Below are 288,358 nucleotides of genomic sequence, written 5' to 3'. Positions count from 1 at the left end.
AAAAAAATTGACCTATTGCTATGGTTGTACAAAATATCCCTGAATGTGGCTGTAAGTCAAAGACTTGGACGTGCTCGTTGGATAATGTAGGTCATTAAAATATGTTCGCCAAGTAATTGGGCTCAAGGTTTTGACAATAATCTTGTCAAAACAAGACTATTATTGCGAAGATTTTATCGTCGGTACGTATACAAATTAAAACAATCTTTTGTCTGTCAATGACCTATATTGATTTGTTAGCTTTGTATCAATGATAGTTTGAAAACTATACAAATGGCCAATTTATATTATTGTTTCCGTTGAAATATGAAAATAAAGTTTTAGGTCCATGGTTACAGAAAGAGTTAAAACCGTTGCGTATTTACACAACTAAATTGCAATGGGAATTAGTTGTTTTGTCAGTAGAAAACCTTTGGAAAATACTTTGTAAGGATCGGCCTGATAACGTTTCACTGCGACCGGGCATAGAAATAAGTTTCTGAAGTGTTTGAAACTTTGCTGCCTAAAAATATAGCTTTTGGGTGCAATAATGAAAAATGAAAAAGAAAAAAAAAGAATGGAAAAAGACAGAAAGACAGTTAGACAGACATACAGAAAGAAACTACACAGAAAGAAAGAAAGACAGGCATAAAGTGTGAAAGAAAAGAAGTAAGAAAGAAAGAAAGAAAGAAAGAAAGAAAGAAAGAAAGAGAGAGAGAGAGAGAGAGAGAGAGAGAGAGAGAGAGAGAGAGAGAGAGAGAGAGAGAGAGAGAGAGAGAGAGAGAAGAGAAGAAAGAGAGAAAGAAAAAGAAAGAAAGAAAGAAAGAAAGAAAGAAAGAAAGAAAGAAAGAAAATTTTTGTATTCGGACCCTTGGATTGCAATACTTGGGAAGTATAGGACGTGCTCATTTAAGCCCAGGCCAATTAAACCCGTATACAAAGTCAGGACATGGAACATAAGCCTAGCTAGGCATCAGCAGGCTTGGCCTAGTTAGGCCGGCCTTACTTTTACGCTTACCATGAAAATATTGTAACCTCTCCAACACTCGAAATTATTAGAATGTGTAAGAGTATTCCATGAACTATCGCAGGGTGATAGTAACTTTACTATCAACCTGTGATAGGTCAGTTTTGCTTGTTTTTGCCTGAAAGCAGGAAATTGTAGAATAACACATGTCATGTGACTCACATTTTAAACAATCAGATGACAGAAAAATATATGTATGAGGTGTCTAAATAGCTTTAGGAGGGGTAGTATCAACATGTGATAGGTACGTACTATCACCATGTGATAGTTCAGTTTTGTTTGTTTTTGCCTGAAAGCAGGAAATTGTAGAAATATCACATGTCATGTGACCCATATTAACCAATCAGATGACAGAAAAAATATAAATGAGGTGTATAATAAATTATATAGCTAGGTATAAAGATGACAGTATATATACGGAGGGGTATCAAAAAGTTTTAGAAATCGCCCAGAAGTGAAAGAGCTTTATCAATGAAATTTTGTCAGTCCAATCACTGGTCCTTATGTACACTATGGTGCAAAAATGGTCTCATAAGTATGTTTACTTTTTTTTACAGGAGCTAGATGTCACTACCTGCCTATGTAACCGCATAACCAGCAAAATGGAGAAAATTGAGGCATGCAGCATGATTAAGTTCCATTTTAAGGGTTACAGTGCCCAGATAATCTGTGATGAAATACAAATTCCTTTTCCAAAAAGCGACAGTGACATATCACAATCACCACCGAAGATAACTTTCATTTCATCATCAATTTTCTAGGCACTGCAACCCTTCAAAAGCAGGATCTTAATAATGTTGCTTGCCTCAATTTTCTCAATCTTGCAGTTTATGCGCAGTAACTGGGGCAGCAGGTTATTGGCATCTAGTGCCACCTGTAAAAAAGTAAACATACTTATGAGACCATTTTAGACCATAATGTACATAAGAACCAGTGATTGCACTGACAAAATTTCATTGATATAGCTCTTTCACTTCTGGGCGATTTCTAAAACTTTTTGATACCCCTTCGTATGTAATTTATAAAACGTAATGCATAATTATTTCGAAGCACGTTAATATTAGAGCGATGCTTAACACTAATAGCTCCTTTGATTGCTACTTGACAAAAATGCTTGAATTATTCTAAGAAAACTAATAGTTTTAATTTATGGATACTTAAATCGACGAGGAATCTGGTGATGAATTAATTTCCCTGCATCTAGTGGAGGAGTTAGTTTTTTGTTCCATATTTGACATAATCTCAAAACTGCAAGACCTTTTGAGCTGAAAGATCATTTTATGGCATTTTAAATCATCTAAAATATAACCAATTAATAGTAATCTTTTACTCGAAATTTATTCGACAACCACGGTTGTTTGGTGGCATGTAAAACCGAGTCATTTTAAAGAAAAGTTGAACAATGATGGTGCTATTTATCTAAAATCTTGTTTGCATCTTTGCAAAGGGTAGACACTTGTAAAAGGTATTAGAACATCAGCAAACAGGCTAACAAAATTTTCAAAATACTTTTTATCATGAAATGTAAGGTATATCTCATATTATTTGGCTAATTTAAATTAAGAATGTATGTAAATAGCGCCCTCAATTTGCACACAAATGTACAGTTTATAGAATTAAAATTACCACAAAAACAGTAAAAGGTGAATAATTTCATTTTGATATAAAACGTTATAATATATGTGTACTTATACAGTTTATTAGTGTGATAGCTTTTGGTATTATTCAGGTCTAGAATTGAACATTATGATGATGTTTTGTTAGAAAAATAATAAATGATCATATCAAACAACCGTGCAACACGGTTTACTGATTGCGCAACAAGATTAGACTAATCTGTGTTAATAAAAAGTCTAAGGAATATTAATGACATATAGACGAATCCAACGAGCCAAGTGATGGTCAAAATTCAGTCGGCCATTACTGGGTCCCGTCTGCACCAAACTGGTGTTGTTATGCCCAATTGGGTGGATTAAATGTTGAATTGTATTGTTTTTAAACTTTCATCATTCTTTTGTCTACGTGTAACACGGGTGATGAAATGTAGTTTAATATCAATTCACATTTTTAGGTGGGATAGACCTAAGGGGGACCCAGCTATGGCTCATGGCTGCCATTGAGGTGTAGGAATGCGAGAAATTGGATTCGGCTATAAGTAAGTTGGTAGTGCTAGATAACAATGATTGTAATGCATTGTAGTAAATTGCACCACTGCACATACAATAATTCATACTTGGTAAAAGATATAAAATGATCGTGTAGAAGTAGTGAAAACAACAAAGGCAGATCCATTGTTTTGTCCTTATTTTGAATTATTTTGATTGGTCCCTAATTGCAACCTTAAGGATATATTTTTAAATCCTTGTAATTTAGAGTGTAAAACGATATTTGTGAAAACATGTCGACCGCTCAGTGCCAGAAGTGGGAAAGTGCAATAGCTGCCATGTATAGCTGCCATGTGTAGATGAGTACAATATACTGTATGTAAATTGCCAAATGTTCACCGGGTAGCTGATGCACTTACCCACTTCACTGCAAAAACAAGTGTTTATATTTAAACACCATATTGTGTTTATTAGAGCAACACTTAATAAACACATAATTCATGTTAATGGTCTAACATTAATGTTAATGGTTCTAACACTAATGTTCATAAATTAACACTTGGTGTTATATTACAAACACTAAATCTATGGCATTGAGCAGTCGATGTATACAAAAAGAAACATACTGTTCTTTTAGGTTTGGTTTTATACAGAATTTAAACTTATTTATTTATTACAGGGAAAAGTAATCGTAATGCAGTCATAAAAGAGGCTTATTATGGCGCTGTAGTACTTGTGATGATAACTTGGAAAACATATCATTTGAAAAAAATGAAGAAAATGTCCCTGTTTCTTTTTTTTTTATTGCTTTTAGCAACGTTATTGAATATTTTGTAGATGTAGATGTAGAAGTGGTAAACTGGCTTACCCTAGAGGGTTTTGGTTAACTCTCGTGTGTCATGTATCACTGTTATTCTGAAGAGGGTTTCTTTCCTGTTTCGTTCCTTTAAAAATAATCAGAATATTGACTGAAGGATATAATTTGCCCTCGATTCTGTCCCATTAACCCAACTAAACTTCCTGTTCAAATGGAGAATGAGAAAACCTAATGAACCAATGTTGGCTTTGATTTCATAAAAAAGGGATTAAAGTATAGACGATGATTTTTATGACGTCTGAAAACAGTCATGAAAAAGACACATTTTAAGAGTTTGGGGAGCTAAATGTCGTCACATTCATCAGTTCATAGAAACAAGGAAACGTTGTAAATGTTGTCAATCAATCAGGCAGAAGGGAAATATCCGTTGTGAAGACAAACGAGACCTGTTAGCACAAAACGTGGACAAAGTCGCCGTACCTCTATCAATTATAATGGCGACAAATTCAATTTTGACATTTCCCGACTTTTTCCTGGTTCTAACTTCTTAGATGCAGGTCGCAGAAAACAAAAAAATCAATTAGGAGAAGTTAGGAAAACATTTCGAAGAAAACTCAAAATAGATTTTTATGCAATTGTTATACTATTTAGAGTTTTGGGGAAATGGATTGAAAGAAGTGGGAGAGATAAATGATATTGACATGCGATCTATTACTCATACCAAAATAGAATTACCGTATATCCTCGAATATTCGTCCCCTTCTATTAAACGCCTCCACCATTTTGTTTTTCAACCAAGATGTTTCAAAAGTGTGGATATTTCCATGCTATTTTGTATAGTAAGCTTACCAAGGTGCACATGGCATCGGTAGTTGCCGAAAGTCTGATCGTAAACCCAGAAGTGAACCGGAAGTCATCGTTCCTAAGTTCATAGTTTCAGCGTGAGTTTTAAGCTTACCTAATGATTTTAACGGGAATTCTCATTCTAAAAATGACCTCAAATAAACACCCCCTTTTGGAAAATGCAACCCCTGGGGCGACTATTTCGAGGATATTGATTTTGACCAATTAGCAGGGCTATCGCTTTCTGTGGCACCAAAATCATCTCATTTACTGGTCAAAAGTAAATTTTAATTCGCTCAGAGCGTGAATTTAGCAGCTTTACTGATGGGCCTATTGAACATTAAAGGTCTTCTACCGTATTTCTTGTATGTGGAAGTTCCCCCTAGAGTAACCCTCAATCCAGGAAGAAAAGGTGGACACACTTTGCCTGTCTTTTGGAATATCTCTGCCCCCGCTCCCCCAATTCAATGTTGCACCAAGCCATGAGGCCAACAGGTCCGTGAGACCCTCCAACATTGAAAGGTGGGGAAGGTTGAGATATGGGGGAGGGGGGAGTCCGTACTTCATATTTATTGCATGCATGTTTCACTCGCCTCTCCAATTTTGATAGGACACGCTCACACGTATTTCAATTGTTTAGTGCAAGTGTGCCAACTATTTTTTCCTACCTTTGTCAATGTCAAGCGCATTGATAAAAGTGCTAACGTCGGAATAGGGGCTTGACAACCCTGCGGATTCTGTATTTATGTCACGTAGCCTCTAGTCTTTTTGGTTAACTTCATCTATAGGTTTTGCATAGATCTATACTTTGCTTTCATATTTTTCCATTATCAGGAAAGCTCTAGCTTTGCTGTGTCATGATTAAAAAGTTTTAAAAATGTTGGACACATGTCAGTTTGCTTTGTCCATAATATCAAGGGTCTGAAGCCAAACCAGACTATAATGGAGTACTCCTACCTCATATCATGTTTGCTATTGCGTTATTTCATTCTTTATGACAGAACTGAGACTAAAATAAGATTTTTACAATAGGCACCGGCTGAGATTGATGTCACTGGTCCTGATTACATGACATGATATATACATTATCAGAAAAGAATGTTTTGTTGTGAGCCTTCAAAACTAGTGCAGCGACTTCCTGAAATATAAAAAAAACAGTTTTCAACAGTTTTTGTTTGTTATATACAAAAAATGGCAACATTCACTGCCAGAGCTAAAGAGTACAGATATTGGCTGCTTGTTTTAATGTTGAATAGTTGCCTTTGTTTACATACAGGGGTGAACATAACTGGTACCTTTCCTTTGCGAACTGTATAGGCCTATATAAATATACGCGCACTGTGTATCGTCCGGTGTATCTGCAATATTACCGGACAGAAGGAAAATGGGCAATTTGTCTTTCTGATCTGGAGCTTAGTGATTCATTGACCATCAACTAGATTGTCATACTGGATACCAAGAGCACAACGTTAAGAGGTTTAGTTTTGCAGTAGTAGGAGAACAGTTCTAAAATTGTCTGGCATTAGGGCCTTAAACTACCCAATTGTGGGGACACAGTTCCTTGACCCGGAGGTTTTACACTCATAAGATGATCTCTATGCACAAAAAATGAATTATTTTTCCTGGTTTTAACTTCTCAGATGCAGGTCGCAAAAAACGAAAAATGAATTAGCAGCAGTTAGGAAAATATTCGAAAAACTTAAAATAGATTTTTATGCAAAGACGTCTCAATTTAGAGAGAGTTTGAAGTTGGTTTAAAAAGAAAATTTGAGATGATGTTAACGGAGCGGAAAAAAGAAAGAAAGACATAAAGAACAAAAGAAACTAGAAACCACAGTTGTGTTTGACCAAACACGAATATCTATGCTCGTGACCACACCCAACCCCCTTCCCCTATTCACAAAACGAAAACTTATACCCCTTGGTATGATACAAGTATCATTATCATAGCACGTAAAATAAAAAACCGCCCAATTGGGCGCCAAATGCAAAAGTTAGTGACCATCATGTAAAAGCCCTTTTTATAAAATATAATTGATATAAGTATCATCCTCATAGCACCTAAAATAAAAAAGCGCCCAATTGGGCGCCAAATCCAAAAATTGGTGACCACCATGTGGAAGCCCTTGTTATAAACTTTAATTGATATAAGTATTATCTTCATAGCACCTTAAATAAAAAAAAGCGCCCAATTGGGCGCCAAATCCAAAAGTTGGTGACCATTATGTGGAAGACCTTTTTATAAGCTTTAATTAGGGTTGGGCATACATCAACTTTTTTATCAATATTAATATAAAACATATTGTTTCTATGGCGAAATTTTGCGTAGAACACAAATCTGGTGAATTTTTTGACCCCCAATGATGTTTGATACCACTAAAGTTCAAAAATTCAAAATGGCCGCCAAAATTACGCAATTTTGCCAATAAATTGTAAATTTTACACTTATATGGCATCCAATATGTCTTATTCTAGGTTTTTGGTGTCAAGAAACCCAAATATTAAGCTTAAAAAGTGAATAGATGTACCTGTAACAAGTTATGTGGAGTTTGTATTAAATTTAATCCAATTTTCAGCACAAATTTTGCCAAAATCGTCTTTGTCAGCAGAGCAAGGTGATGTAACAGTGTTCCTTCTAGTGTCACTATGGTAGTTTATGGTAGTGGACACCTTATTTGGCTGTTAATCCATGTCAAACTCAGGGTTTTAGCACATTTCTTAATAAAACATCAATATCAGTATCCAAGTTAGATTCTGGTTTCACAGCATTTTGTATAGACTGCCTCAGTTCATCACATGAAAACTTCACCATTCTGAATTTTCCATTGTGTTTTTCTCTTCGCCTCTGACGAATATCAGGGGCAACTGTTACCCTCAGATAACCTACTTCACTGAGTAGTTCCTTTTCTGTTCGGTCCTCAAGTATTCCTACATTGCTTGGTGTCACAGGGCCCTGCTGGGCCTTGCATTCATCATGAAGTTTCATTGTTCTGGTCAGTTCCTTCTTCTCATGAGAGCCAGTCTTTTTGTCATTTTGACTGTATGAAGGTAGTTTGACTCTATCTCCTTTACATCAGATACATTGTCAGAGGTCCTAGCCTATTTCTATTTGTTGCGTTTTTCAACATTGCTAAGTGTCGTAAAAGACGGATCAGAAAGTAACCAATTTGTCGTTACGATGTTTTTACGTGAATGGGTTTGGACTGATGTAGATCCGCCTCTTGCAACAATGCGTACATCCAGTTTGGCGAATTCTGATTCACACCCTAGATTTGTAAGAGGTGAAAATTCCATCTTGTCTTCATCAATCTCTACATCCATACCCTCACCACTGCGGAAGAATGCCATTTCAGATAACTGTCTCTCTAACGTATCAATCACTTCATCAAGCACCGCACCATACAGTCTACTCTTGCCATCATCACTATCCATAGACTCATCTCTGACTTACTTAAGCTCAGGTAGATTTCGTTCAAAGAACTTGCGCACTCCTAACCAGGTACACTCACTTCTATCAACATTCCTGCCTCTGTCATCTATTCCTAAGAGATCCATGAGAGGGAAAATGAAAGCATCTCCCAATTTGGAGTAGATTTTAGCACAACACAATAACCAGTTATTCTGAATATACGTCGACACTGCAAAAACTAGCTTTTTAGCTAGCTCTATTTTTTTGTTTCTTTACGACATGGCATAACTGGGCATTAACAGCAGAGACAAAAAAATCATTTAGAAGCTACTGAAGAGGAAGCACCCAGAAAGCGATTAACCTCCCTGCTGAAGCTGGCTCTCAATCTAATGGCTGGAATTTTGGGCAGTTAGAGAATTCCATAAGTGGGCTGTAGATGGTAGAAATGATCTTTCATGGCTGACAAGGTTTTATCTGCCACTGCTAGGTCATGGGATCTCACAGACCGTCGCAACCTGGGGTCATGGACGTGGATGTCTGGCATCAGCTGGCATAATAACTCGGGCCCTCCTTGTAAAACATACGATGGAGCTTGGCTGCTCCAACTGCCCTGCGGTGGCTCAATGGCTGAATACGATGATTTTCATATGCATTCGTTGGCAGACCAATATGACACGCTTAGCTCTATTTTGCAGGAAATATTGCTTTGTGATCTCTGTAATTCTACCGAATCTATTACCAGTGAAGCCCTTGAAACCGGCATGTTCGATGTCTTCCATCTCCATCCATGATATATATTCGTTATACAGTGATATGGAGTGTGCAGCATGGCTAGGAGAAAGAAAGAAAGAAAGAAAGAAAGAAAGAAAGAAAGAAAGAAAGAAAAGAATTTTTGTATTCGGACCCTTGGCTTGCAATACTTGGGAAGTATAGGACTTGCTCATTTAAGCCCAGGCCAATTAAACCCGTATACATGGACATGGGACGTAAGCCTAGCTAGGCATCAGCAGGCTAGGCCTAGTTAGGCCAGCCTTACTTTTACGCTTACCATGAAAATATTGTAACCTCTCCAACACTCGAAATTATTAGAATGTGTAAGAGTATTCCATGAACTATCGCAGGTAACTTTACTATCACCCTGTGATAGTTCAGTTTTGCTTGTTTTTGCCTGAAAGCAGGAAATTGTAGAATAACACATGTCATGTGACCCACATTTTAAACAATCATATGACAGAAACAGATGATTAAATCATGAAAATAAACCTTTTAATTGATTGCTCATGTCCACATTATCCCGATAAATGGGGTCATTTGTCTTCCTATGATGTCTAGTTCAAAAGTTATGTCAATTTCATTGAATTTTGTCGGAATCCAAGATGGCCGCCAAATGAACGCCATGGGACATAATATTTTGCATTTTAATGTATCCAACATGTTTAAATCATGAAAATAACCCTTTTAATTGGTTGCTCATGTCCACATTATCCCGAAAAATGGGGTCATTTGTCTTCCTATGATGTCTAGTTCAAAAGTTATGTCAATTTAATTGAATTTTGTCGGAATCCAAGATGGCCGCCAAATGAACCCCATGGGACAATATTTAATTTTGGGACCATCAAAATTCATTTACTAGACACCTTCAGAATTACAAAAATGTAAGTTAGAAAAAAAAGCACTCGGTGCATGGGAACCCCCTCTGGTGACTACACTATAGCTTTAGGAGGGGTAGTATCATCATGTGATAGGTACGTACTATCAACCTGTGATAGTTCACTTTTGTTTGTTTTTGCCTGAAAGCAGGAAATAGTAGAAATATCACATGTCATGTGACCCATATTAACCAATCAGATGACAGAAAAATATATGAGGTGTATAATAAATTATATAGCTAGGTATAAAGATGACAGTATATATACGCTCGTATGTAATTTATAAAACGTAATGCATAATTATTTCGAAGCACGTTAATATTAGAGCGATGCTTAACACTAATAGCTCCTTTGATTGCTACTTGACAAAAATGCTTGAATTATTCTAAGAAAACTAATAGTTTTAATTTATGGATACTTAAATCGACGAGGAATCTGGTGATGAATTAATTTCCCTGCATCTAGTGGAGGAGTTAGTTTTTGTTCCATATTTGACATAATCTCAAAACTGCAAGACCTTTTGAGCTGAAAGATCATTTTATGGCATTTTAAATCATCTAAAATATAACCAATTAATAGTAATCTTTTACTCGAAATGTATTCGACAACGACGGTTGTTTGGTGGCATGTAAAACCGAATCATTTTAAAGAAAAGTTGAACAATGGTGGCGCTATTTATCTAAAATCTTGTTTGCATCTTTGGGTAGACACTTGAAAAAGGTATTAGAACATCAGCAAACAGGCTAACAAATGACAAGGAAATTTTCGAAAAACTTTTTAGCATGAAATGTAAGGTATATCTCATATTATCCCGGCATATTATTTGGCTAATTTATATTAAAAATGTATGTAAATAGCGCCCTCAATTTGCACACAAATGTACAGTTTATAGAATTAAAATTACCACAAAAAACAGCAAAAGTTGAATAATTTCATTTTGATATAGAAACGTTAAAAAATGCTGCATAATATATGTGTATTTATACAGTTTATTAGTGTGATAGCTTTTAGTATTATTCAGGTCTAGAATTGAACATTATGATAATGTTTTGTTAGAAAAAATAATAAATGATCATATCAAACAACCGTGCAACATGGTTTGCTGCGCAACGAGATTTGACTAATCTGTGTTAATAAAAGGTGTAAGGAATATTAATGACATATAGACGAATCCAACGAGCCAAGTGATGGTCAAAATTCAGTCGGCCATTACTGGGTCCCGTCTGCACCAAACTGGTGTTGTTATGCCCAATTCGGTGGATTAAATGTTGAATTGTATTGTGTTGTAAACTTTCATCATTCTTTTGTCTACATGTAACACGGGTGATGAAATGTAGTTTAATATCAATTCACATTTTTAGGTGGGATAGACCTAAGGGGGACCCAGCTATAGCTCATGGCTGCCATTGAGGTGTAGGAATGCGAGAAATTGGATCGTCTATAAGTAAGTTGGTAGTGCTAGATAACAATGATTGTAATGCATTGTAGTAATTTGCACATACAATAATTCATACTTGGTAAAAGATGTAAAATGATCGTGTAGAAGTGGTGAAAACAACAAAGGCAGCTGACATTGTTTTTTTGTCCTTATTTTGAATTCACGTGGCCCTAATACCGTATTTCCTCGAATAAACGCCCGGGGTCGTTGCATTCTCCAAACGGGGAGGGGGCGTTTATTAGAGGTCATTTTTAAAATCCCGTTAAAATCATTTGGTAAGCTTAAAAGTCACGCTAAAATGACGAACTATGAACTAGAAACACTGACTTTTGGTTCACTTCCGGGTTTTCGATGCAGATTTTCGACAATTATTGCTGCTCTGATTATCGACCATGTGAGCAACTTGGTAAGCTTACTACACAAGATAGCATGGAAATATCGGCATTTTTGAAACATCTTGGTTGAAAAAAGTGGTGGTGGGCGTTTATTTGAGGGGGGGGGGGGGCGACTTTTCGAGGAAATACGGTATGTTAAAAAGTGAATATTTAAATTTGCTTCACAACAAGTTGATTCCATTTGGTTTGCTATAACTTTTGTTAATGACCCGCACATGGTTAATTGATGTAACTTGTAAATACAATAAGAGGAAAGTACTTTCTTTTGCCGAAGTATGTGGCATATAGTTAACTTAACCAACCTATGACAAAAGACAGTAAGATCTTTTTAATCTCATTTTATGTTACAACCCTTTTCCACGTGAATTAAATTAACATCAACCATGGTTAAAGGAAGTAACATGTCAGTAAATTAAATAGCAGACACACCCCGTTACCATATTAGGGCCGCATGGTGCGAGATATTAATTAATTTAAACATTAAGTTTTGTTGTTGATAAAACAGCGCATTTTGTGAACAATATGGTATGCAAAATAATGTTTTTGTCAAATTCAACCTTTAAAATGTGTATGATATCCATACACTCTAAATTTCAAGGATTCAAAATAAATCCTTTGGGATTGTGATTAGGAACCAATCAAGTATTGGATTTAAAAATTCAATCTTTAAGATTTAAAATTCAAATTTATAAGATTAATTTTAAATCTAAAATTGATTGGTCCCTAATTGCAACCTTAAGGATTTATTTTTAAATCCTTGTAATTTAGAGTCTAAAACAATATTTGTGCAAACATGTCGACCGCTCAGTGCCAGAAGTAGGAAAGTGCAATAGCTGCCATATGTAGCTGCCATGTGTAGATGAGTACAATGTACTGTATGTAAATTGCCAAATGTTCACAGGGTAGCTATTGCACTTACCCACTTCTGGGCCAGAGCAGTCGATGTATGCAAAAAGAAAAATACTGTTATTTTAGGTTTGGTTTCATACAGAATTTAAACTTATTTAATTATTCCAGGGAAAAGTAATCGTAATGCAGTCATAAAAGAAGCTTATTATGGCGCTGTAGTACTTGTGAGGATAACTTGGAAACCATATCATTTGAAAAAAAATGAAGAAAGTGTCCCTGTTTCTTTCTTTTTTCATTGCTTTTAGCAACGTTATTGAATATTTTGTAGATGTAGATGTAGATGTAGAAGTGGTAAACTGGCTTACCCTAGAGGGTTTTGGTTAACTCTCGTGTGTCATGTATCACTGTTATTCTGAAGAGGGTTTCTTTCCTGTTTCGTTTCTTTAAAAATAATCAGAATATTGACTGAAGGATATAATTTGCCCTCGATTCTGTCCCATTAACCCAACTAAACTTCCTGTTCAAATGGAGAATGAGAAAACTTAATGAACCAATGTTGGCTTTGATTTCATAAAAAAGGGATTAAAGTATAGACGACGATTTTTATGACGTCTGAAAAAAGTCATGAAAAAGACACATTTTAAGAGTTTGGGTATACGAGCTAAATGTCGTCACATTCATCAGTTCATAGAAACAAGGAAACTTTGTAAATGTTGTCAATCAATCAGGCAGAAGGGAAATACCCGTTGTGAAGACAAACGAGACCTGTTAGCACAAAACGTGGACAAAGTCGCCGTACCTCTATCAATTATAATGGCGACAAATTCAATTTTGACATTTCCCGACTTTTTCCTGGTTCTAACTTCTTAGATGCAGGTCGCAGAAAACGAAAAATCAATTAGGAGAAGTTAGGAAAACATTTCGAAGAAAACTCAAAATAGATTTTTATGCAATTGATATACTATTTAGAGTTTTGGGAAAATGGACTGAAAGAAGTGGGAGAGAGAAATGATATTGACATGCGATCTATTACTCATACCAAAATAGAATTACCGTATATCCTCGAATATTCGTCCCCTTCTATTAAACGCCTCCACCATTTTGTTTTTCAACCAAGATGTTTCAAAAGTGTGGATATTTCCATGCTATTTTGTATAGTAAGCTTACCAAGGTGCACATGGCATTGGTAGTTGCCGAAAGTCTGATCGTAAACCCAGAAGTGAACCGGAAGTCATCGTTCCTAAGTTCATAGTTTCAGCGTGAGTTTTAAGCTTACCTAATGATTTTAACGGGAATTCTCATTCTAAAAATGACCTCAAATAAACACCCCCTTTTGGAAAATGCAACCCCTGGTGCAACTATTTCGAGGATATTGATTTTGACCAATTAGCAGGGCTATCGCTTTCTGTGGCACCAAAATCCTCTCATTTACTGGTCAAAAGTAAATTTTAATTCTCTCAGAGCGTGAATTTAGCAGCTTTACTGATGGGCCTATTGAACATGAACATTAAAGGTCTTCTACCGTATTTCTTGTATGTGGAAGTTCCCCCTAGAGTAACCCTCAATCCAGGAAAAAAAGGTTGACACACTTTGTCTGTCTTTTGGTATATCTCTGCCCCCGCTCCCCCAATTCAATGTTGCACCAAGCCATGATGTCAACAAGTCCGTGAGACCCTCCAACATTGAAAGGTGGGGAAGGTTGAGATATGGGGGGAGGGGGAGTCCGTACTTCATATTTATTGCATGCATGTTTCACTCGGCTCTCCAATTTTGATAGGACACGCTCACACGTATTTCAATTGTTTAGTGCAAGTGTGCCAACTATTTTTTCCTACCTTTGTCAATGTCAAGCGCATTGTTAAAAGTGCTAACGTCGGAATAGGGGCTTGACAACCCTGTGGATTCTGTATTGATGTCACGTAGCCTGTAGTCTTTTTGGGTAACTTCATCTATAGGTTTTGCATAGATCTATACTTTGCTTCCATATTTTTCCATTATCAGGAAAGCTCTAGCTTTGCTGTGTCATGATTAAAAGTTAAGTTTTAAAAATGTTGGACACATGTCAGTTTGCTTTGTCCATAATATCAAGGGTCTGAAGCCAAACCAGACTATAATAGAGTACTCCTACCTCATATCATGTTTGCTATTGCGTTATTTCATTCTTTATGACAGAACTGAGACTAAAATAAGATTTTTACAATAGGCACCGGCTGAGATTGATGTCACTGCTCCTGATTACATGGCATGAGATATACATTATCAGAAAAGAATGTTTTGTTGTGAGCCTTCAAAACTAGTGCAGCGACTTCCTGAAATATAAAAAACAGTTTTCAACATTTTTGTTTGTTATATACAAAAAATGGCAACATTCACTGCCAGAGCTAAAGAGTACAGATATTGGCTGCTTGTTTTAATTTTGAATAGTTGAATTTTGAATATACGCGCACTGTGTATCGTCCGGCGTGTCTGCAATATTACCGGACAGAAGGAAAATGGGCAATTTGTCTTTCTGATCTGGAGCTTAGGGATTCATTGACCATCAACTAGATTGTCATACTGGACACCAAGAGCACAACGGTAAGAGGTTTAGTTTTGTAATAGGAGAACAGTTCTAAAATTGTCTAGCATTAGGGCCTTAAACTAGCAACCCAATTGTGGGGACACAGTTCCTTGACCCGGAGGTTTTACACTCATAAGATGATCTCTATGCACAAAAAATGCATTATTTTTCCTGGTTTTAACTTCTCAGATGCAGGTCGCAAAAAACGAAAAATGAATTAGCAGCAGTTAGGAATATATTCAAAAAACTTAAAATAGATTTTTATGCATCTCGATTTAGAGGGAGGAAATATATTTTAAAGATAGTCTGAAAAAAAAAGATGAGATGATGATAAAGAAGCGGAAAAAAGAAAGAACAAAAGAAAGAAAGAAAAGGAAGAAAAGCATCGCTTCAGTGGCCCATTTTACGATAGACAGAACATGGAGATAACAGCCCTTATCATATTGGCGTAATAGCTAAGGGAATAAAAAACAGGGCAAGATGAGGTATAAGGAAGAACAGAACATATAGACAATGAAATGAAGAGTAGACAGCTGATGATGAAATACGAAATACGAAAGAAAGGTAACATTAGAATGATGTTGAAGCAATACCCAACGCAAGCCGTGTCTTTATCCTGTTTATTTTTCATCAACGAAACACTGATAAAGTATTCAAAGACCGTGATCCTAGGTGGATTCTTAACAGACACGGGTATCATCAGATCATTGCAAGTTTATACCTTTGATCGTTTTGACAAACTGGTGCGCTTATATTTAATCCAGGATAATTGTGATGTTATAACCATTGAATTGACAAAATAAATCTTTCATTTTGGAGTTAATTCAACAGCTCCAAATGATTACAATATTTTTTTTTCTGTCGTGTTCAGACTAGAGTTTCTTACAAGGCTTTCATACACTCCTAGATAGTGAGAACCAATCAGAGCCTCCGTTAGTAAATTACTAGCTGTGCATAAATGTTGTACAATTGCACGGGCGCGCACTCCGCGTAGTACTCGCAGTGCTTTCGGACGCGTTCATTTTGCTTGCGGGTTGTTGCATTTATATTTGCCTGCATTTTCCAAATTTTTAGTGACAATTTTGTTATAAAAATGCAAAAATCACGGGATTTTTTTCTCGAGAAATTGTACAAAATAATCCACTTGTACTGAGATGTTGATGCGTGTAATGCACTTCCCCCTTAATCGGGGCTCGTGCATTAGACGCACCAACATCTCAGTACGCGTGTATTATTTTATACAATTTCACTCCAAACAAGTGATACGCATGTATTAACCTATAAGTAGAAATAACCCTCCTTTAAAAATACCTGTGCACCAATCCAATCGTCTGGTTATGAGTGCTCGAGAACCCCGTTACCCCGGTGATGCTAGTGTTTTGAAATCGGATTGGTATGGATCAAACAGTTTGATGTTTTATTTCCTTGAAGTGAAAGCCCCACTTTTGGTTCCAGTTCCTTGGGGAATTAGTCAGGTTAAAATTTATCCCTCTAAATTCTGTTCTGTCTGTCATCAAAGTTACAGGTGTATAGTCAGTTCTTCTGTGGAGAACTGGCCAGATGGGACTAAGTTGCCCTATTCGCCGTAGAAGTGACGTAATTAATCGGATTAACTACCATAGCAATAGATAAATACAATTTTGACTATATCGCCCGGTACTGCAACGTTCACGCGGTACTTATGTATTGAACCATAGATGTGAAAGAAAGGCTGATCACTCGCACCTGTAAGATTAGTATGTTTGAAAAGAGCAGTATTGTATTCAATCTATGATTGCAAACATACACATGTAGCTCTACAGGTGATTAGTGCAATCTGGTTGTAGTGCAGGGCGATCTATTCAAAAATTGTATTCATCTATTGCTATGGTAGTTAATGCGATTATTACGCCACTTCTACGGCGAATTACACATAATATTCACTCGTTGAAATATATAATCAGTTAATTAAGCTATTATATAATCTCCACTTTGTTTCTTAATTATGTATAATTAAGCTATCCATTTGTGGGTACCTGAAGGAAAATGGGCAATATGTCTTTCTGGAGCTTAGGGATTCATTGACCATCAACTAGATTGTCATTCTGGGTACTGAGCACAAAGTAAAGATGTTTAGTTTTTTGAAAGGAGAACAGTTCTAAAATTGTCTGGCATTAGGTCCTCAAACAACCCAATTGTGAGGACACTGTTCCTTGACCCAAGGTTTTACACTCATAAGATGACCTCTATGCACAAAAAAATACTTTTTTCCTGGGTTTTAAGTTCTCAGATGCAGGTCGCAAAAAACGTTTGTTTCCAATTGTTTTGGAAACTCTTTAAATGTTTGTATATTTTGAACTGGTTGTCAAATTTCAATGGGGTTTGCTGCAAAATATAGCTTTGCAAATGCCTTTTACTGTCCTAATTTATATGAATATGTCGAATATGACCATGATGACAGACTTCAGATTGATTTATGCTTGATCACAACACATATATAAATCTGCACTGCACAAATATATACAAAATTCAGTTCAAACTTAACGGGGTTGTGTTAATTATAAACAACTTTCATTTAATCATACAATATAATGTAATTTCTAACAGCTTTTAGGTTACACCATAAATTAGAGCTTGAATTTGAGTAAAATAAATGGACCCAATGGTCGCCAAACTATGTAAATTATCATTAAAACTATCAAACAATAGAGATAATGCCACAATATTCAAAATAGTGTAAGGGGGATGTCAAAAACTATCCCTCCGTTTTTTTTTTAGCTCGCACCATCTTATCAACCGATCCATTTAAAGATGTCAAAATGCTCAGGAGGATGAGCGGCTTCGTATAAGACCCTAGGCTTTCTGAAGTATCAACCCTTTTTCAGGCTGTACAGTCTAAAGGCCCTCCTACTTGAAACTAAACAACATTAAAAACAACCGAGAACCAAAGACAAATGGAATTGCTGTTTTTTCACAGAATGTTTCGTGTTTTTGTTTCACCCTGAGAGACACCTGTTTTGTTATTCACGTATGGATGTACGGTTCGGCCTCCAGTATTTACAGTTCTGAAGACTATTTGCATAACAAAAAGAGCGGGGGAAAATAGTGGCTTCTAAAAAGATGTAAAAATCTGCAGAGCACTGAAATGGATAATTTGCATAGTAAAGAGCATGTTATGTCCGTTGCCTATTTCGTTTGTGTACATGATATTTCAAGTAAATAAACGGCAAGTTGCTGTTAAATATAACGAACGGAAACTATATATATATTAAATAAAGTCATTTTTAAAAGTAAGGATAGAGTGATTAAAACCATTAAAATATCTGCATCCTACCTACTGTGTTATTTGCTCAGCGATATTACAGTTTAACTTTGGATATGGGAATGGACTGATGCAAAAACATCTGCCAAGAAAGACAGTATTTGCTATGTTATATATTAATAGATACTGCAGTCTTACTTGCCAACACTATTAACGTAAATGATCGCATATTTAATGCCACAGTTCATTAACTCATATTTAACAATCATGGCTCAAAATTTGACCTCAAATTACGAAGTACGAGTTATTGTACCCAACACACTCACATGTCATTCTATGAATGGATAAACACATTAAGGTGAAGAACTGTGTCCCGACAGATGCGCATGTATACCCATCCTGTACAAGCATTAGATGTTACTTTAGACACTTGTTGTGGAATATACTAAATTGAATAAGCTTCCAGTTTCATTCCATCGTTTGTACCATTTCTCCTTGTCTCGAGCACGTATACATGAAGAAAACTTGGACTTGATTGATTGGTGCTAGATACAATTTATTTGTACAAGGTTAACTCGACAATTGACTGAGGAGTTTGTTTGATTTTTAACCTTCTCCAGTCATGCCAGTATACATGTATGCGTACGGTCTGGAAATTTCACAAGAATTTTCAAATATTGATACAACATGATAAATGGTTGACTAGGTATTGTTGGTCGACGCAACCAAAAAGATCGATTTTCATTATCTAAATTAGTATATTAATGAAAAATAAGACATTGATGTTTGCAGAGGTTCAGTCTAGAAGTCAAACCCTTCGAAAACTTGCTTGATATATTGTTGTTGATGAGTTATGTACGTTTTACAAAGGTGATATTGTTTCAACCCTCTTTAAAACATGACTCAAGAACCACAGGACCTCCAACAGTATATCTGTGATATTTGAATTCTTCTACACGCTCGCTATGAAATGATCAAAGGAATTTTTGCCAAAGCTCACTACCATTTGCAAGATGCCGTGAACGACCAAACTGCAACAGTTTTAACTAGTTACAGAATAGCTGTTATAAGTTAATAAATAGTAACGCATGGTGCATGATAAGATCATGACCTTCGATTACCAAATTTGAAATAAATAGTTAACAATTAATATAAAACCAAATTTCACACTGTACACACGTACAGTGTACGTGTACATTGATCCCAATGTTTGTACTACTTTGAATGCACCCATAACGGTGAATGAAAGTTGAAATTATAAAGTATTATTTATGCTAACCATTTTGAGTTACTGGGTAAGTGATGTTGGCGCGGTAGTGTGTTAATTCAGAGATTGATTCAATGTGTTCCCAGAATCAATTGCAGCTACCCAACCACACGTTTTTAAAGGTACATATTGAAAGGTTTGGCTACAAAATGATTCTCTTATAAGCGCATCTATGCACAGTTTCCACCTCGCACATAATTTCGTCCAAGAGCTTCCAAGCAAGAATTGGCCCTACGCAGTCTGTGTTTACACTACACGGTTGAGTGCATAGCATCATAAGAGCTGTGTGAGCTTGTAGCTGGTGACTAGTGGAAAATACGGCATCTGCAATTGTTTTTGGTCAAAATCCCGAATGTTCCCTTCAGATTTTTTTTTTATATCGAACGAAAGCTAACACTTTCGCCTAAAAACAATTTTTTTCAATACGTCAACAGATAATGCACTTCAATGTTTATAGCAAGGCGCATGTGGTAAATCTGGCATATTCAAGCAAAATTTTTGACCAAAATGTAGGTTTTAAAAGTCAAAACCCCGAGTGATCATTACATTAATTTTCAGATTTTATGTCATTAGCAACGACCAATTCTCTTTAAATTGCAAATCTTGTGCGAAAAGTCACTAGTTACGCCTGTTTTGTCATACGGATGTAAATTCAATGAACAATGATTTTGCTTAAAGAGCTTACAAATTCATATCATATCAATTTGTAAGCGCTCTTTAACAAAGTCATAGTTCATTGAATTTACAACCGTATGACAAAACAGGCGAAAATAGTAACATTTTACACAAGATTTGCAATTTAAAGAGAATGGGCCATCGCTCATTCTAATGACGCGAGTATATGGACAATATAAGTGTGCTTTTTCATTTAATGACATAAAATTGGAAAAATATTGTAAGGAACACTTGAGGTTTTGACTTTTAAAACCTACATTTTGGTCAAAAATGTGCTTGGATATGTAGGTTTCAACAGATATACCACATTCGCCTTGCTATAACATTGAATTGCGTTATCTGTTGACCTAATGACGAAACGTGTTTTTAGGGGGAAGTGTTAGCTTTCGTTTGATATAAAAAAATTCTGATTGGAAAGGACAAAAACCAATCACAGAAGACCAATTTCCAGTTAGAAGCTCCACAGCGATGCTACGCACTCAACTGTGTAACCGTGCAGTGTAGTCAAAGACTGTGTGGAGACAATTCACTGCTTGTTCGAGAGCTCTTGGATGAAAATGTGTGCTCATGTGTATCGAGGTGGAAACTGTGCGTAGATGGTTTATTTTTGGTATAGAAACCTTTCCATATGAAACCGATATATCAAATTTGACAAAAAGAGACCATATACTAATGCTCTAATTGTATAAAGTGAAGGCAATTGTGGACTACTGTTACTATTTCCAGATATTTGGAGAAAATCTGAAACTTGCACTTCTACTCTATATCAGCTTTCTGACATTTGTGGCACGAAATCTATATCTTGGAGCATGAAAATACACACCTGAACTTCCGCATATCGCCGTAGCCAACATAGTTTCACAATGTAAACGATTTCCGGATCCATCTATTAATTGAATACCTAAGTGGATGAAGGGTCCAACTCCACCATTTTGCAAAAATCAGTTAGACCCAACATTTTATTGATAGCATTTTCAGTGTCCGCTAGCAGATAGTTCTTTAGTTCTTCCTTGTGCATGTTGTGTGAATGAAGGGCTCAAATCCACTCTCTAAATAGTCTTCCAAGTACACTTAATCATGGTTTCCATGGAAGAAAGGCCCAACTCCGGCTCATATTAAAAGCTGTACCCTTGCCATGTAAACATCATATATCATTCCACATGTATGTATTTATGTTCAGGCCCCCTGAAGATGAAAACATTCTGGCTCTAAAACAGTTTTGATGGAGTTGGGCTCTTCTTCCTCTTAGGTATTCAATTATATTAGCAGTCTTTACGATCAATGTTTTTTGCTCCAAACGACTATTTTTATTACAATTGAATGTTCGAAAAAGTGTTGATAATGCCGCAGTACATGACGGGACAACATTAAAGCAACCTCTACAGTTGAATCGTTGTTGTTGACTGATTGAGAACTCTTGAGTACTCCTTGTGACGTCAACTGACCAGGCACTATCCTTAAGCTTTTGAACCTGACTGTTTTCTTCTCAACTAGTCTTAACCACATGTCTTTGTCAACTACATTCAAGTGTTGTAAGATACAATGCAAGTGCATGTTTCAATACTAAGTGACTCAAAATTGAACTAAATGTTGAATCGTTCTACGTGACTGATTGGCCAGACAATATCCATAAGCATTTGCACCTAACGGTGATCTTCTAGACTACTTATTCATCACCATAGATGGGCATGTACGATTTACAAGCCGTGCACCCCCAGTACCTAACCACACTAACTTTTCGATGCCTTTTAGGGTCTTTAAAAACATTCCGGATGTTAACAGTGAAAAAAACCTCTCAAGAAAAAAGGCCTTAAGATATTCAAGATGGCCGGCAAGATGGCCGCCAAAAATGGTCAAATTTCAAAAAAGTCACATATCAGCCAAAACATATGATATAAAAGCATAAATAAAGTGTCTATATATAGGTTTATGGCCATTCGAAATTCATTTCTGGCATTTTTAATTTGCTGCTGTACATCAAACTAAAAAAAGCGGACAAAATGGCCGCCAAAAGAGGTCAAATTTAAAAAAAGTCACATATTAGCCAAAAAAAATGATAAAAGCATAATAAAGTGACTGGATATGGATTTAGGGCCATTAGAATCTCATTTCTGACATTTGTTATTTGCTTTCCTTCCTTCCTTCCTTCCTTCCTTCCTTCCTTCCTTCCTTTGCATAATTGATGAGGTAATATTTGTTTTTTAATTTTTCACAAATCACTCTCCAAAATAGTTATAATAAGCATAAAAATAATTTTTCGATCTAGCCATTTTCCTTCGTGTCCGAAGGAAGGGGCTAACTAGGCTCCACATATTTAGAATACAGTGTGGCCCAATTATAGGTATCTTTACCTTCCATCTTGAAAGCTGTAAATCTTTTGAAAGGTTCAAGTAGAAGAATATTCTTAGAAATGCACTCGTTGAATTATGTGAGTAATAAAATTGACCCCTCCCGGCCACTTCCAAGCAAAATAAAAATAACACGAGAACGTTTGATCGCATAATGTTCAATTCCATACAGTAGACGCTTTCTACATCCCAGGTAACAGTTATGCAGCCGTCAAAGGGAGTCTTGAACCTACCCTCCTCAAGCCATTCACCTTGATTCACCCTTCAAAAATTATTTTTAGGCAAAGATTCACCTTCTGTCTAAAAATATTAGTTCAAGATTCACCACAAGAAAAAAAAATTAGGTCAAGATTCACCTGATCTGTGAGTGCTGGTTCTATGTAAAAGCATATATAACACTCCACACGAGGGTAAAGATTAGTCAAAGATTCACTTTTGCAATTAGTTGTTTGGTTGAAGATGCACAGCACCTGTAAACTCATGGGACAAGATTCACCCTATGGTTTTGTCCTGTAAGTTTAAGATTAGACGCATTTTCACCAACGACTTGGTGAAGTAGAGAGGGTAGGGTCAAGATTCCCTTTGACGGCTGCATTAAGTCTGTATCTGCTCAAATACATTTGAGAAAATACTGCTAAAATTTTACTTTGGGAATGAGTGATTCAAAACCATTCAAAGAGATCTGCCTCCCAACTGAATTAAATGCATATGTCATTTTAATCTAATTTTATTTTATTCATGATTATACATTCATACAACTACAAATAAAATTTGAAAAGCACCTACAACATTGCACAATTTAAATATAAAAAATATAAATATTTATAATGAATACACGGAAGTTCAAAACACATTTCAATATCAAATTAAAGGGTTTCCCAAAACAGCATAAAAACTAAATCTGTTTCCAAAAGCCCTTTTTTAAAAGAACAAAGATACGTTAATCAAAAATACTTATATAACATACATCATTACTACAATATTTAAGAAATAAAGGGTAATACATTATCCTTTACACGAAAATAATGTGTCCGAGGCAGTAAAAACGTAAATAATGGGTGAGGCGCAGCCTCACCCATTATTTAAACGTTTATACTGCCGATAAATATCACATTTTTTGCCCAAATATTTCAAGTTGTTTACCGCAAGGTGGAGCGCCTACGCGTAGCCAAAGCGTAAGTGATGATAGCGAGTATTGCAGAATGCGTAATCAAGCGTAATGCTTTGCGTAGAATGCGTAACGACGCTAATATACTGCATCACGCTTTGCTGTGCGCTGTGATGCGAGTAGAACATAAAGTTCGTTGCCCTGGCCACTGTATTGCTAATTAATGGTCTTTTACGTGACGCGTTTCAACAAATCACAGTGCGCGAATTTGAATAATGGGTCGTGGGGGTAATAGAATAAAATATAAATGACCTAAGAAGCTTGATTAAAAAGGGCGACGTAAAATAATGTTTGATAATGAAAGAAAACCTTATTACAACCAGAGAATGTGAGTCACTAAAACAATTGCATATTATTTCAAAAATTACTCCAGACTGGTTTCTTACAAACACAACGAATTTGTCTGAGTCAAATTAGATGTATTAAAGTCAGGATATGCTTGTTACAACAATGTCAAAATCTGAATTATGGTGCATTTTATAGTTTGATCAACTCGTAATAGGCGGGGAGCGTTAAGCTTTTACCACTACGCCGAAAAGTAGACACACATTAAGAATGCAATTGACCTGTCTGGTCTTTATTTTGTGAAAAGAAAGTAGACAAAGTATAGGACTTGAATTAATAATTCGTGATGCTTCTGTAGAGATGTCACAAGAACATTTTCAAAATTAAATATTTTGATATGAATCCGCAATGTTATAAGGCCCGCCGATTAAAGTATAGGGCCTTCTGATGTAACAAATCAGTGATTGTACGTCCCTTGTGCATTATGTTATTCACTGTATAGAAAATTTGTATCCATGTAAACATTTGCTTTCATTCAATGACACACAGGTGGTGAAAAATAAATGGAAGAAAACGATGAAGTGTCACCACAAGTTGATAAATTACATCAATTATACTAAGTATTGCTCCCTCAGTCATCATTTCATCATCAGGTACACTGTCAACATCAAAATGGTATAATTTCATCCTGTGTCATATTTGTTTTCATTTACTTCTGTCCCCAGAAATATATCGACGGCCATACACAAGACGATAAGAATCTATCAGGGAGTTATTTAAAAATCTCTTCCGGTGAAAGAATTTTTGCTGAACCATGAAATGGTATCAGCCTATAACTGTGTATGTTACTAGGTTACTAGGTCCCTAGGTTACTAGGTCCCTAACTAACCATTTGGTCTGAAATGGACATATCTCTAAATGCCACGAAGGTATGACCCCATGAGTGGTGTCATATGAAAGAGAAAAACATAAAGAATATAATAAAAATATTTCCAAACATCAGAGGTCATCCAGGGGTCACAGGGGTCAAAAAAGGTCATTTTAACCAAAAATGCTCCGATTGAGCTTAAATTTAAATGCAATGATCCTTATGACATTCTAAACAAGTTTAAAACATTGTTAAATTTATTTAAGGTCATTAAGGGGTCCTAAAGGGGTCAAAGGTCAAGTTGTTCAAAATGCTCCAATTGAGCTGAAATTTTAACGCAATGATCCTTATGACATTCTAAACATGTTGCAAATTTTTAAAATTCATTTAAGGTCATTAAGGGGTCATAAAGGGGTCAAAGGTCAAGTTTTTCAAAATGCTCCAATTGAGCTGAAATTTATATGCAATGATCCTTATGACATGCTAAACATTTTAAAAACATTTTAAGATTCATTTAAGGTCATGAATGGGTCATAAAGGGGATCAAAGGTCAAGTTTTTCAAAATGCTCCGATTGAGCTGAAATTTAAACGCAATGATTCTTATGACATTCTAAACATGTTGCAAATATTTTAAAATTCATTTAAGGTCATTAAGGGGCAATAAAGGGGTCAAAGGTCAAGTTTTCAAAATGCTTCAATTGTGGGTATAGGCCTACCACAATATACTGCTGAAGCCACATGGTTCAGCTATGGTGCGGTTATCGCTCTAGTTTTCCAAAAAGATTAATCTGTTTTATTCAAGCACTTCCCCCTGAGAATATTCCAGGTGAAAAATACTTTGAAGTAGCTTCTCAGTGCTCAAGCAGCAATACTGCAGACACAATTGATCAAATTTGATCAAATCGACATGGTTACAAGTTGCAGAGGAGAATACAAAATATCCCATGACACAATAAACATATGAACATTTGTCTAACATTAGCGATGTGCAAAAACAGCATACAGCAATTTGTGTACTCAGGGTAACATTGCCAAGCAGTTCTGTTCTTCTCTTCTCTTCTCTTCTCTTCTCTTCTCTTCTCTTCTCTTCTCTTCTCTTCTCTTCTTTCTTCTCTTCTCTTCTCTTCTCTTCTCTTCTCTTCTCTTCCCTTCCCTTCCCTTCCCCCTTCCCTTCCCTTCCCTTCCCTTCCCTTCCATTCCCCTCCCCTCCCCTCTCCTCCCTCTCCTCCCCTCCTTCTTCTCCTCTCTTCCCCTCTCTTCTCCTCTCTTCTCCTCTCTTCTCCTCTCTTCCCCTCCTCTCTTCTCTCTTCTCCTCTCCTCTCCCCTCCCCTCCTCTCTTCTCCACTTTTTGCTTTCTCTTTGTTTCTCTTCCTTATCGTCTATTCTCGTCTTGTCTCTTTATCTGTTTCTTCTCTTCTTTTCTCTTCTTTTTCTTATATTTTCTCTTCTTTTCTTTTCTTCTTCCTCTTGTCTATATGGTATTTATCTGTATTCACAATTAAAATAGAATAATAATAAAAAAAGACTATAGAATAGCATTAGTTCGGTTACCTCTCGACATTGGCTCTGGCCAAGTTGGTGTAGTACTCTTTCATGTCTTAATAAAGTTGTTACACACAATATCCCCCTGTGTACACGCATTCATTATAATTAACTAGAGCGATAACCGCACCATAGCTGAACCATGTGGCTTTGGCAGTATATTGTGGTAGGCCTATACCACTGTCACCCGGAGTCTGTAATGGACATAACTCGAAATGCTACGAAGGTATGACCACCCGAATGGTGTTAATGAATTGGGAAAAGTAAAGAATATAAAATAAACTAGAGCAACTGTGCCCTTTGCAAGGGCACGAGGTAAGTTAGGCGGATGACTGTGACGATCTGATCAAGCAGCAATACTGTGCAGGATAGTATTAATTTTAATAAGACTGTTTCATTAATTGCCGTTTTAATATACCTTGATCGTGAGAAGCTGGCATTTTGAAAACTTGACTTTTGACCTCTGTATGACCCCTTAATGACCGTAAATGAATTTTAAAATATTTAAAACATGTTAAGAATGTCATAAAGATCATTGCATTTAAATTTCAGGTCAATTGAGGCATTTTGAAAACTTGACCTTTGACCCCTCTATTGCCCCTTAATGGCCTTAAATGAATTTGAAAATATTTTCAACATGTTTAGAATGTCATAAGGATCATTGCGTTTAAATTTCAGCTCAATCGGAGCATTTTGGAAAACTTGACCTTTGACCCCTTAATGACTTTAAATGAATCTTAAAATATTTTTTAAATGTTTAGAATATCATAAGGATCATTGCATTTAAATTTCAGCTCAATTGGAGCATTTTGAGAACCTTGACCTTTGACCCCTTTATGACCCCTTAATGACCTTAAATACATTTTTAAATGTTTGAAACATGTTTAGAATGTCACAAGGATCATTACATTTAAATTTAAGCTCAATCTGAGCATTTTCAGTTAAAATGACCTTTTTGACCCCTGTGACCCCTGGATGACCTCCGACGTTTGGAAATATTTTTATTATATTCTTTATGTTTTCCTCTTTCATATGACACCACTCATGGGGTCATACCTTCGTCAACATTTAGAGATATGTCCATTTCAGACCAAATGGTTAGTTAGTAAGCTAGTAACTTAGTAAGTAAGCTAGTAAGTAAGCTAGTAAGTAAGCTAGTAACATACACTCTTATAGGCTGATACCATTTCATGGTTCAGCAAAAATACTACATATAATTTGATTTTATATTTCATTTTATTTATACATTTTATTGTTAACTGCGTGATGAATAAACTGCAATAAGTCACATTGTGCATGATTTTGTTTAGGAAATACACAATGGCCTCATCCAATGGCAGAGTTCAATAACCTCAATAAACAATCAAAGTGCAAAATTTGACCTTGAGTTGAATAGTATGAGTTTTGTACCCAAATTTTCAAAGGTCATTCAATGAATGTGCAAATGTATTGGGGTTAAAGAACTGTGCCTGATAGATAAGCATGATGTGGATTCTAGTGATATCAAAACATGAGCTCTGTGGTGTCTCCAGGGTGACGATGATAAAAGTTGGGACTAAAATATCATAGCGGGATAGGAGTTGTCTTATTCAGTGTTTATTTAAATAAATGTCTATCTTTGCTGCTGTAAAAGCTTCTACTTTTGAATATGTAGCATTTTTTGCCCTTTTGCATCTCTCTGCTGTCCTCCAGTCCAAGCCTTTTTTTATATTTTTGCTTTATATGTGCATTTTGTTTCTTTCATAATATTTGTGTGTTTCTTCACAGACCCTTTTTCTAGGATGTTGTGCAGGTTAATAAAATCATATCATATCATATCATATCATATCATAATTATCATATAATATCATATCATATCATATCATATCATATCATATCATATCATATCATATCATATCATTAGTAATAATTGTACGGGTTGATTTTCTTCCTAAATACACATTACATCACATTAATATTGAGGAAAATCACGGAATAAGTATAAGTGAATTACATTGAAAATATGGAATATTTGCATTACTTTAAACCACGTTTTAATCGACAATAATGTTTTAGTCAAGAGTATGCAGCAAATGAAAATCACAAAATTTTCAAAATCGATTTTCTCGATATGTGTATTTTGTAAATACGTCACTATTTGATATGACCGACGAAATATCTTCTTTTTCTTGGAATTCAGGAACAAGCTTAACATACTTTGTAACATCAAATCCTAACTTTGAGGAAAAACGTTTTGACATCTAGTTTTGCTAACTTCTATTGTTCAAACTTGTAGTTTTCCTCAATTTCTTTTTCTTTCAAATGTGCTTCCATTTGCAGTTTCTGTGCATTCAAATCCATCTTTTGTTTTTCAAGTTCCAATTTTGCTACTTTTTCCTTCTCTTCCGTTTCTAATTTGAGTTGCTCAAGCGCCATCTTTTCTTGTCGCGACTTTGCTACCATTTCTAATTTTTTGTTTTTCATGTCTAGTTTTTCCGTAAATAAGTTCATCAGGATTGTCAATAAATATCATTAGTAAAATTTCTTGTTATCAAATCCAAGTGCAAATTAGGTAAAATGATGTTAAACATACCTATGATGACGGTTCGTGCTACATTGTAACGCTTTCTCAAATCGACTGACCAAATCTCCCAATCCTCGTCTGCTTTACACCAGAGCACAGGAGAAGTTAACAAATCCGCCATCACAGATCGTGTGGCGGAGGACAATCATGTCATTGGATGGGAAGATGCGAGTATCAAAGACAGAGAGCCGAATAGAAACAGAAGACACATAAAAGAAGCAATTTAGATACGGGAAAAGGGGGCAAAAACACCAAACCGAGATGAAGGAAATCACTTCCTGCCACATATCTATGACCAGCTCCTAAAGCCTAAAACAGCACCACCAACGTCAAGCTCCAACAGGAAGCAGACGAGGATTGGGAGATTTGGTCAGTCGATTTGAGAAAGTGTTACGATGTAGCACGAAACGTTATCATAGGTATGTTTAACATCATTTTACCTAATTTGCACTCGGATTTGATAACAAGAAATTTTACAAATGATGTCTAGTTTGTGTTGTTCAAGTACATCGATTGGGAATTTGGGAAAGATGGGAACAACAGAAAAGAAAGTAAGGACAAAAAAGAAAGGAAACTTACGACGTAAAGATGAAAGAATTAAGAATGATGGTGTGACATAGTATGATCCCTAATTGAGGAGATAACTATATACGTTACTTATATCTTGTTAACTCTTTATAATGTGTTCATGCTTAAAGTAGATTTTTGTTTCAATTATAAATATATAATATAAAAGGATTCAAAAAGAAAGTTAAAAAGCTCACCCTTGTACAGAGTTAAAATTCAGGGGTGAGAAAGTGGAACTTTTAATATGATATTATATCTATTTGATTCAAACTATAAAGATGGCCATTTGGTACCCCAATTTGGGTACACTATTTTATCAGGGAAGTGCCACTTCCCTGAATTTTATCACTAAGGACTACAGTCAGACAGACTTGTGAGTGAAGTGATGAGTTTATTTTGTAAACACACTTTAGTCAGAAAGACTATTGTGATGTTTGCCGCACAGGCATTTTTGGGTACTTTCAATTGGGTACACCATTTTATCAGGGAAGTGCCACTTCCCTGATTTATCACTAAGGACTAGGGTCGCACAAGACCTAATGGTGACGTGATGGGTTTTACTTTATCACTTTAGTCAGGACAACTATTGTGATGGGTTGCCGTACAGGCACTTTTTGGGTACCTCCAATTGGGTATGCCACTTTATCAGGGAAGTGCCACTTCCCTGATTTTATCACTAGCGACTAGGGTTTCAGACAAACCTACTGGTGATGTGATGTTGTTATTGTCACAAAGGGCAATGTTTTGGCCACTCTGATGTGTTCTTGAAGAAAATGAGATGCTAATTTAATGGTTACAAAATGAGACTCATTATGCAACCAATTTGAAAAGAACTGCCATGTTAACCTTTAATAAAGCAACTTAACTGCTAATTAAGATGCAAATTTTGACTGCCAACAATAAAGGCAAAACTTATTATGATAACATGTTTTAACATATGGCTCTGGTTTTTTTAACATGTATCAAAAGTGTGAACTTAGAGGGTAAAAATGAAATTGACAGAAGACACTTAAAATATGTCATTTCTCAAAGCAGATGACTTGAATTTTATGAAAATACAAAACTTGGGGCTTAATTCTGTTCATTTGGTCTGTAAACTTTGTAGACCCTTTAGCCAAATGAGATTTTTTCTTAAAAAATCAACTTGTTGCCAAAGCTAGATATTGCTTACTGTAATGCCCATTAGTTACCAAATTAGTTGTCATAGGAAAATAATGAGTCCAAGTTACTATTGACCAAATATGGCCATTCTGCGATCACTTTTAGGTAACTTTTCAGGCATATGAAACTGAAAAATGAGCAAAATAGCAGGTTTGGTGGTCAAAAATATGCTCTAAAAGTAATTCATTTCATCCACATATATTGCTAATCCATATGTCAACAAGGTAATGATAACCAAGTACTGACATATCAAAATAAGTTTGATAATGCCTTTATAGTAAAAATGTAACTCTAGATACTCGTGGGTTTCGGATGTTACATTATTATGTTAACATGCATTATTTGCGGGTATCTGGCCCTATTTCTAAGCACATACTAGTTCAAAAATGTAAGTGATAATCACTGTCAGATGATTAAACCTATCAGTTGCAAATCTAATCATCATTAAATGATATTTTCATCTTACTGAAGAATTTTTTTAATTTAGATGTATATACATGTACTGATATGGCATTTATTCATACATTGTTACCCACATCCTTATTGTAAATGTGCACTGGACATCATAATAAACCAAATTAATTAGCTCCCTAAAGCATTAAGTTGATAATACAAAGGGCTACACCTTTCTTACAAGCATAATCAGGCTTTCTTTTACGTCTTCCCAACTTAAGAGTGTTTCGGATGTTACATTACGTTAACATGCAATTGCAATCTTAATTCAACTTATTGAGGGAAACATTTGTGACATTTCATTATTTTAGCATAATATCAATCACTTTGAATCAGAAAACCTGTTGAAATTATTCAAATGAGTCAAAATATGTACAAATACGTATATAATTAAAGGCAGTGATTCGGATGTTACATGATGTTAACATTTTTACAAAGTTTGATGGTTGGAAGTTGAATTAACAAACATGACATCATTGCATATACAACAGGTATGTTGCCATGATGGACACTCAGAAATTTTTTAATGCAAAGCACAATCATTTATCATTTGCACACATATAAAATATGCAAAAACTGATTGTATTAAAATAGCTCATAAGTCTGTGTTAACAAATAATTCCCATGAAATTTGTTCTGTTGTTAAGAGTATTTTTCTTAGTGGTTAATTTGTTTCCATTGATAATTTGTTGTTTTATCGGACATAATGAAGCTGTATGAAGTATAAATAAGTATTTCTCCTGCTTCGTTTCTGGTATATGTGCATAGTGATTCCAATATAGGCCTAACACATGTACATACTTATATATTTTATGTTAAAATAATCACTTTTTTATGAAAATGCAGCTTTTTTCAATTTTGAAATAATTGATTATGACAAAATTGCTACTTAATTATTTTCAATAAGTTTTAGATATCATCTAATGCAAAAATATTGTAAAGTTTATTGAAATTACAACTTCATTTTGGACTTGTTAACAAAAAATGGGTAACATCCGAAACACATTTTAAATCAAAGTATTTTGTTACAGTGTATGGAGAAATATTCAGTATAAGTTGCTTTTCAAATTTAAAATAAATTTCTTAGGAAATGTGTATATGTCAGTAATGAAATTAATTTGAAAGGAGTGAACCAAATTAATTATGTTGCTTTTTATCTTATGTGTTGTGCATAGAGACAATAGATATTGTAGAGCTAACAACTTGTAATTTTTTCTACTAGCAAGGTTTACAAAGGTGAAATGGAGTCAGCAATATTAGGAAAATGAGAATGTACACCATATTTACTAGAAATTAACATTCATTTAAGTGTATATTCTAAAATCTTCTTACAATGCCCTGTTATTGGCCTCACTTTCCGTTAACATTTTGCGTTGTAACATCCGAAACAAACTTGACATGTTAACGGTTTGCACACTCAAAGAACAAACCTGGGTATGGTAAAAATATTTCTACTATGGCCTTCCCATGATTTCCAATCCATTTGACCTTTTATTTCCCCTCTAATTAAATTTCTTCAATAAAATGTCACTCTTTCTGTCTCGGATGTTACATTTGATTCGGATGTTACCATTGTTAACGGAAATGTTGTGTGGCCAACATTTTACACAAAGTCAAGAGGAAGTAAAATCATTTTTCATTTAGATACTTGTTGTCATGTCCACTTCAACTTAATAATGAAAATTCAAAGCTAGTATTGTTCTTCACCTAATTATAAGACAATATGTATTCTTTCGGATGTTACAAAACTGTTAACGGAAAATGAGACCCATTTAAGTAATGCTTCACCATAATTTGAAAACATTCAACCAATACAAAATTTGCACTTGCAATTATTTATATTGCCCTGAGGCACACATTTAAAGTATTTGTGTATGTTTCACTTGATAAAACAATCACTTAGACCATGTTAAAAATAGAGCAAGATTGTTAACGGAAAATGTAACGTCCGAAACATAATTTTCAAGTGCTCAAAATTTTTTCATGTTAGAAATTATTTAGGTAAATCTTGGATTTCTTGGATCTTGTACTAACATGTGTTCATAAAATATTGAACAGAATACTCAGAGCTGATCTGGTTTTATTTTGTAAACAAAACAAATTAGTCACTTTTGTTAGGTTGACAAATTTCCGTTAACAATTGGACATTTGGTCTTGTCACAAGTAAAGAAAGAAAACTGGGACAAATTTTGTTAAGCTATGGGAGATTAGCTTAGGTCTACACTACATAAAAATATAAAAAGTTATCCGGAAATAGATCATGTGTTTTTGCTGGGGTCTCCCAAAGTGTCATTTAGCCTTTTGATACATGTTAAAAAAACCAGAGCCATATGTACACATGTTATAGGAAATGTTGAACTCGAAACTGTTCTAATTTAAGTGATCATTAAAATTTAAACTATTTTGGATTGTATGATCAATGAAATTTAAAAAGTGAAGAACCAAGAAAGTAACGATTAAGCAAGCAAGAAAGCAAATGAATAACAAAATTACACAAAGAATTACTAAATTTGTGTGACTAATTTTAAACCTGAATGTTGAATGATATTTAACCACCATATGCCACTTTCAGTGCATAACATATGGGTGACTATACTCTAAAGTTATTTGGGTGACCAACGGTCTTCCAAAACCATGCCGTCTTACGTAAGGCATGAGATGATACATCATACAGAGACAATGTATAACTCTCTGTTGAGATAACTATATTATTGTTATTTTACCTGAACTATATTTATCCTGCTTCTAAATACATCTCTGCCAGATTTTGCTCCAGAGAACAACATGAACTTTGACTATATATTCCATAGTATATATCCTACATGGCGGCGACATGCTGATGACAAAAAATTGTTCCAGTAACTTTGAATTGCTTATACATGTATATCACTTGTATCCTGCTTAATACATGTATAATGACCCAGTTTATGTGTAAAATGCTAGTACACATATCTATCCAGCTTGTATGTGACAAACTGTAGCTGAACCAAGGGAAAAGGTCATTTAATTTTGACCATGCAGATCTCTATGGCAACTGAACTTAATTTTGACATTTCCAGAAATGTTTTACGTCTTTGTAACAAGACACCATGACTGTGACCAGTAAAGGATTTCCTTGAATTGTACACAGAAGTTGTACAACTTTACCTTTGGATGACCTACATTTTACAAGGGTATACTACTTGTCTTAATGGTTACCATAGCAACAGATGACTTTTGCATATCTTTCTTGTAACAGAGGACAGAGCACTCTATAACCAGTTTAGAACTTGACTCTGGAAAGGGATCACCTTCAACAATGTCAACAAACTGTAGTGCATTTTACTTTTACTACATGTATGGTTGCTATGGACACCGAAGATGCGACTGGCTGCATTCAGAGAGAGCAGAACTTTCTACTGTATAATGAACACAATTTTGCATGTTCTGAAAATATTATGCCTTGAAAATTATGACATTCGCCTAAAACTCTATGTCAAACATTGACTTTTGTTAATATTTTAATCTGCCCAGAACAAACCTGCTCATGGAAACACAGTTCCATACTTAGAGAAGGGGGCATGTGACATAGTATGATCCCTAATTGAGGAAATAACTATATACGTTACTTATATCTTGTTAACTCTTTATAATGTGTTCATGCTTAAAGTAGATTTTTGTTTCAATTATAAATATATAATATAAAAGGATTCAAAAAGAAAGTTAAAAAGCTCACCCTTGTACAGAGTTAAAATTCAGGGGTGAGAAAGTGGAACTTCTCACACATTAAAGTGAGGAGATACATTCCTAAAATGACCATGTCCGCCACGACAGATGGTATGTTCAAAAGTAATGGTCATTTCGATCCTGATTTCTGGCTAATCTGACTAAGTAATCATAAATGTGGTTTTGGCCAAGGAAATAACATGTCCAAATATTAGTAATTAGTCCTCTTCTTGGCCAAGCTTCCCCCTTTCCAAGATTCAGATAGGCTCAAGGGACACCACCCACTTTATTGGTGATCTGAATCATACCAGCCATATGATTGGTTAAAAGTTGATATCTAAACCTACTTGGAAGTTTGTGATTGGTCAGGAAAGTTTAGTACCAATCACTGTTAAGAAGCTTCCTATTGGATAAGATTAATTATCTGATTATTCCTTCATTTGTATGTATATGGAGAGATATTCCTCTCTCTTCAGTCTAATCTACAACTTGACTCAGAGAACACCCCACTGAGGTGTTCGAAGAAGATTTTAAATACGCCATCGAAATGTGTAAAGCTTTATCTTCAGAAATAAAACAGTTATGCTTTGAGATATAAACATCAATAAGTGTACTTGTGTAATGGCCACGCTATTCATTCGTCACAGATGGGTAGAAACGAACTACATGTATGATCAACTGTAGGTTATAAAGACATTTTTCTTTTACTATATATAGTTCAAAGTACAGTCTAGTGTTTTACTAATTGAAAAAGAAGTCAACCAGTCTATTGCAAGCGACTTTTCTTTACTAAGCAATCAATCAAAGCGTACATACGTACAGGGTAGTTATAATTTACAGTTTATAAGTAATTGATTGATACAAAGAAAAAACCGTAATGCATCATTATATATTTTGAAACACGTTAATGTTAGAGCGATGCTTTTAACACTAATAGCTCCTGTGACAGCTTCTAGACTTATCATAAGAAAACTAACATAATTAAAATGAATTTAAATAATAAACTATTTTTTCTTTAAGTCATGTGTTTATTTTCCTGCACCAAGGACCAAATATAACGGCAAAGTATTTTTCATGCATATTTGACACTAATCTCTGAAAGAGCATCTTGATTTTCATTATCTAAATTATATATTATTGAAAAAGTTGATGTTTTTCAAAGTTTCATTCTACAAATTATATACTTTGAAAACTTGCTTGATCTATTGTTGTTAATGTGTTATGTACGTTTTAGAAGTGTTGTTGTTTCAGTCCTCTTTGCAACATACCTCAAGAATCAAGGGACCTACAAAAGCGTATCTGTGATATTTGAATTCTTCTACACACTCGCTATGAAATGATCAATGTAATTTTTGCTAAAGCATACTACCATTCGCGAGATGCTGTCAACTACCAAATCGCAACAGTTCAAAATAGTAGCTAAACATAAGTGAGTTGGAAGTGCTGATTAATATTGATTGTAATGCATAGTAGTAAACATAAAATAAAATAATTTATATTTGGCTAAGATACAAAATGATCGTGCAGAAGTGAGGAAAACAATAAAGACGGGTCCACTGGCTCTAATATGGTAAAAGGGTGTATTTTATATTTGCTGCACTAAAATGTTACTTCCGTGTGCCTAAGGTTTGGTCAACGTTTTTTCTCAATGACTCGTACATGGTAAAATGATGTAATTTTTGAACACAATAAGAGGAATATAATTCTTTTGCCGAAGTGCAGCTATCCGAACTATTGTATGTAAAGACAGTAATCTCTTAATCTTTTTAAATCTCTGTATGTTAGTCAGTGGCGTAGTGACGGGGGCGGGGGCAATGGGGAACGTGCCCTGGGCGCCACTTGGTGGTGGTGGGGGGGGGGGGGGGGGCGCCGAATCGACCAATTTAGCATCGATTCTGTACCAAAACCAAGTCAAAATTTTCTCGCGCTTCGGACGCATTTCAGCAAAAATTAATGGCCCTATTTGTGCAAATTCTCGCAATTGTTTCAAGAATTGAAGGAGGGGCGCCATTATTTATCCTTGGTCGCCATTATATATCATTAGCCCTGGGCGCTACAACGCCACTGATGTTAGTGTTACAACCTTTTCGAGTCAAATAAATAGAGCTGTAATACTTTTACTATACCGTATTAGGACCGCGTGGTGGGAAATATTCTAACAATAATGATCATGAAGTTTATTTTTTGTCAAAGCAGCACATTTATAAATGTGTTTGATATCAATAAAAAAAGATTGCACAAACATCTATCAGTCAATCGTGAATGTCTTTATGACAGAGATATTATTAATATTTAAGTTTGGTTGTATACCGAATTTATCTTGAATTTACGTTTTATTTGATACAGGAATATAAGTATCGTAAATGCTGTACTATAAGTGACTAATAATGGGCTATTCCATTTAAAATCCACACTCCCCCTGTGGAAGATTTTGGAAATATCTTCAACAGATGGAGTATGTTTTTCAGATGTAATTGGTCAGGGTTAATCATTTTGAAACCCATACTCCCCCTGTTTTATGTCTCAACCTATATCTTCCACAACTGAAGTGAGTATTTCAAATGGAAGTTACCCAATTGTTTATTCTATTCAAATATCATACTCCCTCTGTGGAAGACTTTAGCTTAATCTTCCACAGGGGTAGTGTGGATTTTAACTGGAATAGCCCAATTGCGCTGTAGTGTTTTGATGAGAATTTGCAAAACATCATTTGGACTAAATGATGTCTTGAAGTGGATTGCTTATCCTAGAGGAGTTTGGTTAACTCTCGTGTGACAAATATTATTGTTATTCTGAAGAGGGTTTATTTCGGTTCTTTTAACAATAATCAAACTAACGGCTGTAAGGTATGCTTTGCCCTCGATTCTTTTCCATTAACCCAACTAAACTTCCTGTTCAAATGGAGAATGGGAAAACTTAATGAGCCAATTTTGACTTTGATTTCATAGAAAAAGGATTACAAGTATAGACGACCAGATTTTCATGACGTCAGGAAAAAAATAAGACAGACTTTGGGTGTCTAAATGTTATCAAATTCAACGAAACAAGCAAAACGTTTGGGAATGTTGTCAATAAACCAGGGAGAAAGGAAATACCATTGCGAAAAACAAATGAGAATTGTTGTCTTATGCGGCCTATACACGATCAATTTGATTGATCAATATCAAAGACCCTAGATACAAGAGAGTATACAAAATATGCCATTTTACGCACTGTATACGCGAACATCAATAGTGATTTTATTGTCCAACCGTCAATAAAATCAAACTATATTACTTCATTAATATCCTACACAAGGAATGTAAATTTCAAATTAGCTGAATGTGTGACCCATTTGAAATTTACACCCTGTTAGGAGCAATTAGGGTAATATTTCGCAAAAAATATTTCAATGAATTTTATGCAATTGAAATGTCAGAGGATATTGTATTGAAAGAGGTGGGTGAGAGAAATGATGTTAACAGGCGATCTATATTTCACACACCACAATAGAACAATTCATACATATACCGTGTGCAATAAGTTCGTTCCGCCCCCACCTCCCAAGTATTTATAATGTATTTAAAATCAAACTTACACAATACATTTTAGGATATATTTTGTTATTTGTTATTTTGGTACATTAGTAGAGATGTTTAACTAATTTATTTGAAGTCATGGTATCCTTGTTGGTCAATCACATGATCCCCTTCAAATCAGATACTGTTCACTAATGGCACAAGAAGTTCCTTATTCTTGTCTAAGCTTGGCCATACACTCTGGACTCTATCTACAATTTGTGTTATGATTTTGCAATAAGGAGTTTCACAAAAACCTTTCTTTTAGAATAGACCACAATTTCTCTATGGGGTTAAGACCTTTCTTCCTCCATTCTCTAGCAATTTCTCTCTCCTTGGACAAGCCACTGTCGTGTTTTTTTGGACGCCATCTTTAAATTCTCTGAGGTTTGTGGGTCTTTAAATTCCTCAAATCAGACGTCTGTCTACGCTACAAGAAATGCAAAATACCTGGAGAATTTTTACACCATGTATGCCTTACGAACATTCATAGCAAGTAATCCTGAGGACAAAAGCTGATGGACCTATAACTATAGTGATGATATGCTTGGGGCAAACCAGGCATAAAGGCGGAACGAACTTTTTGCACATTATACATTCGCTGAGCTATTTGAGTGATTGATGTTTGACCAATTGTGAGACTCCAAGTCCCCTCCTATTGGTAAAAAGTTTATCATTGTTCGTTCAGAGCGTGAATTTTAGTATATAGGAGCTTTACTGATACAACATGAAGGCTCTTCCACAGCCTAACCTTGGAATGTGTACGGGGAAGGAAAAGGTTGAAAAAATTGTGAAACGAATGGAACTATAGATAAAAAATGTTGCTTTTGCTCTTCACTTCATCGGAAAAAAATTGGGTCAACCTTTTCGGGCTGTTGATGAAGGGGCGGCAAAATTTACCTTTTCTGCAGGCCCCCGAAGTCTTAGATTAACCATGCAACATTTGTGTCAATGTCAAGCGCAATTAAAAGTGCTAACAGATTCGGAATAGGGGCTTGACACCCTGCGATCTCTGGGTTTTTTTTATGTCACAGTAGCCCCTATAGTCTTTTGTGTTGACTTCATCTGTTCTGCAGAAGTTTTGCTTCCATGTTTTTCCCATTATCTGAGGCCCCTGCCCCCACCCCCGTCGCTACGCCACTGACTAACATACAGAGATTTAAAATGATGGCACACGTCAATTTCCTTAATCCATAATATCAGGGGTCTGAAGCCAAACCAGACTATAAAAGATTGATACTCCTACATCATATCATGTTTGCTATTGTGTTATTGCATCCTTTATGACATAGCTGAGACTAAAATAGGCATTTTAGTCTGCTCAGGTCACAGAAGCTTTTGAAATTTGACAAGATTTTTTACAATAGGTCCTGCCAAGATTGATTGTGAGACTTGATATTACTACTCTTGATTACATGACATGAGATGTATATTATCAGAATGGAATGTTTTGTTGTGACCCTCTAATCTAAATCCAGCGCGGCGACATCCAAAAAAGAAAAATAATTTTTAGCATCTTATTCAATTCTATTTCTGTTCATTTACCAAAAGAAGAATAACATAGAAACCTAGATCTAAATAGAAGTAGCAAAATACATACAACTGACTCCCATTGCAATTTAGTCGTGTAAATACGCAACGGTTTTGTATAACTGTTTCTGTAATCACTGACAGACGATAGATTGCGTTATTTGTGTACATTCTGATGATGAAATCTTTGAAATAATAGCCTTATTTTTACAAGATTATTGTCAAAACCTTGAGCCCAATACATGTGTACACATTTCAATGACCTGCATTATCAAACGAGCACGTACAAGTTTTTGACTTTCAGCCACATTCAGGGATATTTTGTACAAGACTATTTAGCTAATAATTGTCCACTGATCAATAAACAAAATACTTCCATATATTGTTTGATAATAATAACTGAATGTTTTTCATGAATTCTGCTAGCGTCGTCTGCTTGTTTCGTCTGCTGCTGGCCCAAAATACATATACTTCCATTTGACATTGTTTGATCATTAAGGTTATACGATGTATTGTTGGTCGAAGCAGCAGAAAAAAGTAGTTCACAGCATCTTGCGAATGGTAGTGAGCTTTAGCAAAAATTCCATTGCTCAATTCATAGCGAGCGTGTAGAAGAATTCAAATATCACAGATATACTTTTGTAGGTCCTGTGGTTCTTGAGTTATGTTGTAAAGAGGGCTGAAACAACACTTTTGTAAAACCTACATAACTCATTAATAACAATAAATTAAGCAAGTTTTCAAAGTATATGATTTGTAGAATGAACTTTTGCAAAACACCAAAATGTTATTTTTCAATAATATATTGATTCAGATAATGAAAATCGATTGTTTGGCTGCTTCGACCAACAATACCTCGTATTACTGAATGTTTTTTCATGAGATCTTTCTTGGAGTGTTCACTGGCTAGTGTCATCTGCTAGCCTAAAACAACAAAGACTTGAACCAAGCCATCAGTTGTTATTTTTGGCAACATATAAATAAAAATAAGGAACATCGATTAAGATTTGAGCACATTAAATCCAAACCAATTGGCAAGAAGACACAATAAGTGGGAAATTGGTTTTGCTCGTTCATTTTGCTTGACTGCGTAATAGATTTTGTAAAATGATACATCTTAATTTGATTAAAAGTAAAGGCAATATGGTATTATTGATATCCAAGACAGTCCACACCACTTGCGAACAAACGTGTAATTTAATGCATCCGTTGTTTCTACAACTGATTCTAGATATAACCACAGAAAACGTCTTTCAACGTCAAGTTCTGGGCTACAAAACGCACATGTACGAATGGCTAGCTCGCTACGAGAACAAACGCTTCCAGGAGTAATTTGGTTCATTCCAATCGAATAATTGTGACAAATTTGCAAAAATCACACTTAGTATACCTCCATTATACCACATTATGCGGTCTGTCTTTCGTAGGGAACGTGTTGCTGCTTTTACTCTCAGTGGTGTGTATTAAAATTGATGTCCAAATCGATTGACGTGAGCCAAGTTTGCATCAGTTACGAGTGGTTGGCAATAGTAGGTCAATTAGATGATTCGTGACACTATTTTAATCTGTGTCCCGAATTGTGAGAAAAGTCCTCAAATTTATTCCCCGTAGTAATTTGAGAAAAAAAATCCCATAGAGAGAACTGAAGCAATGGATTAGATACAGACTTTCTGTGACATTACCTTATTATTGCCTTTAATACAGTGCTCAGTTTTCATGAAAAATAAGGTATAAGTCAAATTCACAAAGTAGATGTTAAATTCAATCTAGAAAATATTTATTTTGATATCAGAGTTTGCCTCGGTAAAAACAACAAACAGTTTTAACCCAGCAAACTCAGCACTTTTTAAAAACGTTTTAAACATATCATATTGGGGAATTTGGTTCTGGTAAAAACGTTTTAATAACAAATGTCGGGTTATATAAATGTCATGAAAACGTTTTGAAACCGTTTTTTTAATGAAAACACACTGGAACAACATTTTAATATGCTGTCAAAATGTTATTGTAAAACAATACCGTATGTGCAAAATATTCTGTCAACACTTAAATAACAATATGTTAGAATGTTTTGCAGTATGTTTTCAAAGAATGTTTTTGAATGATATGAAAACGTTTTATACCATTTATATACCTTTCATATAACCCGACATTTAAAGGATAGCTCCGGCAATCGCAACATTATGATTATGTTAGAAAAATAATTATCAAGCACAAATCACATGGTTTTATTTAAAACAAACTCATATTGACCATAAACAATGAATAAAAACAGCCGGCTCTCAATACGCGATATTCAAAATTCCCGCTCCGAAGTTTATTGGAAACATTGATGCATGAATGGATAGTTATAAAGGTTATAATGAGTTTATAGTAATGATTTGCTTCTTAAGAGAAACGATGTTGGCCAAATTTAGCTTTGAAATTAAAAAAGTTTAAAAACTAAACAAAAAGTTTGTTTAAAGGGCCAACCATGATTTTAGCCAATTTTTAGTCGGTCGGTGGAGGGCAAGCAAACACAATTTTTTGGCCTTATCATGCTACATAAAATAGAAGCTTTATACCAAAGTCTGTTCACACAGCACGGTAAATAAAGACATTTGATTAAACACACACTGAACAGGACAGCTCCGATCCCTCAATGATATTTTAGTTTCAAGTTGTATCATCGTCACCCTGGGGATGTCACAGAGCACACGTTTTGATATTTCCTGAACAAAATCATGCTCAAAGTGATTTGTTGCAGTTTTTGCATCACAATAAAATGTAACTTGAAAATGTATGCATAAGAAAATCAAGAAACAAATCAAATTTGTAATTCTAATTAGAATGAATGCGTGTACACATGGGGATATTATGTGTCACTCTATTATTACATCTATTCGCAGAGGATATCAATACTTTGTAAGTTGTATTAAATTATAGCAAATGTTGAAAAGGAACTGAACTAACGCCAGAAATATTTTGTATTCAGCTATGTTCTATAGTCGTCGAAGAGAAGAGAAGAGAAGAGAAGAGAAGAGAAGAGAAGAGAGAGAAGAGAAGAGAGAGAAGAGAAGAGAAGAGAAGAGAAGAGAAGAGAAGAGAGAGAAGGAAGAGAAGGAAGGAAGGAAGGGAAGGGAAGGGGAAGGAAGGAAGGAAGGAAGGAAGGAAGGGAGGAAGGGGAAGGAAGGGGAAGGAAGGGAAGGGAAGGAAGGGAAGGGAAGAGAAGAGAAGAGAAGAGAAAGAGAAGAGAAGAGAAGAGAAGAGAATGGAGAGATGTAATAGCTGACATATTGGCCATTTTACATCGTTTACTTGAGCTGTTTACGTTGTTAGCAGCATTCAACAACTGCGTGACAATGTTACACTGAGTACACAAATTGTAATTATAGGTTTTGCACATCGCTCTGTCATGGCATATTAGACACATTTTCTTATGTTTATTGTGTCATACGATATTTTGTATTCTCCTCTGCAACTTGTAATCAAACCATGTCGATTTGATCAATTGTGTCTGCAGTATTGCTGCTTGAGCACCTAGAATCTACTTCAAACACCAGGATCCACAACATGTTCATCTATCAGGGCACAGTTCTTTAACCCCAATACATATGTACATTCATTGAATGACCTTTGAAAATTTGAGTACAAAAACTCATACTCTGCACCTTGAGGTCAAATTTTGCACTATGATTGTTTATTGAGATTTTTGAACTATGCCATTGGATGAGGCCATTGTGATCAATAGTGAAAGTAGTTTTCACCTGGAATATTCTCATGCTTGAATAAAATGGATTAAATCTATTTGACGAGAAATTTCTTTCACCGGAAGGGAATTTTAAACAATTCCCTGATAGATTCTTATCGTCTTGTTTTTGCCGTCGGTTCATATTTTTATTGACAGAAGTAAATGAAAACAAATATGACACAGGATAAAAATGGTACACTTTTGATGTTGACATTGCATCATATGATGACTAAAGGAAGCAATACAAACTATAGTTGGTGCATTTGATCAAATTTCTTCCATTTATTTTTTACCTACCCACAGGTGTATCATCGAATGAAAGCAAATGTTTATGAATATAAGATTTCTATACAGAAAATAACATAAACAAGCTAGAGGAGGGATATATAGGACGTACAATCACCGATACCTAAATCAGAACACAATAAAATACAACATACAGACAAAATTCAGATTTTAGCCTTTTTGTAAAAATTATGCCCCACCTTACACCTACTAGTCCGGAATACTACATAAGGTGTATTGGAATCATACAAATTAATTGTACAGTATGTGTATGAGCAATTTTGGAATGTGCAATAGCTTAAAAAATGGAATGGTGGCTACGGGGATGAGTAGAAGTCAGGAAGTTTATGCTTTCTAGATAGAAAGCTGATTTTGAGAAGGGGTCCAAAATCTGGAAAAAGTGTTGATTTCATTGTTCTAGGAAATGTGTGACAATAGGTCAGAATTTTGGGCGAATTTTTCCTTACTTTGAACAGAAATAATTTAAAGTCTAGAGAAGATGAGTATCTCTTTTTCATCAAATTTGAGAATCCCAGTCTTACACATCCTCAACCTAAAAAAGCAACCCCTCTCCCCTCCTAAAACTTGTGCTTAGGTATAATAGCTGCTGTCCTTTTTGGGATTGTATCGACCGAATCTCCGAGTCAACACATACAAAACTTTTTTATCCCTTCCGGATGTTCTTGGTTGTCGACAAACTCCTGAGGCTGACAACTCAAAAATGAATGATTCACATGAAATAAAAAAAACCAATCAACTTCTCTCTCAACACATACTTAGTGAAATCTTCGTGATTGACACATTCAAATTTTACATACATACTTAAAGTTTGTTCGGCTTTTATTAGGCGGAAATTATTCGCCTTTTGTTACTGCCCGCGTCAATAAAGTGCCAACTCACGCTCGCGTAAATTCGCATAAGCGTGCGCAGGTAACACATTACGCAACGCACAACTAGCGTAAACATTGCGCCGAACTGCGTGGATGCCAGTTTAAATCAATACATGAGTCTTATTTTTCTGCCTTATATAAAACGAACAAACTTTGGCTGTGGTTTAAGTTTAGTGTTAATATTCAGACATTTCAGTTAATTTAGCCATTCAGATCAATGTAAGAATATGTTTCGACAATATAGCAGTGTTAAATTCGGTTTATATTCTGGTAATTGTTAACAATTTATTATAAATTTGACGATCGATTAGGGCAATTGATCATATCAAACACCAGACGTTACTTATAACAGCTATTTTGCTAGATTTATTTTAACATTTTGAATGAGTATTACTAAAATCTTTCCAGACCGTACGGTACGCATACATGTATACTAGAGAAGGTTAAAAATCAAACAAACTCCTCCGTCAATTGTCGAGTTAACCTTGTACAAATAAATTGTATCCATCACCAATCAATCAAGTCCAAGTTTTCTTCATGTATACGTGCTCAAGACAAGGAGAAATGGTACAAACGATGGAATGAAACTGGAAGCTTATTCAATTTAGTATATTCCACAACAAGTGTCTAAAGTGACATCTAATGCTTGTACATGATAGGTATACATGCGCATCTGTCGGGACACAGTTCTTCACCCTAATGTGTTTATCCATTCATAGAATGGCATGTGAGTGTGTTGGGTACAATAACTCATACTTCGTAATTTTAGGTCACATTTTGAGCCATGATTGTTGTAGGGGTTAATGAACTTTGCCACTGGAGATATGATCATTTCGGTTAAAAGTGTTGGCCTTCCCTAGTAACAATGCAGTATCTATTAATAGATAACATAGCAAATACGGTCTTTCTTATCAGATGTTTTTGCATCAGTTCGTTCCCATTCCCAAAGTTAAACTGTAATATCTCTGAGCAAATAAGGAGATATAGGAGACAGATAGTTGCAAATGTTTTTTAATCACTCGTTCACTATTTTATACAGTTTCCGGGTTTTTTTTTATATAGTTAACAGCATCTTGCCGTTATCTAAAATATAAATCCGAAAATTCGTCGGTGTTTTGGCATAGTGTCGTATGACGATTTTTGGGCAAAATGAGTTATATAAACTTTCAAAATCTATGAATGAAACTCTATATATTCACAAAGTTTGTATTAAGTTGAGAACAAAGACAAATATATTATTGATTATATTCTCTGATAATAATAAACATATTTTACTCCAGTGGGTCTCCAGTGGGTCTTCAAAAATTGGAAAAACTTTAAATGCGATTTTCTCAAAACGGCATTTTTCGACGAATTATTATCTTGCCGTTTATTTACATGAAATATCATGTTGCATACAAACGCGCTCGGTAAAGGATATAACATGCTCTTTAAATTGGTAACCACAAATCGACTGTTTTTTACGATTTGGAACTTCAAATTTCAGGATGTAACGAGAAAAATATGATCTATTATAATAGGTACCAAAAACTCATCAACAATGAGAAAAATGGGGTGAGGCTGTCGATCGGGTTACGGACACTTAATTGGTTACGATTAAATATTCTATCATATCAAAATAGTACAATACATTTTGAAATGTATGTATATTTGAAAATGTTACCAAATTTTATATACCTTTAACAGCAAAGCAGATATTGCGCTTGCAGTATAGTTTTCGAAGAATTCCGAAACATACTCTAGCTAAACATATATGATAAGCTATGCTAATATATTATCTACACTGATAATAATTTTATTATATAAAATATTAAAATATAATTGCATTTTGGCATCAATAACATATAAAACAAAACCAATATCAATAGAATAAGGCATATAATATAAACATTTTTGATGCAAAACAACCATTTTCAGCCCCACCGTCAGAATAAGTTTTTTTGGCCGGCACCCGCTCATTTTTTGGCCGATTTCAATAAAAATGGTGTCAAAATGCTCAGAAGATCATCCTGCATTAAATAAGCTTGAGCCCTAAGGAATCTGACATATCATGGTTGTAAACCCAGTACTAATAATACATAATTATTATTAATAAACAAAGCGGCGATTGATGGAGTGGCTGATTGAATATCTAAACGATTGAATATTTATGTGTATAGGGCAGCCTAAGGAAATATGACAAAACAAAAAAGTACATCTTCATGTAATCAATGGGATCAGTTGTTAATTAACCCAAACTGAAAGGTTAATTTTCTCAATACATTGGCTATGCCATCATCATCATTATCGTCCAATAGTGACGCCTGTACCTCCAAAATAAATCCTGAAACAGCTTTTTAAGACGGCACATGTAATACACTCATATTGCGTTAATAGATTGACGTCACTCCACGCACACTGAAGATCAAATAAAACCACACTACGAGCCAAAATGGTTTCATGACCAGTGGCATGGTTCATAAATCTCCATTCAACAGTGTTAGTTCAAAACCTAACATCATGATGGTCAATGAGCCCCTAAGCGCCAGAAAGACATATTTTCACTTCTTCTTGACCTGTCCTTCCGGTGCTATCCCAGACACGCACCGGACAATTCTATATATTTGCACAGTATGCAGCTTTGTTGCAAAAGCCCTTACATCCACTTTTTGGTTTTTTGAGAAAAACAGCCTTTTTTAATTGTGCAAGTATTACTTTGATTTGATTAAATTTTGGTTTGGATAAAGTGTTGATGAACAGAAATTAAAAGAATAGGTTAGGTACAATTTAAAACAAAATGGTCATTTTAAGTTCAGATTTACGAAATTCCCTAAGATTTCCCAAACGGGAAATATACGAAAGGGAAGGTGGTATGAAAGTCAAACAATCACCAAAATGTGTATACTATAATGTCATGCCAATATTTCAGCCAGAGGTGGATGTAAGGGCTTTTGTAACAGAGCTCTTCATATACCTTGCAATGAGTTTTGTCATTTTTATATAAAACTATAGTAAGAATAAAATTTTCTGGAAGTCGCCGCACTTGACGGTAAAAACAAAAGCTTTTATTCTGATAAATGTGTATATCACAGGTCATGTAATCAACAGTAGTGACATCAAGTTATACAATCAATATCAGGGAGAGCATAAACATAAACATAAACAATGGGATTTATAAAGCGCCTTTTACAAAAGTAGGCAAAGCGCTAAAAGAGAGAAAGACAAGAAAGGAAAAAGAGCTAATGAGTGGGAAAGAGGTGGGTTTTAAGGAGATTCTTGAATGTGGTAATATTTTCTTGACCTCGGACAGTGGTGGGCAACTCGTTCCAAAGGCGCGGCCCCACTGTTGAAAAGGCGCGATCGCCAGCTTGTTTCTTGGAACGAGGCACTTCAAATGTGACAGCAGCGTCAGATCGAAGCACATAAGATGTTTTGTGGGTCCGAGGTTGAAAATAAGAAGAGATGTAATCAGGTGATTTGGTGTGAAATGCTTTGAATGTCTGGAGAAGAGCATATTGTAAAAAACTTCTCAAATTTCAAAAACTGCTGACCTGGCTAGACTAAAATACATATTTAACATCCGAGCTCTGCCCGGGAGCTCTGTCATAGAGAATGAAATAACACAATAGAAAACATGATATAGGGTAAGAGTGTCATTCTATTGTTATCCGGGTTGGCTTCAGACCCCCATTATGGACAAAAGATATTGACTTGCGGATATGCTTTTTTTACTTTAGTCGTAGCGCAGTGAAGCCAGAGCTTCCCAGGTAATGGAAAAATGTGGAAGCAAAGTTAGATGTCAAAATTATAGAATAACAGATGAAGTCAACAAAAATGCTAGGGGGCTCTCTCTCTCTCCCTAGGTGCCATATCCTAGGACGTTAGCGATCATGCCATGCCACAATTCTCTGTTATAGGCCATCTCCAGAAGCTCTGTCGCTTTATGTCCAGCTCCCCTTAGCCAGTCTTTCAAATTAGATAACCACATCACCCTCTTCCTGCCTCGGCTCCTTGTGCCGCCTTCTATCCTTCCTGTCAATACTAGGTTCTCGAAACCATCCTTTCGGAGGATATGACCAAGGAATTTGAGCTGCTTAACTCTGATTTCACGTAACAGCTTCCTGTTCACATTTGCTCTACTTAGGACATCGTCATTAGACACTTTATCAGTCCACGGGATCTTCATAATTCTTCTAAGGAACCACATCTCACAGCTCTCCAATCTTCTTTGAATGTATGTTGTTATTGACCATTCTTCACTTCCATACATTAGGGGGCTACTGTGACATAAAAACAGAGACCGCAGGGTTGTCAAGCCCCTATTCCGATGTTAGCATTTAATTGCGCTTGACATTGACACAAAAGTTTAAAGATTAATCTAATCCCTTTCACATTTTTTCAATGTGGCATAGGCTACATAGGCTTAGGAAGGGCGGGGGGCTGGGGGGGGCTCAGCCCCTCAATAATTTGAGGTGGGGCTGGAATACCTTTCCCCCCCCCCCCCCAATAATCCTAGGTGAAGTTAAAAAATTGTGATAAAATAGAGGGAAAATGGGTGTTTGTGACCTATATTTTGCAAAATTCTCTGACACCCAGGGGGAACCCCTCCCTCGGGCACACCACTGTGGCCCACCAAACTTTTTTTTCAGGTTTCAGCCACCCCTCCCCCATGTTGAAAATCTTTCTAGGCCAATGGGCTCATCAGTAACACTGCTGCATTCATGCTCTGATCATGCAATAACGATACACTTTTGACCTATATAAAGGAGAGAACTTGGTGCAAAAGAGAGTGATAGCCCTCACAATATTGGTCAAAAATGTAGTGTGTATAAATTGTTCTATTGTTGTGTAAGAAATATATACCCTGTCAACATGATCAACATCATTTCCCTCATCCCACTTTTTTCAATGCAACATCCTCTGATATTTTCCCCAAACTCTAGATAATAATATATCAATTGCCTAAAATCTATTGAAAGTTTTCTAAGAAATATTTTCCCAACTGCTCCTAATTGAGTTTTCGTTTTTTTGCGACCTGCTCCAGTAAAACCAGGAAAAAGTCGGGAAAATGCCATTATTGAATTTGTCGCCATTATCATTGATAGAGGTATGGCGATTTTGTCTACGTTTTTTGATAGCAGTTCTGATTTGTCTTCACAATGGGTATTTCCCTTCTGCATTTACAAAGTTGTTATTGTTTCTTTGAATTTGACGACATTTAGCATTTTAGATACCCAAACTCTTAAAATGTTTTTTTTTTTTCTTTTTCATGATTGTTTGCAGACGTCATAAAAAATCGGTCGCCTATACTCTAATCCCTTTTCAGTGAAATCAAAGCCAAATTTGGCTCATTACGTTTTCCCATTCTCCATTTGAACAGGAAGTTTAGTTGGGTTAATGGAACGGAATCGAGGGCAAATTATACCTTGCAGCCGTTATTCTGATTATTTTTAAACAAACGAAAAAGGAAAGAAGCCCTCTTCAGAATAACAATGTTACTTGTCACACGAGAGTTAACCAAATTCCTCTAGGATAAGTCAGTTTTTACTTTCTTCAAGACGTCATTAAATGATGTCTTGAAGAAAGCAATTCGAAAGATATGTTTTGCAAATTCAGATATACTACAGCGCCATAATAAGCCACTTCATGAATCCATTGCGATACTCATTTTCCTGTAACAAATAAAAAAAAAATCAAGTTAAATTCGAGTCATACGAGGTATACGAGTAAATCCAAACCTAAAATAACTATATCTCTGTTAAAAGTACATTTACTATTAACTTAAACAAATTTTGTTGCATGTTTTAAAGTTAAATTTGACAAAAAATAATAATTTTGCATAATCATGTTCTTATTAAGTGCCTTTTCAAGGCCCGCTGCTTTGATAAGAAGTGAAGACCTGAGCGCAAGAAGACCGCAAGTCCACTTGGCCCCTCAACATGTATACACTAAAGTTACGTACAGTTTCTTAGGGTTTTATAATGTATAATACATGTTCCAGGGTGAAAACATCATGAAAGGTTGTGAAAGATTTGTTTTGGCCCCTGAATATGTATAAGACATTACCAAACTATACGAAACTATACGCAACTTTAGTGTATACATGTTGAGGGGCCAAGTGGACTTACGGTCTTCTTGCGCTCAGGTCTTCAAGTGTATTTATAACTTCTGTTGGGGTTGCACTCTTTAGAGTTGCATCCTCATTCTACCAGCATCAAAATTAGTCTCCAACGAAACAGTATTTACACTAAATAGCCAAAATCATATCCTACCACAAGTTTGAGTCTTAAGAAACCGGTGCGTTAATTAAAAAAAAACTCTTGACGTTCATAATTAATATTTTGGCACACCTCACAAAATACGGTGCTAGTATAGACGAATCCAATTTCACGCATTCCTACACCACAATGGCAGCCATAGCCGCGCGGGGGAACCAGCTATCTCACCTAAAATGTGAAATGATGCGGCCTTGAAGGGTATTTTAAACTGCATTCTATCACCCGTGTTACACGTAGACAAAAGAATGATGACAGTTTACAACACAAAAGAATCTAACATCGAATTTTAAGCTGGTTTAATCCACCCAATTGGGCACTCACAACACCTGTTTGGTGCATGTGGGGACCCGATAATGGCCGACCAAATCCTGACCATGACTTGGCTCGTTGGATTCGTCTATAGTAAAAGGGTATATCTTCTATTAAATTTACTGACATGTTACTTCCTTTCCGCTGTATTTGACTCACGTGGCAAAAGGTTGTAATACACAAACAATATTACTGTCATTAGCCACAGGTTAGATGTTTGATGGCATGTACAACTGAGTCATTTTATTATAACATCAGAAAAAACGTCTAACAAATGATGGCGCTATTTATCTTAAATCTGGTTCGCATCTTAACATAAGGTAGACACACGTGGTATTATAACATCAGAAAAAACGTCTAACAAATGACAAGGGAATTTTCAAAAACCTTTTATCATGAAATGTAAGGTATAACTTATATTATTTGGCTAATTTGAATTTAAAACGTATGTAAATAGCGCCCTCAATTTGCACACAAATGTACAGTTTATAGAATAAGAATTACCACAAAAAAGCAGAAAAGGGTGAACAATTTGATATGGAAACGAAAATCTATCTTAAAAATTGCTACAAAATATATGTGTTTATATAGTTTATTAATGTGATAGCTGTAAGTATTATTCAGGTCTAGAATTGAACATTATATAATGTTTTGCTAGAACAATAAATGATCACATCAATCAACTGTGAGCTGTATGGTACATAACTTCGGCAAGATAAAGTACCTTCCTCTTATTGCATTGACAAGTTACATACATTTACCATGTGAGCGTCATTGGGATAAAACGATAAGGCAGAAGGAAGTAATATGTTTGCGAAGTAAAGATAAGATACACACTTTTACCAAGTTATGATCACATGAAGTTAAGGGATCGGATAGCAACGTTTGCACCGCATTTGTCTGATGTGTTCTCAGGTCCCACAAAAAATACTGTGCAAACGTTGTTATCCGCTCCCTTAACATAAGAACATTTTACATGTAAAAGCCCAGACCTGTCATTCTTGATCTTAATTGTTAATTTGTTTTCACCACTTCAACACGATCATTTTATATCCTTAGTCAAATATGAATCATTCTACGATGCATTACAATAGTCATTAACACTTTCAACTCACTTATGCCATTGTTATTACACTTTTCTTTTATTTCTCCATTAAGAAAGGTGATTTGCAAATCCAAGGAGAATAAAATCTCTTTGCGCAAACCGGAAACCCTGTTTTTAAATGAATTTCTAATATTATCTTTTTTCAAATGTCACAGCGGAGTAAAGTAACCGGTGCTTATATTGAAGTTGCTTTAAGATGATGCTATTATGATGATCTTTCAGTTCAAAATGTCTTTTGTTTTTGAGATATCGTCGCTGGGGTGAAAATCTCACTTTTCGGTGAAAATTAGCTTTTGTACTGATTTTGTAGGCAAATTGTATCTAGCAGGGCATACTTTATAGTGGCAAAATCATAGTCACTTAAATTTCTCAATTATACAAAACTTAGTATAAATACGACGATTAGGAGGTTTAATCAGTCCACATGTCGACCGGTAGCTCAAGGAATGGCATTATAAGTATTGTGCAAAAATCTAGTTGTATCTCCAAAATTCAAAACCATGCAACTCCGTTTTGGTAGGTTTTTGTGTATTTCTTTGTGCTCAGAGTTTGCAATCATGACGGTAGCAAAATTTCAAGAAACACCGTTTCTTGACACATGAAGTCAGCCACTAGCCATTAGTATACTGTAAATTATAGCCATCTGTGCAGGCGGCGGATGACATGATCGAGCCGGCAACTTGTGAAACCGCCCGGCCGTATGGCATTTTCCAATATAGTCGGTTAGTTTTGTGGGGTTCATTATCGAACCCCAACGGTTTTAACTTGTATTTATATTATTTATCAACATAGGCCTATTTGTTTGTGATATTTCAAGCGTTTTAAAATTTCAAAATAATCCCATTCAATTACACGGTTGACGATGAAAATTTACTGAATTTAGAGAATGCAATGCGGCCACCACCTGCATCTGTGTATAATTTAATGGCCACTGACTAACTCGCATTATACGCTGTGATTGATTGCATAGTAAAGAAAAGTCGCTTGCAATAGACTGGTTGACTTCATTTTCAATTAGTAAAACACTGGGCTATACATCTTAAATATCTATCTTTACAACCAATGGATTCTTTTTACCCATTCTTCTTAACCCTAGAACTACTGAGCCATATTTTGTAACATGGACTACGAAGTACAACCCCCTAATTTTCAATTATAAACGTCATATACCAACCGTCATATTCAATTCCAACCCGGATTCATAGGATCCAGAACCGTCGCTATGGTGGATGGGGATGTGGAGGAGTGCGACAATGCAATGATATTGATCACGTTTATGGAAGAAACCAAAAATATTCTATTTTATTTTAAAATATTTTTCTTCATACCTTTTTGGGCACGAAAAAAAATTACGACTTGCTGGATTTGCAAATAAAAAAGAATCAAGGTGCGGTAAAAATGGATTTACAAATTGTAGGTTGCGAGTACTGCACTCTATATTGATTTGAAATTATTTTGAAGCAACCACTGTAAAATGTCAATGTCGTAATTCAGAAAGTACTAAAATTTTTAAATTATATATTAAATCCTTAAAAAAATGTAACTTTATAATAACATTTATATTTTAATCACGGTTTCAAATACTTCCGTTTTAATATTTGGGGATTTGTTAACAGAATTGAAAAAAATAACACATATTTGACCACACATTATAATATAAATAACCTAAAACCTTTCCAGCCCGTCAAAGATGGTTTTATGAGGTGGATTAGTTTGTGTTCTACTACTATTCCAAAAGGCAGCACTCACCGTACTGTAGAAATACCCGAAATCACGATTGATTGCATAATTTTGTATCTGATCACAATCTTCCAAATAGTAGCATTGTTTTGACAATAATCTTGAGCACTACGTATTTACATATTAACGACCTACATTTTACAACGAGCACGTGCAAGTTCAAACCGCATTCAGCGAAATGTTGTATAAAACTGTTTGCTTATATTGTAAACACCTTCAAGATTTTTGTTTCTTTTGATAACCTGGTTTTTCAAATTTAACTAAATATTTAACTGAATGCTTTTTCATGAATTCTTTCTTGACGACGTCAACCGGGCCAGGTCCCGACCACGTCAACCGGGCCAGGTCCCGGTGCTGCGTGCAAAACCACATACCTTTGCAAAATATGATATTTTGCATATGCAAAATTACATACTTTCCAAAAGTATGTAGTTTTGCATATGCAAACTACATACTTCGGCAAAATATGTAGTTTTGCATATGCAAAATATCATACTTTACGGTCACTATGAAAAAATACAAGTTTTGCTGGGAAACCCCGTGCAGTTCGTGTTTGTGAATAAGGGCGCATGTCACAATGATTGGTAACTTATATTTTAAAAGGCAAAATATAGCGGACTGTGTATGTAACAAATGAATTAGCAATATCTGTATCTGTCTCCACAATCCTAAAGTATTAGGCTACATATAATATAAATTATTCTTTGAAAGTAGAGAATATTAGAACAGTGACCGTATGGATCCATTCTGCCCCTAAAGCGGCCGATACCGAACAACACACAGGGCCTACACGGCCTTGACCTGCGGTTGTCTAGATTCTGAGGGATTTGCATGCTGGTCAGGTAGAAGATAAATAACAGAGTGACCTTCAGCTTCTCCGTGTTTGGTCAGACCCATCTGGGTCAGACCTATCGTATAGGCGTAGGCTGCATGTGGTGTATCCTGCATAAATTAGTGTTCTTGTTCAAACCTGAGACTAGTATACCTCAGGTTCAAACACATGTTTCACACTTAAGTGTACGCTGCATGACTGTATGTTTTCAGGGATGATTATCCTAATGTCTAATAAATGATGAGGGACATTAATTTGGTGGTATGCACCCTTACAACACACATCGCGCGGTGTTTCTTTATGCAAAATAAAAGTTATGCAAAACATCATACTTTGTTAGTATGTAGATATGAATGCTATACCTGGCCAATGTTTAAACTCATTTTATCTGTTTTATTAGAAGAGTGTCAATTCATGTTTAAGCACATTAAATCCAAACCAATTGACAAGAGCTCACAATAACAAGTGGGAAATTGATTTGCTCGTTCATTTTACTAGACTACGTCAAAGATGTTGAAAAATGATACATCTTAATTTGATTAAAAGTAAAGACGATATGATATTATTGATGTCCAAGACCGTCCACACCACTCGGGAACAAACGTGTAATTTAATGCATTTGGTGTTTCTACCGTGATGACGACTAGTGATTCTAGATCATAACCATTGACCACAGAAAATGTCTGCGCAAAGCTCCCGGCTACGAGACGACGACTCATCGCGAGTCGCGCGTACAAAAGCAACCCAGGAGTTTTAATTGGTACTTTTAAAGCGGATAATGTGAATTATAGACCAAAATCACATTATACCACATTATGCGGTCTTTATAATATCGTCTGTGATAATTCAGTATGGGGACATTTTGGTGATTTACTCCTCAGTGGTGTGATTATAAAATTGATGTCCAAATCGATTGACGTAAGCCAAGTGTGCATCAGTTACGAGTGGTTGGCAATAGTAGGTCAATCAGATGATTCGTGACACTATTTTAATCTGTGTCCATGGTGTCCGAAATTGTGAGGAAAGTCCTGTAAGTATTCATCGTAGTAATTTGAGAAACAAATATCCCATAGAGAGAATGAAAGCAATGGATTAAATACAGACTTTCTGTGCCATGGTCTTATTTTCTGTGCTCAGTATTCAAGAAAAATAAAATAAACCAAGCTCACCAAATCGATGTTAATCAGTAGGGCCTATCTACAGAAAATGAGTCAAGGAATAATTTAAAAGCAATATTGGTTTGCCAGAGATTTTCAATCTAATCATACAAAATGTTTTGACCAACAAACGATCACCAATTTTATAGACAATATATATATATAGCTATATGCAGACATGGATATGCTCATACAACTTTCCACCTCAGGTGATATCACCTCAGGTGATATCACCTGGGGTGGTCGCATATTACTTTGCCAAAATAAAAAATCTGTTGTGTTGGTAATATATACGCATGTATGTATTTCATAAAACATTGCAAATAACCTGCTTTGTAAGAGTCCATTACTATCAGTGGCGTAAAATAGGGCTAAAAAGCTTACATATCAGGGCGGCCAGCATACCGGAGGGGGGGAGCTTGCCCCCTTGGCTACGCCACTGATTACTATCCGCAGCATCTACTGCTAGCTTACGTAGGTTATCCGTGGTTTCCGAATTCTATAGCCTCAATCGCGCAATAATAAAATTAAGGAGGTACTCCGGAGGTACTTTTATTCTAATTTCATTTTGATATAATATCATATTTTGTTTTTATCAGGTTACCTTCACGTTTGCCGTTTGTCCACTTCATTAGTAGAACAATGCTTGTTCTAAAAATGCAAAACTCTGAATTTTGAATTTTTGCAAATCAATGGAACAAGTTTGATTGCAAACTTAAGAGTAAGGGTGTCGAATTAAGCAATGTTCTGAAATTGATTATTTAGAGGGAAAACAACCGGTACAATTGTTTTATCATAAATGTTGGTACTAATATTATAAACAACTAGAACAGTTACCGTACAAAAGCTGAATCCTGGTTTAAAAGTAATATTGGCACGGGTCATGCTAGGAGTATCACTGGTGGGGAAATTCTTTTGATAATATTCTTTTTGGCCCCACACATATGTGGGGCTTATGTTATCATCCAGATGGTTGCCTGGTTGTTTGTTTGTTTGTTTGTTTGGCTGCCTGGCTGTCCGGGCGGTAGCAAATTCATTAATCCACTTTGCAGCTCCAACGCAATAACCGATCCACTTCAAACTTGGTATGGTGATAGGATATGGTAGTCTGATGTGCTGTATAGTTTTGTGTCATGTTATTTGCATATTTATGAATATTAATGAGCTAATTTGCATTTTTTGCCTAAATTTCCATTAATCCACTCTGCAGCTTAAATGCAGTATCCGATCAACTTCAAACTTGGTTTGGTGATTGGATATGGTGGCCTGATGTTCTGTATAGTTTTGTGTTATGTTATTTGCATATTATTTTATGGATATTAAGTTTTTTTGCATATTTTACCTACATTTTGCCTAAATTTCATTAATCCAATCTGCAGCTTAAACGCACTAACCGATCAACTTCATTATTATGTTTCCAGGGTTATTAGGAGTTAAGAAAACCTAATAATGATAATATTGGATGGCTTATTTCGCATGATACCATAACATATCGGATTCGTCATACAAATATCGAACTCGCCGTTGGCTCGTCCGATATTTTTATGACTCATCCGATATGTTATGGTATCATGCTCAGCCATCCAATATTATATCAAACTTAGTTTGGTGATTGGATATGGTGGCTTGATGTGCTGTATATTTTTGTGTCATATTATTTCAATATTTATGAATATTAATGAGCTGATTTGCATATTTTGCCTACATTTTCATAAATCTACTCTGCAGCTTAAACGCAATAACCGATCAACTTCTAACTTGGTATTGTGATAGTATATGTGCTGTATAGTTTTGTGCCATGTTATTTGCATATTTATGAATATTAATGAGCTTATTTGCATATTGTATATTATTTGTATTTACGCACCTTTGTGTGGGGCCACCTTAATTACGAACCGCGTAATTCTAGTTTTCAATTGATACCACCCAGTGGGTCATACCTTCTTGGCATTTCGAGATATGAAAAGGAGTCAAAATATGCATATTGATCCAGGCCTTATGAAAAGTGTTACCCCGGTGTGGAAATTATTTTATAATATATTTTTCTTTTTTTCCCTCTTATTTGACACCACTCAAACTAAATATATATTTTGTTTTCAGCTTCGTCATAATTTTGAGTCTGATAAGTACCATAATAGAGAAGAGGAACAAAAGAGAGGAGAGGAGGGGACAGGAAATGACAGGAGAAGAGGAAAAGTAGATAAGAGAAGAGAGAAACAAAGAAGAAAAGAGAAAAAACGAGAGGAGACAGAGCAGAGAATAGAAAAGAAGAGGAAAAAGAAGAGAAAGCAGAAAAGAAAGAAGAAAAAGAAGAGTCGAGAAAAGAAGCGAAAAGAAGAGAAAAGAAGGGGGGGGAGATAAATTAAGACCACGATAAGATAAGGGCAGTGTCAAGCAAATCGTCAAAATTTGAACGTTTTTATCTCATATCTCAGTAATTTGACATTGCAGATAGTGCAAACTTTTCTTTTTCTGAATGCCAATTTCAAGAAAATCAGAGCAAGTTTTTTTTACCTTGTACAAATGTGAAAATTGACCTCTGTTGTGGACGTTCACTTCTAAAACTGCCACCTTGTTTAAAGTATTTTTTTGGTTTCAAACAAATAAATTTAGCATATTGTGAAAGTTGACAACTGACTTTCTCTGCATGAGGTGTCTTGATTTTGCATCTCTGTTCAGTATTAAGAAATTATGTCATTTCATCGTTGCGGAACGTTGTACGTCCGCAACGAACAAAATGTACGTCCGCAACGGAGAACATTGCGAATTTTTGACTTAAAGATAAAGACTCAAAACTGTATCAGTTTCCATCAAAGATCTGCAGAGCAATTGTAACTGAAACACAAGTAACTCAAACAGTTCACTTTCTGTGAATACGTCCGCAGCGGAGGTGTTTTTGTGATCTGTCATGCCAACTGAGAATGGGATTGGAATTAAATTTTTAGGTTTACATTTCATTCAGAGATACTTCAGATACAAGAGTTCAAAATCCAGAAGCCTCAATAATTTCGAAGTTCTGGGTCCTCAAAGTCTTCTGAATGTACGTCCGCAACTACGGAACTACCCAGAAAGGGAAAAAAGAGTTAAAATAGTTGACATACATTGTTTATTTGAGCTGTTTACGTTCTTAGCGCAATTCAACAACCACCTGGTAATGTTACCCTGAGTATAAAATTTGTAATTGCAATTTTCACACATCGCTCTGTCATGGAATATTAGACAAATTTTCCTATGTTTATTGTGTCATACGATATTGTGTATTCTCCTCTGCAACTTGTAATCAAACCTTGTCGATTTGATCAATATTGTGTCTGCAGTATTGCTGCTTGAGCACCGAGAAGCTACTTCAAAGTATTTTTCTCGTGGAATATTCTCAGGGGGAGTGCTTACATAAAACAGATTAAATCTATTTGGTGAATGTTTTCTTTTACCTGAAGAGAATTGTTAAAGGACTCCCTAATAAATTCTTATTGTCACGGTTTTTTATTCTTCATATTTAGAAGCTAAATGAAAACAAATACGGTATGACAAAATACAATTGTGATGTTGACAGTGTGTCTTATGATGACTGAAGTGAGCAATACTTAGTACGGTTGATGTAATTTATCAAATTGTGGTGACACTTCATCGTTTTCTTCCATTTATTTTCCACCACATGGGTGTCATTGAATGAAAGCAAATGTTTACATGAATACAGAGTTTCTGTGAATAACATATGCACAAGCTAGAGGGAAGTGAAATACATCAGAATTTAGATTTTGGCATTATGTCCAGGCCCGTACGCAGGGGGGTGCGGGGGTGCGACCGCACCTCCCCAAATTTGCAAAAGTATACAAAAAGTCCCAAATTTTGAGAATTTGCGAGCGCAGCGAACCAAAAAATCAGGTTTTTTACGCATTTTTGGTCAAAAAAGGTCCAAATTTGGGGAAGAAAGTCCACTTTTCACAAAATCGCCCCCCCCCCCTTGGGAAAAAAGTCCACTTTTTCAAAATCAGCACCCCCCAAAAAAAAATCCTGCGTACGGGCCTGATTATGTCCTAACTTTTATACATTTAATTTGACTCAGACAAATTCAAGTTCTTTGTAAGAAAACTTTGGAATGTGCAGTAGGTCGTTTTTGAGTGAATCACATTCTCTGTTATGAGTTTTACCACCATTAATAGAAATTAAACATGGGGTACTTTAAGATTATTTTATGTCGCCATTTTTAATCTAGCTTTTTAGATCATAATTATATGTTTTAATTGTCTATGTCATTTATATTTATTTTGGTTTAAATGTATCTTTGTTCTTAAGGGCTCAACGGAAATAAGTTATTTTTAGGTTTTTGGGAAACTGTAGAATTATTCATTTTTACTACACTCATAGAAATGACTTGTTCGCCTTGTTGGCGCAATTCAAAAGGAGTAAGTTTGGACAACTCAAAAATAGTGTAAAGGTTGCCAAAACAAAATTCATTTTAGTTATCCGAACTTAAAATATGCTGAAAAAGCTCAAAAAGTTCCGTCAACTAATCAACTTTGTTGGCATTACTTATAAAGTTGATGTAAGTCGTTGCGTCAACTTTTTAAGTAATGCCAACTTCTGAATTCAAGTTCAGGGAACTTAGAAAAATAAACAAGGTTCAAAGAACCAATTAGTTGAGTTATTGTAACTCAACATGTAAGTTGATGTAACTCATTCATATTAAGTTACTGGTACTTATTGTTTTGAGGTATTCCAATTTGGTACTTTGTTACTTAATTCACGTAATTGGGTCATTTTTTGCACAATTAGCAGTATTCAAATATTTATTTTTGTAATCAGTGCAAAATTTGTATACTATAGCACACCTCTAGAAAATTATGCTAACCTATTTTCATTTTCTGAGTTGTAACAACTCAATAAAGTAAGTGCAAATGAGTGCGACCAACATAATGATATCGAGTCAGCGTTACTCAAAATTGTACGCGTTGGCATTACTCGGAAAGTTGACGCAACGACTTACATCAACTTACTGAGTAATGCCAACGAACAATTTCTATGAGTGTAGTTATATAAATTGTGTAATTTTCTAAGTGCTTATAATTTTTATCTGTAGTTTCATATCCTAAATAAAATAAAATAAAATAAAAACTGAACCAGCAGTATTTGATTGAGTTGGGAGAAAGATCTTTTTGAAAGGCTTTGAATAGTTCCCAAGTCAAATACTGTATCTCCTCAAATTGAGCAGATACTTCATTTTTACGCGGGAGGACAAAAAGCGTATACTCTATGGAATTAAACATTATGCGATTAAACGTTTTCATATTATCTTTTCTGTTGCTTAAAGTGGCCGGAAGGGGTCAAGTTTATTACGCAATTAATTTAATTTATTCTGCGCGTGTTTTCTATTCATGCTTTAAGAATTACTATTAGTTGAACCTTTCAAAAGATTTACAGCTTTAAAGAAGGAATGTAAAGATACCTATAATTGGACCATGCTGCATCATGAATTTATGGAGCCTAATAGTAAGCCTGTTCTCAAGTGCGTAGTCACAGGACACGCGAATCAACTATCCGGTGAAACCGTTCAAGCCTCTATTTGACAAAACAAAACAAAAGGGTGATAAGCGTCTAAATTGCCGTAAGCAACCGGCTGAGATTTTAAGGTAAAATATTCAAAAGTTCTTTCGGAACTACCGTCGAACAACAAATCAATGGGGAACGTTATCAGATGTAGTAAAGTTATAAAAAGTGTTTAAGATTTCCCCTGTCAAACATTTCCTGTTTACTACATGGTGTCAAAAATGCCCTACCGTTTCAAAGGTATTACAGTAATAGTACAATATGAAGAAAAAAAAGTTTTGCAATGCGACCAATTTTTCCCACCATGTAGTGGTCCTTAATTAAATACCGGTATTTGTTTTGTAGCAACCGTAATATTCTGAAAACACTGAAATACAATTAATTTTATGCGGCATGTTAGCCTGAGTCTAAAGCATGGTGAGTTAAAGTAGACATAAGACCCGGACATAAGCCCTAGACCGCCAAATAAACATTTGTTTTGTCGTCTGTAGTCAGATGTCTTGCACACAAGTGTTGGTCTCGGTCCCAGTCAGCTTGTGCTCCTTCTTGACGGAAGAGCACAATCTAGCGGTTTGTATGCACGTATGAACGCCTATGTGAACGTACGTACCGCGCAAGGCGTTTGTTACATCGCAATCTCTCCAATAGGCAGTTAGTACCTTGTTCAGGTAACAATTTAAGTACGCTTAATTATTCCAATACACCGGAGTCTAACGTTAACGCCTTACCGATTTAGCTATTGTAAGTAAACATCTCAAAAAAAAGTAACCAACCCCCCTTAAATAATGGCCATTATTCAAAAAAGGTGGTATTGTATTACAAATCTGTAAACTGCGTTGGAAGCAGAATTTAAATTTGCGCATTTTGACACCTCATTTGATACGATAGCCCAGAAAACGATAAAACACCGGTCAATATAATGTAGTCAGGTCCAGATTTGAAAGTTGCACTTGCATACAATACAAAAACACTCAGATATCATTAGACAGATTTCCTTCCATTATACTGAATACAAAATCAATTTTTATATCTCCTATTTCAATACTCTTTATACATCTTTTATATTTGATAGTCTTTCAATTTTCCAATATCATATTATTTACCTACCTATTCTAACAAAAACCTAATCTATGAATCACTTCTGCATCTATGACATACTTCTTTATCTTATTAATTCATATACTTTTAGCGTTTCTAAATGAAGGGACTGACTCCAGCCCCATTACAACTTTCAAATCTTGGGTTACATTGATTTAAATGTATACTCTAACGTCAATATTTAGTCAATTGCTACAAATGAGGTGTCAAAATGTGCAGAAATAAAATTCTGCTTCCAACGCATTTGACAGGTTTGTACAGATTTTACAGAATAATGGTCATTATTTAAGGGGGTTAGTTACTTTTTTTGAGATGTTTCTGTCTGATACATGGTCTAAAATTATTGGTTCTCACTTATGAGTATCATTTCTTTAGTATAGACACATAGGTCATGAGGCTGTGGAAGATGGTCTTAACTATGATTACGAGAAATCTCATTTTTCTTCTTTCAGTCCTCTTGTAAAATAGGTTATTGGAGCACGCAGAGTTTTTTTATGGTGTAAATATCATGTTATTGATAGATCAAATATATAGGTAGGGTAGATTAAAGTGAGATTGGCTCCTCCACAGGTGCTCCTGATACATCAGTAATAGTGAACAACTATTAATGTAAGTAGCTGTGACAGTACAAGAACATTTAAGATTATTGGCAGAGGAAAGAGGCCACGACTAAAGGCTTTGAATCCTTAGCAACATTATCCTCCAAGGTATATACAGTAAGCCACAAAAATTAAGTTACCAGTTACGTTCACCCCCTGTATATCCTAAACAAAGGCTGATATGTTATAATTGGAACCAATAGCCAATAGCTGCATCTTTTAGCTCGATTTTAAGACCTTATTCGTTGACATTGTTCAAGAAATAAAGACACAGCTATCCAAAAACCCAAGGAAGATGCAAATTTAAAAGTTGCAGTTTACCACATTGCATGCCCCTATTGATTTGTACACAAATCGTTCGCGAACAAGATAACTAGCGCTGTGCTTTCATTGATTAGCACGAAAAACTAGCGTCGTGCTTTCATTGATTAGAACACAAAAGTGCAACTTTTTATTTTGTATCTTCATCAGGTTTTGGACTACCGTTTCTTTAATTCTCAACCAATTTCAACAAATAAGGTCTTAAATCAGAGCTAAAGAGTACAGACATTGGCCGCTTGTCTTAATTTTGACACATTTGTCTTTATTTAGGATATACAGGGTTGAACACAACTGGTACCTTAATTCTTTGGCTTACTGTATATATCTATATGATGTAGTATTGCTACTTGTATCTAATCTTGTTCCTGCCACATGCAACTAACGTACATAACGGTCATTTATAACCGGGTGAACACCTTTACAAAGTATTGGTTTATTCAAAAAAATTTGGTGATATACTTGTAAGTGAAAATCTTTATTGATTTAAAAGCATAACTCATAGATTATTGAAGCATGGCAGAATAGTCAACTGCAGATCAGTCGGATAACGCTTTTTCAATGGGAAATGAACTTTGCTGCTTGGATGATGTTACGGTGAGGTTAGCATTTATTCCGTATTGAAAAGCGTGTTCCGACAGATCTGCACTCGAGCGGCCTCATGGTGACATTCTGAGTGAATGTGCACCCATTACCAATAACATGCAAAACTACTGTTACCTCATTGTTGACATTATTGTTGTTGCCCTTTGCTTTAGGTGTTGCCGATGATGCATTTTTGAGTTTGCCTTGTTAACATTTGGTTTAAGTGAATTAATGATGCATTTACGTTCAACCCAGCTGTGGAATATAGCAGTAGTGGTCGTGTTAGTTGTGCATATTATAATGGGCTATTCTAGGTGAAATACATACACCCCCTATGTAATGGAAGACATTCATCTCAATCAATCAATCAATCAATCAATCAATTAATCAATCAATCAATCAATCAATCAATCATTATTTATTATCAATTTATTCATCCAACAATGCATGTACAATATAAATATAAATATATAAATACAGTGTTATCTCTCACACTGGGGCAGATGGTGTATTATTTCAAAAGGAGTTACTCATTCAGGTAAACCCATTTAAAATTCACACTCCCTCTGTAGGATATTAATTAAGGTCATATCTTCCATAGGGATGTATGGATTTCAATTGGAATAGCCCAATACCTTGTTGTTATCTGCATATAGTTCTTATAATTTAGTAACGTTGTCATTGCTGTTGAGATTCATATTGGCTTGAGCAATTTAAAAAGTCAGCGTATAAGGAAAGAGGTATACACCTATACGGTGCCAAAAAAGTATCATTACACTCCTAATTTTAAAACTAAACCATCTTTGGGTAAATTTATTTTGTTTAATATCTAATCCGGCACATTATGACACCCCATTGAATTCAACGTGACTACAAGAAGCACAAGTTACAAGCATTAGACGAAGGTCCAGTTTTAAAAGTGACAAACTGGACTATTCAAAACTTCAAGGACAACAAATCTGGTTTGAGAGTCGTGAAAGGCGAATTTTGTGCGCGCTTTTAATTTAAAACTAAAGGAACAAAAGAAAAATAAAACAAACTGGCAAATAAAATGAAAGTACAGAGAAGTAAAAAGTGAAATAAAACTGCTTTAAATAACGCTTCATTGAAGAAACTGTGTTGTCTCTTTGTTGCGCTTGTTGGAATCTTTTGCGCCTTGTATAGGCCAGTTTGTCACTTTTAAAACTGGACCTTCGTCTATTCAATTGCTTGTAACCTTACTTCTTGAGGTCACATTGGATTCAATGTGGTGTCATAATGTGCAGGATTAGGTAGTGAATATATTTAAAAAACAAATTTACCCCAATATTGTTCAGTTTTGAAATTGTGATTATTTTTCCAAGTATAAGAATACTTTTTTTGGCGCAGTATAGGTCACGTACGCAGGGAGTGGGGTGTGCGGTGAGGCAACCCCACCCTACAACTCCACAAAGGTTTAACTTCTTGGTATTTATTCCAATACAAAGGTCCAAAAGTGGGAAAAAATGACAGGGATTTAGGTCCACTTTTGCGAAAACAATCTGCGTAAGCACACTTTGCATTCGAAAAAGGTCCATATTATTAAAGTCACTCTTGAACCCTATGTTTTGGAATTATACACATCGTCATTGCTTGTATTTGAATCATGCTGAAAGATCTACTTGACAGACACTTGCTTTTTTACAAATCTAGAATATATTAAAATTAGATGCACACTGTGTAAATATATCGTTCGGTGTGTTTCTGCGATAGTACCGGACAGACAGCTCAAGGAAAATCGAAAACATGTCTTTCTGGAGCTTAGAGAGTCATTGACCATCAACTAGATTGTCGTATTAGACATGCTAGACACACATCATGCTCATGTTCAGTTCTAATATTGTTGGCATTAGACCCTAAAACAAGCCAGTGTGTAAGAACATTATGTGATATGATCAAGGAAAATCAGTTGGAAGTCTGATATATTGATTTTGAGATATAGCCAATTGTTTTGGAAACTCTTTGACTGCTCACATCTTAGTATTAAATTGTCTATGTGGAAGAGATTAGGCCTATTTAATTTATTCAGTGTTATAATCAGTGAGTACATTTCTATAGATAGTATAACAAAGGATTTAATGTATTCTATTCATGTATTCTACTTGGACATGTTCAATAGAATAAATTATGGTTTGTTATGAAACACACATCTCACTTACCAGGATACAGTAAAAAAAAAAAAAAAAATATATAGGGCTAAAATGATTTTCTAAAATGGTTTAAAACCACTTTGTATGTAGAGATATTTTATAAGTTCAGGGCATGAGATGATGAACATATTTATATACTTTATAAATTTGCAACAACAAAAAGAAGATGGGTACTGATGAAAATCAGGGTATTATATCACCTTAAATGTATACTGTAACGATTTAGTCAATTGCTACAAATGAGGTGTCAAAATGTGCAGAAATAAATTCTGCTTCCAACGCATTTTACAGAATAATGGTCATTATTTAAGGGGGGTTAGTTACTTTTTTTGAGATGTTTATATATATCTGTCTGATACATGGTTTAAAATGTTTGGCTTCCATTTATGAGTATCATTTCTTTAGTATAGACACATGGGTCATGAGGCTGTGGAAGATGGACTTAACTATGATTACGAGAAATCTCATTTTTCTTCTTTCAGTCCTCTTGTAAAATAGGTTATTGGAGCACGCAGAGTTTTTTTATGGTGTAAATATCATGTTATTGATAGATCAAATATATAGGTAGGGTAGATTAAAGTGAGATTGGCTCCTCCACAGGTGCTCCTGATACATCAGTAATAGTGAACAACTATTAATGTAAGTAGCTGTGACAGTACAAGAACATTTAAGATTATTGGCAGAGGAAAGAGGCCACGACTAAAGGCTTTGAATCCTTAGCAACATTATCCTCCAAGGTATATACAGTAAGCCACAAAAATTAAGTTACCAGTTACGTTCACCCCTGTATATCCTAAACAAAGGCTGATATGTTATAATTGGAACCAATAGCCAATAGCTGCATCTTTTAGCTCGATTTTAAGACCGTTGACATTGTTCAAGAAATAAAGACACAGCGATCCAAAAACCCAAGGAAGATGCAAATTTAAAAGTTGCAGTTTACCACATTGCATGCCCCTATTGATTTGTACACAAATCGTTCGCGAACAAGATAACTAGCGCTGTGCTTTCATTGATTAGCACGAAAAACTAGCGTCGTGCTTTCATTGATTAGAACACAAAAGTGCAACTTTTATTTTGTATCTTCATCAGGTTTTGGACTACCGTTTCTTTAATTCTCAACCAATTTCAACAAATAAGGTCTTAAATCAGAGCTAAAGAGTACAGACATTGGCTGCTTGTCTTAATTTTGACACATTTGTCTTTATTTAGGATATACAGGGTTGAACACAACTGGTACCTTAATTCTTTGGCTTACTGTATATATCTATATGATGTAGTATTGCTACTTTTAGCTAATCTTGTTCCTGCCACAAGTAACGTACATAACGGTCATTTATAACCGGGTGAACACCTTTACAAAATATTGGTTTATTCAAACGTTTTTGGTGAGATACTTGTAAGTGAAATTCTTAAACACTTGAGAATGTTCCTGCAATCTTATTGGTTCTTACCCGTGTGATATGACACGATATCACACGGATCAGCGCGTGTGCATCGACGCGAACCAATCGGAGGCGCATAGCAACAACGGGACTGATCGATTTTAAGCCCCAGGTATAATTCCTTGCAAAATGTAGGATTTACTTTGATTAAAATTTGTAATACTTATCATATTTTTACTTTAATTGAAGTGTTTAAGAATGTGAATAAAGGTATTGTTGCGTAAAATAACTCGGCCTTTCTCGTTGTTTTACTTAAAATAATGATGTCGCCCGTGTTATATGAGACGATAGATGCACTCTAGCGGCTAAAAACAATACCTTTATTCTCTAAATCTTTATTGATTTAAAAGCATAACTCATAGATTATTGAAGCATGGTGACATTCTGAGTGAATGTGCTCCCATTGCCAATAACATGCAAAACTACTGTTACCTCATTGTTGACATTGTTGTTGTTGCCCTTTGCTTTAGGTGTTGCCGATGTTGCATTTGTGAGTTTGCCTTGTTAACATTTGGTTTAAGTGAATTAATGATGCATTTACGTTCAACCCGGCTGTGGAAAAGCAGTATTGGTCGTGTTAGTTGTGAATATTATAATGGGCTATTCTAGGTGAAATTCATACACCCCCTATGTAGAAGTCATTCATCTCAATCAATCAATCCATTAGCCATCAATCAATCAATCAATCAATCAATCAATCAATCAATCAAGCAATCAATCAATCAATCAATCAATCAAGCAATCAATCAATCAATCAATCAATCAATCAAATTTATTCATCCAACAATGCATGTACAATATAAATATATAAATACAGTGTAATCTCTCACACTGGGGGCAGATGGTGTATTATTTCGAAAGGAGTTACTGATTCAGGTAAACCCATTTAAAATTCACACTCCCTCTGTAGGATATTAAGGTCATATCTTCCACAGAGATGTATGGATTTCAACTGGAATAGCCCAATACCTTGTTGTTATCTGCATTGTTATTATAGTTCTTATAGTTGTTATTGCTGTTGAGATTCATATTGGCTTGAGCAATTGAAAAAGTCAGCGTATAAGGAAAGAGGTATACACCTATACTGTGCCAAAAAAGTATCCTTACACTTGGAAGAAAAATCCTAATTTTAAAACTAAACCATCTTTGGGTAAATGTAATTGTTTAATAGATGCACTATATAATCCGGCACATTATGACACCCCATTGAATTCAACGTGACTATAAGAAGCAAAGTTACAAGCATATGATTAGACGAAGGTCCTGTTTTAAAAGTGACAAACTGGACTATTCAAAACTTCACGGACAACACATCTGGTTTGAGATGGCTAATTTTGCGTGCCTTTAATTTAAAACTAAAGGAACAAAAGAAAAAGAAAACAAAAGAACTGATAAATAAAATGAAAGTTGTGAAAAGTACAGAGAAGTAGAAAATGAAATAAAAACTGCTTTAAATAACGCTTCATTGAAGAAACTGTGTTGTCTCTTTGTTGCGCTTGTTGGAATCTTTTTGCGCCTTGTATAGGCCAGTTTGTCACTTTTTAAACTGGACCTTTGTCTATTCAATTGATTGTAACCTTACTTCTTGAGGTCACATTGGATTTAACGTGGTGTCATAATGTGCAGGATTAGGTAGTGAATATAATTATTAAAAAGCAAATTTACCCCAATATTGTTCAGTTTTGAAATTGTGATTATTTTTCCAAGTATAAGAATACTTTTTTTGGCGCAGTATAGTTCACGTACGCAGGGAGTGGGGGTGTGCGGTGAGGCAACCCCACCCTAAAACTCCACTAAGGTTTAACTTCTTGGTATTTATTCCAATACAAAGGTCCAAAAGTGGGAAAAATGACAGGGATTTAGGTCCACTTTTGCGAAAACAATCTGCGTAAGCACACTTTGCATTCGAAAAAGGTCCATATTAAAGTCACTCTTGAACCCTATATTTTGGAATTATACACAACATCATTGCTTGTATTTGAATCATGATGAAAGATCTACTTGACAGACACTTGCTTTTTTACAAATCTAGAATATATTAAAATTAAATGCACACTGTGTAAATATATCGTCCGGTGTGTTTCTGCGATAGTACCGGGCAGACAGCTCAAGGAAAATCGTAAACATGTCTTTCTGGAGCTTAGAGAGTCATTGACCATCAACTAGATTGTCGTATTAGACATGCTAGACACTTATCATGCTCATGTTCAGTTCTAATATTCGGAAATATTGATTTTGAGATATAGCAAAACAAAGGAAATATTTCCTTTTGTTTCATTTTGTTTTGGAAACTCTTTAATTGCCCATATCTTTGGAACTGGTTGTTCAATTTCAATGGAGTTTTCTGGAAAATGCAGCTTTGTCAATGTTTTTTACTATCCTGTAAGAAACTGAAAATGTAATATTTCCGAGTTCCGACTGATTTTGCTTGATCGCATCACATATTGTTGGCATTAGACCCTAAAACAAGCCAGTGTGTAAGAACATTATGTGATATGATCAAGGAAAATCAGTTGGAAGTCGGATATATTGATTTTGAGATATAGCCAATTGTTTTGGAAACTCTTTGACTGCTCACATCTTTTGAACTCCTATTATTTTATATGGTCTAGTAGCGTTAGGGTGAACGCAGAATGTGTTTGTGTATACTTATGCCATACTTAAGTTGTTTCAGTATTGATTTTGGAGGTACTATTATACAAATTTATGGAAAGAAGGAGGAGAAAGAGGAGCAAATGAGATGTCGTTAGGGGGAAAGCAGAATTGGCAAACACGATGTGTTTGTGTGTACTTATGCCGTACTTAAGTTGTTTCAATTGATTTTGGAGGTAATGGTGTCACTATTATACAAATTTATGGGAAGAAGGAGGAGAAAGAAGAAGAAATGAGATGTCGAAGGAGAACAGAAGTAATTAATATTAAGGAGACAGAATGTAAATTGTCTCAATGGACATTTGTCTCAATTTAGAAATAAATCAAAGAGGAAATATATTTTAACGACTATTTGAAGAAGATGATGACGATAAAGAGGTGGAACGAAGAAAGAAAATTACATGGCTGCAGAAGCTGATTTTACAATTGACAGAACTAAAGATCGAACACGAAGGTAAATGATTAAAACACATGATTAAGAGGTGGAAGAAAAAGGAAAGAAAAGCATATGGCTACAATGGCTCATTTCACTAGTGATTGAAACAAAGATAGTACACGGAAAACAGCCTTTATCCATATTATCATTATCGCTAACGGAAATAACAAGTACGGCGAGAAAAGTTATAAGGTGGTTTCATACTGTCATGTCGCTTGCCGCGCTGAGCGGTGTGACTCACGCGCATTGACAAAAGGACACAATCAAGGTTTGTCATGGCTGATACGTCATGCCGCTTGCCGCAGCGGCAAGCGACAGGAAAGTGTGACAGGGGCATAAGGAAGAAATGAGTATAATAGAATACAATGAAAAGTAGAGGACGAAGAGTAGACAGCTGATGATGAAATAACATAAGAAAGGTAACATTAGAACGATGTTGAAGCAATACCCAACGCAAGCTGTGTCTTTATCTTGTTTATTTTTCATCAACGAAACACCGATAAAGTAGTCAAAGACCGTGATCCAACCTGAATGCTCTCTCTCACGTAATAGACACGGGCATCATCAGAATTTATACCTTTGGCCATTTTGACTATCTGATGTGCTATTATTTAGTAAACTGAAGTGTTTTGACAAAATAAACCTTTCAGTTTGGAGTTATAATGAAAGACAGAGATAAAAAGACCTTTACCCTGACGTCAGACGCGATTTGGTCTTTTTTATCTCTGTCTTTCATTATAATTAGCAACATCCAAATGATTACAATAAAAAGAAATGTATTTTACACTGTCTCTTATCATGCTTATGTTTATTAAGAGCTATAGTTTCCTACAAGGCTCTTTAAATATCCTTCTAGAGCGTTTACTAGTCCACCTGTTTCCGACAACAAGATTTTAGATACATGATCTATGCTATCCGATACGAACTATTGGTTGTACACAAGACACTATGAACGAAATGAAGATTGACACTATCATTTCAACTGGCACAGTTCAGTTCACAGTGTAACTCCATACAACATCTAAAGCCGAAAAGTTGACATCAAAACTTTGTGTATCCGAATTTGTACCCAACACATTTAAAAGTCATTCTGTGTACACATATATCAAGGGTTTGGGGCCAGAAGCAGGCCGTTGCAACTCATATACCAGCGCAATGCAAAAAAGTGGGGACACCGTCGGCTTCCCCCGTGTATTAATCGCCGGTGCCATTATCACGTGACTGAAGAAAAATGCTGCTGCCACCACAGAATTAGAGACAAAGAACCGGGACTCGACCGCCATCTTGATACATTATGAATATATGAATATATAATTACAGAAAAATGCTGCTGCCACCAACGATAGCTAGCGATATAGGCTACGTACATCGCGTATTTATATAAGGACTTATTTTTTGTCACTGTCCTCACGTCGGTGAACGGAGTCGCAAGTCCATCGCACTACGTGCTCTATTATTCGTCCATGCCAGAAGGCCCTATCTGCTACAACTGCCTGATAGACATTTTATGTTTTACATATCTAAACGTATTTGAAGATTTGAAACCTTCTTCCACTATACCCTCGTTACCCAGCAAACACAAAAACGTTTTAAATAAGTTATATTTTGGATTTTGGTTTAGGTAAAAACATTTTAATAACATTAAAATGTCGGGTTATATAAAGGTCATGACATCGTTTTAAAACGTTTTGTATGAAAACACACTACAACAATATTTTTAAAATGTTTTCGAAATGTCATTGTAAACTTTTTTGGCAAACATTTTTGGCCAAATATTTTGTCAACACTCAAATAACATTATGTTAAAATATTTGCACCCAGCAAACACAGAAATGTTCTTAAAATGTTTTTTACAAAACGTTTTAATAACATTTAAATGTCGGGTTATATAAAGGTTGTGAAAGCATTTTTAAAACGTTATTGTAAATATTTTGGGCAAACAATTTTTTGCAAAATATTTTTTCAACCCCAAAATAACATTCTGTTTAGAATGATTTGTACCAAGTTTTCGAAAATGTTTTTGAAATGTTATTAAAACGTTTTTATACCCTTTATATATAACCCGGCATTTAAATGTTTTCTGTAAAACATTTGTGTTTGCTGTGCAGTAAATTACCAACAAATGTTATTTAATGTTATGAAAACGTTTTATACCATTAATGTACCCTTTATACAACCCGACATTTAAACGTTTTCTGACAACCTTTTATAACCTTTTGCGAATGAATGTCGAAAACGTTTTGTGTTTGCTGGGTAGTTGCTTTGGTTGATACTTTGAAATGTTTTAGATCTTTAATGTAATAGTAAAACTGTTGTCATGACACGTTTGTGAAGACTATCATTCATCCAGGTACTATATTAATATTGAACTGTAATCTAGCCAATTGGACTTACTATTTCATTGACCTGTGAAACGGATGTTGTAGTATCACAGGTCACCACCTTTGAGTTCAACCTGAGAGGTATTGTCCTGATCGTTGAACTGTAGGTCCCGGCCAAGTTGTGACGTAGGCCGCCCTCCCTATTGAGTGAAGGCTCCATAAATTTAAATTTAAAAGGGCATATCTTTGAAATTTGTGAGCCGATTGAAATAATTGTTTTCGTTTATTAAAGCTAAAGATTTAAGGGTTTTTTTGCGTACCAAAATATATTTGATCAAATTTTCAGAAATGGGTGAAAAAGAGGGCGCAATGAGGGTTCTGTTTTTGTGGGACACCCTGTAGCTTTGCCCAACTGTTTGCGTGTTTAAAACGTTTTAAAAACATTTTTGCGTTTGCTGGGAGTCCTGCTGTAGATATACATTAAACTCCCGTATAATACAGGACTATAATCGATTTGAATATTATAACCGCTACCTAAATAAGCTGTCGAATATTCTAGGGAAACTTGAGTAACGCTGTCGTATTTCTTGAGATTACAAGGATTCAGTAAACGTAGACTTGACTTGCAAGTAATATTTGCAAATCTTACACCAAAGGGAAAATGTATAAACAAAACCATTTGCAAAGTCAGGGTTTGTGACCTTAAAACCTGTAGTAGGTCACTGTGCAAACAATTGTCACGTGGTTATAGAAATGAGTAAACATTGTAAAATCGGAGCGAAAACAGATAGAATTCCCGCCAAATGAGCTTTAAAATCCAAATTACCCTACTGACGGATTTCCTATATATAACACTAAAAAAGAAGAAAAAGAAGAATGAAACAAACAAAAAATATTGCATTAGCCATAAAAGGATGTAATCATTCGGGTTTATTAATATATCAAAAAACAAATGTACATTAAGCAATGATTGACATTCTAAATATTAAGCATATTCTCTCCAGGCCTACCCCTATTCTAACCATGTTGCTGATTGGCCCAACAAGTCATTTGAACCTCATTTTAGCTAACCAGCAAGTATAGCATTTATGGACTTTAAAATGTTTCTGGAATTGTTGCTTGTATTAATATCATTTTGTCTTACCTCATCCCAACAACTGACCTGACGCTTTAATGACAGCAATACTATAACACACCCACCCCGCCACTCATCGACACACCCAACACACCCCTCATTACTTTATAAACACACCCCAAGCACACATCCCGTGCACACACACCCCACACACCCCCCCATAACCAAACCACACATTCGCCACCTCATTCAAACCACAGACAGACCCTAGAAGAAACTAATAAATATCTAAACATCCACACATTTAACAACAACACCTAACACCCTACTCATCCAACCCAACCCTCGCCCTCGCAAGTCGCGAACACACACGCTGTTCAAACAAAGATATTGTCGTACTTGACTTTGCTTGAAAAGTCATTCTCCTTGGGTTTCAAAATATGTACTTTTTTCACGAAATCAGTGATTAACCTTGATCTGTTATTATCCATTGAAGGCTCGTTTTACTCGTACAATGTGTATGCTTCTTTACCCATGATATATGGTGTGTCCAGGCACGGATATAACATTATTATGGTGTTTTAAACAAACAATATGTCATAAGTACCTAAAACATCTGTTGTGAATTTTCATTGATATGAAAGTCAATTTATCATGTATTCCTGATAGTTTTGAAAATGAATTCTATGTGGATTATGGCAATAAATAAAATAAAATATTAATTTGAACTCAAAATTATCGTAATTCTGGATTGAGAGCGTGGTATGATAAAGCAAAATCAGTCTGAAGTCGGATATATTAAATTTTCAGTGTCTCATAGGAATGTAAACAGCATTAGCAAAGCAGAAAACCCCATTGAATTTGAGTATTCAGTTCAAAAGATGTGAGCAATTATAGAGTTTCCCAAACAATAGGAAACAAAGGAACTACTTCCTTCATTTGGCTATATCTCAAAATCAATATTTGCGACTTCCGACTGATTTTGCTTGATCACATCACATATGTAAAAATCACGTTTAAATTATTGATACCCGAGTCATTAGTTACCCGAAATAGTATTTCAAATTTCACTAAAAGTATGAAAGCATTTAAGTACTTAAGGAAGCATAAATAGATTGTTTGAATTGCAAATGTGCCGTGCATTTCTCTTGCCCATACAATAAAGTGATTGTTTGATGTACTTATCTGGGAATATATAATATGATCAGCCTCGTCCGCAGCGAAAAACGATCACTACCTGAAATTGACAAGTAAGCGTCATTGTTATTTATCATAGGTTAAAAACCAATCTATCGTCGTATATCATTGGTTAAAACAATCTATCGTCGTATATGATTGGTTAAAAACCAATCCGTCGTCGCTAAGCGAGGGTGTGTAAATTCAAATTAAGCGTTACGTCGTATGCCCGGGAGAAATGGGACAAGGGCAACGATTTAGTTACTTCGAATACTGTACTTGAAGGAAATGAACTAATTTAATAGCATACACGCGGTGTCAGTAAATTCACCATATTACAAAGAATTTTAAGATAACATCCTATAGTGTATTAAACTTACCAATAAAAGACTCAAGCTCGTTTGAACGAATTTGTTTCTTTGGACGAAATTGTTGCTTTGCAAAATAAAATAAATTGCGTACGTTTTTGAATTATAAAATTATGTAATTTTAGTTTTGGATATGTCATTTGGCATCTTCCAGCAAGACAATCTAATGGGCAATGAATCGGGGGGATTACACTGCATTACTACAGTATTAGGGCTAACATCCTTTATTCATATAATGACATGGCTTATGCCTTAAAGATATCTGTTCGCTGACTTTAAAATTCAAACTTATTAAAGCGTTTCTTTCTAGCTTTTGAGCTCTGAAGGATTGATGGCTTGAAAGTATTCTAATTTTGTAGACTTCAAATCGTACATGATATCTTTATCTACATTTCCGCTTGCATAGGGTTTTACTCGGCACCTCTGTTTTGTCTATGTAGAATAATTTAACCAAATGAGAACAATGAGGGCGCTAAATATTTTAAAGGGGCACTTTGTGATCCATAGCCTCATTCCCCAACTTACTTCAAAATCATTAGCGCCAATCCGGCTTGAAATGGGGGGGCATTCGACCCGAATTGTCAAAAAGTGGCTGGAAAGAACAAAAACTGCCGAAAGGTGGGGGACACGTCCCCCCTGCCCCCTGGGATTGACGCCCATGTTAAAAATAGTTGAGATTTATATACCATCAGAAACCTTGGGGATTACATCATTATTATGTGCATAAGCTTTCTTGTAGATTTAGTCGTGTGACCAAGATCTCGTCCAATTAGTATGTTTGTGCTGTCGACAGCCCAAACCTACAGCACAGTAGGCTGTGCGGTACTGACATGTACGAGGGGCAGTCAGTATGTTTTAAGAGTAGACTCGTCACGTCATATGTGGATTGTTTTCATGGCATTTCTCAATGATTACATAAACACTGTACCTTTGTCTTTCAAACAACACATGTAAAAATTATATCATACACATGATTACGTAACAGCATTAGCATAAAATCAATATACTAGGGACACTGCCAAATAACGCAAAAAGGCGGGCCTTTTAAATTACAGCAAAGACACGTGTTTAAAATGGCAGGAATAAACACTAGGTCCTCAGTTTGCATGTGGTAAAATATGAGACTTGTCATTAAACTGTGGTGGAAATGGGACATCTGGAAACTTCAACAACTTTAGGGCTTGAATGGAAGCAAAATTATTCTGCAAAAATGGCGTTAATGAAAAAGCAGTTATTACAAATGACATTAATTATCTACAAAATGAAACATAAAATATAATGACTGGTCACGTGTGAGAGCTAGTACTCAGTGCGAGGATAACTGGTGCAAATCAAACAATAATCTGCGCATGCGTAGGTAGGATGACCGATACAACATGGTGGAAATGCACGAAAATGGCAAAATTCCATGTAAATAGGGCCTAAAATATTACAAAATGCTATGAAAATTTTAATTTAAATATTTATATGAATTTTTATGGATGATCTCAACCTGAAATGAACAGAAAAGTTTTAAAAATAAATTTCTTATTAAAACGATGGCGCCTCTCTCTCTGTACCACTACTTTTTGTATAAATGTAACAATGGTAGAATAACAGTTATATTTTAATCACGGATTCAAATATTTTCTAGGGAGACTACCGTTTTAATTTTTGGAGATTAGTCAACAGAACTGGCCAAAAAAATTAAACTTACACGTTTGCTATTTTTGGAAAATATCAAGATTTGTATAGAAAGAAAAGCCTTGTTTTTGTCAAAAATAAGACATATTTGACCATGCATTTTAAACAAACTAAAACCTTTACAGCCCAACAAACATGGTTTCATGAACTGGTAGTTTGTGTTCTATTACTGTTCTAAAAGGCAGCATTCTCCATTCTTTAATTCCCGAGAAAATATAAAAAATACAACAATACCTCATTTCAGCCTCTTATTTCCCTTAACAAAAACGACTCAATTTCACCAGGTGACTCTAGACCATTGATTTTATGCTAATGCTGTTACGTAATCATGTGTGTGATATAATTTTTGCATGTGTTGTTTGAAAGACAAAGGTACAGTGTTTATGTAATCATTGAGAAATTCCATAAAAACAATCCACATATGACGTCACGAGTCCACTCTTAAAACATACTGACTGCCTCTCGTAATTATGTGTTTTGGAATTCAATTTAATACAGGAACTTTATTAGATTACAATATATACCATAACACATCCATAACACATCCATACACACCCCTCATCAACACACACCACACCCTCGTCACTTCACAGATACATATTACACCACCCCAAAACCCTGCTTTACACATGCTTACATCCCAACAACACACTCATCACACTTTACACACCCAACCCAACACAACACAACCCTTAGTAAACACATACACTATTCAAACAAAACTGCTGAATTCAAGAATCTGTATAATACATATTTCATAATATGCAATTTAAAGATATCGCAGGATATAATAATTGTATTGTAGGCTGTTCAAAAATGTGTATTTTTTTTTCAAGAAAGCAGTAATTAACTTTGATCTGTTATTATCCATCGAAGGCTCGTCTTACTCGTACAATATGTATATACTTCCTCACCCATGATATATGGTGTGTCCTGGCGCGGATATGACATTATATGGTGTTTTAAACAAAAAAATTGTCATAAGTACCTAAAACATCTGTTGTGAATTTTCATTGATAAGAAAGTCAATTTATCATGTATTCCTGATAGTTTTGAATTTTATGTGGATTATTGCAATAAAGATAATGAAATATTAATTTGAACTCAAAATTATCGTAATTCATGATTGAGAGCGTATTATGTATAAATCACATTTGTTCAATCATTTAAATTATTGATACCGATTCATTAGTTAACCGAAATAAGTATGAAAGCTTTTACGTACTTATGTAAGCATGAAATGATGTTTTGAATGCTGGTATTTCTCCGATCGTCCTTACAATAAGTGATGACATTATGTGACCTTTTCCCGTAAAATCGCAATTTGCCAGTTTCGAGACAACCCAAATGTTGAGTTGACGATTTTTTGTTTGAATACACCTGTATTGGCAGCGGTATGTCCTTTGTGAATGGGGACAGAATACAGAAGACAGCAAATTCTGAATGGGGACCAATTCAGAAATGACACATCACTGACTATACATGTGTCTTCAAACAAAGAACAGCAACTTAACAATTGGAAGGTCTCGAAACCACCAACTCATATTATGGGAACATGTCACATAATTATGCATAGCTCGCAAACGCAAAATCAGAATCAACTGAAAGTTTTGGGATGAAGCTTTTTTTGTGGATATCTACTGAAAAATATCATAAAAAGAGGATACTAGGATCACGAAATGCTCCTTTAATCTACTAGTATTTTAACAACCCAGCTAGATCTAGATCTCAAAACACCATGTAGCCATTTCATACACTCATGATGTAGGCTAAAGTATGAGGAGACATTAAACCAGGCTGTCAGATAAAAAAGACAATCCACCCGTACAAAAGTCGCCAAGAGGTCTGTTCAGGCGCCCTTGTACTAAGACAGATAAGGTGTAAAAGAACAACTGACCATATTCATCAGAACGCTTTACAGATCTGTCGCCTTAAACATGATTCCGTCACGAAAATACCGTTAAATGCCGCGTCGTTTCAATGAATGCATACTTCAAGTGATTGGTGACATGTCACTTTTACCCTTGAAATATTTTCACTCCTCTCAGACCAATGAGGTTGACAAGAGAAGGTCGATGCTCTAGGAATTGACATTGAGTCAGTTTCATGAATCAGTATCTAAGTAAATTTCTAGAATACCCTTTATCACACAGTAACTATATATGGATCTTCAGAAGTCAATACTTATTGCAGAAACAAAATAAAAAAAGTTTACGCTACTTTTGCTGTGTTGGTAGATTGGGGCATCTTAATGACACACCACTGATTATACATGTGTCTTCAAACAAAGAACAGCAACTTAACAATTGGAAGGTCTCGAAACCACCAACTCATGTTATGGGAACATGCCACATAATTATGCATAGCTCGGAAACGCAAAATCAGAATCAACTGGCAGTTTTGGGATTAAGCTTTTTTTTTGATTTCTACTGAAAAATATCATAAAAAGAGGATACTAGGATCACGAAATGCTCCTTTAATCTACTAGTCTTTTAACAACCCAGCTAGATCTAGATCTCAAAACACCATGTAGCCATTTCATACAATCATGATGTAGGCTACAGTATGAGGAGACATTAAACCAGGCTGTCAGATAAAAAAGACAACCCACCCGTACAAAAGTCGCCAAGAGGTCTGTTCAGGCGCCCTTGTACTAAGATAGATATAGTGTAAAGGAACAACTGACCATATTCATCAGAACGCTTTACAGATCTGTCGCCTTAAACATGATTCCGTCACGAAAATACCGTTAAATGCGCGTGTCGTTTCAATGAATGCATACTTCAAGTGATTGGTGACATTTCTCTTTTACCCTTGAAATATTTTCACTCCTCTCAGACCAATGAGGTTGACAAATGACAAGAGAAGGTCGATGCTCTAGGAATTGACATTGAGTCAGTTTCATGAATCAGTACAAGTTTTTGTATGTTTCTAGCCTCTGGCATACCCGTATAACCCGCATTCACTCTGTATTCAGAATTCAGATGTATATTCACCAATAAAATTCGATTCTGAAGCATATTTCAGTAAAATTCTAGAATACCCTTTATCTGTTTATTATACAGTAACTAGATATGGATCTTTAGAAGTCAATACATACATTGCTGCAACAAACTAAAATAAATACTGCACAAAAAGTAACGCAGCTGTTGTAAATACCATATAGCGTCAGAACTAATTATTGTGTTCACAATATTTCAACATAGCAAGAAGGGTGATTTATTTACGCGCATGTTGATACCCCATTTGTCCAATTTCATTCAATATTAACAACACAGCAGTGTTTTAAAAGAGAAATACCCTAATTTAAAAATTGTAGTTATTTGTATTGATTTGAATTCAGCGCTAAGATAATGGTGGGTGTTACGTGCCACTATGCTTGCGTAATAACCATGGTCGCTGTAAACTGCAACTTTTAAATTCGAGATTTTTCTTCAAAGGCGCTACAGTGTTGTTAATATTGAACGACATTTGATAAATGGGGTAAAATGTGCGTAAATAAATCATCCTTCTTTCTATGCAGAAATATTGTGGAAACAATTATTAGTTCTGAAGCTATAGGCGTATTTATAACAGCTGCGTTACTTTTTGTGCAGACTTACTTTAGTTTTTACTACTTTTGCTGTGTTAGTAGATTGGAGCATAATAGATTTGTCTAAGTCCATAACAATAGCAGTTCTGCAGGGTTAACAATTATGTCCAGGCACCAATCCCATTCATCACCTTTGTCGACTATTTATTGATCACGACCATTTCCGAAATAGACTTTCAGCAGTTGTGACCTCTCCACGCCAGTAATCTAGGTTTCTGATTTCTGATTCTTCAGCACTATATGGGCGCAGTTTATGCTGTAGCAACTCAGTTTTTTTAATTTACAAAAATCATAAAATAAATGAAAAAATGTTTAATGTACATGATGATATACAAAATTATAAAAAAATATTTCAGGGTCGAATTAAAACAAAATGAGATATATTGTCAAGAATGATGGGCTAATTATTCACATTTACGCTGAAAATATTCTCGTTTTCTCACATAGATGCATAAAGGGGACGATATTTGATATTGTATGTAAGTTTCAAGACAATCCATATCCTAAACCAATAGGGTCACCCCTTTTAAATGATCGGCCACCGTAGTCTACCAAACCTAATACCCTTGAACATAGGCGCCATGGCTACAGAGCGCATAGATCTGTAGCCATGGCGCAGCTATATATCCTAATCCCAAACCACCGCTGCTCAACACAACCCCAAAAACCATTGCTCATCTGGGTTTCTGATTTCTGATTCTTCAGCACTATATGGGCGCAGTTTATGCTGCAGCAGCAGCATACGTTGAACTCGTTACAAGTTTTGTAAGTAACAATAATCATCAAAGAACACTCAATATGTTTGCGGCAATTTCATCAACCACTTGACAATTACTCCAGCTACCTATGATATATGATAGTATCCGGTGCTAGTGATCATATGGTGATTTTAATCACTTAATATCGCTTAAGACTAGTGTCAAATGTTTATCCTGTAGCGGTGTATCGAGCCATGGGTCATCTTCAAAGATATAGCCTACTTTTTAAGCAGAAAAGTCCGTTGGAAGATTTTTTACTACCAGATTATGCAAAATATCTATAGGATGGACGCAGTGGCGGCGCCGGGTGGTGGTGGTGGGGAGGGGGTTGGGGGTGGTGGGTTGGGAATGAACGGGCATGAATGGGTAATAATAACCGTTGTAATGGCAAATTATTCGTTGGGGGTTGCTTGGCTGTATTGTAGGTCAATAATAACGACTGTTAAAAGACAAGTCGCACTTTGTGTCCCACCGTGTTACAGGTTTCGCCTGGTAATGCCAAAGGGAAAATATAATTTGCGTCAGGTACGGAACTATGAATCGAACTCGCAAGCGATGTATATCATTAGATCTGTAAAGAGTATAGTGACCAAAATCAAAAAACTGTTTGAATTCGATACATTTGAATCAACCCATGAACTTAGATCGAGGTAGTGGAGGTACTGCGAATAGAAGAATTTAGAAATTAACGAAGTGGATAACTTTGCAACAAGGAAACCCAGGTCTGAATAGGCCATAGGTCGTCAAGGTGGAGGGTGGGCAAGGGGAAATCTGCCCCTCCCCCTATAAGAAGTTCTCGTCCCCTTATGGGATACTGGCCCTGGTATTTAAGATTATACTGTTTTAGCCCATTTTGGCAATTTTTATAAAAAGTTGCCATGCCTCACTTCGCCCCCGCTGAAAAAGTTCTACGCCACTGGCCATAAGGCCTTTGCTATATGACAAAATAATCATGACAATATGTGACGTGTCATGTCAAAAGCAGACACTTTTGGGCAGGATCGTAAATGGAGAAATGGCCAAAAATCTGCCTGGGGTGATTTTTTCACAATTTGGGTTTGTTGCAAATCTGTGATTAATATATCTGTTATTAATGTTAAAAATATTGTCGGATAGTTTCAGACCGGAATATAACTGGCATCTTCTATATTTTGAGACATTTTCCAAGGTAATTCCTACTCTCAACATTGTCAATAATATTTTTATAAGGCCGATATCTCAATTTGCAATTTTATAATTCCATAACTTACGAACTCAATATCTTCGCTTAGGAATGTCCGATTTCATTGAGGAAAACGGCGTTGTGGAGCAAAATATCTCTTTAATGATATGTCAAAACATCAAAATTGATAACCTGCCCAAAAGTGTCTGCTTTTGACATGACACGTCACATATACGTAATCTTTGTACATGGGTTGTATAAGATTGATTTTGCTTGTATTGTAAAAAAACTTTTTCAGTGCTTTGTGCCAAATTTTATCAAGCAATCAAGAATATCTTCCAAATCTCTATACACCAAAGCATTTTTGTACCTCTTTACACGGGCAATTGTTTTGATGGTATTCGCCATATTCGAGGTAAAAATCCAAATCAAAACTGGATTTATAGTTAACAATCGCTTGCTCCATACAGCGATATCAAGTAGGTCGATGATTTGGGATGTTCTTTACAACACAAGGAGTAATGACTTATCGTATTGGTTTAATCAACTTTAGTATAATGATGAATATTTAAAGTTGGTCGAAATGGAAAGAAGTTTAATAAAAATATTTTCGCGCAAAGAAAGTCAAGTTCTAAAGTGGGAGCGATAACATTAACAGTAAATAAAATCACACTGCTTCAAGCGCACTATGCATCGAGAATGTCACATACCGATGGCATATATTCAAGGTAGAATGGGTAGAATAATCGTTGCAAAGTTGTGACTTTATAAAATAGGGATTTCCCCCGTGATTTGAGTTGCAAGATCTTGGCAAACGTAAGACTTATGCATGATATGTCTACGCCTTAAGGCGTCAGTATGAGCAGAATCTTCAGGTAGTTGAGCCCGTACGTCATGTACTCAGGCAATACAATAAGACTACGAGAGATTCGTATCCGATGCAAACACTGTATGAAAGTATCCAATTGGATTTATTTCCGGAAACATCTCCTACTGTGATATTATTCAGGTTGTTACCAAATCACGGAACATAACAAAATATGTGAGCCTTTGCACTTCACAATCTTTTGAAACAAAAGTATCAAATTCTGAACAAGCCTCCCGATGTCAATTTGAGAGAAAGTAGGCTTTGCGTGTAATGAAGTAAGGAACTGAAATAATAGCGAACTCGCACGCGACCTACAAATTAATATAGCAAGCCCATAGTGCTTATGTATATGAAGTTTGCAAATGTGAAGTTGTTTCAATGTATAGCAATTGATAAATCGGCATTATTTTTTTATCAAAGCAAACTGGTTTTATTTTATATCTTCGAATCAACCCAGCAGATCGAGGTATTGGGAATTCAGGTATTATGAAGGTAAAGAAGAACCTACCTTCGAGAAATACCATAAGGACACATATCTGATTAGGCCATAGGGCTTTTACAGGTTAACATTTTAAGACTGTTAGGGTTGTGTTTCGCAGCACGTTATCTGGTGGTGTGGATTATTCTCGATACAAACCTGTCGTATCAAAATTCCTGTTTTAGCGGTTTGTGCCAAATTGCCAATCAAGTTTTGCAAATACCTTTCGAATCTCAATTATAACATATGGAAGCATTGTTACAGACCCAATTGTTTTGATGACATTTTCCAATTCGCATAAAATACATTCAACAAGTTAAATTGAAGCTGGATTCATACTAACAATCGCTTGTTTCATATAGTGATATCCGAGTAGGCCAATGGTTTGGGTTGTTCTTCATAACGATGTGGGGGCACGGTGGCGTAGCGGTACGGGCTCTACCTCGCAATCGAAGGGTTGCGAGTTCGAACCCCTGCGGTGCCATCGTGTTGTGCACTTGGGCAAGGCACTTTACCTCACTTGCCTCTCTCTACCCAGGGGTGAAATGGGGAGCTGTTGGGGATATTGTCCATTGAGCGCCGCCCAAAGGTATGAGCATGCCTTGGGCATTGTATGGCAGCTGACATATATTCTAACGACGGCGGAATAAATGTAAAGCGCTTTGATACATGTGAAAGGCGCTATATAAATGTCAACATTTATTAACATTTATTTTATGTGAGTAACGATTGATCTTATTGGCTGTATTGAACTTAAACCACCCGCTGCCTAATGCCCGTATCATAATAAGCAATCGTCAGGAAAGTAGCCTTTTTTGTAAAGGAGCTTCCGTCGCTTGTCGGAAAAGCGATTCCCTTTTAGTATCTGACCGAGAAGTCGTTAACGTGCCCATGCATCAAATCGTAAGACACTTGCACTTTGTATCTACAAAAGTTTGATCACTAACTATATATAATGATATGGTCATAAGACTTTAATTATTTAATATACAGGAGAGTAATTGATTTTCTTTTTTTCGTTACAGTGTCGCAGAATTTCACCAAATACACGCCGGATTAATACTGGATACTAAGGTAAAGTAATTACAGGTTATTTTATAATCGTAGAATGTTGAATGTTTGTTTTACTGACTATTGAAAAGTGGTGGAATTTTAAGAAATTGCAGGGTGTTCCAAAAACAAGTTTACCCAAGTTCAAAGGTAGATTTCTCAAAGTTGAAAGTCTGTTTCACATTGGTGTTAAATATGCAGAAAGACCATCTTTCTAAGCGTAGTTGGTGAAAAAATGAATTACAAATGTGGCGCCAGTTTTAAGTAAAAATGTCAAAATGAAGTTTGTCCACATGGGATGTGTCTCATCAGTGGTGCAATTTCATCGAACTTTGCGTAAATCAAAAAAAGATTCATCTTGCAAGAATCAAGAGAATCAACTTAGTAATATAGGGATGAACTTTGATTTTGACTCGTTGCGAATCGATTTGTTGTCTCGCCTACTGTACAACCCTGTGTCATTATGGAAATTACCAAGAGTAGGCCAATTGCGTAGGCCTTCAAGCATGTATAAATCATTTCTTTTTGATGTTATATAAAATTGATGAAGGAAATTTGTGAGTGATGGTAGTTTTACTTTATTATTGTAAATTTATTGTAAGGGCAGAATTAACTAATAACTGCTGTTGTGGCGATATATTATTTTATAGCCCGTGCCTTCTATTTTAATTTATTTATTTATTCAAAACTATGGTGTCATTCACCTCGAGTGAGATCACTCTCTCGTATCATTTCGATTAGACTATCGTTAAACGTCACAATGGTCTTTTGTGAACGAATGTCTTGTGTACGACGCAAACTGAGAATGAATGGTAGTCTGTGGCATTCACTCAGATGGTTAACATCTCTCCATAAACTCTCCGTGTGCGTCAAGATTTGAACACAACTTCTTAGTTTAGAGCGAGTACAATTCTCGCTAATTATTACTGGATAATGGAGTTTGTTCTACTCCTAGTTCTCTTGTTAGTTTTAATATAAAGTTTCATACCGAATGAAGAAGATGTAGTAAGTAATAAATATAACTTAATTAACAGTAAATTGTGGTTGTGATTGTCTTCATGTTTGGGTGATAATACTCGTGCTTGGCTGATTCTAAAAGCCTAAATAAGTCCCTGGTTGAACCTCTGGTTCTATGAAGAACTTTATTTTAGCGCCCCTACTCAGGCCAAATCTATGATGAAGAGACGATGAACCGAATACCAATCTGAGGGACTAGTCGAGACGAGTGAACCAAGACGCATCTACCAAGCCGTGTGATTATTCCTGGTACCTACCTCGCCGGTTAAAATATTTAGCGAGTCCTATTCCCAAAGTTCTTTATTAGAAATGGTGGAGAAAGCCAAGGCGTTTTGATATTTTTATATCAATGTTATTTTAAAGATCACACTTACAAGAGACAATTTTTACCCAATATATTAATACATCTTGTTCATCGCCGGCCGAAGACGTCAGCGGAGTTTCTGAGTGATGCTACGGGCTACCCTTACCATTTTTGTTTCAAATTTTATTTTGGTAAGTTAATATGATGGTGGTAAGTTTTGTTTTGGTGGCATCAACATGTATTGTGTGTTTTATCTATAGTCTAGGCACGTAGTAGGTAGGCCTATTTCATTTCAAAATTTGGCGAGTTGAGTAATTTTGCGCTAAACATGGGCGTTGGCTGCCAATCGATACCAGCTGTGTATGTGACGGGTTTGCTTTAATGTGTAATCAATGGAGTGTACAATTGTATTCATTGAATTGAAGCTTGCTTTCTTTAGTCAGTTATAAGCTTGGCTTTGTATTGTGTTTGATTTGTTCATTCAGCCGTCATAAACTGTGGCGTGGCATGTATTTAAAGTTCGCGCGCAAGTTACTCATTCAATTGAATATGCTTTCTTTGTCAGTCAACCGGGTTCATTGATGGTCATCATGTTTGTAGTATACTATGATTGCTAATATGAATTATTTGGTCAGTGAATTAATGGTATGTAAATAGATAGTGGAAAACTTGTATGTATGTAGGTTATTTGCAAAACTTTGTTGATGTAAATTAATAAGTTGACTTTGAAAAATAATCTAAATAATTTTGCTTTAATTAAATCGAGTCAATTTATCAACTTATTTTGATGACAAATATTGTGATGGATTTAATTTTTGTAAGCATCCATGGCTTCTGGTGATGATGAAATTAAATTAGAAGAAAAGTTGAATGATAGCTCTGAAGAAATTTCTAATACATCTGATAGTAGTTCTGATGATGAAATATTAGATTTTGATTTAAACATGGCTACTAAATACGACATGTACGATTTAAAAATCAAATATTCAGGAGATCCTGAAGATGATTTAGATTCTTTTATTACCAAATTTACAAATTATGCTGCACTTCGAGATTATACTGCACCAAAAGCAGCATTGGCTCTGACAATTAAAATTGAAGGCAATGCTAGCGTCTTTCTTGAGTCAATACCCGAAAGCGATAAGGACACGGTTGATAAGATTAAGGCTCTTCTTAAGGAGAATTTTGAGGGTGATTCGTGGCGTTGGGGAATTGAATCAAAATTGCTGTCGCGTAAACAACTCACCAATGAAACTTTGGACGTATACGCGTCAGATGTTATGCGCTGGTGCAGACAAGTTGGTAAAACAGATTCCGAGCAAATGTCAATTTTTGTCAGAGGTCTATTGCCTTCTTTGCGTGGATTTGTGTTTTCCAAAGAACCTAAGACATTCCGTAATGCCTTAGACGCGGCACGATTAGGTATCGCAGTGCAGCAAACCGCTGAAAGTGACACATCTAGTACTAAAACTGTAGAAAACTCTAGTAATTCAGTGGGTGAAGTAAATGTAACATTGGATTCTGTAGCAAACATGGTTTCTAATATAAGTACTAGACTGGGGAAGTTAGAAAGTGACAAAGATAGTAAAAAGGTTTTCTTGGCAAACTCATATCAAGATCATGTGCCCATCAATAGGTCTACCAAACGAAACATAACATGTTATAGATGTTGACGTATAGGCCATGGGTGGAGAAAATGTTATGCAAAACAGGGAATTGACGGTAAACCTTTAAACTAATGTACCCATCTGCGAGGGATCGTAAGAGAAACAAGCATGTTCAAAAACATGCAGGTGGGAGTGAGTATAGTCGTAAGAATGAACATGTATTTGCCAATTGTGACAAAAAGGGAGGACATAGCCCTTTACCACCTTATGGACAGAGTGATATGAACAATTCCGATTTATTTGTTGAAATTAATTTGTCTGATTCAAATACCATTTCGGCTTCCATAAATTGCAATCCAGTTGAATGTTTGGTTGACACAGGTGCTTCAATTAATTTGATAAACCATGATTGGTTGTATTCAAACCTGCATTCTGTTCATCATATGATACAAAAACCTCGTATTAAATCTGCTCGAGTAGCAAATGGTAGTGATTTAGAGGTAACAGGATTTATTGTTTTGGTCATATCTGTCAATGGTGTACTTTTTCCGGTGCCTTTGAATATTGCACGCAATCTTAGTTCTTGCATCATTTTAGGCAAGAAGTTTTTGAAGAAACATTGTGCCATTATTGATTGTGGTGATAGTAAGTTGAAGCTCAAAAAGCGTAGTCAGATTAGAGTGCTAGAGAAACAAGAAATTCCTCCTCACACTCAGTCTGTAGTTTGTGCAAAGATAAACAATAGGCTACCAGTACAAACCATTGGTCTCTGTCAAGGTGGTAGGCGTGTTACTGCCCTGGGAATTTTAGTTGCCAATACGGTGTCAAGTGTAATTGATCAATGTGCTCATTTAGTTGTAATGAATACAACGGATGAACCAATCATTTTGTATCCTAGGACTAAATTAGGCACTTTTACACTGATTGAATCTGAGAAAATAGTTCCATTTCCTAACTTGAAGGAAGAATTTGTCAATGAAATTCACTCATCACCAATTGATAGTAAGGATGAGGATCCTAGGCTTCAAGAAGTACTTTCTAAAGTATCTGTAAACACTGAACATTTGTCATCTTCAGAAATGTCAGAAATTACTAATTTGTTCAATGAATACATTGATATATTTAAAGTGGAAGGAGGTCCGCATGGAGATTATTCTGGTGTAAAACATGAAATAAAAACAAATGGACATCCACCAATTAGATCTCGACCATATAGATATACTCCTCATATTCAAGCGGAAATCAAGAAACAAGTCAATGAAATGTTAGATCAAGGAATTATTAAAGAGTCAACTAGTCCATGGTGTTTTCCTGTATGTATGGTACCCAAGGCTGGTTCTCCAGGTTCTTATAGATTTGCGATAAATTTCAAGAAATTGAATGATATTTGTCCACGTGACAATTTTCCTTTGCCAAACATTAACGACGCACTAGATAGCTTAGGCGCTGCCAAACCCAAATACTTCTCAACTTTAGACCTTGCTTCAGGTTATTGGCAAATAGGCTTAGAAGAGAGTTCAAAACCTCTCACCGCTTTTGTGACACAAGATGGTCTATTTGAATTCCAAAGAATGCCATTTGGCCTTCATAACGCTCCTGCGACATTTCAACGCGCTATGCAAGAAGTTTTGAGAGGTCTTAACTGGCAGTTTGTTCTATGTTATCTGGATGACGTCATCATTTTCAGTAATTCATTTTCTGAGCATTTGTGTCATCTAAAACAAGTGTTTGACCGTTTTCGTCAAGCTGGTCTAAAACTACAGCCAAAGAAATGTTCATTTGGTCAGAAAGAAGTGAAATACTTGGGTCATATAGTGAGTGAAAATGGTGTTGCGACAGATCCTGACAAAGTCAAAATTGTAAAGGAGTATCCCCCACCTACCAAGGTCTCTGAGGTCAGGTCATTTTTGGGTTTTGTAGGGTACTACAGAAAATACATCAAAGATTTTTGTAAGATTGCAGAACCCCTCACCAATTTAACACGAAAAGAAGTGCACTTCGTTTGGGATGAAAAGTGCAAAACTGCTTTTGAAACACTCAAACAAAAGTTGCAAGAACCACCAATTTTGGCATATCCTAGATTTGATGGCACGGAATTCATTTTGCAAACCGATGCCAGTGGGGTAGGGTTAGGATTCATTTTGGCTCAGAATCAAGATGGAAAAGAACGAGTCATATCTTATGGTGGTAGAGCTTTGCACAAAGGTGAGAAGAATTACACGACCACAGAATTAGAGGCCTTGGCAGTTGTTAAAGGAGAAAAAAAATATGCCCCATATCTACAACATGGTGTAAAATTTACAGTAGTCACAGATCATTGTGCACTGAAATGGCTTTTCAGCAAGAAACAAACAATTGGTCATTTAGCTAGGTGGGCAATTAAACTTCAAGCATATACATTTGATGTAGTACATGTCAGGGGACGCAATAATGGTAACGCTGATGCACTTAGTAGATTAAACTATGACTCTCTAAACACTTGTGTCGATTGTAACCATTGTAAGACTGATTCACAAAATTCTGAAGAATTAAACAATGTATGGATAGGTTCAGACTTAGACAAGATTTCAGAGGACGTCTTGTCTGAGCTGCCTGATGACAATGTAGATAGTGATGTTAGAAGTGACACAAAACCTGAAGTGAATGTTGTCAAAAATATACGTTATCAATATGGTAAACGTGTTGGGAATGACAAAAGGTGGAAAACAAAGATGTACCGACTCTTCCAGCTGAAATCAATTTACAAGGGTTTAAAGATGCACTGCTGACCGATCCTTTTGCTAGTTCTATGTTGAATTTTCTAGAGCACGACAAATTGCCAGATGATGCTCTTAAAGCTAGAAATCTGTTGTTGCAGGCTGATCAATATTATGTCCATGAAGGATTATTATATCACATTTGGCATACTCCAGCAAAGAGGCACATGCCAGAAAGGAATACTTATCAGTTGTATATTCCAATCACTTTTGTTGATACAGTTCTGAACAACTGCCATGATCACGTGTTAGCTGCACATTTTGGATTTCAAAGAACTTACAGCAAAATTCGTCAGCGGTACTTCTGGAAAGGGATGTATCGTGATGTAGATAACTGGGTTAGATCTTGCATATCTTGTTCTCAACGCAAAACGCATAGGCACAAAGTTATCGCCCCAATGCAAATCATGAAAGTACCAGGTGCTTTCCAACGCGTTAGTGTTGATATTTTAGGACCTTTACCAATTACAACCTCTGGCAACCGTTATGTTCTTTGCTTTACGGATCACTGCACCAGGTGGCCCATTTGGTACCTTTGAAAGTAACAAATGCTTCCACAATAGCAAGAGCATTTTTCGATAATGTCATATGTGTCCACGGTTGTCCAGAAACGTTATTAAGCGATAGAGGAACAAATTTTCTGAGCAAGATCGTTTTGGAAGTGTGTCGAATCATGCGAACACAGAAATTGAATACCTCAAGTTATCACCCACAATGCAACGCGATACAAGAGCGGTACAATGCTGTAATTTTAGACACAATTTCACACTATGTAAATGAATTCCATACTGATTGGGATCAATATATCACAGCCATACAGTTTGCGTACCGTACAACTCCTGCTGAAAACTCCGTTGGATTCAGTCCGTTCTTTCTTTTGTATGGTAGAGAAGCGAGACTTCCTTTAGATGTAACGCTCACGTCAGACTGCAATTATGCAGAACAGAATCTCAGAGAGCACATTCATCATCTAATCTCTCAATTAGAAATTGCGAGGAAGATCTCACAACGTCACGCAGAGCAAAATCAAAACAAGATGAAAGAACGTTTCGATGAGAGTGCAACGGAAGTTCCTTATCAAGTTGGAGACTCAGTATGGGTATATATTCCTGCATTGCAGCAAGGACTTTCACGCAAACTTCAGAAATTCTGGTCGGGTCCATACCTGCTTGTTGAACAAACAGGTCCAGTCAATTTCCGTGTACGTAATCTAGAAAACAACAAATTGATTACTACACCAATTCACGTCAATCAATCGTATGAAATTTGCATATGATAGGTATGTCCGACCAAGCAATGATACTGAACCAACAGATTTAGAACAAAGAGATCCAATTCCAGGACTTGTTCTAGACGATTGTCCTGAGGACTCTTTTCTTCCTCTTTTGGCCACACAAGAATCTGAGAAAACAAAGGTTCCAATCATTCCAGGTCTGCCACCAGTTCAGGATAAAACTCCTGAATATGTGATTGAGCATATTATCAGAGGACGCTATAGAAATGGGCGTCTAGAATATCTCATAAAGTGGCGGGATTTTCCAAAATCAAGAAACACTTGGGAACCAGAGACAAACTTGAACGCAGCTGCTCTTGAGTCTCTGAAGACCAACCCTGTCAAAATTACTGGTAAACTGTAAAGGCCAGACTATGGAATCAGTATCATTGTTAGATCAGTTGTAAGCAACTCGATCAAAAGGCTGTATGAAAAATATAATGTCTTTAAAAAAATGTGAAATTAGGCATAATATTATAATTATTATGTGATTTGTAATTATCAAAGAATACTTATAAAGATTGTTGTGCATTTACAAATTTATGAATGACTAATATAAAAGTCAAGGACGTCAAAATGAAAACAAATATATTTGGCATTTGATAAATGTAGAAAGTTATATGTTGAATTGATTTTGAATTGTAATTTGAAAGTTTGTCACAATTGTACTATTTGTAATTGTGTGGAATTGGATTATCACAAAATAATGTATTTAGATTTATAATGACAATGAACCCGAATGTATATTTGGTTGGCGCGTATGTTGTGGATTTGTACAATATTGGAACAAATTGTTTGTAGGTAATTAAGTAATGAAACATTTAAGAAATTAAGAAATGTAGAATTGTAATGTTGATGCCACCATCATTTTATTTTTGATTCAAGTAAAGTAAGGTATATTATTGTATTTCGCGATATGTACTTGTGTGTGTTACAATATATTGCAATATTGAAGGAAATCAGTCAGAGAAAATCCTCGAAAGAAATATTCCCATCTCGATGTATTCATTTTGGAACCCCGGAGAAGAGTTTTGTCTAAGAACGTGAAAGGGTATGTAAGGGATATGTTTGTGTAATGTAAATACAATGTAGTCTTGACTTTTTCCGTGAAACCGAAATTACCTGAAAATTAGGCCTTTAATTAAAATTTTCGGGTCAATTCGGTATCAGGAGTTCCACAGATGCTGATACGACGATGCATCGATGAATTACATTTCGTAACAAGGAAACAATAACGAGGATACACTGACGAGGATAAGAGGATTTATATCGCATGGATATACCTTCATAAAATTTTGTTTAATAATCAATGAATTATAAAAATGTCCTGAATTGTATCAGAGACAGTCAATGATTGTATAAACATAAATGAAATTTGCAATTCAATTATGAACTGGAAAGTAGAACAAATTTGGTGTTCAATAAATTTACTTTTGTCAGGCGCCAAAACTTTTAGGGAGGGCGTATGTTGTGGCGATATATTATTTTATAGCCCGTGCCTTCTATTTTAATTTATTTATTTATTCAAAACTATGGTGTCATTCACCTCGAGTGAGATCACTCTCTCGTATCATTTCGATTAGACTATCGTTAAACGTCACAATGGTCTTTTGTGAACGAATGTCTTGTGTACGACGCAAACTGAGAATGAATGGTAGTCTGTGGCATTCACTCAGATGGTTAACATCTCTCCATAAACTCTCCGTGTGCGTCAAGATTTGAACACAACTTCTTAGTTTAGAGCGAGTACAATTCTCGCTAATTATTACTGGATAATGGAGTTTGTTCTACTCCTAGTTCTCTTGTTAGTTTTAATATAAAGTTTCATACCGAATGAAGAAGATGTAGTAAGTAATAAATATAACTTAATTAACAGTAAATTGTGGTTGTGATTGTCTTCATGTTTGGGTGATAATACTCGTGCTTGGCTGATTCTAAAAGCCTAAATAAGTCCCTGGTTGAACCTCTGGTTCTATGAAGAACTTTATTTTAGCGCCCCTACTCAGGCCAAATCTATGATGAAGAGACGATGAACCGAATACCAATCTGAGGGACTAGTCGAGACGAGTGAACCAAGACGCATCTACCAAGCCGTGTGATTATTCCCTGGTACCTACCTCGCCGGTTAAAATATTTAGCGAGTCCTATTCCCAAAGTTCTTTATTAGACTGCTAATCATGCCTTCATCTGTTCATTATCACATGCCTGTATTTGGTCATAAAACATTAGCTGTAAACATGGTTAATGCCTAGATACAAACCCATGACGAACAAACCCATGTAACAGGCTTAGAATTTGGGCAATGAGACTTTTTTGAACTTTTTTGAAGTTTTTGAATTTCTCGAAACGCTGGACCAACAATAGACTGTAAAAATACTTCATTAATTCAGAATTGTACTTACTTTACATGGTTACGATGTCATACAATTTCACCAAATACACGCTGAACCAAATATTGGTTACTTTATATTATACTTTTTTTTATACTCGTAAAATGTTGAACTTTTCTTTACCGATTTTTTTCTTTGAAAGTTCGAAGTCTAACCCGTCTAGACTCTGTTTGACAGTCGCTCTAAGAAGGCTAAGTTCTCAAGTTCTAAAGTTAACATTGACAGTAAATAAAGTCACACAGCCTCCAGCATACAATGCATCGAGTATGTCACATGCCAGTTCCAAATTGTAGCTAAAATCGTGATTGACTTATTGTTCTGATTTGCCTTTTGCCTTTCGGATATGTATGTAAGCCGATTACACGGTCAAAATGTCCAATAGGTGCTTGACATGGGTAGTTTGAACATTCTGGAAACTATATATTTGAAAATTAAGTACATAAAAGGTTAACAAGTCTCAGTAACAGGCCTAGAATTTGGGCAAAGGCTATTAACATTTTTAATTTCTCTAAATGCTGGACTAACATCGGGTGATACGTTATTTTATATTCGTTGAATGTTGAACTTTTTTTACATAATTTAAAATTTTGCAGAAATTGGTTGATATTCTACGTTTCTTTAGAATTGTTTCTGAAGATTTTGATACCTCTAGCGTCTGTACTTTGTTTGACAATCGCGCTAACAAGAATAAGTTGTCAAGTGGGAGCGCTAAAGTTAACATTGACAGTAAATAATGTCACAGTCTTCAACGAACTGTTCAGCGAATGTCACAAAGGGTAGACTAGGGTAGACTAGGTATTGTTGGTCGAAGCAGAAAAAAATAATACTTTGATGTTTTGCAAAAGTTTACTCTACAAATCTTATACTTTGAAAACTTGCTTAATGTATTGTTGTTGATGAGTTATGTACGTTTTACAAATTGTTCTTGTTTCAGTCCTCTTTACAACATAACTCAAGAACCACAGGACCTACAAAAGTATATCTGTGATATTTAAATTTTTCTACACGTTCGCTATGAGATGATCAATGCACTTTTTGCCAAAGCTCACTACCATACGCAAGATGCAGTGAACTACCAAATCGCAGCAGTTTAAAATATTTGCTATCCTTAACAGGCTTAATGCCCTAATTAACCTTTTCTATTTGGATATGTATGTAAGCTGGTTACACGTTATTGATTTGCATGCTGCACCGACAAATGTCCGATTTTAATGGGGTTTGCATCAAAATGTAGCATTCGTAAACCGCCAGAAAATGATGTAAAAATGCCGACATGTGACTCATTCCCCTTGATCATGTCACAAATGACAACAAACTTAACAAACAAACAAGCATGTAATTATTATTATGGTAGACCTTATATTGGTAGATTATTCGTACCGGGTTTCGTACATTTAAGGGTAGACTAGGTGTTGTTGGTCGATGCAGCCAAAATATCGATTTTCATTATCTTAATCAATATATTATTGAAAAATAATACTTTGATGTTTTGCAAAAGTTCATTCTATAAATCATATACAAAAGTGTTGTTGTTTCAGCCCTTTTACAACATTACTCAAGAACCACATGACCTACGGACCAATGCAATTTTTGCCGCCAAAGCTCACTACCATTCACAAGATGCTGTGAACTACTAAATCGCAGCAGTTTAAAGTAGTTGCCACTAGTACATTTTCATACGATATATATGGAAAATAGAGATTTCCCACGTGATTTGGGTTTCAAAATCTAGGCAAACGTACGATTGTTATGCATGATATGTCTACGCCTTAAGGGCATCAGTATGAACAGAATCTTCATGTAGTTAAACCCGTACGTCATGTACTCAGGCAATACAATAACGGTACCAGAGATTCGTATCCGATGCTAAAATGTGTACTAAAGTATCCAATTGGACTTTTTCTGGAATCATCCTCCTACTCTAATTGAGATTCAGGTTACAATATCACTGAACATGGTGATATATGTAGAATGTAATAGCTGCCATTTGCAATATTTCAATAAATGTACTTACTTTGGATCAATAAAACATGAAGAACCCAAACTACATGTTAAGGGCAGAGTAATGGGAGAGAATATGGACCTTTTCGAGCTTCATTATTTCTGAATTGTATGTCCAAAGTATATAAAACTATACATTTTTGGAAAGGAAATGAGTCAAGGAATCCCATGGTGACGTCAGATTTGTTCAAAAATCTCAAGTTTTTGAAAAAATCACAAAAATTGAATTATTTACCCCAATTTTTTTGTGACAAATTAGAAAAAAAGCCGTTCGGAGTAAAAAAAAGTCAGTTAGCTTTTCATGAAGAAGAGACATGAACATAGGGAAGGGTTTTTTATTTTTTTTAAATTCGTCTCTTTTCGAATTATTGAAAAAAACATGTGAAAAAAGCCATTTTGTCACTCTATTAAGCTAAAAATTGAACATAATGGTGTATATTTTTGTTTAAAACAAATATTTTGAAAAAATGAAAAAACCTTCCCTAGACTTTGATGTACTCTAAAGGATAGTGCAAAAAGTTTACCCTTTGCTTGCATATTTTTCGAGTTATCTTGTCACAAAAATCGCGCATTATTGTCAAAAGTGAACTCTGAGAAATCGACGTTTTAGTAAAACAATGTCAAAATTATGCACAAAACGTCCTTAAATTTTAAAACGGTAAGACTTTCACACTTGTAAAAGCTGTATCTGGTGCACGGTCTAAATATGCATCTTTTTGCACCAATGAATCTATAATGTCTGCTTTCAGTGCGCCAAAATTCAAAATAATTAAAAAATCTAAGTGGCATTTTGACTGCACATTTTTGTTTTGTTTACACCACATTTGCTGGCGTTAACAACATACCGAATGCGCCTTGATTGCGTTGGACATACGCGCAGAGTTGCACCGCGTCACGCGACTCGATTCGCGCGCGTAATCACAATATTTCGCATTCGCGCATTTCTGACTCATTATTTCCCGCCAATTTACTAAGCTGTCTTGAGCCATGTGACTTTTTAGAGTTGAAAAGAGGTGAAATAAATCAAGCAAAAATACGAATAAATATTAGCAAGTTGTATTTTATCAGTTTCAAGTGAAAGAATACATCTTAGTGTTGATAAATATCAAAAAATCTCAAATTCGGACGTGGACGAATGTGTCTTCCATTACTCTGGCCTTAAGGTGATATATTGGGTTAGCTTAGAGGCCATTAGGAAATTAATACAAAACATAAACAATTCAGAATGAGGGAGTTGTGCTGCAAATAATAGGTGCTTTACTTAAGGCCGCCATTTTACATTCTACTGCATTTACGATGGTCTTGTGTTCAGGCGATACTAACATAGCTTCTAAAGATATGCCGCTGTTGACCGCCCATGTCTTCACGGTCTATGTTGCCACTCATTCAATCGACAGGAAGATCGTTGCCACGGACAAAAGGATCAAAAGAACACGAAACACCTTCTTTGTTTTGTTCCGGCAAATAAATTCGCTGTCGTAGTCGAGTCCGACGTCACTTCCTGCAGAGGTCACAACTACTTCCGTAGTGATGGATAAAGCGGTTGCATAACAGCGCTATCTACGCTGTACACGTCGACGTTCTGCTGTTTAAAAATCAAGTTTTAGCCATTTCTTATGGGTTTGAAATTTGCCAGTGTCTAGTCTATAGGATGACAGATTTGGGGTCAAAGGTCATTCAGTGATCACTACCGGTCTACATGTACAACAACGAACGACTGTAATTAACGTGCTTCAATAACCTTTGCAACGTACACGGTTGTTTAATGGCATGTAAATTGTAGTCATTTTAAAGAAAAGTTGAACAATGATGGCGCTATTAATCTTAAATCTTGTTTGCATCTTTATAAGGGGTACACAATTGAATATATGAATACAAAAGCCACCTAAGTCCATACTTTGGCCAAATTGAGTTAAGCATGGGAAATTGTTGCTATACATAGGCCTGTCATATGCATGAAAGAACAACTCAAATTCATTCTCTGTGTCTATTGGGCATGTGAAAAATAGCATGTATGAAAGAATCACCCAATTCCATGATTTGAGTCTTGTAACACATTGATTGAAATCCAGTATGTATAAAAGTCCACTTGTAACACATTCATTGCTAGAGAATGACTTTTGAACAAAAAATGGGTTTAATAAAGGAAAGTGTGTGGTTTATATTACATGGCAGAATGCTTATCAACATTATATATACCTGTGTGCTTTATTTTGTATTATCTTACTAGTGGTAATCTCATTCTAACATTGTTGTCTTTGTATATGATTTAAAAAAAAGTCCAAAATTTAAAATGAACCCCACGAAGTCCCTGAAATGCTAATCGTCATACCTAATACAGGTTAATCCACTCATTTGCACGTAAAACTTACCATATTGACCAGGTAAATCTAACTGAAAGAATTAAAATGATACACGGGTTTTTCTCTCAAAATAACTTCGCATGGACTTAGGTGGCTTTTGTATTCATGTATTCAATTGTATAATGGTATTAATACATCAGAATTTTTTTATTGAAATGTAAGAAATAACTCATTTTATTTGGGTAATTTAAAGTTATACATTTGTAAATAGCGCCCTCAATTTCAACTAAAATTTACAGTTTATAGAATAAAAATTACCGCAACCCCCCCCCCAAAAAAACCCAACAGAAAAAGATAAATAATTTGATATAGAAACGAAAATCTATGTTTAAAATAGCTAAATATATGTGTACGAGGGGGTATCAAAAAGTTTTAGAAATCGCCCAGAAGTGAAAGTGCTATATCAATGAAATTTTGTCAGTGCAATCACTGGTCCTTATGTACATTATGGTCCAAAAATGGTCTCATAGGTATGTTTACTTTTTTTACAGGTGGCACTAGATGCCAATAACCTGCTGCCCCAGTTACTGCGCATAAACTGCAAGATTGAGAAAATTGAGGCAAGCAGCATTATTAAGATCCTGCTTTTGAAGGGTTGCAGTGCCTAGAAAATTGATGACGAAATGAAAGTTATCTTCGGTGGTGATTGTGATGTCACTGTCACTTTTTGGAAAAGGAATTTTGATTTCATTACAGATTTTCTGGGCAATGTAACCCTTAAAATGTAACTTAATCATGCTGCATGCCTCAATTTTCTCCATTTTGCTGGTTATGCGGTTACATAGGCAGGTAGTGACATCTAGCTCCTGTAAAAAAAAGTAAACATACTTATGAGACCATTTTTGCACCATAGTGTACATGAGGACCAGTGATTGCACTGACAAAATTTCATTGATATAGCTCTTTCACTTCTGGACGATTTCTAAAACTTTTTGATACCCCCTCGTATATTAGTGTAATAGCTGATGGTATTGTCTAGGTCTTGAACATTATATAATGTTTTGTTAGAAAACTTAATAAATGATCACTTCAAGCAAATGTGACAACCAATCAATCACTGGTGATCCACTGGGGGTCAAGTTGTTTGACTGTATTGTAGGATAATAATGGCAAAAGGAGAAAAGGATGTTGCACTGTGGGTTCCACCGTGTTACAGGACTCGTTTAGTAATGCCAAGAGAATTGAGAAAATATGATTTGCGTCAGGGACACACTCAAAGGCTGGCTACGCCCCTGCATAGATCTGTAGTACAAGTATAGTGACCAAAATCAAACTGTTTGAATTTGATTCCTGCGAATTAACCCATGAGCTCGAACTTAGGTAGTGGAGGTACAGGGAAATAAAGCTATTTAGAAGATGAAGAAGTGGATAACTTTGTCATTAGTGCGAGAAATACCACGAGGGTACCCAGATCTGAATCCGGGGCACTCACATAAATGGTCTGTACGCATGCGTGACCAAAAAAACAAGGAAAAAGGGGTGTTTTTTTTTCGGCAAGGCAAGTTACGCGAGTGACGCATTTAGGGTCTAAAAACCACAGATTTTCAAGAATAAGGGTAGTTTTCTAAAACAACTTGTTTAGGGTACCTATTCAAATTTTTGGTAAATTACGAGTCCAAAAAGGGTACATTTGTTCATTTTTACTAGCCTAAAAACACATTAGGGGGTAAATTTTATATTCAATTACCCGTAACAACCCGGGTATAAGCCCACCTTCAGGTATAAGCCCACCCCCTATTTTTCAGAACATTCTGGGAACAAGGGTGCACTCGGCTATAAGCCCAGTACTAAATTTTGGGTCAACCCCATAGAAAAGCATATAAACTCAATTTTTCCAGGAAAATTTCAGGGCCCCCCTTTTTGCATCAGGCCCCCCCTAACAAGTGTTTGTGAACGGTCCCTTAAGAACAAATATAAAAAAATATCAGTTGATAATTAACATTCCACATTTAGAATTTTAAGAAATTGACATAGATGATAGAAATTACTGGTACATTGGGCATATACAAATGGGGATGATTTTTCTTATTTCTAAATTCAAGTACTAGTCCCTCCCCGGTTATAAGCCCACCCCCATTTTTGAAGTGAAATCTGCCATCTAGGGGGGGGTGGGCTTATACCCGAGTGGTTACGGTACCTTATTAAGGGCCTAAATTTGCTGGTAGGGTAAAACTCATTTAGGTTTAAAGAAAATTTGGTCACGCATGCGTACACTATCATACTTGAGTGGCCCCCTGGGATCTGAATAGGCCATAAGGCCGTTGACAGTATTATAACTGGTAAATAGTGTGAGTCGCGTATTTCGCTAGACTTGATCTGGGGGTAGTTTCTCATACAAGACTCACCTTTGTATTAGCTTGGCTAAAGTCCTTTTTACACAGGCAATTGTTTTGATGGGGTAAAAATTAAAAGTGGATTTTTAAACAATCCCTTGTTCCATACAGCGATATCCGAGTAGGCCGATGGTTTGGGACGTTCTTAACAACACAGGGAGTAATGAGTTATCTTTATGGTTGTAATCAACTATAAAAATCTTCTAAGGCAGAGTAATTATTTTATGATTATAGCATCCTCTATTTATGACATTTTACAGTAGATATCCACGAAAAAAGATTATTCCCAATCCCAAAATTTCAGGTGATTCCGATTTTGCGTTTGTAAGCTATGTATGATTATGTGTAATACACTGCTCCATAGGCCATTATTGTAGTTTCGTTCTGGTACACCAGAACGTAATTCAAATTTTACAATATATTTGCTAAACGAATTAATCCGCAAGATTTTTCTGGAAGATAAATATTATGTAGCCAGAGGTTATAAAAACCTTAACTTTTTTTGAGAAAGGTGTGTGGGGGAGATGAGGCTGTGGATGTCCTTTTAAGTATAATGATGATTGTTTATTAGGTAGTCGAAATGGAAAGACGTTTTATAAAATATTTTCTAAACATTTTGAAACCGCTACCGTCTAGACTTTGTTTGACAATCGCGCAAAAAGGGTAAGTTCTCAAGTGGGAGGGCTAACATTAACAGTAAATAAAATCACACTGCTTCAAGCGCACTATGCATCGAGAATGTCACATACCGATGGCATATATTGTAGGTAGAATGGGTAGAATAATCGTTGCAAAGTTGTGACTTTATAAAATAGGGATTTCCCCCGTGATTTGAGTTGCAAGATCTTGGCAAACGTAAGACTATTATGCATGATATGTCTACGCCTTAAGGCGTCAGTATGAGCAGAATCTTCACGTAGTTGAGCCCGTACGTCATGTACTCAGGCAATACAATAAGACTACGAGAGATTCGTATCCGATGCAAACATTGTATGAAAGTATCCAATTGGATTTATTTCCGGAAACATCTCCTACTGTGATATTATTCAGGTTGTTACCAACATAACAAAATATGTAAGCCTTTGCATTTCACAATCTTTTGAAACAAAAGTATCAAATTCTGAACAAGCCTCCCGATGTCAATTTGAGAGAAAGTAGGCTTTGCGTGTAATGAAGTAAGGAACTGAAATAATAGCGAACTCGCACGCGACCTACAATATAATATAGCAAGCCCATAGTGCTTATGTAATATGAAGTGTGCAAATGTGACGTTGTTTCAATAGCAATTGATAAATCGGCATTATTATTTTTATCAAAGCAAACTGGTTTTATTTTATATCTTCGAATCAACCCGGCAGATCGAGGTATTGGGAATTCAGGTATTCAGGTAAAGGAAAACCTACATTCGAGAAATACCATAAGGGCACATATCTGATTAGGCCATAGGGATTTTACCGGTTTACATTTTAAGACTGTTATGGTTGTGTTTCGTAACACGTTATCTGGTGGTGTGGATGATTCTCGATACAAACCTGTCGTATCAAAATTCCTGTTTCAGCGGTTTGTGCCAAATTGCCAATCAAGTTTTGCAAATACCTTTCCAATCTCAATTATAACATATGAAGCATTGTTACAAACCCAATTGTTTTGATGACATTTTCCAATTCGCATAGAATACATTCAACAGTTTAAATTGAAGCTGGATTCATACTAACAATCGCTTGTTTCATATAGCGATATACGAGTAGGCCATTGGTTTGGGTTGTTCTTCATAACGATGTGACTAACGATTGATTGGCAGTATTGGCAACATTAACGACCCTCTGCCTATATGCCCGTAAATAATAAGCAATCGCCAGGAAAGTAGCCTTTTTTTTGACGCAGCTTCCGTCGCTTGTCGGAAAAGCGATTCCCGTTTAGTAACTGACCGAAAAGTCGTTAACGTGCCCATGCATCAAATCGTAACCAGTTGCCTTGAAGACACTTGAACTTTGTAGCTACAAGCGTTTGATCACTAGCTATATATAATGATATGGTCATAAGGCTTTAATTATGTAGTAATTGATTTTCTTCTTTTCGTTACAGTGTCGCAGAATTTCACCAAATACAGGCCGGACCAATACTGGATACTAAGGTAAAGTAATTACATGTTATTTTATAATCGTAGAATGTTGAATGTCTGTTTTACCGACTATTAAAGGGTGGCATTGTGCACTTATGCTGCACAGCAAACATGATTCGACCTTTGCAGTACTTAAACCTGGTTAACATTAAATTACTCCAGCCAAATCAATCGATAAAGTCTAGTCTATCCTCCACATTGAATGGTAGACTGCACTTATGCCCAAATATGGCACTTGCCAAGCAATAATCACCCACTTGAAATCCCCTGGCTCGCTGCACTGATCAAGTTATGGACAGATATGGGAGCTGTTTTTGCTGTTATATGTCATTTACATATCAGGGAAGTACGAATATTTGCAGATGCCCCACCTACTCAGTTTTTAGCCTACATGTAATGTATACATTATTCTTGATTGACGTCAAGTACAAAAAATATCCGTCAAGTGGTTTAGCTTTAATGCCCTTCGGAAGAGAGCGGTCTACAAGTGAGTGATAGTCACTAAAAGTTGCATTCGATTTACACATGGAATTTTGCAGGCATGCCGTGCCCTTCCTTATTAAAACACCAACGTGCGAATATTCCCAAATATCTAAATTAGCTAAAAATTTAGGACATGTTTAATACAAACCTATATTTTCTAGAATTTCAGAGAGTACAAACAATATTGGCCGGTTATTTTTCACACAGTGACGTTAACTAGGCAATGGCCTATACCTCTAACATTCACTGTTTGTAGAGGTCACGCGTCAATGGTGAGGGCACTGTGTATTGTGTATAGGAAAATGAACAGTAACTGCAGTATGGTAGACTTTTAAGAAATTGTAGGGTGTTCCAAAAACAACTTTACAACTGAAAAGTCTGTTTCACATTGGTGTTAAATATGCTGAAAGACCATCTTTCTAAGAGTAGTTGGTGACAAAATGAATTACAACTGTGGCCCAGTATTAAGTAAAATAGTCAAAATGAAGTTTGTCCACATGGGATGTATCTGATCAGTGGTGCAATTTCATCGAAATTTGCGTAAAGAAAAAATTCATCTTGCAAGAATCAATAGAATCAACTTAACGCATGAGTTAGTAATATCATGATATAGGGATGAACTTTGATTTTGACTCGTTGCGAGAATCGATTTGTTGTCTCGCCTACTGTACAACCCTGTGTTATTATGGAAGATCTCACATCACCAAAAAAATCCCCATACAGATATGTACTAAATTTAACTCAAGGAAACGTCATTTGTTCTCAGCGACTCAGTTCTTAGCGACAGCTATGATGGTTGAAATTAGCCCAAGCCTGATCCCTCTGACTGGGAAAAATATAGGTTGACCGTCATTATTTTTACGACTGGCCCTCAAAGTCTACGATATCTGGGAATTACATAATTTACTTGCAAAATCGTGCCAGTGTTTCTGTATAGAAAAGGCTGCTTAAAATCATTAAAAAATACTTGATCTCTCCCATCTGTCATGTCTGTGGTACACTTGCAGGATTTGATATTACTAATCATGACCAATCCAAATTTAGCAATCCAAGTTTTGCAAATTTCAGCTCATTTCAATGCCTTCTTTAGGCCATCTATGATTTTTTCTGAGAAATGCATTCAGGGCGCACAACCATATAATACTATTTGGTGGTGTGAATCTGGAAATAACCATGAGTAGGCAGATTGCGTTAGGCATACAAGCATGTATAAATCTTTAAAGTATGTAAAATTGATGAAGGAAATTTGAGAGTACTACTTTATTACTTTATTGTAAATTTATTGTAAGTGCAGAATTAACTAATACCCGCTTATCATTATCATATGCCTGTATTTGGCCATAAAACATCATGTAGAAATAAACAAATGAAATATCGTTATACCCAAAAGGCCTTATACGTGTGGACAAGCTTAATTTTGACCATGTGACTTAAAACTGGGCCACATTTGTAATTTAAATTATTTTGCGTTCATTGTGTCACCAAATACTTTTAGAATGATGGTCTGTCCATATGGTCTGTCAGAATACGCAACAATAGTTTGAAATTGGCTTTTTAACTTTGAGAAATTAACATTTGAAATTGGGTTTTGTTTTTGGACCACCCTGTAGAGGTGTTTTCACAAATGTTCTTCAGATTTTGAAACCGTCTAGACTTTGTTAAGGCTAAGTTCTGAAGTAGGAGCGTTTAAGTTCAACATTGACAGTATATAAAGTCGCAATACCTCCAGCGGACTATGCATCAAGAATGTCACATACCGGTGACAAATTCTAGCTACAAGTTTAGCAAAGTTGTGACTTACTGTCACGATTAACCTTTTCTATCCGGATATTTATGTAAGTCGATGTAGTGTTAAAATGCTATAAAGTTAGTGGTTAGCATGGTTAAGGCGGGGCAGCTGAACCATGATAAAAGACCTCTTTAACTCTCTCCACGCGGGCGTCGACTGCAGACGACAAGTTTCAATTTTTTTTTAAATTCAAAAATGTCAGAATTATACATTTTCATATTTGGAATCAGCATGAAAAATGCATGAAAATGAGTACAAACAAGCCTAGTATTGGTTCATTGGTTCTTAAGATAGCTCTTGATATTTTCAGAAAAGATCTCAAATCTTGGATTTTTATGTTGAAGCCCATGGCTAGCACGCAGAGCAAGTTGGTTCCGATCAGAAGCCCGATTATTGGCGACACTTGCCTGTCCTGTAAAAATGCCCCGACCAGTGACCCCCTTCACGTCACCAGGTTGCCCGGTTGTATTGCCTGATTGAAGTGTCAGCGTTATCTCATAGATTGCAGCTGTTAATGCTGAGATATAGAGTACAAACATGACGAACAAGCTCAGGTAAGGCCTAGAATTTGGGCAATGAAACTAAGCTGTTGCGATGTTCTAAAAACATTGAACATTGAAATAAAAACATTGAAAACATTGACTACATTGAAAATTTGTGAACCGCGCTATAAACGTAATGCGCACCAAGATGACTTTTTGAGATACATTATAATTTAAATGAAACCTGTACTTCAAAGCTTTGAAATCATGTACTGTCAGTCACTTTTATTGCAATGACATACTATGATTTTCCTGATTCGGTTGTAATTTATTAATCAAGAAAATACAAAGTGTCAGAAAAGTACGATTTAATTCCCCTTTTCATGTCAAGAACATTCACAATTACAATGACAAATCAATGTTGAAAAAACCATTTTCAATACATTGAAACATTGGAACGCCTAAAATGAGACTTCAAGTTTCTGAATTTCTCAAAACGCTGGACCAACAATAGACTGTAAAAATACTCTGCCTACGGCTTTATGAAGGAGTAATTACAGAAGATTAATTAATTTTCCTTACTTTACTTTGTTACAGTGTAATACAATTTAACCAAATACACGCTGACCAATATTGGTTACTTCTTATACGTTTTTTACACTCGTAGAATGTTGAACTTTTCTTTACCAATTTTCTTCTTTGAGATTTTGAAGTCTCGTCCGTCTAGACCCTGTTTGACAATCGCTCTAATAAGGCTAAGTTCTCAAGTGGGAGCGCTAAAGTTAACATTGGCAGTAAATAAAGTCACAAAGCCTAAAGCATACTATGCATCGAGTATGTCACATACCTCAGTTGCAAATTGTAGCTAAAATCGTGACTGACCTATTGTTATGATATGTATGTAAGCCGATTAAACGGTCAAAATGTCCAATAGGTGCTTGACATGGGTAGTTTGACAATTCTGGATACTATTATTTGAAAATTAAGTACTTAAAAGTTAACAAGTCTCAGTAACAGGCCTAGAATTTGGGCAAAGGCTATTAACGTTTTTAATTTCTCTAAATGCTGGACTAACATCGGGTGATACGTTATTTTATATTCGTTGAATGTTGAACTTTTTTTACATAATTTAAAATTTTGCAGAAATTGGTTGAAATTCTACGTTTCTTTGTAATTGTTTCTGAAGATTTTGATACCTCTACCGTCTATATTTTGTTTGGCAATCGCACTAACAAGAATAAGTTGTCAAGTGGGAGCGCTAAAGTTAACATTGACAGTAAATAATGTCACAGTCTTCAACGAACTGTTCAACGAATGTCACACACCGAAGGATGGCAAATTTGAGCTAAAGGGTAGACTAGGGTAGACTAGGTATTGTTGGTAGAAGCAGAAAAAAAATAATACTTTGATGTTTTGCAAACGTTTACAAATCATATACTTTGAAAACTTGCTTAATTTATTGTTGTTGATGAGTTATGTACGTTTTACAAAATTGTTCTTGTTTCAGTCCTCTTTACAACATAACTCAAGAACCACAGGACTTACAAAAGTATATCTGTGATATTTAAATTTTTCTACACATTCGATATAAAATGATCAATGCAATTTTTGCATAAGCTCACTACCATTCGCAAGATGCAGCGAACTACCAAATCGCAGCAGTTTAAAATAGTTGCTAACCCTGGCAGGCTTAATGCCCTGATTTACCTTTCTTATTTGTATTATGCTCCACTGACAAATGTCCGATTTTAATTGCATCAAATTGTAGCATTCGTAAACCGCCAGAAAATGATAAAAAAAAGCTTGTAATTGAAATTTTTCCGACATGTGACTCATTCCCCTTGATCATGTCACAAATGACAACAAACTTGACAAACAAACAAGCATGTAATTAATATTAAGGTAGACCTTATATTGGTAGATTATTCGTACCGGGTTTCGTACACTTAAGTTGGTCGAAGTATCCAAAATATTTCATTATCTTAATCAATATATTATTGAAAAATAACACTTTGATTTTTTGCCAAAGTACATTCTACAAATCATATACAAAAGTGTTGTTGTTTCAGCCCTTTTTACAACATTACTCAAGAACCACATGACCTACGGACCAATGCAATTTTTGTCAAAGCTCACTACCATTCACAAGATGCTGTGAACTACTAAATCGCAGCAGTTTAAAGTAGTTGCCACTAGTACATTTTCATACGATATATATGGAAAATAGGGATTTCCCACGTGATTTGGATTTCAAAATCTAGGCAAACGTACGATTGTTATGCATGATATGTCTACGCCTTAAGGGCATCAGTATGAACAGAATCTTCATGTAGTTAAACCCGTACGTCATGTACTCAGGCAATACAATAAGGCTAGAGATTGGTATCCGATGCTAAAATGTGTACTAAAGTATCCAATTGGACTTTTCTGGAATCATCCTCCTACTCTAATTGAGATTCAGGTTACAATATCACTGAACATGGTGATATATGTAGAATGTAATAGCTGCCATTTGCAATATTTCAATAAATGTACTTACTTTGGATCAATAACACATGAAGAACCCAAACTACATGTTAAGGTGATATATTGGGTTAGCTTAGAGGCCATTAGAAAAGTAATACAAAACATAAACAATTCAGAATGAGGGAGTTGTGCTGCAAATAATAGGTGCTTTACTTCAGGCCGCCATTTTACATTCTACTGCATTTACGATGGTCTTGTGTTCAGGCGAGACTAGCATAGCTTCAAAGGATATGCCGCTTCTGACCGCCCATGTCTTCACGGTCTAAGTTGCCACTCATTCAATCGACAGGAATATAGTTGCCACGGACAAAAGTATCAAATGAACATGAAACACCATCTTTGTTTTGTTCCGGCAAATAAATTATGGGAAGGCAAACTGAATCACATCCAGGTCAATTTGAACCATGTTTAGATTAGAATAGAAATGGTGATTCGCCATGAAAAACATAGTTGAAAGCCGGTATGTTCAAACATAAAATGTTGTTACCCAGTATATATGTGTTATTTTTTTCTTTGAGGTCAAATGTAATTAAGTCCGAGACAAAATACCTTTAAATTGAATCTTCTGCATTAAACAACAGAGCTGAGTGACGCCAATTGCACATATGCATTGAAATTTGCCTGTGTCTATAGGATGTTCACAGATTTTGGGTCAAAGGTCATTCAGTGGTCACTACCGGCCGACAACAACGAACGACTGTAATTAACGTGTTTCAATAACCTTTGGAACACGGTTGTTTGATGGCATGTAAATTGTAGTCATTTTAAAGAAAAGTTGAACAATGATGGCGCTATTAATCTAAATCTTGTTTGCATCTTTACAAGGGGTACACAATTGTATAATGGTATTAATACATCAAAAAAACTAACAAATTGCAAGGAAATTTCCAAAAAATTTCATGAAATGTAAGAAATAACTCATTTTATTTGGCTAATTTAAATTCAAAACATTTGTAAATAGCGCCCTAAATTTGAACTCAAATTTACAGTTTATAGAATAAAAATTACCACAAAAAAAACCCAACAAAACAACAACAAAAACAGCAACAACAAAAAAAAAGAAAAAAGATGAATAATTTGATATAGAAACGAAAATCTATGTTTAAAAGAGCTAAATATAAATTATTAGTCCGGTGGCAGACCAAGGTAGGTTGGTTTTGCCAGTTGAAGTGTTTTTGTTTCTGGATTATTGTTCTGTGGGTGGTACAAAATGAAATTACGAGGGGTGTAAAATTGTCACCCCTGGGCAATTCGAGATATCCAAGGTCAAAGTTTATACAGGCGTCAAAATTATAAACTTGTCCAAACATATATCAAATTATTCCTCTTGTCATAAGGATTCAGAAAATATATAGTTTTACATATCTACGACTTATCGTTGTGGAGTTATGAGCAAAAAGGTCAAAGGTTAAATAGAGAACTCCACAGGGGTTGAAATTGAAAAATGCTCCAATTTTGATGAAAATGGTCTCAAATTGGTCTTTCTGTACCACAACTCGAATAATGAATAGTTTGAACTACCTAGAATGACTTGTTGCCTTGGTAACACATCAAATTAGGTCATTGTCAATTGAGTCCTACTGATGTTGACCTACTGGTACTTCTCTGAATGCTTACCTAGGTAACGAGTCATTACAGTTGGTTATAACTATTCTTTATTCGATTGAGATAACACTGCCAACAATTTAAGACCATTTTCATCAAAATTGGAGTATTGTATCTCTTTCAGCCCCTGTGCTTCTTCAAAGTTAACCTTTGACCTTTTGGCTTATAACTCCGAAACGATAAGTCGGAGGTGGGTCAAACTAAAAAATTATGCAATTTTGAATTTTGACCCTTGTATAAACTTTGACCTTGGAAATCTTGAATTGCCCAGGGGTGGTGGTGACAATTCTACATCCCCCATAATCTCATTTTGTACCACCTATAGATTAATAATCAGCAAAGAAAAATACTTTAACTGGCAAAACCATCTAACCAAATAAAACAATAGTTTGCAGCCGAACTATATGTGTATATTAGTGTGATAGCTGTTGGCATTGTCTAGGTCTTGAACATTATATAATGTTTTGTTAGAAAACTTAATAAATGATCACTTCAAACAACCGTGGCACTGGTGATCCACTGGGGGTTGTTTGACTGTATTGTAGGACAATAATGACAAAAGCAGAAATGGAAGTTGCACTGTGTGTTCCACCGTGTTACAGGACTCGACTCGTTTGGTAATGCGAAGAGAAAATATGATTTGCGTAGATCTGTAGTACAAGTATAGTGACCAAAATCAAACTGTTTGAATTTGATTCCTGCGAATTAACCCACGAGGGTACCCAGATCTGAATCCGGGGGGGGACTCACATAAATGGTGTTTACGACTGCGTGACCAAAAAAAACAAGGAAAAATGGGTGTTTTTTGGGCAAGGCAAGTTACGCGAGTGACGCATTTAGGGTCTAAAAAACACCAATTTTCAAGAATAAGGGTAGTTTTCTAAAACTGAACAACTTGTTTAGGGTACCTATTAAAATTTTTGGTAAATTACGAATCCAAAAAGGGTAAATTTTTTCATTTTTACTAGCCAAAAAACACATTAGGGGGTAAATTTTATATTAAATTACCTTATTAAGGGCTTAAATTTGCTGGTAGGTTAAAACTCATATAGGGGGTGTTTAAAGAAAAATTGGTCACGCATGCGTACACTATCATACTTGAGTGCCCCCCCCCCCACCCGGATCTGAATAGGCCATAAGGCCGTTGACAGTATTATAACTGGTAAATAGTGTCGCGTATTTCGCTATACGTTTCTCATACAAGACTCACCTTTGTATTAGCTTTGCTAAGGGATCGATCGTTATTTACGGCAGGGGGAAAATGGGCGTTTAGGAAAAAATATCGACAAAGAAATTCGCGTTCCCCCCTCGCGTCCCCTCGCGTTTCGGATTCCCCCTTGTTTCCCGAATTTCTCCTTTTAAAACTTAGCAATCCCCCTCCTGGTTCAACGGAAACTTTCGCGTTCCCCCCTCAAGACCTCCAAAATATTTCGGGTTCCCCTCTCAAAATGCCCATCCCCCCTGTTGTTCCCTAAAGTCCATTTTACACAGGCAATTGTTTTGATGGGGTAAAAATTAAAAGTGGATTTTTAAACAATCGCTTGTTCCATACAGCGATATCCGAGTAGGCCGATGGTTTGGGATGTTCTAACAACACAAAGAATATAATAAAATGAGTTATCTTTATGGTTGTAATCAACTATTAAAATCTTCTAAGGCAGAGTAATTATTTTATGATTATAGCATCCTCTTTTCAGTAGATATCCACGAAAAAAGATTTCAGGTGATTCCGATTTTGCGTTTGTAAGTTATGTATGATTATGTGTAATTGTAGTTTCGTTCTGGTACACCAGAACGTAATTCAAATTTTACAATATATTTGCTAAACGAATTAATCCGCAAGAATTTTCTGGAAGATAAATAGTATGTAGCCAGAGGTTTCCAGTGGTATAAAAACCTTAACTTTTTTTTGAGAAAGGTGTGTGGGGGAGATGAGGCTGTGGATGTCGTTTTAAGTATAATGATGATTGTTTATTAGGTAGTCGAAATGGAAAGACGTTTTTAAAAATATTTTCTTAACATTTTGAAACCGCTACCGTCTAGACTTTGTTTGACAATCGCGCAAAAAGGGTAAGTTCTCAAGTGGGAGGGCTAACATTAACAGTAAATAAAATCACACTGCTTCAAGCGCACTATGCATCGAGAATGTCACATACCTATGGCATAGTCTAGGTAGAATCATATTGGCAAAGTTGCGACTTTATAAATCCCCCGTGATTTGAGTTGTAAGATCTAGGCAAACTTATTCATAAACTATTACTCATGATATGTCTCCGCGTCAGTATGAGCAGAATCTTCATGTAGATGGACCTGCATGTCATGTACTCGGGCAATACAATACGACTACGAGAAATTCGTATCCGATGCAAACATTTGTATGAAAGTATCCAATTGGATTTATTTCCGGAAACATCTCTTAGTCTTACTGTGATGTTATTTAGGTATTAAGTTGTAACAAAAGCACTCAACACAGCAAAATATGTAAGCCTTTGGAATTCACAATCTTTTGAAACAAAAGTATCAAATTCCGAGCAAGCCTCCCAATGTCAATTTGATAGAAACTAGGCTTTGTTTTTAATGAAGTATGGAACTGAAAGCGAACTCGCACGCACAACAATTTTATTCAGCAAGTCCAGGGTGTTTGCTTTTATGTAATGTAGTGTGTAAATGTGAGGTTGTTTCAGTGTAGAACAATAATTGATTAATCTGAATAGGCCATAGGGCTTTTACCGGTTAACATTTTAAGACTGTTAGGATTATGTTTCGCAATACGTTATCTGGTGGTATGGATGGTTCTCGATACAAACCTGTCGTATTGAAATACCTGTTTCAGCGCCCAAATTGCCAATCAAGTTTTGCAAATTACCTTTTGGATCTCTATTGTTATACATTAAAGCATTGTTACAGACTCAGTTGTTTTGATGACATTTTCTAGATTGGCATACAATTCATTCATCAATTCAAATTGAAACTGAATTCGTAATTTAACAATCGCTTGTTACATAGCGATATCCGAGCAGGCCAATGATATGGACTGTTCTTCATAGCATTGTGCGTAACGATTTATCTCATTGACTGAATTCAACGTTAACACTCTCTGCCTAATGCCCGTATCATAGTTAGTAATCTATGCGTAGCATTTTTTGTTACGTAACTTCCGTCGCTTGTCTAAAATCGATTGCCGATATCCGACCGATAAGTCGCTAACATGCCCTGGTGTGAATATGAAAGGTCAAAATTTTCAATTGATCGTCGGCTTTTCCTCCCACCTACATACACTTTAAGAATATATCATTAGATTTATAAAATTTACTTCGAGGACTGTTATATATCAAAAATATGAAAAATATCAAATTTTTATAATTTGTCATACAATTTGTATTATATCGTGAATTTCAAAAAATGAAAATTATTTGATATCAGAAAGACATTCTTCGTATTCTATTCAGAATACAATGCATTTTCAAAAGGGGGGTGAACAGGAGCTGACTACAAGGCGACATGATATCTCAGATATAATAACTGGAATTGGATAATTGTAGATGCTTTTATTCCATGATAGGAATGCATTCAAATGACATTATCAATCAAGTTTTAATTATTGTTTTATGCTTTATAATGTCTAAAAGACATAGGATAAATAAGAAGGCAAGGTTACCTTCAACGGGAACCGGTTTTCGCCTGCGCAATATAGCCAGGCTCATCAGCCGCACAGTTAAACTGTATCAGGGATAAAGTATATTAAAAGCATATAAACTTCACAAAAGTACTCCCCGAGTTTTTTTGATATCTTTTATTGTGACAATAATTTGTTAAAATAAATTGTAGGGTAGTTACTTGTTTTCAGCATTATATTTAATAGCCAATGGCTTTCTGTGGATATACCAATCCTTCAAGATGAGTTAGATTGACATTTTCGAGTTTTCACATTGGATATTTTCTATGATTTCGAGATGTTTCTCAGAGACTGAGGTTTAAAAGAGCCACTTTCAAGTCATTTGGTAATTATTTATTTTAATTATGGGATATTTGACTTGTATAGACCATTTGGTGTCTGGGATTATGATATATTGCAACTCTGTTGTATGAGATTGCTACCCTTTGTCAAATCTTGGTCTTTTTGAAGTTTCAAGTGGCTCTGAAAAGAGCCGTTTGTTTTGCATACACTGACTGGTTCCTGTGCAAGTTATTTTTCCACGGATATTTCCGTACACGGCAGATATCATGACTAGACACACCTGTGGCATGGAACTTAGATCAAACATTGAGTTCTTACATTCAGGCCTTATTTCATTAATGAGAACTTGTTAATTCGTGCGGTACAATGTGCATTAGACTCACCGTGTATTACAATACACAGCGGTAATGCTGATGTTAACATGTTCGCTCAAATTCTCTCCTTTTGGCCGGTCTTTCAAATATTTCCAGTCTGATCATGAATCTCCATGTGAGGATAAATAGTCCAAGTCTTGTCATTGATTCTTGTGTGTGTAATCTTTACTCTAGCATTTAAATTGCGAGAGCAGTTTCGCCGTAATGCACGCAGTACAGTGCTGCCGTCTCTATCGCTGTGTGATTGCATAGTGTGCGCCAAGTTTTGGCGCAAACGATAATATCTCCCAATGCGGACGTGATTGAAATCAATCACTTCCAAACTCGCCAACCTTTTACAACTTGTGCTAGTTTGTGTTGATATTTTTTTTTTTTTTTTGCTTTTCCTTGATATTCAAGGTGCAAAATCTTACTGGATGCTTTGAGCTATCAATCTCCCATGAAATGGTAGCATTCGATCGGTTGAAATGTATAGGATAATTAAAATACATCCATTTTAAGGTGTATATTTGATGTTTTTTCACAAATGCCCCATTGATTTCAATGGTAATTTTGAATTTAGTAAGAGATCGAAGTTTAAATGGGCCACCTTCAAGTCATTTGTTGGTTATGAATTTTTATTATGGGATATTTGACTTGTATTCGGTGTTTGGGATTATGATATATTACAACATCAATGCATAATGTTGCTACCCTATGTTACCTAGTGGTCTTTTTGATGTTTCGGTGGCTCTGAAAAGAGCCGTTTGATTTGCATGCAGTGATTTGATTTTTTGGTAAAACACAACAAGTTGATTATGTTTTAACTCATCCAAATGGATTTTGGTTTCTTATTCACAAGTATGCATTTTTCTTATTTATTTGTCTTTTCATTGATGATATTGTGCATGTATTTATTTATTTATATAAATATTGGTTTTCAAAAACCCGAAAGTAAATTAAGTATAAAATTTTGGTGTGGAGAGTGTCACATATGTATTCAATTGAGTGATGAATGCATTATTTTGATGATTTTGTTCAGAGGTGACTAAAAAAGGTAATTGTTAATTTCACATGGTAAAACATGGAATTTTTAAAAAAATTCAAAATATTTGAAATAAAAAGTATACCAGTAGTTGGTTAATATGGCTAGTCTGAAAATCCTTGACATGACATACAAGTTCCGGCAACAGGCCTAGAACTTTGGGCGATTGCTCTTAATGTTGTTTTCATTTCTCGAAACGCTGGACAACCCGGAAAAGGAAGAAATTGGGAGGAATTCGATGCTTCTTTAGATTTTGATATCTCTTCCGTCTATACTTTGCTTGCTTAGAAGGCTAAGTTATCAAGTGGGAGGGCTGAAAGTTTGACAGTAAAAATATCACAATGCCCCCAGCTGTGTGCGTCGAGAATGTCACATACCGTAAACGTTCGCCTAATGGCGCTATGGGTTTCCTTGACATAACTGGAATTTTAGGCACAATCTAAAAGTGCCCTCCCGTAAAAATCCCACCAGCAAATAAAGGCACGTATCCTTATTTCTTGTTGGGATTTTCAGAGGAGGGAGCTATCTTTTTGTACATGAAATTTACCCTAAGGCAAAGGAGCCCATGTGCGCCATTAGGCGAACGTTTACGGTACCGAAGGATGGCACATTTGAGCTAAAATCTTATCAAATTTGTGACTTATTATCCTGATTAACCTGTTCTATTTGGATATGTATATAAGCCAGTTATATTGATTAGCATGATTTAGTTTCAAAATCCATAATCCAATGTATTTAACCAATAATAACAAACTTGACATACAAACAATCTCCGGTAACAAAACTACTTTACCTACCTACCTACTAATTTACTTCAGCTGTCTTGGGCCATGTGACTTTTTTAGAATTGGAAAGAGCAAAATAATGATTTTTAAATCAACGAGAAATTTGACGAAATAATAAAATTATGTATTTTATCAGTCTCAAGTGAAAGAAAACATCTTACTGTTGATAAATATCAAGAAATCTCCAATTCGGGCAGTGATGAATGTTTCTCCCATGCGTCATGTACTTTATAGCAATACAATAAGGCTACGAGAGATTCGTATCCGATGCTTAAATGTGTACTAAAGTATTCAATTGGACTTTTCCCGGAAATATCTCCTTTAGATTCAGGTTGTTACAAAACCACTGAACATGCTGATGTATGTAAGCTTTAGCACTCTATATTATTTTGAAAGCTAAAACTAAACATTGTTGAGTGTCGATCCAAGAAGGATATCATCTTACTTTAGCTCCTTCAATCGAAGGGAAGATATAGTTGCCATGGACAAGGATGAAAATATAATAAATAGGATTTGTATTATAATTATATTTATAAAGGACACGCGACACTTGTTGTGGGCTGACGAAACTATATACATGGCTGTCAGCCTTTTCAAAATAGACTGTTAGCAGTAAATATTACAAATTGAAAAACAACATACTTATCTTTGACACCGCACGACACATTAAGAATTGTTTATGAAGATTTCATGATTACGTGTTAATCCAATGGCGACGTCAAAAATGGCGATATCGCACACCGACATCGCCTGGCTAATAATTATTTGGTGCAGCAGATATACTAAAATAAATATCCGGGATCGATACACGTGAATTGCTGTGCACGATTTTGATATCAGACGAAAATCTTCGGATACCGGGGTAGAAAATGTCTCAAGAAACCAGATCTGGTCTCATACACTTGATAATACGTGTTGAACAGATATGATAGTCGTTAGCTTGCGTCTTGAGAAAAGGCCGTGCGTCTTGAACTCAAAATCTGACCAAAATTCTAATTTTATATTGCGTTAGTCCTGTATGGACTACAGCGCGCAGGCTATAGCTGCACTCACTACTCCAGTGGAGGCAGTATGACCATTGACCGCAATGTCGTATACAAGCTTACTCACACAGCGAGAAATCAATTACCCCGGTTATTGTCAGTAGCCTTAGTCAGGTCACTTGGCTAATTATGCGTCTCATAAAGTCGGAATAAAATGGCCATGCGTGGCTGTGGATTCAACCTACCATGAAGATTTCTACCATGAAGATATCGGGGCGATGACACTGTGTATCGCATCCGCCGCCACCTGCTTAATTCCTTGTTTTGTTCTGGTAAATGAATCATGGGAAGGAAAACTCCAGGTCAATTCCATGGTCAATTCCATGGTATCCAACTAAGTATTTCCATTTGTTTCTTATTATTTTGGAAACTTTTTAACTCTTCATATCTTTTGAACGGATAAGTCCAAATTCAATGGGATTTTTGGTAAAATGTAGCTTTGCAAATGCTGTTTATAATCATAAATATAAGAAACTGAAAATTGAATATGTCAGACTTCATACTGATTTTGCTTGATCACACCACATTTAAGGGGGTGCTACACCCCTGTGGTAAATTTTTCTCAAAAAATAATAACACACTGGTAACAAAAGTTATGTATATTATTGGGGCAAGGAATACAATTACTACACTGAAATTTCAGTGACTGAAGACAAGCGATTCGTTATTTATGATAGGAAATGAGGTACATTCTAGCGGTACCCTTTTCTTATCATAAATAACGAACCGCTTGTCTTGGGTCACTGAAATTCCAGTGTAGTAATTGAATTCCTTGCCCCTATAATATACATAACTTTTGTTACCACTGTGTTATTAGTTTCTGAAAAATGCAAAAATAGACACAAATTTATCGAGGGGTGTAGTACCCCCTTAAACCACATGTATAGTGGCCGATGCTGGTACGCCATCTCTCCAATGCGAGTGACCTGTCGTTTTGCTTCCTATGAATGAACGTTCATGAAGACTTGATCTGTTTCATGCAATATTGGTCAAATTGATCTTAATAATTATTTTCTACAGAATATGCGTGTCCCTTTTAATACTATAAAACATGTTTTGACATGGTGCTCAACACACTCAGAAAGCCCTTCAGACATCTTGTCTATAAATACTGTAGACAATTTACGATGAATAGAGTAGTAATATTACTGCTTTAAAATTCTGTTATGGTTCTCAAATAAATTAAAATAACACCTTCAGAAATATTGTCTAATAGCTTCTAATAGACACTTCACTATGAATTAAACGTCTGTAGCATAGGTAGGATCTTAGTACCTTTTATATGACGGATTTATACTTTTGGAACAGAGTGATTCAAAATATTTAATTCTCAGATAGAAAGCTTAAAGGCAGGATCTTCTAAATTGTTTACTTTACATTATCGTCACTGGCCTTGAACATGGATGAAGCAAACCATTCAATATTAAGTCTACACCTATAAGACTTTTATATTCAAGGGCCAAAAGTAAATATGAGGTGTTTCCTGCATGTACTTTTGGCCCATGAACATGGATGAATAACCTCTTCAATATAAAGTCTACACCTACAAGGCTTTATCCATGTTCAAGGGCCAAAAGTTTTTCCAGACCAGTGACGTCATATTGAATTAGTAAACAGATTATTCAAAAGCACCTGTATCACAAGTGAAGAGGTAGTACATTGAAAATAAAACCAGTCAGGTACATTATTCCAGTCAAGCGGTACTTCAAACCAACCGAGCGGGCTGACTAGTGTCGATTAACAGGTAAAAGTAGTCGATCGTGCTTGACTAGTTTAAAATCGGCATTGGACTGGTTTCTGCATTGGATAAATTGTATTTAAATATACAAACAAACAAACATCAGAACCAGGGAATATAAAGTTAGCAGTCTCTCCTGCGGTCTCATTTGTACCTTGCAAGCGGAACGCCGGTGGTGAAGAAGCTTTCAGCAGTAATTCCTCCAGATGGTAGCTTCGCACCACTGTCCTCTCGAACAAGCACTTGTACCAACGATCTGAATCTGCGGTTCCTCTCGTAGTGAATATAATTGCCGTTGCTTTTTACAAGTGAAACAGACTGACTAGTTAAAACTAGTTAACTAGGAGATGGACTAGCTTATACTTGTCGAGCATGACTGACTAGGACAAAGCTAGTTCATCTGGACTAGCCTTTACGATAAACTAATCGAGCGACTAGTATAAACTAGTCGTGCTGGCTTGACTAGCAGTCAAGTTTAAGCTAAATCGATAAGGCGTTCGACTATGGTGCGAGAGGTTGCGGGTTCGAATCCTGGCGTTGTCTAGTACGTTGTCGTGGAAAAATAGAGTTAGCTTGAAATTCCCCTCGACAAGGAACGTACTGAGTAATTTTTCTCGTTAACCCGTACGAAAGTTCGGAGCTGATCCTGGTTGCGAAGGTTATTTGTGGAATGTCTAGGGTGTGCGCTCTTGAAGCAGCAAAGTCCGTGAATTGTTGTTTAATTTTTAATTGGAATGATGTGAGGCAGTAGTGGTTAGCGATAAGCTGTAAAATGTGCTTAGGCTGGTTGTGGATCAACGTCTAGGCGTTGTACCTGTGCGTAGAGCACTATAAATTACTGCGCTTTTTAAAAGCCAGTCGAGCAAAACTATTCAAGCAAGACCGACTAGGGAAAGGCTAGTGAGTGATTAACCTAAACTAGTCAATCGACTAGCTTTAACTAGTCCATCTAGCTTGACTACGTAAAAGCTAGTTCAAATAGTCACCACCTTGACTAGGCTTTCATGTATGTAAATCTTCAGGAAATTTGCTGATTTCAGTAAAATAATATAGTTTCAGGAAATTATGCCAATGCTTGTCAATGCTTTCCGTTTTAGGTTTTCAGTATATCTGTTTTTTTTTTTTAATTTGTTTATAAATACTGCGTTTATTACGTCATTCATAACCGATTGTGAGCCCTGTGGGAAGGGTAAAATGGGGAGGGGGATTATTTTGGCAGGCCCATTGGCAAGATATTTTTGGCACACATTTACAGGGCACTTTTTAGATAACAGCCTTTATATCCTTATACAGGATCGCGTCATCTATACCATTTAACTTGTGCCAATTGGGAACCCAACAATTTGGCATGTGCAGGGGGGGGGGGTGCAAAGATTTGTTGGCAGCCCGAGAGGGGGGAGGGGCAAGCAACTGTTTGCATACCGAGAGGGGGAAGCAATTTTCCCTCCATTGGATAAATTGTACCCCCGGCTCATAATTATTGCACAGTACCTTGGGAAATACGCGCAGTGCTTTCTTGCGGGATGATGCATTTATATCTGATCGGATTTTCCAACAACTCTAGTTATTCTGTAACAATTTTATTTCCTTATAAAGATAGCAAAAACACGTGATTATTTTTTCATGTATGAAAAAGGTTATTACGTATTACTTGTTGCTTGAGACATTATACAAAATAATGCATTGTACTGAGATGTTGATGTGTCTTATTCATGAAACCTGCAGGGGGAATACATTAGACGCATCAACGTCTCAGTACGCGTACATTATTTTTAACAATTTCACTCCCAACAAGAAATACGCAGTTATCAACCTATACTACATACATACTCGCTATACAAGTCGGGAGCCGGGCGTTAATTCCCGATTTCCTGGTCATAAACATGCCGCGCTAGAACTAGATCAGATGACTATCGTTTAAAACATATCGAGTGTCTCACTCTAGGCAGGATACTTCCCAGGATTTGTCGAAATAGAAAAAAATACGATCATTCTGTCAAGAAATTAACATCGTCTGGTCGTTGTCTCGAACTAGATTGCTTATTTTTTAATTTGATTATTTACTTATTTGTTTGTTGTATTGTTCCTCTTTTAATACTCTTTTCAGTATTTGGGTGGTTTTTTTTCAACTTTTGCATATTTTAAATTAATTAATTTCTTTAATTTCTTCCTATTTAAAAATGCAAATATTCAAATATGCAAATTAAGTAATATATAGTTGCAGTCTGTGAAAGGAAACTGGAAAATGTTGAGCGAAATATTCTTCAAAATAAATATTGGACTTTGTGCACGTTTATATTAGATCATAAAGCAACCTGATCTCTCTAATGTTCAGTCTATTTCGCAATATCGCACTAAACCACATTCGATATTATAACGCCCTCTGTTGACACTTACAGCTGCACCGTATAGTTTAGCTATGGTACTGGAATACCTCCCCATAGCTAAACTATGCGGTTCAGCTGTTGATCAATGTTACTCTTGCTTTCTTGCCTTTCGGGGCCCTTAAGAGTTGGGGCCACACTTGGAGTGTTTAGTCGTCGTATGGGAGTCGCCGGCCTCGGGCTTGCCGGGCATGTGACCTTGATATTGTTTTGTTGATACTGGGCCCCAGTATTTCGTTATCGACAGCCCGTCACACATTTATACATAGAGACAGCCCGTCACGCATTTCATACTTTTACTTTTTTTACTTGTTAGGCAAAGGCGTGGACCGGGCGTGGAGTAATCGATGTATCGGCTTGCCGCTTGTCACTGCTAGCGTTTTTTGTGCGATTAAGCAATGGAACAAAATCATCGTCAGAGCGGCAATGCGGCAAGCGGCAGGAAAATATAAAACCAGCATAATGTCCCGGTCATAACCCATAGCAAAAAGAAAAGTTTCCCGGTGACCACCCGATGACCATTTGGTGGTCATCAGAAACCTTTCGGGTACCTTTTCCAGAGTTATCCGAAAGTGCCCGCTAGCGGATACCTTGCATCCGGAAGTCTCCCAAAAACTCAAATATTTCAAATGAGTTACCCAGAAGGTTCCCAGGAACTTAAGATTCTTTGCAGCAGTTACCCGGTGGTTATCCGCTTTTAATTTGACATTGAAATAGCATAAAACATCTTAAGAATGCATTGTGGGTGGGTATATGGTCAAAGGTCACTGAATGAATTCAAAATGGAGTAGCTAGCTGTTGGCAGTTGGAATATATTTGTGCAGAATATTAAAGTTATTTGTGTTCAAAAATTTACATGTATGACATTACAAGATGTTTACCAATTAATCTGGAACATGCTGTAGGAATTATAAAGCATTGAATGCTTGATTTCATATGACAATGCAGGTAGGAAAATTTGTATGAAATGATTTGTATATTGATTATGCAGTAGTCAATATAATATAATAATAATATGCAATATAATGGCACATTTGAATGTTTTAGTTTATACCTTTTCTAGTATCATACATGATTTTGACAGTAAATTAATGTTAGTTAGATTACTATATCTATCTAGGCTATGTCAATCCACTGTTGGATGTAGCCCTCCTCATGATCACTCCATACCTTTCTATCTAATGCTACTCTCGCCCATGTTGTACCAATATATGATGTTATATCATCTCTCCACTTCCTCTTCTGTCTACCTCTTCTTCTTTTTTTCCCATTCTTGGTTGCCATTCTAACAATCTCTTTGTCCATCTGTTATCATTTCTTCTGGCAACATGTCCAGCCCATCTCCATTTTGATTGTTTGATTTTTCTCAAAATGTCTGCAACACCGGTCAGCTGTCTGATGGTCGAGCACCTTACTTTGTCTCGCAGTGAGATGTTTAACATTTGCCGTTCCATTGCTCTTTGAGCGGATTGTAGTTTAGTTTCTAAGTATTTAGTTAATGACCATGTTTCAGAGCCATACGTCATTGTTGGAAGGACACATTGATTATATACTTTCCTTCTGAGTGAAATGGGTATATTTTTGTTGCATAAGATTTCTTTATGTCTTCCAAAGCAACTCCATCCTGCTTTTATCCTTGTCAATATTTCTTCCTTCGAACAATCCTTTAACCTCATTGTTTGGCCCAGATATTTATACTCCTCAACTCTTTCAATTTCCTGATCTTCAATAACGATCTTTTTATCTGTTGCCATATTTGTCATATATTTTGTTTTTCCTTTGTGCATTTTCAATCCCACCTTCTTGCTTTCTTTGTTCAAGTCATTAAGTTGTATTTCCATATCCTCCACTGTTGAGGTAGTAAGGGCAACGTCATCTGCAAATCGGAGGTCTGTTAATATTTTCCATCAACATTGATTCCTCTTTCATCCAAAGGTAGTTTTTTGAAGATAGCCTCCATAGCTGCAGTGAATATCTTTGGTGACAACGTATCTCCTTGTCTAACTCCTCTGGATATTTTAACAATTTTTGAAACGTCAGTATCCAGATGGATTGCATCTGTGTATATATCCTCCAGAATACAAACATACCCTTCATTTATTCCTATTTCTCTCAGTGCTTGGAAGAGATCCTGATGTTCTACGGAATCAAATGCTTTCTCGTAATCAATGAATCCAATACATAAGTCAAGTTGGTATTCGTTTGACTTTTCTATGAGTTGGTTTATTGCAAGTAGGTGGTCCATGGTTGAGAAACCTTCTCTAAAACCTGCCTGCTCTCGTGGTTGATGTTCATCCAGTTCTTTCTTTAGTCTATTTTGAAGAATTTTTGTGAAAATTTTGTACAGATGTGAGAGAAGACTAATGGGTCTGTAATTCTTGATGTCTGCTTTGTCTCCTTCTTGTGAAGAAGAATGATTTTTGCTTCCTTCCAAGATTGTGGGATGCATTTTTTGATGATGATTTGGTTAAACAGTTTTGCTAGCCATTGTAGACATGCTAGATGGGTTATTACTTCACTTCCTCCCTCATCGAGAATATCCTTTGTTATCTCATCTAGTCCTGGTGCCTTGTTTTTCTTCATCTCCTTGATTGCTGTTTCTACTTCACGAAATGTGATGTCTGGTAATTCTGAGTTTTCTAGTGATGTTATTTTGGCTTCTTGGCTCTTGGCCTCCGTGTGTGAATTGTATAGTTCTTGATAGAAGTCTGAACATATTTTGAGGAATTCCTCCCTATTTGAAGTTGGTGAACCATATTTTTTGCGCAGTTTTTGGATTCTGACCTTCTTTCGACTTTTTTAAATTTATTTCTTTGGGACCTTTTCCCATTTCCAGTATGTTTTGAATTAGTTTCTCCTTCCTCTTTCTATTTCTCTGTCTTCGTTTCTTTCTGGTTGTTTTAACAAGTTCAGCATATTCTACTTTCTCTCTTGCTGACTTGTTATCTTGTTCCCTGTGTTGCTTTCTTTTTGAGTTCAATTGGTCGATTTCAATATCCTCCTCTGTCTTCTGTTTGGAGCTTTTACTTGGAGGTGCTACAGATGCTGCCTCTTCTAAGATGATGCTTGTTATCAGGCTGCATCTGTCATCTATGTTGAGATGTTCATCTTCCAAGATATAAAATCTATTTTGCAATTGGATTTGAAATTCTTCCTTCCTTTCTCTTAGTTTAAGCAAGTTAACTTTCTTCTTTTTCTGGCATTTGATGAATTTAAGTCTGGCTAACTTTCTGCTGATGTGAATGCAGGCTCTCACCATTCTGTGGTCACTAGCGATGTCTACTCTTGTGATGACTTCACAGTTTTTCACAATTCCTCTCTGACTACTGAGTATAAAGTCAATTTGATTTTTGGTATGGCCATTTGGGCTTTCCCAAGTCCAGTATCTATTCACATTTTTCTTGAAGCAAGTATTTGTGATCACGAGACTGTGTTGGGCATCAAATTCTATCATGGTCTCACCCCTTCTATTTCTTTCTCCAACTCCAAATTTTCCCAAGATATTTTCTTCACCTTCTTGTTGTTTACCAACTTTAGCATTAAAGTCTCCCATAACTATGGTATAATTTGATTTGTGCTCTTCCAGTGCTTTTGTGATATCTTCATAGAACTGCTCCACTTCATCATCATCATGGTCACTTGTTGGTGCATATACCTGGATGATGCACATCTCTTCCTTTCCAGCTTGCTGAAGTCTTAGATTACTAATCATCAGCTAATGTGTCAATTAATTGATATAAGCTTTATGTTAAGCTACATGTATTTGTTGTAAATAAATTATAATATTTGATCAAAAAATTATAGGCTGTGTCAGTGATGTGATCACATTTATGTACTGTAATACATGTATATATGCTGACATCATAACAATTTGGTTGTACATTAATTGAAAGGTATGCACCTTATAAAGGTATGAACCAAATTAAATCAGAAGAATATTTTTGTACAATAACTACAATTACATTGTACACTTTCAAGTTTCTTATTGCAAGATAGCACTAGCTCAACTGCCATGACTGCAGAGTTGCATTTCTCCAAAAACTACAATTCAAATAATAAGCTAAATTGCCTAATAAATTTGTATTTCTGCATTCCCAAAAAGGTCAACAGGAAGTCTCCAAAGAGGTCACCAGGTATATCGTCACCAAACCAAAAGTTATCCGCTAGGTCCCCGAAAAGTTATCGGGTAGTTATCCGCTAGTTCCCCAAAAAAGTCACCGGATAGTTACCCGCTAGTTTCCCCAAAAAGTCATCGGGTAGTCATCCGGTACCTATTACCTGAAAGGTATCCACTATGGTTTGCAAAAACATTATCGGGTAGTCACCCGCTACCTATCTAATTTGCTTGTGAAATTTGCCGGTGTCTACCCGGTGACTATCGGGAAGTTATCCGAAAAGGTCTCATTTTTTGATATGGGAACATGGGTGTCATATTTCTTTGCCGCTTGCCGCTCATGACGTATCAGCAAATGACAAGCCTTGATTTTGTCCGTTTGTTTGCAATGCGCGTGTATCACGCAGCGTAGGGGCAAGCGGCATTACATTATGAAACTAACATAAAATAGCCACAATGCAATAGTTTTCGTCAACTGAATAACTAATCTTCTGTCAAAAATAATACCAACATTTAGTGCTTTAATAATCGTTGTAAATATATAAATCTGTCAAATTTATGCCAGGATTTGTTCTGATTTCTCTGGGATATGATTAAGGAGAATTAATTGTAAAGCTCCCTTGTCTGGGATGGCTCTGATAAAATCTGTCTAAAATGCGGAGACGTTAAAAAGATACGAATCCTACCACTCGACTATTTACAGCATACCGAATTTGTTTAGAAGATTGATGCAGAAACTTCCAAGTCAACAAGTTGTATATTTAATTGCTCACATATATTGCATACTGCGTTTTTCTTGGGAAAGGAGATAAAATGTTCATATTATAACATAAATGGGCCAACAGAATATAACTATAAGTAATTCTGGTTCACAGAGCTTTACCCTGTTACAAGAGATCAGATGGCTATAGCTCAAAACATATCGCGTGTCTCGCTCTAGGCAGGATATTTCCCAGGATTAGATGAAATAGAAAAAAATATACTGTTCAAATACGACGTTTCTGTCAAGAAATTGACATCGACTTGTATGTGTCACGAAGTAGATTGCTTTTTTATTTATTCATTTTGTTGCTCTTTTTAGTTATTTTTCTTTTCATTATTTGTGTATTTCATTTTAAAACTTGGTTTCAAATATCTTTAATTTCTTGCTACAGATTTGACATTATATGGAATATTGCAGCAGGAAGTGGTAAAACTAGTCTGAAGGGGTCTGCATGAACCACACAGGATAAATATTAATGTTGCATAAAATCCGAAATTGTGTCTCAAATTCAGCTACCTTGAATACGCAATTTTAGGCAAATTCACTACATTATGAGCACCATAATGTAAATTCATGGAACACACATTTTCTATCAATCAATTATTTTACACCATCTTTCGACACACCCCATTAATATTAGCCAGTGTGGTTTATTCCTTCCAGGCTAGTCTTGGCACTTCGTGAAGAAATATTCCATTCTTAATGTCAAGTCTGTAATTAATAATGCACATTATGTAAGGCTGCAGGTTATGTAATAGATGCGGTCTATAAAAGGAAACTGGGAAAACTCTTACCTCAAATTTAGAGTGAAATTTCTGGAAATTACACAAAGGCTATTGGGGTCTGTGAACGTTTCTGTATTATTTTTAGCGAAATGCTTACATTATTTAGCACATTTAGTAATTATACCATAAGGTCACGTGCTTGCTATTGATAAGAAGGATCAACAAATGGAACAAAATCAATGTGTTTATATTCATGAATAGGAAAACGATATCAACGCTCTTTTGGAATATAGTTACCGCATTTGCGACAAGAATATCAAAGCTTGTTTTATTTGGAACGTTTAACTCTTTAAGGGTAGACGAGGTATTGTTGGTCGAAGCAACCTAAAAATCGATTTTCATTATTTAGATTAATATATTATTGAAAATTAACACCTTAATGTTTTGCAAAAGTTCATTCTACAAATCGTATACTTTGCAAACTTGCTTAATTTATTGTTGTTAATGAGTTATGTACGTTTTACAAAAGTGTTGTTGTTTCAGCCTTCTTTACAACGTAACTCAAGAACCGCAGCACCTATAAAAGTATATCTGTGATATTGTAATTCTTCTACACGCTCGCTATGAATTGAGCAATGCAGTTTTTGCCAAAGCCCACTACCATTCGTAAGATGCTGTGAACTACCAAATCACAACAGTTTAAAATAAATAATAACCTGAAAGTTGCTTTCAGATCACAATGTTACGCAAGAAAGCATATTTATTGTCACCTGCCTGTGGCATGAATATTTCCGGATTAATTTATATCAATTTTTCATGAAAGAAAGAAGATAATATCGAGTTTTTTCCACTGACCTTTTTAGGTTGAGGTTCACGGACTTGTTAAATGACAATAGAAATATATTACTCTATAAAGACACTAAAATAACTTAAATTCGTCATTGAGAATTCCTTGTTACAATGCACCACTTACATAAACTGAAAAAAAAGAAGTTTTTGACACAAAATGGCCGGTAATAACACTAATGTTAGCATTTACCGGGTACAGATACAAATTAGTCAAATTTGCGTCAAGATTGCCCACGCGTTCTCCAGGATATGATTAAGGAGAATTAAATGTAAAGCTACCTTGTCGGGAATGGCTCTTTTTTACCGATTACATAACCAAGAAGTAAAAGGTCTGAAAGGTTCTGAGTGATGTCTAGAGATTCGTTAACTTTTTTGATACGTATATGGTTCAGACTGCTCCTTTTTGCTTTAAAAATGGCGGTCTACCTCTGGGATCCATACAAAAGCTCTTACAGAACCGATTCAATCTTGACTGCCTTATTTTATGGCTATGGTTCTTGAGTTATGTTGTAAAGAGGGCTGAAACAACTACACTATTGTAAAACGTACATAACTCATTAACAACAATAAATTAAGCAATTTTTCAAAGTATATGATTTGTAGAATGAACTTTTGCAATGTCGCCAATACGTATCACTCCTTCGTCCATGTTACGGTACGATCCTTTGTTGTGCAAATCACCGTCTCGCACGCCATGTACGTACTATGTTATGAACATCGCGTATGCGTTCGACTAATATTTCCATCGTAATAATAAAACGACGGTTCCTGCGTTTTATTCAAAATCTCGGATTTTGACCAAATTACAGCACCTATAGGGTCTTGATTTATGCAGGTTATGTTGGTTTTATAAAGTAAAATATAATCGTGTATGAAAACAGAATTTTGCAAAATATTGAGGGCGTCCTCAGCAAATGCTATAATATGGCTTTAACACGACAATTTTCTAATAGGCATAGTAGCCAATCTCAGGAAATCTGAGTTTATACTTCATCGCTGAGCGACGAGTGACGAAAAGCGTGCTTTTACCAACGCACCAAAATCGTGCTAGAACATTGGCTAGAAACCAATCGCTCGTCGTTCAGTGATAAAGTATAAACTCAGCTTCATGCCCTCATGTAACCATTACAGAGTCCAGGTAGGATCAAGTAAATATTGCAACTTTGCGATAATAGTCATTTATTGGTAAATAACGAGCCTTTGCGAACGTTACAAGATTATGGAACCCGCCGAAATTGGGACAAACTTTTGTTCGAAACCCGGATAACAGAGGTCATGAAATGCGTCCTACTTCACCTGCGCGTGTTTACCGCCACAACTGCTTCAGGAAAAGTTACATTTCAAGAGAAAAAAATCTCCAGCGTGCAGGTAACACTTGACCACAATGCATTGCAGAAAATGTCTATACTTTATAGCTTTGTAAGTTGTAAATATTAAGCACCACCCGGTCGTATGGACCAGTGTATTCCTCTCGAAAGTTGACTGTAACATGTAAAGGCGTGACACTCTGTGAATGACTCACAGCCTAATGCGCCCTCTGAAGGACAGAGTACTTTTGGTATATTTATTCAATTCATAAGTGTATCTTTGAGAGTCATCTATAGATTTTACAAAAATAATACTTTTTACAACGCGTGAAATTTGAGACAAAATTGTGCAATAGAATTCAGAATATAAGTCTTACTTCGACTATATTAATAATATGTATATATAAATATGCACATGACCACCTCCGTGCTGCCATAACAGCTTGTAGACAGGAAGTCTGGAAGTGACCTTTGGGGGTATTCCTGTACATTTGAATGCAAAGGCGGTAAACGACACCAGATTGTGGAACACAATTGTCTATTTTGTTGCTTTCTATAAGGTTGCTTTCTATAACAGTTTTGTTACCGAAAATGTAATAATTTGGCTATTTAAGTTATTATTAAACTGTGACGATATTGATCTTAAATACTACTATCCTTTTCTGTACAGTGATCAATAACAAGAGGAGGTCTTGGTATCTCGCGCCCATGGGTCATGTGTGTATTATAAACACGTATTTATAAAATAAAAGCAAGCAGAATAGTAGGATAAATAAATGATTTAGTGAGATTAACCTGCTGTAAATACAAAATTGTTTGCTGGAGGATGCCGCAAAGCAGTTCGGGATAGCTTCAACTAACTTTCTATCCTGCAACAATAATCACTAAGATCATGTATGGTTCAGGAAACTCGCTGCGATGATGCAGTGATATCTTGTGATACACGATAAAGCTGTTAGCGAAAAAAGATTAATGAAGATCAATACCTCGTAGGACTTTTCGTTGCTGCGCTTCAATGATGTTTCAATATGTAGCATGCAGTCAGCTACCTGCACAACCGATTCTTTTGTTCTGCAAGGCTCACTCAGTCATTTAATGAGGCAATACAAACGATCGAAATTGGTGTTGAAATGAGCAAAATTTTGAGTTACACCTTTTCAGTGTAAAAATTTTTTCTCAGCCAAATGAAAAGCAATAATTTTCATTTTTTCAGTAAATGGCTGGAAAAACTATAATGCTTGATACTGATTTTTTTTAAAATCCTGGTGTTAAACTTAGGCCTGAAATTCAGTCATTTAGTGTAAGATATTCGATTTTTATAGGCTTCAGCTCGGGCCGCGAGCTTTTTCTTGGATCAACCTTTTAGCTTTTCAAAGTAATATAGTTCGCTAATGAAGGATTTTCCCCAACTTTCTAAAGCACATCACCGTGAGCTATATATCATAGTTTTGTCAGAATTTCCGTTTTGATTTCACCATCTTTCACTGTCGGCTGAACAAATTTCTAAATCAACACGTGAAATCTAAAGGCTAGTACTAGCATTGTGGATCGATATCCCTGGGTTTAATAGGAATACCGGCATGGCTATAGTGTTGCCAGAACTTCAATATAGCAAAGAAATTCCCAGACCTATAGCGCTCCTACTGATCATGTTTAACCAGAACACCCAATTGGGGATTTAATCGCTGGTCGGGCAATTTGCTTTCAATGAAAAATTGACCTGGATAACAACAAAGGAAATATCGACTATTTATGCTGGTTGCTCTCGAGATAAAAGTACTCACCATTGCCTACTTTTACTTAGTTTGACATTTTCGGATCATGAATGGAAAAAGGGTAAAACAAAAACGGAAATTCTGACAAAACTATAACATATAGACCCACACGATGTGCTTTACAGAGGTGGGAAATATCTTTCTTTACCAAACTATGTTAGTTTGAGACGCTAAAACATGAATTCCGTAAAAAGCTCGCAGGCGAATTCAAGGCCTATAAAAATCAAAAATATCACACTAAAAGACACAATTTGATGCTTAATTTTAACACCAGGATTTAAAAAAAATGTATATCCAAGCACCAAGTTTTTAACTGACATTACTGAAGAAAAAAAAAAAATATTGCTTTATATTTGACCGAGAAAATTAATTTCATAGCAAAAGGTGTATCTCTGAATTGTGCTGATTTTTACATGTATCGATCGACTTTTAGCGCGACTAAGCATTTCTAAAGAATTGGTTGTCCAGGCGGCAGACTGCATGTTGCCTGCAGAACGATGTTTATCCTTCTTTTAATAGAGATATCTGCCTGCGGTCCTTTCTAGAAAATTTATTTTGGAAATGGTTGACCTCAATTTACTTTTAAAAGACTACAAATGTTACCAAATATAACACATGCTTCGGGTATAACGTTATAATTGATTCTACAATGTTGAGAAAGGTTTAGAGGCCATTGGATCTCGACCATGATGAGAAATGGGGAAAACATTTAACCAAAATAATATGGACCTCTTCCTATATTGGCACAATAAAACGTCGTAGTGTGGAGTTAATGAACAGTACAGGGTACTTCAACTCCATGTGAAACGGATTATAATTTGAAAGTTCATCAGTAGAAAAAAATACAACCTCATCGACCGAATGTGGGCAAAAAGCCACAAGTAAAATTTCTTCTCGACTCACAAGTCGTTTAATTTTACTTTGAAATATTTTTATTGCTTTCACGTTTAGCCCAATACTAAAAAAAGTAAAGGAGTCGAACATGTATTTTACAGGACGGGGTGCCCATCTATCTTTCGTTAGCGATTAGGCCAGACTCCACTGTGAAATGTTGATGTTGGGGATCGTCATACCTCCTCCATTCGTTACCTTCCCAGTATTTAAGAATGCAGGTACCCATTTATACGTCTGGGTGGCGAAGAGTAATCGAGATAAAGTGCCTTACTCAAGGGCACAGCACGATGGCGTCGCCGGGGCTCGAAACCGCAACCTTCCGCTTATGAGTCAGAGCCCGTTCCGCTTGGCCACCGTGCTCCCGTCAATACTACGTCCTTTCAAATTGAACTATAGATTAGAACAATAGACGCATTATAGAGAATGAATTTGGAGAAAACCTTTGATAATTTATACAAACACTCGTTGACCAGGAAGACCTTCCCTCTAAGCTTTTAATCCGATAAGCTGATTATCTATTTGTTTTCATGAATTGGAAGACATTCTTTGATGTATGACTGAGCCCAATCATCTGAAATTACTGGAGCGTGAGTCACCCAGGCTGGTGGCTCAGCATAGTATTTTATTAACAGAAGGTTTTCTCCAAATTCATTTCCAAATGGATACTTCATATACGTATTACTTGGGTTTGTTCACTGACATGGAATTTATTTATTTATATACGTACTGTTTATTTTATATTCACGCCTTATTTATTTATTTATTTATTTACTTATTTATCTACTTCATATACGTAGTACTTTGGTTTGTTCACAAACCGTTTCACTGACTTGGTATTTATTTATTTATTTATTTATTTATTTATTTATTTATTTATTTATTTATTTATTTATTTATTTATTTATTTATTTATTTATTTATTTATTTATACGTACATATTTTATTTTTGTTTATGCTTAATCTATTTACTTATTCATTTGCTTATTTATCTACTGCATATACGTAGCACTCGAGCATGTTCCCAAACCGTTTCACTGACTGGTTATTTACAAATTTGTGCCCATATCTAGCAAATCTGGTGGCAATTCGTTGCCACACCAGCATTGTTATTTTACATTTGACAGAGTTAAGGGTGTGATATGTTATATATTTCTGCATGAAAATGTACAGTCAGCTTACAGTGTCCCCTTCCCCACCTCCTTTTTTAATGTTTGGAGATTGTAATGTAGAAATGATGAAAATGTTGTTAAACTCAACATAATTGTAATAGGGGAGCGGGGAAGGATGTTGGCCAATTAATGCTTTGCTTTGGTGTGGTAAGCTTCGCCAGGATTGTAGAATTACTAAGAAACGTCAAATACAAAGGTGACATTTCTTATCATATAAGAACATTGAGCCGACATTTTATACTGTTAAAGTATTGTGTTATAATTGGTTTCACGCGGATTTCGAGTAAACATGTAATTTCGTACAGGTGTTTCAAACGGTTCTGGTCTACCATTAGGAAGCGATCAATAATACTTACGATAATTTCATTTACTTATTTCGGGCAAAGGTAGCGGTACAATACCCACTTACCTTTCTCCCAAACAACATCGTTAGGACTAGTTTCTGTTATAAGATTACGATAGAAAACGCCAAAGGCGGGAAATGCATACACTAGCATCCGCAACATGCTCATCTATCAGGGCACAGTTTTTTTAACCCCAATACATTTGTACATTCATTGAATGACCTTTGACAATTTGGGTACAAAAACTCATTCTCTGCAACTTGAGGTCAAAATTTGCACTATGAGTGTTTAATTGAGGTTACTGAACTATGGATTGGGATGAGGCCATTGTGGTCCCTAGTGATATGTCTGCGAATACCCATAGTCAATAAAGTCAATATCCACATCAATGCTTCACCTCCAGAGGGTTGTTTTATCTGTTTCCATATTGCATAACAATACATTCCGTTTCAGTTTCCTGATCACCGGTTGTTGTTACGTCCCATTGATAAGCTCGAGAACGTACGTGAATATCAGCCTAGACGTATTCGTTATATTTCCAAAAGGACGGTGTCAAAGTTTAATCACTGGTTCCGTCCGGTTCCATCCGGTTAGAACCGTTTCTATTGTTGTAAACAATGGAACGCAGATCAACCGGTGGTCAACCGGTGGTCTTTTCATACTGCAGTTACTGTCCGTTTTCCTATACACAATACACAGTGCTCTCACCATTGACGCGTGACCCCTACAAATGATGTATGTTGGGAGAATGGACACTTGTCTAGTTAACATCACTGTGTGAAAAATAACCAGCCAATATTTTATTTATTCTCCAAAACTTCTAGCAAATATATTTCTCTAAGGGAGGACAGTTTTTATGGTCTACTTAGCTCAGCGATGCTTTGCTGTCTTCGATAATGGTTCATGTACGCTGAAGCGTTCGATAGGAACAAGCAAACAGTATACGAGTTTGCTGATATCTATCGGAGCGTTCAGCAGAGCAGCAGGATTATAAACACGGTCGATGGTAAAACCATAATCAATTTCCTTTGTGTTCAGTAAGTACATAACGACCCACTCATCAAGTACTCAAGTGGTCATTAAATAAACATGTCTGGGGTTGTGTCTGCGATCAATAGAAATTCAATAATGTGTGTAAGTTTATGTTTACATAAAGTGGTGTAATTAGGTTTCAAGGGGTTGTTAATTCAGGCAGGGTCGTAAAATTGATTCGATCGATATTTTGGTCAACGCGGTGGTATCGGAGCGTAGTGTACAATTGAGCGGAGCCTGGCAGAGTTTGCTACAGGCAGCAAAGCATTGCTGAGCTCAGTAGACCATAAAAACTGTCCTCCCTAACATGACCTAAAATTACAGCTAGGTTAGATGTTCAGAAATGGTCGTACTTTTGTAAAATATGAGTGAGGGCAAGGCATAGCTAGCCAACTCCCCGTGTTATTTGAATGGAGATTTGATCGAAAATATTGGTATCGGACCGCTCACTTCTGAAGGATGCCACAAAAAAATTAAATTATTCTAAATAGGTTCTAGAAAATAAAGTTTTGTAACATGTCCTAAATTTTTAGCTAATTTAGGTGTTTGGAGAGGGTCGTACTTTTGTGTTTTAGGAAGGACATGTAAACGACAGATAACACCAAAAATATGAAGAAATTATTTCTAAACCGTGTTAAGTCAAAAATCATTATGTTGCTCATTTTCAAGAATGCTGGTTTACAAAAGCACGACATTGTCTGATTTCGTGAACAAAGCCACACATAACATTGTTTCCTTTCGTTTCCTTTATAATCGGTTACCCAACTGAAGCTATGAATACCAGCTTTACTTGCGATATCGCACATGAAAACAGTCACTTGTGCACAACCAGAGAAGATCCGATTTAATCAGTTGAGCTGTTTCAATGAGTGTTATCTTGGTTTAATAGCTTTTAATGGGGTTAAGTCCTGCAAAGGTCGAGATGAATTCTACTGTAGACATGACTGCATCATGTGAAGTCTTTAATTGAAAGTAAAATATGAATGGTACATAACAACAATTGCACATACAATATAATCACACAATCACAACTAATCAGTACTTAATCAGCAGTCTTCTTGTTGGCGATCATAGAGTTCTTGTAATGTTCTGGGCGGCTGATGTATATATCCTTATTCATTTGTTCTGCGAAAATCAGCGCTGTCCATTGTACACTTGCATATTTATATCATTGCATATAAAATCCGCGCACAGAAATGGTGCTGCTTTCTCGAAATACTTAACTCCTTGCACCATTCTCCAAACACTCTACTCCTTGCGCCGTTCTTTAAACACTCTACTCCTTGCGCCGTTCTCTAAACACTTCACTCCATCAACCACTGTCTTTCTCCAGGGAACAGACTTCTTTCTGCACTGCTCCACTTTTTGACAGATGTGTTGTTTTACAGACGAATCCAGCAAGTCGACAGAAGAATATTAATCCTTTGATGAGGATGAGCACATACGTGTACTCAAAATCTTCTTCGTTGCTGTATTAAAATAGCATATTATTGCCATGAGATCGGGCTTTCTTGAACAAACTATTCGATATGTTTGCCAGTTTAGACCCAATGGAACAAACTAAATTATAAGCTCGATCACGTCCTATAAACATAAGTGCAGAATGACCCCCACTTCCCTGATCCCTGCCTGAAACGTAAGCAGTGTGAAATGCTGAAATCAAAAATCACTCAGCAATTGTTTGACCGACCTTTTAACTAGTTCATTTTACAAACGTAATCGGACTTTTTGACCATTTTTACCTAAGATGAAAAACCTGTTGTACGGGCCCGACCTAGCCAGAATTTGGGGTTTCAAATTTTGCTAAAATCATAAACATCAGCCGTTTTGGGGCCAATATTTAATAATTGTGTCTCAAAATGTTAAGAAAATATGTTTGGAAAAAAAATCAGATTTGTCAGATTTTGGTGAAATCTTGGGTAAATTCAGCCTCCATAAGAAAAACCGCCCAACCGACCAACGGACTCTATTTGAAAGGTACGTCCGCCCGTTGGACGTCATTGAACTTTTGTTTTCTTTTTTTTAAACAAACAGTCATGATATCGAATGCTTCTGACAATTCGACAAAAATTTCAAAACAATTACAATATTATAAATATCCATGGTTGTTAACAGCTACACGAATAATGTATTGAAAGAGTCCAAATAAACCTAGTCTTGATGGAGTTTTCTTGGGGAATTGAAATTCCTTGTTAATTTCCAAAAAGATAAACATCCTCGTGCTTTGCGATATTTATGGCGAGACACGGTTGTTTGATGGGATCATTTATTAATTTCCAAACAAAACATCATGTACAACCAAATTTTAGGCTTAAACAGCTAAATGTGATATAATGCTAATGTATACATATGCTTCTGAGTCATTCTCAACCTTAATTTCCCCTCTTTCACAAAATTATTCACTTTTATAGCATTTTTATAGCTGTTTCCTATATAAAATGTATCTATAAAAATGACAAAATTGGTGGCGCTATTTAGTTACTGGAAATTACTGTTTCAAGCTTTTAATACAAATAATTCCAATTATTGTTTGATAAAATATGTTTATAAAATTTCCTTGTTGCTTGTTTCACCTATTCCAGCTGTTTTAATGGCAGTATTAACCACCTAGCCCTGGCAAATAAAGAAATATGATTTAGGATAAATAGCGCCATCTATAGTTTGCATTTAGTTAATAATGAAGCCAATTCTGTATATATCAAACAACCGTGGAGAAAGTATTGATCACATATCATTTTGATGGGCAACTTCAAAGCTATTGTCAACAGGTGCATTAATGGTGCATAAAGCGTGCGATGAACTGAGATATATATATACGAGGGTTTTTCAAGGATACGTTCAATAGTCACAATTACACAAAACATGTAATTCCATCATAACATGACGTATTTTGTTGATTTAGATTGTGTAATAAAAGTTGTTTGATGGGATGGGTACCTTTAGATTACAGCAGTGGCCGCCGCGATTCAACAAGTGTTTCTAAAAGGCTGCTAGAATAAGAAAATTTTTAATACTATTTTCTTGCATATGCTGAGGAAGCCTGATTAGGGATGAAATCAAAACTCGACCGCCGGTTGCCCGCCGGTTCCGGGCGGTTCCGTCCGGTTCTAAAATGTACACAGTAATGAGGTCAGTCGTCACACCCTGGTTCATATGGCCGGTTGGTATCATCGAGTGAGTGAGTGGAGTGGTTTCAAGTGGTTTCTTTTCAAATTTAGTACAATAGGAATAATCGATTTTCCTTCCCGGAGTTCTTCTCAATCAATGTAGCTACTTTTAGAATTTTATTTTGATAAAATATAAGCAGAGGCTTGGTCTATTCATTTCTAATTATTTTACATCGTGACAGGTTAGACAAGGCCTATTATAAAGTTTCATTTCCGAAGGAATAATCGCGATCTCGGAATTCTGCATGTTTTAAAACGCAAGGGTAATACATTTCTCATAAACTTAGTTTATAATCGAAAGAAAGAAAGAAAAAAAGAATCAAAGAAAGAAAGAAAGGGGGAAAGAGAGAAAAAAGAAGAGAGAGTGGGAGAGGAAGAGGGAGGATGGGGGAGAGGTGGAAAAGGGGTGAGAGTATGAGATGTGTCTCTTACATCGCATGAGAGAGAGGGGGATACAAAACTACACTATTCGTAATATAGGCCATATTAGGCCGGTATATTGGGCCTATAATGATGTTGGCCAGGCTCGTTGAGGTGATGTGCAAGAAGAACTAATGATTTTGCAATATGCATATTAAATATATGCCAATCCCATCACCCTTCGGCACCGCGCCCTTCATCAGCACCAATGGATATTAGCCATGGGGCAGGGTGGCAAGTCATCAGTCCCTCCCCTGTCGACAGAAATATTGTGACAAAATCTTCCTTTTGGTCTATTTTAGACCCGAAATCAACCCCATTTTGGGCTATCATTTTTCTTGGGGGGGGGGGAGGTGTCCCAAATATACGGGGGGGGTCATATATTCGTGGAAAGAAAAATGGGGGGGGGTGGGGCATAAACATTTTGATAACAAAATGTAGGGAGTCATAAGATGACCACATATAGTGTGTTTGTTTTATTCAAAAAGACTGATTTTAGCCTGTTTAGAGGTGTGTCGGTGGTGGGATCATAAAATTGTTGTTGCCGAGATAGGGGGAATCTCAATTTAAGTACAAAGCAAAATAGCAAATGAGTCAATCAATATCACTTCAACTGGGGATTTCTTTTGTGATTTATGCAGCATCATGTCTTCTGGAGGAAGATTTGAACTAATGACCTTTCGTGAAATCGCCCTATAGTAATTTATAAGTGATAATTGTCCATCACCTACACAGGCCTATGTGATTCACAAAATAATAATTCACAACTTTTAAATTACTTAACCTATAGAAATCATTGAAACACTGTTCTGAACTGAAATTAAATGATCTAAACAATGGTGATATATTCAAGCAATTTTAACCATAAACAAGAAATCAGTTCCAAAATTAATTTAAGAACAATCGATCATCGTGTAGTACTTTCAAGTATGGGCTATTGTGACCGTGAAATTTCAAGTATGCGCTATTGTGATCGCGAAATAAACATATCGACATTTTGTGATAATCTCTCCGGTTATGTGCTTAAACCAACCGGCGGTTGCTACTCATGCATTCTTGAATATTCATATACCAATGACCTCTGCCAACCGGACGGAACCGCCCGGAACCGGCGGGCAACCGGCGGTCGAGTTTTGATTTGATCCCTTACCTTTTTAAAATAGCCGAGAGGGAGTGTTTTCAATGAAATGTTTTTGTGTACTAGAACTGAAGCATCATATGTATGAAACAATATTTGGATATTAACTGTACATCATATATAACGATTCGTGATACCAATCGTGCTACAGTTTATGTGGCTTAGGAAACATAGAAATTTATTTCAATTATATATACGCCAAAATATTTTCTGAATTTAGTGGAAATGAACACTGAATTGATGGTGAAAATTTTATGTAAATTTTACATAGGTCCCCACTAAATATTACTGTTTCGCCTTATGGGAATCTAATCTTTTAATATCTGAAAGAAACTTGGGGGGAACTATGTGGACTTTTACTATAAATTGCAAAAATCCAGACCGTCTTATGACAAGAAAAATGTATATACGAGTAGCACGTACAGCCCTGCGAATCAAAATCGATAATGTATTGTGCATGTATAGAGACCCATTTATTTTCGGATTTCTGTATGTAGAACACGCAGTTATCAACAATTGAGCGCTATTGATACACATAAATGTTTTCTAGCAAATAAATTTTTAAAACATGGTACGTTTTCTATCTTTGCTTGTCACGTGGTTGGCCTATTTTGAAGTTGCGATTATATGTTCAAATAAGTTTCAAAATGGCTACCAACAAGTCAGATAGCCGAACGGTCTAAGGCGCTAGACCAATACTGTATCCATGATAGCGGCGCGGCGTGAGTTCGATCCCCACCTCTGACAAACTCAATTACTTTTTTGAAATTTCATTTCAGGGAAATGTGGCTGGGAGAATTTATGTACGGCGCAGGGAGGATAAATATAGACTAAAATAGACTGGAATGAGATCGTTCAATTTGTTGTGTACATTTACTTTTGTACCAATGTGTATTTGCTTAGTGTCGTCTTTTTGTCCTCAAACAAAATATATGTCACTCGATATGAAGAAATGCACCCTTTATGTACACAATATAGCCATATATTATTTGGGGCATTGGGGATTTCTGAGTCACAAACCTATTTTGTTACCCCAAACTTAAGGTTACGATAAGTACCTTTGATATCATAAATAAATCTCTTTTTGGTTACGGCAAAGAAGCACGTGATGTTTTATTTTTTGCGCAATGTACCGAAACAAGCAAAAGATTGCTTGCCCAGTAATTTCCATATCCATATGGGACTTCTTGACCCTCCTCCCTCGCCTAAAAACGCATTGAACATGCTGAACCAAACAGACACAAACTGACGACAAGAATAAACAAAAACGAATTTCTTAGCCATCCAGAATATAAGAGAAATCTGCTTAACAGTAAAAATATGGTGTACTTTCAAAAAAGCAAAAAATAGTCCAATACCTGAAACGTGTTACTTCTTGTCCCATCAAGTTGACATAAAGGACACCAGGATAAGCTCTATTCATCAAATAGGATTTGTTATTATATTTCAAAGGTAATGTTTTATACTTTCCAAAATATAATTACAAATCTGAGCAATAGTCTTTCTTGTCACATCAAGTTGACATAGCAAAACGAGGATAAGCTCCGTTCGTGTCAAATAGAAACGGTTATTATATTTCAAGGACTTCAGTAGTATTGGGTATTTTATATATCCAGTTTTCTACGGCGTCCGAGTAAAAAAGCAACACAGCTTTGTTAATTACTAAACTTTGGCTTACTTTAAGTTTGGTAGTGACGTAGGTACGTATTTTGCTGATCGCAGTATCGAATCGTCTAATTCCCGTTTAGTCTATATTCACTTGGTCTATTACCAAAAAGGCTAATTGCCACTTAGTCTAATAATCATATAGTCTAATGTCCATTTAGTCTAATATTGTTTGGTCTAATAACCGGTATGTCTACTAACCATATAGTCTAATAACCATTTGGTTTAATAATTCTTTAATAAACATTTGGTCTAATAACCGTTTGGTCTAATAAGCGTTTGGTCTAATACTCGAATGGTCTAATAAGCAGTTAGTCTAATACCATTTCGTCTATTTATTAATAAACTAAATGTTTGTAAGACTAATTGGTGTGTAGACCAAATGGCTATTAGACCAAATGGCTATTAAACATATTGGTTATAGACCAAATGAGTATTAGACTAAATGGTTGTTAGACTAAATGGTTTTAGACTTATTGGTTATTAGACTAAATGGTTATCGGACTAAATGGTTATCGGACCAAATGGCTAAAGGACCAAATGATTATTGGACGTAGTGGATATAGACCTAATGGGTTTAGACGAAATGGATGTAGACGAAATGGATATTAGACTAAATGGTATTAGACCAAATGGCAAATCCCCCTTCCCCTTATATTTTATATTTGAACGAAAAAAGGTTAAAGGAATAAATGAATGAATGAACTTGAAACAAAGATGATGTCTTTTACTTGGACTGATTTACCCTTCCTCGAATCCTTTGCAACATGATATATTACCTCCCGCTCATCAAGAGTACCTTGGCCGAGCGGAACGGACTCCAACTCATAATCGGGAGATTGTGGTTTAGAGCCCCGGCGACGCCTTCTTGTTGTGTTCTTGATTAAGGCACTTGATCTCGATTACTTATCTCCACTAAGGTGTTAATGGGTATATCGGCATTCTTAAATGCTGGGAATGTAACAGACTCACTGTGTAGGAAGGGTGGTGATCCCCACTTATAACTTTTCACGGTGGAGTCTGACCTAATCGCTAACGAAAGATAGATAGGCACTCTATCCTGTATTAAAATGCAGGTTCTCCTTAACCTTGTTTACCTTTCATATCACTTTATCACCGAGAGTCAAGAAATAAATATATGTAACAAGATCTTGGTTGCTCTCTTCATTGAGGTTCATTCATTGAGGTGCATTTCGTCACTCGACCCATGTTGCACTAGATAAACTAGATGAAATTAAAATAGGATAAGTGCATTATGGGAAGTGTAAGAACTCTTCTCTTGGCAGTATAAGTACCTGTTTTGTAATTTATTTCAGATATATGCATTTTTACTTTGGTGGACAGATTTGTGCTTAAATACTACTCCATATTCATGACAGATGTAATCTCCTTATTCTAATAAATGAATGTGATAATATCAAATCTTGTCAATCTATTTCTATTGGGTTTTGTTTCATAATAAAACTGCGCATTTCCAAGATTGTCTTAGGTAATCGATCTGAATATTTCATCTTAAGAGAAATGCTTGAAGTGCCTGTCAGAATTTTAAAATCTTGCATTAGATTCTCCAGATTCAATACATTGCCATATCATGATGAAAAATACTCAAATACATTCATATTTTGAACTAGGGTAAAACATTGTTTGCTTAAACAGACTAAAGAGATTATGGTCGTACAATTTTTTCATATCCGGAGCAGGATATTGTTTGGCCAAAAAGCAGCTAGTCCGCAGGACAAGCTGCTCGTAAAAGTAACCTAAAAGATTAGTGGTGTGCACAGGGGCGATGGGTAGTAATTTACAGTCGTTCAAATGAAATATAGGCCGTCAGCCTTTCGCCATCTTGGGTACAGATGATCTGTGTGCTCATGCGTCGGACACTACGCGCAGGGCGCAGCTTGCCAATCGCGCATCAACGCGGTGATTTTGTTGCTCACGCATGGAGATCGAACGACCATCACAGCGTGTACCCACAAGATGGCGGCATATGACGTCACGCTGACGGCCTCTATTGAAAGATACAGTCGATGTCTTCACTTTCTCACCAGCAAGAGTAATTTGTCTGACCTTATGTCGGTCTCTGGTGTGGTCCTATCCCTATCCAGCGTGAAAGGTTAGTCGAGGAGCGCGGCTTCTGTCCCCTCCCCACTCATGAAGTCCTATGCAAGCAATTGAACGGGATTATCTTCTGTACGACGTATGTCTCCATGTAATGTTGAGCTTGATTTTTTGTGGCCCTGGATAGAGTATAAGTGTAGAAATAGCCTTTAATTGCCAACAGTGAATCATATTGGCGCATGAAGCGTGTATGTGTATTATTATCAGCATCTGTCGCCCATAGGGAAAACAGATTTAACACTTAACCTGGATTTAATCTCCATCGCTGAGCGACGAGCGATTGGTTTCTAGCCAATGAGGTAGCGCGCTATTTGTTGCGCCGGGAAAAGGGCGCTACCTCATTGGTTAAATACCTTTCGCTCGTAGCTCAGCGATGGAGTATAAATTCTGCTTTAAGCGCGTATATTAAGGAAGACAACAAAAAAGCAGTAGAGAGGAGAAAAACATCTTTCAATCGTTACGACACAGCAATGATGTATAACTGAAAAAGAAACAGCCACAAAACATGACGTTCAAAGTAAATATAATTAAATGACTGATAAAAGAATGTTACTGTCAGTAATCATCACCAAACAAATCGCACTACTCAATGCGTCATTCAGTAATATGCTAAAATACCCAAATCAACCAAATGACTCCAGGTAGTAAACTCGCAATAACCAATTTTGACCTGTATATCAACATAGCCGGAGGTATGGCAAAATATGCTCTCAATAATAATTTATAACAAATAGAAGTACACTGAAACCTGATTTGCTATTTGAAATTCTCATTTTCTAGTATAACGATAATGTAGCAAAATTTGTTAACCTATTGTGTTAATCTCGGATTTCCATAATTTCGTTCAGATTACTAGTATGACCCATAGTCTCTTCGATTGTTTGATTAGTATTTTGGTATCAATGAATAAAGAAACCAATGTGTATAAAAGGGATATCGATAATATTTTTCTTTGATGATGTATAACTTAATGTCGGCCAAGTCAGAATGGTGTGTGGGGATGGTGTGGGGTGTGGGTGGGGTGTGGGTGGTAATATAAAGCTTTTGTTTCAAAGTGACAGTCAATTTACTGGGGCTTGCCAAAATTCACCTGGTGTAATTTCAATACATTGAGCCATAGGCACATTCAGAGGTATTGATCATACAACGCTAGTGTAAGTACAGGTAAACGTAGAAGTGGACCAAATACCATTTTCTCTCATTTATGTAAATCACCATATCTTCTGATGGAATGCAACGTGTTGAGAAATTTTTCTGCTGTGATTATATGTGATGCGATCAAGCCAAATCAGTCGGAACTCGGAAATATTAAATTTTCAGTTTCTTATAGGTTAGTAAAAACATTTACAAAGCTGCATTTTACAGAAAACCCAACTGAAATTGAACAATCAAAGATATGAGTAATTCAAGAGTTTCCAAAACAAAAGGAAATATTTCATTTGTTTGGCTATATCTCAAAATCAATATTTCCGAGTTCTGACTGATTTGGCTTGATCGCATCACATATTTTCAATATTATTTTCTTTCGATTGCAAATTCTATTGAGATACACGCGATATAATTCCATAGCACTATATCCAATAGCATTATCGATGTTTAGTTTTGACCAAGAAAGTTGAGACACGGCAATAGTATCCCCGTTGTAACATAATACCTCAGTACATGGTACTGTTTTGACCATGTATTTTAAAATTACCCGGATATTTTTAGAATATTCTTTTGGCCAATAATTATAAGCGCCTGAGGTGAAAGGAACACATTTTCGTCTGGACACACGCACACGTTTTAATTATTTATACTATTGTTGCATGCCCGAGTGTCCGCATTAAAAACTATCATTTTTTTTTCAATTATCCACTGGTAAATTGAAACATATGTGATAGATTGTCAATGCTTTACGTACATAAATTGATTGTTGCCTCTTTATGAAAATATAATAGCATTTACATTATTTTAGCAGAGGCATTACAACAGGACGTTAAGAAAAGGTTCGTTAAGAAAAGTAAGAATAAAAAATATTCGGACCATTTATGACACATATTTTGTTGAACGATTTGTAAAGAAAACGCGAGTGGTTACTGCACGCACGCCGACGGCAATCCGCATTAAAAGCTCCACGTGTAAGACAAAATCATCTCAAGTTCAATCTAAATGTCGTTCATAGCCCAAATAAATAATTGAAAATATATAATGTTACCTTGAATTTAAATTTTCTTAAAGATTTTCTTTTACTTTTACCCGGACGACAAATCCTTGCTGAGAGAACCAGCAGACAATAGGGTACATTGGACTGACATTTATTCTACTATGTCCTGTAAAAGCGTAAACAAGACTAGTATTCTATTAAATTCCACTTTTATACATCAAATTGACTTTATTCATGGAGACAGGGAATGGTTATTAAAGATATAAAATACCTTTAGTTAAGACTAATGAAATACCGTTACATTGTGAGGCGTAATACCGGTGTACTGTTGTTATTATCAAATTAAAGAAGAAAGTAGACTTCTGTAGCTTCAGAACTTTTAATCGTGTTCACAATATTTTAACATAGACAGAATGGTGGTTTATATTTAAGCATTTTGATACCATATTCGTCCTTTTTCGTTCAATATTATCAACACAGCAGAACTTTAAAGAAACAAACTCGAATTTAAAAGTTGTATTTACAGCGACCAAAGGTTATAAAGCACAAACAAGCAGTATGTAATGTAAAACGCGCCAAAATATTTTTACGTCCGTCCTCAATGAAAATGGCCCCCTTGAACCGGTGACCTATGACGCCATCACTTGAACAATTATAGGCAAACCCATTTCAGTCGCAGGGATAATTTGGTGTTTTATTTGACGAGCAAATTAAACTGCATTGTCTCCATATTTTCGCGCTGTATTCAAATCAATACAAGTTACCGCAACTTTTAAAAGTTATCGAAATGCGCGTACATGTACATTATATTACATGTCTTATGGTAAAATATTGTAAATACGAATCATATAAACAGGGCTGAGATCTTAAATTTAATTTTTTAGCACTAGCCAGTTGGGCGTGTAACTCTAAAAAAGTTACAGGCCCAACAGAAATTTTACAAGCCGGAATGTTTTCAGAAAATAATGTTACAATAAATGCGAAAAAGAAGACGATCGACGATAGTCTTTTAGTTTTTATACACGTAGCAAAAATTTGTTAACCATTTAGATTTGAGGACTGATTGTGACTTGTTCTTCAATTTATTAACAGTGGCGTAAATTTCTCTATGACATGGGGGGGTGGGGGGTGGGGGGTGGGGGGGTGGGGGTGGGGGTTAACAAAATTCTTGAAGTATAGAGACCCAGCACCTTTTGGCGACAGAATAGGTTTATGATACAAATCGTCGGCCGTATGTCATAAAGCGAATATGAAAATTTAGTGATTTTCATTTGCTACATAATCTTGATGCAAATAACCCATATTTTTAATGTAATTCACTTATCACAATCAGTGCATATTCTGCAACAAATCAATATTAATAAAATACATCGTACAGAAATGTCACTATGTTAAACTGTTGCGCAAATACGTCACTATGTAAAAAGGACAAAACAGCAATTTTACCGTGCAATGACAAAGTCACGCAAATACCTCGCGCAAATACATCACAATGTGAAACGGCAAATTCTTCAAATTCTGCAGATACGACATACTGGACTTGCGCAGTATAGGTGATCGTAAATACGTCGGTATGTGATACAGACATTTCAAGATTTTTCAAATACGAAATAATTAAATTAATTAAATTTAATACCAATTAAACCACTTTGAGGCATGGTTTTTTGGTGAATATAGAGAATAGAACATGACAAAGTAATGTAACAATTTTCTCAAAATTTTAATGTGATACGGACGACGTAACGTTCGCGAAGCGCGCGAACATTTTTGCCATATTGAAGCTACAACCGAGAAGGGGCCCCTATGGTGCAAAAGTAGAACAAATTCGCGCGAAGAGCGCAAAAAATGGCACTTTTAAGGCTAAAATTGCTAAATAGAGTGACCCATGAGCGTCAAAATTTCACACGCCAGTCGGCCGTGTACTTTTAACAAGCAAAAGGTGTATGTAAAAGTCCGGCCCTGGTTCTGAAGCTATAGACGTACTTGTAACGGCCGCATTACTTTTTGTGAGGTATTTAGATTGGTGAAGCTAACTTACCATGCTTACAGTCCCAGTGTTTTGGGAACAGGTTTGAGGGCAGTGGATTCATCTATTTACCGAAATAGGGAACAGAGTTTATATAGTATTGATGGCAAGTTCTTCACACGCAGCGGTTTAACTGATAAGTTCGTCATCATCACTGCGATCGTTATCACTAAAATACCAACAGTTCTTCTAAATTGCATTTCAAGTATTATGAGCTGATTTTCGCGTATTGCCGAAATGTATCGCTCACATAGGTATTAGAATCTTGGTTATATTTCAATGTTTTAGCAAAATGTTTCAAACCATTTTCACAAAAACTAGATTTAACCGATTTAAAGATGTCAACAGATACCAATCCGTTAAAATTGATCATTCGCACTTTTTATGGCATGGTTCACTGATCTACATCTATCAGGTAATGCTTTTTATTTTGGTCTCATGTTGCTGAGGTTGAGTTTGGGTACCCGACATGGAAACGATTATTATAAATGTCTGTACATGCTTATACAGGTTGACGAGATGCGTTCTCGGAGATTGTAATAATTCCCATTGCAGCTTCTAACTTTGGTATAACTACATGCGCAGATATACTATTGTTGTACTCACCTTTAAAAAGATGTACTACTCCCTAGTTCAAACGATACACAATGCCCAACGGCAAAGATACTGACACTATACCCGTGCAGTAAGCTCTCACTCGCTGATTGGACGCACAGCACTCCCGGATATTTAAGACAATTTTTTATATTTCGTTCGCTTTTTGAAAAAAAAGACAGTAATTTACACTTCCGCGCTGCACTTAGTACCAGAGAGTTGTCAGTGAGGTAGGAATACAGGATACATACATTGCGCTGTGGATGTTATGTCTTATGTTGCTAAGCTACTCTTTCGCTCTTTTCTGCACAGGTGCTGGTAAGTTTGTAACACACATAATACTGTTATATAACTTGCTAAATGCCGCGAGATAGAGCTGTTTATACTAACAGGTTTAGGGCCAGTGTTATGTAATTTTGTGTTTAAAGTTGGTGTTCACTCTACACTGTATAGTCCAGTAGACTATATAATTGCACAGGTGCTGGCAAGTTTGTAACACATATAATATCGTTATAGAAGATAGAGATGTATATACTAGTCTTTTGCATGCGACTATATGGAGGTTTAGGGCCAGTATTTTGTGATTTTGTGTTTGAAATTGATGTTCATTGTACATTGTATTATAGTCCAGTAGAATGTAAAATGCATTTTACACGCATCAGAGCAAAACGCACTTATAGCGAATATTTTGCGTGTGATTTGCTGCCAATGCGTGTATAATACGCATCGCAGATTCTCAGTGCTACATTGTATAGTCCAATAGAAAGTTGTATATGCAAAAGGTCTAAATTAAGGTGCTCAAAATGTCGAGCTATAGCTCTTTTGAGTTTCAATTCTTCAAATAATATTTTGAGAAGAGATATATAGCCTTATATTTTTGCATGTGGATATGACATTTTATTCTACTTTACTTCCAACATTGACAAAGTTTTGATCTATTTGCCTCTAGGGAAAACACGTGTAACATTTGCTGAGTAGGACGCCCTCAATGTTTGTACACGATTGTGCCTCATTTAATTTAAGGTTAGCAACTATTCTAAACTGTTGCGATTTGGTAATTCACAGCATCTTGCGAATGGTAGTGAGCTTTGGCCAAAAATTGCATTAATCATTTCATAGCGAGCCTGTAGAAGAATTCAAATATCACAGATATACTTGTGTAGGTCTTGTGGTTCCTGAGTATGTTGTAAATAGAGCTGAAACAACAACACTTTTGTGAAACGTACATAACTCATTCACAACATTAAATCAAACAAGTTTCAAAGTATATGATTATTATAGTAGATTGAACTTTTGCAAAACATCAACAGTTTTCAATAATGTATTGATTTAAATAATGAAGATCCATCTTTTTGGCTTCTTCGACCGACAATACCTAGTCTACCCTTAAAAAGATAGTTACTTATTACGATCAATATATTAGTCGAACGCGTACGCTATGTTCATAGCACTGTACGTACATGGCCTATATCATGATAATGTATTCAACAAAATCAAGATGACCGGCCTCAGTCAAGTCACTATCGACGGATTGGTACGTGTTGCGGCGACATCGGTGCTGGAATTAAATAGAGGTTTTTCTTTATTTTACCTCAGTTGTTCGGCTCAAAATTAAAATGGGATATATCTGACAGCGAAACTAACATTTTAGAAAAAGGAAATACAAATCTATATTTTCTGTGGAAATATTAAATATTGCTTTAACTGAATAGAATAATTCACTCTACAGTCTGTCCACATAAAAGTACATAGTAAATAGACCTCGGAAACTGGAGGTATAAGAATAATTTTTTCAGTACAATGCGTGTGTAAATGTTTCTTTGGCGCGCTAACTGCTGCGCGATTTGTACTTGCCGAGCGCACCACGCACTTTACGCGGCGCGGTTTTTTTTGCGTGTGACGCAAAGCATCGACCCCCGATGCCACATATTTGGTTTGTACTTCTGTGTGGACAGACTGTAAGTTAAACTTTATAAGTTGATGTACCCAATACATTCAAAGGTCATTCTCTGCGCGTACAAACATATTAGGGTCAAGGAATTATGCCGTCGTAGATTGTGTAAGATCATCATCCTAGTTTCTATGGGAGCAAAATTCATTTGAAATTCACCTCCTTAGACACTTATGTATAGTTGTACGTTGAGTACGAGTAGTGATTTCGGTCAGTTATTTTAAGAAAGTCTTTGTGGTAAAAAAAAATCACTGAATATTTTACTGCTTGTCACTTGGTTCCGATCTAATGCTACATCGTCAATGTGTGTAGATTGTGTTTTGCAGTAAGAGTTGCATATATCGTCAGCTTGCTACGAGATTTGCATAAGACGTTTTTAATTTTGAGAACAAAGTGCAAAATATGGTTCAATCATAAATTTCAACATATTCACAAATCTTTGCACAAGAACAGATGATAATGAGGGAAATTAAAGGGAATAATCAGAAATAATTAGGGTGATTATGTAATTGGTGCATACATGAACCATATTTTGTACTTTGTTCTCAAAATTACATAAAATGACAGGCAATTATCGTAGCAGGGTGACGATATGTTATAATTGAAGACCTGAGCGCAAGAAGAACGTAAGTCCACTTGGCCCCTCAACATGTATACACTAAAGCTAGCTGCGTATATTTTCTTATAGTTTGATGTTTAAATCATGTTCAGGGGCCAAAACAGATCTTTCATAACCTTTCATGAGGTATTGACCCTGGAACATGTATTAAACATTATCAAAACCCTAAGAAACTATACGTAACTTTAGTGTATTCATGTTGAGGGGCCAAGTGGACTTACGGTCTTCTTGCGCTCAGGTCTTTAATTGTGAATCGATTTGACATGCATGGTAGTGTGATTGCTGGTAGTTCGTGCCCGAATACTGCATATACGATATATGCATCTATATTGAAAAGCAAAGGATTTTGTATTTCTAATTGCCACTTAAAGTAGTCACGTTTCTCTGATACCTAAAAATAAATTCTGCTTAAAAGCACATTTTTTCAAAATTTACTTGCATATTATGATTTACAATAGCTAACAAGAAAAAAGTGAGCTGTTGTAAACTGCTTATTCACAAAAATAGCCTGTTAAGTAAAAGTTCATAGCAGGATCTTTATCAAATAATCAAGTGGATAACCTGTACCTGTGTCATAAAGTGCAAAATCCGATCTAAGCATTTTGCGGCATCAATTCCATTGGGCTATTCCAGTTGAAATACACACTACCCCTGTGGAAGATATTTGGAAACATCTTCCACAGGGGGAGTATGAATTTCAAATGGAATGAACACATTAAGCAGCTCCATATAATTTCATACGCCCTCTGAGAAAGATTCAATCGGAATCTTCCACTGAGGGAGCGTGAGTTTCAAATGGAGCTGCTAATGTGTTCATTCCATTTAAAATTCATACTCCCCCTGTGGAAGATATTTCCAAAATCTTCCACAAGGGTAGTGTGGATTTTAAATGGAATAGCCCATTACACGAAATACACACATTGAATTCACTAAAGAATAATGTTTTAGATTAAAAGATACCCTGGTTTATTTGGACAGTCCATGACAATAACAACTTAACCTATTTCTGCTCAGATACTGTATCATACGGGTCAGATCGCATCATTTGTTCTTAAATCAATAGAAAATCCAGACAGTTTACTCCCAATAGATGTCTAATTGTTTGTCGTCAAAACGAAGATGTGGAACGTTATTCAATGGCGTAGGTAGTCCATGAAATTCTTTAAAAAAATTTAAAAAATCAGAATTTGTAATTTATATGATCGATGTTTGAAATCTGCTGGAAGTAGCGTTGACATTAGGACAGACATGCATTGGGTAGGCAGCTTTTTGATCTGCGCAGACTTACCAAGACATTCTTAAGAACACATTAAACAAGCAGTACGACCGTCTCGACAAACTTATTTGTCTGTCACTTGAATTTACGGAAAGTTTATGTATTACTTGGAATTGAAAAAACTCTTTTGCACTGACGAATGACAAATCAGTAGGGCATACTGGATTGATACTTATTATAATCCTTGTAAAGGCGTAATAAGTGAAGATTTGTTCTACAGAATTCCAGTTTTATACATCACATTTACTTTTAGGTTTGATGAATTATCCTAATTGTGGGCGGCGTTATACTGTTGTTGTTTTCAAATAAAAGAAGAAAGTGGACTTTCCTGTTTTTGGATATGCACATTACAATTATTTTGCTATAGACGGGGATACCTTTCATATTTCACATGTTTTAATTGCACAATAGCACCAAACCCTGTCGTGTTATTTACTGAATAAAACTGGTGACGGATCAGGATGATAAAGTTATACGACCAGTGATTTTGCTATTTTTACAGGTCTTTCTGCATCGATTGTTTTAAGCACCGAACAAGTAATGAAAGGCAGGAAATAATATTTTATTATTCCTATAGTCAACATTATATTCAATATCAGCTCAAGTGGTTCACTTCCACTGTTAGCTCATCTGTAAAGGCATATTACTTCTTAAAAAAACTGTTTGCCAGTTGTTTTAAACAGCCATCTTAGGAATAATATGGAATAGTTTTGATCCAAAATAGCATTAATACCATTATATTTTAAGTGACCATGGTCTTTATACACAAATAATGTATTGTTTTAGTGTTTTGCTGGAATTGCAATTCCGAGTTTACTCCCAAAAATAAACAGCCTCGTGCTTTACAATATTACGTATAATTGTTGAGGTATAATTGGTTAGCTGACGTTTTGATAACCAACTTCAAAGCCATTGCCAACAAGTGCATTGATGGTGCGTAAAGCGTGCGATGAGCTGACATAGATACGAGGGTGTTTCAAGGATACTTTCGATGGTCTCAATCACACAACACATGCAAGTTCTCTACGATATGACGTATTTTGTGGGTTTTAGATTGTGTACTCAAAATTTTTGGATGGGATGGATAGCTTCAGATTTAGATTAAAATAGACTTCATTACATTTTGTTAAGTACATTTACTTTTTGTATTTGCCAAGTGTCGTTTTTAGCCTCAAAACAAAATATATGTTACTCGATCTGACAGAATTGTTAATATCTAAGACCTATTTTCCCCTAAACTATAGGGTCCACAACTTATAAGTTCCCCCTACATACTTTTTAAAATAAATCGTAAACTATTTGACGAAATGAAAACGCGTAAAACTATTTGTGTAGCCGTATTTGTTGTACACATATGGACCAAATTATAGCGTCACACGTCATTGCGTTCAGTCACAATGGTTCATTATGTAAAAAAGAGACCGTTTTAAACAATGTTAAAAGTTGCATCTGAGTCCATAGGAGTCAATTCTTAAACAATACAGTTTGCCAAGCCTATTCATGTGTTTGTTAAGGTTTTTCGATTTTCATTATCTGAATCAATATATTATTGAAAAATAACACTTTGGTGTTTTGCAAAAGTTCATTCTACAAATCATATACTTTGAAAACTTGCTTAATTTATTGTTGTTAATGAGTTATGTTTTACAACAGTGTTGTTGTTTCAGCCCTCTTTACAACATAACTCAAGAACCACAGGACCTACAAAAGTATATCTAATCTGTGATATTTTCTTCTACACGCTCGCTATGAATTGAGCAATGCAATTTTTGCTAAAGCTCACTACCATTCGCAAGATGCTGTGAACTACATTTTTTTGCTGCTTCGACCAACAATACATCGTTTCCTTTGACTGCTATGAACTTTTAAAACGGCCTCTTTTCTTACACAATTAACCATTGTGACTGAACGCAATGATTTGTGACGCTATATATTGGTCCATAGGGGTAAAACAAATAGGGCTATACATATCGTTTTACATTTTTACATTCCGTAAAATATTTTTTTGACTTATTTTAAAACGTATTAGGGGACTTATAAGTTGTGGATAAGTTACTCCTAAATAAATAAATCCCGTTTAGTAGACGCCAGGTTTTATTGACCGTATATTCGTCTACTGTCCGTTCTTCCCTCATTCCCAGCCTAACGGGCTACTCCAGTTTAAATCCATACACCCCCTATGGAAGACATGATCTTTATCTTCCACATAGGGAGTATGATTTTCAAATGACGTTACCTGAATGTGTGACTCCATTTAAAATATACACCCCCTGTATGGGAGTTTCAGGTCATGTCTTCCATTGGGGGTGTATGGGTTTCAACTGGAATAGCCCAACACTGAATCAACTAGTTAGAAGCAGACGATATTGAACAGAAACAACGTCGTACTTCATCGCCATCCACATTACAGGAGAAACCTGCTTATCAAGAAATATAGAGTACTCTTCCCCAAAAAATTAATTAAATATAAGGTTTTTTTCTTCTTGTCATATCAAGTTGACATAAACGGCACAAGGATAAGCCCCATTCGTCAAAGAGGATTGGTTATTATATTTCAAGGACTTTAGTAATATAATATTCTGCCTCCCAATCACAACCGAAGTATCTGATTTGTTAACTTTCTCCACGCGAGTGTCGACTGCAGACTTCAGAATTGTACATTTTCATGACCATATTTGGAAACAGCATGAAAATTGCGTTAAAATTAGTACAAACAAGCCTAATATTGGTTCAGTGGTCCTAGAGATAGATTTTAATATTTTGAGAAAATAGCTAAACATTTGGGACTTTGTATGTTGAAGCATATGGCTCGCACGCAGAGCATTAATTACCAGCAGGTACCATTTTTTTTTACTTCTCAAATAATAACGTAGCATCTGCTATGTTGTTTACTTAAAAATATTGCACTTCGACCTTTTGTAAGCAAACTGATTCTAGAAACACTTGCCTCTCGAGAAAAAAGGAGGTTCCTGTTGTGTAATTTATTTACAGATACACGTGTTTTTACTTTGGTGGTTAGTTTTGTGTTTAAGGGATCTGGAATGAGCGTTTTGAGCGTTTCGACAGTATTTTTTGTTGGACATGAGAGAACATCAGACATATCGAATTGCATTCTGAATACGAAGAATGTCTTTCTGATATCAAATAATTTACATTTTTGAAATTCACGATATAATACAAATTTTATGACAAATTATTAAAATTTGATATTTTTCACATTTTTGATATATAACAGTCCTGGAAGTAAATTTTATAAATTAAATCTAATGATATATTCTTAGTGTACCTAGCTGGGAGGAAAAGCCGACGATCAATTGAAAAATTTTACCTTTCATATTGGAGATATGGATTTTTTCCAAAAAAGACCTAATTTTTTTTTGGTATTTTGGGAAAAAAATCCATATCTTCAATACGAAAGGTCAAAATTTTCAATTGATCGTCGCCTTTTCATCCCACCTACATACACTTTAAGTATAAATCATCAGATTTATAAAGTTAACTTCGAGTACTGTTAAATATCTTTTGCCATAAAATGTGTATTACATTGCGAATTTCAAAAAATGTAAATTATTTGATATCAGAAGGACATTCTTCGTATTCAGAATTCTGATCAATGACTGTGATAATATCAAATCTTATCAATCTGTTTCTATGGATTTTTTGTTTTATATGATAAAACTGCGCTTTTTCAAGATTATCTCAGGGGTAATAACGAATGGATTTCAATATATCATTTTAAAATTATTAAACGTTTGAAGTGCATGTCAGAATTTGTAATATTCCATTATAATTTCAAGATTCAATAAAATCTCCCATTTTTCTTTGAATAAGATCCTGAAGACAAGTACGCTCATATCCTAACCTATGCTACCGTGTGTCAACTTAATTTACAAAACTTGATGAAAATGGGATTGTGAAGCTTATCAGTCTTGGAGTGTTCCTGGTAGTAATAACTATGAACTTGGCATTATAATCGGGTATACTGCACGTACCTTTCATGAGTGGCAATATTTCACATCCTATCCCGGATGTATCATCAGGCTGACAGAGTTCTGGCGGCAAAAAGGTCATAGTGGATGTGTTTGTATCACCGGTCGCAGTTGACTTAAACCTTTGAGGTATCTTATTAATCGCTGAACTATAGGCCAAATTATGCCGTAGCCCGCCTCCCCTATTGAGTGAAGGCTCCTCCCGTTCTCAATAGAGGGGAGATTACAGATTATAGAAAATAAAAATATCCTATGAAAAGATTGCCTTTCTTTAAATTTTAAATAAACCTTAATAATTTATAATTTTTCATCAGCAAGAAATATTGACCTTTGCCGGTCTCTGCCCCGTCCATGTCCAGAGGCAACAGGCCAGTCGATGTAAAGCGGTACCTGCCCTCCCCACTCATGAAATCTATGCAAGCCAATGAACGGGATAATCTTCGATATGTCTCCATTTTATGTTGAATCGGATTTTTTGCTCTGTTCTTGGTGGCCCTGGAAAGAGTGTAAGTATAGGAATAGCCTTTTGATTCATATTGACGTGTGTATCGTGTATGTCCATTATATCAGCATCTGTCGCCTATAGGGAAAAGAGATTCACCTCGAAAGCTAACGAAGACAGAAAAAGGAAGTACATGGGAGAAAACACATCTTTTTAAAGCAATATAATTGGAAAAGAAACAGACACAAAACATGACGTTCAAAGTAAATTAAATTAAACGACTGATAGAAGACTGTCACTGTCAGTAACCCTCACCAAATAAAGCGCACTACTCAATGCGTCATGCAGTATTATGCTAAAATTTATGCTCACATCTGATGTGCTCTCATGTCCCACAAAAAATGTGCAAACGTTGCTATCCGATCCCTTAACAAAGAGGGCCCTTATTATATTCTTTATTACTTTGTGTTACGATTGGAAACTTTTTCGATATACACGCTGTATAATTACATAGCGCGAAATCCAATAGCATTGTCGATGTTTAATTTTAAGTTGAGTTGAGGTAACATTATCCCCGTTGTAACAAAATATCTAAGTACAGGGCACGTGCTTTGACCAACTTATACTTGTTAGCACAGATTGGACCAATTGATATGTTTCGAATTTCCCAGATATTTTTAGAATATTCTTTTTTACCCAGTATGGCGATTCAAGTTCTGTTTTATCAATAAGTGCCTTAGGTGAAATGCTCAAATTTACGCGCATGTTTTTAAATGAATATATTTTTTTTACTCTATATAGTATACTAATCATCAAGTTCTTTAGATAGTTTGGGAGACACAGTCCACACTTCACATCTGTAAGGTAGGACTGTTCGACGGCAGCATCCAATAGACGAACCTTTAATTTCCCTGGGAGAGTAATGTGGACCTCCAGATTTTGTTGACCCTGTTACATGCCCTCTATGCAGCTTCTTTGCTAGTTTTTAAAGCTTTTTCCATACCAGTCATCCATGCACCCAGGTACTTGACTTCGCTTACCTCTTCTAGTTTCGCACTATTGTTTGTTTGAAGAGATATCCTTTGACTATGGTTCAAAGACATAGCGTTTTGGTTTTGAAGCATTTTGAGGACAACTTTTCCAACAGATGATTCTGTCCTTTGTAGTAGCTCTTGTGCTCGCCGTATTTCTTCTGACAGTAGGACTATATCGTCTGCAATGTCCAAATATGTTTGAATTTCTGGTTCAATTCTACTACTCTTTTCCTTCTGCAGTCTGCTCTTCTTTGCCTTCGACTGCCTTGCATTCACACTCATCTGTTTTGTCAATTGCTAGTCTCTCTCTCCTCTCTCTGGGCCAGATGGCACAGGATTGTGTTGATTTGGTCTTCACAAGAGCACCCATCTACTTCAATCAAAAGCCAAACGTCTTGCACCATACATTTCGTGTGACGAAACTTTCTTCACTTCGTTTGTTCAAGATGTTGATAGACGTCCCCTTCCACGATTGCATTCCACGGCTCCCTAAAGAATCAGCGCGGCTTCTCAATTCCACCATTCTTTCTTACAATGGTGGCCAATGTAGCGCAATATCCTCTCAATGATGGACTTTCTGATGTTTAAGTCCGTGCCGATATTTGTCTTCTTGTTTTTCCAAGATATTCCCAAGAGCCTCCTATTGTTGCCCTACATCTTAAATACATCTATATTCACTAATAGACATTGCCTTTTACTTTTGCGGCAGACCGATTAAAAATATTTGCTTCCCAGATAAACAAGCAGAATACCGTAAAAAAACTCGATAGTTAGCATAATATGTGCTTACTATCGAGCAGACTTGTAACGAGTCATGACTCGAGACTCGACTTCAAAAATGGAATGACTCGACTCGGATCTTGAAATTTTCCCCATAGAGATTGTACAGTGACTGACTCGACTCGACTCGAGCTATTGCTAGAAATGCCTCGACTCGACCATGAAATGACTTGAAAAACATGCAAACATGAAGAGCCCCATCCGCAACAGTGTAACGGGGTTTGAGCACTGAAATCATCGATACACATAGTTATAAACGAACAAGTAAACCTGCAAATGTTTGTCTCGACCCCATTAGCCCGGTTGGTAAAGCGCCAGACTTTGGTACAATTTCATGTTTTCAAAGGCGCTCGATAGTAAGCACATAATGCTAACTATCGAGTTTTTAAGGTATGCTATTATATTGTTTATTTGCCTACACCGTTTGATGGCTTTGATTGATTCAAAAGTTAACAGTATCCCGACTAAAGAGCAGTATCTTCTTGGCAATTTGTTCACAGATATTGCATTTTTACATGGAGGGGACATATACTGCATTTATCAGCCATCATCCGTCCATTAGACACGACTGCACTTGTAATAGGTGCTATTATTAGTTGTAAAGTAATCAGTACCTTTTATTGATATTATCGCCTCTATATGGCGTGTTCAATTATAAAACGACCTAGAGCTAAGAGATAATACAATATTTTGCAGGGGTAGTGCCAACAATTTGGACGATACAATTATTTAATATGCTATTATAGTAAGTGATTCTCCCTTATGTTTTCAATTTAATATAAAAAGACCTAGAGGGAATAAATAATTCAATATTTTGCAAGGATAGTGCCAACAGCTTGGACGTTAAAAGCTATTCGTTAGGTTAGATTATATATGCACATACAAGGGGCGTTATTATTTAATGTCTACTTCAAGCCATATTATAACATTTCAATCAGAAATAGAATTGTATTTTTTTTTGGTATAAAATGTTAGTCAAATATGTCCTCTTTTAATTTGGGTCCAAACAGACGAGGCAATACAAAGAATATCGCTATTTAAGGGAAGGTATATGAACGTTTGGACAGTATTTATTGTGGGACATTAGAGCACATCAGACATATCGAATTGCATTCTGAATACGAAGAATGGCCTTCTGATATCAAATAATTTTGATTTTTTGAAATTTGCAATGTAATACACATTTTATGGCAAATCATTAAAATTGATATTTTTGATATTTAACAGTACTCGAAGTAAACTTTATAAATCTGATGATTTCTACCTAAAGTGTATGTAGGTGGGATGAAAAGCCGACGATCAATTGAAAATTTTGACCTTTCGTATTGAAGATATGGATTTTTTCCCCAAAACACCAAAAAAATTAAGTCTTTTTGGGAAAGAAATCCATATCTTCAATATGAAAGGTCAAAATTTTCAATTGACCGTCGGCTTTTCCTCCCTGCTACATACACTTTAAGAATATATCATTAGATTTATATAATTTACTTCGAGGACTGTTATATATCAAAATTTGAAAAATATAAAATTTTTATAATTTGTCATAAAATTTGTATTATATTGTGATTTTCAAAAATGAAAATTATTTGATATCAGAAAGACATGCTTCGTATTCAGAATGCAATTCGATAGGTCTGATGTGCTCTCATGTCCCACAAAAATGCTGTCGAAACGCTCAAAACGCTCATTCCAGTTCGCTTAATACCAGCGCATATGTCGCCAATGCGAGTTACTCAGTAAGTCGTGTCGGTTCTTTTGATATGTCACGACTGCCCGCACGCCATGCACGCACTGTGCTATGCACATCGTGTACGTGTTCGACTAATATATCGTAATAATAAAACGACGCGTCGGTTCCTGTGGTTTATTCAAAATCTCGGATTTTGACAAAACTACAGCACCTCAAGTCTTAACTTTTGCAGGGTCAGTATATTAGTTTACTAAAGTACATAACAATATTGAAAATATTGAGGACATCTTCCTCAGCAAATGTTAAAATATGGCTTTAACTGTGTTTTCATTTCCATTGTTACAGCAAAAAGTAGACTTTCCGGTATCTGGATTTATTCCCAAATATAATTGTGTCACTGAACTCAATTAATTGTCAAATATTGGTCATTGATATAATACTGCTTCTTCTTCTACTTTCTCGTTTTTTCTTGTCCAATATTGGTTTTTTTTAAATTCTAAAATGTTTAAGAAAATAGTACGGAAACATTAAAATACCCTACATTTCCTAGACCATTAAGGTTTTCAAATTGGGTTGCTAAATATTTGGCAAAAGAGGACAAATTCAACATGCCCATTTTAAAATTACATACGTGACCGAAGATTTTGGCTATAGAGATTCTCAGAAAAAGTGTAAATGACCCTAAATTATGAACGCTAACAAAATTACCCAAAACGTAAAAGCTGGGTCTGTGCAGTCGATTTTTGTCGCCATACACTTACTACTAAACATGATTATTTTAGAATCTGCGGTTTATTATTACATTGACAAAAACAATTGCCTTTAATCATACACGTGAATCGAATTGCACTTTCTATCTAATTTAAACGGTAAACTGGTACCATTTTGAGTGACAGGTTCAACACAATTTATAGCAGTTGACAATTTGGATGAAACTGGGGTTTTCATTTTTGCGAGTTTCATATGAAATCAGGATTGTGCTATTAATGGAGCGACGCGCGGGAAGCAAATGAAGTTCATTAAAGTAAATAAAGTAAATTAGTTTACAGGGGAAAGAAGAATTACGCATCGCACACTAACACATTTAAACATGAATTTTACAATGCAATTTTAACATGCATAGGCAGATATACCAGAGTAAAAACTCCGGACATACCTCCCTGTGCGGGGACTTGAACCCCAGACCTCTCGCTTGTCGGACGAGCGCTCTACCACTGAGCTACACAGAATGTTCCTGTTTATAGATGCAATTCCAAAAGTATCACTACTTGTGAGCTCAAACAGACAGTTTACCCAATTAGACGTCCAATTGTTTGCGCCCAAACGAAGATAAAGTGTAACGTTATTGAAACTTGTACAAAAGTTCATGAAATTCTAAAAATAAGCAGAATTTGAAATTATTATAAAAAATGTTTGAATATGTTGAAAGATGCGTTGAATTAGGACAAGCATAATGTATATTGCTGATTTGTTGTGGTATAGGTTATTAAATGTTATGAGTGATTCCGTTAGTATTGTGAATGATCAGCTGTTTGGAATTTGGGGATATACAAAACAAAGCAGTACGATCGTCTCGAAAAACTGATTTGAATTTACGGAAAGTTTAATTACCTGGAATTGAAAAGAAACAATCATGTAACTTTTTTTTACTTTTGCATGGACGGACGATGAATCAACAATTATATGGCAGATAGGATTGATATTTATTATACTATGTCCTCAGTTGCAGAAACGTAACAAGTGCAGACCTATTCTACAGAATTCCACTTTTATTTGCTTTATTTACGGATAAAAGCCGCAAAATAACATTCTGTTTAGAATGTTTTGTATCAAGTTTTCAAAAATGTTTTTGGAATGTTATTAAAACGTGTTTATACCCTGTACATAACCCAACATTTAAACGTTTTCTGTAAAACATTTTTTGTTTGCTGAGCAGTAGGTTGTCAAAAAATGTTTTTTTTTAATGTTATGAAAACGTTTTATACCCTTAATATACCCTTTACATAACCATGATACGCCGACATTTAAATGTTTTCTGACAACCTTTTATAAACTTTTGCGAATGATGTCAAAAACGTTTTGTGCTTGCTGAGATAGGGGGTGTATGGATTTCAAATGGAATAGCCCAACACTGAATCAAATAGTTAGAAGCAGACGATATTGAACAGAAAACAACGTCGTACTTCATAGCCATCCACATTACAGGAGAAACCTGCTTATCAAGAAATATAGAGTACACCCCCCCCCCCAAAATAATTAAATATAGGTTTTTTGTCTTCCTGTCAAGTTGACATAAACAACACAAGGATAAGCCCCATTCGTCAAAGAGATTGGTTATTATATTTCAAGGACTAAAGTAATATAGTATTCTGCCTTCCAAGTACAAACAAGGTATCAGCTTTGTTAACTTTCTCCACGCGGGTGTCCAGCGTCGACTGCAGACGACAAGGTGCTTTTTTTCAAAATTTAAAAATTTCAGAATTGTACATTTTCATGACCATAATTATTTGGAATCAGCACGAAAATGCATTAAAATGAGTACAAACAAGCCTAGTATTGGTTCAGTGGTTCTAGAGATAGCTCTTGTTATTTTGAGAAAATAGCTAAAAACTTGCGATGTTGAAGCATATTTATCTAGCACGCAGAGCATTAATTACCAGCAGATACCATTTTTTACTTTTGACGTATTAACGGATTCATAGCATCTGCTGTGTTATTTACTTAATAATATTGCACTTTGACCTTTTGGAAGCAAACTGATTCTAGAAACACTTTTCCCAAGAAAAAATGAGGTGTTTGTTTTGTAGTTTATTTACAGATACATGTGTTTTAACTTGGTGGATAGTTTTGTGTTTGATAACCCCTCCATATTAATTTGCAAATGCAATACCCATATTCTGATCAATGACTGTGATAACATCAAATCTTGTCAATCTGTTTCTATGGCTTTTTTGTTTTATATGATAAAACTGCGCATTTCTAAGATTATCTCAGGAGTAATAACGAATGGGTTTTAATATATCATTTAAAAAAAGCATTTCTAAGATTATAACTCAGGAGTAATAACGAATGGGTTTTAATATATCATTTTAAAATTATTAAACGTTTGAAGTGCATGTCAGAAATTTGTAATCTTCCATTAGAATTTCAAGATTCAATAAAATCTGCCATATATCTTTGTATAAGATCCTTAAGACAAGTACGTTCATATCCAAATGCTACCGTATGTCAATTGTCAACTTAATTTACAAAACTTGATGAAAATGCGATTGCGAAGATTATCAGTCTTACTGGTAGTAATAACTATGAATCTGATCATAGACTGTAATGATCTGATATCTGCACTTACCTTTCACGAGTGGCAATATTTCACATCCTATCCCGGATGTATCATCGGGCCGACTGAATTTCTGGCGGCAAAAGTTCGTTGCCCTGTGAAGTAGAATGTGTTGTGTCACAGGTCGCATTTGAGTTAAAGCTCTGAGGTATCTTCTTAATCGCTGAATTATAGGCCCCGCCAAATTATGCCGTACCCCGCTCCCCTATTGAGTGAAGGCTCCTCCCGTTCTCAATAGAGGAGGCGATTACAGATTATTTGTGTACTTGTCGGATGCTACATGTGTCTCATTTCACATAATAGCTAGGAATAAATACCAGACTCATCTCCGAAGTGGAGGTTGCTTCAAATCAACCAAAGTCACATGGTTTAGGAATACAGAGAATATTCCTTATACAACTTGACTTGGGGATGATTTGAAGTGACCTACACTTGACATGAGTCTGGTATTTATTCCTAACTATTATGTGAAATGAGACGCATGTAGCAACCGACAAGTGCATCATTTTGATATGGATGTACACATTTATAGAAAATAAAGATACCATATAAAAGATTACCTTTCTTTTAATTTTAAATAAACATGAAAGGTAATGTCTTTTAAATATTCAAAACTAAAGTTTTCGAATATCGTTTTTTGCTTAATTTTTCTTCAGCAAGAAATATTTACCTTTTGCAGGTCTCTGCCCCGTTCATGTCCAGTGGCAACAGGTCAATCGGTGGAAAGCGGCATCTGCCCCTCATATCAATTTGTAAGCGCTCTTTAGCAAAGTCATTGAATTTACAACCGTATAACAAAACAGGCGACAATAGTAACTTTTCGCACACGATTTGCAATTTAAAGAGAATTGGTCATTGCTCATTGAAATGAAGCTAATATATGGACAATATATTGTAAGGATCGCTTGAAGTTTTGACTTTTAAAACCTACATTGTGGTCAAAAAATATGCTTGAATAGGTCGTTTTTAACAGATTTACCACATTCGCATTGCTATAAACATTGAATTGCGTTATCTGTTGATGTATTGAAAAAAACTGTTTTTAGAGGGAATTGTTAGTTTTCGTTCGACATAAGAAAATCTGATTGGATGAATGGAACATTCGTGGTTTTGACAAAAACAATCACATATGCCGTATTTTCATTTTCCCCACTAATCCCCAGCTAGAAACGCGCACAGCTCTTATGATGCTATGCACTCAACCGTGTAGTGTAAACAAAGCCTGTGTAGAGACAATTCACTGCTTGCTTGTCCAGAAGCTCTTGGACGAAATTGTGTGCTCAGGTGTATCGAGGTGGAAACTATGCATAGATGCGTTTATAAGAGAATTGTTTTGTAGCCAAACCTTTCCATATGCCCCACTCATGAAATCTATGGAAGCCACCGAACGGGATAATCTTCGATATGTCTCCATTTAATGTTGAACCTAAATTTTTTGCTCTACACCGAGGGCCCTGTTCTTGGTGGCCCTGGATAGAGTATAAGTTTAGGAATAGCCTTTGATAGCCAGTAGTGATTCATATTGACGCGTGTATCGTATATGTACATTAATACCAGCATCTGTCGTCTATAGGGAAAACAGATTCACCACGAAAGCTAAGGAAGACAGAAAAAGGAAGTATATGGGAGAAAAACATCTTTTTAAAGCAATATAATTGGAAAAGAAACAGACACAAAACATGACGTTCAAAGTAAATAAAATTAAATGACTGATAAAAGAATGTCACTGTCAGTAACCCTCACGAAACAAAGCGCACTATTCAATTCGTCATTCAGTATTATGTTAAAATGATCATATCAACCAAATGACTCTAGGTAGTCGCAGCACCATCCTTTAGACTAATCGACGTAAAACCAAACTTGACCTGCATGTCAACATAGTTGGACATATGGCAAAATATTGAGCTTCGTGAGTACCGGTTATTTTGAAATATTATTTTTCTGTGTTATTTTTAAGTGATAGTCAATATCTGATGCCAAAATTCACCTGGTGTAATTTCTGTTCATTGAGCCATTGGCAATTCTATAGGTATTGATCACACCACACTATAATTACACAGAATAGTAGACCAATTACGATTTTCTCTAATTTATTGTCATGTCTTTGGATGTAGATGCTTAAATGGAATGGGATATTAACTATTGCACAGTATTTTTTTATTATTTGCCATAAAATATCGCGAATTTCAAAACATCAAAATTATTTGATACCAGAAGGACATATTCGTCGTATTCAGAATGCAATTTGACGTGTCTGATGTGCAAAAAATACTGTGCAAACGTTGCTATCCGATCCCTTAACAAAGAGATCCCTTATTATATTCTTCATTATTTTGTGTTACGATTGGAAACTTTCTTGATATACACGCTGTATAATTACATAGCGCCCAATCCAATAACATTGTCGATGTTCAGTTTTCCCCAAGAAACTTGAGGTAACATTATCCCGTTGTAACAAAATATCTAAGTACAGGGCACGTGCTTTGACCAAATTATACCTGTTAGCACAGTTTGGACCAATTGATATGTTTCGAATTTCCCAGATATTTTTAGAATATTCTTTTACCCAGTATGGCGATTCAAGTTCTGTTTTATCAATAAGTGCCTTAGGTGAAATGCTCAAATTTACGTTTGGACGCAAGGGCACGCGCATGTTTTTAAACGAATATAGTTTTCTTACTCTAGTATAGATGATGTGACTTCTGACGTCAATGCCAGACAGTATGCGCACGCATCATCACAATTTCCATTGTTTTTTGCCTGGCAGTATGCGCGCGCATCATATTTTGTTCAGGGCCCGTGTTTTTAAAACTCCCGCCACATCACAATAAGACTATTAAACAGTGTAGTGGTTGCATGGGGTTCATTCAAGCATAAAGATGATACCAGTCCCTTGCCTTTGTTGATAAACATTGAGGTCACCTCATCTATACTAATCATCAAGTTCTCTAGATAGTCTGGGAGACAAGGTCCATACCTCATATCCATAGGGTAGTACTGTTCGACGGCAACATCAAATACACGAACCTTTAATTTTCCTGGGACCTCCAGATTTTGTTGAGGCTGTCACCTGCCTTCTATGCAGCTTCTTTGCTACTTTTTAATCTTTTTCCACACCCCGGGTTCCATACCAGCTATCCATGCACCCATATACTTCACGTCGCTCACCTCTTCTACTTTGGTACCATTGTTTGTATGTTTGGATAGGTGTCTTTTGACTGTGGTTGAAAGACATGACGTTTGTTTTTGAAGCATTTTTAGGCAAACTTTTCTCTTTGCAGTAGCTCTTGTACTCACCGTATTTCTTCTGACAGTAGGGCAATGTCGTCTGCAATGTCCAAATATGTTAACATTTCAGGTCCAATTTGGCTACTCCAGTTTGAATCTAAATCTGCTCTTCTCTGCCTTCGGTTGCCTAGTATTCACACTCAGATTTGAGCAGGATTGCGCTGCTGTGGTCTTCACAAGAGCACGCTATCTACTTGTACTTCTATCAAAAGCCAAACGTCTTGCACCTTACATTCCGTGTGATGAAAACATTCTTCACATCTTTTGTCCAAGATGTTGATAGACGTCCCCTTCCACGATTGCCTTCCACGGCTCCCTGAAGAATTCAACCATCCTTTCTTACAATGTAGCACAATTTCCTCTGGATTTTCCTATGGACTTTCTGATGTTTAAGAATCTTATCCAAGACTCAGATGTTTGTCTTCTTGTTTTTCCAAGATATTCCCAATAGCCTCCTATAGCACCACATCTCAAATACATCTACCGTAAAAACTCGATAGTTAGCATATATGCTTACTATCGAGCACTTTTAAAACATGCAAACATGAAGAGCCCCATCCACAAAAGTGTAACGGGTTTTGAGCAAATCATCGGTACACATAGTTATGCACGAACAAGTAAACCTGCAAATTTGTGTCTCAACCTCACAGTTGGCAAAGCGCCGGGGGTTTCAAAAGCGCTCGAAAGTAAGCACATAATGCTAACTATTGAGTTTTTCCGGTATCTTCACTAGTAGATATTGCCTTTTACTTTTGAGGCAGACCGATTCAAAATATTTGCTTCCCAGATAAACAAGCAGAATATGCTATATGTGACCGACGAATGAGCCGTAAATTCCTCCCCGGTCAATTTTGTTTTATTTCGTGTTTAGAAAAAATACTATCATAAGCTTTAAAGTGGTATATCATTTTACTTCAAACGATATCCAGAAACGGGGTTATAGTTTGTTGAACTTTGTTCCTTTAAAAAAATGGTAGTTTTTTTTTTCGTTTCTACATGTGTCTCTTTTTCTACATTGCTGGTAATACATATCAAACAGTCAAAATTGGCGGTCATTTCAAATCATCCCCAAGTCAACGAGATTCAGGAATGTCCTCTCATTGTTAATTGTTGGTTATACATACCTAGACAAAATACAATGCTTTGTAACCCACCACTTGAACAGGATTTAGCCAAAGCAAACAAAGACCAGAGCTATTAAGTATTCTATAGACATCTAAGGTAGAAGCTTATTATCCTCTTCAACAATATGATTATTGATTGGTTTAAAAGGTGTTTGACTATCCAAATGAGATACTTGTCGAACCAACTTGAGGTACCGATGAATACGACCATCATGCACATTTGACTCAGAATACAATTTAGGACATTTACGGCTCATTCGTTCTGTACGGTCACATAATTATATTGTTTATTTGCCTACACCGTTTGATGGCTTAGATTGATTCAACAGATAACAGTATCCCGAGCAAAGAGCAGTATCTGCTTACCAATTTGTTCACAGATACTGCATTTTTACATGAAGGGCAGATATACTGCATTTATCATCCACCACCCATCCATTAGACACGACTGCACTTGTAATAGGTGCTATTATTAGTTGTTAAAGTAATCAGTACTTTTTATTGATATAATCGCCTGTATGGCGTGTTAAATTATAAAAAGACCTAGAGCCAAGTAATAATACAATATTTTGCAGGGGTAGTGCCAACAATTTGGACGATACAATTATTTAATATGCTATTATTAGTTGGTAAAAGTGATCAGTACCTTCTTATTGATATTATCTCCTTTATGTTTTCAATTTAATATAAAAAGACCTAGAGGAAATAAATAATTCAATATTTTGCAACGATAGTGCCAACAGCTTGGACGGTAAAAGCTATTCGCTAGATGATATACGCACAAGCAAGGGGCGTTAATATTTAAAGTCTACTTGTGTTTTCATTTCCATTGTTAAAGCAAAAGTAGACTTTCCGGTATCTGGATTCATTCACAAATATAATTGTGACACTGAACTCAATTAATCGTCAAATATTGGTCATTGATATCACACGGCTTCTTAATTCTTCTACTGCCCCCCCCCCCCATCCATCTCCTGCATATCCTTTGTTTTTTCTTGTTTGTTCTTGTCCAATATTGTTTGTAATACCCTACATTTCCTAGACCATTAAGGTTTTCAAATTGGGTTCCTAAATATTTTGCAAAAGAGGACAAATCCAACATGGCCATTTTAAAATTACATACGTGACCGAAAATTTTGGCTATAGAGATTCTCAGAAAAAATCTAAATGACCCTAAAATATGAACGCTAACAAAATTACCCAAAACGTAAAAGCTGGGTCTGTGGGTGGATTTTTGCATGTCGCCATACACTAACTACTAAACATGACTATTTTAGAATCTGCGGTTTATTATTACATTGACAAAAACAATTGCCTTTAATCGAATTGCACTTTCTATCTAATTTAAACGGTAAACTGGTATCCCGCGTAATACGAATACAATACAATACAGGAACATGCATCATTGTGGGTTTAAATGTTTTTATAATTATGTTACATGCACACTAAAACAACAATTTACAATTATAGTAGATCCGTTTTCTATCTATTGATCACAGGGAATCCTTTGTGGAGCTGTTTTCAACATATTTATTATCACACTCGCGTGAAAATTCAATAGCAGCTAGAACGGCGTTGTCGACTCTGGAGTCAAAAACTTGACTGCCATAGCAACCGCTGGCGGCGCATCGTATTGTGAAACACAAGAATTGGTCAGTCACTTTGAGAAAGTCTAAGCACAAAACTGTCATTGAGGTACGTAACATCAACCTAATGAATTGTACAAAAGAATTTTCGAATTACCTCTCAAAATAATAGTCTAGTTTCATCTTCATCATTTTCATCATCATCATCTGTTTCATTTGTTCGCCTACTTCTTCATTTCATCATCTTTTTTGTTCCCATCATCCGCTCCTCTTTTGTTCTTGATTTCACTTTCTTCTCTTTCATCTTATCGCTTTTATCACAATTTGTCCATTATCGTCGTTGTCATCAACCAAATCTTTGTTATTTTGTAATCAAACAGCCTTTTAAGCAGTAATTTGCCTCGGGCAACATATCATAATCTTGATACACTATCTACCAATCGAACACAGAAAACAAACTATTTCCAAGAAAAAGGGTTTTTTAATTTATATATATTTTACCCAGCAGCTATAACTCTAATCACACAGCAATATGAATACATATGCGTATTGTGTGCGTGTAATCTAAAAATATATTTAAAAAAAGACGTTTTGGTTTCAAATCTTGGCATTTGAGTACCACCGAGACGTAATACCTGCTGCCGAGGTATGATATCTGAGAAATAAAATGTAAAACATTTCTAAAATATAATTTGTTTATTTACTTCATTTTATTAGTTTGGAAGTAAATTTTAAGTAGATCGCTAATTGTATACATAAATAAGAACGGAACGCCAACAAGTGGTCTTGAGATTGTGTTGAAATCAAATTAATTTTAACCCTTTGTAAGTTCGCCTAAATGTTCGTCTAAATTTTCTAATAATTGCTTTCAAGTGGAATTGTTTGCACACTTCAATTACACAAGATTGGATAAGAACGGAACTTCATTAAGTGGTCAATACGAGTGTAACATACGTCAACCATTATATTATAATGAATTTGAGAAAAGGTTATAGGGCATATTGGATTCGACCATTTACCAAAATAGGTAACATACGTATTCTTCTGTTCAATATGGAGTAAATGTTGATGGAAAATACCTGTTAATAACAGGTTAATGAACTATTGAAAACTTTGGTGTATGCCGTATAACAATTTTGTCAGCGCATTTGGATTTTAATATGACTGATCTTTGACAGATAATTTGAATAAATTCTTTCTAGAACATCATTTGATAAAACAAAATTCTAAATCGCTCTCTAGGATTTTTGTAGCGACATTACGGTAAAGGTGCCTACAAGTTTGTAACAATTTTACTTGACAGACATTACTTTATAGTCTTTGTTATTAAACCATACCTGACTATACATTGCTAGCTTGTGATCCGAAAGCTTGATGTAGTAAATGAAGACTGTAATTTATTTTCCTACCATCTCTGCAATGCAGTGCAATTGTTATCGCTAAAGAGAGCTCTAAAGTATCAGTAATCCTCCTAAATTACTTTTGCTGAATTAGAAGCAGGTTATTGCGTATTACTGAAAACTGAATCGCTCAAATATGTATCAAAATCTTAGTGATATTTCAATGTTCTACAAAATGTTCAAAACCATTTTCACTAAAATTAGGTCAAACCGCTTACTTTAGATTGAATTGCTAATTTGATACAAAAAGTAACATATCAACAGAAAGCAATCAGTTAAAACTTCGTATTGTTCTCGATCTCACCTTCTATGGCATGGTTCACTGATCTACATTCCGGTAATGCCTTAAAATAATGGCATCGTGTTGTTAGGGATGAGTTTGGTTACCCAGCATAAGCTTACCCAACATGGAAGAAATCATTATGTCTGTACGTGCTTATTTAGATTAACGACATGCGTCCGCTGAGTTTGGAATAATTCGCATGGAAGCTTCTTCGTTTCATCATCATACGCAGTTACACCATTATTGCACTCACCTTTAAAATGAACTATGAAGTACTCCCTAGTTCAAACTATACACAATGCACAACGGCAAAGATACTGGCACTATATCCGTGCAGTTAGCTCTCACTCGCTGATTGGACGCACAGCACTCGCGAATATTTAAGACAAAATTCTATTTTCTATCGTATTTTTAGGGGAAAAAAGAGAAGATCATTTTGACAGCAGACAGTAATTCACACTTTCGCACATATAGTTTATGGTACCAGATAATAAGGTTGGATTATATACAGGCTATATTTATTGCGCTGTGGATGTTATATCTTAAGTTGCTAAGCTGCTCTTTCTCTCTTTTTGCCCAGGTGCTGGTAAGTTGGTAAAAACATCATACCGATATAGAGCTAGCCTAATATCATACCGATATCATATCGATATCACACCAAGCTTGCTCTCTAATCATGCCGTTATAGAGCTTGCCTAATACCGCCAGATAGAAGCTTATACTAATATTTTGCATGTGGCTTTATGGAGGTTTTGGGCTATTATTATAGTTTGAAGTTTTGTGTGTAAAATTAACGTTTATTCTACATTGTATAGTCCAGCAGAATGTAAGAAAAATGGTAAATATCGACGTTTTGTGTGCGTTTAGCTGCAAAAGGAACAAAAATCGTCGAACTAAACTTACCTGTATTCTGATTCGCTCCAATTTACCGTAAATTCACTCTTTTAGTATCAATTTGCCTAATTTTGAATTTTGAGAATAGATTATAGAGCTTTATGTTTGCATATGGCATCCATTCTACTTCACTTCACAAACATTATTTCCATATGAAGGGCGTTTCACTGCCTCTTCTTTTAAAATTGTTTTTGAGTATAGAAATTAGTCCAGCGAATAAGAACACAATTCATTTGAAATTCGCCGTTATTGTAATTTAGACAGTTATGCAGATCACAACGTTTAGCATTATCAGTGATTCCGGTTAGTTAGTTTAAGAAGGGTGTTGTGTTAAAAATACACTTTGTGTTTAGCGTTCAATCATAGGCGGATTAAAAGTGTTTACAGAATGGTCGACTGCAGATCCGTCGGATAACGCTTTTCAATGGGAAATGAACTTTGCTGCTTGGATGATGTCACGATGAGGTTAGCATTTATTCCGTATTGAAAAGCGTGTTCCGACGGATCTGCACTCGACCGGCCTCTTAACGTGCATCGTAGGGTTGATAAATTATTGGTAGTTCGTGTCAGCCAAAATGATGTGAAAAAAATACATGTATGCATTGCTATTGAATAAGAAGAAAGCTTGTTTTTAATTGCCAGAAAAAATATCATATTGCATTGATTTTACTAAAGAGTATTTTCATTTGTGATATGGCATTATTGTAATTTGCATAATGATTGTATTATTTCTACATTTGCACTCTTAACAAGTTTGAGGAAGAGTCCTCTTTTCATCTTGCCTTTACATTGTAGTGATGGTATAGCTCCATCTATAATAACCATCAGTCAAGTTTAAGGCCATAGATATTTGAACTAACATATATTCCACGATGTTGGATGAACTCATATTTTCCTAATACCGCCAAAGACTGGAACCAGCTTCCTCAAAGAATAGTAGACATACAAAAAAAAGCATTCCAGAAAGAAGTCGTCAGATATTACCAGAACATCGCCCAAAACAAAACCTTCTAATGTACTGCGCACAATTCCTTCTCGCCTGGTTTCGTATGACGCGTTGGGAAGTATCTGAACAGAACAGAACAAAATGAGACCGGATTTAACTGACAAATTAAACAAGACTGAAATGATTAGGCAGTTAGAGAAAAACTATTTTAGAATATTCGAGAAATTTGAAACAATAGCAGGCCAGTTTGAAAGGGTTCCAAACCACAGCAACTCCTGTTCTCTTGGCTGCTGAACAAATTGATGAAGACGTTAGGCGTGAGCATTATCGCAAACTATAGAATCAAGAGGTTACTTTAATGTAATACAGTCTGCTCTTTCATAAAACGTAAACAGGTTTACGACTGTAAAATTATCACAATTTCGCGGCATCAATTGCAGAAAATACACACATTAAATTCACTAAAGAATAAATGTTTTGGACAGTCCATGACAATAACAACTTAACCTATTTCTGCTCAGATACTGTATCATACGGGTTTTATATCAGATCGCATCATTGTCCTTAAATAAATAGAAAATCCAGACCGTTTACTCCCAATAGACGTCCAATTGTTTGCGCTCAAAACGAGGATGTGGAACAGTGTTCAAAGATGTAAAAAATTATAATTTATGTGATAAATAGTGTTAAATATGCGTTACAATTATAGGACTGACATACATTGATAACGTAGTTTTTTTAGATTAAAAGCGCAGATTAAATTGTTAAGTTGTGCTGTAAAGTGCGCTGAGGCGTTGTGACTGTGCTTAGCGCACTATAAATCACTGCGTTTTTTTGTTACGGCAAGTTGCAATTCCGTTTGTATTGGGCTATTCCAGTTGTAATATCCCAGCAAACATAAAAACGTTTTAAAAACGTTTTGAATAAGTTATTTTGGCTTTTGGTTTAGGGAAAAACGTTTTAATAACATTAAAATGTCGGGTTATATAATGGTCATGAAAACGTTTTAAAACGTTTTGTATGAAAACACACTACAACAATATTTTATTGTAAACTATTTTTTCTAACATATTTTGCCAAATATTTTGTCAACATTCAAATAACATTATGTTAAAATATTTGAACCCAGCAAACACAGAAATGTTCTTAAAATGTCTTTTTCAAATTATTGCAAATATTTTGGGCAAACATTTTTCGGAAAATATTTTTTCAACCCCAAAATAACATTCTGTTTAGAATGTTTTGTATCAAGTTTTCAAAAATGTTTTTAGAATGTTATTAAAACGTTGTTATACCCTTTATACAACCCGACATTTAAACGTTTTCTGTAAAACATTTTGTGATTGCTGGGCAGTATATTATCATAAAATGTTTTTTAATGTTATGAAAACGTTTTATACCCTTAATATACCCTTTATATAACCCGACATTTAAATGTTTTCTGACAACCTTTTATAACCTTTTGCGAATGATGTCGAAAACGTTTTGTGTTTGCTGGGATCTTCCACAGGGGGAATATGTTTTTGAAATGTAATTGGCCAGGGTTAATCATATTGAAACTCATACTCCCCCTGTATTATGGCTATACCTATATCTTCCACAACTGGAGTGAGTATTTCAAACGGATGTTACCCAATTATATATTCTATTCAAAACTTATACTCCCTTTGTGGACGACTTTAGCTAAATCGTCCACAGGGGTAGCATGTGGATTTTAATTTCAATTGGAATAGCCCATTGTGAATGCTTATAAGCTGTTTAGACTTTGAAGACATACTTCAGAACGCAACAAATCTTATTTTCTTGTTACGGAAAGTTTACACACTGCCTAGAATTGAAAAGAAACGATCTCATCATTTGTGTTACTTTTGCACGGAAGGACAAGTCAGACAATAGGACAAATAAAATTAGATTGATGTTGTAATCCTAAAAGCGTAACAAGCGGATACCTGTTCTACTAAATTCCACTTTTATAGACCAAATTTGCTGTATGCACTGATAAAAGCCGACACAGGGAATAATATTATAAAAGTAATAAATAATTTTAGGACTGATGAATTATCCTCGCATTATGGGACATTATACTGTGTTGTTTTCAAATAAAATAAGAAAGTAAACTTTCTGTAAACTAGTCTTATTCTAAGTAATAGATTTGTGTATTAAGTTAGTATGATTCCCATCATTATCGTCGAAGTTAATCATCGCTGTCGTCATCATCTTCATCATTATAATCATTTTTGTGATTGTCATTGGCATCATCGTCATCATTATCATCTTTGCTTTCAAAAACATTACAAAGACTTTCCTGTTTTGTAAATCCTGACAAAAAATATTTTTTAGTTTTAAAGGTCATCATCATTTGCTTTCTCTCCTAATCCTTCATCATCTTCTTCTTCTTCTCATCATCCGCTCCTCTTTCTTCTTGCCATCATTTTCTCTTTTCTATTTATCGTATCCTGTTTATCAAAACGTTACCATTGTTATCGCTGTCATACATAGTATATACTACATACTACACATTTATAAAGCGCCTTTTCAGAACAGTTACAACGCGCTATAAAGTATTTTATATTTTGTAATCAAACAGCCTTTTAAGCAGTAATTTGCCTCGGGCAACATATCATAATCTTGATATACTATCTACCAATCGAACACGAAACATTTTTTCCAAGAAAAACATGCTTTTTATTTATATATCACAACCAGCATATACAACCATATTTCACAAACTGCTGCCCACGTATAGTAAATGAAAAACAAAATGTATTTCATCTTATTAGATTTGTTTAAATTTATTGGTTTTATAGACAATTTAAAGTTTAAATGTCTAATTGTACATAGTAATAAGGACGGAACATCATCAGGTGGTCTTGAGATTTACCAAATGTCTAATTGTACATAGTAATAAGGACGGAACATCATCAGGTAGTCTTGAGATTTACCAAACCACATGCAGTATTGTTTTAGGCACAGTTGCCTAAAGATTAAACATTTTAGATGAAGTAAATCTTAACATTTCAGTAAACAGTGGGGGTTAGTTATTACGCGCATGCCGACAGCAACAAGATAAATATCAGCATTAAAAACTCAACTAAATCATCTCAAGTTCAATTTAAATGTCACCATACCCCCAATAAATACAAAATCGATGTTACGATGGTTAGCAAGCTATTAAAAGCAGAATTATATTGAAAATCGAAGGAAAGAATTAGGCAAGTAAATGAAAACATAGACATGTAGAAATATTTAAAAACTATTATTTAGTACTTTTTATTGATAATTGTTATCTCCTATCATTTATATGTTTTTTCCAATTTAACATTTTAATATAAAACGACCTTGAGCGAAGAAATTATACAATATTAAGGAGATAGGGTAACAGCTTTAACGGTAAATATGTTCGTAAGATTAGTGTACACAGGCAAGAAGTGTTATTGTTTGAAATGTCCATTTGTGTCTTCTGTTCCATTGTTAGAGCAAACTTTTTTAGTTATGGGTTGAAAAATCTACATCATACACGTAATACCGTTATAATGCCAAAATAAGCATGATAAGAATGAGGTATTTCATTACACAACATGTTGTTATAAATCGCGTAATCCTAATTCATAGTATTTATTCACGACAAATAATCTTGACTTTCAATTTAGCTCAACTTTAGAAATAATACGCTATTAGCTTGATACAACAACCTAAATCCATTATTTATATATCACGCCTGCTAAATCCTAACGACATAGACGATGGATTTCATCGTAATCTAAATCATATTCTTTTTAGTAAATAGTGAGAAATGTCCATCATATTTTGTGACCCATTCCCGCAAAACCCGGAATATATTGAGATAAGGGCATTTCATTAAAAAGGTTTCGTTGTTTCTAAACTAGTGGTGTGACATCAATAGTAATTATATTAACGCTTTTGCTCTTTGAAAAAGAATAAAAGTATTGAAAAGGGAGGATTGTTTTAATCAATAATAGCATGTTAACTTTAATTATTCTCATGCAATAATTTATCCAATTTATTGCTTTATTTCTCAGAATTGCATTTTACTTTCAAATTACCCTCCACAAATTTTACAATTTCTCCAAAAGTATACATGGTACAACATCTGCATATCGAATCAAAAGACTAAATGTTGGCATTTTCCTGATTTTGTGAGAACGGGTTATAATTGTGTTAAGATGGGAGTTTGTTAATCTTCTTCAGACCACGATGTCATTGACCCCGGATATAAATATTGCTGCCTGTCAACTCCCATAGTGACATGCCTAAATGAACAGAATACTCAGATTTATCCGTAGGGAAGTTGGCGGGAAAATAATCGCTATATTTCGTAATTGAGTTGCAGTTTTCTTATTTGTCTTGTCCGTTTTTGATAACCAATCAAACTATTATTTACGCGCTTCGATGACTAGTTTATAATGTATTTGAATTGTGGGTCGGTTACACATGCACAGTGTTAATGAAACAGTGTACAGTGTGAATGGATTGTACACTTTATTAACGTAAAAAAAGGAAAATTATGAAATATTCTTTGCTCTCAATACGTATATTTTTTCAGATTATATTGTCCCCTCCATGGAGAATGCTTGATTGAAGCAATAGTGTACAAAGCTACTATAAAATCTGATGTGTAATCTAAAGTATACATAGGACTTTCAGGAGGACCGTTCAAAGATAGATTCTGCAATCATACTAAGTCTTTCAGACATGAAAGATATGAAAAAGAGACCGAACTTTCCAAATATGTTTGCAACCTTAAAAGAAGTAATTCCAATTATAAAATTATCTGGGAAATAGTTAAACAATCAAACACCAAGAGACGCGAATCTCAAAATGTCTGAAGAAACTCTCTTAAACTTATTTCAAAATGTCGCCACGCAAGAAAAAAATAGTAGGCTTAATTAAGTTGATGTTTTGATTTTTGATTTACGGTACCATGATAACTTTCGCGCGAAATCCCATTTACTAGTATTTAGCACATAAAGGTTAGTGCTTTTCAAATAGGCCTAAGTCACTTAAAATGTACACTGAACTGTGCATTGCGATGTAGAGCTTTGTGTGTTAAGGAAATGGCATTGTAGTGTCGTTAGACATTTTAGAAATGCAGTACTGTTACTCTGAATGCAGTAGATATAATGTCTGATTGGACAATACGTACATACATGTCCGATAACCTTGACTTTGAGTATTACAATGATCATAGTCAAGTATACAAGTGAATGAATTGAAAATATCAGTTAATCTTTTTCTGCCCCAAGCAGTCGATATGTGAGAAGAAAAGAGTAGAAAAGAGGTCGGGGTAAATCAGGCAACTCTGTATTTAATGGCATACACGTGACATGATAACAAATCTAGTGTAAATTACACTTTTTGCTAAACATGATTATGATAGAAAAGAAAAGAGTACTGTTAGATAGGATATATCAGGCAACTCTGGCATACACGTGAGATGATAACAAATCTAGTGTATATTACACTTTCCCCTGAACATGATTATTCATTTCGTCGACAGGTCCTTAAAGAACTTTAGCAAAATTACCCTCGATTAGAGAAAAGCGAGGGTAATAAATTTTGTCCACTGGTTTCATTTTCTGATATTGGATTTCATAATTTGATCTTATATACCTCGACACCTGCTGATGTTTGACCTTTTGCATGTCAACACATTCCTGGTGCTCTGGAGGTCAGCTGGGCAGGGAGTGAGTTTCAGGGCTGGAATTGCCAGAGGGCATATAGTATGGTGACCCAAGTGAAGTCCAGCTGGTTAGGATGACAGATTGACCACTGTGTTTTTAAGACTAACTTTCATGCTCATGGCAATTGCCATGGCAACTGGCTGTCAAAGCTGAAAACATTTGAAGAAAGCATGGATTCAAAAGTTTTAAGGATATGTACATGAAATGTTTAGAAGATTCTTCTTTTCGAAAGAATTCTTAGTCTTTGGTCTACTATTACACAATCAATATTAAAACCAAACGGGATATCTCGAGTAAGAAGTTGCATTGTACACAATCGAAATCGTCTTTAAACATACACGTGAATTGAATTGCACTTTCTATCTAATTTAAACGGTAAACTGGAACCATTTTGAGTGACAGGTTCAACACAATTTGTAGCAGTTGTGTTGACAAGTTGGATGAAACTAGGGCTTTCATTTTTGCGAGGTCTCATATGAAATCAGAGCTTTGTTATTAAAGGAGCTAAGGGAAGTAACGGAAGTTGTATTTAAAATTAAATAAATTAAGTTTGTGAACTTACGATCTCATTTGAGAAATTGCTCTGAAACAAATATCTTCATAGCGAGAATAGACGTGTTAAGGCGTCATATCAGAAACCTAAAATAAAAATAACATTTTAGTATACAAAGTTTATCCGTCTCATATCCGTTATATTAATCTTTCTCGCCTTATTTTCCCGCCTTTTTTACTTCCCTCCCGCTCTTTCCGTCTTTGAATTGTAACATAGCCTATATAAGTCGTTCGCTTTCCTATACCGTGTGTCGAAAGTCCGTTCCGCCTATATTCCGACTTCCCGTGGAGCGTAGCATCAACATGGAAGTACCCCCTCTGTTTATTTGCCTTTGGGCTACTAGCTGCAATGAATTCAAAGGCGCATTGCAAAGAAAAAACTATGTCGGCCGTTGTTCTACATTTTTAGAGCTAATTTTGTATGTGTTGACGGATTCAAAGATTTGCAAACCTCGGATTTCAATGGAAAAACAACACTGACCGAGGTTTGCATACCATCGGAGGTTATCGACCATAAAGAAACAACAACTTCAAATAAATTGCTAAGTGACATTTTAATTAATCTAAAACAATAACCAGTAACAAATTAATATCAAATTAATTGTGCAAGTTTAATTTAAAGCATGTTAAAGTGGTTTTCTTATGGGGGGAGGAACAGACTTATGACACACGGTATATATACATTACATCGTACTGATTAAATTATACTTCTACAAGTCTCGGAAGATTTTGCGTCAAAAGGTTCTAATTTTGGTGTCAAATTGGTAAAAGTAAGGTGATATTTTCCGAAAGGTTTCTGGTTTCTGTATTACATACAAGCACGGGCGATACTGTTGATTAGGTATGGTCAAATGATACGACATTTATATAGGTTTATCGCACCGCAGACCAAACAGTGTAGATTTAGAAAATTTACTCACAGAATAAAATTTAATGTGCCGCTTACCTGCTTTCTTACCATTTTGAAATATATAAAAAATGTTTTGGGATCTAGTGAGATTAAATAATGACTTACTATACTACCTACCCGCTCTATTAACTTACCCAAAACTCTTGTCGACTTTCAGACTCACTTTCTCATTGAGTTACTCATCCCTGTCAAAATTTGACTCATAACAATTTTCATGTGCGATTGGCATCATCTTTTTTCCGTTACCTCCTGACACAAGTTAAAATTGCCTTTCTAACATTTTCTTTATTACAACGCAATGACCAATTTTCATCAGTCTTATATGTAGGAGTGGTGTTGAGAGTATTAAATGCTCACGCAGCGAGCAGAATCTTGGTCAGCGATTCAGTTACCACCACACACGGAATAAAGCAATTCCTATCGTGGTAACTGGATCGCTGACCAAGATTCAGTTTACTGCAATGCTGTGTGTCGTTATCAGATACGCACATTAAGTAGTTCATTTGCATATTTTTATATGATAATAGCAGAAAGGTAACTTTTCAATATCCATCAAACGTGGTATGCAGTGTTTGGCCTTTTAGTAACTAACAACGCTAGATTAGCATAATGCTAAATGCGATGATACAATCTATGTAACCACACTATACTGTGGTTCGCCTTAAGTTGGGTAGTGTCGTAGGTGCGTATTTCGATGTGAACAACGCGGGTAAAGTTAAACGCGCAGAGCGTACACGCACGCGTACAAGGATAGTTTGTCACGCTTGCGGCGCAACCGCGAAAAAGCATTGACGTCACTACCGAACTTGATTTTCCTCAACTTTTCATGTTCGTTACCTTTGTGATCCTGCGGTCGGGCCTGCAGTTTACAAATTATATACCGTATATAAATATACGCTCATCAATAATTTCGATTTAGTAACCAATATAAACCTACTTACGGTTCTAAAGATATTCGACGCTTCCGAGATTATGGAGCTTGTTTACACTCATCAGCATGAGTGGACATACTGGTGACCTATTTCAGACTCCCCGCAGCATTTCGGTAAAGTGAATGTAAACTCATTGATAGATGTGTCAAATTAAAACAAGACGCAGCCAAGTTTGCGAAAGTAGTTGCAATGCGCAATAATTCGATTATTTTATTCATGGTTTTCGATCTGTCTCTGCTTGTTGTATAAGTTAATATGCGGCCAAAACGTAATTCTATCCCCGTTGTTTTGAAAGATAATCTTGATATGAATATAGATGGGACAATAAAGTTTAATGGTAACAACGCTATGCTGGTACAGAATTATGTGTGTATAATGTAAACCTATTTTGCTGGAGTTTTATATATTCCTTATTTTTAATAGTATATGAATTGTTTATAACTGTTTTCACATAATGTTTTGGATAACGTAAGAATATCGTTTGCACCCTGGTTTACTGAACATCACCCCCCCCCCCCCCCATATCTTACCCACACCCTAAACATTCATTCATTTATATATTTCCACAATTCACATAAAAATAACATAATACGCACTAAAGTATCATTACATCAAAATACCATTAAAGAACCATGGAGTCGATGGCCGAAAGGTCGGTCAAAACAGACAAAAAACAACAGAAAAAAGAAAAGAAAAAGAAATTAAGTGTGTTTTGTACACGTTTTCGGAAATGTTTCACAGAATATCATTTCCATGTACCAAATATTTACCCTAACCATGCCAAATCTAGCCAAATCTAACAACGATGGAATGACACAATCACCCCGAGTCGTTTGAAATCGTTTGAATGATGCGCTGAAATTTAGGACAAACCATCATTTGTAACGTAGCTTTTTAAGATACAGGTTGTTTGATTGTATGAGCATTGAGCAAGTTTCATTCCGTATATATTGTGAATGTCTGTTAGCTGTTTGGACAAAGAATACGACCGTCCCGACAAACGTATTTGCTTGTCACTTGAATTTACAGAAAGTTTATACATTACTTGGAATTGAAAAGAAACAATTACGTATGTTGCCTTGACGAACGACAATCAGACAATAGCATGTTGGGTTGATTCTTATTTTACTATGTCCTTGTAAAAGCGTAACAAGTGGAAAACTGTTCTACAGAATTCCACTTTTAAGCATCAAATTTACTTTATTCACGGATAAAAGCCGAGACAGTGAATGATTATTATATGCAAACTACTTTAAGGAGTTATAAGAATTGTCCTCGCATTGTGGGGTATTATAATAATACTCTTGTTGTTCTCAAACCAAAGAAGAAAGTATGCTTTCCTGTTTTTGGATATCCTCACAAAACTTTCTTTGCTATAGGCTGATTTTTGTATTGCGTACTAAACTAATTTTATCAGCATCATCATCGTCGTCATGACCATCATGATCATCATCGTCATCGTCATCAATTTATCCTCATTAAAATGACGGTTTCTGATTCTTTCAAAAAACAGCTGTCAAATAACGTGGCAAATTCTCTCAAAAATAATTTCTAATATTAATTTAAGTTTTAAATATCATCATCATCATCATCATCATCATCATCATCATCATCATCATCATCATCATCGTCGTCGTCGTCGTCGTCATCATCTGTTTGCCTACTTCTTCGTTTCATAATCATCTTCTCATCATCCACTCCTTCTTCTTGCTTTCATCTTCTTTCTCTTCATCAACTTTTAAAAGCAGTAATTTGCCTCGGGCAACATATCATAGGCTTGTTACGCTATCTACACACAAAAATAGTTTTAAAACAAGTGCTGTTTTTTTAAATTCATATAATTATTAAAACCAGTAGCCATGAACTCTAATCACCCGGCAATATTCTCATAGAATTCTTACACCCATAATGTGGGTGTAACCTAAGAGTCAAGAAACACGTTTTGGGTTTAAATCTTGCTATTTGAGTTTCACAGAGACGTACTATTTGCTACCTGGGTATGATAACTGAAAAACAAAATAAAAACTAATTCTAAAATATTATTCATGTATAAAGAAAAGTGGATTTCTAATTGTATACATTAATAACGACGGAACGTCTTAAGATTGTGTTGAGATCAAATTGATTTTGGTGTAAGTTCGTCTTAAATTTTTAATAATTGCTTTAAAGTGGAATTGTATAATGAGTAAAATTAAATGACATAATGATTGAATGGGACTTCATACATCCACACATAAACCAGGGACATACACCCACACCTACATACAAAACAAACGTTTCTTAGAACACAATTCGCCAAATCAACATTGCGTTTACAAAAATAACATTTAAGCAAAAATACATTTTTTAAGAGTTTCTTGAAAGAGCCATTATGTTGTTAATGGTGTAACATACATCATATAAATATTACTGGATTTTAGGTATTTTTGGAAGAGGTTTGAGGACATTGGATTCGATCAGTTACCGAAATAGTTCTTCTGCATTACATTTGAAGTATATTTCCACGTATTGCCGAAGTGTCTCTTAGATATGTATCAAAATCTTAGGTATATTTCAATATTGTACAAATATTTTCAAAAAGTTTGGTACCCAATATGGAAATTTAATTCTATATGATGGTACACATGTATATTGAGGTTCACGATTTAGTGTCCTCTGAGATTGGAAATATTCACATGGCAGCTTCTAAGTTTCGCATAACATCATACCCAGATATACTATAGTTGTACTCGCCTTTAAAAAGATGTACTACTCACTAGTTCAAACGATACACAATGCCCGATGGCAAAGACACTACAGGGTGTAACAATAAAATTTGTATAATTTTGAAAATAGGATGAAACAAGTATGCCGCTTATTTTTTGGTTTGATATTTATATTTCTATCAAGATAATTTCTTTAGCCACCAGATAAAGTTTGTTCCAATAAAATCGATGGTATAAAAGTGAAGATATGGGCAATTATGTAACCTAGTCTTAAAACCGCTTGGGCCACTTTTGTCTAAGTGTTACAAAAGTGACTGAGTGATAGAGTTGAACCATGGACCAGTTGGACGATGCTCTTATGATAGGTAGTTTTAAACAATAGGGTATTCGAACTGGTCGAAATGGTTACATAATAGAATATCTCCTTGAGTTTTTGAAAGTCACAACTAAGCACTGACATAACAACCTCATCTACTAGAAATCGTGGCTGCAGCTCAACAACTTCAACTCGACTTCACGTTGGAAGAGCGTATTTTTATGGTTGTGACATTCGGTAGCACATGGGGTCAAGCAGAAACCATACGATTGTTTATAGCTCATTTTCCAACTGCAACAAGGCATACAATTACATATAACTATGAAAATTACCTAGAATTTGTTAAATGCTGGCAATAGTGATCGCCCCAGAACAGCTAGAAGCCCAGCTGAACTTAATTTCAAAATTTTATTGTTTTGTAGTTATGGATATGCAAAAACTTTTCTCAGTTTTACCAATGATATCTAAGGGATATGAGAAATTACTTATTTATCAGATAATTTGAAAGAAATTTCATGACTTCATTTATAGATTTTAAAGAAATATCATATTATTATGTTAATTATATGCAGAAACACAACTTGTAATTCTTTCGTATCCGTTCTTTGATGTTTAATGCACGATTAGCATATATCTACGCCGTTCAAACTTGATATGCGCAAACATGGCAAAAGTGGCCCAACACGTTTTCTGGTCGATTTAATTAATCGCACGTAACTTTTAAACCCAAGCTAGTAAGGAAACCAACTAAACGTCTTCTTCTAGCCAAGATATTACTGATTGTATTGCATATAACATTTGTGCCATAACTCTTCCAGTTTTTTCCTGAGAAGTCAAAATGCAATTGTATAAATTTTATTGTTACACCCTGTATACCCGTGCAGTAAGCTCTCACTCGCTGATTGGACGCACAGCACTCCCGGATATTTAAGACAAAATGCTATATTTCTATCGCATTTTGGGGTAAAAAGACGAAGCTCCTTTTCACTACAGACTGTAATTTACACGTTCGCGCTATACTTAATATGGTACCAAAGAGCTGTCAGTAAGGTGGGATTACATATAGGATAAATACATTGAGCTGTGGATGTTATGTTATGTCTTATGTTCTCCTAAGCTACTCTTTCTCTATTTTCTGCACAGGTGCTGGTAAGCTTGTACCAAACATCATACCGATATAGAACTTGCTTAATACTGTCAGGTAGGGTCTTATATACTACGAGTTTGCATGTATAATCCATTATAATAGTTTGACGTTTTGTTTGTAATATTAACATTCATTTTACATTGTATATTCCAGTACAATGTAACATACATTTTACATACACTGGGGGAACAAGTACAGAAATATCGACGTTTTAACACAATTTTTGTGGTAATAGACTGATCTGCATTCAGACATAAATTTCGCTCAAATTGACCGTAAATTCACTCTGTTAGTATCAATTTGACTAATTTTGACTTTGGAATTTTGAGAATAGATTATAGAGCTTTGTGTTTGCACGTGACTTTCATTCTACTTTACTTCACAAACATATATTTCAATATGAAGTGCGTTTCAATGCATATTACTATTCTTTTAAAAATATTTTTGAGTGTAAAAATCAGTCCAGATTTCTTTATCTCATAATTGTAAACACTTTCACTTTTAACCAAAATGATCGCATCTCCAATGGCACAATTTAGTGACCTACATTCAACAGTGATAACTCGCAAATGACCTCGTGTTTAAGGGTATGAGTTTGTGAATCCAATGCATTCAAATTGCATTCCATGTGAAACGTACGTGGACTCAGCATAATTTGAAATTGTTATAGAATTACCATCCAGGTCTTTATGCCTATTCTGTGATAATGGATGGTGCGATATAGATGTACAGCGTATGCCTAGTGCAGGGCAATACATTCAAACATTATTTTGACCCATTGCTATGGTAATTTATACTGTTACATCACTGCTTCTACACTACAGCGAATAAGAGCACAATTCAGTTGAAATTCACCATTATTGTAATTTAGACAGTTATGCATATCTCAACGTTTAGTGATTCCGGTCAGTTATTTTAAGAAGGGTTTTGTGTTAAAAAAATACACTGATTATGATCATATACTGTGTGTAGCGTTCAATCATAGGCGTATTAGAAGTGTCTATCGATTGGACGTGCATCATTGGGTTTATAGATGGTAGTTCGTGCCAGCCAAAATGATGCACAATTTAATGAAAACAAAACACATTTATGCATTGCTATTGAATAAGAAGAAGATTTGTTCTTTGATTGCCAGAAAAAAACATGTTGCATTGATTTTACTAACGAGTATTTTCATTTATGATATGGCAATTGTAATTTGTATTGTATTATTTCTACATGTGCACTCTTAACAAGTATGAGGAAGAAAGTCTTCTTTCTATCCTGCCTTTACATTGTTTATAGTGATGGTATAGCTCTGTCAATAACCATCATTCAAGTTTACAACTTTAGAGAATATCTGTAAGGCCATAGATATTTGAACTGACATATCCTCCACTATGTTGGGTGTACTCATATTTTCCTAATACCGCCAAAGACTTGAACCAGCTTCCTCACAGAATAGTAAACATAAGAAAAACAAAATATTCCAGAAAGAAGTCCTCAGATATTACCAGAACATCGCCCAAAACAATTAAATCTTCTAATGTACTGCGCATAATTCCTTCTCGCCTGGTTTCGTATGAAGCGCTGGGAAGTATCTGAACAGAACAGAACAAAATGAGACCGGATTTAACTGAAAAATTAAACAAGACTGGAATGATTAGGCAGTTAGAGAAAAACTATTTTAGAATATTCGAGAAATTTGAAACAAATAGCAGGCCAGTTTGAAAGGGTTCCAAACCACTGCAACTCCTGTTCTCTTGTCTGCTGAACAAATTGATGAAGACGTTAGGCGTGAGCATTATCTCAAACTATAAAATCAAGAGGTTACTTTAATGTAATACAGTCTGCTCTTTCATAAAACGTAAACAAGTTTACGACTGTAATATTGTAACAATTTCGCGGCATCAATTGCAGGAAATACACACATTAAATTCACTAAAGAATAAATGTTTTAGGTTAAAAGATACCCGGGTTTATTTGGACAGTCCATGACAATAACAACTTAACCTATTTCTGCTCAGATACTGTATCATACGGGTTTTGCATCAGATCGCATCATTTGTTATTAAATAAATAGAAAATCCAGACAGTTTACTCCCAATAGACGTCCAATTGTTTGCGCTCAAAACGAGGATGTGGAACGGTGTTCAAAGATGTAAACAAATTATAATTTATGTGATAAATAGTGTTAAATATGCGTTACAATTATAGGACTGACATACATTGATAACGTAGTTTTTTTAGATTAAAAGCGCAGATTAAATTGTTAAGTTGTGCTGTAAAGTGCACTGAGGCTTGTAGATCAACGTCTAGGCGTTGTGACTGTGCTTAGCGCACTATAAATCACTGCGCTTTTTTGTTACGAGCAAGTTGCAATTCCGTTTAATTGTATTGGGCTATTCCAGTTGTAATATCTTCCACAGGGGGAATATGTTTTTTAAATGTAATTGGCCAAGGTTAATCATATTGAAACTCATACTCCCCATGTATTATGGCTATACCTATATCTTACACAACTGGAGTGAGTATTTCAAACGGATGCTACCCAATTCTATTGAAAACTTATACTCCCTTTGTGGACGACTTTAGCTAAATCTTCCACAGGGGTAGTGTGGATTTTAAATGGAATAGCCCATTGTGAATGCTTATAAGCTGTTTAGACTTTGGAGATATACTTCAGAACGCAACAAATCTTATTTTCTTGTTACTTGCATTTGCGGAAAATTTACACACTGCCTACAATTGAAAAGAAACGATCTCATCATTTGTGCTACTTTTGCACGGAAGGACAAGTCAGACAAAATTATAGGACAAATTAGATTGACGTTGTAATCCTAAAAGCGTAACAAGCGGATACCTGTTATACAAAATTCCACTTTTATAGACCAAATTTGCTGTATGCACTGATAAAAGCCGACACAGGGAATAATATTATAAAGTAATAAATAATTTTAGGACTGATGAATTATCCTCGCATTATGGGACATTATACTGTGTTGTTTTTAAATAAAATAAGAAAGTAAACTTTCTGTAAATTAGTCTGATTCTAAGTAATAGATTTGTGTATTAAGTTAATATGATTCCCATCATTATCGTCGAAGTTAATCATCGCTGTCGTCATCATCTTCATCATTATAATCATTTTTGTGATTGTCATTGGCATCATCGTCATAATTATCATCTTTGCTTTCAAAAGACTTTCCAGTTTTGTAAATCCTGTCAAAAATATTTTTTAGTTTTAAAGGTCATCATCATTTGCTTTCTCTCCTGATCCTTCATCGTCACCTTCTTCTTCTCATCATCCGCTCCTTCTTCCTTTCATCTTTTTCTCTTTCCTATTTATCGTATCCTGTTTATCAAAACGTTACCATTGTTATCGCTGTCATACATAGTATATACTACATACTACACATTTATAAAGCGCCTTTTCAGAACAGTTACAACGCGCTATAAAGTATTTTATATTTTGTAATCAAACAGCCTTTTAAGCAGTAATTTGCCTCGGGCAACATGTCATAATCTTGATATACTATCTACCAATCGAACACGAAACATTATTTTCAAGAAAAACATGCTTTTTATTTATATATCACAACCAGCATATACAACCATATTCCACAAACTGCTGCCCACGTATGGTGAATGAAAAACAAAATGTATTTCATCTGATTAGATTTGTTTAAATTTATTGGTTTTATAGACAATTTAAAGTTTAAATGTCTAATTGTACATATATAGTAATAAGGACGGAACATCATCAGGTGGTCTTGAGATTTACCAAACCACCTGCAGTATTGTTTTAGGCACAGTTGTCTGAATATTAAACATTTTAGATGAAGTAAATCTTAACGTTTCAGTAAACAGTGAGGGTTAGTTATTACGCGCATGCCGACAGCAACAACATAAATATCAGCATTAAAAACTCAACTAAATCATTTAAGTTCAATTTAAATGTCACCATACCCCAATAAATACAAAATCGATGTTACGATGGTTAGCAAGCTATTAAAAGCAGACTTATATCGAAAATCGAAGGAAAGAATTAGGCAAGTAAATGAAAACATAGACATGTAGAAATATTAAAAAACTTTTTATTGATAATTATTATCTCCTCTCCTTTATATGTTTGTTTTCTAAATTAGTATAAAACGACCTAGAGCGAAGAAATTATACAATTAAGGAGATAGGACCAACAGCTTAGACAATAAAATATGTTCATAAGATTAGTGACACATGCAAGAGGTGTTATTATTTCAAATGTCCATTGTGTCTTCTGTTCCATTGTTGCAGCAAACTGTTTTATCATAGCTTATATGGGTTGCAAAATCTTCCCCGTTCTACATCATACACGTAATACCGTTATAATGCAAATTAATTTTTAAATAAGCATGATAAGAATGAGGGGGGATTTGCCGTTTGGTCTAATACCATTTGGTCTAAAATCCATTTCATCTACATCCATTTCGTCTAAACCCATTAGGTCTATATCCACTATGTCCAATAATCATTTGGTCCGATAATCATTTGGTCCGATAACCATTTGGTCCGATAACCATTTAGTCTAATAACCAATAAGTCTAAAACCATTTAGTCTAACAACCATTTAGTCTAATACTCATTTGGTCTATATCCAATAGGTCTAATAGCCATTTGGTCTAATACCCATTTGGTCTACACACCATTTAGTCTTACAAGCATTTAGTTTATTAATAAATAGACGAAATGGTATTAGACTTACTGGATATTAGACCATACGAGTATTAGACCTAACGGTTATTAGACCAAATGGTTATTAGACCAAATGGTTATTAAAGAAATATTAGACCAAATGGTTATTAGACTATATGTTTAGTAGACATATCGGTTATTAGACCAAACGATATTAGACTAAATGGACATTAGACTAAATGATTATTAGACTAAGTGGCAATTAGCCTTTCTGGTAATAGACCAATTGAATATAGACTAAACGGAAATTAGACGAAATGGTATTAGACCAAATGGCAATAGACCGAATGAGGTATTTCATTACACAACCTATCGTTATAAATCGCGTAATCCTAATTCATAGTATTTATTCACGACAAATAATCTTGACTTTCAATTTAACTCAACTTTAGAAAAACTACGCTATTAGTTTGATACAACAACCTAAATCCATTATTTATATATCACGACTACTAAATCCTAACGACATAGACGATGAAATCCATCGTTATCTTAAATAGATATTAGAACAGAATTTGATATTTTAGAAGATTTACGATAATGAGAAATGTCCATCATATTTTGTGACCGATTCCCGCAAAACCCGGAATATAATTGAGATAAAGCCATTTCATTTCAAAGATTCAGTTGTTTCTAAACACCAATAGTAATTGTTTTAGCGGTTTGGTCTTTGCAAAAGAACAAAGCATCGAAAAAGGAGGATTGTTTTAATCAATAATTGCATGTTAACTTTAATTATTCTCACGAAGTGATGTCTAATTTAAGCTAATTTATTGTTATATTTCTCAGCACTGCATTTTACACTAATTTCCAAATTACCCTCTACAAATTTTACAATTTCTCCAAAAGTTTGCATGGGACAACATCTGTATATCAAATCAAAAGACTAAATGTTGGCATTTTCCTGATTTTATGGGGACGGGTCATAATTTAGTTAAGGTGGGCGTTTGTTAATCTTCTTCAGACCACGATGTCATTGACCCCGGATATAAATATTGCTGCCTGTCAACTCCCATAGTGACATGCTACAATGGACAGAATACTCAGATTTATCCGTAGGGAAGTTGGCGGGAAAATAATCGCTATATTTCTGAATAGAGTTACGGTTTTCTTAATTGTCTTGTCCGTTTTTGATAACTAATCAAACTATCATTTACGCACTTCGATGACTAGTTTATAATGTATTTGAATTTGTGGTTCGGTTTACAGCTGTACATTGAACATGAAACAGTGTACAGTGTGAATGGATTGTACACTTTATTAACTTAAGAAAACAGAAAATTATGAAATATTCTTTGTTCTCAATACGTATATTTTTTCAGATAAATGTATTATTATATCTTTGAATATTAAATTAAAATATTTGTCATATACTCATATTAAAGACAAAGAATATTATGTCCTCACATATTGTGACGTTTTGTCACCCTCCGATATATTTCTATTTAGACAAATATAGGCAGGGGTCTAACTTTATTTTGTTTGAATAACATTTGGATCCGTCTACTTTCCAGTAGATACAACAACCTAAATCCATTATTGATATATCTCGACTGCTAAATTCAATGCTAGAACTTTGGATCTCTCCCATATTGAAACAATATCGACAGTTTGGAGCATATAAAGGTTAAGTGCTTTTCAAATCAGTCACTTAATGTTCACAGGACTATGCATTGCATTGTACAGCTTTGTGTGTAAAGGAAATGTCATTTGGACATTTCAGAAATTGTAGGGCCGTTGGACATTTTAGAAATGCAGAACTGTTACTCTGATCGCAGTACGTATAAAGTCTGATTAAACATTGCGTACAGGCATGTCGGATACTCGTGACTTTGAGTATTACAATGCTCATAGTGTACAAGTGAATGAATTGAAAATATCAGTTAATCTTTTTATACCCTAGGCAGTCGATATGCGAAATGAAAAGAGTACTCATAGATAGAGGACAAATCAGGCAAGTCTGTATTTAATGGCATACACGTGACATGATAACAAATCTAGTGTAAATTACACTTTTGCTAAACATGATTATGATAGAAAAGAAAAGAGTTCTCTTAGATAGAGGATATATCAGGCAACCCTGGCATACACGTGAGATGATAACAAATATTACACTTTCTCCTGAACATGATTATTTTAGATTCTTCTTTTCGAAAGAATTAATAGTCTTTGGTCTACTATTACAAAATCAATATTAAAACCAAACGGGATATCTCGAGTAAGAAGTTGCATTGTACACAATCCAAATTGTTCTTTAAACATACAATTGAATTGCACTTTCTATCTAATTAAAACGGTAAACTGGTACCATTTTGAGTGACAGGTTCAACACAATTTCTAGCAGTTGTGTTGACAAGTTGGATGAAACTAGGGCTTTCATTTTTGCGAGGTCTCATATGAAATCAGAGCTTTGTTATAAAAGGAGCTAAGGGAAGTAACGGAAGTTGTATTTAAAATTAAATAAATTAAGTTTGTGAACTTACGATCTCATTTGAGAAATTGCTCCGAAATAAATATCTTCATAGCGAGAATTGACGTGTTAAGGCGTCATATCAGAAACCTAAAATAAAAATAACATTTTAGTAATACAAAGATTATCCGTCTCATATCCGTTATATTAATCTTTCTCGCCTTTCCCCGCCTTTTTTTACTTCCCTCCCGCTCTTTCCGTCTTTGAATTGTAACATAGCCTATATAAGTCGTTCGCTTTCCTATATACATTACATCGTACTGATTAAATTATACTTCTTCAAGTCTCGGAAGATTTTGCGTCAAAAGGTTCTAATTTTGGTGTCAAATTGGTTAAAGTAAGGTAATATTTTCCGAAAGGTTTCTGGTTTCTGTATTACATACAAGCACGGGCGATACTATTGATTAGGTATGGTCAAATGATACGACATTTATATAGTTTATCGCACCGCAGACCAAACAGTGTAGACTTAGAAAATTTACTCACAGAATAAAATTGAATGTGCCGCTTACCCGTATAACTTGCTTTCTTACCATTTTGAAATATACAAAAAATGTTTTGGGATCTAGTGAGATTAAGTAATGACTTACTACCTACTCGCTCTATTAACTTACCCAAAACTCTTGTCGACTTTCAGACTCACTTTCTCATTGAGTTACTCATCCACTGTCAAAATTTGACTCATAATAATTTTCACATGCGATTGGCATCATCTTTTACCTCCTGACACAAGTTAAAATTACCTTTCTAACGCAATGACCAATTTTCATCAGTCTTTATATGTAGGGGTGGTGTTGAGAGTAATGCTCACGCAGCGAGCAGAATCTTGGTCAGCGATTCAGTTACCACCACACACGGAATAAAGCAATTCCTATCGTGGTAACTGGATCGCTGACCAAGATCCAGCTTTCTGCAATGCTCATGCTGTGTGTTGTTATCAGATGCGCACATTAAGTAGTTCATTTGCATATTTTTATATGATAATAGCAGAAAGGTATAACTTTTCGTAGAAAACAACGACCAATATACATCAAACATGCATGGTATGTAGTGTTTGGCCAAGTATTGTTCATCTTGTGTATTATTTAAAAAAAATGTAAATAAGCTACTTAAAAGTAGCTTATTTACATATTTTTAAATATTAAATAGTAGCAAAAGGGCAACTTTTAGTAACTAACAACGCTAGATTAGCATATGCTAAATGTGATGATACAATATATGTAACCACACTATACTGTGTTCGCCTCAAGTTGGGTAGTGACGTAGTTGCGTATTTCGATGCGGGTAAAGTTAAACGCGCAGAGCGTACATGCACGCGTACAAGTGTAGTTTGTCCGCACGCTTGCGGCGGGTCTATTGACATTTGGTCTAATACCATTTCGTCTAATTCCGTTTACTCTATATTCAATTGGTCTATTACCAGAAAGGCTAATTACCACTTAGTTTAATAATCATATAGTCTAATGTCCATTTAGTCTAATATTGTTTGGTCTAATAACCGGTATGTCTACTAACCATATAGTCTAATAACCATTTGGTCTAATATTTCTTTAATAACCATTTGGTCTAATACCCATTTGTTCTAATAGCCGTTAATTCTAATACTCGTATGGTCTAATAACCAGTTAGTCTAATACCATTTTGTCTATTTATTAATAAACTAAATGCTTGTAAGACTAAATGGTTTGTAGACCAAATGAGTATTAGACCAAATGACTATTAGACCTATTGGTTATAGACCAAATGGGTATTAGACTTAATGGTTGTTAGACTAAATGGTTTTAGACATATTGGTTATTAGACTAAATGTTATCGGACCAAATGGTTATCGGACCAAATGGTTAAAGGACCAAATGATTATTGGACGTAGTGGATATAGACCAAATGGGTTTATACGAAATGGATGTAGACGAAATGGATATTAGACCAAATGGCATTAGACCAAATGGCAAATCCCCTTGCGGCGCAACCACGAAAAAGCATTGACTTCACTACCGAACTTGAGGTGAACCACAATATACATGTAGTCATCCGCGTATTTTCCTCAACTTTTCATGTTGTTACCTTTGTGATCCGGCGGTCGGGCCTGCAGTTTACAAATTGTACCGTATATAAATTTACGCTCATCAATAATTTCGATTTAGTAACCAATATAAACCTACTTACGGTTCTAAAGATATTCACAGGTTCCGAGATTATGGAGCTTGTTTACACTCATCAGAATGAGTGGACATACTGGTGACCTATTTCAGGTTTCCCCCACAGCATTCTGTAAAGTGAATGTAAACTCATTGATATACAGGGTGTCCCCGAAAAAAATACCGGGCGAATGAATTTGGACGTAAGTCGAGAAATAGACATCAGAATCCCAATATCTAAAAATCAGCGTGTAGCCCATCTTATTCTGCATCTTATACCTTTATTTTACTGGAATCGGTTGACTGATTGCGAAGAAATGAGCGATTACATAACGTATGCGTCAATTCACTTCATTCCAAGTTTGAAATAAAGATAATTCAACACGATGTGCACTAGTCAATGGGCTGCATGGTTTGTTCGGTGAAATCATTTTCGTTCTTTAAAAAAAATCTTGCAAAACATGTCATATAGGTTTTGTTCAAATTTGAAAACCTGCACGATATTAAAAATTAAAGCTTGCATGTATTATATGATGCTCGGTACTTGTAAATATCTTTTTTCGTTAATGTTGATATAAATGTTACATAAAGAATTATTGCATAGAGAATTCCAGCTGCCTTTAAAAATTTTCACACATAAATATTTCCAAGAAATTGTAATGCAAAGTTTAAATCGCTTAAAACTTCAACATTAATGTTGCATGGTATCAAAATCACACATAAATCGGTAAGCACTTGATCATTGTCAATCTTGGCTAAAATGTTTTTGGAAAGTTAAAATTTAACATATTTGCACAACCTAAAGAATTAAAGTGGGAAAGCTTCCAATTGTAATTTTCCAATTTTGTTTCGGACAAACTGTTATTCATCTTCATGTGAATGCATGAATAACATAACACCGTCGGATTATAAAATAGATAATGTGGACTAAATGTAAAGAGATACACAAACTTTAGGAAGTGGTGAGCGAGTATGAAAAAAGCACCTGTTGATCAAACTTGGAATGAACTGCATTGATGCGCACATAATGTAATCGTTAATTTCTTCGCAACCAGTCAACCGAATCAAATACAATTTTTGTATGGTATGCACAATAAAATAGGCTATGCACTACATTTTAATTTTCTTATTCTGATGTCTATTCTTCGACTTACGTTCAATTTTATTCACTCGGTAATTTTTTCTGGGACACCCTGTATGTGTCAAATTAAAACAGGACGTAGCCAAGTTTGCTATAGTAGTTGCAATGCGCAATAATTCGATTATTTTATTCATGGTTTTCGATCTGTTTCTACTTGTTGTATAAGTTAATATGCGGCCGAAGAGAAATTTTATCCCCCCCTTGCTTTGAAAGATAATCTTATTATGAATATAGATAAAGTTTAATGGTAACAACGCTATGCTGGTACAGAATTTTGTGTGTATAATGTAAACCAATATTGCTGGGGTTTTATATATATTCCTTATTTTTAATAGTATATGAACTGTTTATAACTGTTTTCACATAATATTTTGGATAACGTAAGAATATCGTTTGCACCCTGGTTTACTGAACATCACCCCCACACCCCCATATCTTACCCACACCCTAAGCATTCATTCATTTATTTATTTCCACAATTCACATAAAAATAACATAATACGCACTAAAGTATCATTACATCAAAATACCATTAAAGAACCATGGAGTCGATGGCCGAAAGGCCGGTCAAAACAGACAAAAAAAAATAGAAAAAAGGAAAGAAAAAGAAATTAAGTGTGTTTTGTACACGTTTTCGGAAATGTTTCACAGAATATCATTTCCATGTACCAAATATTTACCCTAACCATGCCAAATCTAGCCAAATCTAACAACGATGGAATGACGCAATCACCCCGAGTCGTTTGGAATCGTTTAAAAGATGCGCTGAAATTTAGGACAAACCATCATTTGTAACGTAACGTTTTAAGATACAGGTTGTTAGATTGTATGAGCATCGAGCAAGTTTCATTCCGTTTGTATTGTGAATGCCTGTTAGCTGTTTGGATATAGGAGACATACTTAAGAACGCATCAAACAAAGAATACGGCCGTCTTGACAAACGTATTTGCTTGTCACTTGAACTTACAGAAAGTTTATACATTACTTGGAATTGAAAAGGAACAATTACGTATGTTGCCTTGACGAACGACAATCAGACAATAGCATGTTGGGTTGATTCTTATTTTACTATGTCCTTGTAAAAGCGTAACAAGTGGAGACCTGTTCCACTTTTAAGCATCAAATTTACTTTATTCACGGATAAAAGCCGAGACAGGGAATGATTATAAAATATACAAACTACTTCGGAGTAGTCCTCGCATTGCGGGGCATTATACTGTTTTCAAATCAAAGAATAAAGTAGGCTTTCCTGTTTTTGGATATCCTCAGAAAAATTACTTTGTTATTGACGGGTTACATTTTAACGATTGATTTGTGTATTGCGTACTAAACTAATTTTATCAACATCATCATCGTCGTCATGACCATCATGATCGTCATCGTCATCAATTTATCCTCATTATCGTCGTCATCGTCATCAATTTATCCTCATTATCATCGTCATCGTCATCAATTTATCATCACTATCATCGTCATCAGCATCGTAAAATCAATCAGGGTTTCTGATGCTTTCAAAAACTACTCAGTGTCAAATAAGTTTTATATTCATAGATGTAAATTTCAAAAGACTTCTCCCAATTTCCAAGCTTTTAGGAATTTTTTGAGATTGAAACTAATACAGAATATAGGATTGCTGAAGGTAAAGGTAAATTGGGTAAACATTTTAAGAAATTTACATTTGACCTTAATGAGGATTAAGGTCATTTTGCCTGCCAATCTGTTTTTATTTTCATTTCCTCTTTTTTAAACCTTTTTTTTTCTCACTCTACACCTGATGAAAATAACGTGGGAAACTTGTCCTTTTGTCTGTGTCTTTGTTGTTTTGTGGTGTTTGTGTTCGTTTTGTTTTGTCCTTTTTGGTGTTTAAAAAAACATATTTATCACAAAATCAGCCATCTTTTGTTTTGTGAACTGAAATTTGTTAATAAATCATAAACAGTAACACTATGGCTGTCAAAAGATTTAAAAAAAACATGGCAAATTCTCTCAAAAATAATCTATGATATTAAATGTTAGTTTTAAATGTTTTACCATTTCTCGTCATCTTAACCATTTATTGTCATTAACCAAATCTTTGTTCTTTTGTAATCAAACATGCTTTTGAACAGTAATTTGCCTTTTTAAATTTATATATTTAAACCAGCAGCCATAAACTGTAATCACGCGGCAATATTCTCATAGAATTCTTACGCCCGTAATGTGTGTGTAATCTAAGAGTTAAGAACCACGTGTTAGTTTTAAATCTAGCAATTTGAGTATCACAGAGACGTACTACTTGCTGCCCAGGTATGATAACTGAAAAACACAATGTTAACTAATTCTAAAATATTATACATGTATAAAGAAAATTTGAAGTATGTTTCTATTTGTATACATTAAATAAAGACGGAACGTCTTAAGATGGTGTTGAGACATAGATCAAATTGATTTTAAGCCATACTTGTATGTACAATTAAATGACAAAATGATTGAATGCAACTTCATACATCCATACACACCCCCACCCACCCCCACCCCTACATACAAGACAAACGTTTCTTAGAACGCAATACGCCAACAAAAATAACATAAGCAAAAATACATAAGCGATGAACAAGCCAAAATCAAAACAAGTGTGTTTTTAAGATTTTCGTGAAAGAGCCATTATGTTACATGTATTAACAGTGTAACATACATCGTATACATGTTACTGGATTCTAAGTGTTTTGGGAAGAGGTTTGAGGACATTGGATTCCGAAATAGGGAACAGAGTATATAGTGTGGATCTCTAGTTCTTCCAATGCAGTGGAACAAATCGTTATCACTAAAATACCGGTAGATCTTCTGCATTACATTTGAAGTACATTTTCGCGTATTGCCGAATGTAACTCTCTCAGATATGTATCAAAATCTTTGTTATATTTCAATGTTGTACAAATATTTTCCAAAATAAGGTTATTTTTTAAAAATAATAAGGCTTAACCGCCCACATGATTAGATGGAATTCCTAATGATATACAAACTAAAATATCAACAGACATCAATCAGTGAAATCTTCGTAGCATTCTCACTTTCTATGACATGGTTCACTGAATTACATTGATCAAGTAAAAAAAGGTTGGCATTTTGTTGTAGAGGATGAGTTTGGTACCCAATATGGAAATTTAATTCTATATGATGGTACACATGGATATTGAGGTTCACGATTTAGTGTCCTCTGAGATTGGAAATATTCACATGGCAGCTTCTAAGTTTCGTATAACATCATACCCAGATATACTATTGTTGTACTCACCTTTAAAAAGATGTACTACTCCCTAGTTCAAACGATACACAATGCCCGATGGCAAAGATACTATACCCGTGCAGTAAGCTCTCACTCGCTGATTGGACGCACAGCACTCCCGGATTTTTAAGATAAAATCCTATATTTCTTTCGCTTTTTGGGAAAAAAGACGAAGATCCTTTTCACTACAGACAGTAATTTACACGTTTGCGCTGTACTTAATATGGTACCAAACAGCTGTCAGTAAGGTGGGATATATACATTGAGCTGTGGATGTTATGTCTTATGTTCTCATAAGCTACTCTTTCTCTCTTTTCTGCACAGGTGTTGGTAAGCTTGTACCAAACATCATACCGATATAGAGCTTGCTTAATACTGCCAGGTAGGGTCTTATATACTAGGAGTTTACATGTATAATCCATTATAATAGTTTGACGTTTTGTTTGTAATATTAACATTCATTTTACATTGTATATTCCAGTACAATGTAACATACACTTTACATACATGGGGGAACAAGTACAGAAATATCGACGTTTTAACACAATTTTTGTGGTACTAGACTGATCTGCATTCTGACATACATTTCGCTCAAATTGACCGTAAATTCACAGTTTAGTATCAATTTGCCTAATTTTGACTTTGGAATTTTGAGAATAGATTATAGAGCTTTATGTTTGCACATGAATTTCATTCTGCTTCATTTCACAAACATATATTTTAATATGAAACGCGTTTCACTGCCTATTACTATTCAAACGCGTTTCACTGCCTATTACTATTCTTTTAAAAATATTTTTGAGTGTAGAAATCAGTCCAGATTTCTTTATCTCATAATTGTAAACACTTTCACGTTTAACCAAAATGATCGCATCTCCAATGGCACAATTTAGTGACCTACATTCAACAGTGATAACTCGCAAATGACCTCGTGTTTAAGGGTATGAGTTTGTGAATCCAATGCATTCAAATTGCATTCCATGTGAAACGTACGTGGACTCAGCATAATTTGAAATTGTTATAGAATTACCATCCAGGTCTTTATGCCTATTCTGTGATAATGGATGGTGCGATATAGATGTACAGCGTATGCCTAGTGCAGGGCAATACATTCAAACATTATTTTGACCCATTGCTATGGTAATTTATACTGTTACATCACTGCCTCTACACTACAGCGAATAAGAGCACAATTCAGTTGAAATTCACCATTATTGTAATTTAGACAGTTATGCATATCTCAACGTTTAGCATTATTAGTGATTCCGGTCAGTTATTTTAAGAAGGGTTTTGTGTTAAAAAATACACTGATTATGATCATATACTGTGTGTAGCGTTCAATCATTGGCGTATTAGAAGTGTCTATCGATTGGACGTGCATCATTGGGTTTATAGATGGTAGTTCGTGCCAGCCAAAATGATGCACAATTTAATGAAAACAAAACACATTTATGCATTGCTATTGAATAAGAAGAAGATTTGTTCTTTAATTGCCAGAAAAAAACATGTTGCATTGATTTTACTAACGAGTATTTTCATTTATGATATGGCAATTGTAATTTGTATTGCATTATTTCTACATGTGCACTCTTAACAAGTATGAGGAAGAAAGTCTTCTATCTATCCTGCCTTTACATTGTTTATAGTGATGGTATAGCTCTGTCAATAACCATCATTCAAGTTTACAACTTTAGAGAATATCTGTAAGGCCATAGATATTTGAACTGACATATCCTCCACTATGTTGGGTGTACTCATATTTTCCTAATACCGCCAAAGACTTGAACCAGCTTCCTCACAGAATAGTAAACATAAGAAAAACAAAATATTCCAGAAAGAAGTCCTCAGATATTACCAGAACATCGCCCAAAACAATTAAATCTTCTAATGTACTGCGCATAATTCCTTCTCGCCTTGTTTCGTATGAAGCGCTGGGAAGTATCTGAACAGAACAGAACAAAATGAGACCGGATTTAACTGAAAAATTAAACAAGACTGGAATGATTAGGCAGTTAGAGAAAAACTATTTTAGAATATTCGAGAAATTTGAAACAAATAGCAGGCCAGTTTGAAAGGGTTCCAAACCACTGCAACTCCTGTTCTCTTGTCTGCTGATCAAATTGATGAAGACGTTAGGCGTGAGCATTATCTCAAACTATAAAATCAAGAGGTTACTTTAATGTAATACAGTCTGCTCTTTCATAAAACGTAAACAAGTTTACGACTGTAATATTGTAACAATTTCGCGGCATCAATTGCAGGAAATACACACAATAAATTCACTAAAGAATAAATGTTTTAGGTTAAAAGATACCCGGGTTTATTTGGACAGTCCATGACAATAACAACTTAACCTATTTCTGCTCAGATACTGTATCAAACGGGTTTTGCATCAGATCGCATCATTTGTTATTAAATAAATAGAAAATCCAGACAGTTTACTCCCAATAGACGTCCAATTGTTTGCGCTCAAAACGAGGATGTGGAACGGTGTTCAAAGATGTAAACAAATTATAATTTATGTGATAAATAGTGTTAAATATGCGTTACAATTATAGGACTGACATACATTGATAACGTAGTTTTTTTAGATTAAAAGCGCAGATTAAATTGTTAAGTTGTGCTGTAAAGTGCACTGAGGCTTGTAGATCAACGTCTAGGCGTTGTGACTGTGCTTAGCGCACTATAAATCACTGCGCTTTTTTGTTACGAGCAAGTTGCAATTCCGTTTAATTGTATTGGGCTATTCCAGTTGTAATATCTTCCACAGGGGGAATATGTTTTTCAAATGTAATTGGCCAAGGTTAATCATATTGAAACTCATACTCCCCATGTATTATGGCTATACCTATATCTTACACAACTGGAGTGAGTATTTCAAACGGATGTTACCCAATTCTATTGAAAACTTATGTGGACGACTTTAGCTAAATCTTCCACAGGGGTAGTGTGGATTTTAAATGGAATAGCCCATTGTGAATGCTTATAAGCTGTTTAGACTTTGGAGATATACTTCAGAACGCAACAAATCTTATTTTCTTGTTACTTGCATTTACGGAAAATTTACACACTGCCTACAATTGAAAAGAAACGATCTCATCATTTGTGCTACTTTTGCACGGAAGGACAAGTCAGACAAAATTATAGGACAAATTAGATTGACGTTGTAATCCTAAAAGCGTAACAAGCGGATACCTGTTATACAAAATTCCACTTTTATAGACCAAATTTGCTGTGTGCACTGATAAAAGCCGACACAGGGAATAATATTATAGAGTAATAAATAATTTTAGGACTGTTGAATTATCCTCGCATTATGGGACATTATACTGTGTTGTTTTTAAATAAAATAAGAAAGTAAACTTTCTGTAAATTAGTCTGATTCTAAGTAATAGATTTGTGTATTAAGTTAATATGATTCCCATCATTATCGTCGAAGTTAATCATCGCTGTCGTCATCATCTTCATCATTATAATCATTTTTGTGATTGTCATTGGCATCATCGTCATAATTATCATCTTTGCTTTCAAAAGACTTTCCAGTTTTGTAAATCCTGTCAAAAATATTTTTTAGTTTTAAAGGTCATCATCATTTGCTTTCTCTCCTGATCCTTCATCGTCACCTTCTTCTTCTCATCATCCGCTCCTTCTTCCTTTCATCTTTTTCTCTTTCCTATTTATCGTATCCTGTTTATCAAAACGTTACCATTGTTATCGCTGTCATACATAGTATATACTACATACTACACATTTATAAAGCGCCTTTTCAGAACAGTTACAACGCGCTATAAAGTATTTTATATTTTGTAATCAAACAGCCTTTTAAGCAGTAATTTGCCTCGGGCAACATGTCATAATCTTGATATACTATCTACCAATCGAACACGAAACATTATTTTCAAGAAAAACATGCTTTCTATTTATATATCACAACCAGCATATACAACCATATTCCACAAACTGCTGCCCACGTATGGTGAATGAAAAACAAAATGTATTTCATCTGATTAGATTTGTTTAAATTTATTGGTTTTATAGACAATTTAAAGTTTAAATGTCTAATTGTACATATATAGTAATAAGGACGGAACATCATCAGGTGGTCTTGAGATTTACCAAACCACCTGCAGTATTGTTTTAGGCACAGTTGTCTGAATATTAAACATTTTAGATGAAGTAAATCTTAACATTTCAGTAAACAGTGAGGGTTAGTTATTACGCGCATGCCGACAGCAACAACATAAATATCAGCATTAAAAACTCAACTAAATCATTTAAGTTCAATTTAAATGTCACCATACCCCAATAAATACAAAATCGATGTTACGATGGTTAGCAAGCTATTAAAAGCAGACTTATATCGAAAATCGAAGGAAAGAATTAGGCAAGTAAATGAAAACATAGACATGTAGAAATATTAAAAAACTTTTTATTGATAATTATTATCTCCTCTCCTTTATTTGTTTGTTTTCTAAATTAGTATAAAACGACCTAGAGCGAAGAAATTATACAATTAAGGAGATAGGACCAACAGCTTAGACAATAAAATATGTTCATAAGATTAGTGACACATGCAAGAGGTGTTATTATTTCAAATGTCCATTGTGTCTTCTGTTCCATTGTTGCAGCAAACTGTTTTATCATAGCTAATATGGGTTGCAAAATCTTCCCCGTTCTACATCATACACGTAATACCGTTATAATGCAAATTAATTTTTAAATAAGCATGATAAGAATGAGGGGGGATTTGCCGTTTGGTCTAATACCATTTGGTCTAAAATCCATTTCATCTACATCCATTTCGTCTAAACCCATTAGGTCTATATCCACTATGTCCAATAATCATTTGGTCCGATAATCATTTGGTCCGATAACCATTTGGTCCGATAACCATTTAGTCTAATAACCAATAAGTCTAAAACCATTTAGTCTAACAACCATTTAGTCTAATACTCATTTGGTCTATCACCAATAGGTCTAATAGCCATTTGGTCTAATACCCATTTGGTCTACACACCATTTAGTCTTACAAGCATTTAGTTTATTAATAAATAGACGAAATGGTATTAGACTTACTGGATATTAGACCATACGAGTATTAGACCTAACGGTTATTAGACCAAATGGTTATTAGACCAAATGGTTATCAAAGAAATATTAGACCAAATGGTTATTAGACTATATGGTTAGTAGACATATCGGTTATTAGACCAAACGATATTAGACTAAATGGACATTAGACTAAATGATTATTAGACTAAGTGGCAATTAGCCTTTCTGGTAATAGACCAATTGAATATAGACTAAACGGAAATTAGACGAAATGGTATTAGACCAAATGGCAATAGACCGAATGAGGTATTTCATTACACAACCTATCGTTATAAATCGCGTAATCCTAATTCATAGTATTTATTCACGACAAATAATCTTGACTTTCAATTTAACTCAACTTTAGAAAAACTACGCTATTAGTTTGATACAACAACCTAAATCCATTATTTATATATCACGACTACTAAATCCTAACGACATAGACGATGAAATCCATCGTTATCTTAAATAGACATTAGAACAGAATTTGATATTTTAGAAGATTTACGATAATGAGAAATGTCCATCATATTTTGTGACCGATTCCCGCAAAACCCGGAATATAATTGAGATAAAGCCATTTCATTTCAAAGATTCAGTTGTTTCTAAACACCAATAGTAATTGTTTTAGCGGTTTGGTCTTTGCAAAAGAACAAAGCATCGAAAAAGGAGGATTGTTTTAATCAATAATTGCATGTTAACTTTAATTATTCTCACGAAGTGATGTCTAATTTAAGCTAATTTATTGTTATATTTCTCAGCACTGCATTTTACACTAATTTCCAAATTACCCTCTACAAATTTTACAATTTCTCCAAAAGTTTGCATGGGACAACATCTGTATATCAAATCAAAAGACTAAATGTTGGCATTTTCCTGATTTTATGGGGACGGGTCATAATTTAGTTAAGGTGGGCGTTTGTTAATCTTCTTCAGACCACGATGTCATTGACCCCGGATATAAATATTGCTGCCTGTCAACTCCCATAGTGACATGCTACAATGGACAGAATACTCAGATTTATCCGTAGGGAAGTTGGCGGGAAAATAATCGCTATATTTCTGAATAGAGTTACGGTTTTCTTAATTGTCTTGTCCGTTTTTGATAACTAATCAAACTATCATTTACGCACTTCGATGACTAGTTTATAATGTATTCGAATTTGTGGTTCGGTTTACAGCTGTACATTGAACATGAAACAGTGTACAGTGTGAATGGATTGTACACTTTATTAACTTAAGAAAACAGAAAATTATGAAATATTCTTTGTTCTCAATACGTATATTTTTTCAGATAAATGTATTATTATATCTTTGAATATTAAATTAAAATATTTGTCATATACTCATATTAAAGACAAAGAATATTATGTCCTCACATATTGTGACGTTTTGTCACCCTCCGATATATTTCTATTTAGACAAATATAGGCAGGGGTCTAACTTTATTTTGTTTGAATAACATTTGGATCCGTCTACTTTCCAGTAGATACAACAACCTAAATCCATTATTGATATATCTCGACTGCTAAATTCAATGCTAGAACTTTGGATCTCTCCCATATTGAAACAATATCGACAGTTTGGAGCATATAAAGGTTAAGTGCTTTTCAAATCAGTCACTTAATGTTCACAGGACTATGCATTGCATTGTACAGCTTTGTGTGTAAAGGAAATGTCATTTGGACATTTCAGAAATTGTAGTGCCGTTGGACATTTTAGAAATGCAGAACTGTTACTCTGATCGCAGTACGTATAAAGTCTGATTAAACATTGCGTACAGGCATGTCGGATACTCGTGACTTTGAGTATTACAATGCTCATAGTGTACAAGTGAATGAATTGAAAATATCAGTTAATCTTTTTATACCCTAGGCAGTCGATATGCGAAATGAAAAGAGTACTCATAGATAGAGGACAAATCAGGCAAGTCTGTATTTAATGGCATACACGTGACATGATAACAAATCTAGTGTAAATTACACTTTTTGCTAAACATGATTATGATAGAAAAGAAAAGAGTTCTCTTAGATAGAGGATATATCAGGCAACCCTGGCATACACGTGAGATGATAACAAATATTACACTTTCTCCTGAACATGATTATTTTAGATTCTTCTTTTCGAAAGAATTAATAGTCTTTGGTCTACTATTACAAAATCAATATTAAAACCAAACGGGATATCTCGAGTAAGAAGTTGCATTGTACACAATCCAAATTGTTCTTTAAACATACAATTGAATTGCACTTTCTATCTAATTAAAACGGTAAACTGGTACCATTTTGAGTGACAGGTTCAACACAATTTCTAGCAGTTGTGTTGACAAGTTGGATGAAACTAGGGCTTTCATTTTTGCGAGGTCTCATATGAAATCAGAGCTTTGTTATAAAAGGAGCTAAGGAAAGTAACGGAAGTTGTATTTAAAATTAAATAAATTAAGTTTGTGAACTTACGATCTCATTTGAGAAATTGCTCCGAAATAAATATCTTCATAGCGAGAATTGACGTGTTAAGGCGTCATATCAGAAACCTAAAATAAAAATAACATTTTAGTAATACAAAGATTATCCGTCTCATATCCGTTATATTAATCTTTCTCGCCTTTTTTCCCCGCCTTTTTTTACTTCCCTCCCGCTCTTTCCGTCTTTGAATTGTAACATAGCCTATATAAGTCGTTCGCTTTCCTATATACATTACATCGTACTGATTAAATTATACTTCTTCAAGTCTCGGAAGATTTTGCGTCAAAAGGTTCTAATTTTGGTGTCAAATTGGTTAAAGTAAGGTAATATTTTCCGAAAGGTTTCTGGTTTCTGTATTACATACAAGCACGGGCGATACTATTGATTAGGTATGGTCAAATGATACGACATTTATATAGTTTATCGCACCGCAGACCAAACAGTGTAGACTTAGAAAATTTCCTCACAGAATAAAATTGAATGTGCCGCTTACCCGTATAACTTGCTTTCTTACCATTTTGAAATATACAAAAAATGTTTTGGGATCTAGTGAGATTAAGTAATGACTTACTACCTACTCGCTCTATTAACTTACCCAAAACTCTTGTCGACTTTCAGACTCACTTTCTCATTGAGTTACTCATCCACTGTCAAAATTTGACTCATAATAATTTTCACATGCGATTGGCATCATCTTTTACCTCCTGACACAAGTTAAAATTACCTTTCTAACGCAATGACCAATTTTCATCAGTCTTTATATGTAGGGGTGGTGTTGAGAGTAATGCTCACGCAGCGAGCAGAATCTTGGTCAGCGATTCAGTTACCACCACACACGGAATAAAGCAATTCCTATCGTGGTAACTGGATCGCTGACCAAGATCCAGCTTTCTGCAATGCTCATGCTGTGTGTTGTTATCAGATGCGCACATTAAGTAGTTCATTTGCATATTTTTATATGATAATAGCAGAAAGGTATAACTTTTCGTAGAAAACAACGACCAATATACATCAAACATGCATGGTATGTAGTGTTTGGCCAAGTATTGTTCATCTTGTGTATTATTTAAAAAAAATGTAAATAAGCTACTTAAAAGTAGCTTATTTACATATTTTTTAAATATTAAATAGTAGCAAAAAGGGCAACTTTTAGTAACTAACAACGCTAGATTAGCATATGCTAAATGTGATGATACAATATATGTAACCACACTATACTGTGTTCGCCTCAAGTTGGGTAGTGACGTAGTTGCGTGTTTCGATGCGGGTAAAGTTAAACGCGCAGAGCGTACATGCACGCGTACAAGTGTAGTTTGTCCGCACGCTTGCGGCGGGTCTATTGACATTTGGTCTAATACCATTTCGTCTAATTCCCGTTTACTCTATATTCAATTGGTCTATTACCAGAAAGGCTAATTACCACTTAGTTTAATAATCATATAGTCTAATGTCCATTTAGTCTAATATTGTTTGGTCTAATAACCGGTATGTCTACTAACCATATAGTCTAATAACCATTTGGTCTGATACCCATTTGGTCTAATAACCGTTAGGTCTAATACTCGTATGGTCTAATAACCAGTTAGTCTAATACCATTTTGTCTATTTATTAATAAACTAAATGCTTGTAAGACTAAATGGTTTGTAGACCAAATGAGTATTAGACCAAATGACTATTAGACCTATTGGTTATAGACCAAATGGGTATTAGACTTAATGGTTGTTAGACTAAATGGTTTTAGACATATTGGTTATTAGACTAAATGTTATCGGACCAAATGGTTATCGGACCAAATGGTTAAAGGACCAAATGATTATTGGACGTAGTGGATATAGACCAAATGGGTTTATACGAAATGGATGTAGACGAAATGGATATTAGACCAAATGGCATTAGACCAAATGGCAAATCCCCTTGCGGCGCAACCACGAAAAAGCATTGACTTCACTACCGAACTTGAGGTGAACCACAATATACATGTAGTCATCCGCGTATTTTCCTCAACTTTTCATGTTGTTACCTTTGTGATCCGGCGGTCGGGCCTGCAGTTTACAAATTGTACCGTATATAAATTTACGCTCATCAATAATTTCGATTTAGTAACCAATATAAACCTACTTACGGTTCTAAAGATATTCACAGGTTCCGAGATTATGGAGCTTGTTTACACTCATCAGCATGAGTGGACATACTGGTGACCTATTTCAGGTTTCCCCCACAGCATTCTGTAAAGTGAATGTAAACTCATTGATATATGTGTCAAATTAAAACAGGACGTAGCCAAGTTTGCTATAGTAGTTGCAATGCGCAATAATTCGATTATTTTATTCATGGTTTTCGATCTGTTTCTACTTGTTGTATAAGTTAATATGCGGCCGAAGAGAAATTTTATCCCCCCCTTGCTTTGAAAGATAATCTTATTATGAATATAGATAAAGTTTAATGGTAACAACGCTATGCTGGTACAGAATTTTGTGTGTATAATGTAAACCAATATTGCTGGGGTTTTATATATATTCCTTATTTTTAATAGTATATGAACTGTTTATAACTGTTTTCACATAATATTTTGGATAACGTAAGAATATCGTTTGCACCCTGGTTTACTGAACATCACCCCACACCCCATATCTTACCCACACCCTAAGCATTCATTCATTTATTTATTTCCACAATTCACATAAAAATAACATAATACGCACTAAAGTATCATTACATCAAAATACCATTAAAGAACCATGGAGTCGATGGCCGAAAGGCCGGTCAAAACAGACAAAAAAAAATAGAAAAAAGAAAAGAAAAAGAAATTAAGTGTGTTTTGTACACGTTTTCGGAAATGTTTCACAGAATATCATTTCCATGTACCAAATATTTACCCTAACCATGCCAAATCTAGCCAAATCTAACAACGATGGAATGACGCAATCACCCTGAGTCGTTTGGAATCGTTTAAAAGATGCGCTGAAATTTAGGACAAACCATCATTTGTAACGTAACGTTTTAAGATACAGGTTGTTAGATTGTATGAGCATTGAGCAAGTTTCATTCCGTTTGTATTGTGAATGCCTGTTAGCTGTTTGGATATAGGAGACATACTTAAGAACGCATCAAACAAAGAATACGACCGTCTTGACAAACGTATTTGCTTGTCACTTGAACTTACAGAAAGTTTATACATTACTTGGAATTGAAAAGGAACAATTACGTATGTTGCCTTGACGAACGACAATCAGACAATAGCATGTTGGGTTGATTCTTATTTTACTATGTCCTTGTAAAAGCGTAACAAGTGGAGACCTGTTCCACTTTTAAGCATCAAATTTACTTTATTCACGGATAAAAGCCGAGACAGGGAATGATTATAAAATATACAAACTACTTCGGAGTAGTCCTCGCATTGCAGGGCATTATACTGTTTTCAAATCAAAGAATAAAGTAGGCTTTCCTGTTTTTGGATATCCTCAGAAAAATTACTTTGTTATTGACGGGTTACATTTTAACGATTGATTTGTGTATTGCGTACTAAACTAATTTTATCAACATCATCATCGTCGTCATGACCATCATGATCGTCACGTCATCATCCATCATCAATTTATCCTCATTATCATCGTCATCGTCATCAATTTATCCTCACTATCATCGTCATCAGCATCGTAAAAGCAATCAGGGATTCTGATGATTTCAAAAACTACTCAGTGTCAAATAACATGGCAAATTCTCTCAAAAATAATCTATGATATTAAATGTTAGTTTTAAATGTTTTACCATTTTTCGTCATCTTTACCATTTATTGTCATCAACCAAACCTTTGTTCTTTTGTAATCCAACAGCCTTTTAAACAGTCATTTGCCTTTTTAAATAATTTATATAGGCCTATTTAAACTAGCAGCCATAAACTGTAATCACGCGGCAATGTTCTCATAGAATTCTTACGCCCGTAATGTGTGGTGTAATCTAAGAGTTAAGAACCACGTTTTAAATCTAACAATTTGAGTATCGCAGAGACGTACTATTTGGTGCCCAGGTATGATAACTGAAAAACAAAATGTAAACTAATTCTAAAATATTATACATGTATAAAGGATATCTAAAGTGGATTTCTAATTGTATACATTATCAAAACGGAACGTCTTAAGATGCTGTTGAGCTAAAATTGATTTTGAGCAATACTTGTATAAGTTCGTCTTAAATATTGGAGAATGGTTTTCAAGTTGAATTGTACAATTAAATGACATAATGATTGAATGGGACTTCATACATCCATACATACACCCACACCTACATACAAAACAAAAACGTTTCTCAGAACGCAATTCGCCAAAGCAACATTGCGTTTACCAAAATAGCATAAGCAAAGATTTGCAGGGCCCCCAGGAAGATCAGTGTTTTCATTGATGGGATTACCCTGCTTAAAAAAAGTATAAATAAATAAATAAATAAATAAATGAAGATAAATTCGCAATGAACAAACCAAAATCAAAACAATTGTGTTTTTAAGAATTTCTTGAAAGAGCCATTATGTTGTTATCACTGTTACTGGATTCTAAGTGTTTTGGGAAGAGATTTGAGGGTATTTTGGGTTCCGAATTAGGGAACAGAATATAGAGCGTTGATTTCTAGTTCTTTCAATGCAGCGGAGCAAATCGTTATCACCAAAATACCAGCATTTCTTCTGCATTGCATCTGAAGTATATTTTCGCGTATTGCCGGTTATGTATCTTTCAGACATGTATCAAAATCGTAGTTAAATTTCAATGTTGTACAAATATTTTCAAATTTTTTTTTGCCAAAAAATTATTATAGGTTTAACGGCTCACATGACTTGATTGAATTGCTAATGATATACAAACTAAAATATCAACAGAAATCAATCAGTAAAAGCTTCGTATCATTCTCACTTTCTATGACATGGTTCACTGAATTACATTGATCAGGTAAAAAAGGTTGGCATTTTGTTGTTGAGGATGAGTTTGGTACCCAATATGGAAATTTAATTCTATATGATGGTACACATGGATATTGAGGTTCACGATTTAGTGTCCTCTGAGATTGGAAATATTCACATTGCAGCTTCAAAGTTTCGCATAACATCATACCGAGATATACTATTGTTGTACTCACCTTTAAAAAGATGTACTACTCCCAAGTTCAAACGATACACAATGCCAGATGGCAAAGATACTGACACTATACCCGTGCAGTATAAGCTCTCACTCGCTGATTGGACGCACAGCACTCCCGGATATTTAAGACAAAATCCTATATTTCTTTCGCTTTTTGGGAAAAAACGAAGATCCTTTTCACTACAGACTGTAATTTACACGTTCGCGCTATACTTAATATGGTACCAAAGAGCTGTCAGTAAGCTGGGATTACATATAGGATATATACATTGAGCTGTGGATGTTATGTCTTATGTTCTCTTTCTCTCATTTCTGCACATGTGCTGGTAAGTTTGTACCAAATATAATACCGATATAGCTATGCTTAATACTGCCATATAGTGGCTTATTTTGTTTGTGGCTATATAGTTTTAAGGCCAGCTAGTATCACTGTTTGATGTTTTGTGTGTACAATTAAATTTTAGCAACTATTTTAAACTGTTGCTATTTGGTAGTTCACAGCATCTTGCGAATGGTAGTGAGCTTTGACAAAAACTGCCCAGCTCATTTGATAGCGAGCGTGTAGAAGAATTCAAATATCACAAATATACTTTTGTAGGTCCTGTGGTTCTTGAGTTATGGTATAAAGAGGGCTGAAAAAAATCACCTTTGTAAAAAACGTACATAACTCAGTAACAACAATAAATCAAGCAAGTTTCCAAAGTATATGATTTGTAGAATGAACTTTTTACAAAACATCAAGTGTTATTTTTCAATAATATTGATCTAGATAATGAAACTCGATTTTTTACCTTGTCTACCTCGACGTTGTGCGTGTGATTTGTCGCCGATTCTTCATGCTACATTGGGCTATTCCAGAAAATAGATGCACACCCCCTTTAGAGGTGCTCGGATTTCCAGACTTTTGACCAGTTATGATTGCTGGAAATCTAGGCTTTCAAAGTGTCTAAATTAGAAAAAAAAATCCAGCAAAAATTGTTCACCATGTTCACAATCAAAAATTTTAAATTTGAGGGGCTCATTTTGGACAAATCCGTTATTTTTTACACATTTTATGTTTCCAAGCTTTATCCAGTAACATTGGCAACTGGAATTCCAGTCATTTTCAAGAAGCAAACCTGGACTCCTCTATAGGGGGTGTGCACTTATTTTCTGGAATAGCCCATTGTATAGTCCAATAGAAAGTAGTTTGCATATAACATGCGGCGATGGTAAAAGGTGCGCAACGACGTTTATTTAGAGAATAAACGATAGGAATTTTATTTTGCCTATCCTCTCGTGTGTGATAGACGACAGGCAGGTCCAATATTTTGAGTAGTGGATGCCGGCGCACCACTACGATAAAAATATTGGACCTGCCTGTCGTCTATCATAGGTTGAGGATAGGCAAAATAAAAATTCCTATCGTTTATTCTCATTCTTAGTCAGTTAAATATTATTTTAATAACTGTAAACAAATTTTTTAAGCAAAAACTAAGTTACCGTCATAAAAACTCCCCTCATTATAAAATGAACGAAACTTGTTTACAACTTCACGTATTCTGTTTTGCGTATTGCTAGCGCGTTCGCGTATTCCACACTAGTCTACGCATCCAGCGCGATACATACTCGAACCTCTACACGCATGTTACGCATTATCAAGACGCATGATGACGTGGGGTCGTCTACGGCCTGATAGACGGCACCCGAAATCATGCGATTGTCCAATCAGAAATGTGTCTACGAACTAGACCACTCCCACTGACTAAGAATATACAATGTTATATGGACTTGTATTCTAACATGCAATTAGCTCCAAAACTCATTATCTTAGTGATAATTACATTTGTACTCTTCGGATTTAGAGAATAGACATAGAGCTTTATTTTTAAATATGCGGTTAAAATTAGTTATGTTCTATTTCCACTTGAACATTACTTCATTATGACTCGCTGTGTCATTCTTTTCGCTGACAATTATCGAGTGATGCTGAAACTTTAACTGTTTGAAATTCGTCTGCATCTTTTCTTTTTAGTCCATGGTATTAACCTTATGTTAAAGGGTGTGAGTTGTTGTACCTGATACATTCGATTGTAATTTGGTGCGTGTACAAACATATTAAAGTTAAGGAACTTGGTCCTGACCCAACGATTGTGAAGTCCTATAAAGTGCCTATAGAGGCCGTAAGCGTGACGTCATATGCCGCCATCTTATGGGTACACGCTGCGATGGTCGTTCGATTTCCAGACAAACAAGTCTATGGTTCGATCTCCATGCGTGAACAGCAAAATCATCGCGTTGATGCGTGGTAACAACTGCGTGGCAAGCTGCGACCTGCGCGTAGTATCAGACGCATGAACACGCGTATCATTTGTACCCACAAGATGGCGAAAGGCTGACGGCCTCTATTGATTATACATGTTATATACCACTAATAGGCGGTTATAAGGCGCTGTATGGAAATACGACGAAGAACTATATGTTTGTGTGGCATCTGAAAATATTGCTTTAAAATCACTGAAATTGACCAAAATTAATAATATAGCCAAAAATGTACATTTTGGGTTTTCATGCTTATAAATGGTATATTTTCTTTCATTATTCATCCACACGGCATCGGTTTTTAGTAAATATTACTCCTACCTGATTATAACTTTCAGCTTCGAGGGCGCACTGCCATTTTAAGGTATTTACGGTTTCACAGCGTTAAAACAAGAAAGGTCTCAGGTTATGTTTAGCTTTTTATCATTTGTCATCTATATTATCTAGTTTCATCTGATATCGGTGGGTGTTCTGATTATGAGACAATTCCACCGGAAATAAGCCATTTTCCAATGAAAACTCTGTAATAGAAAATTAGTGGTATTGAGCCTATAAGAGCAAAATTCATTTGAAATTTACCTTGAAAATTCGTGATATTGAGCCTTTAAGAGCAAAATTCATTTGAAATTTACCTTTTATCAGTTATCTGTATATCGTAACGTTTAATGAGTATAGTGATTCCGGTCAGTTATTATACGAGCGAGTTTGTGTAAAAAATACACTGATATACTGCTTTATGCGTGTAGCTTGGGGTGTTTTGTGCAATTTCCGTTTAGATTTAAAGTGCCAATTGCTTTGACACGTGTGATATGATAGCTTGATATAGTCGTGACAGAACAATTCAAATATGGACACAAGGATAATATATGGTATGATCAAGCAAAATCAGTTTGAAGTCGGACAGATTCAATTTCAGTTTCTTATTGCATTGTGAACAGCATTTGCAAAGCTACATTTTGCAGAAAATCCCATTGAATTTGGACAACCAGTTCAAAAGATATGAGCAGTTAAAGAGTTTCCAAAACAATAGGAAACAATTAGTGATATTGAACCTATAAGAGCAAAATTCATTTGAAATGTACGTTATTAGCCAGTTATCTGTATAGCGCAACGTTTAATGAATATAGTGATTCCGGTCAGTTATTATACGAGCGAATTTGTGTTAAAAATACACTAATATAATGCTTAACAGGGCAAGATGGCTGACGTACTAAATTGAGGTGATAGCAACAATGATGACAAAATAGGTGGTAAAAACGCAGAAATGAAGCTTCCCAAAACTACCCAAATATTGCCCTAAAATCACTGCAATTGACCACGTAATATTGCCAAAAATGTAGCCTACATGTTGGGCTTTTATGCTTCAAAATGGTATATTTTCTTTCATTATATGACATATCTGTTGTAATATTACCCAAATTCATCCGCACGGCATCGGTTTTTAGTAAATATTAATCCTACCTAATTGTAACTTTCATCTTCGAGGGTGCACTGTCATTTTAAGGTGTTTACGATTTCACAGCGTTAAAACAAGAAAAGTCTCAGGTGATGTTGAGCTTTTTATCATTTGGCATCTATATTATCTAGTTTCATCTGATATCGGTGGCGTTTAGGTTTAACTGTGAGAGTTCTGAATATGAGACAATTCCACCGGAAATAAGCCATTTTCCAATTGTAAACTCTGTAACAGAAAATTAGTGGTATTGAACGAACCTGAGAGCAAAATTCATTTGAAATTTACCTTTTATCAGTTATCTGTATAGCACAACGTTTAATGAGTATAGTGATTCCGGTCAGTTATTATACGAGCGAGTTTGTGTTAAAAATACACTGATATACTGCTTTATGTGTGTAGCTTGGGGTGTTTTGTGCAATTTCCGTTTAGATTTAAAGTGCCAATCGCTTTGACACGTGTGATATGATAGCTTGATATAGTCGTGACAGAATGAAACAAATATGAACACAAGGATAATGGTGTGATCAAGCAAAATCAGACTGAAGTCGGACATAATTTTCAGTTTCTTCTCGCACTGTAAACAGCATTTGCAATGCTACATTTTACAGAAAACCCCATTGAATTTGGACAAACAGTTCAAAAGATATCAGTAATTAGAGAGTTTCCAAAACAATAGGAAACAAAATGTAAATACTTCCCTTGTTTGGCTATATCTCAAAATCAGTATATCCGATTTCCGACTGATTTTGCTTGATCACATCACATATTCATTAATATTGAAACAAAAGGATTGCTTAAGGGATCTGGAATGAGCGTTTTGAGCTTCGACAGTATTTTTTGTGGGACATGAGAGCACATCAGACATATCGAATTGCATTTTGAATACGAAGAATGTCTTTCTGATATCAAATAATTTTCTGAAATTTTTTGAAATTCACGATATAATACAAATTTTATGACAAATTATAAAAATTTGACATTTTTCACATTTTTGATATATAACAGTCCTCGAAGTAAATTTTCTAAATCTAATGGCATATTCTTAAAGTGTACGTAGCTGGGAGGAAAAGCCGACGATCAATTGAAAATTTTGACCTTTCATATTGAAGATATGGATTTTTTTCCCAAAAGGACCTAATTTTTTTTTTGGTGTTTTGGCAAAAAAATCCATATCTTCAATACGAAAGGTCAAAATTTTCAATTGATCGTCGGCTTTTCATCCCACCTACATACACTTTAAGTATAAATCATTAGATTTATAAAGTTTACTTCGAGTACTGTTAAATATCAATTTTAATCATTTGCCATAAAATGTGTATTACATTGCGAATTTCAAAAATCATTATTAGTTGATATCAGAAGGACATTCTTCGTATTCAGAATGCAATTCGATATGTCTGATGTGCGCTAATGTCCCACAATAAATACTGTCGAAACGTTCATACCCCATCCCTTAATGTATATAAATATAGCCACTAAAACTTGCCTTGTTGCTTTGACATGGATAAATACAGATGCTCAGATATTACAGGCTGTTTATTCAAGTTTAAATTGGGCTATTCCAGAAAATAAGTGCACACCCCTATAAAGGAGTAACTTTTCAACAACAAAAATGTCTGGATTTCCAAGTTTGCTTTCTGAAAACCACTAAAATTCCAGTTGCCAATGTTATTTGAAAAAGCTTGGAAATACTCACGGAAATGTTTAAAAAGAGCTCTCAAATTGAAGATATCTGATTCAATTTTATATGTTCTGCTGGATTTTTTCTGAAATAGCCCATTGCACTTCTTCAACATTTTAACACAAAACCTGTTCTTTTCATGGTGTCTTTTAATGCATCATAGAGATGTAGAACGCAATATTATTGAGCCCATAGGGTGTTTTCTCGCCAGCCTGGGCGTGTAAAGGCTTTTCTTTAGTAGGTGTACAATCCCACCTTGCAGTGTGCACGGATACGATTTTCCATGTTTCGTCTATTTCGTTATTGATCAAAAACTTTCCAGTGTTCAGCGTTCTTGAAGACGAATTCTGCAATAAGGACCAGTTCAATTTTGAAAACAAAAGTTAAGCCGTCGGCGAACAACCTGCGAGATCGACACAGACAATACAGCACCTGCTAATAGTGCTATACTTCTCAATTTTGGAAGAAGCATATACATTGTATTATTTTGTTGTACCGAGATTTCTTGTTAATTGGGGAAACTTGGCAAGCGATGTATCGCGAGCAATAAATACTACTGGTTTGGTAAACGTCACTCTCTTGTCACTATGGACCACAATGGCCTCACCCCAATACCATAGTTCAATAACCTCAATTAAACACTCATAGTGCAAAATTTGACCTCAAGTTGCAGAGTATGAGTTTTTGTACCCACATTTTCTAAGGTCATTCAATGAATGTGCAAATGTATGGGGGTTAAGAGCTGTGCCCTAATAGATGCGAATGTTTTGGATGCTAGTGTCTGTAGATCTTCAGCGGAATACCTTGATTGGTATGGACTCTAAAATCTCGTAAATCTCAAATCAAATGATGAAAGATTCCTTGTTACAGAGGAGGTTATAAGTGTATTGTGATCAAGCAAAATCAGTTGGAAGTCGGAAATATTGATTTTGAGATATAGCCAAACAAGGGAAGTATTTACATTTTGTTTCCTATTGTTTTGGGAACGCTTTAACTGTTCGTATCTTTTGAACTGGCTGGCAGTTCTGCAAAATGTAGCTTTGCAAGTGCTGCTTACAATCCAATAAGAAACTGAAAATCTCCGATTTCAGACTGATTTTGTTTAATCACACCATATATTATCCTTGTGTTCATATTTGAATTGTTCTGTCACGACTATATCAAACTATCATATCACACGTGTCACACAAATATCCTAAAGCTTAACGCCCGTATTCACACTAAGAGACAAAAAAATGAACAAACTACTTCTCAAGACCACTGCTTTGCACTCCTCTAGCTCAAGAACTAAAGTAGCCTTAGGGCCCAAACTTGGTATAGGGATGGCCCCAATATCAGGTCGAATTAGATGTACACATCTAACGTGTGAGCTGGGAATTGTAATGAATTCCCATACCAAACATAAAGCGAAATAATTCCTTCTCTTTCTATATTTTAAAATAACCATGATGATGAAATACACCAACTGCAGTGAGGAAGATACGAGACGGAGAAACACCCAAGGATTGCAATGAAATTATCGCGTTGACTCGTTTTACGCCAACCTATACCACGCCAATGGTTCAATTGACAACAATAGACGAACCAAAACGTCATAATGGACGGGGATACAAAATCACCCCAACTTGCATAGCAATTAATGGAAGGGAATTTTCATGACTATTAATTTTTAATTATTAAGATAATCTTCACAACATATGAAAAACGACGAGACAATAAGAAATTCACCTTTTTATACTAATGTCTTCATCGTGTTTCTTTGCTTTCTTTCCATTTTTTTATTTACTCCTCAAAGTGACGAAGCATCTACCGCATATCTGCCCTACCAAGTTAAAACACAATGACCTTCTACCACGAAATAAGTGTTAAAGCCATATTATAACATTTTCATACAAAATAGATTAGTATTTCTTTGCAATAAAATGTTAGCTTTTACTGTCAGATATATCCCTTTTATTTTTGAGCCGAACAACTACGGCAAAGCAAAGAAAATTGGAATTTACTACCAGCGCACATGTCGCCAATACGTACCACTCCTTCGGTCATGTTGTGGTACGACCATTTGTTGTGTATATCACCGTCCCGCACGCTGTGTACGTACTGTGTGTTATAAACATCGTGTATGCGTTCGACTAATAATTCCATCGTAATAATGAAGCGCCGAATCCGGCGTTTTATTCAAAATCTCGGATTTTGACAAAACTACAGCACCTAGAGTCTTGATTTTTGCAGGGTATATTGGTTTAATAAAGTACAATTTAATCGTGTAAAAAAAGGAATTTTAAAAATTCAGTGAGGGCGTCTTCCTCAGCAAATGTTATAATATGGCTGTAAGTCTGTAGTTGGTAGTTTCGAGACACCCTGGCTGTTGTGTTGAAGTTCTTTGTTCCACATGCACCTGTTCAAGCCAATAGAATGTCTTATATCATTTGTGAATGGTGGCATAATGGACCGCTCACCTGGCTTTACAGGTGCTCGGTAAACAAAGAACATCAACAGTCAGGATGTGTCGAAACTACCAACTTGCGACTTTACGCTCATTTTGAGGTAGAAGGTCACAATTAAAATAAAAAACGGATACCGGTACTGACTTGGACATTTTAGGTGTTTTTGTTTTGTTTGCTCCCACAGTGAAAATGCTGTATCTACACGTAAACAAAATAGCACATACTACGGTATTAACTGAGTTTATACTCCATCGCTGAGCGAGGAGCGATTATAGCGCTATACCCTATGCAACAAAATGCAAATCTCATTGGCTAGAAACCAATCGATATCGCTCAGCGTTGTACTAATTCAGCTTTACTTGGGAAGGTAGATTTGTATGAATGAGCTATTCCAGTTGAAATCCATACACCCTGTTGAATACATGACCTTAGGTTACCTCACAGGGAGTGTAGACGTAATGAAGTCACTCATTCAGGTTACCCCATTTGAAATTCACACTCCCTGTGTGAAAAATTAAGGTCATGTCTTCCATAGGGGGCATATGGATTAAAACTAGAATAGCCCAATGTAGCTATGGCCCTGACAGCAGATCGATGGAACATCATGCTCAAAGCTGCGCTTGGTTTTGGGAATTTCACTTTGTAATATTGTAATAAGCATAATTTGAAGAACAAAAATTCAAAAATAGCAGGCAAGTTAATAAAAATAACGCAAGCCTATTACAAACCAAACTCAAATGCAGCTGTAATATCACCTGTACTCTAACTCTGTCACAAAAGCATTTCGCGGCATCAATTCCGTTACAGAAAAACACACATATTGAATGCACTAAAGAATAATGTTTTTGGTTAAAGATACCCTGGTTTATTTGGACAGTCCATGACAATATTAACTTAACCTATTTCTGCTCAGATACTGTATCTTACGGGTTATGCATCAGATCGCATCATTTGTTCTTTAATAAATAGAAAATCCAGACAGTTTACTCCCAATAGACATCCAATTGTTTCCTCTCCTCGAAGCGAAGATGTGGAACGTTTTTCAAAGGTGTAAAAAAATTCATAGAATTCAAATAAATAATATGAATGTGTAATTGTATGATAAATGTTTAAAATCCCTAGGAAGATGCGCTGAAATTACGACAAACATGCAATGATAAAGTAGCTTTTTGAGATTGGGTTTGCTACGAGGAAGCCGTAATTCCATTTGTATTGTCAATGCCTATTATCTATTTGAACTTTGGAGACATACTCCAATACGAAGTAGTACATGTAGTATTATGACGTTAAATGCCAAAAGAGGAAACCGAGATCAAACACAAAATAACTAGCTGAAACCAATAAATTAATTTCTTTGCAATATATTTAGTTCTTATTTCAAGTTACTACAAATCAAATTGATGTACTCACTAATTGTCGACCGACCAGCTCCCAATCAACTGACCCAACAAGGGTGGGGCAGTCTTTGCCGAGCTGGTTTAGTCGTCAATGCGCCGACTCATAATAGTTATGGAGAGGTCATGGAGCTACCTTCTGATTTTAATAAAATCAGGAACGGAGCTCCATAACATCAGGACGACCGTCTCGACAAACTTACTAGTATTTATCTGTCACACAAACATATTAGAATTAAGAAACTGTGTGCCATGATGGCATGATTTAAAGTTACTAGCATTAGAAGTGATTCTGGTCCGTTATTTTATGAAGGGCTTTGTGTTTAAAAAAAACACACCAAAAAACACTGATATGCTGTTACTATCCTAAACTTACAGAGTAAATATGTGTAGCAATAACTTTCAATACTACGCCACTATAAAATTCTGCCCTCCGTAAGGTACCACGGTGCAATTCGCATATTAATGCAATAAAGCATGTGATAGGTATGAATGGTTGTGCAATCGAACTAGAGATTGTTATACAGTGTATACCGTTCCTGTTGAGTTTCAATTCGATAGGTCCATTACAATCGTGTAAAAATCAGAATTTTGAAAGATATTTAGGGCGTCCTCGTCAGGATACTATATGGCTTCAAAATTGGATACGGAAATAGTGATTTGCATTACATTTATACATTAACTCCATAGAACATTTTCAACACAAACAACTCTTCTTTTTATTGCGTCTTTTGATATATAACATAATGGAGATGTAGACAAACACTGAGCCCATGAGGTCAGGGCCGTCGCTAGAGGGGGGAGGGGGGTATGGGGTGTGTGACACCCCCCAATACACAATTTTGTCGGCAAAATTTGACTGCTGTTGGCAAAACCATGTGACTGTCGGCAAATGTAGTCAAAGGTATGTGTGATTGTCGGCAAATTGTAAATTGTGAGAGCCATATAACAGATTAATGTGTTACGAAATTGTGTTGTTGTAACGTAATAGACATACTGTGAATGGTATAGTAGTTACTAGTTAAAAAGATTTTTTTGAAAAAAATTTTGACTCCTACACTTTTTAGATTTCTGAGCGCCGTCCTGGCTAAAAAAAATTTGGGTCAACAAATTACAAAAAATTTCCGTCGGCAAACCATACTGTACACCCCCCGAATCATATTGGTCTAGCGACGCCCCTGCATGAGGTGTTTTCGTGGAAGCTCTTTTCTTGCAATGGGCTATTCCAGTTGAAATCCATGCACCGCTATGGAATATTAAGGTTATGTCTTCCACAGGGGGTGTGTGGATTTCAACCGGAATAACCCAATGTACATGCTTCTTCCGAGATCCAGAATTACATCAGATGCTGCATTATGTAACTCGCCACGAAATGAGCGTTAAGTCGCAAGTTGGCGGTTTCAAGACCTTTCAATTGTTGAGTTGCGTTCTTTGTTTAAAGACACCTGTGTAATCAGTGGTACTAGTATTTCCTTTGTCATGTTTGTGAATGGGGATTATGATGAACTCTATATTCAATTCTGTCGCCATTCATAAAGGACATACCACTGCCAATACAAGTGTCTTAGCAACGAACATCAACGCAACAGTTGGAACGTCTCGAAACTCACAATTTGCGACTTTATGTTCATTTTGTGGGAGCAGGTCATATATAGGTTATTGCGCCGACGGCTTAAACCTAGTTATTCAAATCCGAACTTGTCTTATCATGTTACACGATTCGCGCCGGACACTGGATGGTATTTGATCAATAACAAAATTACAGCAACGAGTTACAGTGTGTATTGTATTCGTATGGAGGTTTTGCTAACTGAAATTTCACCTATTTCCCCTTTTCATTTCTTTCCTTTGATTTACTTTCCTTTTTATTTATTCCTCAACACCCTCATTTTACCTTTCCGGATAACAACGTGTGTATCTGGAAATAAATTACAAAGCAGATAGGTCTATTTTACTTGGAAGGCAGCCGCTTTTTATTCAGTCTATTCCCAAATTCACTAAAGCAGTATCTACAACTTAACAACATATCTGATGCTGCGGTTTACCTATGAGGGAAGGTAATGTCAATTTGTAAGCGCTCTTTAGCAAAGTCATAGTTCATTGAATTTACAACCGAATGACAAAACAAGCGAAAATAGTAACTTTTTGCACAAGATTTGCAATTTAAAGAGAATTGGCCATTGCTCATTCTAGTGACGCTAGTGTATGGGACAGTATAAGTATGCTTTTTCATTTAATGACATAAAATTTGACCATATTGTAAGGAACACTTGAGATTTTGACTTTTGGTCAAAAAATGTGCTTGGATAGGTAGTTTTCAACAGATTTACCACATTCGCCTTGCTATAACATTGAATTGCGTTATCAGTTGACCTAATGACGAAAAGTGTTTTTAGGGGGAAGTGTTAGCTTGCATTTGATAGGAAAAGAATTCTGATTTGATGAAGGGAATACATGAGGTTTCGACAAAAACCAATTACAGAGGCCCATTTTCCAGCTATATAGAAGCTCCACATATCATACGATGCTATGCACTCAACCGTGTAGTGTAATCAAAGACTGTGTGGAGACAATTCACTGCTTGCTATTCTCTGCTTGGAAGCTCTTCGACGAAAATGTGTGCTCAGGTGTATCGAGGTGGAAACTGTGCGTAGATGGTTTATAAGAGAATTGTTTTGTATAGAAACCTTTCCATATGTCTCAAAGCTATATACCATCTCCCAAGTAAAAAACCCACACAAATTACAAAACAGGAAACGGGTGTTTGAATCAGTCTCTTCCCCAGCTGCTCAGCGTAGCCAGCCTTTTGTGTGCGCGTGTGTGTGAGAGGTCTTGGTGCGTTGGCACAGCAATTTGTTTGTCCATATTTGTCATTTTAATGACACTTTACTCTTTGGCGTGCCCATTTAATCCATGAAAATCCCATTGCTACGCCACTGTTGCTCTAAAAGTAAACAACAACATAATAGAGGATTATGCATTATTTTTTTACTCTGAAAGGTTGAATAGTTGAATGAGTCAAGGGCAGCATTGGGTAATAATTGATATTAATGGTAGATACTGTGTATTTAAATGAGAGCATAATTGAATTAGTGTTCTCCAATAGTAAAAGGCAATACCGGGTAATGATTAATCAGATACTGTATTTTCACTCGGGAAGACAGAGCTGTGATTTGATATGTGTTTTTTTTTAATAAGCATCTTTTGATATCAACCATTTGTGACCTGTACCTGTTCTAACGAAATAAGCGTAAAGTCGCAAGTTGGCGGTTTCATGATCTTCCAATTGTTGAGTTAAGGTTCTTTTTTTTAAAAAGAAAACAGTCTAATTAGTGGTATTTCCTTTGTCATGTTTGTGGATGTTGACATAATATGCTATTTTCTATATTCAAATCTGTCGCCATTCACAAAGGACATACCACTGCCAATACATGTGTCTTAGCAAAGAACATCGACGCAACAGTTGGAACGTCTGGAAACTCACAACTTACGACTTTATGCTCATTTCGTTAGAAAGTCTCTAAGACCGTAGAAATTTGAATTTGAAATTTCCTGTATAATGTGACACCAAGTACTTTTTCATCTTAATTATAAATCTTATATATCTTAATTATTCTGAGGTGTTTTTTAAAATGATCTGATGTGTTTCAAAGGACTATTGTTTTCGTGTTCTTGCCAGGCATTAATCATAATGTTCTCTTTGCGCGCAACGAAAACCAACTGCAAAATACTAATAGTGTTATTTACACGAAATACAGCTAACAAAATAAAAAGTGTGTAATAATCAGAAAGATATATAGGATATTTTCAGGGCCAGATTTGCCTTTTTGGGGGCCCTGGGCCAAGCCAAAATTTGGATGCCCCAAACGCACCGTGAAGAAGGCATGTGCTCTCATGTGGCCAAGTTTTTAGATTTTACTAGGACATTTGCGAAGCGCGCAAAAAAAATTCACTTTTCGACTATTTTAGCCCGAATTGAAGCTGAATTTGGCTACATAACGGGCCAGTGCGCGCGGAGCGAGCACAATTTTGCAATTGTTGTAGGCTATTTTGGCCCAGAACATGGTGTTTTTGGCTAAAATGGAAGATGCACACTGTACAGGGCAATTTTGGGGGCCCTGGGTCCGGGCCCATCTGGCCCTATGGTAAATCCGGCCCTGGATATTTTGTAGTTGTTCGGAGAGTGTACATTTTGTTCAAATTGAATTAAATTTTGGTACTTTTGAAATGACACAGGTGTGAAAAACCTGTGTGATATTAATATGGACCTCCGTTGGCCTATATGTAAGAAATGGTTCAACGTTAAGAACAATAAGATGAGGATACTTATTTTGAGCGAAAATAACCCATTTTCTCTGAAAAGCGGAAATACCTTGGGACAATTTTCTGTACACGTGTATTCTAGTGCGGTTTCTAAATATTTATTCATAATGGGTGTAGAACTTACTAATGTCAATGTCTCCAAATAATTTAATCCAAGTTTATATTTACCATCACTTTATAATAATCACTAAGAGTCATGAGTAAATACGATGGTAGGACGATCACAAGAGCAAGCTCGAAAAACGTGACCGCCCTAAGTGAATGACACAGAAAGTGTACATTTTGTTCAAACTGAGTTAAATTTTAGCACTTTTGAAATGACACAGGTGTGATATTAATATGGACTTCCGTTGGCCGATATGTAAGAAATGGGTCAGCGTTAAGAACACTATTAATAGATGAAGATGCTTATTTTGAGCGGAAATAACCCATTTTCTCTGAAAAGCTGAAATATCTTGGGATAAGTTTATATTCACACGTATTCTAGTGTGCTATCAAATACCCCGGACAAAGATCAATGGCATAACAAGCCTTGTTGAAGTATGGCGGGAACAAAAGGAGAGGGCGTACCAGGGGCGTAGCAATAAGTTCGTGGGCCCATGAACAAGGAGTAGTGCGGGCCCTTTTAACATATCCTTTATCAGCGTACATTGATTTGGTGAATATTTGTCAGCTAAGAAAGCATACAACGATTACCCAAATCAAAGTACGCCCTCTCCTGTTGTGCCCACCATACTTCAAAATGTCTTATTTGTCTAAAGCCCTACTATCGCCCAAGACAAAAGGCAGTAGGTACAAGTGAGTTGCAAAACAAGATACTGTCTTTATACTGATGAGGCAGGTATTTGAATCAGTCAGCTCCAAAAGTAAAAAAAACCAAATCAAACAACAACAACATGTGACCTGCTACCACGAAATAAATGAGCATAAAGTCGCAAGTTGTGAGTTTCCAGACGTTCCAACAGTTGCGTTGATGTTCTTTGCTAAGACACCTGTATTGGCTGTGGTAAGTCCTTTGTGAATGGCGACAGAATTGAATATAAAATACACCATATTATGTCAACATTCTCAAACATGACAAAGGAAATACCACTAATTATACAGGTGTCTTTAAACGAAGAACTGCAACTCAATAATTGGAAGGTCTTGAAACCGCCAACTTGCGACTTTACGCTCATTTCATGGGAACAGGTCATATCAGATAATGCATTTTATATCACTCATACATAAATTCTAGACAGTTCATTCGTTGATAGCCATTTATCATTTTTACCATCAGCTTCTCCGTGTGATAGTTTTTACCATCATAGTGCTGCGCCGCAGTGCGCCAGCGCCAAGCCGTGCGCTGACTCTTAGACTCGCCGATTTAGTTATGGTGTGGCCCCAAAAAAGTGAAGTATATCACGGCAAAACATGGTGTTATGTTGATGAACTTAAATAGCATTTTAGTAATAGAATTTATGTACGAGTTCGTGGAATGGAACAATCCATCTTTCACCTCGTGATCATATTTCGACCATTAAACTCATAGACAGTTAATATTTGTATATCATCTGGAAGGGAGAAAATGTTGAATCGGTCTACTCCAAATCCTCACGACACCATTATTCAAGATCGCGCACTGTGATTTGTTAAAACACATCACGTGAGAGTCCTTTATTCTGCAATGGTGGGTCAAGCGCCGTAACACATTCTACGAAAGCATTACACTTGGTTACGCGTACAATATTTCCACGATACGAGTTGCCACTTACGCGCACTCGAAACTTTTAAATATCTGGCAAAAAGGTTATATTAGATTGCACTATTTTATGGTAAATAGACATGAAGGGTGTTAGTAGCAGTGTCCTTTACACCCAAATAATGTGTCATCGATGGTAAAAACGTTTAAATATTGTGTTCGGATACTTCTCACCCATTTACGTTTTCACTGTCTCGGACACATTATTTTGGTGCAAAGAACAGTGCAATTTAAAGGCACTTTATAAATGCCTTTGTATGTAAGCATTACCCTTAATAATAGATATTGTGTTTTAACTTGAGAAGACTTGATAAGATTTAGATTTAATGTGTGAATGTTTCTTTTCAATAAAGCATCTTTTGAGACTAGCAATTTTAGAGGAAGTCTCTAAAGACCATAATCATTTTAATTTTGAAAACGACACCAAGCACTTTTCATTCAATTATTAAACGAGGGTGCTGTAATTAAAAGTGCTTAAAAAGGACATTGCAATGAGAGCCAAACTACAGGAATATATTCAGGAATATTACTTTTGATAATCTGCATGGAATAGATTTACGTAGTAAAACAATAGTGTACAAATGATCAGAAATATAAAATTAAATGTTTTTTGTTTTTTAGTCATTCTGTCAGTGAGAACGAAGACTACTTGAAGATACTATTAATACGAATCATCGTATTTTAGATATATGCACGGAATATATTTTAGCAGACGCAAAACAATACTTTACAAATGAAAGATAATATAACATGTTTTTGGTTTGTTTTCATTGTTTTAATGAAGAGATTGTCAGTTAACTTGTTCAGAATCTATATACAATTTGTGCAAATGATTTCAGTTTTGGCAGTTTTGAAAGCAACGCAGGTGGGTTAGGAAACTGAATATCAAAATCCGTTGGCGTAGATTACGAAATAGGTCAACATTAGGAACAATATTTATCATGTTTATAGACGAGGCTGTTTATTTTGAGCGGAAATAAAGTGTTTTCAGCTGAAATGCGGAACTACCTTGGGACAATTGTATATACACATGTATTCTAGTGCGCGCGCCGTGATAATATTGTTCCTAAAATGTGTGCAGAGCAAATGACGATGTCTCCGAACACTTCTTATAAGCATTACAATCTGATGTGAAATTGAGATACATGCAAAAATATAAGGCACGAAAAACTTCATACTACATAAGGGAAACTGACGTTAAAGGAATACTCCGTCAACATTATGCCTTACAGGTTAGACAAACAATTATCAAGCACGAATCACATAGTTTTATTTAAAACAAACTCATATTGACCATAAAAACGCCGGCTCTCAACACGCGATACCTATTCTAAATTCCCGCGCCGAAATTGTTTAGGACAATAACACCATGGTTATTTATGCTCAATTGACGTCAGCCTTCATTGTGTTACTGGGATGTCATTGTACGCCACAGGCAATTTCGGTGCCCGGGAAATTTGAACTTCGCGTGGTGAGAGACGGCTTTTTTTATTTGTTTTAAGGGCAATATGCGTTTGTTTTAAATAAAATTATGTGATTAATGCTTGACAAATAGTTTTTAACATGTAAGGCATAATGTTTGATTGCCTTTAAGAAGCAGATAACTTCGCAACCAAGTACGATAGGGATGTTGAGGATGTCGGCATTTATAGTAAGCTTGGTTACTGGTTTAGCTGATGATAATAATAATTCAATTGTCAAATTACTTATCCTGGTTGAATCCGATTGCATCACTATTATCATCGAGTTATCAACGTTACTAATTTTGATTTGGGGGTTAATTCATCTTTGGCTATACAAGCAAAGCTTATTCTCAGACGATATTACAACAGAATACTATTTTCTTTCTTTTTTATGATTCTTGATATTGCAATGATTAATCAGAAACAAACAGGTATATTGTTTTAAAAATCTCTGCCTTTTTTCAGAAAGTGTCTTGTTCCATTTCTCAGGAGGATTTATCTTAATCCTTTCTACTAATTATCTACATTCCATATTACTGCATTTCAATCTAAGATTCATTGAGTGCATGACAAAGATCTCGAAGTCAGTTCTGATCAGAATGTTAATAACACCATGAATACCTGAAGTGAAAAGTTATATAGCTGTTTTCTTTCTTTTTACATTTACAGATTTCCCAATTTCGGATTCTACAACACACGTGTTTTTGATTTCCCGCCATTTTGATAGTTTCCCGCCATCATGACCGATCCTGATTATTCTGTCGTTCCTACAGAGGAACAACCTGTTGAGGACACAAACTCTGATGACAGCTCGCACAAATTTGCCATCAAGTCATTCACCACGCCTACATATTGTAAATTTTGCGATCGATTTATTTTTGGATTATATCATCAAGGTTACCGCTGTAAAGGTAAGTTCTTGTTATAGTATTTTACTGGAAGTTTCAAATCCAGGGTATTCATTAAAATGTACGCCGTGACATCAATACTGCGCCCATTTCAACAAATGAGGTGTCATAATACGCAGAAATAAATTCTGCTTCAACTGCATATCCCAAATGTGGCATACAATTAACCGTTCGGGAATAATGGCCATTATTTAAAGGGTGGGGTAATTACTTTTTGGTAGATGTTAATAACGGTACATGACGTTTATACATTATGTTTCACTACCTGGAGAGAATTGATCAAAAATTGAATTCCCTCCTGAGGTTCGTATCTGACAATGAGTTGACCAATTCACAAGGATGTCATTATAGCTAGAGGCGGTATGTAACACAAATGGGTCAATGAGTTACATAAAAATGACCTTGTGTGGTATTTGGTTCCCAGGAAGTGAGTTTTGCCTGAGAGAATTTGTGGTTAAATGTTGATCCCTCACTACAAGAGTTATTACCGTCGCGACGCGTCGATTTGGTTGAAAAAGACGTGATCAAATCTCTCCAGGTAACAAAACGTAATGAATACAAAATTATGGGGTGCAAGAACAAGAGTCAAACGATGGTTATATATATTAAACAAATTATGATTGCTTATTTACACACAGACTGTAAGTTTGCGACACACAAGCGCTGCTTTGAGAAAGTGACGTCACCATGTCAAATCCCTCACTCAGAGGATGACCAGATGCAGACGGGACACAACTTTGAAATCTTTAACTTTAAACAGCCTACATACTGCGAACAATGCAGTAGTTTCATCTGGGGATTTTTTCACCAAGGATACCGTTGCCATAGTAAGTAACATTTGATTGTGCATTTCTATCCGCAAGAGAGAAGTATTAGCTAAGGGCACTGTTGGTGGAATGAATTACCTACTCCTTTTCGGGCTTAAATAGTGGAGCGAAAGTTGATTATGCTTGCAGGTATCCTGTAAAATGGTAACATTTTTTCAGATTAAAATTTTCTACTCACAAGATGTGTTGGCTACATAGGGGCATTGTTGATTTAATTAATTGCATACACTTTTTCGGTTCTAAATATTGGAGCAAAGTTGGTTCTGTTTATTTATCCGATTTTATTAAAAGGGTCACTGTTGTTGGAATGAGTTATCTCCTCCTTTTTTGGCCCTTAACTCTCTTCACGCGGGTGTCGACTGCAGACGACATGTTAAAAAAAAAATTTAATTCAAATATTTCAGAAAATAATGTAAATTTTCATGACCATATTTGGAATCAGCATGAAAATTGCATTAAAATGAGTACAAACAAGCCTAGTATTGGTTCAGTAGTTCTTAAGATAGCCCTTGATATTTTGAGAAAATATTTCAAAACTTGAACTTTTTCCGTTGATGAAGCGCATGACTAGCACGCAGAGCAGAGTTGTGCAAAAGTTGATTCTGTATATAATACATATGTAAAGTAATAAAATGAGTTCTAAATATTTTTTCAGATTGTAAATTTCTACACACAAGATATGTGATGGCTAGGGGCACTGTTAGTGGAATGACTTACCTGCTCCTTTCCGGCCCTACAGATTGGGGGAAAGTTGATTATGTTTTATTAGAAGCCTGCAAAGAGCGAACATAACATGGAATTTTTTTCAGATTGTAAATGTTCTACACATAACCCGGGATTTTTTCGGGCCTTCATAATGGTGCGAAAGGTTTGACTACAAAAACGATTCTCTTATAAATGAATCTATGATACACCCGAGTACACAGATATTTCCAGCACAGCGAGTCTAGTCTCCGCACAGTCTGTGTTATACTACACGGTTGAGTGCATAGCATAAGAGCTGTGTGAGATCTAGTCGGTACTAGTAGTGGAAAATAGACATCTGTGATTGGTTTTTGCCAAAATCTCAAGTGTTCCCTTCATCCAATCAGAAATTGTTTTGTATCGAACGAAAGTTTTAACTTTAAAACACTTCCCCTTAAAAACACTTTTTTTATTTTTACACTAGGTCAACAGATAACGCAATTCAATGTTATAGCAAGGCGAATATGGTATATCTGTTGAAAACTACCTATCCAAGCACATTTTTTGACCAAAATGAAGGTTTTAAAAGTCAAAACCTCAAGTGTTCCTTACAATATTTTTCAAATTTTATGTCATTAAATGAAAGAGCACACTTATATTGGCCATAATACTAGCTACATTAGAATGAGCATGGCCAATTTTCTTTAAATTGCAAATCTTGTGCTAAAAGTTACTGATTTCGCCTGTTTTGTCATACGGTTGTAAATTCACTGAACTATCACTTTGCTAATGAGCGCTTACAAATTGATATGATTGATTATGTTTATAGGAAGTCTATACAGTGCTAAAATGAGTTCTTTTTTCTTCTGTTTTTCAGATTGTAAATTCTCCACCCACAAGAGATGTGTTGGCATTGTCGGCCATAGATGCAACACAACCGCACAAGTCAAGAAAGAAAGATAAATTACACAATGGAGATTATATAGGTAAGGACGTGTTCAATGAGCAATTGCCGGTCAAATACAATATACATTTTTTTAGTTAAGGAAGCTGGAAGTCTCCGGCAATCACAACATTATACCTTATATGTTTTTATTTTTCATTTCACAAATGCCAGATGAATTTTAATGACTTGTCCTAGGAAATTTATACATATCTTTCTTTCGCTGGGGTCACTGTATAAATCTTCAACACCAATGTTTTTATAATGAGCTGTTTCAGGCATAAATGTGTCCTGATATGTGCATGGACAGCAACAATTGCAAAAACATCTTTGTGTGTCTTTGTGTGCTGTGCGCCCTCCTCCAACAAGCACAATAAAACAAACAAAAACAAAACAAAACGGTGGCAGAATCCTTACATCTATGTCTGTTTTTTAACAATTATTTTGAGGCCAATACCCCTTTAACCATAATCGTTGTCACATTCAGGGTATACGAGGTATTGTTGGTCGAAGCAGTAAAACAAATCGATTTTCATTATCTGAATCAATATATTATAGAAAAATAACAGTTTGGTGTTTTGCAAAAGTTCATTCTACAAATCACATACTTTGAAAACTAGCTTAATTTATTTTTGTTAATGAGCTATGTACGTTTTACAAAAGTGTTGTTGTTTCAGCCCTCTTTACAACATAACTCAAGAACCACAGGACCTACAAAAATATATCTGTGATAATTGAATTCTTCTACACGCTCGCTATGAATTGAGCAATGCAATTTTTTCTAATTCTCACTACCATTCGCAAGATGCTGTGAACTACTTTTTTCTGCTGATTCGACCAACAATACATCGTATTCCCTCAAATTATAAATCCAATGTAAGATTTTCAATATACCAAGAGATCAAGGATCATTATAACAACCACGGTTGCGAATATAAAGAGGTTTACCGAATAAAGCATCATATTTATATATACCGATGGATGATATAAGCCACAATAAGTCATGTATTATTTTGATGTGTGTCACAAACAGTAATTTATTTATAAAGGCATGACAGTGCTACTGTGAAGACAGGAAGAGGGTAGTAAGGTCTGGTTTATACTTTTTGATACGACGACGAATATCATATTTCCACCAGATTTTTGATGTCAAATACAACTTGTTTTTGTCAACAAGTATTCGTTAGAAGATAAAAACTAATTGAAAGCGATTGAATAACGAATACTTGGTGCATCTTGAAACCAGCGTCAAGCTAAATTTATACTTTTTCGCTTTTTCAGAAAAGCGACTCGCACATTTGTTTTGGGTTTAATTCCATTTTCAAACCGTCGAAACGATCGACCGATCGCTTTTGCAAAAACGACGTCGCTTTTGCGAGGCTGAAAACGACCAACTCCCGCGAGTGATCAATGTATTCTGTCACGTGAATCGTTGCCTGTTACTACGGGATCTACCTGTTATTTAACTAATTTATTTTTTGGACTGAATTAATTGCAAACAACAATTATCAACATCACACAATAATTATCAACATTAATGTCAATAAAAATTTACTTCATAGAATTTAAATAAATAAATTGTTAAATGCAAGAGCAAAGAGGCGATGCATCGCTTTTAGCGAGCGATTGCATCTCAATCGGTTCATGATCTTGTGTAAATTCACCTTCAAAGTCTCTTCCTTAGGGTAAGCCATGATTGTCGTATTTTCTTTTCCCATGAGAAGTTTTTATCGTGTTGTTTTCGAATTTTATATAAACGTTGGTTAGCAATTCAAATAAAGGTTCAAGCCTGCAAAAATCTGCTAACTGTAAAATGGCAGTTTCGCTCTAAGTTGATCCTTTTGACCCTTTTCTAATTTTATCTTATTATTTGCACCAACTGAAGAACATAGGATGTCGAAACCCAGTCAAATATTAAACAACGATATACTTACATTAACACCAAATATTTCAATTTTAATAAAAATTCCCTTTAAAGGGAAAGCCAGCTTCAATGCAGAAGATGCCTTGTAATAAGTTTGGGTGGTGGCATTTTTAGGATCACTTTTTTATGATCCATCATGTTTCATGACAGTCCACCAAACCATCAATGATGAGAACATGCACACAGAAACAGCAAACCAAACAACTCCTATAACTTCCTGTCAATTAATTACTCCAAATTGTTCTGTCTTTTTGTCTTTTCTGCCTTTTAGGCTACCCTTAGCTGATTTTAATACTTGCCTTATACATGCACATTAATTTTATATTAATTCGCAATTTATACTTAATATAGCACATTATAAAATGTATAAAGACTGATATTGTTCAATTATAATAGGCCTACATGTATATAAATTATACCCATATCAAAAATAGGCCCTGAAATTGCATCGAATTTTTCCCGTTGAAAAGACAAAACTGATGTTTAAGATAAATTATTTCATAAATGACATTTTGAGTCATTTTTATCCATAAAACGATACAGGATATAGGATATTTTTACTTGACTTTTACGTCCATAAAGGTTTTAATCATGTTATCAATACACTCACATCTCATGCTGTGCTGATCTCCAGGAGGTCTGCTAATGTAAATCTAAGAACGCCTGATAACAAGGATTCTATAATTTTCTTTCGTTGATATGCTGTGGAAACTATTATAGGCCTGGCATGAACTTTTAATGTCATATTTCCTTCAAACCATAACTTTTGAAATTCTCACTCGTTTTCATTCGTTGAAACGGCAAAACATACTTTCTTTTTCTTACAAATCCAATAACAGGTCTATTATATATTTTCACCATAAAAAGTTCCGCAAAGTAATTCAAACCAATGCTAGTACCCCGTAATCTCTTTAGCAAACAAAGACGATCTCCGAATTAGATCATAGCCAGCTAACGCTGGCGAAAATAAATCAATAACTCAATACACCGGTAAATCGTAAAGTGCTCTAATTTGTTAACCTTCGCAGTGCAGTAGTGGTAATGCATTGCTCTTGTTGAAGACTCAGGCTGCAGGAAATTTAAATAAAGAGCATGTCATTTTTGCTTGAGATATGTATAAAAAACACACATTGTCCTTCCGCCATGAATTTTGGGACAACCTGTATAGGAATATTGACTTTATATTTTGCGTGTTTTAAATTTATTGTTCAACATCCCGAGCTACATAATGAATGACTGAATAACATAACTGTTTTAACAGTTATGTTTACAGTATTAAAATACTTGTTCCAATATTCCATTTATAATCCATCCCCGGGAGATGTTGAAAATATCTCACACATGGGGAGTATGGATTTCAAATAGAATGAACACATTTAGACAGATCCGTTTTAATTTTATACACCCTCTGAGAATGATTCAACCTGAATCTTCCACAGAGGGATTATGCGATTCACAAAAAGAGTTAGTTAATGTGCTAATTCCATGTGAAATTCATACTCCCCATATAAAAGATATTTCTAAAATATTCCGCAGAGGGAGTGTGGACTTTAAATGGATTAGCTCAATATGTTTGTTGCGTGATGATATAAGCATGGAAATATGATGTAACTCATCTAATTCGAACCAGTCTCGACAAAATAATGAGACCAAAATAATGTTTATTACACATTGACTCTAGAGTGTTGTATAAATAACTATATAATTTTCATTTAGAATGAGAACGCGAAACGTCGTGTATCATGCATTATTGCTCTATATTATTTATCTGTATAAATACGAATAAATTACTCAATAACATAACTTTTAATACTACTAAACCATACTTAAATAATTATATCACACGAAAACAACCCATTGAATATTATTATTATTATTATACATATTAAATTTACCAAACAAAAATGGGAGTATGTGCGGGTGGTGCGACGCACACCCAATCGAAAAAAGTGCACTTTTGAGTAAAAATATCAAAGCTCTAAAGTAAAAAGAAAAATTTACAAAGGGACCACTTTTCATGCAAAACTGTTTAAATAGCAATTTTTGGCAAGCCAAAAAGGGGGGGGGGGGTGATTTTTGGTACACATTAATGGGGCGCCTTAAAACGCTCTAAAAAGGCTTATAGCAAAACAGTACGGAAACGCTTAATAAATATGCAAATTTTACTACTCGCAACATGTACGAGGGGATATCCAAAAGTTTTTGACATCACCCAGAAGGAAAAGAGCTATATTGATGAAATTTTGTCAGTGTAATCACTGGTCCTTATGTACATTATAGTCCAAAAATGGTCTCATAAGTATGTTTACTTTCTTTACATGGGGCACTAGATGGGCAGTAGGCGCATAACCTGCAATATGGTGAAAATTGAGGCACGCATCATGATTAAGTTCCTGCATTTGAAGGGTTACGCCTACAATGCTCAGAAAATCTATGATGAAATTAAAGCAATCTACGGTGATGATTGCCCATCATATGGCACTATTGCTTTTTGAAAAAGGAATTTCCAAACTGGCCACATGTCCCTCACAGATGAGCCAAGAAGTGGACGTCCATCACTTACGGATGATGCGGCCACAGTGAAAAAACTCAAGAAAGTGGAGGATCTTATCACGAAAAGGTTATGCGTCTACTTCTTATCTAGCGCCACCTGTGAAGAAAGTAAACATACTTATGAGACCATTTTTGGACCATAATGTACATAAGGACCAGTGATTACACTGACAAAATTTCATCGGTATATAGCACTTTCACTTCTGTGTGATGTCAAAAACTTTTGGATACCCACTCGTATATAGACCATTTTAAGGCTCGCAAATTGGGACCCAAATATTTGGCATGTGCGAAGGGAGGGGGCAAAGATTTTTTGGCAGGCCGAGAGGGGGGATAAGCGATATTTGGCGGGCCGATAGGGGGGCGATTTTGGGCGCTCCGTTTGGAAATTTTACTCTCCCCCGGGCTCATAATTATTGCACAGCCCCTAACATATAGCAAGGAGATTTTAAAGCTACTTCCCAGCAAACACAAAACGTTTTCGACATCATTCGCAAAAGGTTATAAAAGGTTGTTAGAAAACGTTTAAATGTCGGGTTATATAAAGGGTATATTAAGAGTATAGAACGTTTTCATAACCTTAAAAACATTTTTTGATAATCTACTGCTCAGCAAACAAAAATGTTTTACAGAAAACGTTTAAATGTCGGGTTATATAAAGGGTAGAAAAACGTTTTAATAACATTCCAAAAACATTCTTAAAAACTTGATACAAAACATTCTAAACATAATGTTATTTTGGGGTTTAAAAAATATTTTGCGAAAAATGTTTGCCCAAAATATTTTCAATAACGTTTTAAAAACGTTTTCATGACCTTTATATAACCCGACATTTAAATGTTATTAAAAGGTTTTGAAAAAAACATTTTAAGAACATTTCTGTGTTTGCTGGGTTCAAACATTTTAACATAATGTTATTTAAGTATTGACACAATATTTGGCAAAAATGTTTGCAAAAATAGTTTACAATAACATTTTTTGAAAACATTTAAAAATATTGTTGTAGTGTGTTTTCATACAAAACGTTTTAAAACGTTATCATGACCTTTATATAACCCGACATTTTACTGTTATTAAAACGTCTTTACCTAAACTAAAAGCCAAAATATAACTTATTTAAAACGTTTTTAAAACGTTTTTGTGTTTGCTGGGTTTATCATGAATTGAATGGAATTGCTCTTAATTATTGGGCTAAATTGATTTTAAAATACATGTAAATTTGCACACAAATATACAGTTTATAGAAAGGGGGCAAACAAGACAAAAATACAAAAATCTGACTTTTGATGATTTTTTTTCCGATTTTCTAGTTTAGCGAATCATCATTATATCCTTTAAGTTTTGTATAATATCTTTATTATTCTTACAAAGCACCATAATTTTCATTTAGATTGAAAAATGCAGAGATACTTGCATATCAATTTGTAAGCGCTCTTTTTTAAAAGTCATAGTTCATTGAATTATAACCGTATGAAAAAACAGGCGAAAATAGTAACTTTTTGCACAAGATTTGCAATTTAAAGAGAATTGGCCATTGCTCATTCTAGTGACTAGTATATGGACAATATAAGTGTGCTATTTCATTTAATGACATAAAATTTGAATAATATTGTAAGGAACACTTGAGGTTTTGACTTTTAAAACCTACATTTTGGTCAAAAATGTGCTTGGATAGGTAATTTTCAACAGATTTTCCACATTCGCCTTGCTATAACATTGAATTGCGTTATCTGTTGACCTAGTGACTGAAGGTGTTCTTAGGCATGTTAGGGGGAAGTGTTAGCTTTCGTTTGATAAAAAAAAAAATTCTGATTGGATGAAGGGAACACTTGAGGTTTCGACAAAAAAAAAATCAAAGAGGCCCATTTTTCAGTTAGAAGCTCCACAGCTCTTACATTGCTATGCACTCAATCGTGTAGTGTAGTGCCTGTGGTGGAGACATTCACTGCTTGTTGTATTCTGCTTGGAGGATCTTGGAGGAAAATGTGTGCTCAGGTGTATCGAGGTGAAAACTGTGCGCATGATGGTTTATAAGAGAATATTATAAGTTTATAAGAGAGAGTTTTTATAATTATAGAAACCTTTCCATATGAACGCCTTTAGGGATGATTTACGATGACTCGGTGATTTTAAACGTCGTCTATATTATACACTATATTACCCAGTTTAACAATACTCTATAGAGGCTTACAAGAAGATACGAATTCTAGAAGAATACATATCATGATGCAGTCATGTCTACAGTAGAATTCAATTCGACCTTTGCAGGACTTAAACCCCATTAAAAGCTATTAAACCAAGATAACATTCATTGAAAGCAGCTCAACTGATTAAATCATATCTTCTCTGGTTAAATACACACATCATATGTTTCTGCTTTTACACGTACAATGGAGCAATGGCTGGGATTATAGTTTCAGTTGGGTGAACGATTATAAAGCGAGCGCTAGAGAACAATTCTGTGTGGGCTTTTGTTTACGAAATGAGACAAAACTCTGCTTATTGTTAACCAGCGTTCTTGAAAATGAGAAACATGGTGGTTTGCATACTTAACACGGTTTGGAAATAATTTCTTCATATTTTTTGGTGTTATCTGTCGTTTACATATCATTCCTAAAACACCAAAGTACGAATATTTCCAAACATCTAAATTAGCTAAAAATTTAGGACATGTTACAAAACTATATTGTCTAGAATTTTAGAAGAGTACTTTTAATATTGGCCGGTTATTTTTCACACAGCGACGTTAACTAGGCAATGTACTATTACCTATAACATTAACTAAAACACCAAAGTACGAATATTTCCAAACATCTAAATTAGCTACAAATTTAGGACATGTTACAAAACTATATTTTCTAGAACTTTAGAAGAGTACTTTTAATATTTTTTTTTTTTTTTTTTTTTGTAGACAGCTGTCTTTATTAAAAGTTTCTTAATACATAGTACTGTCATTTAATCAGTGACCTTAAATACATTAACGTGCATTTTATTTATTAATATTAGTGACATAGTCATTTCAAGAGAGTTATAAGAGGATTGAAAAAACAAGCAACAAAAATAAGGGAAAGAGCAACAGAATGAGCGAATAGAACTAACTGCTGATTATTTTGTACTCAAATTGAGTAGAAAACAAACAATCAACAATGAGCTCCACCCGACCCACCCCGCCGACCCTCTCCACCACACATTGAGCATGTTGAGCATATTTTCCTTTCTTTACTATGGATTAAAAATACACAGGAATGAAAAATTATATCATAACATTAATAGTTGCCAGGATTGCCACTCATTATTAAACTTTTGCAACTTTAGGCTACATACTGCTTGGTATTTCAAAACATTATAATAACATTTAAGTTCCCTTTTTAAAACATCTAAGTTTGGTCGTTTCTCTGTCATCTTTACTCTATACAAATGTAATTTTGCAATAGTCAAAATCAATGTTAGAATTAAATCATATTTAGATCCAAAAAGAATTAACTGAGGGGTCATAGCTAGATCTATACTGATCTTGTCTTTTATCCAGTCTTTGAGATCTTCCCAAAAATTTCTAGAAAAAGGGCAATCCACAAAGAGATGCTTGATTGTTTCTGGATTTATCTTACAAAAGTACATAAGTCATCATCACTTATGTTCATTTTTAACAACAATGTATTTGTGCCTATGATACTCTGATTAATTCTGTATTGAAACCATCTCAGTTTAATATCGGTGGAAAATTTGAAATTTAAGGTACATATTTTTTCCAATCATCATTCTCCATTCCAAATTCCATTTGCCACTTTGACTTACTCATTGTATTCTTCATCTTTGATTCAATAGAAATATCATAGAACATTTTGCACCCTTTTCGTTGCTTAAAAAGTAGTTCCATATTATACGGCTGAAAAGGGAGGCTAGTTTGGAGCCTATAGTACCATTGTAATTAAAATTTGACTGAATTGCCCTAATAATACCATTGTATTCTAAGAAATTGGTCTTCAATTTATAAAGTTTTGTAAATTCGACAATCGACAAAAAGGATCCGTTTGCATTTAAGAGATCATTTATAAACAGCACACCTCTTTTTTTCCAATGGGCATAACAACCTGATTTACCACCAATCTTTATTTTATCGTTCCACCACAAATATTGTTTTGCAATACGGTTGAAATCCAGATTATTATTATTTACAATGTTTATAAGTGAGGACCAAGAAAACAGAGTATCATACCAGAACTTATTATCTATCATGTTTTTCATGTCATTAAAACGATACATACCAAGGCAACAAATATCATCACTTATTACATTAAAACAAAGACGAAATAGCTTAACCCATTTTTGATCACCACAGGCAACCCTCCGAATCAATTTACCTTTAAAGCATTTATATGCATTTCTACATTTGGCATCTTTACTCCACCATTCTCATAATTTTGCACAAATTGTGTTCTTTTAACTCGATCTGGCTTGCCGTTCCAAATATATTTATATATCTCATCATTTACCGTTTTGATAAATTCCTTGCTTGGGTTTGGTAGCATTTGAGCAATATAACTTATTTTTGGCAAAGCCAATGATTTCACAACTACAACCCGTCCCAACACCGTTAAATTTCTTTTTTTCCAACTTGATAACAGTTTTCGTATCAAATGAAGTGCTTTATCATAATTATCATTTACCATTTGAGCAAGGTTTGTACTAAAAGAAATGCCTAGAAACTCAAAGCTACCATTGAAATTCCATTGTATTTTTAAATTTTTACTAATTATAGTATTTCTGAATTTCTGAGACCCAATCCATACTGCAACCGTTTTATCAATATTAATTTTCAAACCAGACATCTCATAAAATGATTGCAATGTTTTAAAGGCACTTTCCAGTGATTTTTCTGTACCATCAAGAATTAATGTAGTGTCATCTGCATACTGTGCAATTTTAAAATTCATATCATTGATGCAAATTCCTGTTATATCCTTATTTTGTCTAATCATTGTAGATAATACCTCCGCACATAAAACGAAGATATATGGCGACAGAGGATCGCCTTGTCTACAACTGCGCTGAATTTGGAACGGTTTAGATATATTTCCATTTATGATTACGGAAGAAGATGCGTTCTTATACAAAGCCATAAACCATCTGCAAATGTCTGATCCGAAATTAAATACCCTTAAAGTTTCAAGAATAAAATCATGCGAAACCGTGTCAAAAGCTTTTTCAAAATCTATTAGTAAAAGCATCCCCGGAATTTCATTTACCTCTGTGTAACTTAACAAATCATAAATAAGGCGAATACTTTCACCAATGAATCTATTTGGGACAAAACCTGTTTGATCTTTGAAATTAAATATGGCAAAACCGATTTTATACGGTTTGCAATACATGCAGAGGCCAATTTATAAGAAACATTTAGAAGCGAAATAGGCCTCCAGTTTTTTAAGAACTGACGGGGTTTATCTCCTTTTGGCAGAAGAGTAACGTGACCCCTTTTTTGAACTTGAGTAAGAGACCCAATTCTAAAACCTTCATTTAAAGATCGGAGGAGAAAACAAGATATTTCCAACCAGAAGCATTTGTAAAATTCCGCTGTAAAACCATCAGGTCCGGGTGTCTTGTTGTTTTCATGTTTTTCAAAGCATATGTGAGCTCAGAAAGAGTAATTTCACCCTCTAACGTATTTGATTGCATTTGCGTTAATTTGTTTATGGAAGCATAATCATCAATTTTAACATTATTATTTCCACCTTTTTCTTTATACAGATTTTCATAAAAAGATACTACCTCCTTCTCAATCTCATCTTGAGATGTTGCTTCTGTGTTGTTACCTCTCACAATTCTAACCATTTGTTTGTTTACAAAGTTTCTTTTTCAAGATTAAGAAAATATTTGGTGGGTTTCTCTCCTCCTCTATCCATCGGACCTTTGTTCGAATAAAACATCCTTTAATCTTTCTACTACGAATATCCTCAAGTTCATGTTTAGCATTATCTAACTCATTCTTTAAAATTTCAACATTAGGGCTGTTTTCCAATGATGCCTCCTCGTATGACGTATTTAAGTTTTCTATCAATTTACAATAAGTACTTTTAATATTGGCCGGTTATTTTTCACACAGCGACGTTAACTAGGCATATCCCCATTCTTTTAACGTATAGGCCAATAGTATTAGCTATAACCCTAACATTTCTCATAACAAGCTGATTTTTTCAGGATAGGTCCAGGAACATGTGTAGAATCAAATTCCAAAAGTCCCCAAAAATCCCCCTTGTGCTTCCTTCAAAATCCAAGATGGCGTCCAAAATGGCCGCCATTTTCAGTTTTTATCATAACTTTGCTCCCAGACATGTTAAAATCACAAACAAAGCATCTAAATATATGTGTTGAGGTACAAGGAATGTTTTAAAAACATTTGCAAGAGGTTTCAATAATCCTAAGTAGCCAAAATCCAAGATGGCGTCCAAAATGGCCGCCATTTTCAGTTTTTATCATAACTTTGCCCCAAGACATGTTAAAATCACAAACAAAGCACCTAAATATATGTTTTGAGGTACAAGGAATGTTTTAAAAACATTTGCAAGAGGTTTCAATGATCCTAAGTAGCCAAATTCCAATATGGTGGACAAAATGGCTGCCTTTTTAGTAAGTAAAATTAGTTTTCAACCAGACATGTGTTTAAGATGTGTTAATAGGCATTGGGGTAAGTTCGAAACTTATGATTTGTAAGCAGACTTATAATGTACATCATCCAAATTCACTACCATTATTACCATCATTATTTTACAATATTGATTCAGTGCTTTTATCATGTGTATACAATACAATAGTTACCACGGAAAAACAGTGGGATGAATAGTTACCATTATTTTCTATTTGCCTCCAAAAGAGCTGAGCTCATGCCAAGATGGCTTAAGCCTATGTTCACATCGGCATCCCCGTGATGTAATGCAATCAAATGGTACACCTTAAACTTGATCAACTTGCACTGTGTTTTCGGCATTAATGTTCTTCAATGCTGGTTCGGTCTCCTCCTCATTGTCCCCAACTAGTACAGGTGCTGTGTTGCTGCAAGACTGACCACAGCATTTGCTGCACATCAATGTACAGAAGAGTCTCAAGTTTCTTGCAGCTGCATGTCATGTTGTTGCAGCCATCTTGTTTGCATCCACATGATATCATGTTGAGCAATGTGTCTGGTGCAACAGCGAGTTCTGTTTCTACTGGAACAAGAATTCCATCTTGTGATCTCCATCCCCAGTCAGTTGGACTTAGGTTGTTCCCCATCCATTCTTGAACCGTGAGAAAAGTGCCATATCCATCAAATACAACAATCGGGTGTGCTCCATAATGCTTTAGCATGTGTGATGTGTAATTCTGACATATGCCTGCATAGGTGGAGGGATTTGGCCAAATGGCATGTCGAAGTAGGTAACCACCATCTACTACAAAGAGACAATTCTCTGGCAGCTTGGAATGCTCAGTGAACGATTTCAACAGAAGGCCCAGGGAACTCTTCAAAGAGAGAAGGTGGCTGAGGACCTAGTTCGTACGTAAAGAACGACGCTATCTCAGAGCTTTTGTTCAGTACACATGTGATTCTATTAAATAATAGAGTCGGATTCACTTCTACTTGTTGTCCCCTAACTCGCACCATCTTGTCCTTTGCTCCAATCATAGTAACCTTGTCATTTCGGCGTAAGGCAATGTTTGTAAACTTCGTACCCGTTATTTCTATTGCTGACTTCGTGCCAACTTCCACCGCTCTATCACAGTTAGCGGATGAATCTGCTACAGTCCCAGTTGACACAGATACCATGACGATCCGGTCCATACCCAGCAAAGGGGGAATGTGCCTTCAACCAACCAACAAAAACTTTACGATCCCTTATGTTCCCGTATGAACACCCGCGAACTGCTCTAAAGCATCACAATCTGGGGCACATCGAGAAAGTGTGTGGACTCACTTGGTTAATGTACTGTCTGTGATGCCGCGACCATGTGTCATTCCCCCTGATGTCTTCAAAGTCCACATCAAAAACTGCTCAACGGTTTGGTCAGAGAAGTTTCCACCCCAGAAAAAATCTAAACGTCGGATGGTGAAATATCCCTTGTCTGTGATGAGTTGGTACTCATCTGCGGGGATGTTTTTCCCCAAAGACTCCATCTGCTGTAAATACAACCTTGCAGATTTGGCATAGTGGAGATGCCCTGCAGCGTAGAAGCGAGGCATCATCTCTATTATGCAGTAGAGGTGGAGTTTCCAATTCTCTTTCAGCTCTAATGAAATGCCGAATAAGGGCCACCTGTCCGATGTATTGCACCCACAGCTTCCCAATTCTGCTTTCACCTGCTTTGATGTCTCTTCACGCTATTACAGGCTGTGACACAGTCTCAGCCATTTATCGTCAAGGAAAGCGCAAACCCTGAACAAGAAACATGAATATGACTTGTTAGATACCTTTACAAATGCCAGCAGCATGCATGATGAGGTACAGAGAGCAGGGGAGAGCTTCATCCTGAAGATGTATGGGGTTAGCAATGGTTCATTGAATGAATACCGCCACTCTGTATACAAACGGGCAATTGGTCGCAGTTCCCTTAGCTCTTCATTTGAGCTCGCGAGTTTACCCCCAACTTGTGCTGCTGCAAAACAGCACTCATTCCGCACTTTCCTCATGGTTCAAGAATGGATGGGGAACAACCTAAGTCCAACTGACTGGGGATGGAGATCACAAGATGGAATTCTTGTTCAAGTAGAAACAGAACTCGCTATTGCACCAGACACATTGCTCAACATGGTATCATGTGGATGCAAACAAGATGCAACAACATGACATGCAGGGGTAGCGCTAGAACCAAACACTCTAGTGTCCGCAGGGACCCCCGAACTTGCAGAAAATTAAGAAGTAGGGGGTCCGGAGCAGAGTTTAGCGAGTCCCGAGTTGCACAAATGCAGCATAAATAGTATGTCTGCAATAGCGCTAAATTGAAAAACTGGGGGTCTGCAGGGACCCCTCAACTTACAGAAAATTTAACAACAGGGGGTCCCAACTCTATTTTGGTGGGTCCGGGACCCCAAAAAGCAACTTAGCGCTACCCCTGGACATGCAGCTGCAAGAAACTTGAGACTCTTCTGTACATTGATGTGTAGCAAATGCTGTGGTCAGTCTTGCAGCAATACAGCACCTGTACTAGTTGGGGACAATGAGGAGGAGACCGAACCAACATTGCAGAACATTAATGCAGAAGACACAGTGCAAGTTGATTAAGTTTAAGGTATACCATTTGATTGCATTACATCACATGGATACCGATGTGAACATAGGCTTAAGTCATCTTGGCATGAGCTCAGCTAGTTTGGAGGCAAATAGAAAATAATGGTAGCTATTGTATTTTACACATGGTAAAAGCACTGAATCAATATTGGAAAATAATGATGGTAATAATGGTAGTGAATTTGGATGATGTGCATTATAAGTCTGCTTACAAATCATGAGTTTCGAACTTTCTCCAATGCCTATTAACACATCTTAAACACTTCTTAGGCGGTCATTTTGGACGCCATCTTGTATTTTGGCTTTATATCTAGGTATTGAAATCCATTTTGGCCGCCATATTGGAATTTGGCTACTTAGGATCATTGAAACCTCTTGCAAATGTTTTTAAAACATTCCTTGTACCTCAAAATATATATTTAGATGCTTTGTTTGTGATTTTAACATGTCTGGGTGCAAAGTTATGATAAAAACTGAAAATGGCGGCCATTTTGGACGCCATCTTGGATTTTGGCTACTTAGGATCGTTGAAACCTCTTGCAAATGTTTTTAAAACATTCCTTGTACCTCAAAACATATATTTAGATGCTTTGTTTGTGATTGTAACATGTCTGGGGGCAAAATTAAGATAAAAAAACTGAAAATGGCGGCCATTTTGGACGCTATCTTGGATTTTGAAGGAAGCACAAGGGGGATTCTCGGGGACTTTTGGAATTTGTTTCTATACATATTCCTGGACCTATCCTGAAAAAATCAGCTTGTTATGAGAAATGTTAACCTTTTTATGATATATGAGCTAATACTATTGGCCTAGTAGGCTATTTGTAGAGGTCACGCGTCAATGGGAAAGAGCACTGTGTATTATGTATAGGAAAACGGACAGTAACTGCAGTATGTGTGACCGTACACGATGAGGGGGCACGTTGGCGCAGCGGTACGGGCTCTACCGAGCAATCGGAGGGTTGCGAGTTCGAGCCCCGGCGGTGCCATCGTGTTGTGCACTTGGGCAAGGCACTTTACCTCACTTGCCTCTCTCTACCCAGGGGTGAAATGGGGAGCTGTTAGGGATATTGTCCATTGAGCGCCGCCCAAAGGTATGAGCATGCCTTGGGCTTTGTATGGCAGCTGACATATTCTATCGACGGCGGAATAAACATGATAAATGTATTTTATTTTGGTATCAAATGGTATATCATATTACTTCAAACGATATCCAGAAGCGGGATTATGGTTTGTTGAACTTTGCTCCTTCAACAAAATGGTAGCTTTTTTCGTTTCTACATGTGTCTCTTTTTCCACATTGCTTGTAATAAATATCAGTCATAATTGGCGATCATTTCAAATCATCCCCAAGTCAACGAGGTTCAGGAATATCCTCTCATTGTTAATTGTTGGTTATACATATTTAGACAAAATACAATGTTTTGTAACCCTCCACTTGAACAGGATTTAGCCAAAGCAAACAAAGACCAGAGTTATTAAGAATTCTAAAGACATCGAAGGTAGAAGCTTATAATCCTCTTCAACAATAGGACTATTGATTGGTTTAAAAGGAGATACATGTCGAGCCAACTTGAGGTACCTATGAACACGACCTTCATGCACATTTTACACCAGTGGCGTGCACAGCACATTGAAAGTGGGGGGGGGGGGCAGGTTGTTCAGTTCCCCCGAATGGAGTCTGATTAGGAGCAAATTTTGACGTTTTTAACGGGTTTTCCCCCGAATCCCCCGAACGCCACTGTTTTACACTGTAACTCAGAATACAATTTAGGACATTTACGGCTCATTCGTGCTGTACGGTCACATATTACATAGCGACCTTTTCAGGTTATAGCCCCTGTTGAAAGGTAAACATGACATACACCAACTATATGAGAAATGACATGGGTTAGTACAAGCCATGTATGTTATTTGTTTATGAACTTTTATATTTGGTAAGATCTTTGGGGCAAATTAGCGAAAATCGATATTTTGCCAAATTTTCACTATTAAAAGAAAAACATAAATGGTATGGTTTTAGTACAGACCCCTTTGTCTTGGTCCTTGGTGAAGAAATATTCCATACTTAATGTCAAATCTGCACAACAGAGTCAACTGGTCCATCAAGAAGGACCACGCAATTGGTATAACAATAATTATTGTTGTAATTGCGTAGTCCTTCTTGACGGACTAAAGTCAGCCAATAATCACTCTACCGTGACAGGAGCCGATACAAAACCAAGTCCAAAATGTCACTGATCCTTATAACCCGGGTTGCAAGCCGCCCCGCGGCAACCAGTAACCGAAAATGTGAGGTACGCCCAAGGATACGTATTAAAGAGGGAGCGCCACCGGAGCAGTTCTTCTGGGGTGAACCAAACCTGCCTAGTTATCAAATTAATCAGTGACGTGGTTATCTCTGAATTTGACAGGTGCTAATTGATGCAATAACATTAAAACATCAATTAGCACCTGTCAAATTCAGAGACAACCTTGTCACTGATTAAGTTGATAACCAGGCATGTTTGGTTCACCCCAGAAGAACTGCTCCAGCCGCTGCTCTGGCGGGGCTTCCTCTTTAATTTTTTGTTGAGATCATAGGATAAAATAGCAAATTACTAGTACATTGTCTACCAACTACCAACACATAATGAACTGTCATTCTAATATACTACAAATACTTATTTTTTCTGTTGATGCTCTTTTTTTCACAATACAGGTTGTACCAGAGTGAGTGAATTTGTATGACATGAATGGCCTTGTTTGGGGCAGGTCCTCGACGTGATCACCTCATGGATCATATGTAACCTTGAAAAAAAAGAGTTTGAAAGTTTAATAGATATTGTTGAATGAGTACCTTTTGAATTTGATGAATATTTAGGGCTGTTGTCGGCAAAGCAATTTTCCTGATTGTCGACAAGCATGGAACAATTGTCGACAAATAAAACACTAATCACTAAAAGCTAAATGCGGCCCATACACGATCAATATTATTGATCAATATTGCAGACCCTAAATGCAGGAGGAGTAGATACAAAATCAACCATTGTGCGTGTACAATGGTAGATTTTGAATCCACTCTTTTTTATCAAGGGTCTTTGATATTGATCATTGATTCATTATAATTCCAATATTATGATGATGCGTATGTGGTGTATTATGATAACATTTTGGTGTAAGTAAATGACGCACAAATCGCACACTGTGGTCTCTGAACTTATTTTGATTTGTCGACAACTTCTCAATTTCGGATATTGAGATTTGGCGATTGCCGAGAGTGAAAAATTCTACTCGTCAACAGCCCTATAAATATTGATAAAATGTTGTGTATACATGTAGCCCTATACCTTATCGTTTTTATATGAGGCCATTGCTTCGTTAATAGCTTTAATAAGATAAATGTGTAAAATGGCAAAAATATGTCCACAATAGGTTTTATACAGAAGATTGTTTTAATGTTGTCATGGTTACCTATATTTCTATAATCATCCACGTAAAAAAGAGAGAAAACAATAAACATGTTTGGTATTATTTTTTTCTTTCAGAACATTGCACTAATTTTATTTTATTTAAGGGGTCGGTCACCCAAATTTCCACTGCACAGTATATTTCTGGGGTCTGAGAGCATATCAGATACACCAAATTGCATTCTGAATACGAGAAATGTCCTTCTGATATCAAATATTTTGATCTATACACCAACGTTAATATCTCAAAGTAAAAAATGGTTATAAGTCATTCCAGTTCTACCTGACTACTAGATGATATTAAATATCTTCATTAATGCGATGTCCTGTATAAATGTATATTACTTTTTTCATCGAAATGTATTTTATTTTAAGTATATGGTGGAGTATGATTATTAGAGTATAGTGTTAACCTTTATTTACACCACTAACATACACCCTTTCCATGCATATCATTAATATATCGGACACAGTTATTGTTATCTTTTAAACAGAATGTCCTTAAGGGCTGGGAAAGCGACGTTTTCACATATTTTTTGTTGGACCTGAGAGTACATCAGACATATCAAATTGCATTTTGAACGAGAAATATCCTGCTGATATAAAATAGTTTTGATTATTTGAAATTCGCGATATAATACACATTTTATGCAAATGATTAAATGAAAAATGTATATCTTTAATATGAACGGTCAAAATTTTCAACTGATGGTCGGTTTTTCATCCCAGCTACATATACTTGCATATTATTAGATTTATAACGTTTGCTTCAATTAGGACTGTTAAATATCAAAAACATCAAATTTTCATAATTTGCCATCAAATTTCTATTATATCGCGAATTTCAAAAAAACTTAAATTTATTTGATATCAGAAGGACATTCTTTGTGTTCAGCATGCAATGTTTGATGTGCTCTCAGGTCCCACAAAAATACTGTGCAGTCTTTGCTATCCGATCCCTTAATATAAAAAAGGAAAGGTTGTTCAAGATAAAAATGCATCGCATGCTGTCCATAGGCTTCAACATAATTAAAGTTTAGAGATAATCTCAAAATATCAAGAGCTATCTCAAGAGCCACTGAACCAATACTAGACTTGTTTGTACTCATTTAAAGGCATTTTTCATGCTGATTCCAAATATGGCCAAGGAAATGTACAATTCTGAAGTTGGTAAATTTGAAATGAAAATTTGTGGAAAGGGTTAAAATGAATATATATAAGTAGGCCTACAACTCTGTTTGCAAGGTAGACTTTCCTATCATTGGATGTCCTCATAAATTACCATTCATGTACTACATTAATCGTCAGTATGTAATCATCATCAAAAGTAATCAGTAGTTTTAATTGTCATTTAGTACCTCCGAATATTATTTACTTTCTTTATTTTACTCTTTATTATTTTTCCTTGTGCATTGCCTTACAATGACGATACTGTGCCTAACATATATTATATACAAAGCTGCAAATTGGCACAATATAATCATGTATAAGTACTACTTAACAATTAAGTATATGAATATCAAATTTGTTTAAAGTTTGGAAGTGTTGGGTATTTTACGCTATTAGAAATATGCATATAAAAAAGGAAAACTTAGGGGAATGTTTGTTTTTGACCATGCAGTGGGGGGGGGGGCCTACATGTAGGCCAAAGCCTGTGTGTAGAAAATATAAATGTATATATCCTATGTAAAAGAAAACGGGAATTTTAAGGATTTTAAAATTGAATATAGAGTTTCGGAAAACGAAGAGCTTTTTACCAATATTATAATCGCATGTATTTTTGATTAGGCCTATTACTACCACTGTATAGTCATTTGCATTAAACCGATCACATTGTGTACAAAGGGTAACGCTATTATTGTAAAATGTTAAATATGAAATATTGTATTGTATATGATTTAGAAGTTTAAACTTAGGTCCTTAAGGTGGTACTACACCCACTGATAAATTTTGTGACTAATTTTGCATTTTTCTCAAAAAATAACTACACACTGGTAAAAAAAGTTATGTATATTATAGGGGCAAGGAATCCAATTACTTCACTGAAATGTCCATGATTCAAGATAAGTAGTTCATTTATATGTTAAGAAATGAGGTAGGCCTACATTCTAGCGGTACATCTTTTCTTATCATAAATAACATACTGCTTGTCTTGAGTCACTGAAATTCCAGTGTCGTAACTGGATGCCTTGCCCATATTTAATATACATAACTTGTGTTACCAGTGTGTAATTATTTTTTGAGAAAAATGCAACAGTCACAAATTTATCAACGGGTGTAGTACCCCCTTTTAGGTCTTGTATCGACTACAGAATATAATAAAGGTATAGTAAATATGCAGAGTGGTAGGTCTGTGAGGGTGTATGGGGGTGTGTATGTGAGGGTGTATGGGGGTGCAGGGGTGCGTATGTGTTTGCCAGTAAACGTAAACGCGGACGTTTAAATGGACCACTATATTCCAACCATGGACGAAACTTCAACCGAAGCTGTTCCCGTTTAGCTGAGATATGTAAATGAGTGCAAACGTACTAAATGTATACATAGAGTGCGCCCCTATTGTTGATATAAAACTCAGCCCCCGGTGGCCGGTTAAAATAAAAGGTAGGCCTATATAACTTGTGTCAACGGGTGAGCGTCCCCGGTTACAGCCGTTAGAGGCAGAAAATAGAAGAAAAAAAACGTCCTTGTTTGGATAGTTACGCGGTTTGCGCCCGGGGGCGAGCGGGGGGGGTATGTTGGGCTGGGGTGACGGGATGGGGTATACTTTTGTAAATTCTTTCAGGTAGGAACCCTGCGTGTGAATTGGGGTGGGGGAGGGCGTTCGTGAGTGTGTGGCGTTTGTAGCCACCCCAACTGGGGACATAGGCCTACACATGAAAAACCACCGTGGAACGTAGGCCTATTCCACAGGAATTGCGGTCGTCCCCGATTGCCAGGACCGGTCGAGTCCGTAGTTACCCGGTATCGGACGGTCTCCCGCACACCGACATCGCCTGGCTAATAATTACTTGGTAGGCCCTACTGCAGAGATACTAAAATCAATACCCGGGATCGATACACGTGAATGTGCTATGCACGATTTGATATTTAGACGAAAATCTTTGGATCCCGGGGTAGAAAATGATGAATATCTCCGTAAATGATTTCGTCTAAAGAAACCAGATTTGGTTCCTTGCACTTGAATATATATGTTCAACTGATATGATAGTCGTTAGCTAGCGTCTTGACAAAAATTCTGATTTTATATGTGCCGAACTATAGTGCAGTGTAGGCCAATCGTGGAGGTAGTCTAAAAGCAGATGAACTATGGCGTATACTATGCTCACTTACACACAGCGAGGTTAGTCACCGGGCTATTGTCAGTAGCCTTAGTCAGATGTCCTTCGGCCCATTATGCGTCTCGAAACTATTAAACAGGTCGGAACAAAATGGCCATGCGTGGCGGTGGATTCAACCTACCATTGCGATTTCTGCCATGAAGATATCGGGGCGATGACACTGTGTCCTGTTGCATGGTAATTTCTCAAAATGTGGCCCGGTTAGATAATAAAAAAATTAAATGTGTGTGTCCCCGGTTGTATGTTTTCTCAGACGCGTGGGTGTAGGCGCCCTCCCCCGGTTGCCGGTGATTACAAGTATTGGGCGTGTGTGTGACTATAAAGTGAGTACGTGAAATATAGGTTGAGTAGGCCTATCAGTGGTATAGGTCTAGGGGTGGCTCAAGCTCCAAAACCAGTCATGGAAATTATTGCAACTAAAAACGCCACCATAATAGAACCCAATACACCCCTAAACCATGGGCGTCACGGATGTGTCCCCCACCTTTTGGTACAATGTCCCAATTTCTGGTGTGGTTTTTTCAGCCACTTTTTGACCATTCAGGCCAAATGCCACCCCCACCCCCCCCCGGGGGCCCCCTTCCGCATTTCAAGACAGATTGGCGCTATTGCGCTAAGTTACATGTAAAATCATAATTATGCCTATGCGTTATGTAAAATTAAGTTTATACAGTATATTATATGCTATTTTAGATGTTATGTACACAATAGGCCTACGTTATTGATTATACAATCATATAGAATGTGAAATTTGAAGCAATATTGTAATATTTCCATACAAAATACACTTATTTTTCCCCACAAAGTCTTCACTATCAGATATATGGCCCTTTTCATTTCAAACAGAACAATTGAGGCAAAACAAAAAAATTCGCTAACTTAATTCCAGCTCCTAAATATCACCAATATCAGTGCCGCCTTTCCTTAAAAAATGTGTTTTTACATTATTATGATTATCAGAGCAAAATTATAGGATGACAATTTCGTTTCTCGTACATTATGAGAAAGTTCTCTCAAATAAATGACGACCTCTAGCTCCGACGCATCATTGCAAATTAATTTAACAAGAGTGTTGTTACAAACTATAGATGGCGCTACAGCAACACTGCTACCCAGTGCAGAGTGAGGTCTGGTTTTAGCTTAATGGTTTCCTGTTCCCTACGGCTCCAATTATCTGCACCTACCCTATGCTAAAAAGACTCATTTGTAACATTATGAAGTATATAAACGTCCATTTATTTGGTCAAAAGTATGATTCACAGGCCGACAACGAGATATAGTTTGACGTCCTTACCTTCATGTAAGCATGAATTCTAAGGTTTAGTTTTTAGGGTTTCGGGTAAGGGTTAAGGTCGGGAACTTGGTCGTGATGATTGTACGAAGATAAGACAATTTTGACTAATTATTCAAGTCTCGGACGCCGTGATTTGATTGAAAATGTCAGATTTTGTCACACAGCACCCAAGGGTTTGGTTTTTGCAGAGTATGTTAACTATACATTACAATCGTTTGAAATCAGAATACGGTCTATTAAGGTTTGACACTATTTTAAAGTGTTGCGATTTGGGAATTCACAGCATCTTGCGAATGGTAGTCAGCTTTGGCAAAAATCGCATTGCTCATTTCATAGCGAGAGTGTAGAAGAATTCAAATAATCACAGATATACTTTTGTAGGTCCTGTGATTCTTGAGTTATGTTGTAGGAGGGCTGAAACACCTGCAACACTTACATAACTCATTAATAACGATAAATCAAGCACGGATTGAAAGTATATGGTTTGTAGAATGAACTTTTGCAAAGTGTTATTTTTCAATATTAGGCCTATATTGATTTACATAATGAAAATCGATATATTTTGGCTGCTTCGACCAACAGTACCTTGTCTACCCTTAAAGAGCGTCATCCGCAGCAAATGTTACAATATTGCTTTGAATGTGGCATTTTCTTAAAAAATACTAAATTTATGTTTTCGTTTTAATTGTATACCGCCTTTAAGTGTATAGCCAAAAGTGTATGTCAGCTTTTGTGAATAAAGTAAATAATCTCGATGGAGACTGTGAGTGTGATTTTTATATTCATAAAATAAAATGCTGCGATAGAGAATAATATTATGTTATGAGTATTTTATTATGAGCACAATAGAAAGAGGTAAAGTAGGCCCTTATACCATATCTTGAATATGATTTTGTTGAATGAAACACATAAATTAATCATAAGCAGTGAAACATGTTCAAGGACAAAATCGCTTTGACAGAGCTCCTTAACAGAATTGTATGTATCTTTAAAAAACAATTTAACATTAACAAGAAATGTCTTTAAAAAGACAACGCCATGGATGATTTTGCATTGCAAGTACTTGGAATGCTAGTAAATTTGAATGTTTGGCACAACTAACCGGGTGCGAAATATTACCTATTAATTGGTCAATACCACCAATGACATACTAGGAAATACTCAAAATTTTCATGTTGAAAGCTGAATTGAAAAATGTGTGCTAAATAGGTCTACATTTAATTCATACTTGTAACAAACGGCTCAATTGAAATCACATCCTTCGAGTTTTACAACAATCTATAATCAGACAACCTTAAGAATGTTTGCTACTTAAGGGATTTCATATCAACCAAGTTTCATGATAATCAAACTATCTATTATCAATAATTGTTAACCTTGATATGCTCAGTTGACATCAAATGCGCTTGACACCACTTTGAACATTCTGACAATCCAACACAATATATACTTAGTCGACCTCAAATGACCTTTAACAATTTTATCGCAGAATTGAATATCCACAATCTGACAATCTATACTCAATTCACCTTGGATGACCTTGACCTGACCTTCAACATTTTCCGCTTACTAACCCATCATGTCCATAACAATCTAACTCCTTCAAATTCCTCTCAACTCTTTTATTCATAACTCTAAGTTCCTGTCCTTTTACCTTTTCTGTGTTTTACCATTTACCAATATTTAGTAAATTACAGTTAAAATTCATTAAAAGCATGGTATTTTATTTAAAAATATTTAATGTCAAATGGTTCCTAAAAACCTTATTTGTGGACGGATTTTCACCGTTGACAAAACAAAATGTATGTTTAATTTAATTATTCATTAAAAGCAATTTCCTAAGTTTCCATCCATAAATAATCACAGAGTATTATCTGTTTACAAAATTAGTGTTTATTTTCAGATTTCCAATTAGTCATGTTACCAGTATAGCTGGTATGGCCAAATCCAGACCTTGCTCATATTTACATTGTTATAGTCAAAAACAGATACTTTGTCCTGATAGTCCCTGGCAACCCCGTCTGCATGTGGCTCAGTCGCAAACATGCACGACAGAAACCGGCTGTGAAGGAGCCCATATGCACGTAAACAACTTTCTTAAATAAAGTCCGTTTAATAAAGATAGTCATGCATAGGCAAAATGAAGGAAATACCTATTTTGCCAACTTGGTAAAATACATACTCGTAGCCCAATCTTGTACATCATAACACCCAGTTTGGGTTTGTGGTTTAGAAATGTTGCAATTAAACATTAGTTCTTTCAAATATGAAACGCTAAAACCCAAATCTAGAACAATCATTATATTTAGAAAGATATAGCAAACTTTCCACGAAAGAGATAGGACCCAAATTAAGTGTCAATTCAGAATTAACCCGCCATGGCGGAAAAAAACACATCTTCGAAAGCACTGACCATGTCATAGGATGTGAAGGTTTAAGCCTACGAGTCGTTGGTATGTCTTCGCTTAGAATACGCTGCCGAAGCCTGGAACCCTTATACAACATCTAAAGTGGACCAACTAGAGCAAGTTCAGCGAGCAGCTACAAGGTTTGTGTATGCTGACTACCGTATAACAACATTTGTCACGCCTCTCCTCAACAACACCGAATGGGACTCCCTTCACACCCGTCAGCTCACTGCACAGGCCATCATGTTCTTAAAGATTCACAACCACCTATTTGATTTCAGTCTTCCTCCATCCATTCCAACCAGCCACCTATCTATAGCAAGGCAAGATCATTTCATTGTGTTCAAATACAATATCCCAGCTGCTATAATTGATGCGTACAAATTCTCCTTCTACCCAAGAAGTATTCGGGTATGGAATCAACTACTATCCACTACCGTCACTGCTCAAACCACTGCTGCCTTCAGGGACTTAGCTCTGCTAACCACCAGGATGCTGCGCCCCTCAGCAGGCCATACTGCAGTTACTGTCCGTTTTCCTATACACAATACACAGTGCTCTCACCATTGACGCGTGACCTCTACAAATAGTGTATGTTAGAAGTATAGGCCATTGCCTAGTAAACGTCACTGTATGAAAAAAAATAACCGGCCAATATTTAAAGTATTCTCTGAAATTCTAGAAAATATAGTTTTGTAACATGTCCTAAATTTTTAGCTAATTTAGGTGTTTGGAAATATTCGCACTTTGGTGTTTTAGTGTATGTTATAGGTAATAGGACATTGCATTGTTAACGTCAATGTGTGAAAAATAACCGGCCAATATTTAAAGTATTCTCTGAAATTCTAGAAAATGTAGTTTTGTAACATGTCCTAAATTTTTAGCTAATTTAGGTGTTTGGAAATATTCGCACTTTGGTGTTTTAGGAAGGATATGTAAACGACAGATAACACCAAAAAATATGAAGAAATTATTTCCAAACCATGTTACGGTTACAACCATTATGTTTCTCATTTTCAAGAATGCTGTTTAACAATATGCACACTATTGTCTCATTTCGTGAACAAAGGCCAACACAGTATTGTTACCTTGCGTTTGCTTTATAATTGTTTACCCAACTGAAACTATAATACCAGCTCATTGCAATACCGCACAGGTAAAACAGAAACATGTGTAGTGTGGATTTAACCAGAGAAGATCAGATTTAACATAGTTGAGCTGTTTTCAATGAGTGTTATCTTGGTTTAATAGCTTTTAATGGGGTTTAAGTCCTGCAAAGGTCGTGGTGAATTCTACTGTAGACATGACTGCATCATGCCCCAAGCATCTGTAATTTCTGCAAGCTCCGTGTAGGCCTACATAGTGCACCCTCGGTTTCCTGATCTTCGTTTTTTTTTCGGATTTGTTTGTTTCTTCACTCTTCACTTTCTGCACCAGCACTGGCTATGACGTCACTTCACAGTCATCCTAGTATAGCTTCCAGATTAGCTTTTTAGGAATTAAGCCACCAAGTACCAAGAGTGACTGAGATTAGTGAGAAGGGAATGAGAAATCCGACAAACACATGCACGGACACCCGACTAGCCTACATACATGTAAGTAAATATAAACATAAATTCCTTATTGGTATTTTTGCCAAGGAACAATCAATCCTCTCACTGGTTGTTACGCCTACGATAGGGTTCCTAGCGGACATTAAATTAATTAAAAGTCTATGAATTTGAATTGCCGTCATTAAAATTAAAAACAAACAAATCTGACGTCATCATGGGATTCCATGACTCAATCCCTTCCCAAAAATGTATACTTTTATATACTTTGGACATATAATTCAGAAATAATGATGCTCGAAAAGATCCATGTTTTCTCCCCTTACTCTGGCTGGGACCCTGGCCTTGGGGAGTCCGTTGTTGGATAAACACATCCAACAAACAAAGGCTCTAGCGCTTTCCGCTCACTGAATGTCAGATATTGTCCTCATCTGCTGCCAATGAAGTGATATACTATGCTCTGAATAGAAGGATAAGAGCATTAATTTAACAACATGATCGGTAGAACCTGCTTCACATGCCATCAGTATGAAGCCGATACCAGTCTGTTCTTAATCTTCCACGCCACGTGCATTGTGCAACAGCAAGGCACCTCAATTACCATTGATGATGAGGACACTGGCGTTGCTGTAATTGCTGCACATGTGTCTCAAGGAAAGCAAGCATTTAACTAATATGGGCAGGTTTAGAGAATCGAATTCAAAAATCTGTTAAAATGATTGCTCTTATAGGAGTCACTTTGAGCAAGAAGCGTACTACCTAATATTCAACACAGACATAAATTTGGTTTTAACCATGGTAAATAAGTGGAACTCAAAAAGTCTTGGCAAATAAGTATTTTTGTTACATTTTAGATGATATATTTTACTTGCCACTATAAATCGCAGAATGACATTTAATGGTGTTTTAGCGAGAGTTCCCACGGTTCCTCGAGGTTGGACCCAATATCTTTATTCAGTACCTTTAGTTGAAAATACAAAGTTCAGTCTATATATCACATTAGAAGTCTATTCTAGAGGTCAAGAATGTCATTTCATGGTATTTTGGTGGCCATTTTGAAAAGAGACGCCCTCTAGCGAGAGGTCCCTACACGTCCTCGAGGTTGGACTCAAATATTAGGCTATCATTCAGCATCCTTAAAGTTCTGTCAATATATCCCATCAGGATACATTTCAAGAGCTCTGGAATGCCATTTTTGAATGGTATTTTGGCGGCCATTTTGAAAAACGCCCTCTAGCGTGAGTTCCTCACATGTCCCCGAGGTTGGACCCCAAAATTGTTATTCAGCATCCTCAAAAATACAAAGCTCAGTCTAAATATCACATCAGTATACTACTAGTATTATAGAGCTCTAGAATGCCATTTATTTAATGGTATTTCTAAGCGTGAGTTCTACACATGTCCCCTAGGTTGGATCCAAATATTATTATTATTATTCAGCACCCTCAAAAGTTCAGTCAATATATCCCATCAATATACAATTCTAGAGCTCTAGAATGCCAGTTATTTAATGGTATTTTGGCGGCCATTTTTTATAAAACGCCCTCTAGCGAGAGGTCCCCACATGTCCCGAGGTTGGACCCAAATATTATTATTCAGCATCTTCAAAACTACAAAGTTCAGTCGATATATCCCATCAGTATTACTATTCTAGGTCTCTAGAATGCCATTTAATGATTATTTTATTATTATTCAGCATCTTCAAAAGTACAAAGTTCAGTCGATATATCATATCAGTATTCTATTCTAGGTCCCTATAATGCATTTAATGGTATTTTGGCGGTCATTTTGAAAACCGCCCTCTAGCGGTAGTTACCCTCCTTTCCCAGAGGTTGGACCAAAAAAGTCTTATTCAGCACCCTTGAATGTAAAAAAAAAATAAAGTAAAAAAAGCAACTTCAATCCTTCTCCGCCTCGTTAGTCTGTGATGCGCCCTGAGTAATTTAATTGAATTATTTAACCTTGTTTACAAGCTGAAAGTATGTCATGAGAAATATGAGACAAGGGGAAACACCTTATTGTGTGTTATGACATGTTTTAGGGGAATTCCCTTAAATTCATCAAGTGATCAAAACAAATTGAATCATATCTAATTTTAGATTGTTTGTGGGAAACCCCTCTTCATCTCTAGAAGATTCTCTTTATTTTATTAAAATAATCTTTGGAAAATACTTTGGATTGTGAAATGGATAAGATTTGGGAACCACCCACAGGAAGTGTTGTAATACAATGTATGATAGAATGATCTATTAATAGATTTTGGGGTTTTTTGGTGTATAAAAGCTAGAAGCTTGAGTTTGCACTTTACAGAATGTCATGAGGGATTGAAACTCTACATGATTGTGTTGGTCGTCTTCGTGCTTCAAAACGAAGTACATTTTAACCAGTTTACATAGCCAATAATTGAGCTATTTTTAATACAGCAACGAAGGAGATTTTGAGTACTTAAAATGTGCTCTTCCTCATCAAAGGAGAAAGAGTGATTGGTGAAAGAAGCACCATTTTTGGAGAAAGCAGCGCAAGGGGATAAGCATTTGGAGAAAGCAGCACAAGGAGATAAGTGTTTGGAGAAAGCAACACGTGAGGATTTTATTCGCAAGGATATTTATAAGTGCAAGTGTACAAAGGACTTCGCTGATTTTCGCAGGAGAAGTGAATAAGGATATATACATCAGCCGTCCGATCCAGAACATTGCAAGAACTTTATGATCACCAACAAGATTAGACGACTGCTGGCTAAGTACTGATTAATTTAAAACTGTGATTGTGTGGTTATATTGTGTATGCAATTGTTGTTATATGTACCAATCATATTTTGCTTTCAATTAAAGACTTAGATTTTGTTAGCTTTTAGCTTAATCAAACAGTGTATTTGTGTTGTGCATTCGTGTGAATTTGGGTAAAAGGTGATTTTGGCCTTGAGTCAGTACGACTCGTAACAGTATTACTATTCTAGGTCCATTTAATAATATTTTGCCGGCCATTTAAAAAAACACCCTCTAGCGCAGTTTTCCACATTTCCCCGAAGTTGGACCCAAAAATTATTATTCAGCATCTTTAAAAGTACAAAGTTCAGTCGATATATCCTATCAGTATATTATTCTAGGTCTCTAGACTGGCTGCGCCCTAACTAGGTCTCTAGACTGGCTGCGCCCTGGCTGGCTGCGCCCTAACCTTGGAGAGTGGCAAAAATTTTTTACTCTGCACCTTTAGAATTTTAATCTTCAAAAATCATCTTTTTACAGCGCACATCCTTAGTTAATTTTGATATATGTATTAAATTGGACATTTCCTTTAGTAGTTGAAGCACGTTTTGGTGTTTTTTAGCGATTCGCAAGCACAAAATTTGAACTTTTTAATCAGTGTCGTCATTGAAATTGGAAGCTATTGGAATTCACCATGTTGAAATCTGGATTACGCAATACCGCCGGGACATCGTCGCAATTTTATTTCATCCTGTTGGCTATGGTACTTGGTGGTTTACATTTTTCGACGGAGAGGTATCTTTCAACTGCAAATGAAGACTGGATTACATATGGTAGGAGATATCCATTTTCTCACTTTTCTTCATTAAATTTTTCCGACCAGAACTTTGATAATTTCAAGCCGCCACGCCCATATTTTTCCCAGCCGACTAACGGCAACGTAACTTTCATTGTAAAACAGAACTTGTACAATGTTTATGTCAGTACGTATTATCTCTACAAAATCCACAGAAAGAAAACCGGTAAAGGCGTTCAGTACAATTTGCATGCAGGTGTTAGTTTGCTTGTTGCTGCAGGGGACATAGAAACAAATCCGGGACCAGTAAAGAAGGGGAGAAAGCCAAAGTTTCCTTGTGGGATTTGTCAATACGCTGTTATAAACAATGATGCTGCTCTTGAGTGTGACTCTTGTAAAAACTGGATTCATAACAAATGTTCAGGGGTTACAGACACTAGTTATGAAACTTTCATTTCCATGAAAAACTTCAATTGGATTTGCCCATCGTGTGAGGTTTTGAACTTTGCTAGCTCACTTTTTCAATTGATCAGATTGATGTGCATAACTCCTTTGATAGTTTGACAGATGAAGTAAACAGAGAAACATTTAATCCAGGGGTTACCTCTAGCCCCCTTGGTAAGGAGAAAGTTAATGGTGCTGAGTACAGGAAACCTACGTTTGTGCCAAAGTTTCCTAGCACCGATCGTGGTTCATCAGAGACGAGCAACCGTTCTTCAACCCGAGATAAAACCAACTTTAAACCAAAAATAAAACCTAATCAGAGAAATAAAAAGACTAAAACCATCCAGCACAATGGTATCAAGGTGGGCATTATAAACTGCCGTAGTATCAGTGGAAAACTGCATTGTTTCATGCTTTTGTTGACCTCGAAAATCCCGATGTCATCATAGGATCGGAGTCGTGGTTGAATGATTCTGTACAGTCATCTGAAGTATTCCCCCCAACTTCACGGTCTACCGTAGAGATAGGAACTCCAGAGGTGGTCGTGTTTTTGTAGCGGTTAGAGACAATATTGCATCCCTTGAACGTAAAGATCTGGAAGTTGATGGCTGCGAGATACTGTGGTGTCAGCTGTCCCTCAAGTCCAAGGATGATGACATATTCATTTCTCTTCTCCAACAAGATCTGGACACCCTCGCAGACTGGGCAGATACCTGGGGGATGAAATTTAATCCCAGTAAATGTAACATCATGAGAATCTCCAGAAAGAGAAACCCAGGGAAGACGAACTACACCATGCAAGGTGTCAACTTGGAAGAGAAATCAGAAATCACATATCTTGGCATCATCATCCAGAATAATTTGAGCTGGAACCGCCAGACTGAACATGCAGCCTTCAAAGCTACACGCATTCTCAATTTCATTGTGCGTAACTTCTACCCAGCATCAAAAACAGTCAAAGAGAAATTATACTCAACACTGGTGAGACCTCACCTTGAGTATGGGAGTGTTGCATGGAACCCATATACTTCTAAGAACACTTCGTCTCTGGAAAGAGTCCAGCGACGAGCTGCCCGCTTTGTTTGCGGAGACTTCAAGAGGAAGAGTAGTGTCTCCAAAATGTTATTTGACCTGGGATGGACGTCCCTTGAAGACAGGAGGAATCAAACCAACTCACTTATTTCTATAAAATCATCAACAACATTGTTCATATTAAACCGGATGTCATCCAACCCACGAGCATCAGATCACGCAGGGGTAACAACACACAGTTCAATGAAAAAACAAAAAAAACCAACATTTACATTCAGTCATTTTTGCCAAGAACAGTGAGAAAGTGGAACAAATTATCGCAGGAAGTTATTAGCGCCCCCAACCACAACCAATTTAGAAGCAAGATTTAGCGCCACTCATCCAGGGCCTCTTCGTCAGACTTCCTTGCGGAGTACTAGAGAGGACAACCACCAAGTAAGTAAGTAAGTACCAAGTAATGCCATTTAATGGTATTTTGGCGGCCATTTTGAAAACCGTCCTCTAGCGGTAGTTACCCACCTTTCCCAGAGGTTGGAACCCAAAATTCTTATTCAGCACCCTCGAAGGAAAAAAAACTTCAATCCTTCTCCGCCTCGTTAGTCCCACGGGGTTCCATATTCTGCCTCTACTAATAAATTATATTTTAGTAATATGTTTAATATTGGATGAAATAGAACTGAACTGGTACTAAACTGATTTGTTGACAAGATTTTTGAATTACAAAACGGAAACAGTGGGTAAATGTTGCATTTGGAATGCAAAGATTAATTTAAAAACAAATCAGAAATATGGGATGCGATCAAGCATAATCAGTCGGAACTCGGAAATTTAAATTTCAGTTTCTTATAGGATAGTAACACGCATTTACAAAGTTGAATTTTGCAGAAAATTGAACAACCAGTTCCAAAGTTATGAGTAATTAAAGAGTTTCAAAAAAACACACCAGGAAACAAAAGGAAATCATTTCCTTTGTTTGCATTTCCTTTGTTTGGCTATATCTCACAACCAATATTTTCGAATTCCGACTGATTTTGCTTGATCGCATCACATGAATTTAAAAAAAAAGCAGCCCTGTTTTTGTTTTTCCGCAACGCGAAGTTTGCATAATTATGCAAATTAGGAAATTAGGTTGGTTTGAAAGTTTCTCCTACCTTACCAAAAATAGTTTACCATGTGCTGTTAATGCATGTTTGGCTGCTGCATTAAAAAGAACATCATTCCGCAGCGCTTGGAATTGCCCATTTCAAATGGAATCACCCATTCTGGTATATAAATTCGCACTCCCTGTGTTGGCGATTAAGGTCATGTTCAACCGGAATAACCCATTATTCAAATAGGCTATACCATTACTGTTGTAATTTTAAGTACAACAGTAAAATCGTTCTCTGAATCGTTCAACACATTCACACAAAGCCGGACTTGGGTGAGGTCGCGCTCTTCTGTGGCACTTATACACTAATATTTTGACGATTTTCAAATTCAGACGCTGCATTTTTGCTTTTCTTCAAAATATTTGAAATATTTTAGCGCAAAATGGCAGTTATGCAAAAATGTTGCTGTTGTGGGGTGAGGCAAGGATCTATCGCAAGTGCGATATATAGCATGGTAAGTGGAGAAATACAAATTACAAATAATATGTTATTGTTATCATATGAAACCCTAGACCTATATAAAGTACGAGATGATACATGTAGATGATGCGAGTCTAAATTAAAACACATTAAAAAAAATATGTTATGTTATGTTATGTTATGTTATGTTATGTTATGTTATTAATGTTATGTTATGTTGTGTTACGTTACGTTACGTAAGGTGCAACTTTTAAAACGGCCTCTTTTCTTACACAATTAACCATTGTGGCTGAACGCAATGATGTGTGACGCTATTTAATTGGTCCGCAGAAGTAAAACAAATAGGGCTATACATATCTTTTTACATTTTCATATTTCGTAAAATATATTTCGACTTATTTTAAAAAGTATTAGGGGGACTTATAAGTTGTGGTCTGTATATGTCTTAATGTTATGTTATGTTATGCTATGTGTTATGTTATGTTTTGTGTTATGTTATGTTGTTAAAACAAAAGCGCAGTGATTTATAGTGAGATACGCACAGGCACAACGCCTAGACGTTGATCCACAGGCCTCAGCACACTTTACAGGTTGTCGTTGACCACTACGGCCCAACATCATTTCATAAACCAATTAACAACAATTCAGGGACTTTGCTGCTACAAGAGCGCACACCCTAGACATTCCATAAATAACCTTCGCAACCAGTTTCGTATGGGTTACAATGAGACAATTAGCAGTAACTTCCTTGTCCAGGGGAATTTCAAGCTAGCTCAATTTTTCCACGAGATCGTACTAGGCAACCAGTTTCGTACGGGTTACAACGAAACAATTAGCAGTAAACTTCCTTGTCCAGGGGAATTTCAAGCTAACTCAATTTTTCACGAGATCGTACTAGGCACCGAACCCGCAACCTCTAGCACCATAGTCGAACGCCTTATGGATTGAGCTAACTTGGACTGCTTGACATAAACTTGTTATGTTTAATTGTGACGTGTCATGTCAAAAACAGACACTTTTGGGCAGGTTAGCAATTTTCAGGTTTTTACATACGGTATCTTAAATAATAGAGATATTTTGCTCCACAACGCCGTTTTCCCCCAATGAAATCGGACATTCCTAAGCGAAGATATTGAATTCGTAAGTTATGGTATTATAAAATTGGAAATTGAGATATCGGCCTTTAAAAATATTATTGACAATGTTAAGAGTAGGAATTATCTTGAAAAATGTCTCAAAAAATACCAGAGGCCAGTTATATTCCAGTCTGAAACTATCAGACAATATTTTAAACATTAATAACATCACAAATTCGCAACAAACCCAAATTGTGCAAAAAATCACCCCGGACAGATTTGGCTACTTCTCCATTTACGATCCTGTCCAAAAGTGTATGCTTTTGACATGACACGTCACAATTATATTATCTTATCTTATTATTTCCTTGTTATCTTGTTTAACGTTTAATTTTTGTCTCATTTCGTGTTCTTTTATTGAAAAATTATTGATTTGCAGTAAGACAAGTTTTTTCTTTCATATCTAACATAACAGGTTATCGCTATAATTGGGATTATATACTTTGGTTACAGTGCAGCAGTGATTGGTGTGCTGAAAGGTAATTAATTGTGTTCATTCTACACATTAGAGAATGAATTTGGAGAAAACCTTCTGATAATTACAAATACTCGCTGAGCAGCAAGACCTTCCCTCTAAGCTTTTAATCCGATAAGCTGATTATCTATTTGTTTTCATGAATTGGAAGACATTCTTTGGTGTATTACTGAGCTCAATCATCTGAAATTACTAGAGCCTGAGTCAGCCTGGCTGGTGGTTCAGCATAGTATTTTATTAACAGAAGGTTTTCTCCAAATTCATTTCCAAATGAACTCAACGAAAACAAAACTACGAATGTCCTTCATGTCATCACGCATGATATACTCAGTGGTCATTCTACATCCGTGTAGCAACGAAAACAAATCTACTAACGTCGTTGATGCCATTTCATTTATTTTATTCGTTTGGCAATTAACAACAAAATTGGTCTGCTGAGCTGCCACTCTATTACAAGGACAAATAAATCAAGCAATTTTAGATTTAAGTAAACATTTTAAAGATATAATTTTAAATCTGTAAGATTTAATTTTAAATCTAATACTTGATTGGTCCCTAATCACAATCCTTTAGGATTTATTTTAAATCCTTGAAATTTAGAATGGCCAGGGAGCACTGAAAGCACACAAGAGAGCTTAAGAGTGCTGTCACCACACGCAGACCACATACAAACAAAGAGCTAAAAGCATATAAAAATACGATAAAGGCATCAATACATTATATCATCATGATCCATAGTGATCAAGTCCAACGTTATTATTCAAGTGAGGCCGATTTGGCGCCCCCTAGTGGTAGCGCCCGCACGTTGCCCCCACCCCTAGTTACGCCACTGAAAGATCTTATTAATGCGTTTTGGTCACTAGTGGCATATATGTATTTAGGCTGTTCACAGAATTGGGATCAAAGGTCATTAAGGGGTCATTTCCGGTCAAAATCTGTTTAAAAAATGTCAAACATTGTCCAAAGTATATCGTCCTTGGTACCAAAATGTGGCAAATTTCACAAGGAAGACTAAGGGTGGTGTTAATATTTTGTGATTGAGCCTTTCTGTCTCAAGTTATATTGCAAATTAGCTAATTAGCATAAAAAAATGTCAGACATATATTGTCCAAAGTATATCGACCTTGGTACCAAAATGTGGCAAATTTTTAACAAGGAAGACGAAAGTGCTGTTAGATTTGTGATTCAACTTTTCTGTCTCAATCTTTATGCAAATTAGCTAATTAGCATAACAAATGTCCGGCGGCTCGTATCCAGATTCTGTTGACTCTAGTAGTTTCCTCTTGGTTCTTAGTTTATGTATTCATTATATACTGCGCCAATAAAGTATCCTTACACTTGGAAAAATAATCACAATTTCAAAACTGAACAATATTGAGATCAATTTGTTTTTAATAGATGCACTATCTAATCCTGCACATTATGACACCACATTGAATCCAATGTGACCTCAAGAAGTAAAGTTACAAGCAATTGAATAGACGAAAGTCCAGTTTTAAAAGTGACAAACTGGCCTATACAAGGCGCAAAAAGATTCCAACAAGCTAAACAAAGAGACAACACAGTTTCTTCGATGAAGCGTTATTTAAAGCAGTTTTTATTTCAGTTTTTACTTCTCTGTACATTTCATAACTTTCATTTTATTTGCCAGTTCTTTTGTTTCAGTTTTTTTTTGTTCCTTTTGTTTTAAATTAAAGCCAAACGCATAAATTAGCCATTCACCACTCTCAAACCAGATGTCTAGTATATTATGGAGTTTTGAATAGGCCAGTTTGTCACTTTTAAAACTGGACCTTCGTCTAATCAAATGCTTGTAACTTTGCTTCTTGGAGTCACATTGGATTCAATATGGTGTCAAAATGTGCATGATTAGATGGTGCATCTATTAAAAAAACAAATTTAAATATTGTTCAGTTTGGAAATTGTGATTATTTTTCCAAGTGTAAGGATACTTTATTGGCGCAGATATACAACTGTGTAGCAACGAAAGCAAAGCTACTAACGTCCTTCATGTCATCACGCATGTCATTTCTTCTTGGTTTAATAGTCTATGTATTCATCATTCTACGTCGGTGTTGCAATTAAAACATCTGTGTAACCTGACACGCATGCTATTTCCTCTCTGTTCATAGTTAAGGTATTCATTCTGCTATTATGGTGTAGCAATTGACGAAAACAAGCATCGAATACTTCTTGTTGATATTTCCTTTTACATCATAGGGTTATTTCCCGGGGTTATTATTACAGCAAAGGAAAACTGTCAAAGATGGTTGCAACCAGAGTTGCAACATACTGAACAAAAAAGGAAAAGAAAGAAAGTGACCGGACAGTGGACACATCTTAATAATCTATTGTAACGCATAGTTGATGCTTCTTCTTTACAATATAGTACTCACAATTCAAACACTTTCAAGTTGATGTACATTAATGGATGTGAAGAGAGCGAACAGTGGTTTGGATTCCAGAGGGAAGGTGTCTGTAAGAGGCACAGCCATCAGAAAATACAAAAAAAATAAATAATACAAACAGATATACTATACGCTGGAAAAATAAAGCAGCATTAGAAAAAAAGATGAAATAATAACAAGGTTTCGAACCAGCGACGATCAGAGCATCAAAGGAATCAATTACGACGCCTTAAACCGCTCGGCCACCCAACCATTACATCCTACTCGGTCGGGGTCAAAGAAATATATTCACCTTTGGCGTTACGCAATATTGGCACATGCCTGTGGGTACAGATCCTACGTAATAGAAAAGCACATAAATCAACATATACAAAGAAGTATTTAGGTGTAGACGCAGTAATTAATGCGGAAAGTATAAAACGTGTTCGCCACTCGTGCACTTTTTTGAGATATTAATACAGCACTGCAACTTTTCCGAAAAGCAGTCTTGAACCTGAATTCAGAGGTAAATTGTGGGTTGTTATAATGAATTCAAAGTAATTATATCATGAAAAGACACACCAAGAGGAATACGATACTTATTCCAGAGCCAATCTGCATTCTGTTATTTGCAAAAGCCGACGATCAGACATAAATTCTAAAAGGAGCATGACCAGATATCAGCGTTAATTCCACAGTAAGCTTAAAACGCATTGAAAACACCAAAATGCAGTCACAAAATTTATAATATTACTAAATCACCAGAATGAATTGTAACGTATAGGTATGCAGAAAAGAGTTGTATTAACAATAACAAAGTATATGCCTTTCTCGAAATATCACCAAAATATCAAAGTTGGGGAAAAAAACGCCCCAAAATTTAAAACAAACATGAACGTTCCAAAATAAATGCACATTCACACTCGGTGGTCCTGTAATTTCCTGGCGCTGTGATTTGGGATTCCTCGTCGCTTCCTCTCTCCAGTTACCTGTACTTTAAGTTTGCCCTTACCCACATTAAAGTAAATTTTGGTAATAAATAGGGCTACAGGAAGAGGCCCAGATCCACTGCACTGATAATGAGCCAGAGGGATGATCAACTTGTCTCGATTATCAGGCCTGCATTACCATGATTACATTACAGGCCGTGTCCTTGCTTTTTGACTCCCAGTGGTGTATTAGGGGTGGGCACTGGGCAGCGATGAAAATGCCAGCGGTGGGCATAATTTTTGGCCCGTTTTACTGGAACAATTGCGCGCGAAGCACGCAAAACTTTTTAAGTTTGATTTGAGCCCAAATAAAGGTTAATTTTTTGTTAATACCGGGGTAATTTGTGATTTTACACTATTTTTTAAAACCAAAATCAAGTTGTTTATGGGGCTAAATTCTGGTTAATTTCTGTACAGATGGAGTTTGCTAGCCCGGTAAAGCCGTCTGGGGGAACACTACCCCACGCCTGTTACGCAACTGCTTGTCCTGAACCTGATCCCGCACGAGTTGGGGCAGTAGGGACATCTGAAATGATTAACTATGCCAGAGGTATTGAAAGGCAATTTTTACTTGAATTTTAGTGTTTGACTGATAACCACAAAATACTCTTTTTGCGTACGATTTTGCGGGGTGCATCCGCTAGATCGACACAGCGCCACTATTCCGATACATCGGTATTCCGACACGCCGCCGCTAGTTTTAATATGAAATGCACTAGAGGCGTAGCAAGAGCCTCGCGGGCCCATGGACAAGGAGCAGTGCGGTGCCCTCTTAACATCACCTGTATCAGTCCGGTGTATCAGTCCTTATTTCATTTTCTCTTTTGCTTGGGGCCTCTGAAGCCTCGAGGCCCATGGACTTCGTCCACCCTATTCACCCGCTTGCTACGCCCCTGGTGTCAGTCCGACACGTCGCTAGTCCGAATATGAAATACACTGCGATAGTCCGACCCACCGATATAATTTGGTTTCACCTCAAGTTCGATAGTGACGTATGTGCGTATTTTTCTTGCCGCAGTATCGAATCGCGCGCGTAAAGTTAAACGCGCTGAGTGTACACGCACGCGTACAGAGGCGGTTTGTTGGCATGCTTGCGGCGGAACCGCGAAAAAGCAATTACGTCACTACCAAAATTGAGGTGAACCAAATTATAGTCCGAATCAAGAATTCCTCTTTCTTTCTTCTTTCTCCTTCTCCTCTCCCTGCTTCTTCTGGAAGGTGGTTCTTTGAAAGGGGGGTCTTAGGAGAGATTCCCATTGACCCCCCCCCCCCTACCCAGCAAACTCAAAACCGTTTTCGACTTTATTCGCAAAGGTTAGAAATCGTTTATTCTTCCTCATTCTTTCTTCACGGTTGTTTGATGGCATATAAAACATGTAAAACTTACTCATTTTAAAGAAAAGTTGAACAATGATGGCGCTATTTATCTAAAATCTTGTTTGCATCTTTACAAGGGGCATACACTTGTAAAATGGAATTTGAAAGCAGACTAACAAATGACAAGGGAATTTTTTTTTAAAAACCTTTAAATGTCGGGTTATATAAAGGATATAAAGGGTATAGAAAATGTTGACAAATGATTTGGCAAAAATTGTTTTCAAATAATGATGTTGTAGTGTGTTTTATACGCTTTAAATCCTTTATAAAACCTGACATTTAATGTTATTAAATTATTTTTACCAAAAACAAAAGCCAAATTAGAACCTATTTGAAACGCATTGAAAACGTTTTTTGTTTGCTGCAGGGTAGCAAATAGTGGGACGTGTAGGGAATAAGTAATAAAAATCCCTTCAAAAAGGGATGTACCGGCAAAGGATGAGTTACAATCAGTGAGAAACATCAGATTTCTTTTAATGTAAATACACTCCTCAAAAGAATTAAAGGATCAGTTGAATATAATCAGCATTTTTAAAAACATTGGATATGATCATATTATTGTTGATAGTTGTGCTTGATCTTTCATTACATAACTTGTTTCTTGAGTTGTAAACAAAATTCACTCATTACAAATATCTGCTATCACCCACATCTGGAGGGGAGTGGGAAAAATGGAGGATAAAATTTCGATTTTGAACCCATTTTTCAAACGTCACCACGGTCAAGGTCAAGTCACATATTGAGATGGGTTTGTATATGTGTTTGGGTCTATACGTCACATAAGATGCCCTCAATGTATCCCGGGGGTGGGGAAAGTCATTAATGTAACCGCACTAAAGATGATCTCCCGGCCCCCTCCTCACACATCTGAGGGTAGGGGCCATAATTGAGCTTCCTTACTAGTGCAACGTAATGCATAAATGAATACTCTATACGTTCTGTCGTTCTGTACTGTTTAATGATCACGATTAAGACCCCTACCCTCAGAGAAACGAGGAGGGGGCCGGGTGGTCATCTTTTGTACGGTTACATTAAGGTTAGCCGAGAGTTTTTCATGCCCTTGATTTCAGAGGGGCGTAAGTTCATAACAGAAACAGCCATGCAGCAAATGAACAAGCGTACCGGGACGTAGGCCTACTTATATACAATAGAATATCGATCCACGGTCAAGACATGAAAAGGCTATGAAACTTAGCTTAGCTCGTGCCCGGAGCTCGGATGCCGGGGGGGGGGGGCACAAGCCGTTTTCGGCAATTTTCTCAAGGATTTTATAAATTTTAAAATTGATTGGGGGCACTTCGTCAAGCTACGCCCTGGAAAATGTGTTGATTTTGAATTTATAGCCTTGATATCTTTGATGAAATCAATGCTGCTATTACCCAGATTTATACAATGAAAGGGTAGGCAACCGGGTAAGCAACAACAACAATATCAAAAAGCAATTATTTGTAAATCGAATTTGGGATGAAAATCAACAAGACAGACTTAGCAGGCCTACAAATTTCTGAATTATATACTGAGTGAAAAACAATCAATCACGATTCACTGCACTCAGCGAATCAATCAAATAAAACTAAAAAAGAAAGGAGCAATAAAGAATAAAGAAAAGAGAAAAAGAAAAAGAAAGAGAGAGAAAGAAAATGAACGAAAAGAAAGAAAGAAAGAAAGAAAAAAAAAAAGAAGAAAAAAAAAAAGAAATGAAAAAGAAAGAAAAGAGGAAAGAAAGGAAGTAAAAATGAGAAAGAGAAAAAAAAGAAAATTCAGCCACACGGAGACTCGAACCCACAAAAATAGTTTATATTAGATTCCCAGTCCAACGCTCTATCCACTCGGCCATGTAGATCAGCTTACACAATTGACTTCTCTCAAAGCGGATGATATAACTATAATTGGATGCAATTACATGATGATTACAATCGCGTCCGCATTATGGCTCTTAGAATAAACACGCATGTCGGCGCTGAAATTTTGAACGAACTGATGGAGGAAAACCTCGTTTTTTGCAAAACTAGCTTCAATTTGGAGTGAAAATCAAATGGAATAACAATTGGCAGAATGTTGAGAAATAATGTAGGTATTCAGATGTCTAAATTAACGTCTCGTAATCAAGATATCGATAATTTCACAAACCAGCTTTTTCTCAAGCAAATTCTCCAAAATTTAACAAAAAAAAACGGGCTTTTAAAATTTAATCGGTACTGTATTTGGTTCTTCCCCATGGCAACATTATTTCTTTGATCGATTTGTAATACAATACGAAAAAGAAGAAAACAATCGCTCGGTGTGGATTTATACGGAGCGCACATTTGAAAAAAAACCTCATGGAACGTGTTTTTGATCTTGTGAACATGGTGGGTAAAAATGCTTTAAACGAAGGATTTTCAAATTTATTCTAATAATTTGTATATAACACACACAAAAATGTTAAGCTACATCCAATGCACCAACATTTCACTCGCTGCGATATTTGATTACTGAGAAAACTCTGTTTTAGAGAACAACTTTATACGTCTTTTATACGTTTTTTATACGTCTCTTTGTGTAACCTTAATGACTTTCCCCACCCCCAGGGACACATAGAGAGCATCTTATACCCACTAATGTGACGTACAGACCCACATACACGTCACATACACAAACCCACCCCGATATGTGACTTGACCGTGACCATGGTGACGTTTGAAAAATGGCTTCAAAATCGAAATTTTCCTCCCTCCCCCTCACGATGTGGGTGATGGCGCGTGGCGGATATTTGTAATGAGTTAATTTTGTCTGCAGCTTAGTGAACAAGTGATGTAGTGAAAGATCAAGCATAATTATCAATAATATTATCATCATATCCAATATTTTCAAAAATGCTGATTGTATTCAACTGATCCTTTAATGTGGTTAAAATATTTTTTAAGTGTAAAGATTATGGTTGTTCGAACATTTTGAGTCAAGAATCCATTTGCTGCGATTCTCTCAATATCGGTCGCTTTCAAGTTCCCACATTCTGAATTTTGATGACTTTGTTGGATTTCTTATGTCATTAAAGGAGTATTTCGTGATCCTAGCATCCTCTATTTATGTCATTTTTCATTAGATATCCACGAAAAAACCTATTCCCAAAATTTCAGTTGATTCCGATTTTGCGTTCGTGAGTTATGCATGATTATGTGTATTACACTGCTCCATAGACAATGCGTTGTAATTTCGTTCTGGTGCACCAGAACGAAATTCAAATTTCACGATATCTTTGCTAAACGAATTAATCTGCAAGAAATATTTTGTACATAAACATTATTTAGCCAGAGGTTTCCAGTGATGTAAAAATCTCAACTTTTTTTGAGAAAAGTGGGGGGATGAGGCTGTGGATCACGAAATGCCCTTTTAATTTGGATTTCACATATTATATTTTTATATTCTTTACGTTGTTACTTAAATAAGATGAATATAAATTCCAAACATTTGGGACCAAATGTGATCCCTCCTGCATACTTTAGAAATTTTAGATGCAAATTCATTAGCGATCTCCGATTTTACCCAATTGTTTATGTTACAACATGTTTTCTATTCTTCTCACACAACTTTCATGATATATTTAAATCAAAATAATAATATCATACCGTATGTATCCTTGATAGGCCAGAGCAAATATCCTGCCCGGGATATCCTGTTGGCCTATTTGTTGAAATTCAATGAAGTATGACTTTGATAAAGAGCGCTTACAAATTGATATTAAATATTAAATGAATGAGCACATTTATATTGTCCACATTATACTAACCTCATTAGAATGAGCAATTGCCAATTCTCTTTAAATTGCAAATCTTGTGCAAAAAGTTACTATTTTCGCCCGTTTTGTCATACGGTTGTAAATTCAATGAACAATTGCTAAAGAGCGCTTACAAATTGATATGAAACATATTTTGCCCCACTGATGAGTAAGAAAAAAATTGCCCCACCCAAATCTTATGTTTAAAGGTATATATCAAAATCGGAAGAAAAAAATCATCCTGCATGACCCAAACTCCCATGTCTCCCCTTAGAATCAAATGAGATGGTGCGTTCCTTACATTTCCATGCAGTACGTCATGTACGTGAAATCGACAGGATATTTGATCCATGTTCAACCAGGGAACTTACTACCTATCGGGAAATGCCTCTGACTCAAGGTCACCGAAAGTCACGTAGTACATAAGTGTTAGGCCTATAGACGATTCCAACGAGCCAAGTCATAGTCACTGGATTTGGTCGGCCATTACTGGGTCCCCGGCACACCAAGCTGGTGTTGTGACTGCCCAATTGGGTGGATTAAAGCAGCTTAAAAAAATCGATGTTATATTGTATTGTGTTGTAAACTTTCATCATTCTTTTGTGTATACATGTGTAAACACGGGTGATGGAATGCAGTTTAAAATTCCCGCCAAGGACGCATCATTTCACTGATATACCAGGAGGTTGGCCCTAAGTGGTGTTGACAATGAAGACACAACTGAAGGGGATGCATTTCTGTAATGCCCCCTCCACGTTTCACTCTACCCCGGCCAAAATGAACGTGGGGCAAAGCGGAACGACCTTTTTCAAGTTCACACCATTTAATACAACTGCATTTTTGATCAACTTTATTAATGTCATTTGTTAGTTGCAGTCCTAAGTTTTGCCTTGCCTTGCTTCTGTTTGGGCTGGACAAACACTTTTTGGTCCACTTTGCCCCGGTCTCCCCTACATGAACTTGTGATCATTGTGAGATGAGTTGATATTGAAGTATGTATTTCAAAAAGGGGCTATAATATTACAGTTGAAATTACTAATTTTTATGATCTGCGCATGCTCATTATTCTCTTTAACGTGTCCAGCTCAAGAAAATTCGATTGTTTGTCAGTTTTTGTTTTCAATACCAATAACCAACTTTGACTGTTCCTTCATTTGTTTCAATTACAGTTCAATTTGACGATGACGTGGGGGTTGTCGACGCATTTCTTGCTCTCTACATCCTAGCGGTCATCTTATTTATATTTGTAGTGATTGCTTGCATTTTCGTCTTCGTGGGTATCAGTCAGGTAATTTTCACTTTATTTCAATACATCGGTATTTATTTCAAAAACCAATGAGATGTAGAGGATAAATGGGTCAATAAAACTGGAATGGCCCATTTCAATAATAGAGGTTGTGTGTGAAATTATTGATTGGCTCCAAGCAGAGGATTTGAACCGGTGTCCTTCAACGTAATCATGACGCAGTAGTCCATTCAATCAAATGTTGTCATCAACCTATTTGATCGTAGTGCGTTGTTATGTGTGTGTGACGAACTGCCGCAGCAGACAGCAATCATTGCTTTTGTTGAATGCATTTGAGTAGTCCGCCATATTTACGGTAAGATACGTCATATGCACAACCTCTATACATTCTAGGGCCATTCTCTGAAAAGAGTAACTTTTAAGTCCCGCGACTTTCGGCGCTCATAAAAGTTTTAAAAGCGGAAAGTTTTTGGTTTTTTTGGCTTAGTCATGGAGTTTTGTATGTATAAAAATAGTTAAGAACATCCAAGTGGGGAAAAATAAATTTCTTGGAGTCAAAAAATTCTTCAATGTGTCTGACGACCCCCCTGAAAACCCCATGTACCGATGTCATACACCGAATTTGAGTGATTTTGTAGTATTTTTGTGAGCAAGTGTGGGAAGTTAAAATTACCATTGACTGGGGTAAATATCATGTCTAAGAAGGATTAAATGCTTAAAAACACTTCTAAAGTCAATTTTATGGAATAATTCAAAAATTTGTGTCAAAAAATTGCTGTCCCTTAGTTTTGCATCATTGCCGTCACATTGGCATCAAAACGGCTGGAGGTGAAGACCAAATATCAGAGGTCAATAATTTGACCCCGTACGCTGCCGTTTACAGACGACGAAAAACATCAACCCGAAATAGCTGCACATTGGCACTCTTTTCCTGCCAATTTTGAGAGTATCTTCAAGTATACAGGCCTTTATTCAACATCATCTCCAAACGTTTCTGATCAATTTGATATAAGTGTTATTGTTGAATTTTTCCGGAAAATAATGATGGTTGAATATGTCCCACAAGCTGTTGTGGTGATATGTAACACGTGGGTAAGCTTTACCCTGCTATTAACCGTAAGCAATGTCTGAACCATCATCTCCGCTACATCAGTTGGCGTCACAATTTGCCGTGGCGGAGATGATTCTCTATGGGAATTCGTGTAGAAATATCATCTCCGTCACATCACCATCATCTCCATCACAGCACCGGATCTTGAGATACAGCGAAGTCCAGTTTAGTTTATCAGAAAATGCTTACCAAATCTAACCTTCTCATCTTTATCAAATTTATCGGTGCAATTATGACGGAGATGATTCTCTATAGGAATTTGTGTAGAAATATCATCTCCGTCACATCACCATCATCTCCATCACAGCAATGTCATCTCCATCACAATTGTTGTTGACCTTTATTTGACCTTTGACCCAGACAACATGGAATTTACTATTTGGAAATGTAATTGATATTGTATGTGTTTACTATGTCAATAGAAATTTATTTAGTTATTTCAAGCAAAATTATGAATATACTTAAGTTTGTATAAAAAAATACCAACATACATGACTTTTTCCGTACAGCCTGCCTCTCATTGTCCAAACTAAATGACGAAAGTACAAAATCATATTTTTTTAAATGAAAAAAGCAAACATGAATCAAGCAACTTACAAGTTATCCATACAACTCATTAAGAGTTTTAACAATTTTTTTGTCCTTTTTTCCTTTTTGGCCTAAATGTGACGGAGATGATGCTCACCTGGCACAACCTGCAGATTACGCCCTCTATAATATAGAGGGCGCCCCTAAAGATTGCGCTAAATATTGTTTTAATGCACTAGAGACTTACATCCTTACAGATATGTAAAGGAAACATTTTTATAATCATTTTCAAATTCATATTTGCCTATCTTCCAATAGTACACCTTTTCAGAGAAATACCCTCTAAAAGAAATTCCAGCAGCGCATGGCGATTTTGTTCGAGATAAGCGTTGCCATATATCGCTGAAATTACTCATTTTTACGATCTGCGCATGCTCATTATTCTCTTTAACGTTTCCAACTCAAGAAACTTCGATTGTTTGCCAGATTTTGTTTTCAATACACTGACTGGAAGTTCAATCTCCTGACAAGAGATTACCTTATTCTTTCAACACATTATATTCAACTGCAAGTCAACAAATGGGTTTTAACATAGACCAAAAAATAAAAGTATATTTTCTATGATTTGAGATTATAATCACACATTGACATATCAATGGAAAATGCACCACCATCAACATACATTTTTCATTAGGCCTATAGCTAGAAATAAAAACCAGAAATACTAAAACGCTGCAACATGCTATGAATAAAATTATCGTAAAGTGGCGGGTTTTTTTTCCAAATTATAAGATCTTGTATGTATTGTATGGATTAAACTGTGTGTGGCCAGTGGCTATCAATTCTACAGACACAGTGGGAGAGTGCAAGCTTCAATTATCCTGATCAATAGGAATTGGAAGAGGTGAATTTTATTTTATTAATTCAGTTTATTTGTAATCTAGCGTTTAATGATGGGTTACATTTCCACGTAATACCGTGACAAATACAAAATTTTATTGGCCTGGTGGTGACGCTGTGCTCTATTGTGTTCAACTATTTGTTTCATCTTTGTTTTTTTATTTTACACATACAGGATAACAAAGCAATGTTGATTCCATTTATGGTGGCCTCAGGACTGCATTTGCTCTGGTACCTCCTCCTCTTCATCGTGGATGCAGTCTTCTTGAGCATAGTAAGCTATCCCTAGTTACCAGGGCTTGAATTTTATACACGCCCTCGCGCCAATTCGCCAGCGAAGTTACGTAATGTTACCATGTCAACTTGATTACGCACCCGATTATTGAACCACGATCGAAACAATCACCACACAAAGATTATGCATATGGCACTCGAAAGCATACCAAAATAGCGTGATCCGGTAATCAAGAGAATTACGTAACCACTTCGATGGCGAATGGCATGTACTTTTGCTGTGGGGCCTGTAACGTTCTAAAAGTACAAGCCGTCCCCCGGAGGGGGCACTCCTATATATTTGTACGCGTTATGTGACTGTCAATATCTGAATCCAGTGACTTATAAGGTATATCTATCTATTCTTCTAGATTACGGGTGATATCGTGGCCGTTGGATCTACTTACATAGCAACAATCGTTCTTCTGATACCATTCCTCATTGGTGATGTAAGTACATATTGGGCCAATTTATACACATTGGGACTTTTGACCTTCCAAAAAGGGGAATATATGTGCGAGAAAAAATCAAGGTCAACCAAGGTCAAAGGTCATAGAGGGGCTAAATTTTAACATTAAATGGTGTCAAGCGTTAGACTTCGCCCAATCAGGCTTTAAAGTCACTGAAAGTGGGAAAAAAGATTCCTCAATATGATGGAAACATGTCAAAAAGTCAAAAGGGTTAATGATCAGAGGTCAAATAGCATCGCTATCAGTTACTCTTACAGCTACAGTCATAGTGCAGTTATGTTTACAGTAAATTTTCCATGACCTTTACAACACTTACCGGTTTTAAGTGCTGTTTGTCAAGTGCCAACAATAACCCAGTGCTAACTAGTTCCATCTACCACAGTCACAGCCAATTAGCGCCAGTTACAGCCAGTTACCATTTCCGGTTGGCTTCAAATTGGTTTGGGCTCTCTCTGATTTGAGTTTCATGCGATCTCCTGTCATTTTACTTCAACGGTCCCCCGTTATTATAATGACTATGCTAAGGCAAAAAAATAAATATTGTTGTGTTGCCCGCAAGTGGATAAATGGGAAATTTGGGTATAGGACGGTCGGATTCTTTTTTTTTTTTTTTTTTTTTTTTTTAAACCTTCAGTTTTTAAAAATCCCCTCAAATATTAAATAATGCTTGTTCAATTAGTGGACATTTGTCAATTTTGACTTCTGGATACCTGTTAGACAACAATTAAAGACTAGTCTTACAATAAAATATTAATTTTAAGTGAAAAACATTTGAGTTTTTGAACAAATCTGTAAAAATCATCATTAAAAAAACAAAAAAACTAAAATTCGTACCTCAAACAGTTTTGAGACACCCGTCTTCCAACTGCGGCAAACCCAGGCCGGTTCAGTGAGGTAAAATTGAATTTGCACGGGAGTTTGGACAAGATTTTTGGTTTTCATTTCTCATACAAATGTATAGTCCCTCGTTACCGAAACTTGTATCGGGTCAAAAATGCAAACACATTCAAAAGAATAAGTAATTTCACTATAGAGCAAGTACTAAAATCATAGGTCTTATACTTTTTGATATATGATGCTAACTAGTTGCTGTCCTATACCTACATCACAGCGCTATCAGTAGAGGTCAATTACCTATTGTGAGTGCCTCTGTGTTGTGTGTATACAGTAGGCAACAATAACTGCATGATGTGAACTAGTAGGACCTACCGTAATAAAATAACAATTAGCTCTGTGTATCTGTCCCCCGGGATCTGTCCGGTACGGCGCTGGCGTTCCACCGCGCTTTCATTGACGCATCGTTCCAATATTTTGGAATTTAGATAGGTACCTGACATACGCCGTTTATGGGGTGGTTTTAAAGGTCATCGGAGGTCAAGGTCAAAGGCCACGGATTTCAAACTTTGTCATTTCGTACTCAAATTTGGTGGGTGAAATCCTTAATATGGGGGGAATATGTGTGTGAAACAGAAGTCAGCCGAGGTCCAAGGTCATCTAGGGCCAAAATAGGCCTACCTCAAGTGGATAACACTGAAATAAAGCAGCAAGTGGATAAAAAGATGTGAAGGCCTACTGGGCAACTGTGGACAGCCTTTTACATGTTTGATCAACATCTTGGCTACTTGCCCAAGTTTGAAATTTTATGCACTGTAATGTTTAGGCTACCCAGAATTCATTGCTGCAAATAATTTCTGAATTTCAAACTTAAACTGGATTGACAGGTCAAAGGTTATCTAGGAGCTAAAGTAATTTAAAACTTCCCGCTGAGGTCAAATGTCAAAATTTAAAAATATCCGATCGGGCTCAAACTTGGTGTGTACAATCCTTGATATGAGGAGAATAAATTTAAACTTTGCCCAATTGGGATTAACCTTGGTGGTGGTATCCTTCATATGAAGGGGGCATGGAAAATATCGGTGTCATCCGAGGTCAAACGTCGTTGCCAGGGGCTAACTTGGTGAAAGTAAATCTTCATATCACGGGAGCATGAACAAAGACAAACCGAGGTCACTCGAGGTCAAAGGTCATGAGGTCAAACATTAAAGTATGCCCAATTGGGCTAAAAACGTGGTAAAAAGAATCTTCAATATCATATACGGGAACATGTCAAAAGGACCAGGGGTCGACCAATATGATGTATTATTATATAATATGAAGCTTCCATCTATAGGCCTACCACTCATTTCTAGTACTGCGACGTTTAAATCAAACTGTTCAGTATTTTTACAAAACTGTTCAATATATCTTGATACCCGATCACAATACCCCGAAGGCACGCATCACATAAACGCAGTATTCACGTAGAGCGTTCACAAACAGTGATTGAGACTAATTTTGGACTGCACGGCTCCCTCTGATGTGCAGCAGGGTGTGCAGCAAGTCATGAAAATTCCTGTGAAGCACACAAGCAGCACAAAACTGCAGCTAAAATACGGCGATTCCATCGGGTATCTGAGTTAATCAGGATCAGTATCTTAATATTGACCCCGGGGGGGGTTCTTCAAAGAAAAATTTACGGGGATGTGCCACGCAGACTTTCGGATGCTGACTTTCTCTATAGGCCTACCTACTTTTTACTATTTTTGCCACCCTTCTGTATACCAATTTTTCACAAAATACACCCAAAAAGCACCCAAATTTGACCTAATTGGGCGGTATTAGGAGCATTTTTGCCCAAATGCGCCCAATTGGGCGCATTGGTCTCCACTGAAAACCCACCCATCGATATACCAAAATTGCTGAAAAGGTACCCCAAAACCGTGGCACATCCCCGTACACCTTCAACCAGGGAGAACCCCCTCCGGGATATTGACGGTGCACAGAGAACATGGTTACTCGTTTCACGGCGGTATTGCAGTAGTTAGGCCTACAACATTTTCACGGTAAGCTTACTTAATTGTCTGCGTGGTGCGTGCGTGTGCATTCAATCAACATATTATCAAGGCCAGGCCTAGGCCTGTGTCTATAAAAAGCTGATCGTTTCTGATGCATGAATGTTTTCATTTATGAGTTTCAGTCAGCTTCATATTATATAATAATAATAATATTGGATGACTTTATTTCGGGTTGTATGAGAATATACTGCACTTTCTATGAATGATATTCAACTCGCCGTACCGGCTCGTAGAGAGCTTGCGAAATGGAGTTACTTTAACTTTAACGTCTAGAGGATTATAGAGGATTATGTATTCAAAACCACTCGGCCATTAAAGCCGCTTGAAGTTAAAGTTAACACCAGAATCTATAGTGTGCCGTAAATTATGATGATGAAAATACGTCATAATTAAAACAATGGTTTGCATATTTCCTCATAGACTACATAATTACCACTTAGGCCTATGTAGGCCTATTGTCTAGTTAATAGACCAATTATTGGAAATCTAATTTGGTTTGGGTAAAAAACATGCCACATGATGCTAAAAATTACTGATTGAATTAGATCAAAACAAATTTTGTTCCAAACGTCACACTTGATTATATACATTTGTGTGTGCTCATGACGTACACCAAATCAGCTTGCGGAACCAAGTTTTTGGCTTGACTTCAACGCCAAGGGGACTTAAAAGTTCCAGTAAAATGGACTAATTTTACGGGACCCAGCAGTGTAGTGAACTTCTGCGAATTGCAGCTACTGTGAACATTTTTTTACAACGTTGCGTGTCTTATAATTACACCTCTATATAACCAAATATGTTTGTACTGTTCAGGTGTTTTATTTAATTATTATTTTATTCATTTAGCTAGGCCTCCATTATGTACCCCAATTCAGCAGAAAGCTGGTCTAACATGTGCCACGCTATTATACGCATATTATAGGCCTATATGGGTATTGTATGTCAACCAAATTATTCATTATTAAAAGAGGAGGCCAATTTGTTACAAAAAATAAGAATGTCAGAAAAGGAGCATATATGTTGGTTGAAATTCAAAATTCTGGGAGTTTTTAAAGAACAAAATGAGGATCATTCGGGGAGATATATTTAATTCGATCAGAATGCAAAGAGGAGTCCTTGCCCTCCTAAAAGAAAACTCCTGGCAACGCCACTGGGGAGTGGGAAAGTGAGGATAGATGAATAGATGGAGGGAGGGATGATATGGAGAGGTGGTGATGGTGGTGGTGGGGGGGCTAGGGAGAGCAAACAGATAAAATGGGCTTGTGTCCCGATGGAAATATAAAATTGACAAAGCTGACGTTTACTGGAATAATAATTGAGCTTTTATTATAATAATCCGGGACAATAATATAGTCATATCACAAGAATATTTAATTGAAACATGTTTAGAAGTATAATATTAGCGTATAGCTCATAACATAGGCCTAATTCCCATTGCATTGGTCATCGCCAAGAGATGCATGCAATCCATGTTTATTCATTATTATGTTTTGATGAATCCAAGTGTGTGAAAATATTGGATCCAACACATATAATAATGATAAAATTGGATGCTTTTTGCCCAATATTTATTGGTCTCGCTATGAGTTTTAAAATATTGGACTCGACTACGTCTCGTCCAATATTTTAAAACTCATAGCTCGACCAATAAATATGGGCTCAATCGATCCAATTTTATATCAAACTATGCGCCTTTTGTAATAAAGTGTTACCAACAAACCACTTCAGCAAACAAAAGGGAGAAATTTGATGCAGTCGCTTTTACATACCCTTCTATTGATCACCCATTGATACACTTCCCCTAGTTTAAACAACAAGACGCTGTTGGTACAGAAACCAATCTGACGTTCGCGTTGAAGTGAAGTTGAGCAAGAAATCGAATCGATATTTTTGAAGTTGCCGTTAAAGTTCCAGTAACTTCATTCCGCAAGCTCTCTAATATCATTCATGGCGCGTGCAGTATATTCTCATAGTCATACAACCCTCAATGCCATCCAATATTATATAAATGCTGCTCTCACAGCTACAGGTGGCCGGGCAGGTGCCCTAGTAATATATTATAGTTAGTTAGCGCCCTCCACTGATGCTTTGCATCAAAGTGTCCTTGTATTTGTTGTAATGAGCTAAAAGGTTTGTTCTTTCAGATTGTTTGTCTCCTGTGTGTTATTTCGCAATACCAGGAGTATACTGATGGTAGAGGGCGTGCAACTGATCAGCCTGGAACAACCCAGGTAAAGATTGACAAACATTTCACTCACATGATCATCATTAATTTAATTCAATTAAAATTAAAAGAAATAACTAAACAATTGTGATTCTGAACATTATGCCCATGCAAATCAAGCATAATGTTTTCTAAACGGTGCCATTTAAAGGCCCATCCGAATGATCGTAAAAATCATCAAAATTCAGATTTTGGTACCTTTGTCATTGTCATAGATGTGCTAACATAACCTGCGAATGGTTCAGCCGAAAGCCCTGTATTTAAGACAAAATAAGTCATTTTACACGAATCTGTAATTTAGATACTGACAGTATCTAACTTAGCTACATGTATTTGAATGGCAGGGTGCTTCAACTTCGTCAGTACTGCTGTTTTGTTTGTTTTTTTTGCCAAATTTGTCATTTCAAAAATACCAAATGATAATTTGAATGACTTACCCTTCACTTTTAAGCAATTTGAAAACAATTTTAATCTTTTTACACTTGCGCTGGGATCACTAATGGGTCTTTAATATGGCTGGTTGATATCGATAAAGTTATATTACTGCGCACAAAAGAATCTTTGGAAAAGAGCCCATAATTTTAAAAATTAAACAATACACTGCAAAAACAAGTGTTTATATTTAAACACCATATTGTGTTTATCAGAGCAACACTTAATAAACACATAATTCATGTTAATGGTCTAACACTAATGTTCATAAATTAACACTTGGTGTTATATTACAAACACTAATGTTTGTAATATAACACCAAGTGTTAATTTAAACTTGGTGTTATATTACAAACACTAATGTTTGTAATATAACACCAAGTGTTAATTTATGAACATTAGTGTTAGAACCATTAACATTAGTGTTAGACCATTAACATGAATAAGGCCCCCATATGTGTTTATTAAGTGTTGCTCTGATAAACACAATATGGTGTTTAAATATAAACACTTGTTTTTGCAGTGTATGAGTATATTCAGTGGCGGCGCCCCCAATCAGAACTCTTGCCCCCCCAGCTGCTCCCTTCATAAAACCCAAAAGTACGAAAATCTCCCGGGGAAAATTTCCACTTCTTGCGACAATTTTGTGCAACATTTGTTGATTTTGACCACTCCCGAAATGTACACTTTGCCTCATACCCCCCCCCGACATACGCAGAATAACACACTACATCTATATTGCAAAAACATACCTAGGCCTAAATATTGTTTGCTTTTAAAATTATGCACTCTTTTCCAAAGCTTAAAGATATAGCCTGCCTACTTTTATACTAGTTGACCAGATAACTCGGAATTTTGCTTAACTTTATCTAAATTATGATAATTTTCACAATGTTATATATCAGCCCTATTTCATAAGGAATCTATATACAAAACGACTTCACTATGTATTGCATTCTTGACAAACGCCGCCTTGCTGCCCTCTTTTTTTTTTTTGACAATGACCATGGTTTACAAAATATTATTGTTGTATAAAAATGAAAATCATCTGTTTCCATGTTGATATTAAATGTTGATTAACAAGCACTTGTTATTACAGCACATCGCCTATTAAGCAGTAGGCCTATGCAGACTTTTTATTATACGTAAAATATTGTATGTAACATATCTACGTTATTTGATCTATTGCCATTCTATTTCAAGTAATGTTTAAGTTATAACAAATGCTTGATGACGTAAAATCGATAATAAATTTCTGCTAGATATTATATGTAACATATTATCGATTTTTCGTCATCAAACATTCGTTAGAACTTAAACATTAGCCTACTGGAAATAGAATGGCAATAGATTAAATAACGTAGGCCTAGATATGTTACATACAATATTATACGTCTAATAGGCCTACTCGGAGTCTGCATACGACTTAAAGTTAATCCTTGACATGCTTGATTGATAGAGCCAATTTCTTCCATTTGTTTCTTATCATTCCTACAGACTACTGTTGTGATGCAGCAAGCACCACCACCAGCTTATAAATAGGTCGGGAGAATCGTGGAACCACAACCAAGCTTTATATAAAACCTTATAGTTTCTTATTCATTATTAGTATAAAACTGACATTTAATGTCTTAAAAGATAGAAATAAGCATTATTTGAGACAATTTTTGGCTATAACGGAGGCTACATTTTGCTCAAGAATATTCATAGCTTATTATAGAGGTTGTGCATATGACGTAGGCCTATCATAGAGGAAGTTTTGAATGAGAAAACGGACATTTTGGTGAGAAACGGCCAAAATGGAAAGAATTTAAATTTTCTAATTCTTTTCGATGAGAAACTTCGTGGTGTGTGTGTGTGTGTGTCATTATTGTCTTATTAAAACTGGTAATCCACGCTGATAACCTCAAAGCAAACATTACAATTTTCTCATCCGAAAGAATGCATGAGAAAATATAAATTCTTTCCATTTTGGCCGTTTCTCACCAAAATGTCCGTTTTCTCATCCAAAATTACGTCTAGTGATACCGTGCGCGTAAATATGGCGGACTTCTCAATTAATGCATTCAACAAAAGCATGATTGCAACTACCGCGATAGTTTGTCTCACACACAACAATTGCACCACGATCAAATAGGTTGATGACAACATTTGATTGAATGGACTCGCACTGCGCCATGATACGGTGCACCGGTTCAAATCCTTTGTTTGGAACCAATCGATAAAAGCATGCAGGGCCTCTATGATGTTGCTGTACCCAAAGAGCTTTTAATAAACATAGATTGGCAATAGATTACGTAACGCATTGTTCCTTTGTGTCGATTTGATTTACCGACACGCTATTCATCGAGAGGTACCTTTTGTTCCGCCATTAAATTGATAACTGACCTGGCAGCTTATTAACGCTATAATAGGCAGGCTACTGTCAATAAGTGATCAAACGAAAGTCACGTGAAAGCGCCTACACGAGCGAGAGCTACCTTTTGTTCCCATACAACCCAAAGGGTATGATTGAGTAGCCGTAAGCACAAAAGGCACATATTAGCCGTCGATGTATACAGTTCGTTATCACCAATGACTGTAGGTGCTTCATTTAAATCAATTGAATGTGCTTGCTGATCGATTGCACATCAGAATGTATTAAGGCTGCCATGTCCACATGTCTATAGTACTGTATAATGGTAATAGCTACGTATACATGTAACATTAAGTACCGGCATAGGCCTATATAAAAGTTATTTCACAAATTGACATTTTATTTTATTTTAAGACGGAGATTGGCATAAACAGTGGCGTAGCCTATCCAAGGTGGGGGCAGCTCCACTGGGAGAGGTCTTGGGAGGGGGTGGGGGGGAAAGAGATTGTTTACTAAGTGTTGTGTGAAAATAAAAGATGTCCATGACTTCATGAACCCAAATTGAAGACAAAAACTGCCCTTTCCAAAAGTCACAAAGTAGGCCTATGCTTGTGAACTGCAAGGCATATTGGGACAAGAAGTGGAACTGGCCATAAACTGAGACTTTTAAACTGCACTAAACCACATGGGTTTTTCCATTAGTAACAAACCATGAATGAATTAACTTTTGTGACAAGCATAGACATACTTTGTGACTTTAGAAAAGGGCGGTTTTTGCTTTAAATTTAGGCCCATTCCACTGAAGTCATGGAAATCTCACAACACTTAGTAAACAGTCATATAATTATCAGACCTTCATTTTTGAGCTCAATTGAGCCGGAGCTCCTACAGCTCTCCTGAACAGTATTTCAGGAGCTCAATTTATTGAGCTCCTCGCTTCTTGAAAATCCTTTGGTTTAATATTGATATTAAATTGAGCTCCTTGTCAAGCTCCTCAGTACACATAGGAGAGTGACTAACTGAGCTCCTGATATTTTCAGAAATGAAGGCCTGAATTATTTCAAAGTTAGTTTTAATAGTACAAAACAAAACCTTCCAATGTTATGACAAAATTTTGAGAGGGGGACTTATTTCTTGTGCTGTGTTTTAGTAATGCATCCAAAGGTCCAGGGAAATTAATGAGGTGTCACTGGAATAGCATCAAGTTATTTGGAAACAGTTAATGCATTAGTGTCCTGTTCTTACTTCCACGAAATCAATATTATTATTATGGAATAATGGATTTGTTACTCTTGAATGACCTAATACTATTTTGGTAGACTACAATTGCTGCAATTGCCAGCAATTTACCTAAAAATTGAGCAACGCACTAGGGACACAAAAATTATAATTATGACACAATTAATAAAGACACTGTAACGACTGCTGAGTGGCAGAAGTGGGTAAGTGCAATATAGCTGCCATGTGTAGATGAGTACAATATACTGTGTGTAAATTGCCAAATGTTCACAGGGCAGCTATTGCACTTACCCACTTCTGGCACTGAGCAGTCGATAAACTTTGACAATTAATAAAGACACTGTAACGACTGCTGAGTAGCAGAAGTGGATAAGTGCAAAATAGCTGCCATGTGTAGATGAGTACAATATACTGTGTGTACATTGCCAACTGTTCACAGGGCAGCTATTGCACTTACCCACTTCTAA

General features: G+C 35.7%; 2 protein-coding genes across 3 annotated transcripts; both read left to right on the top strand.

Annotated features, from left to right (window-relative positions):
* Positions 1-85,659: 85,659 nt before the first annotated feature.
* On the top strand, positions 85,660-249,083 carry LOC140162147 (protein kinase C beta type-like). Of its 2 annotated transcripts, none has more exons than XM_072185421.1 (6): positions 85,660-85,710; positions 199,244-199,301; positions 229,081-229,322; positions 229,958-230,146; positions 231,708-231,816; positions 248,212-249,083. In XM_072185421.1, the coding sequence occupies exons 3-5, from the start codon at positions 229,151-229,153 to the stop codon at positions 231,791-231,793; spliced, it is 447 nt and encodes a 148-aa protein (XP_072041522.1). In that variant the 5' UTR covers positions 85,660-85,710; positions 199,244-199,301; positions 229,081-229,150; the 3' UTR covers positions 231,794-231,816; positions 248,212-249,083. The 2 variants fall into 2 exon arrangements, with proteins under 2 accessions (XP_072041522.1, XP_072041521.1); XM_072185420.1 differs by lacking the exon at positions 85,660-85,710 and adding an exon at positions 103,801-103,864.
* Positions 249,084-263,908: 14,825 nt separating this feature from the next.
* LOC140162597 (uncharacterized) lies at positions 263,909-286,597 on the top strand. Its single transcript, XM_072185859.1, has 7 exons — positions 263,909-264,131; positions 265,649-265,712; positions 275,388-275,506; positions 278,179-278,277; positions 278,648-278,725; positions 283,785-283,871; positions 285,794-286,597. The coding sequence occupies exons 1-7, from the start codon at positions 264,060-264,062 to the stop codon at positions 285,836-285,838; spliced, it is 564 nt and encodes a 187-aa protein (XP_072041960.1). The 5' UTR covers positions 263,909-264,059; the 3' UTR covers positions 285,839-286,597.
* The last annotated feature ends 1,761 nt before the right edge of the window (positions 286,598-288,358 follow it).

The sequence above is a fragment of the Amphiura filiformis genome, chromosome 10 (assembly GCF_039555335.1).
Source record: "Amphiura filiformis chromosome 10, Afil_fr2py, whole genome shotgun sequence".
In the NCBI taxonomy this organism is placed as follows: Eukaryota; Metazoa; Echinodermata; class Ophiuroidea; order Amphilepidida; family Amphiuridae; genus Amphiura; species Amphiura filiformis.
Note: the sequence above shows the minus strand (reverse complement) of the source record. Positions and strands in the feature narration are given on the sequence as shown.

What these genes read in the sequence shown, in the direction of transcription:
- LOC140162147 (XM_072185421.1), top strand. Translation starts at nt 229,151, where the DNA reads ATGACCGATCCTGATTATTCTGTCGTTCCTACAGAGGAACAACCTGTT. An exon ending in TCAAGGTTACCGCTGTAAAG is followed by an intron (nt 229,323 to 229,957) that starts GTAAGTTCTTGT and finishes ATTTACACACAG; the next exon opens with ACTGTAAGTTTGCGACACAC. An exon ending in CCAAGGATACCGTTGCCATA is followed by an intron (nt 230,147 to 231,707) that starts GTAAGTAACATT and finishes TCTGTTTTTCAG; the next exon opens with ATTGTAAATTCTCCACCCAC.
- LOC140162597 (XM_072185859.1), top strand. Translation starts at nt 264,060, where the DNA reads ATGGCAGTTATGCAAAAATGTTGCTGTTGTGGGGTGAGGCAAGGATCT. An exon ending in TCTTCGTGGGTATCAGTCAG is followed by an intron (nt 275,507 to 278,178) that starts GTAATTTTCACT and finishes TTACACATACAG; the next exon opens with GATAACAAAGCAATGTTGAT. An exon ending in ATCAGCCTGGAACAACCCAG is followed by an intron (nt 283,872 to 285,793) that starts GTAAAGATTGAC and finishes TCATTCCTACAG; the next exon opens with ACTACTGTTGTGATGCAGCA.